The following is a 288358-nucleotide window of genomic DNA, read 5'->3' as shown; positions in this document are numbered from 1 at the left end:
CACTTCATCTCTTTGGGACTCAGTATCCTTGTATGTAAAGTGAAGGGATTGGCTTAATGATCTGTAAGATTCCCTTTATGATCTTCTCTATAGGTTTATGGAGTACTTTTCTCACAACAATCCTATGGGATAGGGGGAGAAAGGGAACAAGCCTTTATCAAGTATCTACTATGTGCCAGGCACTATGTTAACTAAGCACTTTACAAGTATTATCTCATCAGATCTTCGCAACCACTCTGAGAAGTAGGGACTATTATCATCCTCATTTTACAGTTGAGGAAACTGAGCAGACAGTGACAAGGTCACATAATTAGTAAGTATCCAAGGCAAAATTTGAATTCAGGTCTTCTTGACTCCATTTCCAGCGCTCTCTCTACTGTGCCACCTAACTGTCTAAGGCTGGTGAAAACAACATAGCAATTTTAATTTAATTTAAATTAAAGTTAAAGGAGGCATCATAAATATAACACCCCCTCCATTTTATTGACGAGAGAACTAAAGCATAGGAAGATGGTGATAAATCGTGTTTTTAAACTATCCAGAGTACTTTACATCCATTATCTCCCACAAACTTCACAACCCTGAGGTATAGTTTCTATCATTAGCTCCATTTTACAGGTAAGAAAATGAGGCTCAGAGAGGTTAAATGCCTGACAAAGGGAGCATTCTAACCGAGGTCTTCCACCTCTTAGGTTAACACACTGCCTCTCAAATCTGGGACTACACATCGTCTTTTCCTACTATATATTATGCATGAAAATAATCATATATGAATTCAATTCAATTTTTAAAACCATTTATTAGACACCCACCATATGCAGATTATTCTGTTACATGCTAGATCGAGTGGCGAGTTAAGAAAAGACAGGATCCTCACCCTCATGAAGCTGGTAGCCTAGTAGGGATTATAGAATCAAACAGATAACTATAGTATAGTTAAGTGGGTAAGTGGAGTCATCAGTGAGAGGAAAATTCGAGAGTTACCTGAGGTCTTAGTCCTTGTGGAAGACCACTAGCCACAGGGGAGATCAGAGAAGGCTTCTTGTAGGAGGTGGCACTGAATTGGTCTTTAAAGGCAGGGAGGAGTGTGACAGTAAAGAGGGAGGAAGGCATTCCAGACATCAGGGAGAGCGTGAACATGGATACAAAGCAGAGGAGTTCTGGGTTTGTTTAGGGATGTAGAGAAGTACAGTTAGGCTGGAATATAGAATGCATTGCAGAGAGCTGTGGAGAGCAGGCTGGTCAGGGAGAGTGGTGTCAGACTGTGGAGGGCTTTGAATGCCTGTTAAAAACATTTGAGCTTTACTTCGCAATAAAAAGAACAACAACAATAATGTTTAACATTAACGTAATACTTTAAGGTTTGCAAGGGCTTCAAATAGGTTAATGCATTTGATACTGAAAACAACTCTGTGAGGAAAGTGCTATTATCCTTATTTTACAGTTGAGGAAACTGAAGCAAATGGACGTTAAGTGACCTGCCTAAGGTCACAAGCCAGTACTTGTCTAGGGTAGGATTTGAACTCAGGTCTTCCCGACTTCAAGTTTTATCCTCTATCTACTGAGCCACCTAGGAGTAAGAGGAAGCTAGCAGAGACTTCTGAGTAGAGGAATGGTGCAGCCACATCTGTGCATAAGCAAGACTAACTTGGCAGCATGTGAAGGCTAGATTGTCAGGGGGAAAGACTATCTGCTAGTAGCTTTCTGAAACAGTCCAGATAGGTGGTAATAAAGGGTCATAAAAGAATCATGGCTGGATGAGTAGTGAGGAGGGGAAAGAGAAAAGGACAGATCAAAGAGGTATTGCCAAGTCAGCATGGTCAGGACATTACTCTTTGATTGGAAAACAAGCAGACAGTGGTATGTAGGGTTTTGTGTGGATTGTTGTAAGGCAGGGTCTGGGGAAGTCCCTTATTTTTCTCTGGTTGATCTCAATAGGAGAAAGGAGGGAGGAATAATAAATTGCAGTGTGTGTGTGTGCACACATGCGTGTGTGTATGTGTGTATCAGAGAGACAGAGAAGGTGAGAGAGTCAGAGATAAAAAAAGACAACAGAGACAGAGGAGAGATAGACAGAGAGAACAGGAGAGAGAGGGAAAGGGAGATAGGCAGGGAGAGGGAGATAGAATGAGAGGGCACAAGAAGGAAGAGATAAGGGACTATATCAAGTTTGCTCAGTCCTAATGGTGCCTGGCAATGGGACCTGTCTTGCCTATTCACTCATAGTGCTGACTTAACTTTAGGCTAACATCTGTCTACAAGAGGGCAAGGGCATCATTCCAGCAAGAGAATCTAAATTCAGTGTGGGAAGGGGATAGGAGAAGGAGGAAAGCAGATGGGGAAGAGGTAGGTTCCTTCAGCAATTTTTCCCCCTAAGAGAAAAATATTCATTTCCCCATCTATCCCCCATTATACAGAGAGTAGGTAGACAGACAGCCTGACTTACTCACAGGTAGATGTACAGATAGACTAATATGGAGGTACTGAGGGACACAGACAGCAACACAGAGAAAAAGAGGATAAAGACAGAGAGACACTGAGCTCAGAGATAGACTGCAACAGGAAGAAAGAAAGAAAGAAAGAAAGAAAGAAAGAAAGAAAGAAAGAAAGAAAGAAAGAAAGAAAGAAAGAAAGAAAGAAAGAAAGAAAGAAAGGAAGAAAGGAAGGAAGGAAGGAAGGAAGGAAGGAAGGAAGGAAGGAAGGAAGGAAGGAAGGAAGGAAGAAAGAAAGAAAGAAAGAAAGAAAGAAAGAAAAAAGAGAAAAAGGGCAAAGATAGAGACATGACTGAGAGAAATTGACAACAATGCAGAGAAACGGAGAGAGACAGATGGACAAAGAAAACTGAGAGAGACAGACGTACAGACAGATCCACCTGCAGAGGGCACTGGGACATTGTCTCTATGATCTTCAGCAAACAGTGAGGAATTCCGTTTAAAACAAAGCCATGACTTTGATGTCACTATGGTGACATTTGTCTCCCAGTGGTATCATAAACATGACAAACTACATAGCTCTACCCACTACTTAAAAGGGAAATTTCCCCTGTAGCCACAGGGAAATATTTGGGCATGGATATGTAATTCGTGAGCATTCACATTCACACTTGCATGGGGAAGAGAAGCTGCCCTCCCTCCAACCAGCTGGGCCATCATGAAAAAGGCCAAACCAGAAGGCAGAAACTCGAGCTCTTGTACCCTCCTTCCACTGGAAGTCCCATGGGGCAGAATCTCTGTTCAAGGACCTAGCCCTGAGTCTAGCTCTGACATTCTGTGTTCTAAAAACCCTCTCAGCTCTAACATTGAGTTCTAAGCTTCCTCTCAACTTCAAAATGTTGTGCTGCAAAGTCCCTTCCAGCTCGAATTTCCTATTATCTAAGTTCTTATAATATTCTATGTTTTTATATTCTTATGTTCAAGCTTCCTTGGCACTGTCCAAGTCCTCATCTGTACTCACTTTTCTGAAGCTTGGCTCTGAGGCTGCCAGGGAACAGTCCTCCGCATATTTCTGACTTCTTCCTTTTTCCCTCTTTCCAGCTTCTCTTCTCCAGCCCCCACTCTCCTTTCCTTCCCCAAGACATCCAAATAGAATGCTAATGTGGCTTATAGAAGGCATGGAGAAATGATATCTCTTCCCACTGCTTCCCACCAACTTGAATCATATTTCCTTAGGACTCTCATCCATTTTATTTTAGATTAGTGGGCCCCAGGGTGGGATGGAGATGGGGACTATGGGACTAGATATTAGAAAGATAACTACACCCAGCTCCCAGTGGAAATAGTTGAATAAATGAATGAGCAAAGTCTTTATTAAATTCTTACACTGTGCTAAGAGATACACATAGAAAAGTAAGACAATTCCTGCTTGCTTTCAAGGAGCTGACATTCTAATGGATGAGACAACAAAAGATTTCAGCTTCAAGTCAGATAGAAAGGTCCCATGATCCTTAGGGTACAGTAGCAGAGCAGATGGTACTTTGTCTTTTTGAATGATTGATAAAAATCATATCTATTTCTGATGGTGATCCATTTGACAGACTTTGGTGACAAGAATTTTTTTTGCTTCTTCAAAATATGTGGTTATAACACCTGCAGGAGTGGTTCCCAGGCTACATCTGCATGAGGGTTGCTTCCCAGGATGATGGTTGTGGACCTTGGGCTGGCATTGCTATTCTCAAGACTCTTGGATTCAGAGCCCTTGGATGTCTCCCTCAGAGTCTGAGGGTCAAGGTGATGGTGGTGGTAGTTTGACTTACCTGGCACATGCTGTCTCCTATTTCTCCCTCAGAGTACACATTTCTTCAGCTAAGTTAGCTTGCCTGCCCTGTGGGTAGCAGTTGATTGGCAGTTGGTGGGGATGGCTGATCCCTTCTCCTATAGAACAATCTCCCTGGATGATAGCTGTGAGGGCTGGGCTAGAAGTGGGAGCAGTGTTCTGGGGTTGGAGGGAGGGTTGCCACTCCCAGGTTTTCTGTGACTATCTGCCTGTTTTTGGAAGTTGGTCAGTAGTTGGTGGTGGTGGTGGTAGTTGATGGAAGAATATTGGCCCTTTGTTCACAATGATTTCCCCCCTCATCAATGACTGTGGGGAATGGAAGCAGGTCTGGTCATTTGGGGGACTCTGTTAGTCCCAAAACTCTTGGGTTCAGATTCTGAGCCATCTTTATCAGATTCCAACATGGTTGGATTCTTGGTAATTAGAAGATCTTCAGGTTTAAATTTAGATCTCATTGTTTAATGGAAATGTCATTTTTCCATTCTCAAAGAGGTCAGTAACTAGCTCTTGCTTTTTCTCTCCAATCTAATTCCAAACCTTATACACTCATGTATGTATAAATACACATTTATAATACATATATGTACATGTGCGTATTTATGTATATGTGTCTACATGTCTATGTCTATTTATCTTTATATGTGGAGAGAAATCTCCTGAACCATCTTGACTTTCCAGGTCATCAATCTCCTTGACGTTCATGACTTTGACCTTCACTCCACCTTACTGACGTATAAAATCAGCCACGTTTTTGATCTCATTATCACCCCAAATGCTGTGATCCAAAACCCTGAAATTTCACTAACAACAGTCCCATATGCTTCATTCACAACTCTGAACCTGTTCCCTTTCCTCATGACAACTTCCAAAATCGCAGAATTATTGAACGTTAGCTTTGGAAGGGACTGTCACACTGTCTAGTCCATACCACGATAGAAATAGAATCCTCATATGATATAGACTCAAAGTCTTGTTGGTCCTTTGAATACTCTACAGCTTATTGGTATCTTTCCTAAACTATGGTATAGAGAGCTGAGCACACCTCCCATTATTCCATCTGTGATCTGACTGGAGCAGAGTTCAGAGACACCATCACCGTGTTTTTTCTAGAAACTAAGCTATCACATTGACATTTTTTGCCTACCATGTCATACTGCTGACTCACTTTGAGCTTTGAGCTCACCGAAACCCCCATATCCTTTTTCAGACAAACTTTTTGTCTAACTACCATTCTCTTCTCTAATTTCACATATGTCAGGTTGATTGTTGGAACTCTGTTGTAAGACTTGATTGACATAGATTCCTTAAGGACTTCAGGGACTATCTAGTACAACCTCCATTTTATGGATGAGACACTGAGGCTTAGAGAGGTTAAATGGCTTGACCAGGGTCACAGTGAGTGATTATCAGAGGTGGCATTTGTACCCACGTCTTCTGACTTCAGATTGGTGCACCTTCCATTATAGCATACTTTATTTAGCCTTTCAAGATCGTCTTTGTCTTGACTCTCTCAACCAATGCATTAGCTATCCCTAGCAAGTTTTATAAGCATGCAATCTGTGCCTTAGTACAAGTTGCTGCGAACAATGTTAAAAGGCATAGAGCCAAGCAGAGATCCCTGGGACGTTCCACTGGATACTTCCTGCCTGGGTGACATTGACTCGTTAGTGGCTAATCTTTGGGTCTGGCCATTCAACCAGTTCTAATTGCATTATTGTCTGTTCCACAAATCTCCCTCTTGTCCACAGGTTTTCAATAAATTCTACATAAACTAAATCTGTAGGATTCTCTTGATCTACAAATTTAGAACATTATTAAAAGCGAAAATAAGATGATTGTGACATCAATATTATCATCTCTATAATAGCATTGATATGACCTCTTTAAGGTTTGCAAAGACATTTACATATGTTGCCACTTGTTTGACACATAACCCTGTGAAGCAGGTACCATTATTATCCTAATTTTACAGATGAGGAAACTAAGATTGAGAGGTTAAATGACATGTTTAAGTTCATAGAGTTAAGTAAGTGTCTGAGGAAGGATTTGAACTTAGATTTTCCTGATTCCAAGTCCAAAACTCTACCCATGGTGTCACCCAGATTTATGACATGTCCTTGATGAAGCCATATTGGTGCTTTATAATCACTACTTCTTTTTCTAGATGTTTAGTAACTGTTGGTTTAAAGATCCATTTTAGAATTTCCACAGAATTAAAGCAAAGCTTATTGATTTAGAGTTTTCAGATCCCTTTTTTCATCCCTTTTTGAAAATCTGGAATGTTTGCCCATGTCTAGCTTTGTGGTTTCTCTGCCGTATCCACTCTTGCAATTTCTTTCCCATTGTCCATAATCTTGAAAAAAAATTACTAACAGTGACTCAGCAATTACATCCAGCAGTAAATTCATTTAGTTCTCAAAAACAGGCTTCATCTAGAATTCAGCTAGGTTCTCTCTTACCATCCCCTTAGCCATTTTCAGTTATCAACTCCCTGTTACACATTTTTGTTCTGTTATTTTTATCTATGCAATGACCATTCTCCTTGGTAGAGAAAATAGAAACAAAATAAAAGATGAGCAGCTTTGCCTTCACTATGTTGTCCCATCATTGTCCCATCCACTCCAAGAAGCATCCTCTACCTTCTTTGAACCTCTGCTTTCCTCTAAAATAGTTTTAGAAACAACACCCCTTTTTTCATTGTCCTTAGCTTTCCTTTCTAATCTTAGCTCATTCTGAGTTTAAGCTTTCCTGACACTATTTTTACAAGGCTATCCCATGCTTTTATATTCATCCTCTGTTACCTGCTTTTGCTTCCATTTTATGTACATATCTTTTCAAAAATCTCAGTTGTTTGGTGTATGATTCCCTGTGCATCAACATCCATCTCCTCTGACAACCCTCATTTTTCCTCCTCATTGGATTACTTGCCTTTTTGTCTTCAGAATTTCATCCTTGAAAGTTTTCCATCCTTCCTGGGCTGACTTTCCCTGTTGAACTTCAGTTCATGTGCTCAACCTAGCCTTCCTCTGAACTCTTTGACATCTTTTTTTCCCCAAATCTAGGGGACATGTCAGATTGTGCCCCTAACTTTCCTCTCCTGCATCACAATCGCTAGGAAGAAACAACTACTCCCCCCACAAGATTCCCATGATTTCCATCTACCAGTTCTTCCATGTTTTCCCAGCTTATCAACACATACTCTGGACTCATTTTCTTCTCTTCAAAGTCATTATGTCATAGTTCACCATTCTGACTTTACACCATCTTCTTCTCATTAATCTCTTGCCCCCTTGCCCATTGCCAAGCATCCCTTCCCAAGTGTTAACATTGGATTTATACTGCCCCCATCACACATATGTAGCAAATGAGAGTGGGTACCACCCATACAGTGAGACTCCAAGGTCTTGTCACTGTATGGCTTGAAGGGAGGTAGAATAGTTATCTCTTGACTCTCATATTCACCATCATTCTCCTAGGGAGAATTTCATTTATGCTAGAATGGGAAGCAAGAGGTTAGGTCAGGGAGAGAGAGAGAGAGAGAGAGAGAGAGAGAGAGAGAGAGAGAGAGAGAGAGAGAGAGAGAGAGAGAGATTAGAATTATATCTATGTACTTAGATTTCATCTAACTTTTGATCACTTTGTTACTGGACAAAGAGATCCCAAGCTTTATATGCGTGACTTGACCCCTTCCAACCTAATATCTGTTATACAATGAACAGTCATAGAAAATAGGAAAGACACCCATTTATCCAAATCATAGCAAAAACAGAAATCAAAGTATGTTTACATAGGAGAATATATACCAAACGATATAGAGTGAAGGAGTTCTCCCACTGGGAGTGAGGTAACTCAGGTCACCAGGAGAGGGTCCTGGATCTCACCTGAGGAGAAACTTTTCAAAGTCTCTAAAGAAGCAAGCTGTAAACAAGGACATGATAAAGGATGCTCCTCTTATATCTTCCCAGTCTTCTTTCAGCAATATAAATGGAGTTGACCCTTCTTTCTTCTCTCTCAAATCTGGAAGCCAATTCTACCCCTTTGAGAGTGCAATTAATGCTACTCTCAAAGAAGACTCTTACTTGGAGGGTCCTGAAGTGGAATTCTCCCTTGAAGAATCTTCAAAAGAGGGACTGTGTGAGAACTTATGCTGTTGCCTGTTGACAACTCCACTCTGTTCCCCACATAAGGCAGAACATTCATCTCTACCAATAAGAAAAGAATCCTATGCCAGTGGGCTTTGGGACAAGGGTTACACATATGAATTGCTGAATGATACTGGAGGAAGATATTATTAAATCTACTACAAATAACATGCTAGCTAATCTCAACTAGGTCATCACTGCTCCATATCCAGTGGTTTATTCTTCCGAGACGAATTCCTTATCCACACTCCACACTGTCTGTACTACATTTTTTCATCTCTACTCACTTTTGCCTTCCTCTTCCCCTTCCCTCTTATCTGAGGACCTCATCTCATACTTTACTCAGAAAATTGAAACCATAAGAATCTCTATCTTCTCTCTCCTTTGTACTTAAAATCTGCTTAGCATTTTCTTTTGCTCCAATCTTGGAGGAATAAATCATTTTTTCCTTGCCAATGCCAACTCCTCTACTTTTTGACTCTTGATCTCATCTCCTCCCATCTTATTTGGGATCTTACTCCCTTAAATCACCTTCTCTTTCTTTGTAAATTTTACCCTTGATAGAGTACTGGGCCAAGAGACACACCAGAGTTCAAATCCCACCTCAGATGGTTACTAGTTGTGTGACTGGGGGCAAGTCACTTAGCCTTTTTCTACCTCAGTTTCCTCAATTATAATATGGGGATAACAATATTATCACCTCCCAGAGTTGTTGTAAGGATCAAATAAGATAATATCTATAAAGCAAACTTACCCAATGTCTGATACATAGGTGCTATGTAAATCCTTCCTTCCTTCCTTCCTTCCTTCCTTCCTTCCTTCCTTCCTTCCTTCCTTCCTTCCTTGCTTCTTTCTTAGCAGTTGTTATATTACCTACATACATCCCCAGATCTCCAACATTCTTAAATCACTTGACCCTTAAAATATCATCCTATATGTCTTATACCTCAGATTGCCAAAATCCTCAGGAAAATCTGTTTACAGACTTATTACCTCCACTTCTTCTCCCTTTCACTTCTCAAACCCCACAACTTGGATTCTAAACTCATGATTCAATTGAAATTATTCTAAGGTGACCAGCAATCTCCTCACTGCAGAATCTAACTGTGTTTGCTTAGTTCTCACCTCCCCCCGCCCTTCTCTAAACTCTCAATAACTTTGACTTTTGATGAATCTCTCTTCCTGGACACACTTTCTTCCTGAACTTTTCATGAATCTTCACTTCTGGTTTGCCTCCTACTTATCTGACTATTCCTTCTCATTTTATATTGGATAACATCCATTTTCTCCTCTCCTGTCCTTTCCTCTCTATTCTCCTCTTTCTCAAAATCTTTCACTTGCTGGACATTTCCAAAGGGATGATGTCCTGTAGGATTCTCAAACTCAAAACAGAACTCATTATTTTTCTCCTCAAATCCCACCCCCCCTTTACTTAACTTTGCTATTCAAGTGTGCAACTTGCAAGTCATCTTTTACTTTTCATTCTCCCCTCTCCCTCCCCATATTGAATCAGTCACCAAGCCTTTCACTCCTATCTCCAAAATTTATCTTGCTTCTCTCCTCTTCCATTCAGTCACAAAGCCCCTATCCGATTTCAGGATGCTATCACCTTTAGCCTGAACTATTCTGAACATCCTGATTAGCAACTTACTTGTAGTCTTTCTCCTCTCCAATTCATCCTTCATGGAGTGGCAAAATGGATAGTTCTTTTTCCCCCTACTCATTAACATTTTTTTCTAATTACATGTAAGGATAGTTTTCAACATTCACTTTTATAAGATTTTGAGTTCCAAATTTTCTTTCTCCTTCCCCCACCCAAGATGGCATACAGTCTGATATAGCATATACATGTACAATCATATTAAACATATTTCCATATTAGTCTTGTTGGGAAAGACAATCAGAACAAAAGGGAATAACCATAAGAAAGAAAAAACCAAAAAAGGTGAAAATAGTCTGCTTCAACCTGCATTCAGACTCCATAGTTCTTTCCCTGGATGTGGATAGCATTTTCTTCCATGAGTCTTTCAAAATTGCCTTAGATCACTGCATTGCTGAGAAGAGCTGATGTCTTCCCTCTAAGGTTATCTCCAATTGCCATCACTGTGTACAGTGTTCTGGTTCTGCTCACTTCACTGAAGATCAATTCATGTAAATCTTTCCAAGTTTTTCTGATGTCCACTTACTCATCATGTCATAATATTCCATTATGATTATATACCATAACTTGTTCAGCCATTACCCAATTGATGGGCATCCCCTCAATTTCCAATTCTTTTCTACCACAAAAAGAGCTGCTCTAAATATTTTTGTACATATGGGTCCTTTTCCTTTTATATGATCTCTTTGGAATACAGACCTACTAGCGGTATTGTTGGATTAAAGGGTAGGCACAGTTTTACAGCCCTTTGGGCATAGTTCCAAATTGTTCTCCAGAATGATTGGAATAGTTCACAACTCTACCAATAATGCATTGGTGTCCCAATTTTCCCACATCTTCTCCAACATTTGTAGTTTCCTGTTTTGGCATATTAGTCAATTGGATAGGTGTGATATAGTACCTCAGAGTTGTTTTAATTTGCATTTCTCTAATCAGTAGTGATTTAGAACATTTTTTCATATGACTATAGATAGCTTTAATTTCTTCATCTGAAAACTGCCTTTCATGTATTTTGACTACTTATCAATTGGGGAATGATTTGTGTTCTTATAAATTTGACTCCGTTCTCTATATATTTTAGAAATGAATCTTCTATCACAAACACTGGCAGTAAAAATTGTTTCCCAGCCTTCTGCTTCCCTTCTAATCTTGGTTGCAAAAGGGATACTTCTAAAAGACAAATCTGCTCATATCACTTCTCTGATCAAGAAGCTTTAGTGTTCCTTTATTGTCTCTAGAACAAAATATACATTTCTTTCTTTGATATTTAAATCTCATTCACAGTCTGTCTCCAAGTCTTCTTTCCAGGCTGAACTCACATTACCATCCCTCCTGTCCTCTGTTTTCCAGCCAAATCAGGTTCCTTGCTGTTCTCATCACATGACAATCCATTTCCTATCTCCACACTGTTGCACCTTTTCCATCCTCAATACTTACATTCCCTCAAAGAGTAGCTCTGGTGCCCCCTCCTGAACTCTACACAAGGTCCTTCTTCATCTTATGTGTTGTTAGTGTTCCCTTCACCCTCCAGAATTACTTCATATGTATTTTGTATTTTTATACATAGTTTTCTCTTTTAAATTGTAAACTCCTCAAGGGGAGCATCTATTTATTTTGTGCCTTTGTGTGTCCAGTGCCTAGCATAGTGCCCAGCACATATGACGATTTCAACAGCTGCTTGTTGAATAGCATTGAATTAAGAGTAGCTGAGCTGGAATTCAATCAGCGGTTCTTTGATTTAAGGTGCTCTGTCCTTTCTACTGTTCTACCAAATGACCAGTGCTCTCTACTGAAGAAAGGACGGGTGATTTTATAATACCCACCATTAGCACCATCATTTTTCCCCTTTCTTGGCAACCTCAGCTGTTCACATTGAAATCCTTAGTTATGTCCTTGTCCCTAGTGAGTCCAGTTGACCTCAGCTAAATCTAAATCTAGAATTTCAAGGCATCAGAAAGTCTTTAAAGTTGAGAAAGCCCTTAAAATTCATCTTACCTAATTCCCTGCCTCTGTCTCAGCTTGCATCTACTCCTGTTCAGTAGTAAAAAGAATGCCAGAACTTGGAGTAACTGAGTCACAGAATCTCAGAGTTAGAAGGGACCTCAAAGGAAATCTCATCAAATCAAATCTAAACAAGATACCTTCTACATCATACTCAGTGTATGGCCATCCAGACTTTGTTTGAGGATCTCCAGTGAGGGAAGACTTGCCAAGTTGCAGGACTCCTCAGCTTCAGTTTCCCCATCTATAAAACAAAGATAAGAACACCTACCTCACAAAGTTGTTTCAGGGAAAGTTAAATGAACTAATTTTAGTGCTTTTGAAATCTGGAAGTGGTATATAAATGCTAAATGTTATTACCACCGCTACTTCCTGGAGCCCCTAATTCTGTTTGGGTGAGCTCTGATTGATAGAAAGATTTTCTTGACATTAAGCCTTCTATCTATTATTCCTGGTTCAGCCTCCTGAGGACAAGAAGTCTGATCTAACTTTATCCTTAATGCTGGTGTCTTCTCTCTAAGATTATCTCCAATTTATCTTGACTATATCTTGTGTTTGCATATATAGCTGTTTGTGTATTGTTTCCCTGTCAAACTATGAGCTCCCTGAAGGCAGGGTCTTTCTTTGTCTACTCACAGCTTATCAGAATGCCCAGTGTAGAGTAGGCACTTAATAAATGCTTGTCAACTTGACTTGCTTCTTTCAGATATCCTGTCTTCCATCCATCTTCTCCCCTTAAATTGATCCACATGGAACTTTCTTTAAGGTTCTTCACCATTTTCTTCCTTCTTTTGATGTGCTATAGTTTATCAGTGTCTTTCCTTTAGGGTTGTTAGATGAGTCTGGTGGTGCAGTGGCTAGAGAACTGAGCCTGGAGTCAGGAAGACTTGATTTCTCTAAGAGATCGTTACTAGTTGAGTGACTTTGGGCAAGTCGCTTAACCTTTGTCTTTCATTATTTCCTCAAGAGTAAAATAGATATCATAATAGCACCTATTTCCCAGGATCAAATGATATTATACTTGTAAAAACATTTAGCACAGTGCCTGATACATACCAGGCATTTAACAAATACCCATCTTCTTCTTTCTTTCCTTCCTTCTTTCCTACCTAAAATGTGTAATGCAGAAATAAACACAGTACTTTAAATGTATCTTGACCCAAACAGAGGACAACAGGGACTCCCTCATCCTTGACATTGCATTTCTCTTAATGAAGCCTCAGACTGTGTTCACTTTCTTGACTACCAGACATATCACACTGTTGACTCATGTTGAACTTAGAAGACAATGACAACTTCACATGTTTTTCAGATCAACTTCTGTCAAGACATACCTCTCTAATCTTGCAATTGTAAGGCTGATTTTTTAAAAATTCAAGCATAAGACTTTATTTTTATCTCTGTTAAAGCTATTAGATTTGTTTTTCTGATTATTTTTTTCAATTAAGAAGAATTTTCTCCACCCACTTTTCTCCTCCCCTAAGAAAGAAAAAGAAGAAAAATAACACCCTTGTAACAAATATACATCATGTCCCCAAATATATGTCTTATGTAGCCTGAGTCCATGATCTCTGTCAGGGGGTTGGTACTAGGCATCACCATTGATCTTATGGAATGACGGCTGGTTGTTGGATTGATCAGAGCACTCAAGTTTTTCAAAATTGTTTGTGTTTGCAACATTGTTATTGTATAAGTTGATTTCCTTGTTATGCTCACTTGCTTCTGCATCAGTCCACACAAGTCTTCTTAGGCTTCTCTGAAATTGTCCTAGTCATCTTTTCATCTCAATAATATTTCATTACATCAATATACCATAGTTTTTTCAACCATTAGTTAATTGATGAGTACTCTCTTACCAGTTCTTTCTTACTTAAAAAAATTACTGTAAATATTTTTGTAAATATAGATCATTTTCCTCTTTCTTTCATCTTTTTTGAAGTACAGAACTAGTGGTTTATCACTGAGTCAAAGGACCCGCACAGTTGAATAACTTTGGTAACCCTATTGCTTTCCAGAATGACTTGGCCAATCTTGGATTTGTCCTTAACTATCTGTGTTCAAATCCAAACTCTACAAATAACCTCTGGTGAGCTCTGATTCTTCATCTGTAAAGTAAGAAGTCTGAATTAGGTTATTCTAAAGTCTCTACCAGCTTGTGGTCCTATAACTTTGTTTCATTTCATGGCTTTTCTGCTTACTATTCTTGTGATCTTGGACAAATCTCTTCTCCCTGTGCCTCAGTTTCTTCTATTGTAAAATTAAGGGTTTGAACTAGATAATCACTAAAGTTCCTTCTTACTTTGGTCTATTCTGTGATTCTATGTTTTTTTCTTTACCAGAAAGAAAATAGGATGAAGTTGGAGTGACTGTATTTTTCACATTCTGTGATTCTAGTTTCTTCATCTATATACAATGAGACAGGATTTTTGCTTTTTTTTCTAAGCTCCCCTGCAGTTCTAAGTCATTTGAACTTAGGGAGAAAAATGATCCCACGAGGTTGCTTGGCGTAATATCATTCAATCAAAGAATACTATTTGCCATGCACTGTGCTAAACCCTAGGGAATAAAAAAAAATGAGGCAAGGACAATCCCGGCCTTCAAGGAACTTAGTATCTAAGGGAAGAGATAACATGAAAGCAATATATACAAGACAAGCCATATTCAATATAAATGGAAAATAACAGAGGGAAGGTACTGACTTAAGGGGAACTGATGAAGGCCTCCTGCAAAAGCTGGGATTTTAGTTGGAATGTAAAGGAAACCAGGGAAGTCAGTAGTCAAAGTAGAGGAAGAAGAATATTGCAGGCATAGGGAACAGTCAAAGAGAACTCCTGGAGCTGAGTGAGGGTGTATCTTGTTCATGGAACAGCTGGGGGGCCAGTGTCAATAGATAAAAGACTATGTGTTGGGGAGTAAAGTGTAAGAAGACTGGAAATATAAGAGGGGGCAGGTTTTGAGGTTTTGAGGGCCAACTGAATTTTGTATTTGTTTCTGGAAGCCATTGGAATTTATTGAGTAGAGAGGTGACATGGTTGGACCTGTATTTTAGGAAAATCACTTTAATGGCTGTGAATGGATGATGTATTGGAATAGGGAGATATTTGAGGTAGGAAGGCCCCCTGGAAGGATATTGTAATAATTAGGGCATGAGGTGATGAGGGCTTCTACTAGAGTGATGGCAGTTTCATAGGATCAAGGAGGACATATTCAAGAAATGTAGCAAAGGTGAACTCTCATTCAACCAAAATTTTCTATCAGCCTGTAGGAAGGAGAGTGAGATGTCTAAGTGGATAAGGGCAATAGACTTGAGTCAGGAGGACTTTAATTCAAATCCTGTTTAAGACACTTACTAGCTCTGTGACCATTCAATCTCAGTTTTCCCATCTACAAAACTGGGATAATAATAGCACCTATCTCCCAAGGTTGTTGTGAGAAAACCAAATGAGATAACATATACCAAACCTTACAAATCCTAAACTTCTGTGTAAGCAGTAGCTATTTTTGTTAAGGACAACATGCTTGCAAAACTCCCAAGGCTTCCCCAAAGAAAGAGCACAGAAAAAAATGACAGGACAATACCAGGCCCCCAGGGAAAGCCTGTTTATTGCAGCCAATAGGCAACTGGGCTTGATACATCAAGCCTTATCTCTGCACTGGCGGTCACCCTCAGAGCTCCCCAGAAGCTTGTTCTCCCTCTCTGTGCTATTTCTGTCTCTGGATCAGATACGGTACCATGATTTATTGATTGCAATAAACATTGCCTAACTTTGGTTTTAGCTACACAGCTCAGTCAGTAGTTAAATAAACCTTGGGCCCAAGGGGTGAACTGAGTTCTATTGTGAGGCTGAGCATATTGAGAAGGAGGAGATGGGAGCCAGGAAGAAGGAGAAGGATAAGCACTGGGGGAACGCCTGGTCTCATTCTCAGGCAGAGAATTAAAACTCGTTTGCTCTCCCTTCTTTATAGCTTTATCAGTTACTCCCAAAGAAGAGCTCACTGCAGCATAAGCCAGGCCTGCAGTGTGTGAGACTTGAGTCCAATGCATCTATTAGTGGTTAACAGCCCTTCCCTGTCCTGCTCTGGTATCCAACGGGGCATCTTTCATTCTGGAGAACCGCATTCTCTGACCGCTTAATGAAAATGGCTTTACACACCAGTGAAATGCATCTCTCTCTAGGGTAGAAATACAACAGCTGTCTGCCACAGCTGCCCAGAACCCTCAGCCAAAGAAATGGAAATGGGTCAGGCCACTTGGTATCCAGTAAGTTTTGGGAGGGACCTAAAGGGAGCAATCTTGAGAGGCAAATGAGGAGTTCATATCTTTAAAATATGTCTTCCATAGCTCAGTTGTGGGTGAGAGAAGATAAGTATTAATCTTCTAGGGGAGCAACTGTCTCATCCAAGTTTGTATCTCCCATAGGATCACAGAACAGTGGCATTTCAAAGTAGGAAGGGACTTCTGAGGTCATCTGGTCCAGTCCTAGCCAAGTGGTCATCAAGACTGTGCTTGAAGAGCTCCAGTAATGGGGAACTTGCTACTTCCTAATGCATCCCATTTCATTTTGGACTGTTCTGATCATAAGAAAGTGCTTTTTTACATAAAGAAAAATCTTCCTTTTGCAGGTTCCACACATCCCTCCATTTTCTGCCTTCTAGGACCAAGTCAAGCAAATCTAACCCTTTCATACACATGATAGCTCTTCAATGAGGATGTTGATAGTGTCTCCCATGAGTCTTTTCTTCTCCAAGCTAAACATGTCCAGTTCCTCTAACCAATTCTCATATGCACAATCTTAAACCCATTCACCAGTCTGGCCACCCTTCTCTGAAGACAGTTCATTTGTCAGTGTTCTTCCTAAAAGGCAGAGTCTAGACCAGAGCACAATCCTCTAGTTGTGCTATGACCTGGAGAGCAATCCTTAGCTTTCATGGAGGACATTCCTATTTAAGTTGAGCTTTGAAGAGGCAATATTGATTATTTGCCTGATGTGGGAGAAGGGTCACTCACTAAGAAGGGATAATGGGAGTGAAGGCACAGTGGTAGGAGAACTTACACTAGGAGCAGAGAGTGTTAGCTGCAAAAGAGTGTGAGAGAGAACTCAAAATGTGTTTTAGGGCCAGATATGAGGGAGTCTTGAACAGTAGAATGAATTAAAATATTTTTTTTCTGAACATAGTAAGGGACCATTAAAAGATTTGGATCTGCATAGGTGGAGATGGAATGGTTTGACCCTATGATTAAGGTGGATTTTAGGAAGTCATAAAAGGCCTTCAGATTTAGGAAGGAAAGGTATTCCATGGATCTGTTCAGCTTAATGTCTTTTAGTCAGAATCTTAGATCATGGTCAGAAGTCTCTGTATTGGCTTTCACAAAGTTTAGTATGCCTTGTACATTTCTGAGGACTCCCCAAGGAGTCAGAGGGAGAAAACTAATGGAAGGATGAAATGAGAGCACCAGAGAAATCCATCCCATTGCAGGACTAAATGCGGTGCACCTTTTCTCTGCAAGAAGTCCACCCTTAAAGCTCCCCAGTAGTTTGTCCTTCCCACTATATTGAATTCATGTAAGTTGCTCCTGTGACTTTCAGGATGACTGGAAGATAAAAAGTGTGGTAGAAGAAACAAATGACTTCAGTGGAGGTGGAAAGGAGTCAGAATAGGGCCTCACATGATAACCAACATTACTTTTTTTCTTGCAGAAAGATGCTAAGAATAATAATAGCAAATATTTCTATAGGACTTCAGGGATTATGCAAAGCTTTCTTCACAACAGTCTTGTCAAGTAAGTGGTTGACCATTAGAAAGGGAATATTCAGCACCATGGACAAGTTTCACAGCTGGGATGCTCTTTATCGAACCTGGTGAAAGGCAGTTGAGACTGAGCTTTACTCTTGCTCTGCCTTATCTATATACTCAGGGTATATCATCATTTGTTAGGAGACTGAAATGGCCTGACCAACTGTGGGGCAACTAGATTGTTCCCAGAATAAGTTAAACTCAAGGTGAGCTTCCAAGATTTGAGAAAGGCCAGTCAGAAAAAAAAGCTCCTACTATGTTCCAAATAAAATGCTAAGTGTTGGGTATACAAAGAAAGACCCCAAAATAGTCCCTTCTCTCAAAGAGCTCACAATTTAATTCTAATGGAAGAGGCAATATTAAAATAGCCATGTACAAATAAGATATTTCTCTTTCTGCATCTATTTTATAATTGGTCCTGAAAGTTCCTGGGAGTTGCTACATCATCTATCTTTCCAGAGAAGAAATGTATCCAACATAGGAATGTCGCTGTGTCTCTTCCCATTGTGCTAACTGCTATGGAGCCAGTGTAGGGGTAGATTGTGGGGTGTCAAGTTCTGTGTGAGAACTTGGCATGATCTCCATGGGATAGAAAGCCAAATTTGAGATAAGGAACCAGTTTGTGGTGAGAAGCCCTTTTACAGATGGCCTTATCTTTATTTCTGTTCTGGTGCCATCACATCAAGGATATGTTTGAGGGCCCAAATGAAATGTAAATAGTGTGTATTCAATCAGTTGCCAAATTTTGCCATTTCTACCTTCACAAAATCTTTCCAATGCATTTTCTCTACTCTGTAAGCCATCACATTTCTACAACCTTCACCTAGACTATGACAACAGCCTTCTAAAGGAACTCTGTGAATCCAATCCATCCTCCTGTCAGCTTCCAAAGTGCTTTTCTTCTTTTTTTGTTAATTACTTAATTTTGTTTTATATTCAAGATTTTCTCCCTCCCCCCACTCCTCCCCATCCATTGATGAGGCAACACCCATTATAGAAATGAAATCATACAAAACATATTCCCACATTTACCATGTTGTAAAAAAAAAAAAAGCAAGAACAATGAAGTTAAAAATATGCTTCACACTTAGAGTTCATCATTTCTCTCCCTGGAGGAGGATAGCATTTTTCATCATAAATTCTTCGGAATTGTCTTGAAGCATTGTACTGATCAGAGAAGCTAAATCTTTTACAGTTGGTTATCATTATAATATTGTTACTAGGTGCAATATTCTTCTAGTTATGGTCACTTAACTTTGCAGCAGTTCATAGAGGTCTTTCCAGGTTTTTCTGAAATCATCCTTCTTGTCAGCCAAGTGATTTGGTCAGTATTGTCACCAATACTATTGCCCTAATCCAATAAACTCCCTACTATTTCCAATCTCAAAATATAGAGTTCTTTGTCATTTACAATGCTTCACAACCCAACCTTTTCCTACATTTATGGTATTCTTATACTTTGTTTATCTCAGTTCATCATCTATAAGATGAACTAGAAAAGGAAATGACAAAACCACTACAATATCTTTGCCAAGAAAACCCAAAATGAGTCACAAAGAGTTGGACTGATCAACAAACCCATTACTTCCTATCACATATTCTATAATTAGTCATACTAGCTCACTTACCATTCCTCCCAAAGAGCACTCCATCTCACATCTCCATGCCTTTACTTTGGCTATTCCTCATAACTAAAATGATCTCTTTCCTCATTTACACCATCTAGAAAGTTAGAAGTTCAAATTTCTCTTCATTCAAAAGATCAAGACCTTTTTTCTTATCCTCTTTTTCCCTGTAATCTTTGACACTGTTTTTCATTCTCTCCTTGATGCTCTTCTCTCTGTAGATTTTTAAGACACCACTTTCTCTTGGTTCTCATCATACTTATCTAACCACTCCTTCTCTGTCTCCTTTGCTGGATCTTTTTGCAGATTATGCCCCTCATAAATGTCCCTGCAGGGTTTGGGACTGGACACTATTTTCTTCTCCCTCTATATTATACTTGGATGATTTATAATCAGTTCCTATGGATTTAATTATCATTTCTATTCTGATGATTCTCAAGTCTACCTATCCTTCCCTAAATCCTCTGATGACTTCCAATCTCTCATTTCCAACTGCCTTTCAGACCTCTTGAACTGGAGATTCAGTATACATCTTAAACTCACCATGTCCAAAATGAAACTCATTATCCTTTCTGCTAAATCTTATTTCCCTTCTACTTTCCCTATTTCTGTAGATCCCAGTCCTTCATGCTCACAATCTATGACTCATCCTACATTCCCCACTATCTCTCACCCTCCATATCCAAGCTGTTGCCAAGATCTGTTGATATCACCTTTATATCATCTCTCCAATATGTTCCCTTCTCTCCTCTTAACACTGCCCCACTCCAGTACAATTTCTGATCACCTCACCCCTGACTATTGCAGTAACCTGCTAGTGGATCTTCCTGTGTCAATTCTCTCTCTACTCCAACCCATACTCCATTCAGACATTGAAGTGATTCTCCTAAAGTAGGTCTGACTATGTTACTTCCCTCCCTCAATAAACTCCAGTAGCTTCCTGTTGCTTTTACGAGCAAATACAAAATGCTGTGTTTGACATTCAAAGCCTTTCATAACCCAACCCACTTCTACCTTTCCAGTCTTCTTTCTACACTTTGTTCTCCCAATATGTACTCTTCAATCTAGTGACAATGGCCTCCTGGCTACTCTACAAATAGCTGTCTCTTGATTTTTGACATTTTTTGCTGGCTGACCCCCATGTCTGAAATATTCCCCCTACCCTATTATAACTATTGACTCCCTTTGACTCCTTTAAGTCCCAACTAGAAGTCCATCTTTTACTGGAAGCCTTTCCCAATCTCTCTTAATTCCAGTGCCTTATCTCTGTTAACTAGTTCCAACTTATCCTAGCTCAGGGGTAGGGAACCTGTGGCCCTGAGGCCACACAGGGCCTTCTAGGTTCTTGGCTGTGGCCTTTTGACTGAGTCCAAATTTTGTAGAACAAATTCTTTTATTAAGGGGATTTATTCTGTGAGGTTTGGATTCAGTCAAAACACTTGAGGACCAAGAGGGCCACATGTGGCCTTGAGGCAGTAGCTTCCCCACCCCTGCTCCAGATAGAGCTTTCTTTGCACATTTGTTTGTATGTTGTTTAGCCCATTAGAATGTGAACTCTGATCTTTTGCCTCTTTTTGTATCCTTAGTGTTTAGCACAGGGCCAGGCACATAGTAGGTGCTTAATAAATGTTTATAGATAGATTGATTGAGTCCTTTCCTAATCCTCCCAATTACTAGTCTATCACTCTCAGGTTACCGTCTACTTCCTCTGTAGGCATCTTGTATGTACTTCATTATTTACACGTTGACTGGCCCTTTAGAATTAGGGGAAGTTAGGTGGTTCAATGGATAGAGTGCCAACCCTGGAGTAAGGCCTCAATTCAAATTTGATCTCAGAGACTAACTAGCTGTATGACCCTAACCAAATCAATTAACCTCTGGCTGCCTCAGTTTCTTCACCTGTAAAGTGGGGATAATAATAGCACCTACCTCTCAGGATATTTGTGAGAATGAAACAAGATTATAAGTATAAAGTGCTTAGCTCAGCGTTTGGTACATAGTAAACACTTAATAAATTCTTATTGATTGGTATGTCATTATCCACATTTTACAGATGTCTAAATTGGACCTGGGAAACATGAAAAATATTTGCTGAGTCACACAGTTAGTAAATGCTTGATTAAGCATTTGAACCCTGCTCCCCCAGCTCCAAGACAAATGCTATTTTCACCATGTCATGTTGAAAGGCAAAACCTTTGAGTGAAGACGTCTGTCTGCTCTGTGGCTCCTTAACTGCAGACAAGAGAGGATGCAAGTTTAAATAACCTGATCCCCGGCAGGCAGGCAGGGAGCATCCTCAGGGCAATGCCAACCCCTCCGTGAATTATCTCCCATATTCCGTTCACAGCATGAATGTCAGCTACCTAAATAGCTTCAGTTATTTGGCTAAATTAATCCTCGGAGGAGATGCATAAATATAAATGGTGAGCACACATATACACACACACAGACGCATATATATTTAACACATACTAGGGGTGCATCTCCGCCTGCCTATAAACAAGATGGTGACAAGTAAAGGGAAGATATAAATAAAAAATCAGAGCCATGCTCAGCACGTCATGATGGATTCGGCTCACATGCGATGCCCTTGGCTGATGCATTCAGCACACATACAGCTAATCCCCTTCTCACTCACATCCTAGATGGGACTGCTTAGCCTGGTGGTTAGTGGCTTCCTGTGCTAACAAGGCCAAGGTCATAATCAAAGAACACCACTCATTCCAATTCTATGTTAGTGCTTCTCAATTGTGTAATTATTCTTATTCTTTACAAGAGTTGGCGGTGTTAGAATTGTCCCATGTCACAGATGTGCGACATGGGAGACACTGGCACAGGACCGCTCAGCATGGTGTGCTCACATCAGAAAGGGTGCTGTGCTCTTTGAGCAAAGCAGAATTGAGACAGCACAAAGTAAACACAAGATGCGCAAATTTGGGATATCCACCCCAAATATTCACATGAACTCTCTGTGCCCAACCTGTGGTAGAGCATTCCGAGCTTGTATTGGTCTGATCAGCCACAGTCAGACACACTGAAATTTCACTTTATCATGGTGATGTCATTTTGGTCCTCTTTGAAGATGAAGGACAACAACTAACCAATCACAGATGAGGAAGTAGATAGGTGAAGTCACTTTCCCATAGTCAGAGCTAGGAGGGGTAAGAGCTGGGACTTCAACCCAGGATCTCCAAACCCAATGCATCACACAAAGCTGTTGGAAAGATCCAGTTAAGCAGTACATGCAAAGTGCTTTATAATCCTTAGGGTGCTATAGAAATGTCAGCTATTGTTGGGTTAAATTTAGTAAGTGTCTGACCTGTGCCAGATAGAGTGCTAAGCTCTTTAGAAATCATATCTACCTTGATCCTCATAATGACCCTTGGATGGAGGTGCTATCATTATTATTCTGATTTCACAGTTGGGCAAACTGAGGCAGAGAAAGAGAGAGAGGACAAATAACTTGCCCAGAATCATAAGGCTAGTGCTTGAGTTCATATTTGAACTCAGATTTTCCTGACCTCAAGCCCAGTGCTCTAACCACTGTGCCATCCAGCTGCCCTAAATTACACCACACTGTGAAATGCTTTCCTTGGAACAATCCTGTGAGGTAGATGTTACCAATATGATTTCTCTGATTTTTTGTGGCATAAAATCATAGATGGAGAGATGGAGGGGCTTCCAGTCATCTAGTCTAAATGCCTCCCTTTTACAAGGCTGAGGGAATAGAGTTCTGGCCTGGAGTCTGGAAGACCTAAGTTCAAATTCACTTCCAAACACGTCCTTAGCTGTGTCACCTTGGGCAAGTCACTTAACCTGTGTCTGACTCAGCTTCTTTCACTGTGAAATGTGGAAAATGACAGCACCAACCTCTCAGGGTTGCTGTGAGGGTCAAATCAGATAATATTTGTAAAGCATTTAGCACAGTGTTCAGCAAATAGTAGGTGCTTAACAAATATTTCTTTCCTTCCTCCAAATAAAGAAACTGAGGCCCAGAGAGGCTGAGCAATTTCTTCAAGGTCACACAGCTAGTAGGTGTTAGATGAGGCACTTGAACCAATCCCTCTGACTCCCAGACCAGCCTCTTTCTGCTAAGTCATTCAACACCTTCATTTTACAAATAGGAAAAATGGGCCTGAGAGAAGGGAAGCAAATGCTTTGTCAAAAGCCATCAAGGTAAAAGAAGATGGAGCAGAGACTAGAACTCAGCCCCGACTTGAAGTCCAGGGATACTTTTACAACATCACATGTGTCTGATCCCTGTAGTAGCTGATTTGACTCTGCCCAAAGAGAATCTCTGCCCATGGACATGGATGGGAGTATCAGTCAGTTGGATGTCCTTGATCACCAGCTGGGGCAAGCAGGATGAGAGAGGATGACTTGGTCAGTGAAACTCGTCCTTGCTCTGGCTTGCTGAACTACCTGAATGACCATGGTCAAGACACCTCTCCCCCATCTCTGGGCCTCAGTGACCTGCTCTGTACAGTGGGGGCATGGGACCAGCTAGTTTTAAGGTTCTGTCCAGCACTAGGTCTATGAGGTGATGCCTTGATTTCACATTCAGTATTTTTCTTTTTATGTGACAGCCTTTCTCCAAGCAGAGGCAATCCAGCCCCCCATTCTCACTCCCAAAACAAAAAGAGAGCTTCTGATGTAAACAGTCACAACAGTGGCTGAAGGAAAGGAGCTGCCACAGGGGAGAGGAGGAAAGGAGATTGCAGAGAGAGACATCCCAGGGAAGAGCTCCTGCACTTTGAGCAGCCATCTGTGCCAGGCCTGACCAGCAGTGGGACAGCTTGCTTATGGGGAAGGTGGGTCGGGGCCAGAGTTCACAGCCCAGAGGGAGTGAGCAGTGGGACATATTGTACAAAACCAGAAAGGGACAGAGGGCATCTGTAGGCCGAGAGAGATGACTATTAATCCCACTGGGTCAGAAAGCTCTTAAAACCTCAGAGAGCTAGGCAGTCAGCAGGGGAAGCAAAGGATGGGCAGTGTCTAATTAAACAAAAAAATCCCTCAAATGGTAACAGATTGGCCCAAAGGGTTGAAGTGGGGTGTAGGAAGGGCACAGGTCTGGGGGTTGGGGTGTGAAAAAGAGGCAAGAAGAGTTCTGTTGGGTTGCTATGGTAACCACAGTCTTTAGAAAGAAAGAACCAAACCAAGCTTTCAGGTGGAGGAGACTTAGTAATGACAGTCAGATGGGGGCATCTGGAGCATAATTTTTTTTTGCACCTCAGCTCCTCTAGAGCAGGGCAACCAGTTGGACTGGCCCCAAAGTCTGCAAAACTTAATGAGTTGGACAAATAAAAGTAGCTATGATACTTTAAGCAAGATGTTTCCTTTCGCTGGATCTCCAATAGAAGATCATCTGTCCTCTATCATCCATAGAATTGGACTAGGTGACCCTAAAGGTCACTTCCAGATTCAGCATTGGCTCTTAAGTCACCTCCCAGCTCTGACATTCCTTATTCTAAAGCCCTCCCAGCTCTGACATTTTATGTTCTAAGGGCCTTCCAAGCTCTGACATTCTGTATTCTAAAGATCCTTCTAGTCTTAACGTTCCCTGAGTCTATAAATCCTGGGCAATCTAAAGTATTACTCTGTAGAAGAAGCATACCTGGGGAAAATACGACCTCAGAACAGAGGAGAGGTGACTTAGCTTTGATGCATGAATTTAACCAAGTCTCAAAATCTGTATTAAGGATGCAGGTCTAGAATGCTCCAGAAACCAAATGTGTCCTAAGTTAAGTCCACACACTTGCATGCAAGATTTTTCTTTGTCCCAGTGTCTCTTGTTTTATGTAGCAGTGACATTTCTATAAAGCCTTTCTTTAATAGACAGCGCAAGGGTTATGAGAGGGAGGGGCTTAGGTTCTAGACCCATTTTTTCCTCTAACTCCCCATGTGACTTTGGACAGGTCACCTACTTCTGTGATGCATGGAATCCAAACAGAGGTAGAGTAAATTGGCAAGGTCACACAGCTAGTCATTTTCAAAGCCAGGACTAATAACCTAGTCTCCTGACTCCCAGTTTAGTGCTATATACATATGCATGCATACATAAGATAGACAAGTATATAAAAATATACAAATAGATATCTTAGCATGTGTATTCACATGTATATAAGCACATGAATAGATATAATATGTGCATTTAGTGATACAAGCATCCATGAGAAGTCAATATCATTTATTAAGCATTCACCTTGTTCCAGACTCTGTCCTAAGTCATACATACATGCATAACACATACATACCTATGTGCGGCATCCAATCGGAGTTGGTGATGTAAACAGGACTGAAGCTGATGAGAGAAACTAGGGCTGAATATAGACATTTGGAGGATCGTTGAACGGACAGGACCTCATGAGATCACCAATCCAACTCAACATTTTTAAGCATCTACTTACTGTGTGTAAGGCATTTTGCCTTACATATAAAGGTGCTGAGCATATAAAAGACAAAAATGAAGCAGTTCTTGATCTCAGGAAGCTTATATTCTATAGGATTGGGAAGATAAAGGGAAAGAGGGGAAGAGGACACAAGAAGTACGTAAATAAAAGTACATACAAAGTAATAAACAGAAATTTCAAGAAGTTGAGGGCCTTCATATCAAAGGTAGTTCCTATTATACCTTCAAGTAATGAAAAAATAGTTCTCTGGGTTATCCTATATAAAATAAAACTGCAAACATAGGTGGCATGAGATTGTAAGAGGTTTTAAAAGATAGGTTAATGAGCTGTCTAATAGAGAAGTCAATAGGGAGCAACTAGTGATTTTTTGTTTAGGGGAGTGACATGGTCAGATCTAGGCTTTAGAAACACCATTTCAGCAGCTGAGTGAAGTATGGATAAGAAAGGGGAGAGACTGGAATCAAAGAAAGCAAGTAGGAGATTATTTAAATAGTCCAGGTGCAAGGTGATGAGGGCCTGTCCTATAGAAGTTTTTGTGGAGTCGTTTCATTCATGTCCCACTCTTCTGACCCCATTTGGGTTTTTCTTGGCAAAGACACTGGAATGGTTTGTCATTTCCACCTCCAGCTTGTTTTACAGATGAGGAAACTGAGGCAAACAGGGTTAAGTGATTTGCCCAGGGTCACACAAGTAGTGAGTGTGTGAGGTGAGACTTGAACTCAGGAATATGAGTCTTCCTGACTCCAACCTAGGCTCTATCCACTGTACTGCCTAGCTGTCTGGTTAGAAGCTATGTAAATGGATAGAAGAGAGAGGATGCATGACCTACTTGGATGTAGAATTGACAATGTTTAACAAGTGATTGGCTCAATAGTGGAGACGATGTAGAGAGAAAAGGAAAGAGGGCCCATGGCAGAAACTCAGGGGAAATCAACACTTAGGGGGCAGGTGATAGACAACGATCCAGAAAAGGAGACTGAGAAGAACTGATCTGACAGGCAGGAGAAGAATAAGACTATGGCTATGCCTCAGAACTCAAAGAATGAGAAAGTATTCAAGAAGAGCATGCAGTTAACGTGTCAAAAATTGCTGAGAGATCATAAGGGAAGAGACTGAAGAAAGGCTATCAGATTTGGTAATTAAGAAATCCTTGGCAATTTGAGACCCAAAATGATAGCTTTTGGTAACCTCAGAAAGAAGTTTCAATTGAATGTTGGGGTTGAAAGATAGACAAATAGTCAAGAAGTGAGGAGAGAAATGACAATAACTAGTATAAGTGACATTTTTTAGGACTTTGACTGTGGAAAGGAGAAGAAATATAGGGTGACAGCCTTGAGGGGATGGCAGTCAAATTAAAATAATTTTTTAAGGGTTAGTCACATTTATAGGTATTGGAGAAGGCACTGAGAGATAGGGAAAAATTGTATATAAAAGACAAAAAGAATAATTGCAGAGGCAAGTTGATCAAGGAGATTATAGAGGATGGAACCAAGGGCATGAGCAGAGGATTGGCGAGGATTGGCACCTCTTCATCAGAGACTGGAGAGGTGGGAGATGTTGGGGCAGTGGGAGATGAGGACAATGAAAAGCGGTCCAGAGTAGGAGAACGGAACTTCCAATGTGTGGACTAACTTTTCTCAGTTAAGTAGGTGAGGTTCAATGTACAGAGAGAGGAGGAAGGGGGTGATAGAACAGTCTTGGAGATAGAGCGAGAAGGTTTAAAAGAGCTGGGGTATTCACTAACTAATCAAGAAAGAATGAAAGGCTTTTTCTACATTAAAAGATGTTTCAGAGAGAAAAAGAGAGGATAAAGACAAGGTTAGGAATGAGGCAAAAGAAAAGCTATGAGGTTATGATCAGAGAAATGAATTTCAGAGTTATGGGTCAGGAAATTAGAAGTTTTATAGGTGATGGTGAGATTGAGGATATGACTCTCCTTTTTGAGGAGGAGTGAGGAAGAGGTCATGATAGTTTAGGATATTAAAGAACTGTAGAATAAAACATTTGAGGGGCCATCAATGGGTATATTGAAGTCCCTGAGTATCAATTAAGTTGTTGGGATCAAGAGGAAGACTGAGTTAGATGCTATACTCCTTGAGGAAGGAGGAAGATGATTTCAATAAGGACCTGAATAGAATGGCAAACACAGTTTGGGTTCATCCTTAAAGAAGATGTTACTGAGTGATAGTGGCAAATGGATAGTGTGGAAATGATAGTAAGGAGAAAGGAGTATGCTCCCTCTCCCTCCTGTCCCAGTGTATGGGATTGGGGGATGAGGTGGGGTAGACATGAGAGAGGATGAACCTAGCTCTGTAAAAAGTGAGCAGGCTATTCTGAATCTTTGAGGGTAGAGAGGAGTGGTCAGGGGGTGGTTACCGTAAGGACAAGGTAAACATGAGAGGAAGATATCTAATACAAAGTAAAGTTCATTAAACATAGAATGAGTGTCCCATAGAGCATAATGGAGGGAGAGAGCATAGATTCCCAGGAGGAACAGGGTCCAGATGGAAGGAGATGAGGGATCGAGGAGTGGGATCATGGAAAGGGGGTTTTTGCTTCAGCAGATGTTGATTCTGAATCACAGTGATTATGACAGGAAGAGGTAGGAGTTTACTACCTACGTCACTGGGAAATATCAGTTGAACAGGGAGTACCCTCCTTCACGGGTACAAAGAGAATACAAGGTAATTTGCAGAAGGATTGAGTGATAACTCAGGGGTTCAGAGAGTGTATCACCAGGGAGTTGCCACCCGACTTGAGCATCAGTGAAGGGCAGGCAGGACGAGACAGAATATATGCCAGGTAAGGCTTATGTGAATACTTTGTGGGGTTAGATTCGCATGTCAAATTATGAGACTAGCCAGGAGTCCATTTTGACGTGTAGCAAATAAAGCACACAAAGAGGAATGACATGAGCAGAGAATGAATGAATAAGAAAAGGAAGCAGGAAGGATACATAGATCTGCCATGCCAGACCCCATAAAGAATGGTTACATTGCAGAAAGAAGGACAATAGAGACTCTTAGAAACTCACGGGAGATAAATCTAAGAAAGAAGGCAGCAATAAAAGTCTAACCCTAACCCTAAACACACAAATGCGCAAGTAGTCAGTCAAGAAACACTTTTTAAGTGCTTACTGTGTACCAGGCACTGTGCTAAGGGCTAAAGATACAAATAAAAGCAGAAAAATAGTCTCTGTCCTTGAGGAACTTATATTCTAGGATGAGGGGAGGCAGAAAATACATAATAGGGAGATGAAAATAGTGAGTGGAGGGCAGAGGAGAAGGTACCAATATGGGGACATAGTGGCTAAGCCTGGAGAGTCAGAAGTCGATCTAGAAGGGAGATGAAGGATGGCTAGCCTGGGATATTTCCTCAAAATGAAGGTCTCAGAAGGAATTTACCAATAGGAGGAGGCACCAGGGTCAGAAGTCAGCTGAGGTTGAAGGCTAAGTAAAGAAAGTCAGTAAAAGAGCTTGGAGAGGAATAGGTATGAGTAAAAATTTTAGTTGAGCTAGATATCCTAATGCAAGGAGACCAATTTGACATCCTACTCATTACTGAGATTTCATGGGATATAGTCTGGGACCGAGACCTCTAACACCAGAATGACAAACATAGGGTTCTTGGGTTAGGGTCCCTATTCAGTTTTTCCCCTGGGAACATCAATTCAACTGAACAAGTATACAAGTATTTATTAAATGCCTACTGTGTACAAGGCACCAGGCTAGGGGAAGGAATGTATGTCCCTCTGCTACTTCTCTGTAGAAACATCAGAATAGGACTTGTGTCTACATCTACACAGGAAGAAAAAATAGAAGAGAAGTCCATTTTAATGAAAGAACACAGGCTAGCAAATAGGTCAAATAGGTTTTATTTCACCTGACCAAAAAGAAAAAAAAAGGTAAAACACTAAGCACTTGCTCCTGAAGCCCTAAATAATGCAAATAACTCCTTCCCTCTGATGACTCCCTCTTTTCCCAGGGATATGTGCATTCTTCCAGACTTTACTGTTCATGAAAAAGTCAAAAGTACTTGAATATACTAACAAGTAAATCCCCTTCACTTGTATGGGGACAGTTCACAGCAGTAGATTCACAGGACCCAGGTTTACTCATCCACATCACAGCTCTGTCCTTCTCTGTTCTGAGTCTTTTTAATTCAAGAACTCCTCCATCTGCTCCAGGGAGTTGCCATGGTCCAGAAATTCCTCCTCTTCTCTCCAGAGGGTCTGGTTTCCTATTTGTGTCGTATCTGGTGTTCATTTGTTCTTCATATGTTATCACAGGTTCCTGGGTTCTTAACAAAGACTCTTTGATGAAGAAGGCAAAGAAGGTGAGGATGATGAAGGTGATGAAGGTAGTGATGTTAATGAGAATGAAAGTTATAAATGCGATTGCAAAGATAGTGGATTATAAAGGGAATGATAAAGAAAAGGGATGGTGAAGGTAATTTTTTCTTAAATTTTATTTTCAGCTCAAAGTTCTCCATCTCCCACTTCTTCCCCTCACCCTTGCATTAGGAAGGCAGGAAAAACAAAATCTAATACAAATATGTAGAGTTTAGCAAAATAAATTATTGTATTAGCCACAGCCAAAAAATATATGCCTCCATCTTTTCCTATGATGATGAGTCCATCAGTTCTCTAAGTGGAGGTGGGCAGCATGTTTCATCATGAATCCTCTGGAATTGTGGTTGATCATTGTGTTGATCAAAGTTCTTAAGTCTTTCAAAGTTGTTTATCTTTACAATATTGTTGACATGGTATAAATTGTTCTCCTGGTTCGGCTTACTCAATTTTGCATCAGTTCATACAAGTCTTCCCAGACTTCTCTGAAACCATCCCCTTAATTGAAGATGATAAAGGTAACAGTCATGATATAAAGGGAATGATTACGATGAGGATGGAGACAACAATGATGCTTCCCCCCCTCAATAATTACCTTTCCCTTTTGATCTCACATACCACTTTGTTCCTCTATGCATTTGTGTATCATTTTATATTATAATGTTTTGTCTATGGTTTATCTCCCTGTTCCTTTTTTTCCCCAACTTCTTTTTTTGTCCTTAGGAAATTTTTCAAATGTAGAGTCTAGTAATGGCATACCAACAACAACAATAACATAGTTACATAGTGCTTTCAGGTTTGCTAAGCAATTTATAAATATTGCTTGATTTCAGCCTCACCAACCCTAGAAGTCAGGTGCTATTATTATTCCCATTTTACAGATAAGGAAACTAAGGCAGACAGTGGTTGAGTGACTTGACCAGAATCACACAGTGTGTTGGATTTGAATTCAGGTCTTCTTGACTCCAGGTCCAGGGTTCCATCTACTGCACCACCTAGCATCTCATGAAATCCATTGGTGACTATGTCACGAGGATGGTGATAAGAATAACCTACAGTCTCTCTTATGTACTAAGTAAGTTGTCCTTAGTTGTTACCTAGAAAGGGCCAAGATGGTCAGGCAACAGTGGCTTCCTATTGCCTTTAAAATAAAACATAAATTCTTTCATCCACCATTCTACCCATTATCTGATTACCACCTCCATTTTCAGTGTTTTTGTTCCTCCATATTCCTCCTAACTACTCTGCTAGCTATCCCTTGTTCATAATACTCCATCTTCTTCAACCATGCCCAAGCACATACTGTTCCCATTTCTGGAAAGTGGTCTTTCCTTGGTGATGCTTCTCAGAATCCCTAGCTTCATTCAAATCATAATTCAGGTGCCATCTCCTACAAGGAGACTTTCCCAATCCCTTCCCCTCCCCGGTGATTAGCACAGTATTGTATTGAAATGCTTTGTGTTTCCTTATCTGAGTACATGATGTTTCTCCCCAGTTGAATGTAAGGGCATGATTGGCTCTTTTTTTAAAAATCTTTCTACCCCCAACACCTAGTGCAATGACTTGTATGCAGTGAGCTTAATTAATTCTTGTTGGATTTCATTGCAGAAAGACACCAGTTTCTTTCCAAATCTCAACCCTAATTTTCCTTTGGGAAAGTGGTCATGCTTCAAAGGTGCCAGAGTCCTATTCTGAGGCATCTTAGAAACCTCAGACTAGTCAGAGAACCAAAGCTCTCTGGTTTTTCACGCCTACATAGAGAACTGCCACCTCAGTGCCTGTGGGCCTTCAGGAAGGAGAAGAGGCAGGAATGTCATCTCCCAGCCCTGAGTTTGTTTGTCCTCAACGACTGGAACAAATCCCACTGGGGTATTGATTGAAACCATTACGGATTCATGGAGACAACACTAGGACACAGAATAAGAAACAGACGCTGCCATTTATTTCCATAAGGTAATAACAATGCGTTCCCTTGCTTTATGAAGTAGAATTTGTTACGGCAGATGAGCCATAAAAAATTGCCAAGTTTAAAAAAGGGGAAAAAACTATAAATAAATTTGTAACGTTAACAGGGATTACCATGTAATTGAGAGAGTGAGCCTGGAGCAGGAGTGAAGGCTACATCCAACCTCATGGTCTCTTCTCTGAGACAGAGCTGAGGTGCTGAAACAAAGGAATGTTCTTGGAATACTTTTAAAGGTGGAAGCCTGATGCAGTGGGAAGATCACTGGAATAAGCCAGAAGATAAAGGGTTGAATCTCTGCTCTTCCACTTGCACAGTCTTGGGCAGGTCATTTAACCATTATGGGCTTCCATATTCACCTCTGTAAAATGCAGAAAACAAATTGCGGGACCCACCTCACCAAACTGTTTGGATAGCATTTTGTAAACAATAAAATGTAATGGTTATTTGAATGTTCCCAGCTTTTCTGCTTACTAACTTTGTGGTTCTGGGCAAGTCACTTAACCTTTTGGGTCTTAGCTTTCTCATTTGTAAAATGAGGATAAATAAAGTTTACACAACTTATTTCAAAGAGTTGTGTGAGGAAAGCACATAGAGTTATAAAAATGTAAATGATTATTTTTAATTCAAGGTCTTGTGCAGAAACTCTTAGTGGGTAGCAAGTAAAAAGAGTGGAAAAATGGAGATGGGGAGGGGGGATTTGAAGCAATAGATTCTGAAATATTGTTGGGGAAGGGAAGAGGGAGGTAGGGTCAAATTAAATGCAATACAGTCCCTACCCTTGGGATCCCCAAGTCTGAATAGTGAAACATAGCCTCTGTGATTTGATTCAAGGAGTCTTAAGATGGCAAGGGAGAAAATTCCTACCTAAGAGAAACCTGTCAGTCTAATGCAGGGACCCTTAATCTGGTGGGTGACATAGCGTCTGCTTTCTCAAAAATCTCAAGTCTTATGGGAAAGATACAACTTTATGCTTAGGAATACCCTTAGTCTAATGGGGGAGATTCATTTCTTTCCTTTGGGGACCCCCCCATATGATGAGGAAGATTCAGTGCCTACTCTCAGGAAGCTCCTAGTCAAACAAGGTTTACAGTCCCTAATTCAATCCCTGACAGTTCCCAACCTGCAGTCTAATGGAGAACACATAATCCCAGCCCTGAGTCTGACGGAAGGCCTGGGTAAAATAAATATTACACATGCATAGATATAGTCTATAGCCAGAATATATGCTTCCTGATTGAATATAGTATGAAAACATGAGTAGATAGTCAGGAAAGACTTCCAGGAAGAGATGAGGGGGGAGAGAGAGTAAAGGTAGAGCCTCAGAGAAAAGAATGATTTGGACACAAAGATTCCAAGAATCACTGGGGATGGGGGTGGGGAACCTAGAAATAACAAAGGAATTTAGAAATGAAATTTGAGCTTTTAAGGAAAAAATTGAAAGAAGATAATTTAGGCTCAGAAGGTGGGAAAAAGTCTAGAAACAGTGAATTCGGTAACAAAGCAGAATGGAACAAATTGAACCCAATAAATCCATTACACAATAAGAAATATTAAAACAAAGTGAAAGGATTGAAAATCTAGAACATATAAAACATATTTTCAAAAATAACTGGCCTTGCAAACAGGTTGAGACATAATTTAATAATGACCAGGCTTAATCTTCTCCCTCCCAAAGCAAAGCAAATCAGAACAAAAACTTACGATCAAACAACAACAAAAAGGAAAATAAGCAAAAAGCTCATTTTTTGAAAGAAAATCCTAATTGGAAACACTCAGATTTGAATATAATTCCACTGATTTGGAGTTTTCTTCTAAACTGGACAAAAGAAGGCAGAGTGTGAGCCCGCGGCTGCTCACACACAGAGAGAAATGATTGTAACATAAAAACAAAACATCAGTAAAAAAGGAAAACATGCAGGGATGCTATTATAACCATCCAGAAAAAAAAGTTCAAGTACAAAGACAGCAGGGTCAGGATTACCCCAAACCATCCTTCAACTCATATAAAGTAAAGGGAATCTTAGAATATAATATTGCAAAAGGCAAAGAAAAGTACTTACAATGAAGAATAATTTACCCTGAAAAGCTTAATGTAACCCTGTGGTGAGAAAAATGATCCTGAACAGGATAGAGGACTTTCAAGGATTCCTGATGAAAAGATTAGAGCTGGGTAAATCTTTGAAATGCAAATGCAGGAGATAAGAGAAACCTAGAGAGATAAATACATTCAGTAAATTGGAGAGGTTAAACCTTGGGAAATGTAGGTGATGCTTAAAACCAAAAGATATCAATAAATTTACTTTTTAAGAGAATTGATGGGGAGCTACTGACAATTTTCTAGCAGAGGAATGACATGACCTGATTCAGGTGTCTAAAAAATTATTTTATCATTAATATGAAAGATGAATTATAACAGGGAGAGAATGAAGGTGTGAAGTCATATAAGAAAACTATCACAAATGTTCCAATGGGTATTAATGAGATTCTGTACTGGAGTGATACCATTATGAAGAGAGAAAAGAGAGACAGATGTAAAATGTTGTGGGCCTATCTATAATCAACAGGATTTGGTAATTTAATTTTTTTAATTTTTTTATCAATTTGTCTATTTTTAGGTTTCAACATTCTTTTCCACAAGATTTTGAGTTCCAAATTTTCTCCCCATCACTGCCCTCCACCCACACCAAGACATCAAGTATTCTGATTACCTCTTCTCCCAATCTGCCCTCTCTTCTCTTATCCCCTTCCCCTCTATTTTCTTGTAGGGCATGATAGATTTCTATACCCCATTGCCTGTATATCTTATTTCCCAGTTGCATGTAAAAACAATTTTAAACATTTGTTTTAAAAACTTGGAGTTCCAACTTCTCTTCCTTCCTCCCTCCCCACCCATCCCCACTGAGAAGGTATGTATTCCAATATAGGTTATACATGTGTAGTCATTAAAAATAGTTCCATAGCAGTCATGATGTGAAAGACTAACTACATTTCCCTCCATTCTATCCTGCCCCCCATTTATTCTGTTCTCTCATTTGACCCTGTCCCTCCTCAAAAGTATTTACTTCTAATTACCCCCTCCTCCCATTTGCCTTCCTTTCTATCACCCCTCCCCCGACCCTTATTCCTTTCTCCTTTACTTTCCTGTAGTGTAAGATAGCTTTTCATACCAAATTGAGTGTACATTTATTCCTTCCTTAAGCTTAATGTGATGAGAGTAAGGTTCACTCTTTCCCTCTCACCTCCACCCTCCTCCTTTCCATTGAAAAAGCTTTTCTGGCCTCTTTTATATAGAAAATAATTTACCCCATTCTATTTCTCCCTTTCTCCCTTCTTCCAATATATTTCTCTCTCATCTCTTAATTTTATTTTTTTAGGTATCATCCCTTCATATTCAACTCACCCCAAACCCTTTGTCTATATGCAAATAATCCCTCCACCTATGTTAATACTGAGAAAAGTGTCAAGAATTGCAAATATTATCTTTCCATGTAGGAACATAAACAGTTCAACTTCAGTAAGTTCCTTATGATTTCTCCTTCCTGTTTACCTTTTCATTCTTCTTTTGATTCTTGTGTTTGAAAGTGAAATTTTCTATTCAGAATTGAATGCTTGGTTCAAGAATGCTTGCAAGTCCTCCATTTCATTGAATAGCCATTTTTCCCCTGAAGTATTATACTTACTTTTGCTGGGTGGGTGATTTTTGGTTTTAATCCTAACTCTTTTGACCTCTGGAATATCATAATCCAAGCCCTTTGATCCCTTAATGTAGAAGCTGCTAGATCTTGTCTTATCTTGATTGTGTTTCCACAATACTTGAATTGTTTCTTTCTGGCTGCTTGCAATATTTTCTCCTTACCTGGGAGCTCTGGAATTTGGCTACAATATTCCTAGGAGTTTTCTTTTTGAGGTCTCTTTCAGAAGGTGATTGGTGGATTCTTTCAATATCTATTTTACCCTCTGATTCTAGAATATCAGGACAGTTTTCCTTGATAATTTCTTGAAAGATGAAGTCTAGGCTCTGTTTTTTATCATGGCTTTTAGCTATTTCAATAATTTTTAAATTGTCTCTCCTGGATTTATTTTCCAGGTCAGTTATTCTTCCAGTGAGATATTTTGTACTGTCTGCTATTTTTTCATTCCTTTAGTTTTGTTTTATAGTTTCTTGATTTTTCATAAAGTCATTACTTTCTATCTGCTCCGTTCTAAGCTTTAAGGAATTATTTTCTTCAGTGAGCTTGTGGACCTCCTTTTCCATCTGGCAAATTCTGCTTTTTTAAGACATTCTTCTCCTCATTGGCTTTTTGAATCTCTTTTGCCATTTGGGTTAGTTTATTTTTAAGGTGTTATTTTCATCAGAGTTTTGGGGTCCCCTTTAACAAGCAGTTGACTAGTTTTTCATGATTTTCTTGCATCATTCTCATTTGTCTTCCCAATTTTTGCTCTACTTCACTTACTTGATTTTCAAAATCCTTTTTGAGCTCTTCATGGTCTGAGGCCAATTCATAATTTTTTGGAGGCTTTGGATGTAGGAGCTTTGACTTTGTTGTCTTCTTCTGTTTGTATATTTTTGTCTTTTTTGTCACTAAAATAAGATTCTATAGTTTGATGCTTTTTCTAGTTTTTGCTCATTTCTCTCACCATTTTATTTTACTTTTGAGCTCTTTGTTAAGGCAGTTTTCTGCTTCCCATGGTGGTGGGGGGGTGTGCTGTCAGTTGCTTGATCCTCCCACAAATTGTGGGCCTGGAGTTCCAGAAACAACCACTGCCTCTGCCCCTGCTGCTTCTGCAGCTTCTGTGTGCTCCTCCACCCCCTCTGCCACCCTGGGGCTGGGGCCAGACCACTTTACTTTTTCATGCAGGTGCAACAGTTTTCTTCCGCTGACCTTCCAATTTCTCCTCAGTATTTTTGGGTTTGTGAAGTCTGGAAACTGCCACAGCTGTGTGTATTTGGAAGTCAAATTCAAGGTAATTGATTAAAGACTAATCTGGAGAAAAGGTAGAGAAAGAAAATGGGAAAGCACAGAGCCTTGGGGAATACTTACATCATCAAGAAGAGGATAGATGCTAGAAAAAGAAAGAGAAGTAGGACAAGGATCAGAAGAGTATGTTAAGGGAGAAAGTAGAATGGGGTGAGTCAACAATGTTGAAAGCTTACGGAAAGGTCAAGGGAGATGTGGTCTGAAAAAGTCGTTTGGATTTGCTGATAAGTCATTGATGATTACTGAACAGAGTAGAGTCGTGAGGGTAAAGCCCAATTACAAAGAGCTGATCTGTGGGATCTGGAGGAAGTGGAGGCATTGGTTGTAAGTAGTCAAGAGTTTCAACAGATTTTTCAATGAAGGGGAGGAAAGGAATGAGACAGCAGTGAGATAGGCTGGAGGAGTCAAGGGATAGCTTTTTAGCACTAAGACCTGGGAACATTTTTAGGTAGAAGAGAAAGAGGATTATAACAAGAAATCTTAGTATCTGAGGCAAATTCATGCTGGGGAACATTTCATTGATACATGTAAGTCTCAGGAGAGAGTCTAAATGTGGGTTTAGTCACACACAGAGAGGAGTCACCTTCTCTCCTCTCCCTCTTCCCCTGACCTCTGCTGTCAAGTCAATAACTTACTAAGGGCCAGGCACTGTGCTAAGCTAAAATAAATACAGACAGAAAAGATAATCCCTGACCTCAAGGAGTTTGCACTGTAATGGGAGAAGAAAATACATTAAAAAGTTGAAAAGGAGTGGGGAAAGGTACCTGAGTGAGGGCATGGTGGAGAAAATCCAGAGAGTCAGTAGTGGAGACCAAGGAGGAATGAAGAAATGGCTGGTGTGGGCACTTTCTTAAAATGGAGGTTTGGAGAGGAACTGATCAATCAGAGAAACAGAATGGAATGGAGTGTACTTCCAAGGTGAGAAAGCCAGGAGGCAGAGTGAACTGTCTAAGTGAGGAGACTCTTGTGACATGGTGGAGCAGAATCAGAAGAGGATCCCAGAGAGGTTTCTGTTGGCTTAATTATACTCTTTTACCCTATCCAAGAGCCTTTATTTCCTACCAAATCCCTGAGGGGATGAAGACTAATGGAAGACTACCAGATGTAAGGGCTAGTGGTCTCCGTCACTACTGCAGAGAGAAAGTATGCTCCCCTCAATATATACACTGATACTTGGGATGACACTCTCGATAAGCTTCTGTGGGAAAGGGGCAGGGATAAGAAAGATTGAAGATGCATGAGGGGATAGTCTATGACTGGAGGGAATGAGAGAAAGGGTGAAGATGCTGATTAGATTTGAGTGATGAAAGATGGGAACTGAGGGAACTCATGTCAAATGGCCTCTATCTTCTCAGTGGCATAGGAGGATTCATCATCTATTATGAATTCAGGGTTGAAAGATAGAGTTGATGTCAAGAAGAGAAAAGAAAAGTATTGAAGCAGTCACTATGAGGAATGAGTAGGGCAGAGTAGAAGGATTGTCTAGCTGCAGAGAGGGCCCAGTTGATGTTGTAGACTATAAAGTGTGTGTGTTCGTGTGTGGGGGAGGATGGGTTGGTCAGGACACTCCTGATCAATTCTTTTCTTCCCAGTTCAGTTTATGAAATTATAAAAACGGGCAGATAAGAGAGAAAATGAGGTGTTAAAGTTTTAGATTGTAAAGATTTGTTTATAATTTGTTTATATTTGGTTAATCATCAAAGTGCAAATAAGTATTTATACATTGTTATTGTTACCCTTTTACAAAGTGTGAAGTTCTCCCGTAAAACTTGAGGAACTGGAGAGCAGTTAGGGAAAGTTCAGTCATGCCCCCCCTGTGTCTCTTTAAAAAGTAAGACACACTCACTAAGGAGACAATTCTGAGGAAGGTAAACTCTGGAAGTAAAGGAGAGAGCCATCTATGAAAGAAAAGACTAGACCTTTAAAGGAAACAGCTCTAGCAAGAAGGAAGCTCAGAGAGCTAAGGCAGGAGACAGTTCTAAGTAACGTGAACTCTGTAAGTCAAGAAAAGACTCAATCCACGAATGTAGTTGGGGGTGGGTTGGGGAGAAGTTCCCAGACTGGGGGAAGGGGATGCTACAGTACTAGGAATTTGCAGAGGGTGAAATCAGTTCCATCTCCATATTCTCTTCAATGGTGCGAAGTAGTCCTGAAGCAAGAGTCTACAGAAGAAGGTAGGTTTACCTTCATATTCGGTAGGTTTGTCTTCATATCTGGCTGTCCTTCCTTCTCGAAGAGGCCCAAAATGACATCACTATGCCAGAGTCAATTGTCTGACTATGGCTGATCAGACCAATATGAGCACCAAATGCTCTACCACAGATTGGGCACAGATAGAACGTGTGGACATTTGGGGTGGTTACTCTAAATTTGCACAGCCTGCATTTTTTTTTGAGCTGTTTCAATTTTGCTTTGTTCATAGAACACAGTACCTTCTCTGAGGTGGGCAAGTCGTAGGGAGCAATCCTGTGCCAGTGTTTCCTATGTCACACGATCAATTCCAAAGTTCTTGAGAGTGTCCTTGTATTCCTTTTTCTGACCCCATGTGAACACTTGCCCTGTGTGAGTTCTCCATAAAATAGTCTTTTGGGGTTAAGCTCATTCAAATAGATGAATCTCTTTGTTATTGAAACATGAAACTCTAGCATATTGATTCTCAAGCCGAAATTGGTGCCAATTGGTGGGAAGCAGGCCTTTCCCTAGGGATTACACAGTTCCTTTATCCTTCTTTTCTCCCCACCTGCAAAAAGGCTGAGTTCACTCTCTGAGTCTCCCAGTACAATGACTGATGCTTAAGAACCTACCAGGAGATTTTTTTCAGTGCTACTCATGACAGTGTTGTCAACAACAGCTGCAGGGAGCAGACTAGATACAACTCTGTGGACAGAAGAATGATTCTTACAGTCCTTCCCAGGACTAGCCATTGCCTCACACTGAATTGGGTATTTTCCCAACTAACTTTCCTTGAGGAAATCAGAAGCAGATAATCTAAAAATCACAGAAACTTGGTACTGAAGAATCTTAGGAACACAGAATCTTAGAATTACCTAATCTTGCAACAGGGAGAGAATTTAGTTCAACCCCTCCCCTCCTCACCACAATGTGGAATTTGCTCCAGCGGTTTCTTTGATAAGAGTACATAGCTTAAGTGACTCACCCAAGGTCACACTGTAAGAGAGAAATAAATGCTTATTTCTTGGTTAATTTGAAGCTAAATTGAGTGCTTACAAAACATTATCCATACCACTCTCTTGTTAGGGAGAAGGTAGTGCTACAAATGAAATCCCACATAATTCCCACTTTGCAGATAAGAACTAACTTTAATATAAACTTACTATGTGCCAGGCACTGTGCTAAATGCTTTACAAATATTATGTCATTTGATGCTAACAACAACCCTGAGAAGTGGGTGCTGCTATTATCCCTATATTGTGGAAAACTCACACAAGGCAATCACTCACACAAAAGTCAGAAGAAATGATACAAGGACACTCTCGAGATCTCTCTGAAGAACTTTGGAACCAATTGAGAGACATGGGGGACACTGGCAATGGACCATCTAGCATAGCATGCCCACCTCGGAGAAGGTGCTGTCTCTACAAGCAAAGCAAATTTGAAGCAGCTCACAGGAAATGTGAGATGCACCAATTCAGAGACATTTCCACTCCAAATGGTCATGTGGACTATTTGTGTTTGACTCGCGGAGCCTTCTGTGCTGGTCTGATCAGCCACAGTTGGTCACACTGTATCTTGACCCTAACAAAGTGATGTTACTTTTCTCCTCTTCAAGAATGCAGGACAACCACCAACAGATGAGGAAACTGAGGCAAACAGAGGTGAAAAACTTGCCAATGGTCATGCATCTAGTAAGCATCTGAAGCTGGATCTGAAGCAAGTCCTCTTGATTCCAGGCTTGGCACTCTATCCATTATGCCACCAGCTACCTCCATGATGGGGAAAGGAAGGCTAAATGCAGGGCTGATATGAAGTACACTACCTTTTCTAGTCTGTCACAGAGCAAGTCTCCCAAATCTTGGTCCAGAGGCCAGAAATATTTCCATCTGAGTGTAAATCTAGTACTATTGAAGTGAGTTTTTAATTTTTTTTATGTAGAAGTTCCACCCATTTCCATGCTCTAGGTCCTGTCCATTCTCACTTCTCAATATTGTTTCATTGGATTGTAAGACTGGAAATCTAGAACTGGAAGGCACCTTAGAAAACAGTCTGACCTTTCCATTTTATAGGGAAATGACTTGTCCAAAGTCATGTAGGCAGTAACTGAGTCAGATTTAAATTCAGATCAAAAGACTCTGAGTTCAGAGTTCTTTCTATTATAATGTACTCTGAACCCTAACTCTTTAGATTACTGATGCTTCAAAAAGAAGGGAGGTTCATTTATATAGAGGCAGTTCGGTGGTGCAGTGGATAGAGCACTGGGTTTGGCATCAGGAACACTCATCTTCATGAGTTCTAACCTGGTCTCAGATACTTACCAGTATGTGACTATGGGCAAATCACTTAACCCTATTTGTCTCCATTTCCTCATATAAAATGAGCTGGAGAAGAAAATGGCACTTAACTCAGGCAGAACTTTCTTATTTCCTTATACAAAGATACACTCTAGCATCTTTGTCAAGAAAACCCCAAATGGGGTCACAAAGAGTCATACATGACTGAAAAATGACTGAATGACAAAATCATTGATAGACTAAGCAGCAGTAGGAAAGGTCTCAAGCAGTCAAAGATCTGTTCAACTGGGAGAGAATTGGGGTAAATGGGCTTTTCAATGACATCCTCTGGGTCCAGCATCTGTTTTTGTGCAAGTGAGCACTGCTGAGCCCAGCCAAGAGCTAACCCAAAGAAACCTCTTAAATCTGGCTCCCCAGATCAGCCTCCATTATCACATTTTCCTAACGAATTAAATTGTTTATGTCAGAGGACTGGGCTGTGTGATAGAAGACCTGTATTCAAGAGCCTGCACTATCATTTATTAGTTGTATGATCTCAAATCATTCATTATCTTTCTATTTTCTTATTAGTAACCTGAGGATGCTGTGCTGGGAGATCTCAAGTCTCTTCCAGCTCCAATATTCTCTGCTCTGACATTCTTTTGAAAACTTCCGCTGAAGAGAACACCTCTCCCTTGGGGAGGTGTTTCCTTATTTAGTTAAAGGCCCATGGAGTTGGAAAGTTCTTCTTATCCTCTACCTGATTGTGATAAGTAGCATTTCAGTCAGCACTTGGGAAAACTTTTGAGAAGGAGGAGATGAGGAGTAAGCCTATAGACTGAGCAGTGATCTGGGTTTTTAAATTCTAAACTTAGTAACCACCAACAGAAGCAAACACTCAGGTAAATAAATAAAATGAGATCATGAATAAACTCCAAATTATCATGTTGTAGAAGTGACAAAATCCTGGATTTGGAGGAAGAAGATGAAGCCACACAATTTTAGGCTTGGAAGGGACCATAGAATCCAAACCGTAAGTGAACCAGAATCCCAGAGTATGAATCCCAGCTCTACAACATGTTATTTATGTGGGAAGTCAATTTCCCTCTCTAGGTCTCAAGTTTCCTTCAATGTAAAGTGACAGAGTTGAACTTCATCCCTGTGTTAGGCTGGGCCTGACCCAGGCTGGTCCACTGGTGGTTTATACCTGGTGTTGGAACTAAACAAGGTATCCATGGGTCATTTAACAATTAGCAAGAGGGGCTTCATTTAACCGTAGAGCATAAAGGATACTAAACAAAGATACAGCATTTAACTCAGACCGAACTTCCGTATTTCCTTATACAAAGTTGGTAGTCAGTAGGGCAGAATGAGGTAACTGTTACTGGAATAAGCATCAAGTCTGAAGGGCCCTGAATTCACATGCCTGGGCCTTTCTGTGCCCTTATGCAAGCTGAGTCAAAGGCTATTTGGTTAGAGCCCTAGTACCTTGAGCCTATTCAGTTCTGGGGACTCAGCTTTTTAGAAGAACTAACCTAAATTAAGAACAGTTAGGTGGTGCAGTGAATAGAGCTTTGGTCTTGAAATCAGAGAGACCCATCTTCCTGAGTTCAACTCTGGTCATGGACACTTCCTAGTTGTGTGACCTGAGGCAAGTCATGTAACCCTATTTGCCTCAGTTTCCTCATTCATAAAATGAGCTGAAGAAGGAAATGGCAAGTATCTCTGCCAAGAAAACTTCAGACGGGGTCATGAAGGGTCAGACATGACTGAAGTGATTGAACAAGAGGTAGTGGTAGAAGAGGAAAAGTCTGGTAGATATTGATCCTACTACAATTCATAGGTGGGAGAAGACCTTTTCAATATCTGCTCAATGAACTTAAACTCTGTACTATAATCTCTAGAACCCAGAACCTTTCTTATGCTCTCAGGACTATCAGAGGGTTCATAAGGTCTATAGATCTAGAACATGAAAAGGGTCTCAGAGACTGTGTAGTCCAAGCGCAGGGAACCTGCAGCCTCAAGGTCACATGTGACCCTCTAGATCTCCAAGTGAGGCCCTTAGAATAAATCCAAACTTCACAGAACAAATCCCTTTAATAAAAGAATTTGTTTTGTAAAACTTGGACTTAGTCAAAAGGCCACACCTGAGGACCTAGAAGGCCACATATGGCCTTGAGGCCACAGGTTCTCCCCCACCCCAGTCTAGTCCAACTCCTTACTTTACAGAGAAAGAAATTGAGGCCTGGAAAGGCAAAAATACTTGTCCAAGATCACACAGGTAATAGGTGTCAGGAGTGAGATTTCAGCCAATCAATAAATAAACATTGATTTAACACCTACTTTGTGCTAGGTACTGTGCTATAGAATCATGTGACTCAAGAGTCAGCATGGCACACTTTTGAGCAGACCTCCAAGGACCCTCATGTGTGTTCTCCACATACCAACCTATAGGAGGATATGAGGATTCACTGAATTTCTGTCCAAGAGATGAAGGCAATGGGGACCAGGTAATACAGTGGGATGGGAGTGAAAGAGCCCCAGCTTTGGAGTCAGAGGATCCAGGTCAGACCCAATTTTGTTATTTACTACCTGAGTAATCTTAGTTAGTCATTTCCTTCTCTGAACCTCAATTTCCTTTTCTATAAAATAATATTGGCTTACATGATCCTCAGGTTCCCTTTCACTTCTCAGTCTTAAGAAGCCCCTGGACTAGATGAATAATTAATCTTACATGTTGTGAGTACCTACTGTTTGCCAAGTATGACTCTTCCTGGGAATCTCTGAGCCTTGTTCCCTATAGTCTGGTCTCTAGGCCAGAAATTAGACTCTAGCCCCTGGAGCTTTGAATGATCTTCTTTCACCTTATCTAGCTCCTTCCTTGGCCCACTATGAATTTTCCAGACATCCCCAAGCTAGGATGCTTCTCTTCATCCCCCTGTCCCCACAAACCTACCTTCAACTTGGAAGGCAGGGACTGTCTCGCTTGCTTGTCTCTGTATCCCTAGAGTTTAGAACATTACCTGGCACATAGTAAGCCTCTCGTTTGTTCATTCATTCTAGGTACTTTAAAAGATTCTCACTTTTCCCGGCTCCTATTCCAAATAAGACCCTGCCTTCATGTTGTTTACTTCTTAGAACAGATACCAGCTAACATTTATATAGTACCTTGCATAAGTTATCTTTTTGATCCTCACAATTACCCTCCGAAATAAGCACTGTAAGTATTGCCATTCTCTTTTAACATAGGAGAAAATTCAGAGGGGTTGCATGATGTCATCCATGGCCACACAACCAGTTCACAAAGGAGATGATTGTAGGTCATTCAAACATAGATCTCTCTTGACACCAAGTATAGCATTTTTTCTCACTATACTGTGCTGATCCAATACCCACAAGAAATGTTAAACCACACTAATGACTGCTTTTAGGACAAAAATACACAATCCACAGCCAGATGTTTTAAAACTTCCACAATCTGACTATCTACCTTTCTAGTTCTATTTCACAGTATGTCTCCTTGTGTTCTCTGATAGAGCCACCTAGACTACTAGCCATCCCTTTGACATGGAAGGCCAACTTCTATATTCACACTTTTGCACAATTGCCCCCTTGCCTGAAATGCTCTCTTTCCAAACCTCTGCTTTGAAGACTCGTGAGTTTCCTTCAAAGCTCAACATAGATGCCACTTCTATAGGAATACTTCCTTGATTATCCCAGTTATCATCATTGTCTTTTCTTCAAGTCACCTTGGATTGCATCGTATAAAGGACTTAGTGCCATCTTAAGCTTTAACAGATTAAAAATAGCTGATTCAATAGCACTAAAGCTTTTTGGGACATCCTATATAATCTATACTTACTTATCTGTGTGCATTCCTTTTGACTCCTGGTAGAAGGTAAAGTCTTTGAGGGAAAGAGTTCATTTGTCCTTGAATCCCTAGTATCTAGTATGAAGTGGCACCTAATACTTGAATTTGTTGAATTGAATTGAATCAAGGTATCTCTAAGCAGTATGAGTTTAGAGTAAAAAATGAGATATAGACAGGAAACATTAAAGGTGGTTAGCATGAGGAGAATTCATGATCAGGAAAGGAATCCTGGAGGAGGTAGGGCTTTGGCTAAGCTTTAAAGGATAAGAAAAATTCAAAATGGGGCCAGGGAAGTGAGCTAGCTGGAGGAAGGGATGTGGTTATAGCCAACAATATTTTCAGCTTTCTTTTGAGCTATAGGAAAGCAGTGTGGGATTGATAGTGAAAGGTGCAGGATGAGACTCCAGAGTCCTTTGGACCAACCATTACATTCTGCTGTAGGTAAAGGCCAAGTAAAGTTGATTCACTCTAGTTTGTGGCAAAGATGAGGAAGGTTAGGAGAAGAGACACACTTATTCTCCTCTGAGTAATTTCATTCTTCCGCTCACATGGGAAAGACTTGGAGAGGTCGAGATCAGAATCTTCTCACCCCAGGATTGTAGAAAGAGAACAAGATGGTAATTTAAGGGGTGGAGCCAAGATGACAGAGTAGAAAGACAGACCTACTCTAGCTCTCCCCCTATAGCCCATAAAAAAGCCTCTGAAAATGACTCTAAACAAACTCTAGAGTGGCAGAAGCCATGAAACAATGCAGTGAAAGAGATTTCCAACCCAAGATATCCTGGAAGGCTGACAGGAAAGGTCTATTGCACCAGGCTTGGAGCAGAGTGCAGCCCAACCTTGGCCCAAGGCACAGCAGGGACAGGACTGGAGCAGGCTTTAGGGAGCAGAATCATGGGTAGCAGCTGCAGTTCCCAGATTTCTCAACCCACAAATGCCAAAGACAGCTTCAAAGGTCAGTGAGAAAGCTCTTTCACCTGAGTGAGAGGGAGGTGTGATCCAGCTCTAGCCCCAGCCCCAGGGTGGTGGCAGCCACTATGGCAGCAGAATCCACTTTTGGAGCCTTTGGTCTAAAGCCCCTAGGGGAATCAAGTGGCTGATCTGGGTCTCAGTCCTGAGTGGCAGTTCTGGGGTGAGGAGGAGTGTTGGTGTGGTGGAGCTAGTGGAGGCTCAGGAGAGGGAATCCTACTTGCAGTTCCAGGGCAGAAAAGAAAAGAAAAGCTTGTGGTGGCTCACAGAGCAGAGTGCGATGCAGGAGAGGAGTAGACTCCTCTCCCTTGACTGTGCCACTTTGGAGGAACTGAGAACTTACAGGTCTCTAGAGTATACTCTCCACTTGGCAAAGGACTAAAAAATCAAGTAATTGGCTGGGAAAATGCCCAAAAAGGGGGGAAATATGACTATAGAAGGTCACTTTCTTGGAGAAAAGGTATTTCCTTCCATCCTTTCAGATGAAGAAGAACAAAGCATACCATCAGAAGAAGACATCAAAGTCAAGGCTTCTACATCCAAAACCTCCAAAAAAATATGCAATGATCTCAGGTCATGGAAGAGCTTGAAAAGGATTTTGAAAACCAAGTAACAGAGGTGGAGGAAAAATTGGGAAGAGACATGAGAGCAATGCAGGAAAATCATAAAAATTGAGTCAACAGCTTGCTAAAGGAGATCAAAAAATGCTGAAGAAAATAACACCTTTAAAAATAGACTAATCCAAATAGCAAAAGAGGTCCAGAAGGCTAATGAGGAGAAGAATGCTTTAAAAAGCAGAATTTGCCAAGTGGAAAAGTAGATTCAAAAGTTCACTGAAGTAAATAGTTCTTTAAAAATTAGAATGGAGCAGATGGAAGCTAACGACTTTATGAGAAACCAAGAAATTATAAAACAAAAACAAAGGAATGGAAAAACAGAAGACAACATAAAATATCTCATTGGAAAAACAACTGACCTGGAAAATAGGTCCAGGAGAGATCATTTAAAAATTATTGGTCTACCTGAAAACCATGATCAAAAAAAAGAACCTAGATATCATTTTTCAAGAAATTATCCAGGAAAACTCCTCTGATATTGTAGAACCAGAGGGTAAAATAGAAATGGAAAGAATTCACTGATCACCTCTGAAAAGAAATCCTAAAAGGAAAACTCCTAGGAATGTTGTAGTCAGATTCCAAAGTTCCCAGGTCAAGGAGAAAATATTACAAACAGCCAGAAAGGAACAATTCAAGTATTGTGGAAATACAGTCAGGATAACATAGGATTTAACAGCTTCTACATTAAGGGATAGAAAGGCTTGGAATAAAATATTCCAGAAGTCAAAGAGATAGGATTAAAACCAAGAATCACCTACCCAGCAAAACTGAGTATAATACTTCAGGGGAAAAATGGAATTTTAATGAAATAGAGGACTTCCAAGCACTCTTGTTGAAAAGACCAGAGCTGAATAAAAATTTGACTTTCAAATACAAGAATCAAGAGAAATGTGAAAAATAAACTGGAAAGAGAAGCCTTAAGGAACTCATTAAAGTTGAACTGTTTATGTTACTACATTCCTAAAGATGGTATTTGTAACTCATGAGACCTTTTTCAGTATTAGGGTAGTTAGAGGGAATATACATATATATATATATGGGGGTATATGAGGATGTATATATGTGTATATTATATATGTGTATGTATATATGTGCATATATTTATGTATATATAGATATAGATATAGATATAGATATAGATATAGATATATGTACATAAACAGAGGGCACAGGGTAAGCTGAATATAAAGGGAGAATACCTAAAAAAATAAAATTTACTGTTGAATGGAATGTACTAGGAGTAAGAGAAAGGGAGTAGTAGAATGTAGCAAATCATCTTGCATAAAAGAGGAAAGAAGGAGCTTTTACAATGGTGAGGAAGAGGGGGGAGATAAAAAGAAATAATTGAGCTTTACTTTCATGGAATTTGGCTTAAGAAGGGAGTAACACACACTCCATTGGATATGGAAATCTATTTCACCCTGCAGGAAGGCAAGGGGAAGGGGATAAAATAGAGAAGATAATAGAAGGGACAGCAAAGTGGGGAAAGGGATAATTAGAAGCAAACACTATTGTGGGAGGACAGGTCAAGGGAGAGAATGGAATAAAAGGAACTCAAGACAAGACAGGGAAATGTGGTTAGTCTTTTACAACACAACTATTATGGAAGTGCTTTGCATTGTTACACATATATAACTTGTATGAAATTGCTTGTTTTCTCAGTGAGGGTGGGTAGGGAGGGAGGGTGAGAATATGGAACTCAAAGCTTTAAGAATGAATGTTAAAAATTGTTTTAGCATGCAACTGGAAATTAAGCTATATAGGCAATGGCATATAGAAAAAGGAAAATAGAGGGGAAGAGGGATGGAAGAAAGATGGGTAATAGAAGGGAGGACAGACTGGAGAAAGGGGTGGATGGGTTGCATGCTTTCCTAGGGTGGGGGATGGGAAGAGATGGGGAGAAAATTTTCAACTCGAATTCTTGTGGAAATGAATGTTGAGAACTGAAAATAAATAAATTATATATTTTAAAAAGATGGTAATTTAAATTTGGATGAGACCTTAGGTGCCATCTAATCTAACCCCCTTATTTTTCAGATAAGGAAACTGAAACCCACAGAGGTTAAGGGATTTGCCTGATGTCACGTAGGCAGTGACAGAGTCAATACTTGAATTCAGGATCTGTGATTCCAACTTCAGTGCCCATTCCCATATAATCACTACCACCACCACAACAACAATCATGCTGAAGTTTCAAGGTCTTCTAATGGGCACCCCAACATAAATAAATGTAGACAGGAGTTCAAAGAGTCAGAGACTGTCCAATCTAAGTGGAAGCTTCCTTCAAAGCTTCCTTAAGTGCCAGCCCCTACACGAGTTACTATTAATGTCCCCTCCATGAAATTACATATAATTACTTTCTATATATTACACATTGTCTTCCCCCCACCCCAGGAAGTTAAGTTCCTCTAGAGAAAGGACTATTGCAATTGTGTCTTTATATTTTTAATTTCTAAAAGTACCTTGCACATGATAGATGCTTAATGAATGTTTATTGAATTGAACCTTAAAACATAGAATGTCAGAATTTTGAGGTCCCTTAGAACTTAAAATGTTAGAACCATGAGTGTCTTTAGAACTTCAAAGGACCTTGGAATATGCAGTTAGAGATTGGCCCCTAGAATACAGAATGTGAGAGCAGGGGAAGGACCTTAGAACACAGGATGGCAGAGCTGGGAGAGAGCTTAGGGATCATCTTGTTCAACTCCCTCCCTTTATATATAAAGAAAATAATGCCTGGAAAAGTGAAATGACTTGACCCAGGTCACAGAGTGAGTCAGTGGCAGAACTGGATGTAAACCTTGATTCTTCTGACTCCCATTTCTACCATTTCCTGACTTAATGTTTGGTATGGGGAATGGGAGGTAGTAGGGATTATTAAATAGCATTAAGCATTAAGGAACCATTCAGGAAAAGGACATTCTCCTTTCATTTTATTGGGAGGATGTAACATGCCCAGAATTAAGTAAATACAAGTTTAAAAAACAGGAGATGGAAGTGGGGCAAGTTTGAGTTATAAAAATGGCAGCCTTGGGCATCTCCTTGAAAAATGGGAAGGGTCAATGAAAACCTAAGTGATTCTGCTGGAATTTTGGAAGCCATCTAGCAGAAAAGATTTCAAGTCCGTTTGAGAACTCAAGGGAGAATTCTGGTCTCCAAGGAATTTGGCTGCCAGAACGGCAGCATTTTTTCATTCCTTCTTTACACTTTGGAGTTATAAAATCACACTTCTCCCCCCGCCCCCAAGCCCCACATTGCCTATAAACAAACATCTCGATACCCTAAGATAAATGGAAATCGTAAATTTCCCAGCTTTTGGACTCAGACAAATAAAAGGGAGGGGACTACAAAAAGGCAGGTTTCAACAAGACCCAAACCACACCAACTAAGTTCTCTGGTCATGATCAATATGTTGCTTCAAAGTGCCTTTTAAATTACTGTCAGAGCCAAGATGGCATATTTATGTACACACATGCTTAGAGGTGACACGAGGGAGAAATGCAATTCCTATTATGAAATCATAATGCGCATTTATCTTCAGGAATAACTTGTAGAAATGTTGGCGTGAGAAAAGTTGAAAAGCAATCTGTCTATAAATAAAGGCTGCAGACATGGCGGCATTTTAAGGAGCAGGGAAGTTTTAGTGAGATCTCCTCCTCCGGAAATATCACCCAAGGGATCTTGTTCAAACTCTGGCTTCTGGGAAGATGACATTTGGAAGTCCGACAGCCTCCTTGGTGTTATCCAAAGCAAAGGAGATAGATCTTTGCTTTTCTGACAGGAATGAGGGCGGTGTTGGGACCTGGCCAGGGCTTTGATGCCAACATAGGCAGTAAATCTGGCTCTTCCCCTGGCAGACTTCTGGGGGTGCCTGGGGTTTCTTGGAAGAGGGAACATGGAGGTGTTGGCAGACAGCAGTGGGTAGCTCAGCTATCTCTTTGCATTGGGTAGTGGCATTTGTTGTCCCTTTCCTAGTATGTGAAACAGAGGGTGAGTGGAGATGATGATGAATTACAAGAAAAAGACAATGTAGACGTGACCTTTCATATTTTCTAGTCCAACTCCTTCATTAAAAAAACAATTGAAGAAACCAGGGCCCTGATGGAAGAATAATAACTGATATTTATATAGTGTTCCTTTTTACTTTGGGGGTATATACTTTCAATTTCATGAATTAAAGGGAACTCTGGGTGTGGGAGCTTCCTCCACTAACCTGGGTCTGGCAACTCACCTGTATAGTAGCTGAGAATCATCTGAGGCATGACTTCCGGAATTCCTTCTTTTCTTCAAGACCCAACTCAAGTGCTACCTTCTTCACATACTCTCTCCCAGTCCCCCCAGCTGTAATCACCTTCCCATCCAAGGCTAGGATATATTTGATTTCTATATGCCTTCAAGTGATCTATTTATCTACATGTTGTCTTCTCAATTGAAATGCAAACTCCTTGAGAGCAGGGGTTGGTTCACTTTTATCTTTGTATCCTTAGCGCTTATCCCAGTGGCTGGCGCACAGTAGGCACTTAACAAATGTTTATTGAATTGTATTGAACTTAACTTTTTCATGCTCTAAGCAATTCTTAAATACTAAGTTGCAATGGATCGATGAGCACTGGGATAAGCACTGGGAATACATAAAGAGTACCTTGTCCATTGTCACATGGCTCATATGTATCAGAAGCAGGCTCTTAACTTAGGTCCTACTGATTTCTTCCACTATACTTTAATGTTTCTTTATCTCTTGCTTTGAGGTTTGCAAAGAACTTGGTTGACATTATCTCACATGTTCCCCACAGAAACCCTGGGAGGTAAATAGGGCAGCCAAAATTACTATTTTACAGATGAGGACATTGAGTAACAGAGAGGTTAAGTGATGACCAAAGTGTGGAAGGCTGACTACAAACCCAACTCTCTCCTAACTCTCAGTCCCATGCTCTCCTCTCCTGGGAAGGCTTAATACCAATCATCCCTGATTGATCTAGTTCATTTAGGATTCATGCTTCCATAGTAACTGTAACTGGTTGGTCAATCAGCTTGATCACAGAAGGGGTCTAAGAGAGCAGGCATGCTTTGTATTCGTGGTATGTGTTTCGATTTATTTTGGAAGTGAGAGCAAAGCCTTTCTTGGTTTTATCAGGCTGTGTTTTTTAATTCCCTATCTAGCTCCCACTTGTGAAAAAAAAAAGTGTCATGACCCTTAATCCAGATTCATCCCAGAGAACTAGGTGTCATCAGTGATTCAGCTTTTGTTAACCTTAGGACAAGTCATCACCACTAAGTCCTTTGTCCATCTCTGTGCCCAAGACCCCAGGCAGTTCAAAATACAGCTTGTCACACAAAATTCTTCCCAAGAATACACAAAGCAGAGGGAAACAAACACATATTCCTAGGGGAATTCAGGAAATATGTGAAGCCTCTAGAGTAACACTGCATAAAGAGGACAGACTCATTCTCTTAAACTCCTGCCTTCTGAAACAAACTCTAAGTGCTGGAACAATATCCTCCACCCCACCCCCAAACACAGAGACTTCTATGACAGCCCAGAGAGACAGGGACTCTCTCCACTTTCAGCTACTGCCTAGAGGAAACCTAAGAGTGAGAACACCACTCAGTTACAACTCTGTGCTCCAATGCCGGGCTTCTCTCCTTGTGGTCTTGAAGAAAAGGGGACATTGCTGGTTATCCCTGAATTGTGTGAGTAGAAGTTCTGTTATGACAATCAAAAGCCCCACCAGCAATGAATAGGCATCCTGATTGTTTGGGAGTTAGATTGGAATGACAGAATAAACCAATGAACTAAAGCCAGAACACCCCAGGAGAAAAATCCCAGACTAGGAGGTAGAATTCTGAGACAAGAGCCTCTATTCATCCTCCCTCTGTCTCTGTTTCTTTCTTTGCCTTTCTCTCTGTCTCTAACACTCTGTTTCTTTAACTCTCTGTCTGTATTTCCTTGTCTGTCTGTCCATCCTCTGTTTCTTTTTCTCTTTCTGTCTGTCTGTCTCTGTCTCTCTCTTCGTCTCTCTGTCTCTGTCTGTCTGTCTGTCTCTCCATCTCTCCCTCCCTCCCCCTCTTTCCTAGGCTGGATATAGGCCAAGCTGCCCTTACCATTTCTCTTCTCTTCTCCTCCCCAACCCATAATTGCAACCACATAGAAAAACTCAGTAATTTTAGGTACCACATGATTAGGTACTGAGTAGTTTTATTTTATATACACTACTAATATCTTTGAACTGTGAGTTATTAATGTAGAATTTGGATTTTATTTCCCCACCTTGTAAATAAAAACAACAAGAATCTGTGATTTTGTCAATGTGAAAATATCCTCCATCAACCTGTCTGTAACTTAGTAGACATTTCTTGAGGCTCAGGGAGGTTAAGTCAACAGCCACACTATAGTCACAGAGCGGGCTTACTCATCATGCTGCCTTTCTTGTAAACACACTCCGCAATACACTGCTATGGTCTAGAGTACGTGGCAGTCGAAGACTGAAACTATCCAGTTTGGGGAGAGTAGTAGAAGTGGGGAAATTCTGGTGGTTAGGGTCAGATGCAAAAGATCTCTGAACCCAAAAAATCAAGTAGACTCAGTGATCAAGGAAATTTAGGTGGCTTAAACAGGGCATTGAAGTAGAAGACAAAGATCAGGGAAAGCAGTAAAAAGTGAAAGCCAGAAGGCCAGGGGAAAGTTCCCTTGGATAAATTCCAAGAGCAGCTGGTGCCCTGGGAAGCTGATATAGTCTTTGAGACTTCAGGCTTAAGACTTAATCTTTCACAGAGCTACTGGGAGGCCCCAGTGGGTCTCACATTTGCCTCTAACTCTGTTTTTTGCTACCCTTCCCTGTTATATTTATCTGGAAATCTTTCCCCGCCTCCCTTTCTTTCTCCAACTTACTGGATTTGTAGTTAGATGATTTGCATTCAAGTGTCATCTCAGCCACTTACTTCATGTATGACCTTGATCAAGTCACTTCCTTCCTCTATGTATTCGTTTCCTCACTTGTAAAATGATAGGATCAGACTAAATAATGTCTAAGTTTCTTCTAGCTCTATATCTGTGTTGTTGTTATTTTTCCCCTGTATTCTTTTGAATGAAGCTAATAATAACTGACATTTAATACCATTTTGAAAGTACAGAAAATGAGTTGAATGCATTATCTTATTTAGGCATCACAATAATTCTGGGAGGTAGGTGCCTGAGCATGGCTATCCCCATTTGGAAGAGGCAGAAAATAAGACTGAGAGAGGTTTGGTGAGTTGTCCATGGTCATATGGCTAGCAGGTGTCAGAGACAGGATTGGAATCTGGATTTTCCTGACTCCAAGTCCAGCACCTTGCTTGCTATATTATAGCTGTATATGGGTCTGATATCTATAGGTGATCAAAGACCATGAACTAGTATTAACTTATTTCTTCTCTTTGTCCATTGACTGTATCCTATGTCTAAGGGTCTCAAATTTATTTTGAGATTAAGGGAGAAGTGTCTCTGACAGTCACCTTATCATAGATTCAGTCTAGACTGACTCAAGATGATCTTGTCATAAAAGACACACCTGTATGAGAAAGCTGACCCTCACAGAGGGAAATACTAAGCAGAAGGACATTATATTAGGTGCCCATAAGAAGGGGAAATGTGCAAATTCCATGACCACATTCTAAGGTACTAATATACCAACAGACACATACAGAAGCATGCCTACATCATGGAAGGCTCTTGGAAATCCTGACAATTCAGCCACACCCTTTCTAAACCTTGGTTTAAACTGGCCCTGCCTGAGCTGCTGTCTGAAAGCAGCTCAAGGCTTCATAAGAGCCTCCAATCTACTAATATTACTATTAATAGTAGTTTTATATTATATGCATATAACTATATATAATATGTAATATTAGCAATTCAGTGCCATTCATCTTCCTCAGATCTCCTCATCACATGCTGCCTTTGTATGTCTATGTAATGGCTACACCATGTATCAAAGTTATCAGCTGCTCAGCACCAGTTCGAGGATTTTAGCATCACCTTTGTCCCTGTCCATGGCACTGACAAGCTTAACACTCTCCATGAACTGAATAATTGCTTACAATAAAGAAAAGCAGGATTAAAGGGTAGGATGGATGATTCGTTACAACCAATCCCCACTACGCAAGAAATAATTTGAAGCTTATGGCTTGCTTATTGTATATCTGAAGTGCCAAATGCACCACAAAATAATTATCTGTTACATTTGAAAAGTACACTTCCACTGTCAGAGCACACTCATACACATAATCTTGTTCCTTTAGAAGAATTGTCAGAAATATAGGACTTATCTTATTATTCCGTTTTACAGATGAGGAAACTGATGTTCAAGGAAATGAAATGACATTTACAGATTTTTAAAGTTTGATGAAATCCCAAGGCATCTACCCTGCTGCCATCTCTGTCCCTTGTGACCTGTGTTAGGGCTTAGAAGAAAACGTGAGGCTAAATCCAAAACCCAGTTAGTAGCCCCTTCTGTATGAAGCCTCACATGCTTTTTCCATCAACCTTTCTAATCCTCTGCTCTCTTAGAAGTGGAGGCTCGTCAGGAGCCAATTAACTTAGCAGTTCCAAGTTTCAAGTTTGACTTGAGAGAAATGATCTGAACTGCTGAGGACAGCGTGCCTTCTTTGCTCACATTTTCCCTCCCTCCCTAAACAGTGAGAATTAACCTCTTCCAGGGATATTTTACTAAGAAGATGGGAAATTCATCCATCTGTTTTTTCCCAAGATAAAATAGAAATGGGGGCTCCCCTGATGTTCAGAATTTTTCTATAAAATTAGACAATGAACTTTTATGATGTCTACAAGAGATATCTCCAGGTAGGGGAGAGATGATCAGGTAAGGCTGGGGTGACCATAACTTTGCCCAGTGGCTGGAAATTTAGAGGACACTGCAAGCACCATCCCAAATATATAGTATGCTGTCTCCTCTTTCTATTATTATTCACATTTTACTGATGAAGAAGACTGAGGCAGAAAAAGGTGAAGTGATATGAGAAGTTTCTGAGGCTAGATTTGAACTGGCATACTCCCGACTCCAAGTGCTCTATCCACCATACCATCTAGATGAACTCAGGTGTTCTTGGTTTTTGTGACCACCCTGCCAGGTAGTGTGTAGAGCAAGTGCTAGAATGTCCTTTTGATACATGAGGAAATGAAATCCTAGAGATGGGAAAATAACTCACCCAAGAACATACCATGAGTTATCAGTAGGGCCAGGACTAGCATTCTGGTCTCAACTACTAGACTAGTATTCTTTTCCATGTTCCCTCTGGCCTTGTCTAGGGTTTGGTTCTGTAAAACCTGATGAAAGACAGGAAAATAAAATGAAGAGAATCCTGAAATCAGAGGGTCTGAGTTCATCTGCTTCTTCCTATATTGGGTAGATCACTTAATCACTCTGGACTTTAGTTTCTTTTTCTGTAAAAAGAGAGGAGTTCAACTAGATGACCCCTAAGGTCACCTATGATAAGAGAGAGAGACAGAGAGAGAGACAGAAAGGGAGACAGAGAGAGAGACAGAGAGACAGAGACAGAGAGAGAGAGAGAGAGACAGACAGACAGACACAGAGAGAGAGAGAGAGACAGAGAGAGAGACAGAAAGAGAGAGAGAGAGACAGAGAGAGAGAGAGAGAGAGAGACAGAGAGAGAGAGAGAGAGAGAGAGAGAGAGAGAGAGAGAGAGAGAGAGAGAGAGAGAGAGAGAGAGAGCAGTCTGTTCTACAGGAGAGTTCCCTCTGACCTCTAGCCTTGTTGGCATGTCATTTTTTGAACGAGTAGATATGTGCCTTCTCTACTCCAGCCAAGCAATCCTGCATCCCTACCTTTTGAGCACCCCAGTTTTACAAATACAACTCAACTATCTGTTCACTAATGCCACTGAAGGGCCATTCTCCAGCTCTCTCTTCTGGGTCAGAAAATGGTGAATAAAGTACATTTCCCAAGCAGATCCAATGAGATGCCACCAAGACCCTGATTTATCCAGAGAATTACTTCTGTTCAACCATTATCTATGAAGACCTGGTCTCTCTTCACTCCATTCTGAGGTTAAGGCGTAGAAGAGAAGAAAGGAAACTCAATAAGTGGCTGGTTGAGTGAGTTATGAGAGTTAAGGTTGAGGCCAGGAATGAATTCTGTTTTGCATCCTCTCCAGCTACTGGCCAGATGTTTGGTGGTCCTTTGACACCAATATTTGTAGGTTGGACTTTCTCAAGAGGGAAAATGGGGGAGGGACAGGTAATAGAAGCATCCTATATTTAGAACTAGAAAAGGATCTTGGAAAATACAGGTTCCATTGTTATCTCTGTGCAGATGACCCTTAGATCTACATATCCAGTCCTCCTCTCTCCCTGAGCTCATCAACTGTCTGCTGTACATTTCTGTCTAAATGCTCAGCAAGCAAAAATGGAACTCATTATCTCCTGCCCCCACCCACCCACCCTTCCTTTTAAATCCCCTTCTTATTTTGAGACCACGATTATTTGTCCCACATTCACAGTCAAGAGTCATCCTTGACTCCTCACTCATACTTAGCATGGTAGTCAGCTGTCAAGTCTTATAGTCCATTATCACACCATGTCTTATATCTAACTCTCTTATTCTCTACGCCTAAGTCTCAACCAACTAATTCAGAACCCAATCACCTCTCACCTGGACTATCACCACACCCTCCTAAATGGTCTCCTTATATATCTAACCCTTTCCCTTTCCAACTTATTCTTAACACAGCTGTCAGACATATTACTAAAGCACAAATTTAGCCATACTACTTCCCTGCTCAAGAGACTTCAGTGATTTTCTATTGTCTTTTGGTTAAAATGCAGACTCCTATAGCACATTAAAACTCTTCTTAGTCTGGTCCCAACCTGTCTAGGTTCGTTACAAATTGCTTCTTTTCATACATTTTAAGCATCAGCCAAACTATATTGTTTGTTGACCTCTATATAACATTCATTCAACATTCTCCTTCCTCCTTGCCTTTCTACAATCTATCCTCTATGCCTGGAATGCTCTTCACCTCTTGGAACCCTTCAATGTGTTAAACTATCAGTTACAGTGCCACGTTCTACAAGAAGTCTGCTTCCACCTATTGCTAGCGTTTCCCCAAACCTCCAAATAAATTTGCGTTTATTTTGTATAAATGTTGTCTTCAAAACCAAAAAGAAATCTGTGAACATATTGCTTCTTCCTCTCCCCTTCTCCTTCCCACCCCTAGCTAGGAGGCGCAGTGCATAGAACTCTGGACCTGGAATCAGGAAGACCTGAGTTCAAATCCAGCCCCAGGTGTTGTCTAGCTGTGTGACCCTGGACAGGTCACTTCTGTCTGCCTCAGTTTCCTCACTATAAAATAGGAATAATAATAGCACCTACCTCCCAGGGTTGTTGTAAGGATCAAATAAGTAATATTTACAAAGTACTGAGCACAATGCCTAGCAGGTAGTAGCTGTTTAACAAATGTTAAACAAAATGTTTATTCTATCTGTCCATCGACTCCTACATTTCTGACACAACCTCCTTAAAGGAAGGAACTTTGCTTTCGGTGTTGTTGTTTTCTTCATGTCCCTAGTACTTAATATGGCACCTGGTATATAGTAAGTATTTGATAAATATTCGTTTAATAGATTCCAGTATCAGCCTGTGACACTGTGGAAGAAATCAGCTCTGAATAAGGGTCAGTAGCAGGGTTCCCAGCAGAGAGGACCAGGGGAGGGAATCCAGAGACCTAACCATCTAGGAGCCAGAAAAGCTGTGACCGATACTCACAGCCTTTGGGGCAATGACATCCCGAGACCTGAAGGAAAAGAAAAGAGGCCTGTCAGCATTATAGAGACATGGAGAGGCAGGCACTGCAGAGAAAAGCAGAGTGGGGAGGACAGTGGGGAAGAGGAAGCTTAGGGAGCAGAGAATCTGGGGGGAAAGGAAAAACTCACACAGATACAATGCATTGTAAGGCATTTGTGGAGCTACTGGGACAAAGCTCATGTCTGGATTTAGGGAGAGTTCCGTTGTTTCATAGAATGATAGCAGTGGGAGGGTGCTTAGGACATGGAATGTTCTGACTCTTGATCCAGAGTGGCTAGGCAAGGTCTGACCACTGCTGAGCTAAGAGCTCTATTCAGCCCACTGGCTGAATATCCCTCTCCAATCCCAGTCCCAGCTTCCATACTCCTGGACCTCGCAGGTAGATAGACTCATTCTGATGAATGCCAGAGTAGAAGGGGCCTTAGGAATCATTGAATCCAACTCTCTCATTTTATAAGAAAGAAGACCCAGCCTCAGGCACCTCAGGTCACCTAAAAAGTTAGATGCAGAGAGAAGAGAAGAATCTAGGTCTCTCGGCTTCTAGTTTGGGAGTATCTCCACAGCATCATCCTGTCTCTGAAGGGTTGTCTGTGGTTAGGGTCTTGGGGTAGGTAGAACTGAGGATGCCTGGACTTAATTCCACTGGATGAGTTATTTCTTGGAGATTCTAGGCCCTCCTGTGCCTAGGTCCTTAACACATCCTATGAAAATACAGGAGAGATTATTAGAAGAAATAGAAATGGGTTGAGGGGATGATGTGTGAGGGGAGAGGGAAGAAGATTACCCAGTAGTACAGGTTAGGTGGATGATGAAGTATTATAATCCAGAGAAACAGGACCACTAGGTTTCTCCATCTCTCCTGGGAATGGAATGAAAGGACAGGAAATCAACTGCATATGAGGGATTTAGGCTGGAGGTGGAAATCAATCAAACAACCAATATTTATGGAGTGCTGGTTCTGTGCAAAGCACTGGGCTAGCTGCTAGCTGTTTGACTCCTCTGGCAGCACATGGAATAGGCTTTCAGTCTCAGGAATGTGAGCTGTCCACAAAGCCTCATTTAGGAACGGACCCCAATGACAACACTGCATCCCCAGGGGTGGCAGGTGGGTGGACGGAGGGAGTGCTGCATAGACCTACTCAAGAAGGCGTCTGTGCTTTCTCCCACTCTCCCTGCTCCTAAGATCAATGGACAACCTGCACTCTTGTCCCTATTCCTGCTCTCCCAAGCTCCCCTGCCACCTTTTACCTTCATCATCTACTCTCAGCTTCTAACTTCATTCCAGCCTCCCTACCCACAACATGTTCAATTCAAAATAACCTTTGGAAGAGTATGAATACCTGACTTTGAGTCCTAATGTGTCCATATGTCCATGGACTACTTCAAGATTCCCCTGGGCCTCAGTTTCCTCATCTGTAAAATGAGGGGACTGGATTAAAATCTTCCTTCTTATGCTTGTTATACATCATCCCCCAACCCTGCCATGTGCTCTGCATTTCAGTCAAACGGACTTACTAGTTGTTCCTCCCACATGCTATTTCATCTCCCATCAGTTTATATTTGCATAAATGGTGCATCATGCCTGGAATGCTCGCTCTCTCTCTCTCTCTCTTTCTTTCTCTCTCTCTCTCTCTTTCTCTCCCTCTCTTCCTTCAAAGTTCAGCTCAGATGCTACTTTCTATATAAGGCCTTCCCTGATTCTATTTTATATTTACTTATATGTTCATAGGTTCATAGATTTAGACCTGGGACCCTCCCTCATTTTATAGATGATGTTACTGTGTTGTTCCTGTCCTTCATTTTTGAAGAGAACCATGACATCAGGGAGATGATGACATGACTTGCAGTTGACTTGGATTTGAATGAGGAAGAGACTGTGCAAGATCACCAGCTTCACTTTCTTCTCCAGAGTCATCTGGGTCCAGTGGCCATTGATATTCATCAGGACAACTGGAGATGGCAAAGAATGCAATGGGAGATCTTTTAAGCTAAGGCCTTTTCAGGTTGTCACTTTGAGTGAGGCAGTGCCCATTCAGTGAATAGACCTCTTTAAGAAGTAAATCAAGGGATGGCCCCTTTAATTAGGAAATAAAAGAAAAAAATCAAGCTGGGAGAGGAAGACCCTCAAGGTTTCTTTACTAGCTATAGATGATGAAACTGAGGCCCAAAGAGGACTTGACTAAGGTCACATAGAGAGAAGTACAAAATCAGGATTTGAACCTGGGTCCTCTGATTCCATAGTCAATTTTAAAACACAACATATTTTATAGTGCACCACACTACTTTTACTATTGTTTCCCCTGGCAGAACATATGGCACCTGAAGGCATGAAATGTTTCATTTTTGTCTTTATCTTCCCAGTCCTCAAAACATAGTAGGGCCTTACTAAATGCTTGTTTATCAAATGATTGCTTAGGAGAGATGATTTCCAAAGTCTCCCCCAGTTCTAACAGCCCCAACTCTCCCATTCTTTGTTCTAAAGTCCCTTCCAGCTGTGACAATCTATGATTCTTTGCCACCCCAATCTGTCAATGGGGCTATATCAATTCCTATTAGTTCCATTTGGTTTTTCAGAGCCTCAATTCCTTTTCAGAAAGAAACCCTGCCAGGGTCCCTGAGGCCTCCAAATCCAACCTCTCCTGCAGCTGGTCATGGGTACTTAGCTCTCTCTTATTTATTTCCTGGAGTCTGTTATTAATTTTATTATGAAGATTACTTTTATGACAGAGATTACTTTATGGCTGGATATTTGCTGTTCATATCATGAGCTAAAAGCCTGCTGAGGCCTCCCCTCTAAAAAGCAATCTCAGGCTGCTTTATGAGCCTGCAGCACTGGCCCCTTCCCAGTACCCCTAGGTGGTTCTGGGAAGAACAATTCAAGGGTGGGGTGCTTTTCCCCAGGTAAAAGTTTTCCGTAATTCTTCCGAATCTCTCAGTCCCTCAGTTGCTCCCCCAAGGAGAAAATTTCTTATCCTTTATGCAAGAATAGAGGGAATATCAGGAGGGCAATGAGTCAGTCTGTCACCCCTTCTCTCCCCTACACATTCATGCACATACACTTACACACACACAGACACAGACACACACACACACACACACACACACACACACACACACACACACCCTTAAATTGACAGCTATTCCAAAATCATAGAATAAAAAATTTGGAGTTGAAAGGCACTTCAGAGACTAAATAGTCCAACTCTTTCATTTTACAGATGAGGAAACTGAGACTGATAAGGATGAAGTGAATTGTCCAAGGTCACTTGGGTAATAAATGTCAGAGGTGGGAGATCAACCTGAATCTTCTGACTCTGGAACCAACGAGTTTTCCCTTCTACTAAGCAACTTCCCCATAGCCAGAATCTATTTGTGAAGTCAGGTCCTAGAGAGTGAGGATAAAAAGAACTGCGGATTATACACATGGTTAATTGAGACTTGACCATTCTTCCCTTAGGCTTTTTTTAACAGGGCTTAAAAGTAATTCCTGATATGAGGAGAAAACCTCAGGATGGAGATGATCTTTCTATCTCCTTATTGTGTAGGATTGTGTAAGGATGGTACAATGGGAAGTGTATCAAAGGCAGGTTTTCCTGGGATTAGATATGATTATATAAAGTATTTATTAAGTTCCAGGCATTGTGCTGGGGACAGCAGGTACGTGGGAGGGCAATAAGAGGAGGAAGACCTGCCCTGTGGATCCTTTCCTAGTCAGAAAGGAGCAACAAGAGACAGAGTCCTTGGGAACTCAGCTCACAGGTCTCCTAGAGATACACCCTGCTTGCTTTGGGGGGAAGTGGATTGGGGGAGACAGCTGTTCTTCATTTTCCCCCAGAAAACAAGGCGCTACAAATGGTGTTTATATAAATTTGGCCACAGGAGAACTCTGAGTTAGACATTGGGAAGAGCTTCCTGACATCCAGGTTTGAGAGACTTCAGCGTTGGGATAATGCAATGAACACTGGAGTTGGAAACTTTAGGCATTGATATGAGACCTGTCTCTGCTGCCATCAATATTATCCAGCTTCTCTGGATTTCAGTTCCCTCAATAGTAAAAGGAGCAGGTGGAACTAGATGATTCTTCAAAGTCCCTTCCAGCCCTGATAGTCCATGGTAAAAGAACCTTCCCAGCTCTGACATTTTCTTCTAAGGTTTGTTTCAGCTCTAACATACTCTGTTCTTAGAACCTCTTAGAACTCTTAACATTCTGTGTTTTAAGGTCCCTCCCAGTTCTGATGATGCGCTATAAAACCTTCCCATTCTAACATTCCACAGCCCTCCCAGATCTCACATTCCGGATTTTCAGGTCCCTCTCAGCTGTCACATTCCATACTGTCTGAACCATCCTAGGAATAGTTTCAGGTTCCTCTTAGGGTTGACATCTTGTTTCAGAACCTTCCCACTCTAACATTCCATGCCCTCAGCACCCTCCCAGAAATAACTTTCAGGTTCCTCTTAGAGTTGACATCGTGTTTTAGAACCTTCCCACTTTAACCTTCCATGAAACAATGCAGTCCGAATTAGAAAGGGCTGCCGAAGCTTGCTCCTTCCCGGGGGCAGGGGTATGAATTAGATGAATATCTAGATTCCCCAGCAGCAGAACCTCTTGCCGCCCCACCGCTGCCTCCTCTCGCCTTGGCTGGGTGCCCTCCGCACTCCTGGTCCTGCGGCCCCACCCAACCCCGCCTCGCCCCGCATCCCGGACATCTATTTAATGTGCCGCGATGCGGCTCTCTCGCTCTTCCCTGGCAGCGGGATGTAGCAATGCGGTCTGTGTATCCTACTAAAAGATATTTAATAAATATGCAAATCGCCGTCTCCCTCTTCCTCCTCGGGCAGGTAAGGAGCGAGGGAAGCCTGGAGTTAAGCATTAAATCTCTCAGCAGCTGAGGGGGTGAGAAAACCATCGCAAGCAGGCGACTTCTTTCTTTTCCCTACCTGGAGGGAAGGAAGGATTTCCACTTGGATCAGTGGAGCCCCAGATAGGCAGGTGGGGAGCTGTCCAAGCTTCAGGAGAAGTCAACCCTGAAAGGTCTGGGATGTGCAGGAAAGTGACTCAGAGGGGGCAGGTCCGGATCAGACAATGAGAATGAATGATTTTAAGGAGTAGGGCGGCAAAGCACAGAGTTTCCCTCCCTAGAGAAACAATCATAATGTCCCGGAAGGAATCCCGAACTGGGGATCAGGAGAGCTTAGTTTTAGACTTGGCTCCAGTACTGACTCTCTGTGTGTCCGTAGATGACTCACTCCTCCACCTCTCAACCTCGGCTGTTTCTTGTGTAAGATGAGGGGCTTTCTAGAGTCTAGCGTTTTATGTGGAAAGAGTTTTGAACTGGCAGTAGAGGATCTGGCTTCAAATTCTGACTGATCACTTAATATATCTCTATGACCTTGAGAAAAGTCACTTCACCTTATCTGAAACACATTCTCATTAAAAGCATAAGTGAGAGCATGACTAGGTAGCCACAGAGGTCTCTTACTCTTAAATCTATGCATCCTTCCAGTTCTGACATTGTGTTCTCAATTCTCTCCCAGGTTTAAATTTCTGTTCTATGATTGACTTCCTGATCTTCCCCAGCTTGAAAAGTACTCTTACTTTGACTCTGTCTATGATGTTAGTCCTGCCTGAAGTATATCTATGTGACTCATTTGGCACTAGTGTGCTTGTTTGGGTTTTTAGTTCCCTCTTCATACAGATATGTCCTGTTTCATCTCTCCCCAAGTAGGCTGTAATCTCTGCGAGGACAGGCAGCATGTCAATGTTGTATTCTTCACTGTATCAAGGACAGAGTAGATTACAGAGCAGTCAATGAATAGATACTTATTGAGCAATCGATGCATATTTATTAAGCAACTACTGTGCGCCAGGGCTAGACACTAAGGATACAAAGATGGCATAATCTCTACCTGCAACAGCATATATTCTGTCACAGGACACAAAATAGATTGGGATCCCAAAGGATGGGAACTGGAGTTGTATGGACACAAAATAAATTGGTATCCCAAAGGATGGGGTCTGGAGTTGTGTGGCATCTGCTCTCCCACACCAACCAGGTATTTTACACCTTTATTGCTTGGTGAAAAATGGCTCTGTGAATGGCTCAGCTTGCTCACTCTCCCCACAGAAATCACCTCCTGAAATACACAGGAATTAGGCTCAGAAACTAAAATTTTCCCCTCACCACGAGTCTACCTTACTCTGCTGCCTAGAAACGGGGCCCCCATTCACTGTCAGTCCCCAGCCCACTAAGGAGCCTAAGCCTTCTCTCTCCCCACCCTGTATCCTCCAGGTTTTAAGTGACTAGGGTTACTAAAAGCAGTTTCCCTTCATCCTCTGACAAGCAAAAAAGGTTTTATGATTTTTTTCCCCTCTCCTTGAGAGCAATGCCTCCCAGAGCACCCTGGGTAATCTCTGATGCAAATGTCCTATGCAAATCCCACCCCTGTTTAAAATTAGGACAGGAAAAAATCACTGGTGTTGGTAAGCTCTTGAGAAGGAAATTGTACTTTGGCAAACACAGACCTATGTAGAGCCTCCTTTTAAATATGCCACTAAAATATGGCACTAGTCTTGGCGGCTAGCAGAGTGAGGCAGGTCCTCAACTGCTTTGTGATTTTGTTTTTAGGTCACTGTTTACTAGGCAAAGGTGGAGTTCAGTTAGCTGAACATTAAAATGACTTCCTATGAGTTCTTTCAGTCAGGCGCATCCTATGAATTTATTGAGACCTACTAAGGTAACCACTCTTAGAGTAAAATGATAATTATTAATTAAATTTTATTAAATATTAATGATTATATGATTAATGATGATGATGATGATCTTCTAGATGGAAAAGACTTCAAGAATTGATCTCATCCTGCTCTTGGCTTCATAGAGTTAGCTTTATTGAGTCTGTTTTACAGATGAGGCAGCTGAAGCATCCAGAAAAGTGAAGTGATTTGGGATTAGAATTCCACATTATCAGAGCTAGAAAGGCCCTTAGAATGTTAGAGTTGGGAGGGCTCTTAGAACACAGAATGTGAGAGCTGGGAGGACCTTTAGAACACAGAATGTCAGAACGAGGAGAGACTTTAGCACTTAGAATGTCAGAACAAAAAATGCTAAATCAAAACAAATTGCAGAAGGGATCTTGGGGTCCTCTAGTCTCCTTTAAAAAGAGAGGAAACAGACCCAGAATTTACCCCAGGTCCCATAACTTTAAGTGACCAGAACTCATCCTTCCCACTATTGGGCTACCAATCAATGGATCCAATGTCTGTCTATTCCTAGTGTCATTCATAAATAAATTTGTGAACATATACACTATAGCTTGCCCCTACCTCTCCTCTCTGTCCAGTTCATTCACTGGCAAAAAGGAAATGATGAAATTGCTAAGACTTGAGCCTGTGGCTTACTAAGTGACTAGTGTCCTTTTTCTTCCTCATTTCACAGCAGAATCATAAGACCTGAGATCCAGAAGAAAATTTGAGATCATCCAATACAGCCAACTCACTTTACCGTTGAGTATAATAGCTGTCAGACCCTGAGCAAGTCACTTAAACTTGTTTGCCTCAGTTTCCTCATCTGTAAAATTAACTGGAGAAGGAAATGGCAAATTGCTCCAGTATTTTTGCCAAGAAAACCTCAAATGGGGTCAAGAAGAATCTGACACAACTGAAATGACTGCACAACAACATCAAGGCCCAGAGGAGAGGAATGACTTGCCCAAGGTCACTCAGGTAATTGAGGGAGAGAAGTGGAATTTGGATCCAAGTCCTCTCACTCCTCTATGACTCTCTAATATGCCAATTACCTCCTTACAGCTAGTAATAACAGCAACCACAATCATAATCGTTGACATCTATATAACACTTTAAGGTTTACAGAGTACTTTACCTACAGTATCCTTCTGAGCTTTGCAACACTCTTATGAGACCAGTGCTGTATTCTCCCCCTTTTACAGATGAGGAAACTGAGGTTCAGAGAAATTAAGTCATTTGTCCATTGTCACACAGAAATAATGATAATAACTAATGCCTATATAGTGCATCATGGTATATTATCTCATTCAATCTTAAAACAATTCTGTAAGGCATTATACCCATCTTACAGATGAGAAAACAGAAGCTGAGAAAGGTCAATGAATTTCCCCAAGGTCATGCAGCTTATGTCTTATATAGCATTCAAACTCAGATCTTCCTGACTATAAGTTTGACACCCTGTCCATTATACCAAGCTCCACGAGGAAGGGAACACCTTTGGTGTGGCCTTCGGAAGCCCTTTTGGCAGTAGTGATTTGTGCCACCATCTTAGATCCCATCTCCTTGCCTCTCTCTTTCCCCTGCAGCTCTGATATCAATGAAACTAAATCACTTCTGGCTCTTCTTTCTCCCAGTAGGGTCTAGAGGTTCCTTCTTTTATCCCTCCTTCTTCCTTCTCTTCCTTTTTTCTCCAGTCCCCTATCTCTTTCTCAGCCAGAATTCCTCTCCTTACCCTCTCTAGACTGTGCCCTGACCTCCTCTCTAACTAGGTCTCCTCTCTTACCTAGCTTTGCTAGTAGAAATTTCAGCTTTGACAACCTCATTCCCCCATCACTATGTCTGCATATTTATCAGTCCTTAGTTTCCTTGAGTCTGAGACCATTAGACTTCAAAGAATATTTTTTAGAAGTGTTTAGTGATTTTGTGTGTGTGTTTTAATATCTGCAAACTGTATTCTCAGGGAGAAAGGGAAGGGTAGAGGGAGGAAAAGAGAAAAGCTACACAAGAAGCTGCTGGTTATTACAAGGAGACTGGCTTCTAGGCAGATGAAAGGGCTGGATTTGAAGCCTCAGTCAGAAACCGTTGGGGAGCAGGCAAGGCAGCTCGATGCAGGGGAATGAAACCAAACTGAAAGGCAGAAAACCAGGACTCAAATACTGACCCTGACATTTATTTGCCATGTTACCATAAGTAAATGACTTCTTCCTCTCTGGACCTCAGTTTAATCACCTGTAAAATGGGGATACAGCTCCCTGCCCTGACTAACCCCCAAGGATTTGTATGAGTGACAAATGAAATTGGGGATTCTGTACGAGAGTGGCTGGTGACATGAAAGCTGTTTAGAATATCACTGTGGGGAGATGCCAGTTCTGATACAGAGAGCTGTCCCTCAGCTTTCTGGGACACACATGGTGATGCCAAGGGTGGGGGTGGTCCCAATTTCACAGGTGAATGAATGAGTGAAGTGATATTCAGAACTCACTATTTGCCAAGTGTTGGGCCATATGTTAGGGCTACAAAGACAGAAATGACACAATCTCTGCCCTTGAGGGGCTTATATTCCAATTAAAGATTTATAAGTCAGTGGTAACGAGAGACAGGCATTTTGGTTTGGGAAGTTATGATATAGCTCTTCCACTACACCTGTGAAATGAGGTTTGGCTAGGTGGGAATTGGGAGACCTGAATCTCTTTCAGTGCCCCATCAATCTCTTGCTCTGTTAGGAGCTGTTAGGTAGTGCAGTGTATAGTCAGGAAAGACTCAAGTTGAAATCTGACCTCACATACTTACTAGCTGGAAGACAGTGAGCAAATAATTTAACTTCTCTGAGACTCAGTTTCCCTATCTGTTCCCTCCAATAGAATCATAGAAAAAATACTTTGGAAACTTTAAAGTACTATAGAAATGGATGCTATTATTACTCATAAGCCTTAAATTGTTATAGATATGTGAATAATTATTCTTTCTTCATTTCACAGTTGGAAAAACTGAGGCTGTGAGGGACTGTGAAGTATTTGGCACCCTCCCTGCTTTGCTACCCTTGGGGCAGTTTTGCGGGGTCTGTACAGACTAGATGTCTTCACAGGGGCCTGGGCTTACTTCCAGGATCTGAACTTGAGGCACTGATCCCTACTTTTCCCCCTGAGAAATTGTGTACCCCTACACTATTCCTCTCTGGGAAACCAGAGGCCACCCCAGTGCCCTCTGTAGGGAACATCAGGTCTCTCCTTGATACAGCTCTCCTGACCTTGTTTCCCTCAACCCAGAAAGGTAAAAAGGAAGACTTCATACTTAGTACAGGAGATGTCCAAGGGTCCCCACCTGCAGCCCTTCTCCTACTAGTAGGGGAGAGTTAATAGACTCTTCAGGCCCTGAAGCTGTCTCAGGGCTTAGAAAAGGATAGAAGAAAGAGAAAGAGAGAGAGGAGAGAGAGAGAGAGAGAGAGAAAGGAGAAAAGGAAGAGAGAGGAAAGGGAGGAAAGAGAGAGAGAGAGAAAGAAAGAGAAAGAGAAAGGAAGGAAGGAAGGAAGGAAGGAAGGAAGGAAGGAAGGAAGGAAGGAAGGAAGGAAGGAAGGAAGGAAGGAAGGAAGGAAGGAGGAAGGAAGGAAGGAAGGAAGGAAGGAAGGAAGGAAGGAAGGAAGGAAGGAAGGAGGAAGGAAGGAAGGAAGGAAGAAGGAAGGAAGGAAGGAAGGAAGGAAGAAAGAAAGAAAAAGAAAGAAGGAGGGAGGCAGGGGGGAGGAGAGAGGGAAGGAAGGAAGGAAGGAAGGAAGGAAGGAAGGAAGGAAGGAAGGAAGGAAGGAAGGAAGGGAGGGAGGGAGGGAGGAAGGAAGGAAGGAAGGAAGGAAGGAAGGAAGGAAGGAAGGAAGGAAGGAAGGAAAGATGAAAAATAAAGAAGAAAGCTGAGTCCCAAAGAAGTTGTGATTTGTCCATGGTCTCAAAGGTAAGTAATAGCACCTGGACCCAGATCCTTTGATACTGAATCCAGTGCTACCTTCAATACACTGGACATTCCAGATTTGGGGGGATGGTGTCCCAAAAATAGTTAAGGAAGGGTAAACAATATTTAAGGAGCACTTTGTTTGTAGTGCAGATGGCATACATAGCAAAATGGGTAGGGGGAGGTGAAAGGAGTGGTCAAGTAATGAAATTGAGACCCATAGAGGAAATGACTTTCCTAAGGTCACACAGGTAGCCAGGTGAGTTAGCATTTTAACCCAGGTCTTCTGACTAGATGCAGCACTCTCTCCATTCTGCCCATCCATTTGGAAACTATTTCTGTTGCAGGCTTCTCTGGGCAGCTGGACCATGCCTCAGACCTCTGGTCAGCAGCAGACAGATAATGAGGCCAGCTGTAGGTAGAGAAGGGCCTGCCAACCGAGCTGTTCTTCAGAACAGACAGCTAGCAAACTCTGGGGGCTCTGACAGTGCTAATGAGACAGAGTCTCTGGGTTTGATCCCCATAAGGGCCACTTAGTTTCACACAGAGGAAAAATTTCTACTCCCCAGTAACCAGCTTCACCCCTTCACCTTGCCCAGTTGTTTGGTAGATGAGTGCTGCAAGTCACAAGGGGCAAGAGAGTGTGGGCACCTAGAGGCAGCCCCTCAACCCTGCTGGAAACGTGCTCAGGGCATGCTTCCCATTGACAGCAGGGTCAGAAGCAGATTCTCTGTATGTGAAGGATTCACTTCTGTCCAAATTCACACCAATGATAGAAATTAGGAAGTAGAAAAGTGTGGTAAGGTTGAAAGAATACAAGATTTGGAGTCAGAGGACCTGGGTGTGAATCTAGCCTCTGACGCTCACTACCAATGCTACCTTGAATGAGTCATTTAACTTCACAATGACTCAGTTTCTTCAACTGTAAAATGAATGATCTTTAAGTTCCCTTTCCATCTTGAAAACTATGCTTCTATGAGAATGTCACTGTACAGTCATGTCTGACTCTTCATGACCCCATTTGGAATTTTTTTGACAAAGAAACTGGAGCGGTTTATAATCTCCTTCCCCGGCTCATTTTACAGATGAGGAAACTGAGGTAAACAGGGTGAAGTGACTTGCTCAGGGTCACATAGCTAGTAAGTGTCTGAGACTGGATTCAAACTCATGAAAATGGAGGTAGGGCAGTGGATAGAGGGGATAGGACCAGTGAGTCAGGAAGATGAGTTCAAATCCAGCCTCAGACACTTACTAGCTACGCTGCTCTGGGCAAGTCACTTCACTCCATTTGCCTCAGTTTCCTCATTTGTTAAATGAGCTGCAGAAGGAAATGGCAAAACACTCTTTGCCAAGAAAACCCCAAAAGGGGTCACAGAGAGTCAGACATGACTGAAAGGACCAAACAAATCAAGAAGAATGGTAGTATTGAGAGGAGACATAAAGACAAAATATTCCAATATTTAGATTACAGATGAGGAAAATGAAGTACAGAGAAGGAAAGTGATTTACTTAAGTCTAGGTTTACCCAGCCAACCCCAGACCTGAACCAGAATTCAAATCCTGGCTCCTCTATGGGACTGTAGGGAAGTCACTCAGCCTCAATGGGTTTCTTTTTCTCCAACTGTAAAAGGAAGAAATGGGACCAGAGGGCCTTTGGACTAGCCTCTGGCTCTAGATCAATGAGCCTAGAATCATTCCAGGTCTAGATCTCCCCATTCCTCTTGTCACAGAGATGGACCAGACTACAGCAAATGGAAATTTTCTAGAGGAACAGAAGTCCCTGCAATGTGAGAAGAATTTATATCTTCTGTCTCCAAAACACACTTTGGGACACAACGTGAATGGGCAGTGCCTCTCCTAAAGTGTCCTGCAGCTCCAAACCCCTCTCCTCTTCTTTCCCTGACTTTCTGATACTCTTCCTCTCCTCCCAAGGCCCCTCCAAACTTAGGGAAAAGCCTTAGGGGAGAGATTTCCAAATGTTCTTGACATAAAGGACATGATATAAAGGAGCCTATTCTGTGCCCCCACCACCATCCCCTGGCGAAAAGTCTCAGACTTAGTGTCGGGGCCTCTCCCATCTATTGGCTGAGTAGAGTTTTCTTATTTATACAAAATGGGCAGGTTGAGCTAGATGGGGTCCAGGGTCTCTCCCAATACTGCAGCTGGGATGCTAGCTCAGAGCTCTGAGTCATGGATTTTGTAGAGGGCAGGTTGGGAGAAATCATGGGGAAGTACACCTTGGAATGCCATAAGCTAGGAATGTTGCTGAAGGCCAACCCAGTGTCAATTCATCTCAAAACAACGCCAAGACTCCACTCCAGTGTCATCACCTTCTAGAGGCTGCCCCTTAATCCCTGTGTTTATCTTATTTGTGGTTATTCAGTTTGTTCTTCCACCTTTGGTGTCCACCTGTTCCTCCTAGTTCTCACCTGTGGCTCCAAGAAACTGCATCATGCGCAGTGGCCACACCCTGGTAAACCATTTCGGCAGACGGGCCAAACCAGGTTGAGGGTAACCAAGGGCTCTCAAACCCATTGGTGAGTTAGGGGGGTGTCTACCCCAAGCATGTGAAGACTTCATCTGGTGGAATGAGTAGATGAGAACAATTTGTTCCAACGGCCACGAAGGCAGATGAAGCAGGCAATGCGGAGCGCTTAGAGCTTGGTTAGACACTGAAGACGTCCTGAGCCATCGCCAGCTGTCTTGACTCTGTCCTGCCACTGAACTATGATGACTCAGGAGGAGAAAGTGAGGCTGACGACTTCGTGCAGCTCTGCCTCACTTAAATCCAATTTACGCATGAATCAAAAGGTTATTCAGTTGTTTTCAGTCATGCCCAATACTTTATGATCCCATTTGGGGTTTTCTTGGCAAAGATACTAGTGGAGTTTGCCATTTCCTTCTCTAGGCCATTTTACAGATGAGGAAACTGAGGCAAACAGGGCTAAGTGACTTGCCTCATGTCACCCAGTTAGCAAGTATCTGAGGCTAGATTTGAACTCAGGTCCTTCTGATTCAAGGACCTGTGCTCTATCCACTGCACCATCTTAGCTGTCCCCTTAATATGATGTATTTACTTTTCTGTAAACATGTTATATCCTCTAGTTAGGTCAGGAAGACCTGAATTCAAATTCAGCCTCAGATACTTCCTAGCTATGTGACCCTGGCAAGTCACTTAACCCTATTTACTTCAGTTTCTTCATCTGTGAAATGTCAGGGATAAACTCCGTGACGGCAGAGACTGTCTTGTTTTCATCTTCGTACACCCAGAGTCTAGCACATAGTAGGTACTTAATGAATACTTGTTCATTGATTGTATTTGGGGTTTGTTTGTATTTGTATTTACTCACTTCTTATTTGTGCAGTAAGCATTTTGTTGTCTCTCCCTTCTGAACACAAACTCTTTGCCAACAGGAGTTGTTTCTTTATTTTTTACTTGTATTCCCAAGGTTGAACACAGTGCCTACTAAATCCTTCTTGACGAATAAACTGATTTATGAGATTCCTTTCAACTCTAACATTCTATGATTCTTTGGGTGGAGACAGATGATCTCAACAGTCCTGCCCAGCTCTAAATCTATGATCCTGCCAAGGTCTCATTCTTATTTTAGTTTGGTTTTCTTAGCCGCCACACTCAGTGCTTGGTATCATAGTAGGTGCTTTTATGTGCTGATTGACTGATTGATTGACAGGGATTTTCCTATGACTTTGGGATCTCAAAGGACCTCCCAGCCAGAAATGATGGAGAGAAGGCCAAGGTGCAAACCCTGCTCTCCCCTAGGAAGCAGCCTATTCAACAGATGAAGACATCCTAGGAGAAAGTCAGAAATAATAGATGAAGCTTAACTTCAAAACATCTCCTGAGCACGAAACCTCAGAGATAAGAGGATGAAACTCCCACTTCCCAGAAAGGCCAAGAGAGGGAAGTCTGCTTTGGGACTGTGCCTTTAGTTCCCAAACTTCAATCTCTGTTGGTCTTGTTCCAGGACCATCTCTGCAGATATCCTCACAGTCAGTTGACCTCTTCATCTCAGCTCTGCTTTTCTTCCTGGAGTCTACTGAGCCTTTTATCTCCCTGTCTCCCTATCTCTTTTCTGTCTTCTGGGTTAGAAAGATGCATCACAGTGCAGTGAAAGGAGTCCTGGACTGGGAGTCAGGGGTCAGTTGCAGACAGGACAATAAAGAACCTGATGAGAGATAGGGCCGTGGCAGTGGTCACCACATTGGAATTCATTCAAGCAGAGCACAGAAAGCATGGCAGTGTCAATGGGTAGATCACTGGACTTGGGGTCAGAAAGACCTGAGCACCTCCAAATGCCAGCCCTGACACTAACTGGGGCACCCTGGGCAAGTAAGTCACAACTTCTCTTGGTCATTAATTTTCTCATCTGCAAAATAAAGGATTTGGGCTAGATGACCTCTGATGTCCCTCCTATCTCCATGTCTGCTGCTTTAAGGTCTTAGGTCCACAAACCAGAAGGGAAAGCAGTCTGGGATGCAGGGGAGAACTTCCACTAATCCCCTCCTCTTCAGTGTGCTGAGCCAGACCTTATGTGTGAATCTTGGTCGTGATCCTTACTCCCTTCTCTGGATCTCCTTTTTCCATCTGCAAAATGAAAGACTTGGAAAAGATGGTCTCCAGGGACCTCCCAGCTCTGACATAGGGTTATTTCATGTATAGTAAGGAGTCCCCGTCTCCATCACTCCAGGGCAAGCATCCTTACTAGAGCAGTTGTTGATCTGAGATTCAAAAAGCTGAGACGGGAGAGGGATGGAGATGGACATCCAATAGACCCAGAACAGAGCTGTCATGTGGAGAAAGAAGTGATGGCAGCCTCCCCCTTGTTGAAGGCAAGTAAGACTATATAGGTCTCTAGGTAGAAGGTGCTTATTGAATATATTGTCCAACAGAAAGAGGACCCCTTAGGTGTTCCAGACCTTGGTTCAAATCCTGCCTCTGTCATTTGTTATGTGTGTAACCTTAGGCAAGTCATTTAACCTTTATGGGCCTCAGTTTCCCCATCTGTTTAATGGGCCTACTGGACTTCATGATTTCTAGGTTGTTTTTTCTTCTTCCATTCTGTTGTTCAGTCATGTCTGACTCTTCATGACCCCATTTGGGGTGTTTTTGGACAGAGATACTGGAATGGTTTCCCATTTCCTTCTCTATCTCATTTTACAGATGAGGCAACTGAGACAAACGGGGTGCAGTGACTTACCCAGAGTCACACAGCTAATAAGTATCTGAGGTCAGATTTGAACTCATGAAGATGAGTCTCCTTGATTCCAGGCACAGAGCTCTGTGCACTATGGTGTCACCTAGCGACCATTCTCCATACTACAGTAAAACTTCAAGGTTCAGTTTAAAGCCTTCTTCCTTCCATAAAATATAAAATGAGATTGGACTAGATGGCTTCCAAGGTCCTTCTCACTGAAAAGGTTGAAATCTGTAATGTTCGGAAAGTCTTGGTTTTCTATGGATTCCAATGTGCTTATTTTTGGTGCTTGTTTATCACCTGGCTGCATGCCTTTGAATTTTTCCATCATGCCCCTTGGCAGGGGCCTTCCTCTCCCCCTCCACTGTTTAGTGTCTTTTTGTAGATTGTTTTCCTCAATTTGACTACAAGCTCCCTGAGAGAAGGCATTGTCTTTTTTTTTCATGTTTGCAACTTCAGTATTTAACACAATGTTTGGCTCATAGTAGGTGCTTAATAAATGCTTATTGACTGACCTTTACTGTATTGAGTCGTTTGCATTGAGCCTTATGAATTTAGTGCTTGTAAAGGGAACTTATGGTTATCCTTGGGAGGGCTGGGTGGAGACAACAAGTTAGACTAGCAGCGAAAGGTCTCCAGACTCTGAAAACCTCCAATGAGAGGAACATCTACTATCCCCCCTTCCAAGGCAGCCCACTCCACCACGAGGCACCCTTAACTGTTAAGCCTAAACTGACTTTGAAATTTGCTCCTTCTGAAATCAATAGGATAACTATAAACCTCCTTCAAATGATGACCTTTGACACAATACAGAACTATTGTGTCCCCCTGAGCCTTTTACAAATCAAAAATTTCCAGTTCTTTCAATATCTGGCATATGATATTACCCTCCTCTGGATCATCTTCAGTTTATCAGTGTCCTCCCTTAATGGACTCACTGTAAACTGTGGCACCTGGAACTGAATACTCCATTTGTATTCTGCCCAGGTCAGGATACAATGCAACATTCAGTTCCTTATTCCTGTAAGCTATCCCTCTATTATTGCCCCTCAAGACTCTAGAAGCTTTTTTTGGTGACTACCATATCACACCATTGACTGAATATTCCAAATTATCTCCCCTACTGAAAAACACAGTGCCTCAGATTACACCATTAAAAAACAATATGAACTCCCACATACAGCATACTTTGAAAGGTTTACAGACAATGTTCCTGACACCCCGTGTCCTCCATTTTACAAATGAGGAAATCACAGTTCTGATTCATCCAAGGTCACACAGTCCATCAGTGTCAGAGCTGAATTCCAGCCTATGTCCATTCCCTCCAGTTTCTGCACATTTTCCATTATATCCTGCTGTCTCTCTTTCCTTTGGAATTTGAAGACTTTTCAGAATTCAGTCCCATATTAAAATCTTACCAGCTAACACCTAGGGGATTGGTTTGTGGTATCCTCACGAACACTGGCTTCTCCCAGAGAGTAAGTTCCCTTGGGAATGAGACACAAGGAGATTCATGCACTGGGGATTGGTAGACAATGGAGGGGTGTGGAGGGAGGGTTTCTGAAACTAGAGTTAGGATGCTGGTGGGGGGGGCTAACTTTTCTGGCTTGACAAGGTCAGTCCTACCCTTAATTTCTACACACACACACACACACACACACACACACACACATTCCTGTTTCTGCATACACATGTTACACTCACATGCTAAAGCAAGCATGAACATACCTGTTCCTTCCTGCGATATCTTTTATAACAGGCACTAGGTGTTCTGATATATGAGAATGAAAGTGAACCTTTCCCTGACTTCTCAGGGCATTAAAAGTGTAATTACCATTTTCTCCCTAGTCATGGAAAGGGCTATAAAAAGCCTTATCAGAGATAGGGCCTCAGCAGTGAGAATCACACTATAATTCACTCCAGCAGGACCCTAAAGGCATGGATAGAGGAACAAAACCTGTGTTCCAAGGGACCTTAGATCAACGGGAAAGGTCTGATCTCCATCCCCAGTCATGGCTACTGAGCACCCCACCCTGCCCCTTCTGCTGAGTACCAACTATATGGGAGCATGGGAGCTCCTTGAGGCAGGACTATCTTATTTTTGACTTTTTATCTCCAGGGATCAGCATAGCACATAGCACATAGTAGGCCCTTAATGCATGCTAGTCAGTTAGAGGGTTATATGTGCAAACCCCTCCAGTCTAGTCTTTGATTTCATTTCCCCAGCTTAGCACAGTGCCTGGGATACAGTAAGTCTTTAATGAATATTTGCTAGTTGAACAATTATATGTGAAATGCCATCTGCTGAACACTATACTACTATGTACAAATCCAATCAAAGGAGAATCCTTCTTTGTGTGTGTCTGTCTTTATCTGCCGGTGCCTAGGTGTTGTACATAGTAGGTGCTTTATCATTAAAAAGTAGAATTGAATCTATGATTTATAAGCCTCACATCTACCACTAAGAACCTACTGAGTATAAGCCCCTCCAGGCTACTGAGCACTTAGTAGGCCTTAAGCCTACTTGCTTGGTGAAAGGACTTGCTTGGTAGGCCACATGCTTTGAAGAAGATGGAAATGAATGAGACCCTGCTACCTCTCCCCTCAGAAAACATACAGTCAGTGTGGTTGGGGGTATGATACATACAACAGACTCATTCTCAAGGTCATCTTGCGGTCAACAAAGTGAACTTCTAACACAGAACAGATGTATCATGATTTCCATTTTACAAGTGGGAAAACTGAGGATCTGAGAAGGGAGGAGACTATCTTACAGTCATAAAAACATTGTCTCTCTCACACACACAGCATTGATGAATGTCAAAAATGCCTAGTAAATGGTGCTAAAGGAAGGAACCTGAAGTGTGGGTGACTGATTTTAGTCTCCCTTCTGGCATAGGATCTTAGAGACTGGGCACAGGACATAGGCATGCAGGTAAAATATGGTAACAAAATTTTCAGGGCTAGTCAGAAGCTGTGGCCTAAGGCCAGGTTGGGTCAGAAGTGCTGAGGTCATTTGGCCAGAAGGCACAAACATCTACCAGTATGGAGTAAAGGCTGTAGGGTGTCCCCTGCCAATCTTCTCAGATGGCCAGATGTGGTCTGGTTGGGAGCAGAACTCACAAAAGGATGGGCAGAGTGTTCCTCTCACATGCCCCAAGGCAGGACAGAATCTTTAGAGTTAACCTAAATATGGGGCTGCCTGACCCCTCAGGCTATATAATTTCTTTGTGGTATCCCACAGATTCACATGATTTTAAAACAGAAAAGTCCTTCTAAACCAGGGGTTCTGAGGTGTTTCTTTGTGTGGCAATCTGGCAAAAACCTATGGACTGCTTTTCAGAAATTTTAAAAATAGAATTACAAATAAAATCAATTATATTGAAATATAGTAATCAAAATGTTTTTTTTTAATTCAAGTTCATTGACCCCAAATTAAGAGCCGTTGATCTAGACCCATCCACTCATTTGACAGAGGAAAAAAGTCAGTTCAGATGAGGTGCAAGGATTTGCCCAAGGTCCTGCAATGATCTAGAGGCAGTCAGTACTTGAACCCAGGGCTTCACTTTGTAGACCTTCCAAGTTTCACATGATACTTTTTTCTCTGGTCTTTGATGCCTTTGCATTATCCCATGGCATTTTCTAATACAACATGCAATACGCTCAAAGGGTCTGGAACTATGGGGTCATATGTTCTTCCATTCTCCTAGCTGCCCACCTCTGGGCATTGTCCAACTTATCAATGTCCTTCCTAAAATGTGACACCCAGAGGTGAACCAATAGCCAAGAAGTGACTAGACTCAGACAGATTAAATGGACCTATCACCTTCAGGCTGTGAAAGGCCTTGAGTCTCAGAATCCATAATGGCAAGAGGGAGTCACAGAAAGTTTTTTTCCTAGGTTTGTGATGTGGTCAGGTGTATGACATAAGACAATTGTTCTGGAAGTTACATGGAGACAAAAGTGGAGAAAGAAGAGATTGGAAGAAAGGAGGCCATTTTGGAAGCTGTTGAAATAATCTAAATGAGAGATGATGAGACTCTGAGCCAGGAAATTGAAGAGAAGGGGATTGATTTGAGGCATGGACAGGAATTGGTAGCTGATTAACTGTGGGAGTGAGACTGGTGACGGGGTCAGTAAAAGATGGCAGCACTGATTTTTAAAGGATGAGGAAGACCTGAATATATTTGTAGACAACAAGGAGAGAAGCCAGTAGATGGAGATTGACAGTGAGAGAGAGAAGACAGAGACAAAGAGAAAGAGAAAGAAAAAGACAGAAACAGATAGGGAGACATAGAAACTAACAGAGAATGATTGTTGGAGCAAGTTCCTAGAGCAGCCAAGAGGAAAAGGGTTTGGGGACATAAATAGAGCAGTTTGCCCTGGCAATGAGAAGGTCCACCTCTTTGTCAGATACCAGAGCAAAGGAGAAAAGCCAGGGTGAAGATAAAGAGGTTTTTTTAGATATGGGGTAGATGAGACTCCTCATGATGGATGATCACAATTTTCTCAGTAAAGAAGGAGGTGAGGTTATCGGCTGAAAGGGGAGAGAGGGGCCATCAGGGGTGTGTAGCGAGGGAGAGCTGGGCTTTGCATTTAGGTCATGGAAGTCCAAATCCAATTGTCTTTCTAGTGTATCTGACAAGCAAGCCGCTGATTTTCTATCCATCTATCAAGGCCCAATGAAGATCCCTCCACTTGATGAAGGTTTCCCTCTTCCTGCCCCTTCCTTCATTTACTTAGTCACTCACCATTATTGGAAGTCATAATGCCAATGGCAGAATGGCTTATATTTTTTAAAATACTGCGTATCAACTGTAGTTTTGCATATTCTTTCTCCTTTCTCCCTCTCTACATGTATGTAACTATATGTATATTTTATACATACACATAGTGAGTATGAGTACATATATACGAGTATATATAAATATATACATATATTTTCACCCTTCAAGATGGAGTTCTCTGTCTTAAACAGTCAAAGAAATGAATATTTCACAGGCCATGTAAATTATTGACTTGGCTCCAGGTTTGTCTTTTCTTTTCTACTCTCCTTCCTACATCACAATAACCTTTCTTCCCTGGGCTGACCTTCCTTTTCCCCCCTCCTCATTTCAATATGACCTAGCCGCATCCCTTGTCTTTTGCCTTTGAATTCCAGAGGTGGGAGGGGGAAGATTTTACCTCTGAACAAGTAGAGATGCATTTCTGCAGCAGCTCCTGTACCCAGACATATGTGCAGGGGTAGATTGGGACTAGACTTCTAGAACTAACGTTGGGGGAGTTGGTGGGGTTGTAGTTGGTGGGAAAATGCTGATGGTATGTCTGGTTCCTTGGTTATTTACTTTGGGCACCTCCTCTGCTGGAGCTGGATCTCCTCCCTGTACTGCCAGCAGTCAGGGATGGGCAGTTTAAGGCATCTGGATCTCGGTCCAGCTTTTCATCTCATGGAATTGTAGAATTAAAGCTGGAAGGCATCTTAGAATTCCAACTCCCTCATCTTGCAGAGGAGGAAACTGAGGCCTGTGGTTTTCCCAATGTCACACTGGTAGCAAGCATTAAAAGCAAAGCTTGAACTCAGGTTTTCTGATTCCAGAGCTAGGGCTCTTTCCCTCTGATTATCTATTTTCTGAGAAATTCAAGTTTCTCCACAAATCAAAATTCCCTGCTTTTCATATACAAAGATGTCTCTCCTGACCCCCACCCTTTGGTGGGCTGGGAGGCAGTATAGTATAATGGGGCAAGTACATTGGACCTGGAATCGATCAGTCAGTCAATGAGTGTTTATTGAGTATTGACTATGTGCCAGGCTTGAGCTAAGTGCAGGATATATAAATACTAGCAAAAAGAAAGACAGCTCCTGCCTTCAAGGAACTTACATTATAATTGGGGCAGACAAGACATAAAGGGGAGCTGATAAAGAGGAAGGATAGAGGAGGTGCACCCATGGAGGCATGATGTCAAAGTCTGGAGAACAAGGGGTGGTTAATCTGATCCCTTCCCCAGGATCAGAGAGGTGTTGTGGGGAGATCACTAGCACTAGGACCCAAATCTTAGCTCTGGGACTCCCTATGTGATGTTGGGCAAGACTTTGGACCTCAGTTTCCTCGACTGTAGAATGACAGGGTTCGACTAGATGATCTCCAAGTTTGTTTGTTTGCTTCCATCCTTAAATCCTCTGGGCTGAGTCTGAGTCTCCATTCCACTGCGTTCCGCCTGTCTGAGCTTGGACCAATTAACCCCAGTTTTCGCAGGTTCTAAGAGGTTGTAAGAACCTCTAACTTCCAGGAACTTCTCAGAACCTCAGTTTTCTCATCTGTAATATTTTATAAGGTCCACACTATCTACTAGAAAAGGGTATTGAAAGCACTTTAGCCCTAAAACTGTACAAATGTGTTATTTCCCATTCTGTGCCCCAATAACAAGGTTGCATTTCCAAGAAGGCTTCCTTAATCTTCTGCTTGTCCTCACTTATCACCAAAGACATGATCATGGAATCAGAGACTTGCTTCTAGAAAGTGCTTAAATGTCATGGAGTCCAACTCTCTTACGTTACAGATGAGGAAACTGAGGCACAAAGGTGAAGCAACTGTCCTAGAGTAATGCAGCTAGTGAGTGACTGATCCAGAATCTATTTTCTCATCTTCATGACTCCAAGTATACCTTGTAGTCACTATGCCACCAAACTTCAGCAGCACACATCATCTGCAAAGGTGAGACGTGGAATCAGGAGCCAGAAAAGAGAGCAGGTGATAGTCCCTAGAGAGGGCAAGCCCATGCCTTCAAATTCTCAGCTATAAAGAATTCCAAAGACAAAGAATGTCAGAGCTGGGAGGGAGCTTAGATCATGGAATGTCAGAGCTAGAAATCCAACATCTTTATTTATAAATGAGGAAACTGAAACACTTCCTTGGATAAGAGGGGGCTGTGTAGCATTTGGTCTTCAGGGACCTGGGTTTGAATATCATGTCATTCACTTTTTTGGCTACACGACCAGGAACAAGTAAGTTGTCTAACCTTTCTGAACCTCAGTTTCTGCATCTGTGCAATAGGGACAGGGATCTTCACACCAGCTCAAAGGGTTATTATTATGAGTTAAGCACAAGGGCCATACAGACTAGAGTTATGGTTATTATTGTTAGATGACTTTACCAAGTGAATGCTGCTGGCTCTTGGTAGAGTCAGGAATTGAACCCTGGGCTCCTGATGTCAAGTGCAACCCTCTTTCTGCAACAGATGATGTAGCACAGACACATAGCTAGACCTCTCCATCGCCTGCTCCATTTAATTACTTGCTCTGTTGACACCTCCTTCTGTCAACCTACACCAGCCTTCTCCCCAATAAACAAGTAATTAAGCAGAGCAATTATGAGTGTTAATTGCCAATAAATTAGAAAGCAAGTAAAGCAGATAATCCAGTGGCAGAAAATCGAGTGTTGTCTGTATGCAAAGAAACCAGGGTGGGCTAGTGCCCCAAGCTGGATGACATCATCAGATGGTGCTGACCTACTCTTGAACTTGGAAAACTCAAAGCAAACCTCTGAGGATCCTCCTCACTTTCTTGTCGCTGTCAATCAATGGTACCATCACTCTCCTAGTCTCTGGCTGTAAACCTTCCAGGCAACTTTGACTTCTCTCTCTTTTCCTCCCCTCCCAGGTAGTTGGCAAATCCTTGTGAAGTTTGTTTCGTTATCTGTCTTAGATTCATCCCTTCCTTTCTATTTTCACTGTTACCACCCAATCAAGCCTCTTATCCCCTCTTGCCTAAACTATTTCAACAGCTTCCCAACAGGTCTCAAAACTCCCAATCACTCTCCTCCTCCTTCCCCAATCCATCTTGCACATTTGTTAATACATTGATAATCTGAAATTCCTAAAAATAATTGTGTGACCATGCTGTCATCCCCACCAACCTCCATCAGACAGAGAACTTGCAGAAAAATGTATTATCATAAAGACAGGATTAAACAAAAGGATCTTCCTTGGTTTCATATAGACAGCAGCATCAGCCTGAAACTCAGCCAATGGAATCCTCTTAAATGTTATATAACCCCCAAGCATTGAACCCTTTGATGACACCTAATAGGCAAGAACCAGTTGCTGATCTGATCCATAGAAGAGAATCAAATTTCATATGAAGAATATTTCCCTAGTTCAGTGAGGTCTCCACCCAGATCAGACTCTGACCTGGGAGCTCCCATACAGCTGTGCATGCTCTATATGATGTTTGGGGGAATCTCCCCTTACTGTAGAACCATAAACATTCAAACTATAGCTTTAATAATGTCTTTGCCTCTAGATTTTGGCAGCCATTGCTTCAATATTTGTAGGATCAATTTAGGCTGTCCATGGTCAATGCTCTGACACCAAACACATCTTCAGAAATTCCCTATTGGTAATAACAATTAACATTTGTATAGCATTTTAAGGTTGGCAAAATGCTTTACAAATAGTACCTCATTTGGTTCTCAAAACAAGCCAGGGTGGTGAGTGCTATTATTATCCCCATTTTACAAATGAAGAAATTGAGGCAGACATCAACTTGCCCAGAGTCAGACAGCTACTAAAGTTTCTGAGACCAAATTTGAATTCAGGTCTTCCTGACTCCAATCCCAGTACACTATTCCCTGTACCGCCTGGCTGCCAGTGATTGCTTCCAGGATAAAATACACAATCTTCAGCCTGGCCCTTGAAGCCCTCTACAATATATCTTCCAGCTACCTTTCAGAATTGTGTCTCATTATGTTCCTTCATGGGCCAGTTAGGTGGTGCAATGGACAGAGTGCCAAGCTTGGAGTCAGGAAGACCAATCTTCCCAAGTTCAAATCCAGCTTTAGACACTTACTAGATATATGATTCTGGGCAAGTTGTTTAACCCTCTTTGCCTCAGTTTCCTTATCTGTAAAATGAGCTGGAGAAGGAAATGGAAAACCTCTCCAGTATCTTTGCCATGAAAATCTTAAACGGGGTCACAAAAAGTCATACACATTAACAAAAAGACTTTCCTTCACGCAGTGTCAGAGTGATTAGAGCATTCTGCTTGAAATCTGAGAGTCCTAGGTTTGAATACTGCCCTCAGTAGGATTGTATGCTGATGAAAAGTCACTTCACTGTCATATTCCTGTTTCCTGTCATCCTCTATAAAATGAATATCAGATTTCTTGACATCCAACATCCTCTTCCAATGTCTCGATCTATGATTCTCTCTATTTTCATTAGACTGGTGTGTTAATTGCTCCTCACCAGCAACTTTCAATCTCCTCCCTCCATATCTTTAAACCAGTGATTCCCCATGTCTGAATCTACTCCTCACTCCTTGCTTCCATCTTAGAGAATCCTCACCCACTTCGAAGAAAAATTCAAGATGCTCCCTTCCACACTCTAATTTTCATAGTTCTTACCTTTCCAGAGCTTGCACATGACTTCTCTAGCTACTCCACAGAGGATCTTCTCAATTTGCTAAAGCTCATTCTCTAGGTCAAAGGTTCTTAATTTGTGGTCAATGAGTTTAAAAAAAAAAAACCTGTTCCAATAAGTGTTATTTCCAAATATTTGGTTTCCTTTGTACTTGTCTAATTATTTTATACGTTTAAAAACATGATTCTGAGTCTTCACCAGAGTTTTCACCAAACATTTAAAAACATTATTCTGAGTCTTCACCAAACTACCAAAGGGGTTCATCACCCCCAAAAGTTATGACCCTGCCCTGGGTCTTTCTATAAGAATACCAGGAGAGCATTTGGCCACCTGCTTGTTATCCCGTGTTCATGACTCACGACCAACCTGTCCAATTTTCAAACCATATGTTTCCTCAGCAATCTCCCTTATACCAGTTCTTGAAAGTAGGCCATCATTGGAAAGGTGCCCACCATGATTCTCTCCATTGCCCTTTGGGTCACTCACAATTTTTATTCCTCAGAGATTGAAGTATCCCAAGACTTACAATCCCAGGTCATCCCCTCCATGAACTACTACTCTGATATTTCATCCTGACATGGAGGTGACCTTGCATTCTCAAAGACTATACCGCCAAAGTAAAAACTGATGAAAAAAGGAACATGGATTTAGGGGTAAAAGGGTACTCAAAGGGTATGACTAATTCAGTCTCCTCAATTTGTAAGATATGACTCAAGAGGTCAAACAGATGATCCACAGTAAAGTTGAAATTCAGACCAGGTCTTTGGGCTCCAAGTCCATGGCTCAAGCCCCCTACTCAGTAAATTCTGATGGCTTCCTATCACCCTCAAGAACAAACAGAAAATTCTCTATTTGGCATTCAAAGTCCTTCACAATCTGGTCCCTTTCATCTTTCTAGTGTTCTTACACATTATCATCCTCCATGGACTTTGTAATGGAGACATTCTATCTCCTGACTCTTGGAGATACTTTCAGTAGTTGTTCCCCTTACTTGGCACTCTTGACCACCACATCTGCATTTCCTGGCTTCCCTAACTTCCTTCAGGTCCCAGCTAAAATTTCACCTTCTGCAAGAATTCTTTCTCAGTTTTCTTAAGGCTAGTCCCTTCGTTCTATTGATTATCTCAAATTTATCCTATAGATGTAGAAGTGTGCTCATAAATGTATAATACCTGGCTTTCTGGAAGAAAAATATACATCCACTTTTAAGCTTAATCTCCATTAACATTTTCTCCATCACTTTCTTAAGTCTAGACAATCAACAAAACAATAAATCAAGCCCTTATTTGTAGTGTTTGCCAACCTCTGAAATGTAAATACTCACATTCAAAATTTAACATGAGTTCTATTTTCTCTAGGAAATGCTCTGCAATTATAACAACTCACAGTGACCTCTTCCTTCTTCCAACACCTATTACATTTACGGCTAGTAATACTCAATAGTGTGCTGGTAAAAGCTCTTCAAATAATGTATGTGCAACATACTTTTAAGCTTAGTCTCCTTTGTTGACATTTTCTACATCATTTTCTTAAGTCCAGATAATCAAGAAAAGAATAAACCAAGCCCTGATTCTTTGGCATTCATACTAAAGAATTAAAAATTCGCTTTGGAGAAAGGATTCAAGCTGGCTGCAACACACTCCTAGTAATACTCATACACAAAATAAAAGGCAGTATGGCATAATGAATAGAGCACTGGCATTAGAGTCAAGAAGAACTGATTTCAAAAGCTGCCTCATATACTTACTGATAGCATGACCTTGAACAGGTCACTTAATTGCTTTGTGCTTAATTTCCTCCTCTGTAAAATGAGGGAGTTAGGTTCAATGACCTCTAAGGTTCCTTCCAGCTCTACCTCTATAATAATATGATCCTAATGACCTTAGAATTATAGAAAACTATGAATGGATTATAAAAATTATAGAGAAAACCAACATGGTATAGTAAAATAGGGAGCTGACCTCAGATGAAGCCAAGACGACCAGGGTTCAAAACCTGCCCTAAACTGATAAAAATCCCTTGCCAGGTTAAAGAAAAATAAAATGGCAGAACTGGAAGGCAGGAAGAAACATAGAATGTCAGAGCTAGAAGACCTTGGAGATGATCTACCCAGTCTTAATTTGAATTCCCCAGCATAGGTATCTACCCTCCTAATTAATTTTTTTTTACAGCTGTCAGACTTGCTCTATAAGGGGGAGACCTTTGATGGAAATATTCTACATTGACCATTCTTATGGATCCTGCTTGTATGCTAAATGTATTGAAACCCAGGACTCTCAGAATCTAGGCACTAGACAATAGAGTACCTGGAAGAAGAACTCCACAAAACAAAGACATCATTTTTCTCAAGAGAAAGTGATATTTAATGACAACTATCAAGCACACAGACTATTAGGAGAAATTCCTATCACAGTAAAACATGCAGATCTATCATAAATGACTCCTAGATAATGAAAATAGAATTCATTGTAGTAATCTTAAAAATAGAAGACACAACTATGCATGGAAAGAAGATGGCAGTGAATTAGTGTAGGGGCGTTGATCAAAGGAACCTGCTCAAGTTCATGAATTTCTGGAGAGGTGAACCTTTGCCAGGACTTTGTATTTTCCTATGAAGAGTATGGATGTACCCATTGGTTACCCATTGATAACTGGTTGAGAGGCCTGAAGATATCTCCTTAAGTCTTAGCAATTGGGAATGAATTGATTGGCACAGATTGTTGAAAGTTGGAGCTGAATCTTTGTGATTGGTCTGTGAGGAAAGGGGGAGTCAGTTTCAGAGTTGCCCCTTTTGATCAGAGAGTCAGAAATAGAGTTGAGCATGAATCAGAAACCTGGAACATGGGGGAAGGGAAAATTCTGTTTAGCTGCACAAATTAATGACAGCCCTTCAGCAAAGGTACATTGGAGTTATACATGAAATCACTCACCTGGCCCAGAACGTGCCAGAGATAGGTAATTGTAAAATCCCTTAAGCACATGGTCTCAGGATAATTCCTAGGACCTGAGTTTTTTGAGCAAGCTTACCCTTAAAGTTGTATAATGAACCCAAGACCTATATGGGTCACTGGAAGTGAAGATGAGATTCAAAGGTAGAACACAAAGTGGAGGAGAATTGTATCAAATGTTTGTGAGCTATTTTTGTGCCTTTATATTGTTATATATTTTCTATGGAGCAGAATAAAAACTGCCCTGTACCAGAGATGAATTGTTTCCTTGAATGCTTGCATAAGAATTGGGGATGCTTTTAAATGAGATGTTTATGAAGGACTTATGAACCTGTTATGCAAGCATCAGTCATTGTTTTGTGATGTTTATCTACATCTATAGAGACCTTGACATGAGCTATATTTTGAAGATCTCAGAGAAAATTCTGGGTTAGTAGCGAAATTAATCAATGAAATTTGATTTTTTTAAACAGCCCCCAAGATTGGAGTTGAACCACATGAACCCAGAGTATTGGGTACTAGATCATTAGTAACATTAACAGCTGGTGCTTGAACATCCTAACTCCTAGTGAGAGAGAAAAAGAAAAAAAGACTCATGTTCACTGTTCTTCCCACCACATGAGTAATCTTTTGTCCATCTCTGCCTGTGAATGAGTTAAGGATCCTCTTCATTCTATCCTGCAAAAGAGGGAAAAATCACAACAGAAGCAGGAACAGAAGGATGCTTTGTGAGTCACTCATAGCTGGCCAGAAGGACAGAGAGAGTCACAGGACAAGAAAAATGTCCTCAGAAAATTTGTCTGAAGCCCCACCTAGACTTAAGTCACATCAAGTCCCAGGCTCCCAGTCACATGCCTCCTGGCTATGATCCAAGCCTGAACCTCAACTCCTTCCTCAGGGGTGAGGTAATATCTTCTCTGGAACCCAACCTTTGCCACAAATCAATCAGTTGTGCATCAAGAAGGTTCTGTCCTATTAGTCAGTCAGTCAATCCATGAGGATCTATTAAGCACTATTATATGCTATACTAAATGCTAGGAATTTTAAAAAAGAATTGAAAAAGCTTATAAGCTCTCAAGGAGCTTATTAAATTCATTAGAGGTGCTGGTCTGAATCGAGAAGGACCTATATTATTCATAAATAACATTAAGCTTTCCCCCAGGGGCAATTAGATGGTGCAGTGGATAGAGAGCCAGGTGTGGCAGCAGAAAGACTTATCTTTATGAGTACCAGTCTGCCTTCAGATATTTACTAGCTCTGTGATTCTGGGCAAATCACCTTAATCTCTATGTGCCTCAGTTTCCTTAACTGTAAAATGAGCTGGAGAAGGAAATGGCAAACCACTCCAGTATCTCTGCCAAGAAAACCCCAAATAGGGTCATCAAGAGTTGGACGTGACTGGAAAAATGACTGAATATGAACAAGCCTCCCCTACATCTCATGATCCACTGGGGACCACTCCTGCTGCTCAAGCCAAGCAAAGGACGATCAGCCTTCCTGACTTCTCCTTTAAGCAACTAGAAAATATTCATTGCTAACTATGGAATTGCAAGGCTGAGTTGGGGTCTTTTAATACTACTATCTTTTTGTTCTTGTCTGTGAATGCGAATGTTGTTTCCTCCAACTAGACTGCCCTCTTGTTGAGAGCAGGGGCTATATCCTGAACTTATTGGTATTTCTTAATGGCACCTAGGTGGTACAGTAGCTAGAGTGCTGGTCTTGGAGTCAGAAAGGCCCGAGATGAAATCCTGTCCCTGATAGAGATAGCTATGTGACCCTCAGCAAGTCTCAGTTTCCTGTCCTGGAAAACGACTGTGTTGGATTCATTGGTCTCCTACATCCTTTCCAGTTCTGCATCTCTGATCTCTATGATATGGGCTAGGCTGGGCAAAGCTTTTGGCTCAGCCAGAGTTACAAGAGGTAAGGACATCCAGAAAAATGCCGAGGTCACCTCCAGCTCAGCCTCCCCGCCCCACTGGTGCCTGCCAAGCTATGATTCATCTCAAATTAAAAAACAAAACTCAACAACAACAAAACAAGAGGAGAGGGAGAAGGCTATTGCAGCAAAGACAGGGAGGAGAAATCTAAATAAATGGGCCCTTTGATCACTGGACCGATTTCCCAAAGGCTTGTTAGCTCCAAAGAGATCAAATGGGGAAGATAATGAGCAATTTTCAGGTAGTGGGTGCTGCCTATGAGGTGACAACCCAATTTAGGCGGATTCTTAATCAAGTCAGAATCCCTGACTTGACGCTATTTACAGGGTCTATTACTCCATTATGCTGAGTACTCTGCTGTCTATGGGCTCCAGGCTTCCAGTCGTTAGAAGTATTTATCTCCATGCGATTTAATTAAAGTCTAGCGTTTAATGACACAATGTGTGCTAATTATTTCTTGTTGGTTGTTGAAGGTGCTCTCCCCCACCCCAACAATTTTTCCTGTTGCAACAAAGCAAAATCTAATTATGTCACTCCCCAAAAGAAAGGACAAAAGAAGGGGTGGGGACAGGTTCCTACAGGGCCTCATGATTAGGCATCAGAGGTCCAGGTCCCGAGAGAAGGAAGACAAACTCCAGGTGGGTCCCTCCCATGAGGTCACAGGGTGGTCATATCACCCAGGGATGCCAGGACCTGGGGAGTGCTCCCTCCTCCATAAGCTCTCTCTAGCTTCTCCTGCTTTCAGCACACATTCAACAAGCATGGATTAGATATCTACTGCCTGCAAAGAGAACTCTGCTAGGGCTGGGGGAGGTAGAATTTAGCTAAGACAAGGTTCTTGCCCTCATAAAGTATCCAGTCCAATAACAGGTTGATAAGAACAACAACAGCTAACATTTACACAGGGCTTGCAAGCACTTTAAACGTCTGAGTCTTACAACACTATGAGGTCGATGTTATCACTGTCTCCATTTTAAAGATGAGGAAACTGAGATTGAAAGAGCAACTTGGCCAGGTATCTGAGGGAGGAGTAGATCAGAGGTCTTGGAGAACAGAGCAAGAGAGATAATACTACACAATACAACACAGTCAATTCTTTACAGAAGTGCAAACACAGTACAAGAGGGACCCTGTATCTTGGGTCAGCCTTGCCCATAAAAGAGAATAGTGGAAGGGAACCAGGAAACTGGAAGGGAGGTGACATATCTCTTAAACACTAAATATTTCACCTGAAGGGCTTAAGGTCAGGGACAGAGGAAACATTATAGTGAGTGAGCAGCACAAAGACAGTCCCTTCCCATATCTGGTCCATTCTTACCCACATCCTAGCTCCACAAATCATGGCTTAGTGGCAATGAGATGCAGTTGAAAGTCCATACCAGTGACAGGACCGCAAATAGAAACCCACTGCAGGAGCTTCAGTCTGTACCAGGTCCCAGATTCATGCTTCATGTGGTGAAGAAGAACCAAGTCACTGGTTCAAAGTTCTGAAGTCTTCACCTAATGGCAAGTGCTAGCAGACAATAGGAGTTAAACACCAGGTGGAAATTGGATTATGTTGTCTTTGCCTCTGCCAACTCACAGAAAGAGGAAGGGCAGGGAAAAAGCATTTATAAGATACCATATGCCAGGAACTATGTTAAGGGTTTTAACAAATATCATTTTATTTGATAATAAGAAAATATTTGTAAAATATGATTGCGGGAATTTCAGGGATCTGGAGGGGGGCAAAGAAACAGAACTGGCCCTTTCTTAGAATCCTTACTTTTGGAGTGGCCTATGTATTATCTGGAGCTACTTTCATCTAAGAGGAACTGCAGTCACACTGTCTCATAATTGATGTTTTATATTATTCCTTTTACTTTTTTTCTATGAAAGAGTGAATGACTATATATAGTATCCAAACATTCCAGCTCATTTCTGTGGGTAGTGGCTCCATTATGCCAAGGTCATATAAATAGGGTTTAGTGAAATAGTGGGGGAGGAACCAAGATGGCAGAGTAGAAGCATGGACCTGCTTGAGCTTTCCTCCCAAGCCTCTCAAAAAACCTGTAAAAAATAACTCTAAACAAGTTCTAGAGTATCAAAAGCCACAAAATAACAGATTGAAGCAAATTTTTAGTCCAAGACAATCTGGAAGGTTGAAAGAAAGGATCTATCACACTGGGCTGGGAGCAGGGCACAGTTTGGAGTGGACTGTGCCAGCATGGACAGAGCTGGAGCAGGCCTTAAAGGACTGAATCACTGGCAGCTGAGGTGGTTTCCAGACTTCTCAACCCACAAACACCAAAGACAGCTGAGAAGGTCAGTGGGAAGGGTCTTTCACCTGGATGAGAGAAGAGCCCAGTACAGCCCCAGTCCAGCTCCATTCCCAACCCAGCACAGGGCAGTGGTAGCCACTACCAAAGCAGCACCTGTTTCTGGAACCCTCCACTTAACAAAGAATTCCAAGGTCAAGTGATTGGCTGGAAGAAGAGCAAACAGAGGAGAAAAAAACAGACTATAGATTCTTACTTTCTCAATGAAAAGATATTTTCTTACATTATTGGTGAAGAGGAAAATCAAGGAATACAACCAAAAGAAGACAACAAAGTCAAGTTTTCTTCATCCAAAGCCTCCAAGAAAAATATGAATTGTTCTCAGGCCATAGAAGAGCTCAAAAAAGATTTTGAAAATCAAATAAGAGAAGAAGAGGAATAATTGGGAGGAGAAATGAGAGGGATGCAAGAAAATCATAAAAAATGAGTCAACAGATTGCTAAAGGAAACCCTAAAAATGCTGATGAATATAACACCTTTAAAAATAGACTAACTCAAATGGCAAAAGATGTCCAAAAAACCAATGAGGAGAAGAATGCCTTAAAAAGCAGAATGGGTCAAATGAAAAAAGACATCCAAAAGTTCACTGAAGAAAAAATTCCTTAAAAATTAGATTAGAGCAAATGGAAGCTAATGACCATGAGAAATCAAGAAATTATAAAACAAAACCAAAAGAATAAAAAAAGAAAACAATGAGAAGTATCTCATTGGAAAAACAATGGAACTGGAAAATGGATCCAAGAGCAGCATTTAAAAATTATTGGACTGCATCAGCTGATGTAAGAAAAGCAGGGGTAGCAATCCTAATCTCAGACAAAGCAAAAGCAGAAATAGATCTAATCAAAAGAGATAAGGAAGGAAACTACTCCTGCTAAAAGGCACCATAGACAATGAAGCAATATCATTACTAAACATGTATGCTCCAAGTGGTATGGCATCCAAATTCTTAGAGAAGATGTTGGGGGAGTTGCAGGAAGAAATAGACAGTAAAACTATACTAGTGGGATACCTCAACCTCCCCCACTCTGAACTTGATAAATTTAATCTCAAAATAAACAAGAAAGAAGTTAAGGAGGTGAATAAAACTCTGGATAAAGTAGATATGATAGCTCTCTGGAGAAAATTGAATGGGAATAGAAAGGAATATACCTTTTTCTCAGTGGTACATGGCACAAATACAAAAACTGACCATGTTCTAGGGCATAAAAACCTCACAATCCAGTACAGAAAGACAGAGATAATCAATGCATCCTTTTCAGAACATAATGCAATAAAAATTATATGTAATAAAAGACCATGGAAAGATAAACCAAAAATTAATTGGAAACTAAATAATCTAATCCTAAAGGAGTGGGTTAAACAACAAATCATGGAAACAATCAACAGCTTCATTCAAGAGAATGACAATAATGAGACAATCTACCAAATCTTATGGCATACTGCAAAAGTAGTTCTTAGGGGAAGTTTTATATCTTTGAATGCCTACACGAATAAAATAAAGAAAGAGGAGATAAATGACTTGGGCATGCTGCTGAAAAAGCTAGAAAAAGAACAAATTGAAAATTCCTAACTAAGTACCAAATTCGAAATACTGAAAACCAAAGAAGAGATCAATAAATTGACATTAAGAAAACTATTGAGCTAATAATTAAAACTAATAGTTGGTTTTATGGAAAAACTAATAAAATTGATAAACCTTTGGTCAATCTGATTTTAAAAAAGAAAGAAGAGAACCAAATTACCAATTTCAAAAATGAAACGGGTGAACTCACCTCCAATGAGGAAGAAATTAAAACAATAATTAGAAATTACTTTGCCCAACCTTATGCCTATAAATTCGACAATCTAAATGAGATAGATGAATATTTTAAAAAATATAAATTGCTCAGATTAACAGAAGAGGAAGTTGAATATTTAAACAACCCCATCTCAGAAAAAGAAATTGAACAAACCATCAATGAACTCCCTAGGAAAAAATCTCCAGGGCTGGATGGATTTACAAGTGAATTCTATGAAACATTTAAAGAAGAGTTAATTCTAATATTATATAGACTGTGTGAAAATTGGCAAAGAAGGAGTACTCCCAAATTCTTTTTATGATACAAACATAGTTTTGATACTTAAACCAGGAAGAGACAAAACAGAGAAAGAAAATTATAGACCAATTTCTCTAATGAATATAGATGCAAAAATTTTAGCAAAAAGAATATAGCAACTTATCATGACAATAATACATTATTATCAGGTAAGATTCACACCAGGAATGCAGGGCTGGTTCAATATTAGGAAAACTATTAGCATTGTCGATCATATCAACCACAAAACTAACAGAAACCACATGATTATCTCAATAGATGCAGAAAAAGCATTTGACAAAATACAACACCCATTCCTATTAAAAACACTGGAGAGCATAGGAATAAAGGGAACTTTCCATAAAATAATGAGCAGTATCTACCTAAAACCTTCAGTAAGCCTTACATGCAATGGAGATAAAGTAGATGCATTTTCAATAAGATCAGGGGTGAAACAAGGATGTCCATTATCACCACTGTTATTCAATATGGAACTAGAAATGTTAGTTGTAGCAGTTAGACATTATAAAGAAATTGAAGGAATTAAAATAGGCAAAGAAGAAACTAAATTATCACTCTTTGCAGATGATATGATGATACGATGACATACTTAGAAGATCCCAGAGATTCAAGTAAAAAACTACTTGGAATAATAAACAATTGTGGCAAAGTTGCAGGTTACAAAATAAACACACACAAATCTTCTGCATTTCTATATCTTAGTAACAAAGCCCAACAGCAAGGTATAGAAAGAGAAATCCGATTTAAAGCAGGGGTAGACACTATAAAATATTTGGGAGTTTACCGGCTAAAACAAACCCAGGGACTATATGAACACAAATATAAGACACTTTTCACACAAATAAAGTCAGATCTAAGTAAATGGAAAAACATCAGTTGCTTGTGGGTAGGCCAAGCCAATATTAAAAAAATGACAATTCTACCTAAATTAATTTACTTATTTAGTGCCATACCAATCAAACTATCAGATATTTATTTTCTAGAAATGGAAAAAATAATATCAAAATTCATCTGGAAGAAGAAGAGGTCCAGAATTTCAAGGGGACTAATGAAAAGAAATGCTGGGGAAGGTGACCTAGCACTGCCAGATCTGAAATTGCATTATAAAGCAGCAATTATCAAAACCACTTGGTATGGGCTAAGAAACAGAAGGGTTGACAAGTAGAATAGGTTAGGTACTCAAGACACAATAGGCAATGATTATAGCAATCTACTGTTTGATAAACCCAAGGACCCCAGCTTCTGGGATAAGAACTCACTGTTGGACAAAAATTTCTGGGAAAACTGGATAACAGTGTGGCAGAAACTAGGCATAGACCAATGCCTGACACTGTGCACAAGAATAGAATCCAAATGGGTACATGATCTAGGTATAAAGATTGATGCCATGGACAAACTGGAGGAGCAAGGAATAGCATATTTATCAGATTTATGGAGAAGGGAAGAATTTTTGACTAAAGAAGAGATAGGAAACATGAAGTGCAAGATGAATAATTTTGATTACATTAAACTGAAAAGTTTCTGCACAACCAAACCCATTGCAACCAAGATTCAAAGTGTTTTGCATGACTAAACATGTATAACCTATATTGAATTGCTTGCCTTCTCAATGAGGGTGGGTGGGGAAGGGGGAAGGGAGAGAATGTGGAACTCAAAACTTAAAAAATTAATTAAAAAAAATTTTTGTATGCAACTAGAAAATATGATATATAGGCAATGGGGTATAAAAATCCATCTTGCCCTACAGGAAAATAGAAGGGAAGGGGATAAGGGGGTGTGTGATAGAAGGGAAGGTAGATTGGAGGAAAATATACTGTCCTGGGGTGAAGGAGGGGGTAGATGGGAGAAAATTTGAAATTCAAAATTTTGTGGAAGTGAATGTTAAAAACTGAAAATAAATAAATTTAATTAGAAAAAAAGAAATATAATAGTGGGCATTTATTCATAGAATGGGGGCTCAGAGCTAATGTTGCTGGTATAAATCCACACTAACCATAACTTCTGATATGATACATCACCTCCAAGACTGAGTAATCAGCATAGTCATCCATAAAGAAGTGGATAAAAGGACCTGATAGCCGTTCATCCATTCCATGGGAATATAGAAATTTTGACACTTCACTATTTCCACAGCAATGTTGAAAGTCCTGAGCACCAGCTTATGCATGGGATTTCCAAGACATTGATCCTTTAAATAGGATCTGATTAGTGGTTAGCAGCACCACCTAGTGGTTAAAACTGTGTTATCTGTGGTCTGAGGGGATAAATTTTCCAACTTGGGGAATGAGAAAAAGATTCCTATAGGAGGTGACACCTTAGTTCACCTCTTCCTCTGTGATATTCCTATTTCTCAAACATGACACTCCATCTTCCAACTTTGTGCAATATTTTCATTGGCAGTCCCCCAATGAGTGGAATACTCCCTCCTCTCATTTTCTTCTTCAGGTTTTCCTGGCTTCTTCAAAAATCAGTTTGAACTCTACCTTCTACAGGAGCTCTTTCCCAGTCCCCTGACTTCTCCCCTCTTCTAAAGCCTTCCATTGCATACATTCTTTATGTAGTTTTTTTTTTTTTGCCCTAGTATTCCCCACTAGAATATGAGCTCTTTGATGGAGGAGAACATATTTTTTTCTTTATATTCCCAGACCTTAGCTTCTGGAATAGCTCTAACAATTGTTTGTTGGCTCCCCTGCCCTTTCCTCCCTCCCACCTGGGGCTTTGCCCATTTCATAATTCCTTTTGATATCTTCTTGGTGTCTTGTTTTTTATTTCTCCCCTTCTTAGCATCATTCCCAGTTCTCCCTCAATCTAAAAAAACCTCTTGACTCTGTCATCCCCTCAGGTGACCATCTTACATCATTTTCTCTTTCACTGTTGCAAGTGTCTAAACTCACTGACCCCATTTCCTCACTATCTCAAACTCTTATGGTCTGGCTCCTGATCTCACTGCTTGATTGAAATGGTTCTCTCAAAGGTTACCAATGACCTCATGCCTGCTAAATCTTATGGTCATTTCTTCAGTTCTCCAGTGCATTCTCTTCTCAGTAACTTTGGCTGTTTCTTCTCCTGTTGCCAAAGATTCTGCTTGCCTTCTATGATCTGTTTCTTCTGGTTTTCCTCCCTTATGTTTTGCTATTACTTCTCAACCTCTTTAGAAGGGATATTCTGTTTTGTCTCTGAACTTCCAAGGCTTAGCCCAATAGCTGGCAGATAGAAAGCATTTAATATGTTTTCAAAAACTGAATGAAAGGAGAGTATTGCAGATATAGGGAACAGTTTGAGCAAAAGCAAAACCATTGTATGTTCTGCTTGGAAAATCCAACTGTCAAGAACTGCAAGCTGAGCATCAGTAAGGTGTCATATTTGGGAAAAATCATGGAAAATATAGGGCCAGAGAAAATATGCTGCATCCTTCATTAAATCTTTACTGATCCAATCTCAACTATAAGTGATCAGGGGGGCAGAGCCAAGATGGCGGAGTAGAAACACACAAATACGTTAGCTCCGAACCCACAGCCCATGAAATATCCGTAGTAAAGAGCCGCCAATAAATTCGGGAGCAGGAGAAGCCACATAATAGTGGAGTGGATAAGATTTCTGTTCCAGAGGGACCTGCAAACCTCTTGCAAAAGGTCCATCACGCTGCGGACGCGGAGCCCAGCCCAGCCCAGCAACGAGAGGAATAGATCTGAGCGGACTTCAGGGACGGGATCTCCAGTGGCCGCATGGGTCCCTCCACTCACAGGTGATGGGGGTCAGTGATAAGGTCTCTTTGGTGGGTCGAGAGGGGAGTGGGGTGCCCCCATACTCAGGCCCCCTCGGAAGGCAACAGTGGAGGCGGGAGCAGACCGGGGCGGATCCATTGTTGAAGGTCTCCGCATAAACCCCCTGAGGGAACTGAGCCCGTGAGGCGGCCCTGCCCCCATCTGAGCACCTGAACTTAATCTCACACTGAATAGCAGCCCTGCCCCCGCCCAAAGCACTGAGGCTGGGAAGCAGCATTTGATTCTCAGACCCCAAGCGCGGGCTGGGAGGATCCGGAGGCGAGGTGGGTGTGAGGATAATATTCAGAGCTCAAGTCACTGGCTGGGAAAATGCCCAGAAAAGGGAAAAAAATCAAGACTATTGAGGGTTACTTTCTTGGTGAGCAGGTTTCTCCTCCCCTCCCTTCTGATGAGGAAGAGTGGTGCTCACCATCAGGGGAAGACATGGAAGTCAGTGCTTCTACATCCCAGCCCACTCAATGGGATCAGTTCTGTGAAAAGGTCTTAAAGAGACCAAAAAATTTTCAAAATCATGATAGAGAGGTGGAGGAAAAACTGGGAAGAGTAATAAAAGACTTGCAAGCAAACTGTAAGTGATCAGTCCTTTCATCAAATGTCTAGTGACTGGTATACTGAGAAGAGCATTGGTCTTGAGTCAAGAATTGTTATTCAGTCATGTCCAACTCTTTGCAATTCTGTGGACTATAGCACACCAGTTCTATCCATGGGGTTTCCCAGTATGCACTGGAAGTCCTGCTACAAAGATTTTTGGATCTGTTTTTCTAAAAGGAAAGCAACTTTTGAAGAGTCAACAATCTACTTTAATTATATTCACCAACAGAGAAAATACGATCAGAGAAATAAATACCAACATACAGGGTTTCTAACTGTCTGACCATAAGCAATACATACATCACAGATCAACAGACTGATTCAACTGTCTGACCATTACATACATACATAGTTGCCAGAGAGAAAAGCACCAACGTCTGGGTTTTCAAAGCTTCTTAATCTAGACAAAAACAAAATATATCAAGGAGAACAGGGTGATCAGCAGTGTCCATACCTGCAGAGAAGTCAGGAAGGATGAGGTTTGAGAAACAAGCCAGTAGATTTTAAAATTAAGAGCAATTTCAATTGTATGATGACATCAGAAGCCAGACTTCAGAGAGTTAAAAAGAGGGTAAGAGGAAAGGAAGTGAAGACATCTATTTTGAATGGGTTTCTCAAGGAGTTTATCTATGAAAGAGAAAAGAGACATAGCATGATAGCTACTAGAGATATACAGACCAAATGAAAGTTTGTTGAAGGTAAAGAAGATATTTACATGTTCATATAGAATAGAGAAATAGCTGGCATACATGAAAAGACTGAAGATAAATGAGAGCATAGGGATGATAGAGGGAGGCAATTTGCTAGAGAAAACTGGATAAAATGGATCATTTGTGCGTGTTAAGGGGGTATGCCTTGGCAAAGAAGGGCCATGTGAAATGAGGATGAAAGAAAAAGATAGTATAAGAAGGAATATGAGTGATGGGAAGAAGGAGGGAAGAAGAAGCTCTCAGTGAATGGTCTCATTTATTTCAGAGAAATGTGAGGCAAGGTTCCCTACTCAGAGGGTCAGTGAGAGGGAGATATGGGAAGGAGGTTTGAGAAGGGATTAAGAAGGTTTTAAGAGCTGTTGTGGTGAGTGGAATAGTGAATTGGTTAAGGAGATCTAAAAAGATTCCCTTGCTTCAGGGAGGGCTCAGTTGAGATTATATAATATAAATTTGTAAAAGACCCAGTCAGCATGGTTTCATGATTTCCTCCAACTCTGTTCAGCAGCATGTAGGCAGCACCAAGAAGAGTGGATGGTAAGAATAATCCAAGGGTGAGATTTGATATGGCAAGGTTAATAAAATGGAGGGGCAAGGAACTCAATACAAGAGGACAGAGATGGACTAGTTCACCAAGGGACCAAGATGGGGAAGCAAAGAGAGTATAGTCATTTAATAGGTGATAACTTGGCAAAAACAACAACAACAGTCTAGGGGTAGAAGGATTGGTGGTCATGATGAGGATAAATAAAAGGGCTTAGGGTTTCAAGACAGAGTGAAAGGTGGAATGACAAGAGATTATCCAATTCATAACTAGTTGAATGAATAGATAGGTGAATGGCAGTAATGGGTTCTTGATATGATTGTATAAGATTTCAGACCTGTTAGGTAGTCACAAAGTCACTGGAGACAGAGTTAGCAGGGACCTTAGGCATCATTCAGTCTAATACTTCATTTTACAGATTAAGAAACCAAGGGCCCAAAGATGGAAATGATTTACCCCCCAGATCACACAGCTATAATTAATAAACCTGGGATTCACAAAATAAGAAGTTGAGAATTGGGATCTCAACAGCCATCCAGGTCAAACCATAGTTTGAAGCAGGACCTTTGACTCTAAATCTAGTATTATTTCCAATACACCAAGGTACTGCCGATAAAGTAGGTCAGTTGCTTCTAACCTGTTAAAAGTGGGCTCTTGGCGACAGGAATACCAAGGAAATCAAAATGGTGAAGGCAACCCAGCAGCTTCTGGAAGGGTGATTTCCATCTTTTACCAAGAGATAAAGACTTGAGAAATCACCTAGCAGTCCTGAAGAAAGTCAAAACTGAGCAGCTGTCAGATGCATGGAGCTCCTGGGCTCCAGAGTGTTAGCTTGAACAATGATACCAGCAATCCTTCAAAGAACAAGACAGCTATACTGATGCTTGCCAAGGCATTCTCTCTGGTAACAAGCTTCTTTATTTAACCAAAGAAAACCCCTGACACTCACAGAGGAGTCTGAGGAGCTGCAGGCTACTGATCTCAGAGGAACTGAAGGATTTCATCTCTCTGTGCCTCAGTGTTCTCTTCTATAAAATGGGGAAAATGATACTTGAATTCTCCATCTCATAGAAATTTTATAACAAAAGCCCTCTGGCAAGGGAATATTGCATAATGAATAGGTTACAAAGTAAGAATACATGAAAGGAAAGGTCAGTGCCAGAGTTTTCCCTCTCACCATAGCTCTTGGACATATGGGACTATCAAGATGGCAGCCCTACCAAGCATTCCTCTCTAGTCTACAGAAACTTTTAGGCTGCTCCAGGGAAAATGTGTCAGTGCTGCAAAGATATGTGAGCTCATCATTGAGAAAGCTCTTTTCCCCTTTAAAGATGGAAACCCCTTTAGGACTTGGTAGATAGTCTGGTAAATTCAACCCACTCTGGCCAACATGGTGATGAGCTTCATGCTTCAGAAAGCTGGCCTTCCAACTATACACTATCCATTATGAGGCTTACACCGAAAGGCTTTCCAATTTATCAGGATACATCAGAGCTGAATTTTAGCTGGCATAACTTGGGAGAGATCAGGTCATTTTCATGCCATGATGGGGCATCAGGGAAGAATTTTACTGATGGGAAGGAGAAATATCAATCAATCAACAAGAATTTATTGAGAACATACTATGTGCAAGACACTGATATTTCTCTTTTTTGAGACATTATTATTGATATTGTCTTTTATATCACCTGCATTTCCCAATGTATGTATTCCTCCTTTATCACCCCTCCATTATAATCCATCCCTTATAATAAATAATTTTAAAAGATAAGAATACAGTTAAAGAAAAACTAACTAGTGCATCAAAAGTATTGACATATATAATGCAATATCTATCACTGTAAAATATTAGGCATTGATTTCATATGTCTTTTCTTGAAAGAAGAGCCAAGATGGAGGAGTAGAGAGAATATTCCAGTTGAATTCTCCCCAAATCCCCCTACTTCAAACTTCAACATAACTTGTCAAATTGAATTTTGGAGTAGCATAGCCAATAAAGATTGAGGTAAAACATTTTTCTAGCGCAAGCCAATTCTAGAGATTGGGAGAAGTCTGTGACCCTGGGGTGAGGGCTGTCCTGGATCATAACACCAGCTGTGGTCTTGGACGTAGCTACCATGACAGCAGCAGTAGCAAAAGCAACAGTTCTGGGAGCTCTCACCACCCAGAGATAGAAAAAGGATTGGACAACTTGTCAGAAAGAGATTACAGAGGATTCATATGCACGTTAGGAGCAGGACTAGACACTTATTAGTAATTACACAGCTCAAAATTCATTTCCTGGTCACATTTCTGGAATGGAGAGAGAGAATGAGCTCTAGTTCTTAGCAGCAGTTCAAAGGCAGAGAAAGAGCAGGGGCCTCTAGTTCCTAGTAACAGATCTAGGAAGGTAAGAAGCCCACTAGCACTTACAAGGAACAGGGATCTTTCCTGAGTGCTCAGAATGCAAATCAGGAGAGTAGTGACCACATCTCTTCCCAGATCACACCACCTTAGAAACACTGAAAATGTAGAGACCCCTAGAACTAGCTGTGAAAACCATGGAGTGAAAAAGCCTGAAGCTTGTGATAGTGACCACCCCTACTCAGGTGAGCAAAGTCTAATTCTAACATCAAGTTCAAAGTCAATAAATAGGCTGGGAAAATAAGCAAACAACAACAACAACAACAAAAAGAACCTAACCATAAAAAGCTACTATAGTGATAGTGAGTCTCAAAACATAATGAGGAGAATACAATGATATAAAAACATCTACAAACAAAGCCTCAAAAAAATGCATATTGAACATATATTTCTTCTTTAGAACCATAGAGGAAGCTGCTGTTAATCCTAGGGTTTCAGGGATAATTCTAAGATGACTGACAACACTAGTTCATGAGCTTCCAACAGTATGCTTGCCCTTAACAATCAACCAGTTAATTCAATTAATTTACTCAAAGTGTTTTCCCCAAAACCTGGAGTGCACTTTCTCACAAATACACAAAAAATCTGTGGTGGAAAGTAGAGCAAGAGTAGGCATAGACTTGAATCACCATAAATATGAACATTCAACATGAATCACCAAAGCAACTCATAATTCTCTCAATTGCAGGACACTGATATCTTTTCTTTCTTTGGAGGGATTCCATAAAGTTCACTATGGGGATGTGTGGTATCAGTGACGGATGCGCCATTCTGTTGCCCAGCTGGACTATTTACTGTTGTACTATTGTACAACAATTCAACTAGACAGGTCAATATGATGGTGGATTAGGGCAAGTAAATTGTTTGGCTGCTTAGCTATTCTCAATAAGCATGAATGCTGCTGTTAGGCTAGTCCAGACAGGTAGTTCAGCTGTGGAGATCTTCTCAGGGTGTTGTCTATTTTCTGGTTGAATTGATCCACTAGATTCCCTGAGCTCACCCTTTGATGGGCAACTGACATTTTTAAGTGCATTTATAGGCTTGGCTGGATGGTACTGTGCTCTCTCCATCTGGAGTGTTACTCTTTTTGGTGCTCTTTCATCTAGAGCAGTGACTCTAAACATGGTATTGACAGAAGCCTCTCCTCCTGTGTCTCTCTTAGAGCTCATGTTCTGAGGTTTGCCACATCCTGGAAGGAAATGGAAGGGATCTAACCTCTCCTGTTCAAAAATCCATACTGTCTCAGAGTCAGTTCCCTCAGACAAGAACTCTGCTCTGGCTTCGGGTGTTCAATCCCAGTTTAGTTGGGACATTTCCCCAACTTCTCTTGGCATCATAAGAAGATGAATGGGTATGGACATTGATAGGAATGCTGTGCCCAGTAAATAAATTCATGGTCTTTGCTGGACTTTTCATAAGCAATTACACTATTCAAGCCTCTGAACTTTTCTAAAATAAGGAATGTCTATTGTGTACTGAAGGCTTTCTCTTTCAGTGTCTTTGTCAGACATATCTACTTTACTAAAGTCTCACCACAATATTGTAATATAAGGAACCCCTAGATAAGGCAACTCCTTCTACCAATGTATCTGTGTACCTTCTTTACAACTTATCAGCTTAGAGAAGTGTAGAGAGCACTGATACAGTAAGTGACTTGCCCAGGGTCATACTGTCTGTCAGGGGCAGGATTTGCACCCAGGTCTTCCTAGCTCCAAGACTAGCTCTCCATCCAATACTTCATGTCTAATAAAGAGAATTATCCAGAAATGAAATGAAAGTGAGTTCGCTAACGATAAATTTCATCAAGCACTGGATTTGTGACTACTTACTATACATTTTGTGAAGAGAATTCAGGTGCAGTTGGAACTAGATGGTCCTTCCTCCTCTAAGATTAGAATTGTTACATCTCCTAACTTCCTTTCCTAAACCTTCATTCTCAGACCCCAGAATCCCTTTCTCTCATTCCAAGAAAATCACGGACATGGTTGTCTGTCTTCCCTGAGTAGCAACACTGACTTGGAGAGCCGGTAAGGTGTGTGCAGTGTCCGTGAACTCTGTCCACAACTAAACACATTAAGCCTCTTGCAACCCCACTCCCCACACAGGCACAGAATCAAGCCCAAGATCCTATATATTGTTTCTCTTTACACAGGTATTTTGCTTTTGGAAGTATGTGTCTTGTGAGAACCAACAGATGGTTACACTGGCCTGCTTCCTATACATGCAGACAGTTGCACGTGTGTGCACATGCCTATGTGTGTGCCCATGTGATTGCAGGGATGTGTGTGTGCATATGTTGGGAACTACTGTATATATGTGACTCTATCTCAATGTGTGCCTTGGAAAATGTACAGTGAAGATGTATATACATGGGCACATATACTTGTGTGAACAAACATGTTCCCATGTCCAGGTATGCATCCCTGTATATGTTGGAGTATTTAGGAGCTGGCCTACTTATAATGAAACTAACTATTGGTATACATTTTCTATTACAAAGAAACACAAGAGCCTACAAAAAATGTGAAAATGAAAGAACTCTATATCTGCCAGCTAATAGTAAAATGTTAATTTTCATGTTTTATTAGTACATAAAGCAATATTATTACATAGATGATTAGTCTCAATGCAACATTGCATACATAGTACAAGAATCAGTTAGGGAAATTAAGATCTCTGTCTAAGATCCCTGCCTACTCAGACATTCTACTTTCTAAAATCTCTTCTAGTTTTTAACCATTCTGTGTTTTTGGGTACCTTCCAACTCTAATAGTCTACAAAAGTATTATTGTTTTGTCCTAAGGGTCATCTAGGACAATACTACAATGATGGTTACTTTATATTGATATTGCAATGATGATGGTAGATTATTGAGTGGAAATTATGAAAAAACATGGGAAAGTTATGGGTTAAAAAGATACCTGTTACTCAATTATTATGTTGGTTGGTTTAACTGAACTCTTTTTTTCTTTTTTTTATTCTTTGCTGCAAAAGATGGCTCCCTAGGGAGGAGAAGAGAGAGGGATATATTCATGAATTAAAAGGTTTTTTAAATAAAAGATATCAGTAAAAAATTGATATTAAAAAGTTTTAAAGTCCACCTATTTCTCTCTATAAATAACCTCCTACCCAGGAGCTCTGATCATGGTGGCATATTGGGGAGTGGTCAGTAATGAGATGGAAGAATCTAAAATCAGGAGTCTGTCTGAGAATAATTGAAGAGAACCATTTGAGCCTGCTGCCTGATTTCTCATAGTCATAAGAGTCTCTGGGTTCAAATTCATTTGGAATAACAAAATTTCAGAGCTTGAAGGGTCTTTAGAACATGGAGTGTCAAAGGTTGGAAGGACCTTAGAACATAGAATTCAGAGCTGGGAAGGACCTTAGGACTTTGAATTTCAGTGCTGGGAGGGACCTTCTAGAGCACAGAATGTCCTATCTAGAAGGTACCTCAAACTGCAGAGTGTTAGAGTTGCAGGGACATGTAGTCTAATTGTCATATTTTGTAGGCAGGGAAACTGAGTCTAGAGAGGAGGCATAACTTGCCCAAGGTCAAATAGCAAGTTAATGAAAAAAGTCAGGACTAGAACTCATGTGTACTGACTCCCCAGTTTGATGCAGTTCCTCTTACATTTTAAAATGGCTTTGGGAACTTGGCAGAGAGGGAACTCACCTGTCATCACATCCAACCACACTCAGAACCATAACACCTGTCAAGACTCAATGCTGGAAATAGACAGGGGGCCCTGGGGTGGGGAAATGATTCCTCTTTCTTCTCCTGTGTGTCATCTCTGAATCACTTCCAGATGGGACTGGGAATGGTGCCGAATGTTAAATCTAGGAGGCCTGAAGCTGATGTCACTGTCTCGCTGTTGCATTCAGATCAGTTAGCAGAAGTTTGGGGGCAATGGAGAGAGTACCAGCCCTAGGCTATTGCAATAAGTTGAAAGGGTGCATCAGAGGGATGGGCAACTCACTTGTCCCAGCTCTTTTATCCTTTTCCACATCCAGAATAACCCATTCAGCCACATTTATTCTATAAGCATGCATTAAGCACTATATAAAGTTGAGCTAAGAGAAAATATCTGCCCTGATGGAGTTTACAATCTAGAAGGAGTGAGACATCAACCCAGAGAAGGATAATTTACAACACTTCATGGTAATTGCTTCAAGAAAGTATAAGCAAAGTGTCAAGTGAGGGCAAAGGATTGCTGAGCGTTCTGCTTCTGGCTCTTCTAACTTTCTTCACCACCATGGTTCTCTTGTCTTCTCACCCTGAACATTCTCTCCATTCCTGCAGCCCCCTTCTCCCATTGGTGATTTCCTTCTAAAACTTCTTTTTTGAAGAAGGGTCCAGGTCAGTCATCCTTCATTTCTCTCCTCTCTCCTTTTCTGACTCTTAATCTGTGATCCTATGATTCTTCTCATTACAGACTTGCAGGATCAGGAAAACCTTCTTGGTGAAAGTGACTTTTGAGCTATGCTTGAAAGAATGGTAGGAACTCAAGGAGGGACAATAACGTCAATTGTAATAATCTGTAAGAAAATGTAATAATGCTGAAGTGTCTAGCACAGGTTTTGTTTTTCTTGGAGATAATCTGTGGATTATTTCTATTGGCATTTGTCCCCCTGTCTTCAGAAGTTTTATATTAGTTCTTGCATTGCAGTATTCAGCATTGTTGTGCTGGGGTTTTTGGGAGGAGAGGGGTAACTTGTGATCTTTAAGTTGTTTCTATGTGTCCTGTCTTTTAGATCAATAGGTTTTGCTTGAATAAGTATCCTATGTCCTTCTAACATGATTGCTTTTTGCATCTCTTCTTCTAGATAGTCCTTCATTTCTCTGAATTTGTATTACCAAATATCTTTTCCCTCTTTCATTTCATTGAAGAGATATTTGACCATGGATGCAAGTTTTTTTTCTATTCTGCCATTTATTTCTGCTGTGCAACCTATAAATTCTACTTTCATGAATCTTATTTCTTTACTGAACTATTCATGAATATCTTGCTGTGGTTTCATTCTCTTTTGGAAATACATAGGGTCCTCTGCCTCATCAGCTATTGATTGTTTTGGGGGATGGAGCCAAGATGGCAGAGTGAGAGCAACTACTCACTTAAGGTCTAAAACAAACTCCTTCGGATACCTCTAAAAAGAGAATCTGAACAAATTTTAGAGAGGCAGAATCCAATAGGACACAGTGTAACAGATTTACAACCCAGGACAGACTAGAAGGTTCATGGGAAGAATCTGTTGCATGGGACTGGAGGAGTGCACAGCACATAGTACACAGGCTGTACCAGTGCAGACCCCTCCATAGCAAAGCAGAGAAGGAAGCACTGGGTGATCTGAAGCAGCAGAAGCACTGTGGAATCTCAAACATATCAGCCCAGGATGGGAGTCCAGTGGAACTAAGCAACAGAGAACTGCAGAACCTCTGGTAACTGCAGCAGCCACTCCTGAGACTATCAGCTTGCAGATTAAATGTCTGTAAGTCACTTTCTTGAACTTCCAGGAGCTAAGTGATCAGTAAATGCTCTACCCCTCCCCTTGTTGACCTTGAAAAACTCACAGGATATCCCCCCAGGAAAATTCCTGGAACAGTGGAATCAGCCAAAGGGGTACCCAGTCTCTTAGCCCATGATGCTAGGAAAATCACAAAGCAGGTTCCCTCTTGCTGTGGTTGAAGGGGACCAGTGCAGGACCAAAGTTGTCCCAGACAGCCCCACCTCAGTGAACCAGGAGAGGATCTGGAGCCCAAGGTGGGGGGGTGGGGGTGGAGCCCATAATCATCAACACCAGGACCCCAGGTGTGCCTCAGCACAGCCAGGGGAATAGGAAAGACACTAGTGAAAATGGAGTTCACTAGCCACTGAGCCTGCCTATGTTTAGGAGAGGAGACCTCCTGTGGCCAGACCACCCCTCTCCCACACTTAATGCAACTAGCTCCAGGGTAACTCCAGGAAAACTCAGAAAGACTTCACCTGGCCTCTGCTTTGGCACATCAGCCAGCTCAGCACCAGGTAAGCTACGGCATTCTAGCTTCTAGCTGAAAGAATCAAAGGCCACAATACACAAAGCCTCAAGTTCTAAGCACAAGAACAGTGGGACAGAACCCCCTGCTCCAGAAGCAGAGATCCACTTTAAAAGCCAGGGAAAGGGCGATCATTACGAGCAAGAAGTAAACCAGAAAAGATAAGACCATAGAATCTTTCTATGAGGACAAGGACCAAAACAGGAATACCAAAGAGGTCAGCATTGAGACTGGACTCCCATCTGAAACTTCAGAAGGAAATATGAACTGATCTTAAGCCCAAAGAGCATTTTTGGAAGAGCTCAAGAAGGATTTTAAAAGCCAAATTAGGGAAGTAGAAGAAAAACTAGTCAATGATTTTAAAAATATAAAAAAGCTATTGATTGTTTTTCTTGTCTTCCCATATTTACTCAGAGATATTTGAGCTCATTTGGTAGTATTGGAGACCATCTTTCCTTCTGTTATTAATATCTTCCCTGTTAATATATCCCATGTTGATTTATCTGCTTGAGATCAAAGTTTTTAACTGAGTTTTCTTCCTCATGATATCTCTGGTAATTTTAATCTTTTCCCCTTATATTCTTTCTATTTCTCACTCTATGACTCCTTCCCCTTGAGTGGCAAATACCTTATGGACTGTACACCTCAAAGTTGTCTTAGCCTCCTCTCATACTATTGGATTCACTTTACTCCAGCCTCAGTTCCTATCCCAAGTAACTTTTGGGGAGACAGAACTGGCCTCAATAGGGGATGACAGGCCTCTTTCTTTCAAGTCTGATGGCACTCCTTTTCACCCCCTCCCCAAACACTCTGTCCCCTTGCCCCAGTTCCCTTGACTGAGCACTGACACTCCAGACAGGCATGCCTCTATTTTTGTAAACCTCTATTTTCTCCACGTGGTGTGGGGAAGTGGAGGGAAAGAGTTTCTGTTTCTTGTTTTCACAGAATGGTGGGGTAAGACTAGAGGTAGATGGGGGTTGTGTTAACATGGAATATAGCCACAGGGAATTTCCTATACCAGGGACATCAAACTCAAATGGAAACAGGACCATTAAACTGTACATAAGAATCCTTGTGGGACACATATTGACTTAGAAAATCACATTTTAACATTATCCATGTTCTATTGTATTTTTATTCATTTTGTCAAATATTTCACAATTGCATTTTAATGTAGCTCAGGAAGCACTTGGAAATATTGTAGGCCATATCTTTGATACTTCTGCCCCATATCAATGAAATCATGGGTCCCAAATGGAAAAAAAAACCTTTTAACTGATGAAGATGGGGAGAAAAGGCACTCCAGGAATAGGGAACAGCATAAGCAAAGGTAGGAAAGCTTGTGATGCATTTAGAGACAGTCAAGTCCCTGACATGATAATGTGTATAGAGTATGTAGATAAAAGAAATATAAGATAAAGATGGAATAATGCTAAATTGCAGAGGAGCTTGAATACCAAGAAAAAAAGTTTGAATTTTACTCAGCAGGCGATAGAGAGTCTCTGAAGATTTTTGAGCAGAGAAGTTCCATACTTCAAGGGAAGTGGCCTGGAGTATTCAAAAGAACATAGTCCCAGCAGAACTTGGTTTCAAGTCCCACTCATGCTGCCAACTCATTGCATGACCTTGGATAGGTCATTTCTCCCCAATAATGGGCCCCTGTATAATAAGGAGTTGGGCTAGATAATATCTAAGTTTCCAGCTATAAGCTTCTGTGATTTTTAATGGCTTTGTCTTTTCACACATGAATTGCAATTTAAAGCTATAAATGCTATTAGGATGACTTTTAACATAAAATACAATGTGGGGAGGGAGAAGCTTAACCTGGAGCAATATCTATACAGACATACAAAGAAAGGTGAAAACTGGAGAAAGTCCAGGCAATGGCAACTTGGATGATTAAAGGTCTAGGAAATGGTCCCTTTCATGAAGAAAGTTAAAAGAGCTGGGTTGTAGAAGAGAACCAGAAGGAGGGAAAGAGTTGTTAGGAAGAAGAACTGCAATCCATTGACTTGGGCTCACTCTGCTTCCACCTCAAGAGACCTTTAAGGTTTACAAAAACACTTAGCTCACTCTGAGCTTGTGCCATTATTTAGCACAAGGATTTGTATCCCCATTTTACAGGTGGGGAAACTGAGGTTCAGAGAGAGGAAATCACCTGGCCAAGGTTTCAAATCTAGTGTCAGAGCAAGAGAAATGCAGGTCAAGTTTAAGGGAGAGCTTTCTGATTCCAAGAGATCTTGACAGCAGATATCTGTAGGGCATCAATTTAGAATTGAAAGGGACCTCCAAGAAAATCTCTGGCCCCTCACCTTCCAGATGCGGAAATAAGGGCTCCAGAGGCCAGAAACATCCAAGATCACACATCTGGTAATCAGCAGAGGAAGGATTTGAACCTGGGTCTTCTTACTGTAATTACAATTCTCTTTCCAATAAATCATCCTGAAGATTATAAAGGCTCTATCTGCATCTGTGTGCTGAGATGGCTCATTAGTGTAGAATCTCACTCTCAGGCCTGGGGGAGCAAGTGGGTTTAAGACAGTTTTTTAAGCAAACAGCTCACGGCTATTACCTCTCACTGCTGTGATCCTTATTTCCTTCTTGTTTGACTGCACTTGTGATGTCATTGGCAAAGGTAACTCCAAATAAGGAAAACCTCTTCACCAAAGCAGGTCAGTACTTGTTCTGCAATTTCCTGAGGGAGCTAAGAGGCAAGGCCATACAACCCACATGGGTCAGAGGTGTCCTAGAGCTTTTGCTTCCATCAACCCTATGCAATAAATAGCATACATTTTGTTATTCTTATTTTGTAGTTCAAGAAATTTTGCTAGGTCCCACTTTCCCCCAAGCCCAAAAAGGCATATGTTGCATTCTCTGGGGGAAAGCCACCTCCTTCTCAGCACAATACCAATGGACAGACTGTTCTCTGGGATACTGCTCTCTAGCTCCAACTCCTATTCCCTATACAAACAATTGCTTTTACACCCAGGGTAAAGAATCCCAAGTCTAATCGAATTTAACTTATTTTGTGGCTCACAAGCCATGGATTGCTTCCTTCACACCTAAAGGATTGAGATGCCCCATCAGTCCTGGATTATGACAATTTCTAAGAGACTTTAAGGAAGGTATATTTTATAATGTTAACTCATGCCTGTGCTTTGTCCTATAAACACATCTCAGATCCAAGAATACTTGAAGTTGGTGATTCTACGGTGTTTGAGAGAGAAAGGGCCTGTGATTTCATTGGTTTAGGACATTTCAAGTTAAGGAAACTGTTGGCATAGTAGATAGATTACTGGGACTAGAGTCCAAAAGACCTAAGTTCAAGCATGGCCTTAGACTCTTATTGACCACATGACCCTGGGCAAGTCATTTAACCTTTTTCTTCCTCAGTTTCTTCATCTGTAAAATGAAAATAATAGCACCTCTCAACCAGGGTTATTGTGAGGATCAAATGAGATATTTGTAAATATCTTTAGCAAGGTGCCTGGTAAATAGTAGGTGCTTCATTCATAGCAAATTGAAACCTCTATAAATTAGAGATTCATCTAGAGTACTGAGATGCTAGGTGATATTCTTGGGGTCACACAGCTAGTCCATGTCAGAAATAAGACCTGAACTCAAGTCTTCCTGGCTTTGTCAGCTCTCTATCCACTTTGTCTCTGTGCTTGATCTGTGAGGTGGATCCTCTCAAAGGTGATGCCTCCTTATCAACCGATTTCAAAGGAGCCCAGGCCATAGTGTCTTCAGATCCACTAAGTTTACTGAATTGACCAAATGCTTATGAGAAACTCATGCTGCCTCAACAATCAGACCCAGAGGAGCACATCTGTCCCTCAGGGCAGCATTTCCTGTCTCTGAAATTTCCTGCCATTTTGCCAATGGAATGATGTTTAAGAGTCTATGAGTATCTGACAAATATTTAGCTCTGCTTCATCATATGCCCCATGCCACCATTCTAAGGTTTAGACCCAGTAGCAAGGTGAGATGTCCCTGTCCTGAGATACTGAATAGTATTTGCATTCTTGTCCAGTCAGATTTGTGTCCTCTGATGACTGACCCTCTATGACCCCTTCAAGATGATTCTTGTCCAGACAGAGACAATGAAACAGGGACTGAAGAAGAGATGCTGGCAGAAAAATATAAGGATCAACACAAAGATAAAAGCAGAGAAAGAGACAAAAATGTAGAAATAAAGAAAAATACTGGGAGAAAAAAGGAAGAGATACAGAAAGAGAGGGACATAGAAAGGTCAGAGGCATAGACAAATGAAGAGAAAGAGAGGAGGGAGAGGAAGAGGAGGCAAGAGAAAGAGGAGAAAGAAAAGGGGAGAAAGAAGGAGAGGGAGGAGGGAAGAAAAAAGAATAAGGAAAGGAGGAAGAGAAAGGGAAGGAAGGAGGAGGGAGGGAGAGAGGGAAGTAAATGAGAGTACAGCTCTCAGCTCTTCACTCAACAAGCAAATGACCCCCAGATACCCAAAAACCTATTATGAAGGTAATTCACTTGGTTGTTGTCTTTCTCATTACATTGAAGTCAATGTTATTATTACTACCTGTCATTTATATTATATGGGAAGTGAAAGCTTTTTTCATCCTTACCCAATCTTGAGTTCACTACCCTCTCATTATTTTGTACAGTTCACTTTTCTTTTATCTCTTCTTCTTCAACGCTCTCAATTCTGTGTTCTATCTTTATGGTGCTCTATGTTCTAAATATCCTTGCAATTCTTAATTCTATATTCTAAGGTCCCTCCTAGCTCTGATAGTCTTTGTTCCAAGGTCTCTTCTACCTCTAATATTCTAGCTTCAAACATTTCTTCCAATTATGATATCCAATATTCTAGGATCTATGCTTTACATTCTAAGGTAATATTCTGTTCTAATATTGTAGGGAGGCACTGTGGTATAATGACTATTATTGCTAGATTAAAAAGACTAAAAGATTAAAGAAGATTTTTTTAAATTGGGTTCAAATTTCTTTTCATGCTATCCGATCAAGTAACCCCTAGGCAGCCACTTTATCTCCCGGAGCCTCATTTTCCTCATCTATGAAATCAGAATAACCATGGCATCTCCTTCACATGCTTGTTGTGAAGTTCAAATGAGATCATGTAGGCAAAACATTGTGCAAACTTTAAGGTACTGTGTAAATATCAACTACGCTTTTATTCCAGGGACTCTCTGCACTATGACATTCCAGGTCCTATAACTTCTTCCACCTCTAATATTCTATATTCTAAAGTTCTTTCTAGCTCTGGAAATCTAGCTTTCTTCATTCTAATGCCCCTTCCAGATCTAGCAGTTTCTAAACCTAAAGAAAGCAATAATTTTGTTGCCCATGTACTCCTTTCGGAGGTAGGTAAGTTTGGAAATATTTATTGCATTGGTTCAGCTGCTTGGCTAAGTCTGGGAACCCTTAATTTCATGACCATGGGATCATAGGAGTCAAAAACCAAGCATTTTAATTTGTGTGACTTGAGAGTGGTTATCATACAGTCAATGTCCTTGACACATATGACTACTTTTTCCATTCTGATGTTTTTACAGTGTCTGGATTGTTTGCTAAGCGGTTAGAGGATAGTGGTAGCCTGTCATGGATTTGAACCTCAGATAGACCTGCTAACTTCATTCTTTCTCACAGCTATATACCAACCCTGCTCCCTGCCATCAATCTCACCATTATGAACCCAAGATAAAAACAAGATTTGGGGTAAGAGGCTTCAGATGATCCATTGCTCCATATCCTCACTGTCTTGGAAATGCTCCAGAGAAAGCTTCATGCTGCCAATCAACTTTGGGCAGCATTTTCAGCAGCAAAGTACAGAATTCTCAGTGCAGAACTCTGCAGTGGATGTGAAGTAGGTTGAAAAGTAAAAAGGGAGGGTGCATTAGGGGCTGCTAGGTGGTGCAGTGGATAGAACACTGACCCTGGAGAATTTGAGTTCAAATCCAGCCTCAGACACTTACTAGCTGTGTGACACTGAGCAAGTCACTCAATCCCAAATGCTTCAGAAAAGGGAAGGTGGTGGTGGTATGCTTCCAGAAGATAGACCTGAATTTTTAGCAAGGCATTGGACCATGTCTCTTAAGGCTGTCAGTTAGGGGTCTATCTAATGCTATCAGTAGGGGCCTTACCTTGCCCCTGCTGGCTTCACAGCTAGTGAACTAGGATTTATTAAGCACCTATTATGGGCCAGCTATGCTAAGGGCTGAGATTACAAAGAAAGGCAAAAAAAAGTCCTTGCTCTTAAGGATCTCACGGACCTAACATGAAAGAGAAACAATTTGCAAACAGCTGTGTATAACAAGATATATACAGAAAAAATTGAAGGTAATCTCAAAAGGAAGGCATCATTGTGGAAAGATCTTATGACAGCATAGTTAGGAGGATCCACACCTGATTGAATGACTGGACCCAAAGAACAGTCATTGATGTATGTGTGACATTAACAAGAAAGGTAATCTTTAGTCGAGAGCCCCAGGAATCTGACCTTGATCCTATGCTGTTCAACATTATAATCAATGACTTGAATGAAAGCATAAATGACATGCTTATTAAACTAATGGAAGAAAAATGCTGGGAGGGAGGGATAACTAATATATTGGATACTGTAATTAGGAACCAAAAGGATCTGAATAGCCTAGCACAGGGGTTCTCAACCTAAAGTCTACAGATCAAAAATAGAGCATGTATAGATTTCAGGGAGTCCATGAATTCGGACGGGAAAATCCATTTTTATTTTCATTACTTTCTAACTGTCATATAGCATTTCTTTCTATTAATTAAAACATACTATTCTGGGAAGGACTCCATAGTCTTCACTAGACTGCAAAAGGGTTCATGGGTAAATGCTAGTTTATGCATACGGAAAAAATACTAAAGGTTTTCATGAACTGTGAGTTCAATTGAGTCAACACTAAGACATGGTAGTTGAAAGACCAGATGCCAGCATCACCCTTGGCCTGGTATCCTGAAGGAGGCTTCTGCTCTGCTCATAATACTTCTGGAGCACTCTGTCCAATACTGACAGTCATGTTGTAAGAAGGATATCGATGAACAGGGCAGCACCCAGAACAGGGCAGCCTGGGTGGTGAGGGCCTTGAAACCAGGTCATGTGAAGGTTAGTTGAAGGAACTAGGAATGTTTAGCCTGAAGAAGAAAAGACTTGAGCATAGGAAGGACATGATATCTTTTTTTCAAGTGCTTGAAGGGCTATTATGGGGAAGAATTATTAGACCTGGGCTACCTGGCCCTAGGGGCAGCTAAATGGTGCCATAGGACACAGAGCACCGAGCTTGGAGTTAGGAAGACTCATCTTCATGAGTTCAAATCCAGTCTCACACACTTACTATCTGTTTCACCCTGGTTGCCTCAGTTTTCTCATCTGGTAAAATGAGCTGGACAAAGAAATGGCAAACCACTCCAGTATCTCTGCCAAGAAAACCTCAAATGGGGTCACAGAGAATCAAACATGACTGAAAACAACTGAATAACACTTGGTTCAAGAACGCAAAATTAGAAGTAAACTGATAGAGATGGGGAGGAAGGTATAGATCTGGGCTCAACGTAAGGAGGTGAAAAGAAAAATTTCCAACAATTAGAAATGCCTCAAAGTGAAATGGGCTTCATCTAGAGGTAGTGAGCTCCTCATCACTAGCTGACTTCAAGTGAAGCCTATTTCCTTGGATATGTTTTAAAGCAATGGCTCTTAAAGTGTGGTCCAGGGACCCCTGGAGGTCCCAAAGACATTCTCAGAGGGTCCTTGAGGGCAAAAATATTTCATAACAATATTTTTATTAATTTATTCATAAAAACACTTTTATTTCAAATGTGGTAAATATAAATATATTGATAACTTTATTTACATAAATTTATTTATATATTTATTTCATTTTTATTATGTTGTATATTATTGCATTGTATTTATTTATATAAACATATTGAGAAAAATTAAGAATTTCAAAAGATTTTTGTGTATATATATATATATATATATATACATATATACATATAAACAAAAGCTTTTGTGGTTCTCAATTTTTACTAAATTATTTTTGTTATTATATTATTAATAATAACATTATTTTCATCCAAATAATTTTAAGAGTTTAAAGGGGTCCTGAGACCAAAAAGTTTGAGAACTACTCTTATAGAGGAGGTGCTTCTTCAGATATGAACTGGTTTCCATGGTCTCTTCCAATAATGACATTCTGCTATTAAGTATTCTTCTTTGCCTTTGCTCACTCTCCTTGTAACCCACATCTTCATTCCCATTCAGCCTTCAGGGAATGAGAAGTCTGGGTTCCTGGAGTCCTCTGGACCAGGGCAGCTGATCGAAAATGAAATTGCCCTGGGGAATGACTTTCCCTGGCAGGTTTCCAGCATGTCTGATCAGGCATTGGTGCTTACTTCTGCATCTGGAAGAAACAACTTTCTCAGATCACCCAGCAGACGTTGTCTGCTGAGGGAAAAAACACCCAAGTTGTCACTGATTTCCACTTGCTTGGCAGCACACGGGCATCATGCCAGTGTCAGAAATGAGGTCGCTTACCAGCTCGCCCACTGCCAGCAGGAGACTCAAAAATGCTCATTGTACACTGAAATGTTATTTTCAAAAATGTTTCCCAGGGAATTGGTGTTTTCTTCTTTCTGTCTCAATCTCTCTCCATGTCTGTTTCAGTTTCTTCTCCTTATATTTCTCTGTTGGTCTCACTCTGTCTCTTCTCTGGGTAAATCTGTCTCATATCTTTGTCTCTAGTTCTTTCTTTCTCTTATTGCCTCTTCTTTATGTATCTCTAGTTCTACTTTTTTTCTTTCTGAATATATCTCTCCATCAACTTGTCTTCATCAACTGTGTTTATCTGTCTCAAATCTCTTTGTCTCGGTGAGTGTCACTCTTCATTCCCTACCCTTTCTCCCTCACTTTTCTCTTGACTCTTTTTTCTATATGTGCCTCTATCTCTATTTCTCTTTAAATATCTTTCTCCCTTCCTGTACTAGTTTGAGGGATCTTTGAAATCAGAGATTCAGCCTCCCCACTCTCTGTTTAATAACTGGTTATTCCCCTAAGGACTTCTGAGGTTGTGTACTCTCCCTCTGTTGTATTGACCTCTTCCCGTTCCTGTCCAAAGATTTAAAGGAGAGGTTCATTTAAAGAGCTGAGTGACATCTAAAAATAATGCCTATTCTCTGTGTCTTTTTTTTAAAGCTAGGTTGAGGAGAAGCCAGATTTATTCAGCAAGAGTTTTTAGTAGCTGAGTGGTCCAATAGATAAATCACTGAAGTTGAAATCAGGAAGACCTGAATTCAAATCCTGCTTCAAATTCTCCTTAGATGTGTGACTTTAGGCAAGTCACTTAGCCACTCTCAGACTCAGTTTCTTCATGTGCAAAATTAGCATAATCATAGTATTTACCTTACAGTGTTGTTCTGAGGATCAAATGAAATTACATTTCCAAAGTACTTTGCAAAACCTTTTGAAAGTTAGGTACATGGTAGTTATCATTATGTGCCAGTTCTTGGTGAGTGGGACTGGATTCTGATGCTTTTACAGGATGGGCAAGTGGGTTATAACTGTTTCCAGATTATGCAAAATTTGTAGCCCTTTCAACCACTGGAATGTGGAGTGTTCAGTACCTTAGACAGCTCCCAGCTTACTTCTGAAGGTGGTGGTGGAGGATCTTTCTTTCAGAGCATCAGATAGAGGGACAATGTTGGGTCTTAGAAAGACTACAGTCAGAGGGAAGGCACTGTTTTCCACTTGTGTCATTTTAGGTGTCATTTCTTTTTTCTGAGCCTCAGTTTCCTTATCTGTAAAACAAGAGAGTTTGATTGGATAACATGGCTGTTTCTCTTCACTCTTTTTTCTATGTGTGCCTCTATCTCTATTTTTCTTTGAATATCTTTCACCCTTCCTGTATTAGTTTGAGGGAATGAGGAAACTGAGGATCAGAGGTTAAATGGCATTCTTTAGTCCTGACTAGATCCTTAACCCAACTCTGGTGATCAAATTCTTCCCTCTCTGATATTTTACATTCTAAGATTCCTCCCAGCTTTGACATTCTGTCTGTTCTAAGGGCCTTTCCAGCTCTCACCTTCTATATTCTAAGGGATCTTTCATCTCTGATAGTCTATATTTTAAGGGATCTTCTAGCTCTGATCTTCAATGTGCTAAGGTTCTTTCTAGCTTTGATATTCTGTTCTAAAGTCCTTTCTAAATGAAATTTTATATCCTAAAGTTCTTTCCAGTTATGATATTCCATGTTCTAAATCTTCTTCTGGTTCTGATATCATATATTCTAAGGTTCCTCTCATCTTTGATTCTATATTCCAAGGGCCTTTCAGCTCTGACATTCTACGTTCTAAAGTCTTTCCCTATTCTGATATCATGTTTTCAGAGATCCCTTCCTGCTATGACATTTTTATGCTCTAAGGTTGCTCCCAGTTCCAATATTCTTTATTGCATATTCCAATATTCCATGTTGTGTTTCTGTTTTCTAAGGTCCCTTTTTCCTCCAGTGCTGTGATTCAGTGCTTGTAGGTCTATAAAAACACATCTGAGAAACATGCATACCAATGCAAGGTGTTCTCCTTGCTTCCTGCCCTTGTGGGGCTGGGGAAGGCTGAGGACTGTGATCTATGTGTGGCTCAAGTAGAGCTTAGAGAAAGAGATGGAGGGTGGGGTCATGCAAATCAAGTTGCAATTTCCTGAATGCCACTTACTCCTTGAGTGAACACACATGACCAAGCCTCCCCAGGGGAAACTTTTCCTTGATTGCTTTCCAGAGAAGCTTAGTAGAGTACATGAGCCAGAGAGCAGGAGCAGAGTTGAGAGCCAGAGAAAGCTGTCTACTGACAATAACAGCATTCAAGTTACCAAATTACGAACTCCAGCATCCCCCATTAATGAGTGATTCCTTGCAAGGCAGATGTGCTAACAAGATTCTTCTGAACTCCAGTACACATTCTCAGCTGCCAATGGGATAGGAATGAAAGCTAACGGGGAGGGGGAGAAAAAGGGGGAGCCACATGCTTAATTACTGAGCGAGAGAAGTATGTGTGGCTGGAGAAGTGCCTCCCCGTCCTTTGCAGATCTCTAATGAACCTTTAAACACGCTCAGAAAAAAAAAAAAGAACTGGGAAGGAAATAAAAAAGCTCTTGTTAAGGATTTTGGCAGATCTGATTAGTGGTTTTAAAAGCACCAAACAGTCATTTAATTGGTAAATCCCACTGACACCCGAAGTCAAAATTGGGTGTTGAACCCTAGCTTTGCCATTCACTCTTAATGTGACCTTAGGTAAGTCATTTCCCCTTGTTAGGGCTCATTTTTCTCAAATGTAATAAGAAAGGATTGGAATTAAGGCCTCCTCCAACTCTAAGCCTTATGGCCCCAAGACAAAGTTAGAAATGCCATGGGGCAGACTCAGGTCATCCACTGTACCCTCTGCCATTTCTCTGCTCCTACTGAGTTGCTTCCTTATTGCTGATACCCTTTTTCCCAATATATTCCATTACTTAGCCCCTTCCAGTAGCTGCAAGCTGAGTCAAAGAACCAGATGAATACCTAGACCTTTATAATACCAACTGGCTATACTCATAGCCTGGAATCCCACACGTGTCACATCCTGGATGTGGGATCTCTTAGCCTGGCATTCAAGGCTCTCTACATTATGATGGTGTTGTCTTTCCTCTGCTTAACTCACACTTCAGCAGGGAAATCAAGTCCATCTCATTCTGCATCTTAGAGTCATCCTCATTCAATCACAAGATGGTCTATGTGTTGTTTCCCCCAATAGAATGGCAGTTCCTTAATATCAGGGATACTTCATTTTTGTCTTTGGGATACCATTGTCTTGACAGTGCCTGGCCCACAGGAAGTCCATCAAGAATGTGAAAAAAGGGGGGAGGAGCCAAGACAGCAGAGTAGAAAGACACACATATGTTAGCTCCAAAGCCACAGCCCATAAAATACCTATAAAAAAGAACTCCCAACAAATTCGGGAGGAGCAGAAGCCACACGACAACAGAGCAGAGGAGATTTCTGTTCCAGAGAGACCTGAAAAACTGACCTGAAAGGTCCCTCATGCACCGGACCCGGAGCAGAGCCCAGTCCTGCCTTGGCCGCACAGCACTGAGAAGAGCACATCTGAGCAGGCTTCAGGGACAGAATCTCCAGCAGCCCAGCAGGTCCCTCCACCCACAGGTGACAAGGGTCAGTGAGAGGGGCTTTTCAGGTCACAGAGAGGGAAGTGGGGTGCCCCCATAACTCAGGCCCCCTTGGGAAGCAGCAGCGGAGGCGGCAGTGGACAGGGGCTCCCAGAGCAGGCAGGAGCTCAGATCCATTGTTGAAGGTCTCTGCATAAACCCCCTGAGGGAACTGATCCCCATGTGGCAGCCCTGCCCCCACCCGAGCACCTGAACTTAATCTCACACTGAATAGCAGCCCCGCCACCACCCAAAGCCCTGAGGCTGGGAAGCAGCATTTGAATCTCAGATGACAAGTGCTGGCTGGGTGGAGGTTGGGTGGATCTGGAGGCCAGGTGGGTGTGGAGAGGACACTCAGAAGTCAAGTAACCTACTGGGAAAATGCCCAGAAAAGGGAAAAAAAATAAGACCATAGAAGGCTACTTTCTTGGTGAACATATATCTCCTCCCTTCCTTTCTGATGAGGAAGAACAATGCTTACCATCAGGGAAAGACACAGAAGTCAAGGCTTCTGTATTCCAAACATCCAAAATAAAAATTCAATGGCCTCAGGCCATGGAAGAGCTCAAAAAGGATTTTGAAAATCAAGTTAGAGAGGGGGAGGAAAAACTGGGAAGAGAAATGAGAGACATGCAAGAAAAGCATGAAAAGCAGGTCAACACACTGATAAAGGAGACCCAAAAACATGCTGAAGAAAATAACGCCTTGAAAAATAGGCTAACTCAATTGGCAAAAGAGGTTCCAAAAGCCAATGAGGAGAAGAATGCTTTCAAAAGCAGAATTAGCCAAATGGAAAAGGAGGTTCAAAAGCTCACTGAAGAAAATAGTTCTTTCAAAATAAGAATGGAACAGATGGAGGCTAATGACTTTATGAGAAACCAAGAAATCACAAAACAAAACCAAAAGAATGAAAAAATGGAAGATAATGTGCAATATCTCACTGGAAAAACAACTGACCTGGAAAATAGATCCAGGAAAGACAATTTAAAAATTATGGGACTACCTGAAAGCCATGATCAAAAAAAGAGCCTAGACATTATCTTTCAGGAAATTATCAAGGAAAACTGCCCTGATATTCTAGAACCAGAGGGCAAAATAAATATTGAAAGAATCCACCGATCACCACCTGAAAAAGATCCAAAAAGAGAAACTCCTAGGAACGTTGTGGCCAAATTCCAGAGTTGCCTGGTCAAGGAGAAAATATTGCAAGCAGCTAGAAAGAAACAATTCAAGTATTGTGGAAATACAATCAGGATAACACAAGATCTAGCAGCTTCTACATTAAGGGATCAAAGGGCGTGAAATAGGATATTCCAGAAGTCAAAGGAACTAGGACTAAAACCAAGAATCACGTACCCAGCAAAACTGAGTATAATACTTCAGGGGAAAAATTGGTCTCTCAATGAAATAGAGGACTTTCAAGCATTCTTGATGAAAAGACCAGAGCTAAAAAGAAAATTTGACTTTCAAACACAAGAATGAAGAGAAGCATGAAAAGGTAAACAGCAAAGAGAAGTCATAAGGGACTTATAAAAGTTGAACTGTTTACATCCCTACATGGAAAGACAATATTAGTAACTCTTGAAACTATTCAGTATCTGGGTACTTGGTGGGATTACACACACACACATGCACATGCACATACTTATAGAGACAGAGTGCGCAGAGTGAATTGAATAGGATGGGATCATATCTTAAAAAAAAATGAAATCAAGCAGTGAGAGAGGAATATATGGGAGGAAAAAGGGAGAAATGGAATGGGGCAAATTATCTCTCATAAAAGAGGCAAGCAAAAGATTTTTTTACTTTGGGGAAACAGAGGGGAGGTGAGAGAAAAACATGAAGTTTACTCTCATCACATTCCACTAAAGGAAGGAATAAAAAGCACACTCATTTTGGTATGAAAATCTATTTTACAATACAGGAAGGTGGGGGACAAGGGGATAAACAGGGTGGGGGGGACGATGGAAGGGAGGGCATGGGGAGGAGGGTACAATTTGAGGTCGACACTCACAGGGAGGGACAGGATCAAAAGAGAGAATAGAAGTAATTGGAGGCAGGATAGGATGGAGGGAAATATAGTTAGTCTTATACAACACGACTATTATGGAAGTCATTTGCAAAACTACACAGATTTGGTCTATATTGAATTGCTTGCCTTCCAAAGGGAGTGGGTGGGGAGGGAGGGAGGAAAAGAAGTTGGAACTCAAAGTTTTAGGAATAACTGTCAAGTACTGTTCTTGCCGCTAGGAAACAAGAAATATAGGTAAAGGGGTATAGAAAGTTATTTGGCCCAACAGGACAGAGGAGAGGATGGAGACAAGGGCAGAGAGGAATGATGGAGGAGAGAGCGGAGTGGTGATGGGGGCAATTGGAATGTTCGGTGTTTTGGGGTTGGGGGAGGGGACAAGGGGGGAGAAAATTTGCCGCCCAAAAATTCTGTGAAAATGAATGTTAAAAGTGAAATAAATAATAAAAAAAAATTATGGGACTACCTGAAAGACATGATCAGAAAAAGAGCCTAGACATCATCTTTCATGAAATTATCAAAGAAAACTGCCCTGAGATTCTAGAACCAGAGGGCAAAATAAGTATTCAAGGAATCCACAGATCACCACCTGAAAGAGATCCAAAAAGAGAAACTCCTAGGAACGTTGTGGCCAAATTCCAGAGTTCCCTGGTCAAGGAGAAAATATTGCAAGCAGCTAGAAAGAAACAATTCAAGTATTGTGGAAATACAATCAGGATAACACAAGATCTATCAGCTTCTACATTAAGGGATCGAAGGGTGTGGAATACAATATTCCAGAAGTCAAAGGAACTAGGACTAAAACCAAGAATCACCTACCCAGCAGAACTGAGTATAATACTTCAGGGGAAAAATGGTCTTTCAATGAAATCGAGGACTTTCAAGCATTCTTGATGAGAAGATCAGAGCTGAAAAGAAAATTTGACTTTCACACACAAGAATGAAGAGAATCATGAAAAGGTAAACAGCAAAGAGAAGTCATAAGGGACTTATAAAAGTTGAACTGTTTACATCCCTACATGGAAAGACAATATTTGTAACTCTTGAAACTTTTCGGTATCTGAGTGGTGGGTGGGATTACACACACACACACATACACACACACACACAGAGCACAGAGTGAATTGAATAGGATGGGATTGTATCTCTAAAAAAATGAAATTAAGTGGTGAGAGAGAAATATATTGGGAGGAGAAAGGGAGAAATGGAATGGGGCAAATTATTTCTCATAAAAGAGGCAAGCAAAAGACTTTTTAGTGGAGGGAAAAAGAGGGGAGGTGAGAGAAAAACATGAAGTTTATTCTCATCACATTCCACTAAAGGAAGGAATAAAAAGCACACTCATTTTGGTATGAAAACCTATCTTAAAATACAGGAAAGTGGGGGAGAAGGGGATAAACAGGGTGGGGGGGGGATGATGGAAGGGAAGGCAATAGGAGGAGGGAACAATTTGAAGTCAACACTCTTGGGAAGGGACAGGATAAAAAGACAGAATAGAAGCAATGGGGGGCAGGATAGGATGGAGGGAAATATAGTTAGTCTTGCACAGCACGACTATTATGGAAGTCATTTGCAAAACTACACAGACATGGCCTATATTGAATTGCTTGCCTTCCAAAGGGAATGGGTGGGGAGGGAGGGATGAAGAGAAGTTGGAACTCAAAGTTATAGGAACAGCTGTCGAGTACTGTTCTTGCTACTAGGAAATAAGAAATACAGGTAAAGGGGTATAGAAATTTATCTGGCCCTACAGGACAAAAGAGAAGTTGGGGACAAGGGAAGGGAGGGATGATAGAAGAGAGGGCAGATTGGTGATAGGGGCAATTAGAATGCTTGGTGTTTTGGGGTGGGGGGAGAGGACAAATGGGGAGAAAATTTGGAACCCAAAATTTTGCGAAAATGAATGTTAAAAGTTAAATAAATAAATTTAAAAAAAAAAAGAATGTGAAAAAACTCTTCTGACCTGTGTGTGGCTGAATGATTTGCATCCTTTGGTTATGGGATGTCTTCAGTTTGCCTTTTTGTATTTCAGGATCATAGAATTTTGTAGTTGTGAAGGACTTGAGAGATTACCTAGTCTGCATGTTCCATTTTACAGATGAGGAAATAGAGACCCAGACAGAGAGAAGTGGGTCACACAGGTAGTAAATGGCATAGCTTATTAGAATACAGGTCATCTGAGTTCAACTAGTACCCTTGTCAATATATGACTGCCTAATATTCAGGTAAGAGACTGTCTGCCTCCTTAAACCAAGTATCACAGTCTTTGCCATCAGGAGGTCTCCTGATTGGCTGAAAAGGGGTTTGGTTTAGAGCAATGAAGCTCGTTAATAATAGTAGGTCACACAGCATCATTCCATCAATCAATAAACATTTATTAAGTACCTACTATGTGACAGGTATTATGCCAAGTGCTTTACAATTATCATCTCATTTGATCCTCACCACCCTGGGGGGTAGAGTACATGGCTATCCCCATGGTTGCAGAAGAGGGTACCAAGGAGAACAAGAAAAATTAACTTGTCCTGAGTCACAGACTTAGTAAGTGACTGGGTTCAGATCTGAACACAGGGCTTCTTGACTCCAAGCCCAGAGCTCTATGCACTGCTGCTCTAGGCCAGGAGGAACCCAGATGTTCAGGCAAGGCCTCTAGGAACGTTAATGTTAGAATGTTTGGTAACAACAGAGTCCTCTAGTGTGGGATGAAATAGGTTTATTTATCTGTACTCTTAATGGTCTTCCCTTGAATATGATTTCCAAATACATATACTTATATATTCTGAATATATATTTCTGGATACACACACATATATACATACACACATATATACACACATACATATACATACATACACATGTGTGTATACACATATGTGTATATATACACGTGTGTGTATGTGTATTCAATCCAACATATTTATTAAGTGTCTAGTATGTATCAGGTGCTAGGGATTGTTATTCAGTTTTTTCTGGCTCTTCCTGAACCCATGTGAGGTTTTCTTGGCAAACATACTGGAGTGGTTTGCCATTTCCTTTTCATTTTGCAGATGATAAAACTGAAGCAAGCAGAGTGAAGTGTCTTGCCCAGAGTCACACAGCTAGTAAATGTTTCATACTGGATTTGAACCTAGTTCCTCATAACTACAGAGCCAGCACTCTCCACCTAGCTGCTCCTCAGTGCTAGGGATATGAAGATGAAAATGAAATAACCCCTACCCTCAATGAGTTTATATTCTACTAAAGAGATATAACTTGGGTACATTGCCTTAGAGATCCATGGTTTCAATGGTGTGGGCCATCTCAATGGTCTTTAAGAATTGTGGTGGCTGGAAAGAGTTGCAAAGTGAGTACTTGGTCTTTAATCTTCTTATTCTTACTCCAAATAGGGCAGTCTTTTTTTTTAGTATCTCCTGATTTGTTTTATGTATGTCTTTTTACAATTCTTATAAACATCTTTAAAGCACTCAGTAATACAGAGAATTTATAAGTTTTGTAAAATCGTTTCACTAGTAATACCTAGATATTTAGTTTACATTGCAAATAGATAAGTGTGAGGCATTCTAGAGATTTACCAAATATCACTTTCATTGCCAAAAAGGATTCAAGTCTTGTTTTGCACGTGAATGGTTCAAAGTTTATAGCTTCAGAACTTTGATAGATCATGAAGATTTCAGTTCATTCAGTCCCACTTATCCTTCATCTGCTGAACCTTCTGAGCTCTATGAACTTCTAACCTTTCAGCATCATTTCCCAACAACATTTTCATTACTGTTTCACAGTAGCTTTAATTATAGTGGAAAGCTTTCTAAAGTTTATTTGGTCCCCTTTTTTTCTTCTTTTAAATCCACCATGTTCCCATAGTACTTTTTGTTTTTTTAAATATATAATTTATTTATTTGTCAGTTCTTAACATTCATTTCTACAAGAATTTGAATTCAAAATTTTTCCCCATGTCTTTCCAGGCCCCACCCCAGAAAAGCATGCACCCCATCCACCCCTTCTTCCAGTCTGTCCTCCCTTTTATTACCCACCTTTCTTCCATTGCCCTTCCCCTCCATTTTCCTGTAGGGCAAAATAGATTTCTATACTCCATTGCCTGTATAGTTTAATTTCCATTTGCATGCTAAAACAATTTTTAACATTCATTCTTAAATCTTTGAGTTCCATATTTTCTCCCTCCCTCCTCACCCACCCTCATTGAGAAAACAAGCAATTCAATATAGGTCATACACATGTAACAATGCAAAACACTTCCATTATAGTTATGTTTTAAAAGACTAATCACATTTCCCTCTGTCCTATCCTGCCCTTCATTAATTCTATTCTCTCCCTTGACTTGTCCTCCCACAATAGTGGTTGCTTCTGATTATCCTTTTCCCCAATTTGCTGCCCCTTCTATTATCTTCCCTCTCCTATTCCCTTCCCCCTTGCCTTCCTGCAGGGTAAAATAGATTTCCATATCCAATTGAGTGTGTGTTATTCTGTCCTTAAGCCAAATTCCATGAGAGTAAGGCTCAATTATTTCCTTTTATCTCCCTCCTCTTCCCCTCCATTGTAAAAGCTCTTTCTTCCCTCTTTTATGTGAGATGATTTGCTACATTCTACCCTTCCCTTTGTCTTACTCCTAGTAAATTCCATTCAACAGTAAATTTTATTTTTTTTAGGTATTCTCTCTTCATATTGAGCTCATGTTATGCCCTCTATGTATGTATGTATGTATATACATATATGCATACATATACACATACATTTATACACACATACAATCATGTAAATATACATACCTACACATATATAATATACTCATACATACCTACCCATACACACCTACATATATATATATATATACATATATATATATACATATATATATGTGTGTATATATATATATATATATATATATTCCCTCTAACTACCCCAATACAGAAAGAGGTCTCATGAGTTACAAATAACATCCTTCCATGTAGGAATGTAAACAGTTCAACTTTAATGAGTTCCTTAAGGCTTCTCTTTCCTGTTTACCTTTTCATGTTTTTCTTGATTCTTGTATTTGAAAGTCAAATTTTCTATTGAGCCCTGGTCTTTTCATCAAGAATGCTTGAAAGTCCTCGATTTCATTGAAAGACCATTTTTCCCCCTGAAGTATTATATTCAGTTTTGCTGGGTAGATGATTCCTGGTTTTAATCCAATCTCCTTTGACCTCTGGAATATCATATTCCAAGCACTTTGATCCCTTAGGGTAGAAGCTGCTAAATCCTGTGTTAGCCTGATTGTATTTCCATAATACTTGAATTGTTCATTTCTGGTTGCTTGTAATATTTTCTCCCTGACCTGGGAACTCTAGAATTTGATGACAATATTTCTGTGAGTTTTCCTTTGGGGATCTCTTTCAGGAGGTGATCAGTGAATTCTTTCCATTTCTATTTTACCCTCTGGTTCTAGAATATCAGGGCAATTTTCCTTGATAATTTCTTGAAAGATGATGTCTAGGCTCTTTTTTTGATCATGGCTTTCAGGTAGTCCCATAATTTTTAAATTGTCTCTCCTGGATCTATTTTTCCAGGTCAGTTGTTTTTCCAATGAGATATTGCACATTGTCTCTACCTTTTTCATTCTTTTGGTTTTGTTTTGAAATTTCTTGGTTTCTCATAGTCTTTAGCTTCCATCTGCATCATTCTAATTTTTGAAGAACTGTTTTATTCAGTGAGCTTTTGAACCTCTTTTTCCATGTGGCCAACTCTGCTTTTTAAACATTCTTCTCCTCATTAGCTTTTTGGACCTCTTTTGCCATTTGGGTTAGTCTATTTTTAAAGGTATTATTTTCTTCAGTATTTTTTGGGTGTCCTTTAGCAAGCTGTTGACTCACTTTTCATGATTTTCTTGCATTTCTCATTTCTCTTCCCAATTGTTCCTCCACCTCTATTACTTAATTTTCAAAATCCTTTTTGTGCTCTTCCATGGCCTGAGATCACTGCATATTTTTTTTTGGAAGTTTTGAAAGTAAAACCTTGACTTTTATGTTTTCCTCTCATGGTATTGATTGTTCTTCCCCATCTGAAAGGATGGAAGAAAATACCTGTTCACCAAGAAACTTACCCTCATAGTCTTATTTTTTCTCTTTTTTAGGCATTTTCCCAGCCAGTTACTTGACTTTTGAGTCCTTTGTCAAGTGGAGGGTATAGTCTAGTTACCTGTAAGTTCTCAGTTCCTCCAAGGAAACAAAATCAAGGGAGGGAAGTTTATTCCTCTCCTGGCTTGCACTTTGTTCTGTGAGCAACCAAAAGCATTCTTATCTGTCAAGGATCTATGAGTACAATTCCCTCTCCACAGTTACCACCAGCTCCACCATGCCAACACTCTTCCTCACCCCAGGACAGCCACTCAGAACTGAGTCTCAGATTGGCCGCTCAATTAAGCCCAAGGCTCCAAAAGTGGACACTGCTGCTGCAGTGACTGCTGCTGCCATGGGGTCAGGTCTGAGGCCAGACCACACCCCCCTCTCACCCAGGTGAAAGAGCTTTCTTACTGACCTATGAAGCTGTCTTTGACATTTGTGAGTTGAGAAATCTGGGAATTGCAGTTGCTACCTGTGATTTCACTCCCTGAAGCCTACTCTGGTCCTGTCTGTGATGTGCAGTGTGGTCAAGGCTGGGCTGCACTCTGCTCCAAGCACAGTACAATAGACCTTTTCTGTTGGCCTTCCAAGCTGGCTTGGGTAGGAAATCTCTTTGACCCTGTCATTTTGTGACTTCTGCTGCTCTAGAATTTGTTTAGAATCATTTTTACAGGTATTTTATGGGCTGTGGGAGGAGAGCTTCTACAGGTCTGTCCTTCTACCCAAATAGAGCAGTCTTTCCTGAATAGTTCACAATGATTCTCAAAGCTTACTCCAAGGCCAAGAGCTAGAGCCTAGGGTCTTTGACTTTCTAGCCGTCCATCATAACCTCTGTCAAAGCCAACTGGATATATAGCCATCCCCTGATCTATACCCTGGGCTTTCCAATCAGTGTGCCTCTGCTACCACAATTTCCCACATCTAGGATGTCTTCCCTCCATTTCTTTACCCATTGATTTTCTATCCATCCTTTCAAGCAATGTGAAGGCTCAGTGTGATGATGGAAGCCTTTCCTGAAATCCCTTGCTTCATAATAGCCTTTCCTCTCAGGCCTCACTTAGCACTTTGTTTTAAATCTCTCAAATACATTTACATGTCACTATCACATTTTTAAAGGTGAAAGGGATTGGCAGAGAAGATTGAGGGTCAATCTTGGTTTCAGGAAAGCCTGGGGTCAATTGCTGCCACTAATATATAGGGTCATGCCTCAAGAGCTAGAAGAGAATTTAGAAGCCCTCAAGTCCATTTTCCAGATGAGGAAGCTGAGGTACAATTTTAAGTGACTTTCCTAGGGTTCCACAATCAATAATCTCTGGATCAAGATTTGAACCCAGTTCATCCTGATTCCAATCCTGATGCCTTATCAACTCGATATAACATCTGCATAACCTGGGGAAGTCACTATGTCTCAGAGAGATAGGTCACCCTTAGTACACTATTACTTCAAATTATGATTCAGACGACAATCTACATGGATGGAAATTTTCCATACCAATGACATCACAGGCATGTGGGAGGGGGGATATTAACTCTACTAGACTGTAAGACCCCTAAGAACAGAGACTTTTTTATCCAAATTTTATTTCTCTTAGTGCCTGGCACTGTTCAATCAACATAGAAATGGAACAGTGAATCCGGAATGTTAGACCATGACAATTAAGGGGATGCTGGAGATGGGGAGAGGAGACAATGAGACCAATGTGTACATGTTCCCCCTGTTATCCAAGAACATTGCTCATGGCGGAGGGGGGGGAGTAGTGCAGGTGGCTCATCACCCCCTTCCCTTGTGGTTACTTCTCTTGTGTGTGAACTGGTTTGGCCAAATTATTACCAACCCCCAAGACCTAGAAACAGAGGTGAGAAACTGAGTGGTCCCAGAGCCTGAACAATCTGGGTTTCTTGTCTCAGTGACTAGAAGCAAGAGCACCCAATATGGCTTCTCTCTCAGGGCAGCCCATGAGGGAGATGATGGGCAGCTTTTGGTCTTTGAAGCCAAGAAATTTGGGGAATATCAGGAGAGACACAATGCCATTGAGAGCAAAGGCTTCTTAAGACACAATAGGTTTGGGGGGCAGAGAGCCAAGATAGTGGAGTAGAAGGATGGACCTGTAGAAGCTCTCCTCTCACAGCCCATAAAATACCTGTAAAACATGACTCTAAACAAATTCTGGAGCAGCAGAAGCCATAAAATGACCCAGTGAAAGATATTTCTAGCCCAAGACAGTGTGGAAGGTCAACAGGAAACGTCTATCGCACCAGGTGTGGAGCAGAGCACAGTCTGGCTTTGACTGCAGCACAGCAGGGACAGGACTGGAACAGGCTTCAGGGAGCAGAATCCCTGGCAGCAGCTATGGTTCTCAGATTGCTCAACCCACAAATGCCAAAGACAGCTTCAAAGGTCAGTGAGAAAGTTCATTCACTTGGGGGAGAAAGGAATGTAGTTTGGCCTCGCTGGTAGCAGCCACTGCAGTGGCAGCATCCATTTCTGGAGCCCTCGGCCTAAAGCCCCTGAGGGAACTGAGTAGCTGATTTGGATCTCAGCCCTGAGTGGTGGTGCTGGGGTGAGAAAGAATGCCGACGTGATGAAGCTGGAGGTAGTTGTGGAAAAGGAATTTTACTCGCAGATTCTGCGCAGAATAGAGTGCTTGTGGTTGCTTACAGACAAGTGTGCCAGAAGATGAGCAAACTCCTCTACCATGATTGTGCTACCTTGGAGGAACTGAGAACTTACATGTCCCCAGAATATACCCTCCTCTTGACAAAGGACTCAAAAGTCAAGTGATTGGCTGGGTGAATGCCCCAAAAAGGGAAAAAAATAAGACTACAGATGGCTACTTTCTTGGTATTTTCTTCCATGCTTTTGGATGAGGAAGAGCAATGCATACCATCAGAGAAAGATCTAACAGTCAAAGCTTTTGTATCCCAAACATCTAAAATAAATATGCAATGGTCTCAGGCCATGAAAGAGTTTAGAAAGGATTTTGAAAATCAAATAAGAGAAGTGGAGGAAAAATTGGGAAGAGAAATGAGAGTGATACAAGAAAATCATGAAAAGCAAGTCAACAGCTTGCTAAAGGACACCTCAAAAATGCTGAAGAAAACAATACCTTCAAAAATAGTCTAATTCAATTGACAAAAGTGGTCCAAAAAGCCAATGAGGAGAAGAATGCTTTCAAAAGCAGAATTAACCAAATGGAAAAGAAGGTTCAAAAGCTCACTGAAGAAAATAGTTCTTTAAAAACTAGAATGGAGCAGATGGAAGCTAATGATTTTATGAGAAACCAAGAAATCACAAAACAAAACCAAGAGAATGAAAAAATAGAAGATAATGTGAAATATCTCATTGGAAAGGCAACTGACCTGGAAAATAGATCCAGGAGAGACAATTTAAAAATTATGGGACTACCTGAAAGCCATGATCCAAAGAAAAGCCTTGACATCATCTTTCATGAAATTATCAAGGAAAACTGCCCTGATATTCTAGAACCAGAGGGCAAAATAAATATTGAAAGAATCCATTGATTACCTCCTGAAAGAGATCCAAAAAGAGAAACTCCTAAGAATATTGTAGCCAAATTCCAGAGTTCCCAGGTCAAGGAGAAAAAGTTTCAAGGAGCTAGAAATAAACAATTCAAGTATTGTAGAAATACAATCAGGATAATACAAGACCTAGAAGTTTCTACATTAAGGGATCAAAGGGCTTGGAATATGATATTCCAGAAATCAAAGAAGTTAGGATTAAAATCAGGAATCACCTACCCAGTAAAACTGAGTATAATACTTCAGGGGAAAAATGGCCATTCAATGAAACAGAGGACTTTCAAGCATTCTTGATGAAAAGACCACAGCTGAATAGAACATTTGACTTTCAAACACAAGAATCAAGAGAAGCATAAAAAAGTAAACAGGAAAAAAAAATCATAAGGGACTTACTAAAGTTGAACTGTTTACATTCCTACATGGAAAGATAATATTTGTAACTCTTGAAACTTTTCTCAGTATTTGGGTTGTTGGAGGGATTATACACACACACACACACACACACACACACACACACATATCGACAGAGAGCACAGGGTGAGTTGGATAGGAAGGGATGATAGCTAAAATGATAAAATCAAAGGGTGAGAGAGGAATTTATTGGGAGGAGAAAGGGAGAAATGGAATGGGACAGGTTATCTCTCATGAAAGAGGCAAGAAAAAGCATTTTCAATGAAGGGGAGAAGGGGGGAGGTGAGGGGAAAAAAGTGAAGCTTACTCTCATCACGTTTGGTTTAAGGAGAAAATAACATGCACACTCAATTTGGTATGAAAGTCTATCTTACACTACAGGAAAGTAGGGGGAAGGGGATAAATGGGGTGTGGAGATGATAGGAGGGAGAGCAAATGAGAAGAGGGAGTAATTAGAAGTAAACACTTTTGGGGAGGGACAAGGTCAAAACAGAGAATAGAATAAATGGAGAACAGGATAGGATGGAGGGAAACATAGTTAGTCTTACACAACATGACTATTATGGAAATCTTTTGCAAAACTACACATATATAACCTATATTGAATTGCTTGCCTTCTCATTGGGGATGGGTAGGGAGAGAGGAAGGAAGAGAAGTTGGAACTCAAAGTTTTAGGAACAAATGTTGAGAATTATTTTCTCATACAACCTGAAAATAAGAAATACAGGCAATGGGATATAGAAATCTATCTTGCCCTACAGGACAAAAGAGAAGATGGGGATTAAGGGAAGGAAGGGGTATTAGAAGGGAGGGCAGATTGGTGGAAGGGGTAATCAGAATGCTTGGCATTTGGGGGTAGGAGGAGGGGAAAGATGCGGAGAAAATTTGGAACTCAAAGTTTTGTGGAAGTGAATGTTGAAAATTTAAAACAGATAAATAAAGAAAAGATGGGGATAAGGGAGGAGAGGGTTGTGATATAAGGGAGGGCAGATTGGGGGAAGGGATAATCAGAATGTATGGTGTTTTGGGGTGGGCAGGGGGAGAGATGGGGAGAAAATTTGGAACTCATAATTTAGTTGAAAACTAAAAATAAATAAATAAACATTAAAAAGAAAGAAAAAAAAGACAATACTTTTTTCCATTCTCATCTACTCAGACCAGAAACTGAGGGGAAGATGTGGCAAAAGTAATAAAGGATAGAGAACGAACCTGTGATTACATTAGTGTGGGAAACTCCAAAGTTGAGGAACTCCTTCAATATAAGTCATACACCTTCTCTTCAAATTACATATAGTCTTACAGAGTTGTCTAGAGTTTGTGGAAGTGAAATGACTTGCCACACAGTCAGTAATTGTCAGAGGTAAGACTTGAACTCTGTTCTTCCTGGGCTCAAGGCCAGCTCTTCATCCACATCACAATTTCTCTCCACAAGAGAGAATGCTTCATATTTTGTCAACTGAAATTAAGAGACTTGTATGACATTTCAGGAAAGAAGGATGAGCAATATTTCAAATGGCAGCCTAGATACTCAAATTGGATAAACAGATTTCAGCTCTATGTATAGAAAACTTTCTAATGTTTAAAGGTAAAGAGAGAGTTTGGATAGAGTGGACAGACTACTGGGTGTGTAGTCAGAGAGACTCATCTGAATGACTCATTGTATTCTAATGGAAAAGGCAACATATATATAGGTGAGCTGTAGATTTTATATATATATGGAAGAGCTACAAATGATTTCAAATTTGTGTACCTTTGTGACTGTAAGCCTTTATTTCAATAAAAAATAAGGTGGGTTTTTGGAGCAAGATAAGGAAATAATGGGTTCTGTTGAATGTGTTGAGTTTGAAATGTCTATCTAGGTAGAGATGATGGTTAATTTCAGCAGGAAATTAATGATATGAAACTTCAATTGAGAAAGATGGAACTGGATATAGAACTGGGAGCCACCAGCATTAATATGATAATTGAACCCATTAGAACCGATGGGATCACCAAGATAGAAAGAGAAGAGAGTCCAGGACAGAGCCTTAGCTAAATAACACTTAGTGGGCAAGAAAAGAATGATGATCCAGCAAAGGAATTTTTAAACAGGAAAGGAAAACCATAGAAAAGGTAATAAAAAGTATGAAAAGAATGGAAAATTTAAGAGGACTGGAGAATTTGATAGCATTAAAAATTACAAAGAGGTGAAGTAAAATGAAGTTTGAGAAAAGATCATTGGACTGACCATTTAGGAGATCATCAGTAACCTTGGAGAGAAGAGTCATAGTTGAGTGGTGGGATCCAAAGCTAGATTATAAGGAATTTTTAAGTGTGTGGAAGGGAGGGGGTTAGGCAAGATAAGCAACCTCTTTGATGAGTTTGACTGTGAAAAGCAGAAGAAATATAGAATGATTTCTTGAGAGAATGGCAGGGTCAAGTGAATGTTTTTTTTTCAGGTTGGAGATCTATATGTAGCAAGGAAGGAGTCAACAGCTAGAGACTGAAGATGAGAAGAGATGAAGGATGAGGACAGTAAACTCCTGAAGGAGATAGGATGAAAAGCCAAGTAAGAGAAGACACATCCTATCTCTGTGCCTCTGTTTCCTCATCTATGAAAAGAAGGGGCTAGATAAGATGATCTCAAAGAATTAATGTGATACACTAGAAAAATAGCCTGGGATTTGGGAGCAGAGCAGCTGAACTTAAATCCCAACTCTTACTATCTCTGTGAATTTCAAGAAGTCACTACTTCTCTGGTCTGAAGCTTCCTTCTCTGTAAACTGGAAAGGTAGAAGGAGATGGGCTGTGAGATCCTTTTCAGCTCTGAATCTCTGGTTCCTTGGTCCTTCAGTGTTCCGGTTTCTGTGATCCCCTCTTTTCATCTGAAATGTCTAAAGACAAGATGATAGACTTCATGTTCTCTGACAATAACTTCTACATCCTGTATTTCTTTCAAACCAAAGTCTATTCCATTGGAGGACAGGTGCCAGCTTGGTGTAGGGTGGGGGAGTTGGAGAAGGGGAGGCCCTTAGAATTAAGTGCTATCTTGTCCTGGGCACGTGTTCATTGTTATTATGTTAAAAAACCTTCAGAGATTATTAAAATCTTAGACAAGGACATCCAAGCCCTGGTGCCTTATGTTTCTTTTGTGGAAGTGCCTCCTGACTTGGCACTTGAGTTGAATAATAATACTAATTTGCCACTAATAAGTCTGACTCTATCACTTGTGGGTCAGGCAGCCATTGAGTGGAAAGCTTGCACATGGAAGCCTTGTGCTAGCTCCCAGTGAGATCCTCTCCCTTCTCCTACCCCTCCCACCTCAACCCCGACAACTTCCTCAGCACCCCCAATTCAACTCAGCCCACGAGTTCAGTGCCAGATTCATTTGAGTGTGCAATGGGGCATATCATCCCTGTACTCTAAGCCAGCCAGATCCTGTTCCTGGGGATCTGGGTCCTAAAAATATTAGCCCCTCACAGCCTCTGGGGAAGAGTGTATGCTTGTGCTGAGGTAGGGCAGGAGCCTGGTTGCTTGGAAGTTTTGTGCTCCTTCTTCAACATGTTTTAGCAACTGACAAGAAAACAAATACAAGAAGTCTGGAGTCTAATCTTGTCTCTGCTGCTAACTTGCTGAGTGACCTTGGAAAAGTCATTTTTCCTTTCAAGGTCTTAGTATCCTTATCTATATAATAAGAGTTTTAGTTTCTGCAATAAATCTGATAAGTAAATCAACACAAGTATAGTACCTAATTGCCCTGGAGGAATTCAAGTCTCCAGGCCTAGATACAATAATTATGTTGTATTTATGAAGCTAAAATTTTTGAACTGCTAAATTTATTATTATTCAATTCACTCATCAATGATCTTTTGTAATCCCAACTCTGTCATCCAGTGGGTTAGTTATTCTTCAATCCTCTGTGTTCATTTACAAGTTTGATCAGCACTCTTCAGCCAAGTCATCGTACAAAATGTCAGCGGCATAAGGCCAAGCAGAGATCCCTGAGGGACTCCTTTGGAGACCTCCTTCCACGTCAACACGAAACCAAGATACTAAAACCAAAAACATGAAACCACACCCTTACAAATATCCCATTGAGGTGATGGTTTGTTGTTTGTTTTAAAAGTAGCACCTTCATGGTCATGGTGCAAACCACACCAGCTCCTCCTGGGGACAAAACACCCTTCTCAAGGCCAGTTTAACTATTCTTTGCAATGCTATCATCAATCTTTCTGTCATTATCCACAAGACAAGCATGAGAGACTTGCTTAAATACTTTGCTAAAATCTAGAGAAGTTATATTGACAGCATTCTTCTAATCTACCAGTCTAGTAACCCTGTCCAGAAAAGGAAATGAGGTTAATCTGGCATGACCTGCTTTAATGAAGTCATGTTGGCACTCAGAGATCTTTCTCAGGGAGAATAAAACGAGTATTTATTATGTACCTAACTACATGTCAGGCACTATGCTAAGTACTTTACAAACATTAGCTCATTTGATCCTCAAAACATTCCTAAGAGGTAGGTGCTATTATAACCTCCATGTTTCAGTTGAGGAAATAGAGGCAGATCGAAGTTAAATGACTTGCCTAGGGTCACATAGCTAGTAAGAGACTGAGGCTTGATTTGATCATGGGTCTTCCTGGCTCCAGACCTCTATGCACCATGGAGCTCCCTAACTGCCTCGAAGCGATCATTAACTATCCCTTGAAGTCATATCTTCTAGAATTTGCTAAAGACTAAAACCAAGCTCATTGATATAGTTTGCTATCTTCATTCTCTTCCTGTCTTTGAAAAATCAAGATACAAATCAAAAAATTCTGAAGTAAATATAACAAAATTATAAAGATCAAGCCTTGTATGTAACATTACGACAGAACTCCACCTTCATAGAGGTGGGAGGTGCATATTGTACATATTTCAGACTTTTTCAATGTATGGATCAGTTGTGCTAATTTTTGTTTCCTCTGGAAAATACTATTTGTTATGTAGGATAGCTCTCTGGAAGGGGAAGAGGAGAGATACTAGAAATAACTATGCTGATGTAAAAAAAAAAAACAAGCAGAAAACATCAATTAAAAACTTATTTCTAAAAAAAGAAAATTAGAACATTTGTCTTTTTCCATCCCATTCTCCACAATCTTTCTGGGATCTCTGACAATGGATTCGAAACCCCACCCACCAAATCTTTCAGCATCTGAATCTAATCTCCTTACCAGAGAAAGGAGGTTTCCCAGGCAATGTCAACTGTACAAAATATACATTGGGTAAATGCAAGTTCCAGGATTCCCAAGTTTGGGGATCAGCTTTCAGAATAGAAGGTCATTTTCCAAAGCATCATGTCTCCAGAGAAAGAAGGCAGTAAACCACCTAGTCCCTGTGGGTCATCCTATTTGAAAAACAAGGAGTGTGGTTTGTACAATGCAGATATGATGAGAAGAGACTTGCCTTGTTGCTTTCCCGCAGATTCCAAACTTTGCTTACCTTCTAGAGAAAGTTTAGGTCGAACATATGGCATAAGTAGCCATACGTACAGATTTAGATAATAGTTCATGGACCTTGTTCATGACCTCCAGCCTCCATTACAGAGAAGTACGGATATTTTTTTTTTTGTTCCCATGGCAGCATGATTCTATGGGGGAAGGAGGCAGGACTATCCTTTTCTTTCTCCAAGATTCTATAACCATGCTGCGTATGGAATTAAGAATCCCTCTTCCTTTACAAAAGAGCTGGAATTCATGAACACTGTCCATGATCTACCATCCAAGTCTACCTATAAGAGTATGACTATGACTATGTATGCCATGTGCTTCTGCCACTAGTTACCATCGACCACTCCTAGGGGAAGGAAACTGCACTGGACAGATTCTCCCCAACCTTTTCACCTCCCACCAGAAGTTAAATGTACTAGGCTACATGCTGATCTGCCTTCTCAAAGGCCAAGAGTGAGAGATCAAGAGGGCTGGTCTCACTACTCACTCTTGTAAATCACAGACTAGAAATTCTCTCCTGACTTGCAGACAACAAAACATCTTGAGCTGTAGAGAGGATTCTTTTTCATTTAGAAATTAGGTTAGACATCCTCAGAGGTTTCTGCCAAAGTCTTGTATTTTGTGATTCCCATCACTCTCCATCTGACTTCACTATCCCTATCTGGGACTTCATGTTCACCTGTTCTCCTGTATTCATAATCTTGGTTTTATCTTTAACTTTTCCCGCTGCCTTGCCTCTCATAACTAATAAGTTACCAGGTACATTATGTAATGACTATAAAAATGCTCATGCTCTTCCCTGCTTTTATCTCCAGAACATCTCTTTAATCCAATGATAACCATCCCAGTACAAGTACCCAGTACTTGGATCATTGCAAGACCTTTCTAATTGGTCTCTCCCATCCACCCTCTCCAACCTCCTCCAATACACCCTTCATGTTGTTGCCAAAATATTCTTCCTTACTTATAGATCTGGCCAGTCCTCTCTTCAAAATTCTTCAATAGCTCCCCATTTACTCACCCTAGTGAGTAAATTTCAAATTCCTCTGTCTGGCTTCCAAGGTCTGCCAAAATCTCACATTCTCTACAAACTTAGCTTCAATTGAACTAGAAAGCTCTCTTCATCTGAACAAACCCTGAATTTTTTCCCTCCATGACTTTGCTTCTTGAATTCCTGCCTCTTCCTTAAAGCCCAACTCAAATGTTACCCCTTCCATGAAGACTTTCCTGAATGACCCAGGTGACAACAGCCTTCCTTCTCAGGCCTTATGTGGCATCTTGTTTTCCCACCTCTCCCATGCTTTGGTTATGTAATACTGTGGATTAGTGTCTTATCCCCAAAGAGACTAATAGGGCAGAAGCTACATCTTTTCCTTCTCTTTTTGAATTCAAGAGACACAAAACAGCACAGTAGACACAGATTTCTGCTCTGTGCACAGCCAAGGGACTTAATAAATGATCATTGTACTGTTGGTGTTTTCTAAAAAAGCCTCTAGAAGGGATCCACATTATCTCTAAGAGCAGAAGAGGTGGGTTGTTATTCATAGTGAGGTATGGAAGGAGAAATCAAGGCAAGCAGTGGTCAAAGTCATGGAGTAGAAGATTAGATTATCATGACTAAACAGAACACTAGGACCTAGATAGAATATCAGAACCAAGAGGGCCTTTAGAACCCAGGATATCAGAGCTGGGAGGGCTCTTGGAACACAGGATGTCAGAGCTGGGAGGGCCCTTAGAGCACAGAATAGCAGAGATGGGAGGGACAATAGAGATCATATGGGACAAAGCCTCTTTTTACAAATAGGTGACTTGGACAAAGGGAGAGAACATATCTTGGTCAAGTAGTACTGCCCACTTTGGAGCCCCAAGCTCCTAGTCCAGCCTTGTTACTATAACTTTGTCCTTCCTTTGATGATGACGGTCACAGAGGCATGGAACCTGGTGCTCTTTACCCTTGTGGCCAGCACATCCCAAATCAGGGGAAAACCCTAGCTTACATCTATGGCATTTTCAGATCTCCACAGCCTCTAGTTAGGCAGGGTGAGTTATTTTTTACATTCAACAAAGGACAAATCCGATGACCAGAGAGTTGATATTACTGGCCCAGGGTCTTAGGGTTATAGATTTAGAGCTGGAAGAGACCTCAGAGACCAGCAAGTCCAACCCCTTCATTTTACATATGAGGAAACTAAGGCACAGAGTTTATGGGACCTGCTCAGGTTGGCCCACCTGTAAGCAGCAGAGCCAGAATTAGAACCCAAGGGGTCCAACTTTATCCACTTCACCACCATGCCTCCCTCAGTGAGCCAGTAGCATTATGGAGGCCTTTTTCTGCAGCCCTCTACCTGTATTTCTGAGAGTTCTGTCCTTGCCACATTCCCCAGCCACCTTCCATTGACCTCTGCCTTCCAGAAATAGAAGCCTAGCCTCATTTCCTGCCCCCCAGACATCTATCCTGTACAGGCCTTGTCACCTTCTATTATCCACCAGGCCAACACCCTCTTTAGAAACGACCCTCCTCATTATCCTCTTCCCCTTCCCCCCACCTAATGCCTCTTCATGGCACAGTGGAGTGTGAAGGCTGATTGCCTGATAATAAAAGAGGATATAATTACCAGAGAGAAGAACAAGATCAATTGAAACAGCACATGGCTCTGTTATAAACAGCCTTGGCACACCCTTGCCCAGGGAGCAAAAAATAACCCACCCTCATCAGAGCGAGCGTATAACGGAAGACCGATGTCCATCAGACATTGCCACCCTCCATTCCTGAAAAGGGGAGTACAAGGCTGTGCACAAACCCACTTCCTAACCCCCACCCTCTAAGAGGCTACCGTCCCTGGCCGGGTATAGTTTGGTACCCAGAACGCTAGAAGGGGGACTCAGGACACCTGGGTTCTGAGTCCTAGCCATGCCACTGAAGCCCTGTCTTCAGGAAGACTCATCTTCCTGAATTCAAATCTGGCCTCAGACACTTACTAGCGGTGTCACCCTGGACAAGTCACTTAATCCTATTTGTCTCAGTTTCCTCATTTGTAAAATGAGCTAGAAAAGGAAATGGCTAAACCACTCCAGTATCTTTGTCAAGAATGCCTCAAATGGACCATAAAGAATCAGACATGGCTGAAAAATGATGAACAACAAAAAATGATTCCTAACATTTAAAAATTCAATAAACACATATTAAGAACCTGCTTATACACAAATTATTGCTATGTGCTGGGGATACAAAAATCAATTAAAAATAGTTATTGCCATCAAGAAGCTTACTGGGGGTAAGCTCTGGGGCTACTTCACAGATAAATAAAATAAAGTGATTGGAAGGAGGAGAGAGTCTAGCATGAAAAGTGTTGTGGATTTGGAATCGGAGGACCTGAATTCTAATCTACACTCAGTCACTGTTTGGTCTTGAACAAATCACTTTACTTCTCTGCGTGGTAGAATCTTAATAAAGTTGCCTCCAGACTCAATACAGTCGATATCTCTAGCTAGCCTGTGCCCCTAGATCCAATTCTCATGTTTAAACAGAGGTATCCCTATACTCAACCACAAACATCATCCATTTAGCCCAAGACAGGACCACAATACCTAACTATCGGTCTTAACCAAACAGAAGTTAGCCAATCAGAAAGCATCACAAGCAGAATGATTAACACTGAACCACAGAAGGGACCCCTCCCCATTATCACAAACCTCTCCTTCCTTTTTAATATTCATAATTTCTGTTGTATAATCAGCATCATTACACTATAAATTGTCCTGTGTTTCCTTAACAAGTTGCTGGTTCCTCTTGGAACCTAGTCTGCTTCCAAGGGGTGCCAATACTCAATACACGCCTGTACTTGGATTAGAGGTGGTCTGACTCTGAATTTTTTGAGATGGCCCCACCACAACAGAAACCATGAAACCACAACATGAGACTCAGTTTCCTTATCTGTAAAATGAAGGAGCTGGACCAGATGAGCTCTAAAGTCCCTTCATTTTCTCTGTCTCTGGATCTCTCATTCTATGATCACCTCAGAACTGGGAGAGAAGAATCAGGGAAGGCTTTATAGCACTTGAACTGACGCTTAACAGAAGGAGGGCCTTCCAGGCATGGTGGACAATTGCATGGGGCAGGAAATTGAGTGTCAGATTTGGAGAACAGCTCAAATTTGGCTGGATTATAAAGAACATAAGACACCCAACCAGACCATCTTGATGAATGAGCTTTAGAAAGTAAAAAGAAGGACCCAAAGGCAAAGTGCTGTTAATATTGTTATTAATAAGGGCCAAGCTCTCCCAAACACATCTCTACTCAGAGGTGGAAGCAGAGAGACTTGCTGTCAGTAGAGACAGGTTTGTGTTAATGATGATCAGAATGGAATGAAAGACTCATAGGACCTTCGATCCACAGACTTGGTGAATCTTGGTGACAGAAATTGTTGACTCAGAATCTTAATCATGGGATATTAGAGTCAGAACTTTAGTCATTACTTAACGGAATTTTTAAGATCACCAAATCTTAGATTCTACAAAAATTTTTACTTGTAGATTAGATAAAGGATTTTTTAATTAATGAATATGTGGTTTATAAGGCTGGCAAGAAAGGCCTGTCACACCTGCATGAGAGGGGAGCACATATTTTCAGACTTTTTCTATATAAGGTAGTTTTTTTTTATTCTTTAAAAATACTGTCATATGACAAGGCCCTCTGAGAGTTGGGGGCAGAGGGGAGAATTCTAATGATTTAAAATAAAAAATCAGTACTCCAAAAAAAATTAATGAATATGTGCTAGGCACTGTGCTATAAAATACAAGCAAATGTAAGCAAAAAAAAAAATATTCCCTGGCTTCAGGAAGTGTCCATTCTAATGAAGAAAGGCAACATTTAAAAAAGACTAGACAACAGATAAATGGAGGGAAGAAACAAACCAGAGTAAAGCAGGGTTAGGATCTTGGAATCCTTGATTCAGACCTTGAAAGCACCTCAGAGGTCATTTAGTTCAGTGCCCTCATTCCAGATCTCAATTTTTTTTGACACGTTTTGTTTTATTGGGTTGCTATGGCAAGATGTGTATTCCTGTGTGAAACACATTTCCAAAGGGACATAAATGGTCTTTGGTATTTCTGAATCAATTATCTTTAAATTCTTTGGAAGATGTGATTACTAAAACAGTCAAGGCTTCAGAGCCTTCAAATTTCACCTCCGCATGAACTTCACTTTAATTTTTTTCTGGAATGAGATGGGGAAACTGAGGCAAGAGAGGTTAAGACACTTATCCAAGGTCACAGAGGTAGTAAACAGTCAGAATTCAAACCTAGTTCCTCTGTCTTTAAATCCAGTGCCCTTTCCACTGTATCAGAGAATCTCAGAATCTTAGAATACTGGCATCTTTGCACGGGAAGCGATGTCAGCAGTTAAGAAGAAGTTATTAAGCACCTATTATGTACCTTATGTGATCTGACCTCATGCAGATTAGGTGAAGGTGGGATTGACCTGTACCAAAAGTCACAAGCAGAGCTTCTTTATCTGCATATTCAGTCCCCCTAACCTGCGGCACTCATGCCACCCCCAATTGTCCAGAGTGGTCAATATGATGCTTGACCTGCCATTTCCAGTGGCCCAAGCTATGGGTCTCTCTAGAAGCTTTTCCTCCACCAAAACATGGCTATGGTGTATGCCATATATCATAGCTGGTAAATAGGTTATCTATTCCCCTGTAATGTAACCACTAGAATGGAGGTCTTCTTGATAAAATGCATCATAGTAACACAATGTCAAGAGTTTGGAGGGGCCTTAGAACAGAGGTGCCAGTGCTGGAAGGAGATTTAGAACATAAGAAAGCAGATCAAGGGGCAGCTAGGTGGGGCTTAAGTGGACAGCACTGGCTTCAGAGTCCAGAGGACCTGAGTTGAAATCTGTCTTCAGACATTTACTAGCTGTGTGACCCTGGGCAAGTCACTTCACCCTGATCATCTCCAAACAAAGGAAAAAGCAAACATAGAAGCTCAGAGCTGGGGGTAAGGGGTGGTGTCTTAGAACACAGAATGTCAAATCTGGGAATGCCTTAGAACAAAGAATGTCAGAGATGGCAGGGATCTTAGAACAGAAAATGTTAGAGCTGGGAGGGACCTGAGAACACAAAATGTCAGAACTGGGAGGGTCCTTAGAACACAGGATGTCAGGACTAGGAGGGGTCTTGGGTCACAGAATTTTTAGACCAATTGAACATGTGACCCTCAGGGATCCTTACGTACAGTTCAGCAGACCCTGTTGACACTACTAGTCAGACAAAGAGCCTGACCATGAGAGAATTGATTAGTTTCATTTCAGGCTAGAAGATGGGCCATGCTTGGAGGGGAGTGGGGTTCATAGGGTTTAGAACTGGAAACAAGTTGTCCCCAAAGCAGCTGGTGATGCAGTGGATAGTATGCTGGGCCTGGAGTGAGGGAGACTTGAGTTTAAATCTCCCCTCAAACACCTACTAGTCATATGACATCATACAAGTGACCCAACTTGTTTTCCTCAGTTTCCCTGATGGTAAAATGGGGCTAACAATGGCATCTCTCTCCCAGGATTGTTGTGAGAATTAAATAAGATAATATTTGTAAAGCACATAGCCCAGTGCCTGAAATAATATTTGCAGCCATTCACATTTCCCTGAGTATTGTATAGTTTACAATAGGCCACAGGTAGTGAAGGTAGTGTACGAAGGGTCAGAGGATCATAAAAGGGAAAACTCTGGGAGAGACCTCAAAGACCATCTTATCTAAGTCCCCTCATGTTATAAAAGTGAAAGCTGAAGTCTGAACAGATCCTAAATAGCAAAGTCAGAATCTGAACCCAGGTCTTTTGGTTACAGTTATTCAGTGGTGTCCAACTCTTAGTGATTCCATTTGGGGTTCTCTTGGCAGAGATATTAAAGTGATTTGCCATTTCCTTCTTCAGCTCATTTTTTATAGATAAGGAAAATGAGGGAAATAGGGTTAAGTGACTTCTCCAAGGTCACTCAGCTAATAAGTGTCTGAGGCCAGATTTGAACTCAGGAAGATGAGTCTTCCTGACTCCAGGCCCAGCACTCTGTGCATTATGGTACCACCTCGTCACTTTCTTTGACTTCCTATTTCTTACCTTTTCTTCTATGTGATGATCATTCCCCTTTCTCAGATAAAACAACTGAGCCTCAGAGAGGTGAAAAGAGTCTCAGGCTAGGGCCTCTAGCTCCCATTCCACTCCCTTTCTCTCACCCCATCCCTTCCTCTGCTCCTGACCTCTGGAGGTTCAAGTCCTCTACCAGGGTTAGGGAATCTGTGTCCTCAAGATCATATGTGGCCCTCTAGGTCCTCAAGTGCAGCCCTTTGACTGAATCCAAACTTCACAAAACAAATCCCCCTTAATAAGAAGATTTGTTCTGTAAGACTTGGATTCAGTCAAAAGGCTGAACCCAAGGACCTAGAAGGCCACATGTGGTCTTGAGGCCTCAGGTTCCCTACCCCTGTGAGTCTGTTTGGCCCAGACTTTCTCCCAGAACTCCACACTGCCAGGGTACCTACTCCGTCTTGGGAGCTGATTTTAATGAAGAAGATTGATTAATTCCAAATTAATGCCTTTCTTTTGGGTCTCTTTTGTCGCTTTTGAAATGGAAACAAAAGGTATTTCTGAACTCAAGTCAAACATTTACCAAAATAATTCTTTCTGAGATATTGTTTGAGATTTCAAGTGGTTTTCCTTTTTTCTCTCTCTCCGCTACAATCTGCGACATCACTGAGTAATTGCCTGATTAAGGGATGCTGTGCTGGGAGAGTGACAAGTTTTGTTAAAATTAGCACCCACCGCCCATGGACGCAGTTATTCCCCTGGCTATCCAAACATTAACCAAACATTCAGGTGGAGCAGTGGAGGGGGGTAATATTGTGGAGGTCCAGAATGTACAATGCCTTTAAAGTAGTCCCTCCCAGTTCTGAGATTCGCGGCAGGGGGCAGGTTGTTTGGCATCCCCCATCATTTCCTGTACAGCTTGGCCTCCTGGGGACGGGTATGACTCACCCAGAAAAGACAGCCTCCTTCCCATTCCTCAGCTGCAACAGGAAAGAAATGAGCTTGCCTGGCCTGGCAGTATGTCCGTGCTTACACACATATACATATGTGTACACACATGCACACACACACACATGCACACACACTCCCCTCCCTGGTGGTTTCATTTCCAGTTCTGTGACTGGTAGAAGTTTGGTAGAGGGCACAAAGATGAAGGCTACTGGTCAAAAAACCATAGGCTTTGAGTAGATACTGTTCTTGGTAATGGGAAGGCAAGAATAGGTATTTCCATAGCATCTACTACATGCCAGGTGTTGTGCTAAAGACTACAAATGTTGTATTTGATCTTCACAGCAACCCTGGGAGGTTGGTTCTGTTATTATCTCAATTTTACAGTTAATGAAACTGAGACAGACAGTGGTCAAATGACTTGCCCAGGGTCATTCAGCTGATAAGTGTCAGAGGTTTGATTTGAACTCAAATATTCGACTAGTTGGCACAATGGATGGAGTGCTACATCTGGAGTCAGGAAAACTCATCTTCCTGAGTTCAAATCTAACCTCAGACACTTACTAGCTGTGTGACTCTGGGTAAGTCACTTCATCCTTTTTACCTCAGTTTCTTCATCCGTAAAATGAGCTAGAGAAGGAAAGGGCAAACCACTCCAGTATCTCTGCCAAGGAAGTCCCAAATGAGGTCATCAAGAGTTGGACATGACTGAACAACAACATCATTCCCAACTTCACAACCAAAACTCTATCAACTACATCAGGGCAGATAGGTGGTGCAGTGGATAGAGCATCAGTGCAGGAGTCAGGAGGACCTGAGTTCAAATCTCACCTCAGACACTTGACACTCACTAGCTGTGTGACCTTGGGCAAGTCACAACCCCAATTGCCTCATCCTGGGTCATCTCCAGTCATCCTGATGAATATCTGGTCACTGGATTCAGATGGCTCTGGAGGAGAAGTGAGGCTGGTGACCTGCACAGCCCTCCCTCACTCAAAACAAAGTCAAGTGCAAGTCATGTCATTGTTTATCTGATGGCATGGTCTTCTTCAGCAATGAAAGATGAACACACACATCAACAACACCACCAGTTGCAGAATACTAAAGCGTTCCATTTTTGTAGTGCTGTAAGATTTAAGAAATGCTACCATGACTTTTGTGAGACTGGCATGGACCTACTTGTATTCCCAATTTACAGAGGAGGAAATCTCCCGGACAGGTCAAATCAAATCACTTGCCCATGGTCACATGATTAGTAAATGTTAGAGCCTACATTTGAACACAAGTCTTTCCAAATTAGTAAGCATCTCAGTCATTCCAGACCTTTCAAATATTTTCTAATAGCCAGGAATCTGCTGTTGGTAGGATCCCAAGAAGGACAAAGGCACTCGCAAGATAATATCACTGACCTTGAACTATGAACTGATCACACAGCACAACTCATTGCTGCTTCGTTCTTAAAGATCTACGATGTCACCAGGGTAATGTCTTGACCTGAGTGTGCAGTGGATTTAAGTGAGGCAGAGCTGCACAGAAGTCATCAGCCTCACTGTCTCCTCCGGAGTCAGCCAAATCCAGTAACAAGACAGACATCATTGGCATGGTAATAAAGGCATTTTAACAATAAAGCAACAACCATGTAAGATTATCAACTACACACACACACACACACACACACACACACACACACACACATACACACACACACACACACCAACCACAGCAATGACAAAGACAACCTGGTTGTCCTCCAGAAATAGAAAACCTGGATTTAATAATAGTAACCGGCATTTAAGTTTGGGAAAGCACTTTACAAATTTTATCTCATTTGACCCTCACAAAGACCTCGGGAGGCAGGTGCTGTTGGTATCACCAATTTAGAGATGAGCAAGTTGAGTCTGAGAGAGGTTAATTGATTTGCCTGGAATCAGGAAATTAGTAAATGTCTGAGGTAGGACTTAAACTCACATCTTCTGGACTTCGTGTCTAGTCACCTCACCCAAACTCCTGGCTTTGTTCTTTGTCAGTTTGATCAAGTCCCTTCCTTTCGTTTTTTTCCTATGTAAAATGAGGGAAGTTGAGTTGGATATGCTCTAAGGTGCCTTTTAGCCCTGAATTCATTGTGATCTCTTAGGGTGCTTCCTCCTCCATCTTTCTATAATTCTATGAATTAACAATTGAACTTTGGGAATCAATTTGGGCACAGGGAAGAAGCTTGAGATCCGTTTCTGAGAAGTCTCAAACCAATCCTGCTGGCCCTTGGGGCCTCCTGTTCTGGGCCCCAAGAACATACAACATTAATAACAAGTTAGGGAGTCACCTAGAAAAAGATGAGGAGAATGGTGAACGGGCTCGAGCCTATGCCATTTAAGGATGGTTTAAGGGAGTTAGGGCTGTTAGCTCAGAGAAAACTGGACTCTCAGGGAGCGAAGGCACAATGAGTCTTCCAATAATTGAATGATTGCCTTGTAGAAGGGCAAGACTAATTCTTGGCCTCAGATTTAGAGACAATAGTAGAACATCACAGAGAGGGAAAGCTTCCTAACAATTAGAGCCATGTGACTTCCGTGAAATACCTTTCTCTTTAGTAAAGCTGTTATTAATAGCAGGAGGCAAAGAGGTAGGGGAAGGTAGGCAAAGACGAGGTTAAGAGAGAAATGAAAACATACTTGAACCTCAAAAAACACTGTGCCTATATTTCCTTTGAGTATACCATTGTAAGTCCCATTGTAATTATAATCCCTCATCATCAATCATCATCTTCATAACTAGCATTTCTATATATGATGCCTTGAGGTTTACAAAGTGCTTTACACATGTTAGCTTATTTGATCTTTACAATAACCCTATGAGGTAGGAACTATTATTCCCATTTTACAAATGAGGCAACTGAGGCTGAGAGAAATTAAATGACTAGTGCAGAACCGTATCACTCGGGAGTCTCTGAGGCAACATTTGAATTCGCGTCTTCCTGATTCCAAGTTTTGAGTTCCGTCTACTGTGCCACTTACCTGCCTAACAGATCAGAATAATGTGGCAAATTATTCTAATGCTTGGTAAAAGTTGCCTAATTAATAGAGTGCTTTAAGAAAAAAAAAACAATTACAGTCAAGGAAAAAACGGCATGGGTTGACTGAAGTAGTGAGCTTCCATCACTGGAGGTACTCAAGTATAAGATGCTGAGGACAGAGCAAAGGCGATTCTAGCTTAGGTCTAGGCTGTACAATGCCTCTGAAGTCCCTGTCAGTTTTGAGATTCTGGAGGTCTGGCAGCTCCCATCATTTCCTGTATGACTTGGCCTCCTGGGGACAGTTCTGACTCACCCAAGAGAGAGTATCCCCTTTCCATTTGCTAGCTGTGACAGGGAAGAAATGAGCTTGCCTGGCCTGGCACACATGTCCACATCCACACACACACACACACACACACACGCCTCCCTCCTCTCCTTTTCCCTTGTGGTTCGTTTCCCAGGTTCATTTACAATTCCCTTTGGTTGGGAATATTTCTCCCTGACTCTGTTAAGTGACAACAGAGAATCAGCCCTGAAGGGAAAGGCTTGTGTCAACATTTGTCTAGCTGTGTTCAAACACCACTTTGGAAACAAAACAAGCAGGAAAGAGCCCTGGAGCTTGGGTGGCTGACCTCTTCCTGGGTGTTTGAGGCATGATGATTGAGGCAGGGAGAGAGCTTTGTTCTGCCGAATCTTACATCCTATTCATCTTGGCCTTTTTAGGTCTTCAGACACCTGAAGAATGCCCTGTCTTTGGGCTCAGGGCATCCTACAGTGCCTCTAGTGGGCCCCAAAGCCTCCCATACTTATCCTAGTTTCTCATGTCATCCCAAAGAAGAGCATGATGACCACAAGCATGGTAATTTTGTCCTTCCCTCTCCCTCAATCCCTACCAGATTTGTGGCCATCAGCTCCTGTGAGGGTCCCTGTCTCCCTGTTGAATTTGGATGAACTTGACCTCTTAAGCCAGGGCTGACCTAGATCCATTTGATGAGGGATTGTGGAGTCAGTGGGAGAACAGTCATTAAGTTCCCATTTTGCTAGCTGGTTGATCCAGGGAGAAAGCTGTTAACCTCACTGAGCCACAGTTTTACCCACCTATAAAATTGGTATAATTCATTAATTCTATCCCCTTCCCTCTGAGATAGTCTCCAGTTGATAGTGTTTGTACCTAGTTGTTTTCTGGTTGTCTCCCCACTGGACTGTGAGCTCCTTTTAATTTTTTTTTTGTATCCTCATCACTTAGCCCAATACCTGGAGTACAGTAGGTATTTAATAAATGCTAGTTCACTTGACCAGCACTGTCTACCTCACAGGGCCATTGACATTTTTAAACTTTCAAGCTCCAAATATGTATTGGCTAATAAGATCACAATTGTAGAGTTGAAAGGGACCTCCAAAACTATCTAGTCCAACCCCTCATTTTACAGATGAGGAAACTGAGGCCCAAGGAGAAGTAACTTGACTAAGTTCACAAGGGTAATAAGAATCAGAAGTGAATTTGAACCCAGGTCTTCTGACTTCAGAGCTGGTGAAGTCAAATGTGCATCCTTGAGTTTGTCACCATTTGTGGTGCCTTGTGTTGTGCAAAACTTGGGAGCACAAGATTCCCTCCCCTCCCCCATGTCTACTCATTCCCTTCTCCAATGTTATCTCCCATGAGCTTCTGGCTACATATACTGACAATTCTCCTCCTTGTATCTACTTCCTCCAGTTTCTGATTAGGTGGAGATGCACAGGCAGTTTTCTGCCACCTGAATGAGTGAAATAATCTAATTGGTCCCCTTGCCTATGATCCCTCCTCTCTCCAATCCAACCCCCATACAGTTGCCATTTCTAAAGGGCAGGTCTTACCTGTCACTCCTTTGCCCAAGATGCTTCTAGATCTCCTTATTATCTCTAGGATAAAATGAAAATTTCTCAACCTAGCATTGTGATCCCTCTCTCATTTCCTAACCCCTGCTTGACTTTCCAGCCTCATTTCACATTATTCCCCATTACATCCTCTACATTGCTGCCAAACTGTTCCCCAATACATCACATTTCCTTCTACTGCCAGGCTTTTGTATGGGCTGTACCTCACACCTGGAATTCATTCCCTCCTCTCCTCCACTTTGGAATCTCTACACATATTCAAGTCCCGTCTCAGATACTACCCCCAATATGTTAGTTCCCCCTCCTCTTTCCCCTCCAAAATTCACTTTATATTTATCTTACATGCAGTTGGTTTTGCATCGACTTATCTGTACACGTTATTTTTATCCAGTTGAATGCAAGTTCCTTGAGAGTAAGAACCGTTCAATTGTCATCTTTGTTTTTCCAAATATCAATACAGCAATGAGCATATATTAAGTGCTTAATCAATGCTTATTAGTTTGAATGGAATTCTCCTTTCTCTTTCTTTTTTAGTTTAAAAGTCCTTTTGGTTATGTAACATCTCCTCTAGGGCTAATTTCCTGAATCTCTACTTGAATTCAGGGCCTCAAAGAGAAGTTAGTTAACTCAGAGTTCTAGGGGTAATCCTGAAGGGATCATGGTTAGGATGATTATTATAGCCATTGAGCCCCCACTAGTGTGCTTCTCACTGACTGTCCAGTTGAGAAAAATTAGCCAGTTAGTTAGGAGTATTTACTGAGATGGTATGATAAGAACAATTAAGGAATATTCCCCCCAAAAGTCTGGAAAAACTCTTTGACAAATATTTAAATGTCCAGAGGAAAATGGACCCAACTTAGAGAGTACTTTTGATAAAGAGTAATTCACAGCTTGGTGGCTCAGAACTCTGGGCTTGAAGTCAGGAAGACCTGAGTTCAAATCTAGTCTCAGAGAGTCACTAGCTTTGTGATCCTGGGCAAGTCTCTTCTCTTCTGTTTGCCTTGGTTGGTTGATTGTTGTCCTTTGTCCTCCACAAGGACCAACATGACATCACTATGTGGGGGGGCCAATGTACAGTGTGTCCAACTGTGGTTAATCAGACCAATATGAGCTTGGAAAGCTCTACCACAAAGTCAGACACAAATGATCCATGTGAACATTTGGAGTGGATCTCACATTTCATTTGAGCTACTTCAATTCTGTTTTGCTCAGAGAGCACATCACCTTCTTTAATGTGGGCATGCCATATGGGAAGGCCCTGTGCCATGTCTCCCATGTCTCACAATTGATTCCAAAGTTCTTTGGAGAAACCTTGAGAGTGTCCTTATATCACTTTTCCTGACCTCCATGTGAAAGCTTGCCTTATGTGAGTTCTCAGTAGCAGTCTTTTAGGTAAACATACTTTTGACATTTGAACAGTGCTACCAGCCCATTGGAATTACACTCTCTGCTCTGTCTACCTTTATCTGCTGGAGAAGGAAGTACCAAATCATTCCAGTATCTTTGCTGAGAAAACGCCATATGGGTCATGGAAGAGTCAGGGTTATGAAGAGCTGGACTTGACTAAGTGACTGAAGAAGAACAATTCACAGACTGGTTGGATGGAACTCCTTTTCTCCCTGTCTGGAATCCTCACAAAACTTCCTTGCTGGCCCCAAGGATCTTCATAGAGTTGTGAAGCTGCATTTCTCTGCACCAAGGAGGGCAGATTTCCTGAAGCTTCCATCCTTCAACTTCTCTGGTTTGTCCTTCCTCAGTTTCCAGCGGGATGCTTTGCTTATTAGTAGTCCAGTCTCTCCCTTGGCACGGTCAATGGAGTGGAAAGAGGGGAGGGTACCTCTCTGGCTGGGTTCACTCTCCCCAAACCACATGCTGCCCTCTGGTTGTTCAATAGGATCCCAAAGATTAACTGGTTTCTTGCTATAATCCTTTCTTTTGTTATACCTAGGCCCAGAGGTATATTTAATTCTTTCAACCAATCCTGATACATTTTGTCATCTGATTGCATCAAATGACTAGAAGCACTTCATTCTGTAAATCTAGTTTGCACCTCTGATTGATTGATTGATCCGGTGGGGTGTCGAGGAATTGTTCACACTTAGTTCTCACATTTAGCTGATTGATTGATTCTGTAATCCAATCAAAGAGGCATTGTTCTCATCTGATAACAGTATCAAGGCTTAGAGCATCCTGTTAGTTACATTACTTGCGACTCGAAGTTTATAATTATATAGGAGGTTGATCCAAGATTGAACCTGAACCATTTAAGCCCAGAGTGTGGGGCTCATGGATTGTGATAAGATTTGTAAGACTCTGGGCATTGTATTTCTACCAGATCTTGTTATATTTGTTTCATCCTTGCCAAGTAGCCTGCCTCTCCTGTGTTTTCACCCGGGGTTCAAGAATCCAAATCCTGTTTTCAGCACTATATTCTCAAATTTATTTCCCTTCTGAAGCACTTGCCTTTGATGGGTGGAAGTGTTGAAAAAATACCACCTGTGCCTCTAAGGTCTACGGAATCCTGCCCAAGTCTTTTACAACCTCTTGCAATGCCTTCTAGAGTCCTTCAAAAAGGATCATATGTGTCCAGATGAATCACCAGAAGTTGGTAATAGTCATACCTTCTGACAAGTCCTATGTGACAAGTTCCCTGTCACATCTTGTACACAAACCCCAGGAAGATGACAAACCTCCCCATTTTTATCAGATTGACAAATTGATGCTCCAGTAACCCTCAGCATGAAGTCGACAGCAATCCCTACTTATTTCTTTAGGTCTCTCACCTGAAAGCACCTGGGCATCTCTTTATCATTCCTTGGAGCGCAAACAACTGCTCCTTCCCCAGAGGGGTAATATCTTTCCACTTCTGGAATAGATTCATGAGTGTTAGCTTTCTTGCTTTCCTTTCCTCTCCTTCTTCTGTGTCACGTTCACACTTTGGACTCCTTTCATAGTCTAGGGCACTTTTATGCCTCTGCAGATCCCTTTTTCTCCTGCATTTTTATATTACAATCTCCCTTTATTTTTAAAGGAATCATCTATTCTTCCTGATAAACTGGAACTTGGAGGAGTACTTTTGAGTCCCCTTCAGAGATCCAAGGGTGCAGATTCAATTCCCCACCCAGGCTGCACATAGAAATCTTCTGTTATCCAGCTATAAACTGCATCTCAAGTCCCAGACAACATGTTATGGGAGGGAGAATGTGTGCTTTTGGTCCCAGGTAAGAGATGAGGGATTATTCAGTGCAGCCCAACCCCATGAGCACGACACAAGTCAGTATCCAGTGATCATTTTCATCAGAACCGGAAGACAATTGAGCAGTTCTTTGATCCAAACCCCTCCTCTTCCCTCAGATAGAGCATGAGATCCTTCTGAAGGCTAGATGATAACCCAGATGTCTAGACCTCTACGCCACAATGCATCTCTTCTGTCTTCTGTGTCTTGTCCTGAGAGGTGACATTATTTAAAGTCTCACCTCTTCTAATTACTCATGTAACTTTCACCTTTCTTAGCCTGTTTCCTCCTCCTTAAAACTGGAGGTAACAGTACTAGTGACACTTACTTACAAATGATCATAGGTCTCAAGTAAAGGCTCTTAAAATGGGGGTGCCATCAAGAGATTTCTGGGGGTCTGTAAACTTGAATGGGAAAACAAAATTATGCTTTATTTTTTTCACTAATGGCCAGCTGAAATTTCACATTCCCTTCAGTTCCAAAAGTAAGCAACAGAACATTGCTCTGAAAAGGGGCCCCCAAACTCCCAAAGGGGTCCATAACACCCACAGAGAAGGTTAAGAACCCCTTGTCTACAGCTAAAAGGGACCTCTGAGGAGAGCTGTTCCAAACCCTTCATTTTACAAATACAAACACAGGGAGGATAAGTGGACCAGGGTAAAGATGAATAAACATCAGAAAGGCAGTGGTTTGAACCCAAGTCCACCAATTCCAGAAACACTGCTCTTTCCCCTGTACCAAACTGTCCCCTACCCCAGGCTCTTTTCAGAGTCCCTGGGAAGAGAGTATTTAGTCAATTATAAAATATTATCAAGAGGCAGTTATAGGAGGGACTGTGTGGTTCTCATTGCTGACTAGTTACCCGGGAAATTTAAAACAAAAGTCTCGTTGGGGGATGTAGCCTGTACATAGCTGCTTCATTGTGTTTGTATCCTCAGTGCCTGACACACAGTAGGTACTGGATAAGTATTTCTTAATTGATTGAAACAATTCATTTGGATTCAAATAGATTCAAATGAGACAGCTAGGTAATAACTAGTTAGTTAGTTAGTGCATAGAGTTAGTTAATTAGTGCATAGAGTGCTGAGCCTGGAGTCAGGAAGACTCATTTTCCTGGTTCAAATTTGACCTGAGACACTTACTAGCTGTGTGACCCTGGGTAAGTCACTTCACCCAGTTTGCCTCAGTTTCCTCATCTGTAAAATGAGCTGGAGAAGGAAATGTTTCTCTGCCAAGAAAACACCAAATGGGGTTACAAAGAGTTGGACACAATTGAACAACCAAAGACAGTCAGCACTTGTATTGTCTGGTTGTTTCACTACCATTTCAGTGTTAACAGGTAAAAAATGCTTAAGTGAGAAAACTCTCTCTATGACCCTGGTTTGAACCACCCTGATAGGTGGCCAAATTCAGGTGGATTTCTCGTAATAACAATATCTAATTTTTCTCACCATGAGTCTAGAGATTAGCATCGAAAGTATTGATCCCCTTTTATAGAAGAGGAAACTGAGACACAGGGCAGTGACATGATTTGCCCAGGATCACACAATAGATAGTAAGTGACGTGATTAGTTACGTAAAGTGCTAATCTAATCGCCCAAGTTCACACAGGGAATAACTAGAACTGAGAAAGGAACACAAACCCCTGACTTTAAATCCAAAATACTTTCCTTTTTTAATTAAATTTTTGCAATTTAAAAACACTTTTCCCTCCCTCCTATCATTCCCCCTTCCATTAAGAGACTAAGACAAAACCCTCATAACACATACACACAGTTGAGTAAAAGAAATTTGAAATGACCATGTTCAAAAATTATCTCGTCCAGCAGTGATGACCCCAGGGTCTCCTGAACCTTCAGTGCCTGTCCTGGACCTCCTCCCTTCCCCCAACCCCATCCTCATCCGGTTACCCTCTAAGGCTTACTAGAAAAGGCAGGCTTTGCCCTGTACCTAGAAGGATGAGTTGGCGGGTGGAGCAGAAAGCCTGACTTGATCCATGCATTGGGGACAGAAAGTGGAGGAGAAAATAAGTATGGAGACTGAGTGGCTGGGACTGGGGGATAGGAAAGAGGGGGTGTCAGGCAGGGGTGAGGAGAAGAGAGAAACTCGATTTGGTGGAAATCTGGAACTGAAATGAAATGGGTCTGCAGGGACCAGATTTAATATTGCTTTGGAGCCTTTGTCTTCATTTAGGGTGATGGTCTCATATTTATTGTGGCTTCTCCCTGAGTCTCCGTCACGTTATTTTTGGATTTATTCACTTATGAACCTTGCTACAAGAAGCTGAAATAAGTAAATGGACTTTTTTCCCCCCTGAGCTACATTAATTTCTGAGTAAGACTTATTTCCCTGCTGCTCCTCTGGTACTTCCTGACAAGTTGTGGCTGGGAAGAGGCTCGAAGCAGGCAGTAGGGCCACTTGGTACCCCCCAGGATACATGTAGAGAGTACCTAGTGAGGGGGGTGTCTGAGTTCCAGAGGTTCTAGGATGAGCTGGACTGGAGCATCAAGGGCTACATGGCTTTTGCACCAGCTGAGAAGCTGGGAGGCGGCTCAGGCGTGCATGTGGGGTTGGGAGTGGCAAGGATTTGGGAGGGTGGGACTGTGCATGTCCTGAATGATTCTATGGTGAAAGAATCCCAAAAATCCAACTTGAAGGAGACCCCCGAGGCCATCCTTTTCAACAGCTATAAAACAGTTAGGACAACAAGTGGTCATCCATTTTATGAGCTGATGCAGAGTGATGTGAGCCAAACCAGGGAGACAATTTATATAATAACCACAATATGGTAAAGACAAACATTAGAAGTCATAAGTACTTTGATCGATATGATGGCCAACCATGCTTCCGGAGGACTTCTGATGCAGCCTGCTGCCCACTTCCTGACAAAGAGGGGGTGGCCTCAGAGCTCAGAAGATGCACATTTGGGGCATGGCTCCTGTGGGAATCGAGACTGCTTGAATATAAATATTTGTTACAAGGGTCTTCTACTCCTCCTCTCCTGTCTCCTCCTCCTCCTCTTTCTCCTCCTTATCCTCATCCTTCTCCTCTTCTTTCTCCTTCTCTTTCTCTCCCTCTCCCTCAGAGAAGCTAAGTGGCCTGTCTAATGTCCTACAGCTAGTAGGTGTCAGAGGCAGGATTTTAACCCAGACCTTCCTGGCTCCAAATCCAACTCTGTCTTTCACATCTCTGTGCTTATTGGGAGCTCAAAACACCCCCCAAACTATACTTATGGACAAATACTAATGTTCTTGTTTTATAGCTGAGACAAGTGTGATTCAAAGTGGTTACATGAGTTAGAATCACATAACTTTGGGGACTGGAAGGAAAGTTAGAACATAGTCAGAACTGAGAAGGGCCTTAGAACACAGGATGTCAGAGCTGGAAGGGCTCTTAGATCACAGGATGTCAGCGTTGGGAGGATCATTACAACACAGTGTCAGAGCTGGGAGGTGCCTTAGAACACTGGATGTAGGAACTGGGAGGAACTATAGAAAACAGAATATCAGAACTGGGAGGAATTGTACAAGATAGAATATCAGAGCTCAAAGGGACCACAGAGCAAATGATCTTAGAAATTCAAGAGAACTTCCCAACAATGAAGTCCTTCAAAACTAGAAGCAGCTGTTCCCCTAGGCGTTAGTGGGCTTTGCCTGGGAGGTCTTTAAGCAGGGGCTAGAAGCATAATAGGTATGCTAATAGCGAATGAATACTTAGGGCCCACTAAGTGTCTAGTATAGGGCAGATAACACACAAAGCAAAGCTGAAAAGTAGTGAGGGAAGGGAAGGTACCCTAATGTTAGATGTTTGGGGGGAGCCATGATGAAGAATTCCAAACACAGGCAGCTGGGTGGGAATGAAGAGGTGACTGGCCTAGGCCTCCTCCTTAAATGGAGGCTCTGAGAGAAGCTCTCTGTCCCATCCTCCATTAAAAGGTACACCTCTGTGAGCAAAAAAAAAATTTGAAGACATACCATAAATATATGTATATTTACTTATATAACAATTATTTATATATATATATATATCACTGTACTAATAATTATGTTGATTATAATACATAAATAGAACAAGAAATTTTAAAAGGATGAAATAAAGATAAAATAACATTTGACTCTAGAGGTAACAGGGAGCCACTAGAGTTGATTGAGCTGGATCATGACACCATGAACTTCAGTGATATCAGTTTGGTAGCAGTGCAGAGGATGGACTGGAGTAGGAAGAGCCTTGAGGTGAGAGACCAATCAGAGACATTTGCAGTAGTCTAGGTGAACAGTGGTGACAAACTGAAAAAGTGTGGTGGTTTTGACAAGCCATGGTAGGAGACAGGGGGCTGGGTGACTGGAAAGAATGGACTAGATATGAGGGATATCATGGAGGCAGGACAAGGTTCAGCAACTGAATGAATATGTGGGACTAGAAATCAGTGCATGCTGAAAAGAGCGTTGGGTTTATGGAAGGAGGTGATATAATAAGCTGTCCATGTTTGCTGAGCATATGCTGCTCACTTTGTTACACCAAAAACAAAATGGCGGCAGGGGAGGGTGCTGGGTTCTTACTGACCTGGAGGACAGAGTCCACCAAAGGGACCCATGAAGTGAGTTGGGGGGCAGAACAGGGAGAATTTTGCCTGTATCACTGCTATTGCAGGTGCCCAGGGTCTTGATTACGGTATAACCACCCTGAGAGGTCACTGTCAGGAACTGGAGGAGAAGTTTGAAACTTACATAGTCATGGAAAGTAGGGAGCAAGAAGGGGTAGAGTGGGAAAATGTTGGGTGATGATGGGTGAAAGGGCCAGGAGTAGGGCAGGGACATGACTCCCAATTCCCAGAAAGGTAGAATGGGACCAATCTTCCATCTTCCCATTGGATATACCTTGGGGTCATGTAACAGCCTATTAAAAGAAAAGGACCTCCATTCTGGAAGCCATTGCCTCAAACAGGGGTGGGGAATCTACAGTCTGCAGGCCATTTGTGGCCCTCTAGGTCCTCAAGTGCAGCCCCTTTGACCGAATCCAAACTTTACAGAACAAAATTAAACTTTGGATTCCATCAAAGGGCTGCACTTGAGGACCTAGAGGGTCACAGGTTCCCTACCCCTGCTTTAGAATAAATAATTGCAGAGATAAAAGAACCCTTAGAGGGAGCCAAGATGGCGGAGTGAAAGCAACGACTCACCTAAGCTCCTGGACAAACTCCTCTGAATATCTCTGAAAGGAGAATCTGACCAGACTTTGGAGGTGTAGAATCCAGTTGGTGACAGACTTTGACAGATTCGGAGCCCAGGTTGGACTGGAAGGTCCACGGGAAGGATCTGTTCCGCGGGGGTAAGCCCCCAGCGCACAGCACAGCGAAGTCAGCGCAGCAGGGCAGAAGAGACCTGAGAAGCCCGAGAGTGGCGGGCGAAACCAGTGGAGCAGGAGACAAGCCAAACCGAGCCGGTGAGAGCCGCTGAGCGCCAGATATCAGCGCAGCAGCCCTTGAAACCTTCAGCCTGAAGACTAAACTTCGGTAAGTCACCTACTGGAACTTCCGGGAGCTAGGATGGCGGAGTGATCAGTAAATGCTCTCTCCTCCCCCCTGATGACCATGAAAGAACCATAAAATTCTTCCCCAGATAAATCCTGGATCAGCGGGAACAGCAGAAGGGGGCAAATAGTCTCATAACACCAGAGGCTAGAAAAATAGCAAAGGGGGATTCTTCCTGCTGTGGCGGAGGCGATCTGGAAGGACAGACGACCCAGGGCAGAGAAAATTCGCACTGAGACCCAGGCAAGCCTCAGAGCTGGGAGACAAGCCCCAGGAGGGGCGAGAACACGCATTAACTTCTAGGCGTGCCCCAGCCCTCCAGGGGAAAAGGGAAGACAATAGGGAAGCTGGGATCACCATCCCCTGACCTTGCCTTTGCCTCAGGTCAGCTGAGGAGATCTCCTGAGACCAGACCACCCCTCCCACACACCTAACAAGCTAACCCCAGGGTTGATCTGGGAAACAAAAAAAAAAAGCCTGCTTTTAACCTAGACACACATCAGCTCAACTTAAAGATCTGTACCTTCTGACTGAAAGAACCAGAAGCTACAACACTCAGCCAACATCATGAATCAGAAAAAGCAGACAAAAAGTGAAAAAACCATAGAATCTTTCTATGGGGATAAGGACCAAAACACAAACACCAAAGAGGTCAGAGCTGAGACTGTACTTCCATCTGAAACCTCAGATGGGACTATGAATTTCTTGCAAGCACAACTAGATTACCTGGAACATCTGAAGAAGGATATAAAAGAAAAACTGGCCAATGATTTTAAAATTATAAAAAAAGAATTCACTGATGAGAACATCACTCTGAAAAGGAAAATTGAACAAATGGAAAAGGAAGTTCAAAAATTAACTGGAGAGAATAATTCCCTAAAAGGAAGAGTTAATCAAATGGAAAAGGAAACCCAAAACCTAATTGGGAAAATTGATCAGATGGAAAAGGAAACCCAAAACCTAACTGGGAAAATTGGTTGAATGGAAAAAGAAGTACAAAAATTAAATAGAGAAAATAGCTCCTTAAAGGGAAAAATTGGTCAGATGGAAAAGGAGATGCAAAAGCTAACTGAAGAAAACAATACAATGAAGATTAGAATTGGGCAAGTAGAAACTAATGACTCAATGAGGCAACAAGAATCAGTCAAACAAAATCTAAAGAATGAAAAGATAGAAGAAAATGTAAAATATTTAATTGGAAAAACAACTGACCTGGAAAATAGATCCAGGAGAGAAAATTTAAGAATTATTGGTCTGCCAGAAACCCATGATGAAGAAAAGAGTCTGGACAATATCTTCCAGGAAATCATCAAGGAAAACTGCTCAGAAGTACTAGACTCAGAGGGCAAAATAGTCATCGAAAGAATCCACCATTCCCCTCCCGAAAGGGATCCCAAACTCAAAACCCCAAGAAATATAGTTGCCAAATTCCAGAGCTATCAAGTGAAGGAGAAAATACTACAAGCAGCCAGAAAGAAACAATTCAAATATCAAGGACGCACAGTCAGGATCACACAGGACCTTGCAGCTTCTACATTAAAAGATCGAAAGAACTGGAACCCAATATTCCGTAAGGCAAAGGAGTTGGGACTTCAACCAAGGATCAACTACCCAGCAAAGCTCAGCATAACATTTCAGGCAAGGAGAAAGTCAATCAACGAAATAAGGGATTTCCAGAGCTTCCTGACCAAAACACCAGAACTCAATAGACAATTTGATCTTCAAATGCAGGTCTCCAGAGAATCATAAAAAGGTAAACAGAGGGGAAAAAACAAAAAACAAAAACTTGCTACTCAATTAGGGCAAACTGTTTACCTCCCTATAAGGGAAGATGATATCTGTTAATCTTGAGAACAGTGCAGCTATTATGAAAAAAGGGATATATGTAGAGGGAACGGGCATAAAGTAAATGATGTCATGTCAAAAATATGATTTAAGTATGAGAAGGGATTGGAATAGGAGGTGTGAAAAGGGGGAAGCAGAAAATGGCAAATTATATCACAGGAAGAAGTACAAAACTATGTAGAGGGAAGGAGGGGAGGGAGATGAGCATTGTTTGAGAGGTACTCTCATCTGATTTGTTCAAAGGAGGGAACAATAATCTTAAGTAGATAATCCTAACTAGCTCTGTAGGTAGTAGGAGGGGAAGGGGGAAGAAAGGGGAGGGTGGCTAAAAGGGAGGAAAGAAGCAATAAGAGTAAAGGGGAGTAAAAGGGAGGAGGGCTAAAAGAAGGAGGGGAAGGCTGCAGGAGGAGGGGGAGAAAAGTGAATACTATTGAGGAGGGGAAGGGAGACGGGAGAGCTAAAAGCACAAATGGTGGGAAAGAGGTTGGAAGGAAATACACAGATTGTAATCATAACTGTGAATGTGAATGGAATGAACTCTCCCATAAAACGGAGACGGATAGCAGAATGGATTAAAAGCCATAATCCAACAATATGCTGCTTAAAAGAAACACATTTGAAACGGGGGGATACACATAGGATAAAGGTCAAAGGATGGAGCAGAATATATTGTGCTTCAGCTCATGTAAGAAAGGCAGGAGTAGCAATCCTAATCTCAGACAAAGCAAAAGCAGAAATAGATCTAATCAAAAGGGATAAGGATGGAAACTATATCCTGCTAAAAGGCACCATAGACAATGAAGCAATATCATTACTAAACATGTATGCTCCAAGTGGTATAGCATCCAGATTCTTAGAGGAGAGGTTGGGGGAGTTGAAGGAAGAAATTGATAGCAAAACTATACTAGTGGGGGACCTCAACCTCCCCCTCTCTGAACTCGATAAATCCAACCTCAAAATAAACAAGAAAGAGGTTAAGGAGGTAAATAAAACTCTGGATAAGGTAGATATGATAGATCTTTGGAGAAAATTAAATGGGAATAGAAAGGAATATACCTTTTTCTCAGCGGTACATGGAACATTTACAAAAATTGACCATGTACTAGGACATAAAAATCTCACAATCCAGTGCAGAAAGGTAGAGATAATCAATGCATCCTTTTCAGATCATAGTGCATTAAAAATTACATGTAATAAAAGGCCATGGAAAGAGAAACCAACTAAATAATCTAATTCTAAAGAAGGGTTGGGTTAAAGAAGAAATCATAGAAACAATCAACAATTTCATTCAAGAGAATGACAATAGTGAAACAACATACCAAAACTTATGGGATACTGCAAAAGCAGTTATTAGGGGAAGTTTTATATCTTTGAATGCTTACATAAACAAAATAGAGAAAGAGGAGATCAATGACTTAGGCTTGCAGTTGAAAAAGCTAGAAAAAGAACAAATTGAAAATCCCCAAGTAAATACCAAATTAGAAATACTGAAAACCAAAGGAGAGATTAATAAAATTGAAATTAAGAAAACTATTGAATTAATAAATAAAACCAATAGTTGGTTTTATGAAAAAACTAACAAAATTGATAAACCTTTGGTCAATCTGATTAAAAAAAAGAAAGAAGAAAATCAAATGACTAATATTAAAAATGAAAGGGGTGAAATCACCTCCAATGAGGAGGAAATTAAAACAATAATTAGAAACTACTTTGCCCAACTTTATGCCCACAAATTCGATAATCTAAACGAGATGGATGAATACTTTAAAAAATACAAATTGCCCAGATTAACAGAAGAGGAAGTTGAATACTTAAACAACCCCATCTCATAAAAAGAAATTGAACAAGCCATTAATGAACTCCCTAGGAAAAAATCTCCAGGGCCAGATGGATTCACAAGTGAATTCTATCAAACATTTAAAGAACAGTTAATTCCAATACTACGTACACTATTTTTGAAAATTGGGGAAGAAGGAGTCCTCCCAAATTCTTTCTATGATACAAATATGGTTTTGATACCCAAACCAGGAAGAGACAAAACAGAGAAAGAAAATTATAGACCAATTTCCCTAATGAATATAGATGCAAAAATTTTAAATAAGATTTTAGCAAAACGAATACAGCATCTTATCACGAGATTAATACATTATGATCAGGTAGGATTCATACCAGGACTACAGGGCTGGTTCAATATTAGGAAAACTATTAGCATTATCGATCACATCAACAACAAAGCTAACAAAAACCACATGATTATCTCAATAGATGCAGAAAAAGCTTTTGACAAAATACAACACCCATTCCTACTAAAAACACTGAAGAACGTAGGAATAAAGGGAACTTTCCATAAAATAATAAGCAGTATCTATCTAAAACCTTCAGCAAGCATTATATGCAATGGGGATAAGCTAAATGCATTCCCAATAAGATCAGGGGTGAAACAAGGTTGTCCATTATCACCACTATTATTCAATATGGTACTAGAAATGTTAGCTGTAGCAATTAGACAAGATAAAGATATTCAAGGAATAAGAATAGCCAAAGAAGAAACTAAGTTATCACTCTTTGCAGATGATATGATGATTTACCTAGAGAATCCCAGAGATTCAAGTAAAAAATTACTTGAATTAATAAACAACTTTGGCAAAGTTGCAGGTTACAAAATAAACCCACACAAATCTTCTGCGTTCCTATATATTAGCAACAAAGTCCAACAGCAAGAGATAGAAAGAGAAATCCCATTTAAAGCTAGAGTAGACAGTATAAAATACTTAGGAGTCTACCTGCCAAAACAAACCCAGGGATTATATGAACACAATTACAAGACACTTTTTGCACAAATAAAGTCAGATTTAAGTAAATGGAAAAACATTAGTTGCTCATGGATAGGCCGTGCTAATATAATAAAAATGACAATTCTACCTAAATTAATATACTTATTTAGTGCCATACCAATTAAACTATCAGACAATTACTTTCTAGAGCTGGACAAAATAATATCAAAATTCATTTGGAAAAACAAAAGGTCCAGAATATCAAAGGGACTAATGAAAAGAAATGCTTGGGAAGGTGGCCTAGCGCTACCAGACCTCAAACTGTACTATAAAGCAGCAATTATCAAAACCACTTGGTATTGGCTAAGAAACAGAGAGGTAGACAAGTGGAATAGACTTGGCACTCAAGATGCAGTAGGCAAGGAATATAGCAACCTTCTGTTTGATAAACCCAAGGACCCCAGCTTCTGGGATAAGAACTCATTGTTTGACAAAAATTGCTGGGAAAACTGGATAACAGTGTGGCGGAAATTAGGCATAGACCCATACCTGACACCATACACAAGAATAAAGTCCAAATGGGTACATGATTTAGGTATAAAGATTGATACCATGAATAAACTGGAGAAGCAAGAAATAGTGTATTTATCAGATCTATGGAGAAGGGAAGAATTCTTTACTAAAGGAGAGATAGAAAGCATTATGAAATGCAAAATGGATAACTTTGATTACATTAAACTGAGAAGTTTTTGCACAACCAAACCCAATGCAACCAAAATCCGGAGGGATGTAGTAAATTGGGAAAGAATTTTTACAGCTAAGCTCGGGGATAAAGGCCTCATTTCTAGAATATATAGAGAACTGACCCAAATGTACAATCATACAAGTCATTCCCCAATTGATAAATGGTCAAAGGATATGAACAGGCAATTTTCAGAGGAAGAAATTAAAGCTGTCTATAATCATATGAAAAAATGCTCTAAATCACTATTGATTAGAGAGATGCAAATCAAAACAACTCTGAGGTACCACATCACACCTATAAGATTGGCAAACATGACAGAACAAGTAAATGATAAATGCTGGAGAGGATGTGGGAGAGTTGGAACACTAATTCATTGTTGGTGGAGCTGCGAGCGCATCCAACCATTCTGGAGAGCAATTTGGAACTATGCCCAAAGGGCTACAAAAATGTGCATACCCTTTGACACATCAATATCGCTACTAGGACTGTATCCCCAAGAGATCATAAAAATGGGAAAGGGTCCCACATGTATAAAAATATTTACAGCAGCACTCTATGTAGTTGCCAAAAACTGGAAGTCAAGGGGATGTCCATCAATTGGGGAATGGCTGAATAAATTATGGTATATGAATGTAATGGAGTACTATTGTGCCATAAGAAATGATGAACAAGAAGACTTCAGAGAGGCCTGGAAGGACTTATATGACCTGATGCTGAGTGAAAGGAGCAGAACCAGGAGAACTTTGTGCACAGCAACGACCATAGTGTGTGAGAGTTTTTTCTGGTAGACTTGGAATTTTGTAATAAAGCAAAAACTTCTTATTAAAAAAAAAAAATCCCAAAGGTGGTTCTCAAGGCAAAATGCCTTCCACACTCAGAGAAAGAAATATGGAAGTCACTCACAAAATGTAGCAGATCATGTTTGTGTATGTGTATGTGTTTGTGTATCATGTTCTGATTTGTTATACGATTTCTTTCATTTATTTTAGTCTGACTACATAGCATGACTATAGTGAAAATATACTCAATAGGAAAGTATGTGTAGAATCTATACAGAATTGTATGCAGTCATGGGGAGGGAGGGGGGTAGCGAGGGGTAGGTGGGGGGGGATAAAATCTCAATGGTATGGCAGTGATTGTTAAACATTAAAAAATAAAAATAAAAAAATAAAAAAAAAGAACCCTTAGAGATAGTTTTATCAAATCCTTTCATTTTATACAAAAGGAAACCAAGTCCCAAGAGGATTAAATTATTTACCTATGGTTTCCCAGAAGTAGGCAAGACTCAAAGCCAGGCTATTTCCACACATATTATTTCTCTAACTAGGCAGAAAGCTCCATGAAGTTAGGGCAATGCCACATACATCTTTCCCTTTTCCACAGTGCTGAGATGTAGTAAATGGAGAATAAATGCTGGTTTGGAAACAATATGGCCAAATGGATAGAATGATTGACTTAGACTCAGACTAGAGTTCAAATTCTACTTCTGACATAACCTCTCTGACCCTCAGTTTCCTAATCTGTAAAATGAAATCACTGGACTACATGGCTTCTAACACCCCTCTAGCTCTGTCTATGATCCTCTGAATTAATCAATCTACAGTGGTGAGTGGACAGGCAGGTGGTGGAGTAGATAGAATTCAGGGCCTGAAGTCAGGAAGAATATTCATCTTCCTGAGTCCAAATTCAGCCTCAGACACTTCCTAGCTGTGTGACCCTGGGCAAGTCACTTCACCCTCTTTGCCTCAGTTTCCTCATCTGTAAAATGAGCTGCAGAAGGAAAAGACAAACCACTCCACTATCTCTGCCAAGAAAACCCCAAACAGGGTCACAAAGAGTCAGGCACAACTGAATGACAACAATTTCTGAAGACCCCTGGCCTAGAGAGGTCGTTATAATCTTTCCAGGATGCACAGCACATTATGGGACTAGTAATTCTTAAAACTGGAAATTCAGACTTGGACTCAGGGAACTCAGCAGAGTTGATGCGGCTCCTTGCTTTGCACTCGAAGGCCCATCAGGCAGTGGAGGAGGCAGGCAGGCACTGGGAGAGTCAGCCCAGTGAAGCACCTCCCCATCCCTCCTGTAGTGGAAAGAAATAAACAGCATTCTTCTTCACAAGAGAAGCAGGAAATAAATCTGACATCGGCAAATTCTTTTCTTTCCATTCTTCTTGAGGCTGGACTCCTGGGGTATGCCTGTGTTCAGGTAGCATTGCTTGGATGTTTGCATAATGGTATATCCTGGGACGTGGCTGTTTCCAAGCAGTTTATTTCAGGCAAACAAGGAAACAATTCAATCTGACAATCAGTTGGACTGGCTGTCCTCCCTGCCTACCCCCAGCCCCTCAGAACAGAGAACGTCAGAGCTGAAAGGAATCCTAGAACCCAGAATGTCAGAGTTAGAAGGGAACTTTGAACCCACAAAGTCAGAGCTGGGAGCACCCTTAGAACACAAAATGTCAGAGCTGGGAGGGGCTTAGAATTCAGAATGACAGAACTGGGAGGGACAAAATATAAAAAATGAATTAGAACATAGAATGTACAAGGGTCCCCCATCTTCCCTGTTGAGTGACTGAATTATTGCACTGAATTGACCAAACCCTGAATTAGTTACTTAGCACTGAATTGGTTGTTTCAGTGCTAAACAGACACAACTCTCCCCTCCTGAAAAGAGAGAGAGAGAGAGAGAGAGAGAGAGAGAGAACGAACATTTAATTACCACTTATGTCACGTCTTCCTGGCATTTGAGTGCCGTAGCAGGCTTCAGGAACACCTGAGTTTAAATCTTGTCTCATTTATTTACTCACTAGGTGACTCTGGGCAAGTCACTTAGCCTCTCTCTGCTTTGGTTTCCTTATCTGTAAAATGAGGATGATAACAGTATTTACTTCCCAGGGATATTGCAAAGATAAAATGAGATAATATTTATAAAGCACTTTGCAAACATTAAAATGCTATATAAATGCTCGTTATTTTTATCATCGTTATTACTGCTTCTGCTGCTGCTACTACTACTACTATTACTACTTCTGCCACTGCTAGGACAACTCCTCTGCTCCCACCAGATTAATATTTTCACTGTTCCTTGAACATGCCTTGAATAATTCTGTCTCCTAACTTTTGTTCAAGTTGTACATCCGCCTCTTACCCAAATTCATAGCTCCAACCTCTGTCATTCCCTTGTCTGAATGAAATATGGAACCACATCAGAGCTGGGAATGGCCTTGGAATGAATGAATAAGAAATCAACAATCCATCAAGGAGTGTTTAGCCCTTGCTAGGGCCCAGGCCTTGTGTTCTAGGTGCTGTGCATACAGACCCAATAGGGAGACATTCTCTGCCCTCCCAGAGCTTACGTTTTGCTAATGATCTTCAGTTGCTGCAGGAAGCCTGACCTAGAATTCTGCATACCTATGGCAACATCCCCAGTCAGTCAGGATCCTGGTGTGCCCCGTTATGTATAGATGGAAATCAGAAGGCAGCAACTGGAGTAGAAGTAGACAAAACTTCCCCACTTACAGAATTCCCACAAGCTTGCCTGTCCTTCCCTGCCTAGACTACACTCTGTTCATTTCTCCTTTTCTTGTCTTTCTTCAGGATTCCTTTCAGATGGCCCCTCCTCCATAAAGCCTTCTCTGAATAACACCCTCCTACTCCCACAAGGTCTTAGTGTTTTCTGCCTCCTCAAATTATTTTGTGTTTACTTTCTTGGGTATATATCTGTCCAATGGAATGTAAGGTTCTGGAGGTCAGGGGCTGTTTTATTTTGGCCTTTATAATCCTGGGACCCAGCAAGTGCTTAATAGATACTGAGTCAACAGACTACCTAAGGGTTACTGCTTTCCTTTTGTTTTAAACTGAATCTCCCCTCCTCTGGCACATGGCACCAAGGTTGTTTGCTTGTGACAAGGCAGTTGGCTGTCTGGAGAAGACATTTCCTCCAGGATTCTGACTGGGTCAAGACCTAACGCAATAGGACAGGTAATACCTCTGAAAGGCTACCCCTGCCCTTGATTTCAGAAGCTTCTCCAACACAATGGTTATACATGTGTATCCAACTCCCCTACATCAGCGCGTAGGTATGAACAAAATCCCTCACATGCAAGGAGTTACTCTGGTATTTGAGAAAGGCAACTGAGGTTTAGAAAGAGATGTCCGCCATGACTTGAATTGTTTACCTACCTGGGCTTTACAATAGTCAACAGGTTCCACCTTTAAAAACCATCTTATCTACCTTAATGGCTGAGTTCCTCTGGTAATAAACAGATTTCAAACATTATAGCTGTGCTGTCTACCTACTCAGATTACCTTCTATCTACTCCCAGATCATGCATCTAGTGCCCCTTCCCCAGCCCCTACATGTTGAGATGTATTTGTATTCCCAGGACCTAGCACCAGCACCTTGCACATAGTAGGTTTTTCACAAACACTTACTAGATTAAATGGATTTGAATTGAGTTGAATTGGATTCCAACTCTAGCATTGTAAGGTCTCTTCCATTTAAGACAGTTTCTTCTAACTGTCATTTGACATTCCCTTCCACCTCTAACATCCCATGTTCTAAGGTCCCTACTAGCTCAGATATTCTGTTCTAAAGGCCCTCCCAGCTCTGGCATTTTGTACTAAGTACCCTCTCAGGTCTGACATTCTATGTTCTAAGACCCCTTCCTATTCTGACATCTGACATTTTAAACTTCCCTACAATTGTTCTGAAGCAGTTAGGGGAGCACCATGGATAGAGTGCTGAGATTGGAATCGGGAGCTATGTGACCTTGCGCAAGTCACTTAACCCTCTTTGCCTCAGTCTCTTTGTCTGTAAAATAAGCTGGAGAAGGAAATGACAAATTGCTCCAGTGTCTCTGCCAAGAAAACCCCAAACAGGGTTAAAAGAGTCAGACATGACTGAAAAATGACTGAACACCATCTAATTGTTTTGTTCTGTGTTCTCATGTCCCATGTTCTAGGAGATACTGCAGAGTACATAGGAAAAGAGAGAGAAATGGGATATAGAAGACTGGGTTCAAATTTTGTCTCTGTCACCTACTGTCTGTGTGATAGGGACAAACCACAAAACCTCTGTGGGCCTCAGTTTCCTAGTCTATAAAATGAAGCAGTTAATAGGAATGACCTCTAAGAGTCCTCTCCTTCCAGGTGTACATCCTTGACTTGATTGTCAGAGGAATGTGTTGTCAGGGGAGGTGACAGCCCTGCCACACTAGAATCCTTGGACAACCCCCTCTAGCACTCCAGTTCTGAGGGTTAGCAGTTCTGCCCACCCCCGAACACCCTCCAGCTCAATCATCATTCCGATCTCAGAGCTAGGACCAAATATTCAATGGTTCCTCTGGATGAGAAGGTAAACTGTTTTTCTGTGGCTGGCAGAATGAATGGATGACCGCATCAACTAGGGGAAGAGAGGCCAATTTCCCTTTAAATGCTATTTCCAGGTGGTTTGTCAATCTTTAAAATCAGAGTTTAAAAGTTTAAAAACTGCCCAAAGCTTTTATAAAGACCCAGCGGGATGTCAGGCCCTATATTCAGTTGCCTATGGATTCCTCTACTGGAGGGAGAAGTGAAGATTGAGGTGGGGTAAGGAGGTTGGAAGGGAGAAGCCTGAGGGTGAGGGGACTCTTTCTCTGCTAGTTCACCATCCCTTGGAGACACCTGGCTCAACCTGAAGATAGATTTGCAATCTGAGGTCATGGATTCAAAACATGGTCCAGCATGTGACATTCATCAGACAGGTCTTAGTTTCTTCACCTGTTAAAAACCAAGAGATCAACGGGACAACCAGGCCTCTTCTAGCTTGAAGTTCTCTGGACTCCAGCCTCAGAAGCTCTGAGAATGCACTCTGAGATGAACTAACCACTCCTGACAGTTTGAGGGCACTCCCTCCCTCCCTCTCAAGGAGGGCTGGGTAAAACTCACACACACACCCTCAAGCCTTGTCTGGGACCTTGATGCCGGCACCCATCATTCGCCCTTACAAGCCTATTCCTTCTGGATGGTCTCCCTCAGAACCATCAAACACAGGCCAGAAACAGACAAGCCCTTTTCACCTCATTAATTCAGTCCTTTCCCCTCTGGCCTCCTAGGGAAACAGTTCATTAAATAGGAAGAGTCCTGGGGGGGTAGGAGAAGGAGGGGATAAGAGGAAAGAGATGCTGGAGAGAAAAGAGGAAAGGAGATGAGCTCATTAACACAGTCTACTTTCAAAGATTGAGCTGTGTCATCAGACTCATTTTAGGTTGGAACCTTTTGTGACTCAATCTATTCATTCTCCCTTTGGGGACAGGAACCATGAAACCTCAGAGCCAAAAGGAACCTCAGAGGTTTTTTAGCTCATATCTCATACACGAATAGGAATCCCTTCTCCAACAGTCATGAGTGGTTGGTCATCTAACCTCCCCTTGGTAACCTTCATAGCTCACCGCAGTCCCTGAGCCCCTGCTCTGCTCCCCTTAAAACTACCCTACAGGAAAAAAAAGTGTCAACATTCTACTTTCTGTTTCTGCTCAGAAATGCTCAGTACCAGATAGAGTCCATGAATTGTGTCTATATCTTGCCATATAAAATTCCCAGTCCTAATAACTGATTCAATAGAAAAAGCTTCTTGTGCAAAGTGGCACTTCAGTTGAATCTCCAAGTTGTAGAGTAGAGGTGGGAGAATATCTCAGGCATCAGGTACAGCCTATGCAAAGGCATGGTGATGGGAGAAGTCTATATCCTATGTACATCACATGTGTCATTTTGACTGGGTAGATGGGGAGGGATTAATGTGCAACTAGGTTGGAAAAATTTGTTAGACATAGGTTGCGAAGGGTTTTAAATGACAGAAGGAAAAATTTGCATTTTGTCATAGAGTTGATAGGTTGCCACTGAAGTCTTTGGAATTGGGAAGTGATGTGATCAGACTTGTATGTGATGAATTGCTGTTGTTTATTCTTCATTCTCAAAGAGGACCATGACACCAGGATGAAGATGTCATAGCTTGGCAAGTAAATTGTATGTAAGTGAGGCAGGGCTTGTATGTGATGAATTGCTGTTGTTTATCCTTCATTCTCAAAGAGGACCATGACACCAGGATGAAGATGTCGTAGCTTGGCAAGTAAATTGTATGTAAGTGAGGCAGGGCCAAGTCATCAGCCTCACTTTCTCCCCTGGAGCCATCTGGGTCCAGTGGCCAGATATAGATCAAGACAATTGGAGAGGACCCTGGCTTGATGAATAGCAATTTTATGGAGGAAGAAATGGAAAGTGGAGAAGCTAGAGTCAGAAATACCAACCAGGAGGATATTGTAATTGGCCAGGTGAAAAGGAATGAGGGATTGAACTGGAGTGGTAGCTGTGTGAAAGAATGAATGTCATTTATTAAGAACTTCTCAGATGTCATGACAGGTACCATGCCACATGGGATAGAGAGCTGACATCAAAGTCAAGAAGCCCTGCGTTCAAGTCCTTCCTCTGATACACATTAGCCATGTGATTCTGGGCAAGTCATTTAAGTAACAAGAACCTTTTCACTTCTCTAGGTACATTTCTAAGACTAAAAGTTTCTGAGCAGATGTTGACTTGCATTAATAGAGGAAATTCCTTCACCTAGAGATTCCCTAGACCAGTGAAATAAACGTCTAGTCCCTATCCTGAATCCCAACACATGCCAAACCCTCTGCTAAGATGGTGGTGGTTGTCCTTTATAGTCAAATCATGACTGATCAGACCAATAGGAGCTCAGAAGGCTCTACCACAGGTTGGGCACAAATAGTCCATATGAACATTTTGAGTGGAGATGTCTCTATCTTTTCACATCTCAAGTTTCCTTTGAGCTACTTTTGAGCTCACTGATGAGTTTCTTTTGAGCAATTCTGCTTGGTTCATAGAGTACAGCATCTTTATTCATGCAGGCATGCCCTGCTATGTGCTCCTGTGCTAGCATCTCCCATGTCTCACAATCAATTCCAAAAATCATCAGAGACCTTGAGGGTATCCTTGGACCACTTCTTCTTACCTCCCTGTGAGCACTTGCTTAGTATAAGTTCTCCATAAAATAATCTTTTAGGCAAATGTGCATTTCAGGCATTCAAATAACATGGCCAACTCATTGCAGTTGCTCTCTTTGTAGTAGAGTTTGAATGCATGGCAGTTCAGTTTGAGAAAGGATTTCAGTGCCTGGTACCTTATCCTGCCAGATGGTCTTCAGAATCTTCCTAAGACAATTCCAATGGAAGTGATTCAATTTCCTGGCATGGCACTTATAGATTGTCCAGGTTTCAGAGGCATACAACAATGAGGTCAGCACAATGGTTCTGTAGACCTTCAGTGTATTAGAGAGCCTCATACCTCCTCTATCCCATCCTTTCCCTCAGAGCCTCGCAGCCATTGAACTAACTCTGGCAATAAGTATCAAACTCATTATCTACGTATACGCCCTTGGAAAATATACTGCAAGAGAAGTGAACTCATCAACAGCGTTCAAAATTTTTACATTTGCTGTAACTGATGGTTTCATGTACAGATGGTGTGGTGCTGCCTGGTGGAGCATGTCGGTTTTCTTGGTGCTGATTGTCAGGTCAAAATGAGGACAAGTTGCAGAGAATTGATCCATACTCTGTTGCATCTCAGCCTTAGAGTAAGCTAAGAACTAAGAATACAAAGGAGAAACAGTCTCTAACCTCAGGGGGCTTACATTATAAGAGGGGAAATACCTCCTATTGGGGAATGAAGATCAGGGAAAGGGAGTTAAGGTGTGAAAAGTCACAATGATGAAGAGTAGAATGAGGGCAATGAATTAGGATGACATTTCCCAAAGGCAATGGTACCATTGATTTGATTACAATTCTCAAAGCAAGACATAAGTTGGGGTAGAGGTTGAGCAGAGCCAGGAAGGAGGGACAAAAAATAAGAATGCTTAGTCTCGGAAAGTTTCAAGCTGAGCTCTTCTTAGGCATGGTTTCTAGAGGTCCAGAGAATGGAGAGAAGGGAATGGATGGGAAACAGATCTCTCTTGACACTGTGATTTTTTTCTTGCTGCCTTGTCTAAAATGATGACTGCAACTCCTGCTTTTCTAGAACTTCCTGAAACATAGTGAATGTTATCAAAGGTCTTCATTTTCATTTTAAATGTGTCTTTATTTTTAAGTATATTTTCTTCTATGGATAAAACTGTTGGGTTTTGTTTTCTTGTCTCACTACCATAAGGCAGGAAAACATGAAATAAAACAATCTTTGAAAAATTTTTAAAGGAATATCACACAAAGAACAATGGGGAAAGGTAGGGTAGGTATGAGTGAGCTATAAAGTATGATCAGTTAGGAACTTTGAAAAACAATAGGAGTAAAAGATGCCAGCAAGGTAACATTGAGAGAGAAAATGGGCAGTCATATGGAAAGGACAAAAGATGGCAGGGGATCAGCCAGAACTCTCTCTTTGTGTCCTTGCAATGTCTGGAAAATTGAAAAAAGCCTCTAGCATGCTAGATGGACCACCAATGGGAAACTGATGGAAAGATATGGACAAAAGTCACACAGAATGGGACACAATCTACATTGTTGGAGAGATTATTAAATCAATGAGATCATATTACTATTTGAATATTTGAGGTTTTTAAAATATGCTGTTATTCTCTTTCATTTTATTGAGGAGTTTTGTTAATTCACATTTCAGGTTTTAATTGTTTAACTTGTGCTTTCTTCCATTTGATTCTTTTGGCATTTTTTTCTTTTACAATTTTAAAAGTTTTGATCAACAAGCAAAACATTTAGCACTGGACCTGGTACATAGTAAATGTCATATTAATGTTAATTACTAATATATGGCTATAAATACAAATGCGAGATAATCTTTTCCCTCTAGTAGTTCACATTTTACAAAAATGCCATTTGATGCATGAGCAGCCAAGGGGCACAATGGCTAGAGCAACAGACCTGGAGTCAGGAATACCTGAGTTCAAAGTCAGCCTCAGACACTCATTGGCTGCGTGACTCTGGGCAAGTCCCTTAACCCTGTTGGTCTCAGTTTATCCATCTATAGAATGATCTGGGGAAGGAAATGGTAGACCATTAGCCTTGTCAAGAAAACCCCAAAAAGGCTCATGAATAATCAAACACAACTGAAAATGACTAAACAACTATATTTGGTGAAAAAAATGAAATAGTATAGCCCTACTCTGATGTCTTATGATAATTGTGGAGGTGATCCTGAGTTCTCAAAGATGCAGACTCTGGAAGATTCTTGCAAGACTTTAAGAATGGTACTGGCAGCAGATGAAGATTGCCTTCTGAGGATCCCTAAGTTAAGTATGGTAAGGATCATCATTAGTAGACTAGATACTTGGAGATGGCTCATTTTACCATAGCATCCCAGGAAACCAAGAGAGAAAATGACCTTCTTTCCTATGCTGACTTTTGAAGCAATGCTAGCAGAGTCAAGAAGATACTAAAGGATCGCATTTTAAAATCATCTATAAATTTAAACCTAATCTTCAGTACTCTGAGTTCCTTGTCCAATGACACCTGGGGGTAATGTAATTGAGCTGCATTAAAAGAGGTATTGCCTCTATGAATAAGAAGGGTTGGTTCCAGATTAGGCCATTTCTAGAATATTGCATTTAGTCTAGCCCCCACAGTTTAAGGGCATGGATAAGTTTGGGGGCAGGTGAAATTTATAAGAAAGTATCCAGGTTGACAAAAGACCTTGAATCAATTTAATATGAAAGTAGGTTAAAGGAACTATGGCTATTTATTATAGAAAAGAGAATACTCAAGTGAGATGTGATAGTCACCTTTATATATTTGAAGAGCTATTTGTGTAGAAGAAAAACAAGACTTGGCTTGAGAGGGCAGAACCAGAATCAGTGTGTAAAAGACCCAAAGAGACCTATTTGGGCTTCATGAGAGCTATTCAAAACTAAAATAGACTGCCCCAGGAAATAGTGGTCTTCTCCTCCTTCAGGATCTTCAAGTAGAAGTTGAAAGACCACTTGTCAAGTCTGTCATAGTAGGGATTCCTTTCAGGTATAGGTTGGACTCCATGAACACTGAAATATTTCCCAGCTCTAAGGTTCTGAGATTCTTTGATTCTGTGACTGATGAATGGACATACTTTTAGGTCTGAATCATATTGATAATGACATTCTATATATGAAACCACTAAAAGAATAAGCTGTGATGAAAGTGAAGAAAGACTTCTCCTTGGAAAGACAAACTAGTGAGTTAGCAGAGCTGCTTTTATTGTGTGCTCAAGGCATCAAGAAACATAATTTCATGGGATATTTGATCATCTTGTATTACAGTATTTATAAAAAGACCACGATAAAAAAAGTGTAGCTTATGTACCAACATGTGTTAAAGAGGATGAAGATGCAGAGAAATTCCACAGAGCTCAAGAAGACCCTCCAGATGGAATCAATAAATACTGTGATTCTTGATGACATCAATGTAAAGGCAGAAAAAATAGATGAGGATGAGCAAAAAAAAAAAGAGTGTGTATATACAAGTATGTGTGTGTATGTATGTGGATAAGAATGAAACCAAAGACCTCTCAACTGCATAGAACCTTCATGCCTATGTAAGTCTTTAGTATATTACAGTTTTGGTTACTGAAAAGAGCAGAAAAAGAATACTTGTATAAGAAAAATAGACAGTAAAATTGTGAAGAAGTACTTTCTTGTGTAAAATGTTGAGAAAAGACACAAATTTTTTCTGAGGACCAGAAAGAGAGTTGCCCTTCATGTGACTATGCTAGGAGTGTCTGTCTGAAGGTGAGAACATTGACTGAGAGCATTTAGATCCATGAACTTATTTGCATATGACTGTTTTTAGAGTTTTAAAGATTATGTGTATCAGAGTTGGGCTATGCCATTTAACATATATGATAAAATTAATAAATTAAACAAATTTGGGGACAATGAAAAGAATTATGTTAGAACTGTTGGGTTCCTAACTGACAAAAAGATGAATTTGATGAATTTTACTTCATAAAATAAAGATGAGTCACTGACCACTAGGAGACTCTGTCTGAAGGTATTAAAGGCTATTAAAAAGCCAGCAGGAGAGAAAGCCAAAGTAAGAAGAAGTAAGAGAGTGCATTGAGTGTAAGTGAAATTGCAAGAAGCCAGGGATAGGAAACACAGAAGCCTTGTAGCCTTCCAGCTGAGACAGCTGAATCTTCAGCTGGCTTGCAAGAAATTTTCTGATTGGAAGAGAGGCATTATCTTGCTGCATAGCTAGAGACAGGCTGGAGTCACTGCTGGAAATTCATCACAAGAAAGCTGATTTCTCTGGCTGTGTGAAGATCTATAGCTTTTCAGATATTTTAATAAAGCTCTCATGTCTCTCCAGAATCTTCTCTTCTCCGGGTTCGAAACCCCTAGTTTCTTCACCCAATCCTCATATGATGAACTTTCCTAGGGGTAGGAAATGTGTGACCTTGAGGCCACATGTGGCCCTCAAGGTCCTCAAGTGCAGCCCTTACGGGCAGCTCTTTGACTGAATCCAAACCTGATAAAACAAATCCCCTTAGTAATAGAATTTGTTCTGTAAAATTTGGACTCAGTCAAAAAGCCACACCCAAGGATCTAGAGGGCCACATTTGGCCTCAAGGCTTCAGATTCCTCACACCGAGATTATCCTGGTTGCTTTTTTCTGGACACTTTCTAGTTTATCAGTGCTCTTCTTTTTACAGTGTAGTGCCCAAAATTAATCACAATACTCCAGATAAGGTCAGAGGATTTTTTATTCTTGCCTTCAGATGTAGCCCAAGGTCACATTATTTTAGTTAACTCATATTGAACTTAATATCCATGTCTTAATGGATTGTTTTCAGAATAATTGCATGTCTAAACATGATTCTTCCATCCTGTATTTATACAGTCAATGCTTAAAAAAAAGACCTAAAATGTAAGCCTTTACATTTGTCCCCATTGAATTTCATATTGTTAAATTCAGTCCAGTCCCCTAGCCTGGAAAGATCTTTTTGAATTCTCACTCTACCATCCACTGTGTTAGCTATGCTTTCCAGCTTTGTATCATCTGCAGATTCAATAAGCACACCATCCATGTTTTTGTACAAACCATTGATAAAAATATTAAGCAGCCCAAGCCAAGCCCAGATCCCTGGGTCACTCCACTGGAAACTTCCTGCCAAGATGATTTTGAATCAGTTACAGCTGCTCATTGAGACAGGCCACCCAACCAGTTCCAAATCATCTAATTGTATTATCAATTGGATCATATCTCCCCATTTTCTCCACAAGAACAGTAGGAGATACTTTTATCAGATGCTTTACTGAAATGTATGGAAGTTTTTATCTACCTCTCTACCATTTCCTCTAAGCATTTCTCTCTCTACCAATTTAGTAATCTTATCAAAAAGGGAAATGAGGTTAGTCTGACACGGCATCCTTGTGAAACTGCAGTCACACTGGCTCCTTGAAATTACCTTTTCCCTTTTTAGATGTCCCTCAATCATGTCCTTAATGAAATTTTCTAGAGTTTTCCTGGGAGTCAAAGTCAAGCTCCCTGACCTATAGAGTTCATAGGCTCTGATGTCCTCTATTTTGTGTGTTTTGTTTTTAATTAGGAAAATATTAGCCCTTCTCCAATCTTGTGATACTGATGTCTTTGTCCATGATCTTTTCAATACTGCAAGTAAGGGTTCAGCAAATGTTTCTGTTGGTTCTTTCAATCCAGGAGGATGTGATTTACCTGATCCACGTGACTTTAATTCATCAAAGGTAACTAGGTGCGTTCTCCCTCTCCCCACTAATCTAGGGCACCAGCTCCCTATCAGCAAATCTCATTTTGTCATTTCCAGGTTAAAGAAAATGGAAACAAGGAGGAGCCAAAATGGCGGAGTAGAAAGACAGACACATATGCTAGCTCCAAACCCACAGCCCATAAAATATCTGCAAAGAAGAACTCCCAACAAATTCTGGAGCAGCAGAAGCCACAGAACAATGGAGCAGAGGAGATTTCTGTTCCAGAGAGCCCTGAAAACCTGATGAGAAATCCGCTGCGCCCCAGACCCACAGCAGAGCCCAGCCCTGCCTTGGCCATGCAGCACCTGAGAGGAGCAGATCTGAGCAGGCTTCAGGGACAGAATCTCCAGCAGCCCAGCAGGTTCCTCCACCCACAGGTGACAAGGGTCTGTGAGAGGGTCTCTTTGGCTGGTCGAGAGAGGAGTGGGGTATCCCCATAACTCAGGCCCCCTTGGGAGGCAGTAGTGGGGGGCAGCGGTGGACAGGGGCTCCCCAAGCAGGCAGAAGCCCAGATCCATTGTTGAAGGTCTCTGCATAAACCCCCTGAAGGAACTGAGTCCCGTGTGGTGGCCCTGCCCCCACATGAGCACCTGAACTTAATCTCACACTGAATAGCAGCTTTGCCCCCACCCCAAGCCCTGAGGCTGGGAAGCAGCATTTGAATCTCAGCCCCTAAACTCTGGCTGGGCAGATCTGGAGGCAAGGTGGGTGTGAAAAGGAAGCTCAAAAGTCAAGTCACTAGCTGGGAAAATGCCCAAAGAAGGGAAAAAAATAAGACTATAGAAAGTTACTTTCTTGGTGAACAGATAATTCCTCCCTTCCTTTCTGATGAGGAAGAACAATGCTTACCATCAGGGAAAGACACAGAAGTCAAGGCTTCTGTATCCCACACATCCAAAATAAATATACCATGGGCTCAGGCCATGGAAGAGCTCAAAAAGGATTTTGAAAATCAAATTAGAGAGGTGGAGGAAAAACTGGGAAGAGAAATGAGAGACATGCAAGCAAAGCATGAAAAGCAGGTCAACACCTTGCTAAAGGAGACCCAAAAAAATGCTGAAGAAAATAACACCTTGAAAAATAGGGTAACTTAATTGGCAAAAGAGGTTCAAAAAGCCAATGAGGAGAAGAATGCTTTCAAAAGCAGAATTAGCCAAATGGAAAAGGAGGTTCAAAAGCTCACTGAAGAAAATAGTTCTTTCAAAATTAGAATGGAACAGATGGAGGCCAATGACTTTATGAGAAACCAAGAAAACACAAAACAAAACCAAAAGAATGAAAAAATGAAAGATAATGTGAAATACCTCATTGGAAAAACAACTGACCTGGAAAATAGATCCAGGAGAGACAATTTAAAAATTATGGGACTACCTGAAAGCCATGATCAAAAAAAGAGCCTAGACATCACCTTTCATGAAATTATCAAGGAGAACTGCCCTGAGATTCTAGAACCAGAGGGCAAAATAAGTATTCAAGGAATCCACAGATCACCACCTGAAAGAGATCCAAAAAGAGAAACTCCTAGGAATATTGTGGCCAAATTCCAGAGTTCCCAGGTCAAGGAGAAAATGTTGCAAGCAGCTAGGAAGAAACAATTCAAATATTGTGGAAATACAATCAGGATAACACAAGATCTAGCAGCTTCTACATTAAGGGATTGAAGGGCTTGGAATAGGATATTCCAGAAGTCAAAGGAACTAGGACTAAAACCAAGAATCACCTACCCAGCAAAACTGAGTATAATACTTCAGGGGGAAAAATGGTCTTTCAATGAAATTGGGGACTTTCAAGCATTCTTGATGAAAAGACCAGAGCTGAAAAGAAAATTTGACTTTCATACACAAGAATGAAGAGAAGCATGAAAAGGTAAACAGCAAAGAGAAGTCATAAGGGACTTACTAAAGTTGAACTGTTTACATTCCTACATGGAAAGAAAATGTTTGTAACTCTTGAAACATTTCAGTATCTAGGTAGTGGGTGGGATTATACACACACACACACACACACACACACAGCACAGAGTGAATTGAATAAGATGGGATCATATCTTAAAAAAAATGAAATTAAGCAGTGAGAGAGAAATATATTGGGAGGAGAAAGGGAGAAATGGAATGGGGAAAATTATCTCTCATAAAAGAGGCAAGCAAAAGACTTTTTAGTGGAGGGAAAAAGAAGGGAGGTGAGAGAAAAACGTGAAGTTTACTCTCATCACATTCTACTAAAGGAAGGAATAAAATGCACACTCATTTTGGTATGAAAACCTATCTTACAATACAGGAAAGTGGGCGAGAAGGGGATAAACAGGGTGGGGGGGGAGGATGGAAGGGAAGGCAATAGGAGGAGGGAACAATTTGAAGTCAACACTCTTGGGGAGGGACAGGATCAAAAGAGAGAATAGAAGCAATGGGGGGAAGGATAGGATGGAGGAAAATATAGTTAGTCTTACACAACACGACTATTATGGAAGTCATTTGCAAAACTACACAGATATGGCCCTTATTGAATTGCTTGCTTTCCAAAGGGAATGGGTGGGGAGGGAGGGATGAAGAGAAGTTGGAACTCAAAGTTTTAGGAATAACTGTCAAGTACTGTTCTTGCTACTAGGAAATAAGAAAGACAGGTAAAGGGGTATAGAAAGTTATCTGGCCCTACAGGACAAAAGAGAAGATGGGGACAAGGGAAGGGAGGGATGATAGAAGAGAAGGCAGATTGGTGATAGGAGCAATTAGAATGCTCGGTGTTTTGGGGTGGGGGGAGTTGACAAATGGGGAGAAAATTTGGAACCCAAAATTTTGTGAAAATGAATGTTAAAAGTTAAATAAATTAAATAAATGAATGAATGAATGAATGGATGGATGGATGGATGAATGAATGGATGAATAAAAAAATGAATAAATTCTACCTATGGGAAAAAGGAAAATGGAAACAAAATCAGAATTAAATAATTCTCCATTCTTTCTTTCTGTCAATTATCCTTGCCCCACCCACCCCCAAGGGAATGTCCTTCCCTTCCCCTTCCCTTTCTTTTCTTTGACTCTCCCAGTATTGGTCAGCACACACACACACACACACACACATACACACACACACACACACACACACACACACACTTTTAAGTTATCCTTTGCTTCCTTTGACATCCATAACTCATTCTGAACTTTCAGCTCTCTTGACTATTTTTACAGAATATCGCCATGTTCTTGTTTTCATCCTCTGTTTCCACTCTTGCTTTTATCTTTTGCACATTTTAAGAAGTCAAAGTTGGTTAGTGAGTTCCCTGTGCATCTACATCAGTCCCTTCTCACAGCACTCATTGTTCTTTCTCACTGGAATTATTTCTTTTTGAACAATTCCTATTCTCCCTGACTCAATTCAGCCATAGAATTGTAGTCTGTGAGATCCTAGCTATCTTTTTTTTCTGAAGCTTTTAAAATTTGTTCTCCCCAAATCTAGGGCACATGTCATTCTATGCCTGCATTTCCTTTCCTCTATCACAAATTCTAAAAGAAGTGGTCACTTGTTTCGAGGGTGCCCACCATTTTCATTTTTAGCTTTTCCCTGCAGTTTATGTAACTGGAACTGGATTTTGTATATGCTCAAATCACTTAAAATGGAAGCAGCCATATAGGAAACTCCAGGAACCTGGCAGAATTCATGCTGCCTTCTCCTACTGTGTCACTGGGATCAGCCTCTTTCCACTGGTTGCATTGCTGGAACTTATTGCATCTTTAAAATGACCAGACTGGAACACCCTTTTTCTCTTTTTCTTTGGTGCCCATAGAGTGAGGGTCTTGTTCACTCATAGCATGGGTGCCATAAACTGAATTAGTGAAGATAATGCAAAATGGCTCCTGCTAGAAGCTGCTCTCTGGTATTTCCCATGTGGCTGCTTCTATTTGGGAGATGTGGTCATGGTCAAAACCCTGGTTGCAGTGAGAATAGGATCCCAAATGGAATTTCCCCTTGTTTTGAAGGATGAAATTGTCATGAACACAAACCAAGGAGTTATTTGGTGTTTTGCTTTTGGCAGAGTGAGAGAGCCAGCAGATGAATGTCTGAAGTCTTCCACCATGACTGCCTCTGTCCTAGGCTTGTAATCTGTTTGCCCAGTTCCTCATCTATTTCATCCCTCTATCCAGATGGTCTATAGGACACTCCAATAACAAAATTACTTGTTTCTCCCTCCACTGACCTCGGTGTTCTCATCATTACTTCCTCTGGTTTCTGAAATTCCTCATATGCATATTTCTTCTTAATGCACAATGCCCCACCTGCATATACTCATTGTTTCCCTATCTTGTTTCATTTGAATAAGGAACACAAATCCAGAAGCATATCTGAGCCATGGGTTTCATCCTACCAAATCTCAGCAATACCTATGAGGTCAAAGTTGGCATCTTGTGTTAGGAACTCAATCCTTTTCTTTTGTTGCCTAAACTTTGACCATCCCTATGTAAACACTGGAGGTCCTAGGTTTTACTGCTGGCTTTTTTCTGAGGTTTTGTTCTGTATGAGTAGTATGCCAACACTATGCTTCCTGCATTGGAACTTCTCTCTATGGTATCTAGGTTGATGAACTTGAACAGGTTGCGTGGAGATCCATAACATGAGAAACTGCCTACAACAATGAGACTGTATATCTATCAGAGAAATTATTTTCCATCAATTTCCACCATCACTCTCTTCCTAGCTCCTCTTTCAAGCCAGAATTTGATCCCTGCTCTTAGCCGTGGTTATCCTAATTTGACCCCAGTTTCTCCCAACAGTCTCATCTTACCTACTCCTTCTTTCCCTATTCTACTCAGTTTCTTGAGGTTACTGAAATTATAACCCTCTCTTACTTCCTTTTTATTTATCTATGCATTTTTTCCCTCATACTGTATTCTTTCCCAGCCAAGATAAGAGTATGGTTCAGAATATTCCCTGTCTCTCCACCCATTTATTCATCTTCTTATCTTGAACATCATTCATCTGTGGCACTCTTTTCCAAGAAGTATTAATTTATTTCTTCTCCCTCATTTTTCTTCCCTTCTAGTCTATTCTGAAATCTAGTTTACTATGCATAGGGTATATACCCACAGGTTCTTCCTTTATTTCTCTGCAGTTCATTCAAGGGAAACATTCTGGGGGACAACAGCCTTGTTACATGTTGTCTCTCCCCCCACTCCCACCCTGCTAGAATAGAAGCTACTTGAGGGCAGGGACTATTTTTACTGGGTTTTGGAACCCCAGTCTGAGACAGTAGGAATTTAATAAATGCTTGCTGACTTGGTCTTGCTCCACAGCTTCACATTCATTTACCTGTGTATTCTCAGTAAAGATGTGCTATTGCAATACCCCTGGCCCCACCTCCCTGCATGGCTGGGTGCCCTCCGATTCCCATATACCCTCTGTCCTGGAAGGAGCTACTTTTCAGGAAGACCACTTCTTGCTAAGAGCTAATGGGTTTCCTGACATATCCATTCTCTTCTAAAAATATAGATAGGAGCCCCTCTTACTCCTCCCTTTAGGTGAATACATTTTCATGCCCTCCCTTACCTAGTCTCCCCACATGCCTCCTGCTTGCTAACACCAGGACCCTTTGGCCTACTGTTCTTACACTACTTTCCTTAATCCCCCAGGGGGGACCAAAGAGATTTTCCCCCTGAATCCTCCCAAAGTCAGGGTTGACAAGAGTGTATTTCCAGCTTCCTCCTTTCTTCCAGCCTAAACAATTGTTCTCTAAATATTCCCCTCACCAACATCTCCCCCACACCCAATAAAATAACAGTACACTTAGGAAGTAATGGTATTTAGTCCATGGATTGTTAATTCATTTATTTCTTCTTCCCTTCTTTGATTCCTAAAAAAATCAATAGTACCTTCCATCTTTTTACCCCCTTGCTGACCTCTCATTGTTTTCTCTTTGTTCCTCAAAAAAGAAAAGAATTTTCGTTTAAGATTCAAGAGGTGTAAGGTCAGCTGATTTCAGCAAGATGAGTCCTTTTCTGAAAACTTCTTCCACCCTTTAATACCAAACCAAAGTAAGGAATTATGTGCCAGGGATTGAGTAATTACTGCTAAATCCATAGAAGACAGAGGCCCAATCTCTCCATCCTACCTCAAGGTAAAAACATCGAATGTTAACACTGGAGAAGTGTAATCACTCATTGACATCCCCAAACCTGTGGCAGGCAGCAAGCCTGGACAAACTTGCAGGCTTGTGCCTTGGGACCCAGATCTGGAGTGGGGAGTCCTGGGCTAGTGTTGCGCAGGCAGAGAGAGAGACAGAGACAGAGAGAGACAGACAGACAGAGAGAGACAGACAGACAGACAGAGACCTTAAAAGAAGTGACATGCACTTATTCATCTAAAGAATTTGAAGAAAAAGAAGATATTGCTGGGAGTGATGAGATAGACTGGTATACTTGTACAGGTGGCTGAATAGAACTTGACAGAAAGAGGATTACAAAAAAACAACTGGAGAAGGTCCTCACCTGCCAGCAGTTACTCAGGGTGGAAACTCAGGCCAGCCATCTTCATTTTACCCAACCTGGATGCTCAGGTAAGCTGGGAGTCCATCCTTGTGGGTCTGTCCACCAGGGAAGGGGAAAGGCCCAAGGAGTGGAAAGAGAAATACCAATTCCCTCGCCCCAAAAAAGGCTAAAATACCTAAGACAATGCTAGAAAACACCTCAAAAAAAGCTCAGTGGGCAGGAAAATAAACCCACAGAGAACATCCTCAAAACAAAACAAAATAATGAATAAAATCTTAAAGAGAAACCAAAGCTTATTTATCAAATATTTTGAAAGAAAATGAGTCCATAAAGCTTGATGAGAGTTAGAATCTGGTGGACTTTTGAGAGAACATGCAATAACAATAAGAAACTCTCGAATAGATAAAGACAAAAAAGAAAATTCATAAAGGAAGAAATTAGGAATGAATATAGGCCAGAAGTTAGAGCTCTCAATGAAAAATTAATAAATGTTAGAACAATAGCCTGCTTTTGTCCTAGAATCATAAGAGTTGGTATGATTTTTATTTTTCTTACTAATTGTACTTTTCTTGTGTTTCTCCCCTTGTCACTCGATTCTTTCTGAGGAAATTCTTCTATTTTCACTGAGTAACATCAATATATGATGCTATCCTGGGATTCCGCTACACCCTTCTTGCTTTTTATAGATCACAATTGAATTTCTCATTTGTTTTCTCAGATATAAAGTAGTCCTGGACTGTTTAAAATTATTTTCCTTGATAAATGAAGGTCCTTTTCTTTGCTGCTTACAATATTTGTTGCTGGACATTGTGATTCTGAAGTTTAACCACTGTGACCTTTAATGATTGAATGTTAGAATTTCTCCTAGTCAGTGGTCCATGGATTCTATTTCTCAGTACTGTGTTCCCAATGTTGTCAATGTCTCCAGATAATTTTCTTCAATTATTCCCACTGGCATCATACTCAGGACTTTGATTTCATCATTCTTTTCTGGAAGACCTGTGCTTGCAAATAATCTCTGTTTATCCTATCCTTAAGAGCAGTGTCTTTGATTTGTATAAAAATGCAAAGCGCTGTGGTTCTCTGATTTTGGTTTGCCAGTTTGGCCTCCAGATCTATACTCTTGAGTTCCATATTTGCCATTCTCTACCAGAATCTCTACTGTCTTAGATAGATTCTCTGTCATGTGTTCTAAATTTACTAATTCCCATTTGTCATCTTTCACTCCTAATACCATCCTTATTTTCTCCTTTGATTTTCCCATTCTCTTTTGAACTATTTTTTAGTTTATTATATTAATCCATTATTGCTGGTAGAGGCAGAATTTATTGCCTTGCTTTCTTTGAGGGAGGGGGTTTATTTTTTTATATTACGATATTTCTTTTCTACATCTATACCTTTCTTGGCTTCCCTGTTTATTTTTCTTCATGAATCTCTCTACTAGATTTTCTGCTTGGAAGCTCAGCTTATCTCCATGCTTTATCTTTTGGAGTTCTTGCTCTCTACCCTAAGATAGTTGCTAAGGTTTGTCTCTTTTCCCAGCCACAAATAGAAGCTCTAGAATTTCTCTTCTGATGCATTACCTTGAGATAACACAGCACTATGTTATGCGTTTACACAACTTGTCCCCTTCTCCACCCATAGCATCCATATTTTCTCTTGTCCAGGACATCAGGTCCGGGGGATTTCAGAGCCATACTCAAGGTGGGGAAGGGGTTGGGGCTGTCATTTTCTGGCTACTCATCATGTAAAAATTCCATAGGGGATGGAGTTCAACTGTACCTGTATTTCACACACACACACACACACACACACACACACACACAGAGAGAGAGAGAGAGATTTCTCTCTATATGGATTGTCTCTTTACTACTGTTTCCTTCTACCACAAATTGTTCACAATCTCCAACAGAACCAAGGATGAATATTAATCTTCCCTCTCTTGTCAAGGAATAGATAGGAGAGGGCAGATTGGGATACTGCCATTTTGTGGGGTAAGGGGAAGTATTAAAATTAACCTCAGCTAAAACTAAAAGAGGAGATTGTTGCTGTAAACTTCAGGGTATGGGGCAGGAGAGGCTTTTCCGTGTGTAGGAAGGAAAGAAAGAAGTATGTATTGAGTACCTACTATGTGCCAGGCAAGTGTTAAGTGCTTTTTAAATGTCTTATTTGGTTCTCACAGCAACACTAAGAAGCAGGTGCTATTATTATCCTCATGTTACGGTTGGGGAAACTGAGGCAAATAAAGTTTTGTTTTTTTTTTAATAATTTGCTTAGCAAATGAATAAGGTCAGATATAAACTCAGGTCTATCCTGACTTGAGGTCCAGAACTCTATCCATTGTTGCTCCAGCTGCCTCTGGAATAGAGAGGTAAAAGTATTTCCTATCTTCTCTCCTTGTTATAATTTTAATATCTATATACTTGTCATATTACTAGTTGATATGAGGTAATAAGTATTGGAAGTTATTTTGAGACTGGCTTATTTCTCCATTTTATGTCATGTGACTTGCACACTTTAAAAAAATGTTTTTGGTGTCTTCTGTCTTCATATCTCCTTCAACTACATAGGCATCCCTCTCTCCACCACTCCCCTCCTTGTGACAAAGAATAAAAAGGAAAAAAGAGAGAAACACAGCTAGCAAAAAATTAATGCCTACATCAATTGAGTCTCACAGTATATGCAACGTTCCATACCCACGGTCTCCCACCTCTATGAGAAAGGGAGGGAGGTTGTGCCTACTTTCAGTTCCCTACAACCCTAACACAGGGTTTCATGAATTCATAAATTTAGTGATCTGCCCACCAGCGGGAGCCTCAGTACGTGATGGTCATGAGTTTATATGGACAAAAATACTCAACCTGGTATTGGAGATTTCCGCACTTTGCTGGGCTGGTCTTAGACAGCAGATATCTCATTCAAAACCAGGGCCATACTCAAAGTCTTTGTGTGTTTGAAAGAGCCTGAACTCTGCTTTCTTGGTTTTTGGAGACCAAGCATTCCCTGACTTAGTCTTAAGAAGCACAGGAGGTGACCCTAAGCAAGTCATTAAAAAAACAACCAACTCTTGATTTCTTCAGTTTCCCCAACTGTAAAATGAGACTAATAATAGCACCCACTTCCCAATGCTGATGCTAGCATCCTTCAGTAGATAGAGCACTGAACCTGGAGTCAGGAAGACTTGAGTTCAAATCTAGCCCCAGATACTTACAAACTGCAACCCAGGGTAAGTTGATTAATCTCTGGCAGCTTCAGTTTCTTCAACTGTAAAATGGGGGTAATAATAACAGCTATTTTGCAGGGTTATTGTGAGGATTAAGTGAGATAATATTTGTAAAATATTTATAAAAAGCTTTTATCACAATGCCTAGCACGTAGTAGGTGCTTATCAATGCTTATTCCCTTCTCTTCTTTCTCCCTGCTCCCTTAAGAGATAGGACAAATGCTCAGAATTCCATCTCTCTTTGAGAACTTTGGGCAGGAGGAGGAATGGGGAAGGGGGGAATTGCAGCCTCTGTCTGGTCAGGTGGTGATCCACATGAAATCATTAGTGGATAATTACAGGCTCACTTTGAAGATGAGGAAACTGAGACCCAGTGCAGTTGTGACCTATCCAAAATCCCAGTGGAAGTCTGACAGAGCAAGGATTATACTGTAAGTCTATTGGTACCCAGTTTAGGATGCTACCCAAGATCCCCTGCTTCCTTCTGCAGATGATACCACAGTGAGTGTCATCTCCCCTCTGCCATGTCTCTGCCCCCTTCACCACCTCCCAGCTAACCAGTCTAGCCTATTGTCTGTACCTGGTCCTAGTCATAGATGTATGGGCAAACCAAAGAGCTGGAAAATCGCCACCCAAACAAGGCTTATGTGGTAGGGGCATGAGAGGCAACATGACCCATTGGAAAGAAAACTGACTCTGACAGCAGATGGCCTGAGTTCAAAACCCACATTTCTTGCTTTTGCTCATGTGATCTTGAGTAAGTCAAATAACTTCTCTGGACCTCAGTTTGCCCATCTGAAAAAGGAGGAAGTTGGGCAAGACATCCTCTAATTAAAATGGATGTGGGGGAAACAAAGAAAGAAAATGTAACTGAACCATACTGTTGACATATCGGTCCTAAGCCAAAGTCCCACCAGGGCTCCTGGGCTGTGCGCTCCCTACCTCTCCCTTGATCTCACCCTTCCCCCTGTTTTGCTCCTTCTTGGAAGACTAGGGCTCTCCGCCTCAGGATGTTAAAAACCAGCTGCCAATGCAAGGTTGGAGAGGTAGAGGCAGGGGATGGCGCCTCTGGGCTTCTGGTCCCAAGCTAGTGAATGAATGTCCCCATTCAGAAGGTCCTCTAGGGTCCCATCCAATCTCTCTAAATCTCTCTGCTCCTATGATGTCTCCTGCACGTATGGAGCAGAAGACAGGGGAACCAGAGTTGAGAAGATATGTATACCTTCTTCCAAATAGGCAAATCTTGAACATAACACCAGGATACAGAGAGAGTATCTCCACTGAGTCTATGTCTAGGGAGAAAACAAAGTTTATAAAACACTCTTATAATTTAGCAATGCAAAGGGACCTGAGCTGATGGAACTGAAGGCCAGAGAAAAGAAGCAACTAGCCCAAGTTCACCTCGCTAGTGAGGAGCCGACTTAAGATTCAGACCCAGGACTACCGTGGTACCATGCTGCCTCCTATCCCTCTAAGACTACTTCTCTTTTCACTGTAGACTGACGACTGTGTGGCTTCTGCACCAAAGGGTCTTGGCTTAAGGCTGCTTTCTGCCATTATAGGTGCCTAATTCCTATTCACTTGTTTTCGTACATATAATTATGGTCCCACCCTTTATCCCAGGGTAATTGGAGCTCCCTGAGGGCAAGGACCATGTTATTATTGTCTTTACAACCCCAACAGCCAGCACTGTGCCTGACGCATAGTAAGTGTGCTAATAAATGCTGGCTTGATGAATTGAATGAATGAAGTGGGAATGAGTGGCCTCTCTCGTCTCTGCCCATCTCCCATTCCTCTGCAGCTGCCTCTCTCTGCCCCACACAGCCCTGGACCATGGGGGATACATTGCACCAACATCTGTTATCAATATCTAATTAAAATTGGGGGCAGAGGAAGGGAAGGAAGAAAATGCAACTGAATGATAAATAGGTCATAACAGTGACACATCAGTCCTGAGCCACAGTCATGCAGAAGCTTTGGGGCCATAAGCCATTAGCAGCACAGACTGCTTCCTCTCACCTGATCTAACTCATCCTTTTGCTTGGCACTTTTTCTGGATACTTGGGCCAGCTTTCTGATGTTCTGTATCCCAGTTCTAACATTCTCTGTTCCAAGGCCCCTCCCAGCCCTGTGTTCTAAGGACTCTCCCAGCTCTGACATCTTGTGTTCTAAGGTTCCTCCCAGCTGACATTCTGTGTTCTAAGGGCCCTCCCAGCTCCAACATTCTGTGTTCTAAGGACCCTCCCAGCTCTGGCATCCTGTGTTCTAAGGGCCCTCCCAGCTCTGACATTCTCTCTTCTCCAGATCTCTTGCAGCTCTGAAGATCAGAGCCAATGGGGCAGATAAACGGTTGGCCATCAGTTGCCTCCTTTGCAGTGACCTGACACTTCTGCTGGTTGGCTGTGGGGTTTTCATCCTCTCTTATTATTCTGTAATGTGCACCTGCCACCACTTTATTCATGAAGATTTGCATTGATTTTGCCATAAACTGTTATGAATTCAGCTTGTGGAAAAAATAACATTGATCCTCCTGCTTCTTAATTTGTCTCTGAGTTGCAAGGCCTTTAATGGTCTTCAGGAAGATTTACGGTAGGGATGGCCCTAACACACCAGCAGCCCTGCCAGAGGCCCCCTCCTCACCACCACTCCGGGTAGAGTTGTCTCAACAATTACCGTTTGGTTGGAGGGTCCTCTGGGAACAAGTACATTCATTTCCTGAAGAGGGAGAGTTAGGTCAACTCCCTTCCTTCGCTCTTCGGAGGGCAGAGAAGAGGATGAGTCAGAGGGGGAGACTGAGAAGGAAAAGGAGTTTGGGGGAAGGGAGAATGCTTGTCTCTTACTGTTCCAACCCCCACTCCATTCCTCTGCCCTCCACACATACCTAAGGGAGGAAAAAAGGAACAGGCCTGAATTCAGATCCTTACTTCATCTCTAGATGAACTTGGGCAAGTAACTTAACCTCTCTCATCTGCAAGATGAGGGGTCCCTTGTAACTCCATTATTCAGATCCCACAGAGACAACAGCTTAAGGGGCAGTATGTTGCTGTTTGGTTGTCTCAGTTGTGCCCAACTCTCCATGACCCCATTGGAGGTCTTCTTGGCAAAGATACTGGAGTGATTTGCCATTTCCTTCTCCAGTTTGTTTTACAGATAGGGAAACTGAGTCAAACAAGGTAAAATGACTTGTCCAGAATCACACAGCTAGAAAGTGTCTAAGTCTGAATGTGAACTCAAGTCTTCCTGACTCCAGGCCTGGGGCTCTATCCACTGAACCATCTGGTTGCCTTGAGGGGCAGGATAGGGTAGCAGAAAGAGCCCCAGACTTGCAACCTACATATCTGTGCTTGAATCCTGGTTCTCCCCATGGCTAGTAGTCTGAATTTGATCAAGAAGACCACCTATGCTTTCCTCCAAAAAGAGTGTCAACCTGCCTAGACTTAAGCACAAATTATTGTCCCTTTCTGGGCTTTGTCACTTCTATGACATTCCGTGTTCTAACATTCAGTGTTCTCATGCCCCTGCCAGCTCAAGCAGTCTCTCATCTCCTTTTCTATTCTAGAATCATAGGGTCATATATTTAGAGGTAAAAGGAATCTTCTAGGTTGTCTAACACAATTCCTCCCCCAATTTGGCAGTTGAGGAAGTTGAGGCCCAAGAAATTTAAGTGATTTGCCCAAGGTAGTAAGTGGCAAAGCCAAGATTTAAATCCACTTAACTTAAAACCCAACATTCTTCATACATCACCACATGGCAGTGACAAGAGGTGTTTATTCAGCAAACATTTATGAAGGATCCACTCAGCTCTTGGGGTGCTGGGGATATAAAAATAAGGAACCTTGAGTCTAAGAAGTCTGGGTTTGACCTATATGCAAAGAGGTTGACTTCAAATTAGATTGTTATAGAAGCCCAGGAAAGATTCGCAAGGTATGCTCTTGGAATGACAGAGAAAGGAGAGATCAAAGCTTTTAAGTAGCCAAGGTGATAAGGGATGATGTTCCAGGCAGGAGTACAAAGGTATGGAGGTAGGGGATGACAGAACAAAGTCAGGGAACCACTAGCAGTCCAGATTATCTGGAATCTAGCATGAGTGAAAGGGAATAATGCTTTTTTTCTAATGTGCAAATCTGAGTATGCCCCCCCTTCCATTCAAGAAACTGCAGGTACTCCCTATTACATCCAAGATCAAATATACACTTCTCTTTTTGACAATTAAATCTTTTCATAGCATTGCCCATAGGCATATAGTTATACTGTGGAATTATAGGTATATATTTATATATCAATATATTTATAACAAATTTGTATATGATATAAATGAATTTATATGTGAAAATGTGGTATATTTAAATGTAATGTAGCAAATTTATGTAAGAATATACATAAATTTTATATGAATTAATAAAATGAAAATATGTAAATTATATGTAACTATATAATTTATAAAATATATACATTTGTTTATGTAAATAAGTATAGCTATATGTGTTCCATATTTGTATACATATGCGTATGTGTGTGTGTGAGTGTGCGTGTAAGGAGGCTGGGAAGATGAACTGCTTTGGGAGGGGAGGGATGGAGGGAGGTGACAAGTTCTGGCCATAAATTTCAGGTGTCAATAGGACATCCATTCAGATGGTATATCTAGCAGAAAGCTAGGAAAAACAGGGCTGAACTCAGGATGAATCATTAGGAGTAGAGGTTTGCGATTCCTCTATAAATGTTCCAGCATCCCTCGAGTTGGTGCTAGGAAGCCTTTTCTTTGGGGCCCACTGCCTCCTGATAGCCACTATTTGGGTGGTATTTGTTCAGGAAGAGAGCAAGAGGAGGTAGGAGCTGTGAGTTGGGCTTTCCTCTTTTCCCTATTCAGACCAAGAGCAAGGTGAATGAGATCACCCCTAAGAGTGAAGGTTTGAATTCAGGTTCTCTGATTTCAAATCCTGAGTTCTTCCTAACCCACCATACTTAACTTGGCAGAGTAACCCCAGGAAGAATTTCCTTGGTCCATTGGACAGAATCTTAGGACTGACTGTCCCATGTGTCTTACCCAAGATTATGACCTTCACAAGAGGAGTGCCTTAGCAGCCCAAACTTGCAAGGACTGCTTAGGTGATAGCCAGAGAGTAAACATGACTTCAAACCCAGGAATCAATATCCTAGTCACCCTTGTTTGATCCAACCAATAGAAACCAAATCCTCCCCATCTTTTTCCTATGAAACAGAAAAAAAAGAGAGATGGGAGGAAGGACCAGGGCTTCCAGAGATCTAAAAGCTCCAGTAGCTACTTATTATCTCCAGGATCAAACATAAAATCCTCTGTTTGAAATACTCGAAGGCTTTTATAGCCTGCTTCCCCCCCCCAACACACACACACACACACACACACACACACATACACACACACATATACACACATGCTCAAGTGCATGCTTTTCCAGTCTTCTTACACCTTTCTATCCTGTACACACTCTACAGTCTGGTGACACTGGCCTCTTGGCTCTTCCTTGAACAAGCATTTTCACTCCCATACCTGGAATGTTCTCCCTCCTGGTCTCCATCCTCTGGCTTCCTTCAAGACTCAGCTCATATCTCACCTTTTCCAAGGCCTTTCCCACCCCCTGCATGCAATTCAGAAGTATAGATACAGCTAATAAAGATCTGCAGGTGTCTTTCCACTCAAGTCTTCCCAAGTCCAGACCCAGCACTCTATCCACCACACCACTTAGCTGCCTCTAAGGCAAAAGGCTTTTGATTAGGTGGCCAAAAGGAGGAAAGACAACCAGTTGTAGTGTAGTGGAAAGAAAACTTTGGAGTCAGAAGGCTTGGGTTCGATTCTGACCCTTGCCTTTCTTTGGGTCATTTTTTCTCCATCTATAAATAAATGGAATGGTGTAGGACGATCCCTACAATCCTTTTTAACCCCTAAAATTCTGTGGCTCTACAAGGAAAGAATAAAAAAGGAGGGAGAGAAGGATCATATGAAAACTGAGTAGGAGAAATAAACGTAAACCACAGCATGAGGAATAGGGGTTAGATACAAGAAAGAACTTCCAGAGAATGAGATTCGATAAGCCCCCAGGTAGAGTTCAGCTGCCTGTCTATACACACCCATACTAGGTATTGGAAAAGGAAAGTATTGGAAGATTTTTATTGGCAACCTATAGAATACCTCCAGAGACCCAAGAAGACTAACTCAAGGAGAGAGAATTTGTTCAGGATGAAATTAAGTGTACTTGAGTAGAGCCTTCAAAAATGGTCCATGGCATTACATGGATATTCCTATCAATCAATGGTGCTCACCAGCAAGAGGGCCCTTTTAATGTTTCTCAGTAGGCACCCTGAAGGTGTGAGTTTCATTTCTAACTTGTGTGATCACAAGCAGATCACTTAGCTTTTTTAGATCTCATTCTCTTATTTCTCTGTAACCTGAAGTAATTGGAGTATGTCTCTAAGATCTCTTCTTGACCTGACATTCCAGCTCTAGTGTTGTTAATGTTCACCCCTAGACATGGGCAGCCAGGTGATACAGATTATTGTACTTGAAGTCAGGAAGATTCATCTTCTTGAGTTCACATGTGGCCTCAAGATACTTACTAGCTTTGTGACCCTGGGCAAGTCACAAGTCACAAGCAAACAGTCACCCTGTTTGCTTCAGTTTTCTCTTCTGTAAAATGAGCTAGAGAAGGAATGACCAACCACTCAATATTTCTGCCAAAAAAAACCCTAAATGGGCTCACAAAGAGTTGGACATGACAGAAATAACTGAAGAGCAAACAACCTAAACCTGGCATTCTATGTTCGAAAGTCCTTCCAGCTCTGACATTCTGGGTTCTAAGGGCCCTCCCAACTCTGACATTCCCTGTTCTAAAGACTTACCCAGTTCTAACACTGTATTCTAAGGCCCCTTCCAACTCTGATGGCCTGTGTTCCAAGGGTCTTCTCAGCACTGACGTTTTGTGTTCTAAGGCCGCTCCCAGCTCTGACATCCTGTGTTCTAAGGGCTCTTCCATCTCTGACATTCTCTGTTCTAAGGACCCTCCCAACTCTGACATCCTGTGTTCTAAGTCCCCTTCCAGCTCTGACATTCTGTGTTCTAAGGGCTTCCCAACTATGACATCCTGGATTCTAAGGCCCCTCCCAGTTCTGACACCCTGTGTTCTAAGGGTCCTCCCAGCTCTGACATGCTATCTTCTCAGGCCTCTCTCAGTCCTGACATAATGTGTACTAAGGTCCCTCCTAGTTCAGTCAGTCTGTTAGAACATTACAATTCTAAAATTTCAAGTTCTAAGGACCTTCTAACATTCTGTGCCTTCTGTGATAGGAAAGGAAGAACCAGGACTAGTCTCCAGCACTCTCCTTCCCGCCTCCACATACCTTAGCAGTTACCAACCTGGTGTGTGGGTTAATCTGAGAAAAGAAGTCTTTGAGAAATCACCCCAATTTTGTTCCCAGCATTAAGATAGCTTCAGAGAAAAGCCTTTATTGGAGATGGAAGAATATTATTCCAGGACTATTCCCCTGGCCCATTACAGCAAAATAATACAGCTTGAGTTTCTATATATTTATCATGCTTAGCGCACATGTATTTCAAGTATATATGACAGCATATAAAATTGAGGTGAAATATTGCAAAATTGGCCAATTCTTGCACATTTTAAATGTATTTTCTTTATTTGTTACACTTATTTTACATATCTACACAATCCATCTTTGGAAGCCGAGAGGTAATAACTGATGAATCGATCTGCAGGCCTTTTCGTAGCCGGAAGAATGAGACGAGACGGGAAATTTCCTTTTCAACAGCCTCTTCTGTTTGTGGTCCCAGAAAGAAATTGCCTTGTTTTCCTTCAGGAGCGAGTGAAGGCTTTGTCTATGCAGCTCTATCAGCAGAGTCTGGATGGTCACATGTTGGAAATATCAGAGTGGGAATCTGACTGAGTTAGATTCCATGGCCTCTGAGGTCCCAGGCATGTTGAAGATGCCAAGTTGGACTCCAGGGTTTCTAAGATACTTCCTTCCAAGTGGCCCCCACCCCGTGAATGCTTTTCTATGCAAAGAAATGTCTCTTCATCCTTATTCCTTTTTTGCCTTTTCTCTCAGACTAGTCTTCAACCCATACATAAAAATCTCCCCTTCCTCCCAACCTTCAGTCCAGTGATCTCAGTGTTGAGGGTTGTTTTGTTAATTTCCTTGTTATGATTGTTGCTCTAAGGAAGGCAGCAGAGAAGGAAAACTTGAGTTAAAAATGCAAAACTTTAATGACCTACGCATAATAAATTGACAGTCAGGTGTGATGGAAAGAAATCTGGATTTGAGTCTGAAGGCCTGGGAGTTCTGCCAATAGCGAGCACCGGACCTGGAGTCAGAAAGATCTGAAGATCTGAGCCTTGAATTCTTACTGGCTTTGGCAAGTCACTTTGCCTCTGCCTGCCTCAGTTTCCTCATCTGTAAAATAAGTATAATGCATCATTTACCTCCCAGGGTTTGTTGTGAGGAACAAATGAGGTAATATTTGCAAAGCATTTTGCAAACCTACAGAACTGTACGAATGCTGTTTTTACTGTTACTCTCACTATCAGTATCATTATTTGAGGAAAAGCAAGCCACAAAATCTCTAGGCTTTATTTTCTACATGTGTCAGATGAAGACTCTGGATTAGATGAACTAAAGCCCCTTTCAGCTATAACTTTATGATCCTTTGATAATAAGTATTTGTTGAATCGACCTCTCCCTGAGTGGAAAGAGCATTGACAATGGAGTCAGATGACCTCAGATCGCCCACCTGTTCCACTCTGGGCCAGTCACTTAACATCTGTGGATTTCATTTTCTTCACCTGTACAAGTATTGGGTAGACCAGATGGCCTCTGAAGTGCCTTCTAGTTCTATGGCTAAGATCCTATGATCCATTTACTCTGTTTGTGACCTGGGTCAAATTACTTGATTGTTTTAAATCTCAGTTTTCTCAACTGTAAAATGGAGCGATTGAATTATTTCTAATGCTGAGCTCCTCTCTGCATACTTGGGATTCTAATTCTAAACACTCAGTCACCAAAGTCATCATTTCTACCTCCACAATGAGACTCATCCCCAGGACTTAACCCCCTTTCCTCTGCACTTAGGGTCCCATCAGTGACACTGAGACTCATCCCTAGAATCTATCCTTGAGTCTTATCCCCCGTCCTGATGCTTAGCTTCATCCTTAGCATTTGATCTTTATCCCTGGCATTTGCCTTTCATCTCTGGCACTTCAAACTATTCACTTTTCTTAGATTAATCTCTGCCACATAGCCCCACCCTACCATTCTTAGAATTTAGCCAGCTTCATCTGATTTTAATCCCTCTTCTTGAGAATATTACATCCCTCCCATCCCTTTCGTCCCACCCTCTCCATCAAACTCCACCTTGCATCCCCTTCACTCAATTTCACTCCTGGCACTTAGCCCAAGGGCATTTGAAACTATTTTTAATTGTGCAGTGGAAGACTTCGAAGAAATTGTTGCCATCATTCTGAAAAATTTCCATCCCTAGCTCCAGTCCTCCCAATTTGGCACATAAGCGCAAGAGTGGAGAGTCATCACTCTCTCAGTACCTCCGGGCTCCTCACTCTCATCGACAAACATTTCTAGGCACAATGCTGCCCTGAAAGCATGTGTCGTCTCTGCCCACAAGGATTTCTCAGAGTATGGAACACAGATATACATACAAAAATAACTAAGACTACAGGGCAGTAATAGGACAAAAAAGACCCCTTAAAAAGGGACTAGGGAAGCCTGAGTTCAGGACCTCTATCAGCTACTCATTTGGTATGTGTTCTGTGCTCACAGGTGTCGTCCAGCTGAAGCATTCATAGAATTCGAGTATTTCAAGCTGGGAGAGACCTGAATGTGTCATCTGGTCCAACCTACTCATTTGACTTGAGACCCAGGGAGGGTGAGGTAGGGTGACTTACTTAGGTTCACACAGGTATGAAAATGGCAGAGCTGAAATTTGAACACGGCTCTCCTGATTCCAAATATATTATTCCACAGCACCATGCTTTGTCCTAAGGGTCCTTCCAGCTTTGACAATCTTTGTTCTAAGCATCCTTCCAGCTCCTGTATTCTATGTCCCTTTCAATTCTAACATTCTGCATTCTGAAGTTCCTTCTAGTTCTGTTCTAAGCTTCCTCCCAGCTGTAAAATTCTTGGTGCTTCATACTCTAAGGACCCCTTTAGTTTTTATATTTGATGTCCTGAGGTCTCTTCCAGCCCTCCCATTCTCTGTGCTATAATTCTAGACTATGTGCTAGCTGAGTGGTCTAGCTAAGACTGTGGGAGTTCAACAGAGGAGCCAAAGTTTTCTCCACTTCAGGGCCCAGATCTCATACTTTTAGCCCCACCAACCACAGAACACCCTCCAGTCCCCTACTTGCACTGGGCTTCTGGGTGATAAGGGAGCAGAGAACCAAAGGCCTTTCTCCAGCTCAGGCTTCTATGTGCTTATCCCCCTACCAGTCCCGAAAATGCCAGCCTCATTTAACCCTAGCATCCATCATCTGGGATCAATAGATCTCTGACTTACCTAATGGGCTTTATGACGACTTGCCGGAGAGAGCTAGCGGTGAGCGATGCATTAGCCCTGCCTTGCCGCCCTCCGGAGGAGCCCTCTGTTATTAATGGAGGGAGGGAGCTCTGTGAATTCATCTATTGTTTGAAATATTAATGAGACTTTTTACAAATGAAGCTTTGCCAGCACCGGGTTTCCTTGGCCCTGATTCCTGGGACTCCCAGGACTCCAAGAAAGCATGGATTTGAGGTCTATCCCAGATCATCCCTGTACTAGCTGTGTGATCTTGTAATAATTTTCCCTCCTGGGCCTCAGTTTCCCCATCTGTAAAATAAGGATAATTATACATGTGACAGACAGTGTGGTATAGAGGATGGAAAACTGGCTTCAGCATCAGGAGGACCCATAGTGAGACTGGGCAAGTGACTCAGCATCACTGTGGCACCAGATACTTGTCCAAGACTATTGGTGAATTAGTCCTGGCCAGCACTGACGGTTAAAGGTTCCTCGCTGGAAGTTCCACACCTCATTGAAATTACAGATCAAATTTTAAAACAAAAACAGAACAAACAAATCCTATATTTTTACTTCATCAGGTTGTTGTGAAGATCAAACGATATAATAAATACGAAATCACCAGGATCCTTAGATGTCATGTAGCATAGCCCAAGCACTCATTTTACAAACGAGAAAATGGGGTCTTAGAAAGGGTAAGCAGCTTAGTCAACGACACTCATAGGAAGCAGCACAGTCCAATTCAGAGCCCAGTTCCTTTGACTCCAAATGCCTTTCATGGAAATATAAGGGATTATAGTTCTTCTTGGGAAGGCAGCCAGGTCCCACATTCAGCCAGTTCCAGTGTCCCATTTAGCTGAGGGGATGTGCCAATCTTGTGAGTCAAAATACCACCTCATTAGCCCACCCAACCTCAGTGGATTACCAAGCAGCAAAACAAATGAGCTCAAGTCAATGAAGATTTTGAAGCAGCTGTTCTACCCAAGGTCCTAGACTAAGCCCTGGAGATCCAAAGACTAATGTGATAAAAGGCTTACCCTCAAGAGACTTGCAACCTTATGTGGAAAAGAGGCAATATAGAGCATTGACTCTATTTGGGTTCAAATTCTGGCTCAGTTACTACCATTATGACCATGGACAAATCAACGAACCTCAGTTTCCTCTTCTGTTAAATGAGGTGATTGGGCTAGGTGGCCTTTAAGAATAAGAACACAAATCAATACAATGGAGAGCATTATGGGGACAAAGGAGATGTCCAGGGAAAAGAGTCTCAGAAATGTAAGGAGCGGGAGAAAACATGATCAATTGGGAGAAGAGGATGGACAGAAAAGGCTTCCTAGACAAGGTGACATCTGAAGGAAGAAAAGAGCTTCAACAGGTGAAGAGAAGGAAGATGTATGTTTCCAAAATAGAAGGGGAGGAAGACTGGAGGGATGGCCTGTGAGAATGTGCAGAATGAGAAGGATATATTAGATCAAGGAGGAGTCAGTGGTTCCCTTTTGGGGGAATGTATGAAACAAAACAACGTAACACAAATTTGCAAAAGAATGGTGGAGCTGGATGGTGGCAGTCCTTAAATATGAGACTAAAAGTTTGTATTTCGTTTTGAAACAGCTAATTCTCAAAAACGTAGCAATAGAAGGATCATAGATTTAGACCTAGGAGGGATCTTAGGGATCATTGAATCCAACCCCCTCACTTTACACCTAAAGAATTTGAGGGCCAAGAAAGGAAAAGGACTGACCCAAAGTCACCCAAGTGGGGAGCGACAGAGGTCTGACTCAGTCTTGGGCCCCATGGTTCCAAGCTCAGCATTCTTTCCACTAAAACACATTGCTTCCTTTGTACATTTAACGCCAAAGAACCAAGAATGATGAGGTAGCCAGGTGACAGAGGGCATTTAGCTTGGGACTTGGAGATAAGGAGACCCGAGTTCAAATCTTGCCTCAGACACTTTCTATGGTTTTTCAAGCCTTAAAGGGCTATATAAATGCAAACTATTATTAATAGCAATATTTTAAAGTGGGCTCTGAATGTTCAGGTTTATGCAAAAGCGAGTCTGGCATGCTCCAATACCCTCACAGCTTTCTGGAGTGTAAGAGACTTTACTGGTTATCTCTTCCAAATTCTGCTCTATGTAGGTGCTCATTCTACCTGTCAGACTTTCAATTATTAGAGATGGAAGTGACTTTAGGGATCATCCAGTCCCCCTCCTTTCTTTTTATAAAGGAGAATGAGGCACAGAACAGAGAAGTTACTTACCCAAGGTCACACAGTCAGACAGAGATAGAGTCAGAACTAGAATCCAGATCTCCTGGGTTCCTCTTTAATGTTTATTCCTCAACACAAGGCTGGCTGCCACACCTGGAGAGAGGTTGAGGAGAGAGTTAAGAGGGGGCCAGGGACAGAGAAGCATGCGTCTTAGCATATCCTTCCTTGTTATCTCCATGGGGGTGGGGGGAGGTGAGGAAGGAGGGACCCTTGAAGCAGTAACTGCAAAATCAATAGGCAGTTTACTCTGATTGAATTTTAATGTCTTCTAGAAAAAGTCCCTGAGTATTTCAGAGCCAACCAGCCAGGGCAGGGGTCCCATCACTGTTGAGCTGCGGGGAGGCAGCTTCAAGCCAGTCTCCTACTGTCTAGTCATGGAATGACTGAGGTGCAGTAAACCATGGAGAGAGCATTAGGCTGGGGGCCAGGTAACTGGAGTTCTGATGCTCTTTCACTATGTGACTTTGGGCATCTCACTGGGCAGCTCTGTGCCCTAGTTGTAAAATTTGTGATCTGTCCTAATGCTCTCCCTCACAAATTACAGTTATACAAGAGACCCTGTAGGCAAAGTAAGTATAAGTTTCTCAAAGGAATCACCTGTCTATTGATTCAAAGCAGAGACGGCTTTTAATTATCCAGGCAAATGAATTAGAGTAGTGACATCCCCAAACATCAGAGTCCCAAAGAATAGGTAATCCAAAGGGGAAGTCACAGTGATCATGCTTATTTGGGTTTAGAGTATAACATTTCTGTCTGTCTCTGTGTGTGTTGGGAGCTTGAAATCTCTCCTTCAAAAAATATCAATTCAATGTCTACTGGGGGGGGGGGGTGCCACAAAATTTAGCTAACATCATGCTATGATGGAGATCACCGTCTAGCTAGAAGGGAGAAAAAACACAAACATACTACAATACAAAAGTTAGAGATAGAGGTGAAGGAGGAGGAGAAGGAAGAGGAGGAGGAGAAGGAGAAGAAGGAGGAGGAGGAGGAGAAGGAAGAGGAGGAGGAGAAGGAGAAGGAGAAGGATAAAGAGAAGGATGAGGAGGAGGAAGAAGAACAGAAGGAGGAGAAGGAGGAGGAGGAGGAGAAGGAAGAGGAGGAGGAGAAGGAGAAAGAGAAGGAGAAAGAGAAGGAGGAGGAGCAGGAAGAAGAACAGAAGGAGGAGAAGGAGAAGAAGGAGGAGGAGGAGGAAGAAGAACAGAAGGAGGAGAAGGAGAAGAAGAAGAAGAAGAAGAAGAAGAAGAAGAAGAAGAAGAAGAAGGAGGAGGAGGAGGAGGAGGAGGAGGAGGAGGAGGAAGAGGAACAGAAGGAGGAGAAGGAGAAGAAGAAGGAGGAGGAGAAGAAAGGGAGAAGGAGGAGGAATTAGAATTATATAATGCTTTAAGATTTGCATAGAGGACAGAATTGCTGAATTTGGAAAACCTAACCCTAAATGCACTAGGTTCAAATACTCATGCTGGCACTTGCTGATGACATTAGTTGTATCTGAGCCTCAAGTTACTTTCCTGCAAAATGTGGCCAATAAGGCATTTCTCACTTACATGTAGGGTTGTGAGGTTCCAATGAGATAATAGACCTAAAGTACTTTGCAAAGTTTAAAACCCAGTGCAAATGTCAGCTGCTGTTATTAACACTGAGCATAGGCAGTGTATGGGAAAGAAGCAGTTACCATATGGTGGGATGGGGCAGCCAGGATCAGATTCAGGAGAGCCAATGGGGAGTCATTGAGAAGCTGCTGTCTGACCTGTTTCCCAGGATAGTTAGAAGAAGGGGACATTTGTGATTTGCTTAATACTGTCAAAGTGTACTACCCCCTGCCCTCCCCACTGCCCACCAGCCCTAATATCTTCTGCTGGAGACAGTACCTAGCCTGGGAAGGTCCTGTGGAGGCTTCGAGATTGGTCATGGGCCAGCTGGCCACCATTACCAATTTGCAATGCAGATGCCACCATGGCTCTCTGTTCAGCTCGATCAGGCTGAGGAGATTGTAGAGAGCAGAGATGTACAAGGAAGGCAGGAAACACAGGCACATCCCCACCCTGGCCAACAACCATGTCAAGGAATCCCAGGATCAGAGATTTAAAGCTGGAAAGGACCTCTGAGGTTTTCTAGTCCAACTCCCTCATTTTTCAGATGAGGATACTGAGGCTTAAAGAGGTGAAATAACTTGTCCAGAGTCACAGAAGGAGTGGGCATCATAGGATCATAGAACTAGAAGGAAATGCAGGTGCTCTTCAATACATCTTTTTACAGACAAAGAAACTGAGTCCCTCAGCTAGCAAGGTCACTCAGCTAGCAAGGTCCTGAAATGGGTTTGAACTAGGGTCTTCCTGACTCCAAGTCCAGTGCTTGGTTTGGTACACCATGGTAACTCATCAGAAACATAATGTAAGGGCCCTCTCACTGCAGGACCAGTGTTCTTTCCCATCTACAGCAGGAGTTGTGGCTTATCTGGAATGCCTGGATTATTCTCTCTCTTTATCTCCACCTATTAGAATCTCTAACACCATTCGAGGCTCAGTTCGAGTCCCATTTTTTTAAAAAGACATGTTTCTGATTTCTCTTCAGGTTTATGCCTCAGTCAAGCAGTCATTAAAGGAGTAATTAGCATATCCCTCTCTCTGGAGAGCCACCTCTCCAGAAAATAGCTTACCACTAGTCTCAGGATTCTAAGGGTAATTCTCAGCTGCTCATGAGCCCCCACTGGTATTTCCCACTAACAATCAACCATGTTTAATTCATCTTTTAGCAAAGGTATATACTAAGACGAAATAAAAAGAGCGGTAGCTATAAAAACAGTCTCTCTAAAAGTGTAAGGCATTTTCTCCTACAAATACATACTAGGTCAATGGAGAGGTTAGACAGAAGCATAAAATACAAAGGTATGTGCAGAACACATGTGGCAAAAGGGTAGCTCACAACCCTTAGTTACTATAAGTTCTTTTGTCTTTCCACAGAGTCCTCATGAAGTTCCCCTTAGGTATTTCTCCCTGCTGGACTCTGAGGGTCAATGCCTTTGTAGAATCCATAGCCAACATGTCTCTCCTCCATGAGAATTTATATTACTTAATCTGCCCTTTCCTCAGGCATCTATCACTCCCACCTCGACATGCTCTCTCCTACAGGTTCAATCTCTTTTATACTAGCTGGATATACTGATCCAGTCTTTGGACTGGTCAATAGCCAATGGGGAGATAAGGAAGAAACTCTCCTCCCTTTCATCCAGTGTTTTTCTCTCAGGGACTTGGTTCCATTTCTAGAACTGGAATCTTTAGAACTGAAACTCTTCCAACACTTAACTAGTTGACTACTTGACTGACTTGTCATGTTCACACACAGGCTCAATAGGCATGACTGACCTCAGTCAATCACATTGCTTTCTTGACCTAATTAAAGAGGTTCATATCCCATAAAGAGATCACAAAGGGTGTACTACGTTGTTTAAAATTTCAACAAGTACATTGATTTATTAATCTAATTGAGAAAGGAAGGAGAGGAAGAGAGACATCACTGCCTCTATAATGTAATAAATGCACACATCCATACACATATAAATGCACAGATAGATGATAGCTAGGTGACTAGATAGATATATAGAGAACAGCTTTCTCCCCTAGTAGAAGATAAGCTTCTTGAGGGCAAGAAGTATATCCCCAGGGCCTAGTACATTTATTAGCATATAGCTGATGATTATTGGTTGATAGATTATCTTGATTTTCCAGATGAGAATACTGGGATTCAGAAAGGTAAAATGAATTATCCAGAGTCAAACAGTAAGTGTCATGGCCAGGATTCAAACCCAGGACTTTTGACTCCCAGTCTTAGCCTACAGAGGATTTTAGACTTCACAGGTTGCTATTAAGTCATTCAGGTGTGTCTGACTCTTCATGACCCCATGGACCACAGCACACCAGGCCTTTCTGTCCTCCATTATCTCCCAAAGTCTGTCTAAACCCATATTCATTGCTTCCATGACACGATCATTCAGTCTCATCCTCTGCGATCCCCTTTTCCTTCTGCCTTAAATATTTCCCGACATCAGGGTCTTTTTCAATGACTTCAGACTTCTCATCATGTGGCCAAAGTTTAGACCTCATAGAGCTCCTTTCTGAATGAGAAAAAAAGACTAGGGTTGGGTAGGATAGAACTGTTTTATGTGTCCTTTCTGAGGTGATTGAGGGTATAAAACAACATGGGTCCCAGGAAATTTTGCCCTATGGCCTGTCTGCCATGAATAGCCCTGGGTTGCTCAGGAGAGAGTACAGAGGCAGTTTGGCAGAGTAGGAAAAAACAGTGCATTTGGAGTGAGAAAATCTGGGTTTGAATTCAAGCCCTGTAAGTTAGAAGCTAAGTGACCCCAACAAAGTACTTCTCTCTGGGCTATGGAAACTGAGGAGCTCTGACCAGACAATGCCTGAGGCCTTTCTGGCTCAAAATCAAGTCCCCTTTGATGACCTGGTCTTGATGCTACAGCTACTACAATCCTGTCAGAGGCTTAGAACTATCCATCCATCTTATGGGAATATGGTCCTCTTGACTACCAAGCAGAAGAAGGTGCAGTCTGAGTTGTTCTTCTGGCAGTGGGTTTCTGAAGGAATCACCTACACTCTCTTCCCCTGAGAATTTCATTGAGAAATGACTAGTAAGATTTGAAACATTACCCCCAAAAGCCACAAAACAAAGGTTTTCTCTATGAGCTGTAACTTGACAGTAAAAGATTAAAATGAGTTTGGTTCTCTGGGCCTCAATTTCTCCTCTAGGTCCAAAATTTGACATCTTCCCAGCTCTGACATTCTATGTTTTATATCTCTGATACTGTAGATTCTAAGGCTTCTTTCAGTTCTGATATTTTATCTTCTAAGATACCTCTCAGCTGTGAGATTCTCTAAGGGCCTCCCCACCCTAACATCCTGTGTTCTAAGGATCCTCCCAGCTCTGACATTCTTTGTTCTAAGGGCCCTCTCAGCCCTGACATCCTGTGTTCTAAGGCCCTTCCTGCACCTGACATCCTGTGCTCGAAAGGGCCCTCCCAACTCTGACATCCTGTGTTCTAAGACCCCTCCCAGACCTGACACTCTGTGTTCTAAGGGTACTCCTGGGTATGATTTCCTATGTTCTGAGGTACCATTCAGCCCTGATATTCTGTGCTGTAAGGTTCTTTGTCCTACTAAATTCTTAAAATCTTTTCTCTGCTTTCTTCATATCTATGATCTCTTCCAGACTTCCCAGTCTGAGCCTATGACCTTGGCCTCAGGCTTAGTTCTCTAAAGGGATGAACATCCTGACCTCTGCTGTATGAGATACCTGTTGGATAGTGCAGCCTTATAATGGGGACCCTGAACAAACCTGAACAGAGCACAGGGATAGCATTTGATGGGTAAACCTGACAGCGTGTGTGTGTGTGTGTGTGTGTGTGTGTGTGTGTATGTGTGTGTGTGTGTGCCACACACCGACATCGCCCCACTGCTGAGGCTCTGATAGGCAGCCACTCCAACAAACACCGCTTTTCAATGCCCTTCAATGGCTAGAGCTGCTTTCAGACCCCAGAGCCCAGATTCCCCCACCACAAAAATAATCATGTTATAATTACAAGTTAATTAAAGCAGAGGAGATCAAAGGCACTTTAGACAGATTAATGATACGGCGAGTGCCAGAAATTTCCCCGTTTTCTCTATTAAGTACATTGTTGGTTTTATTTCGTCTTTGTTCCAGCTTTTGTGTTCACCAAAAAGCCTTTCATATCTTTTTTCTTCCCCCCCTCAATGCAAGAGGAATTTGAAGTCCTAACAGCTGTGAGGATCTGTCTGTGGAGAAGGGAAGCATTCAAAGATCAGAAAAATCAGAGGGCTTTTTAGCTTCTGACTAAAATCCAGCGGCTGCCTCACCTCCCCCCGCACCCCCGCCTTTTGTCTCCCCCACCAAAAGGCCTCAGAAAAATCAGCATCCACAAAAAGAAAAAAAGCTATCCAAATGGAAGCGTCGATTGGGGGCCTCTGCCTCTCCAGGTCCTCCGTTGGAAAAAAGCAGGGAGGGGGTGGAAGGGGGGGGGGGTTTCAGAAAATTGCTGTATCTCAGGTAATTAGGAGCCTTTCGCTCCTTGACAAAGACTAGCAGTGAAGGCAAAGCTGTCTCAAGCCTGACTGGACTTAAATAATGATTGGAATGATCTATCCATTTGTGTAGGCCTTCACTGCTTTTTTGAGTCATAACCACATGTGGGAATTCAGGTTACTGTACAGCCTACCCTTTGACAGGGACAGGCAGGGGTGCTTATAGCCATGAAACAGAGGAGACAAGTTCAGAGAGGTCAGGTGATTTGGCCATGTTGCCACAACAAGTCAGTATTATCCCTTCCTCCAGCATTATTTCTTAGTCAAGAGTATTTAACCCCTCCCCAAGTAGATCAATCCTAGGCGTGACATTATTTTGGGGGCAAACCTCTACTCTGGGTTTCATTTTCCCTACTATAAGATGATAGGGTTGGATGAGATGATTGTTAAGCTGCTTTCTGGTCCAATCCTTCTGTGATCTCATTTAGATCGTCCTATCAATCAATATGCATTTATTAAGCACCTACTGTTTTCTGGGCACTGTTCTCAGTACTGCAGATAAGAAGACAAAATGAGACAGGTGAATGTTAGAACCAGAAAGAAGCTTGAAGATTGTCTAGTCTAACACCGTCATTTCATAATTAAACAAAATACAGTCAAACAAAGAGACGAGACGTACCCAAGTTCACACAATTAACAAATAACGTGGAGGGCTTCTACTTCCAGGTCCACTGCTCTTTCTACTGGATGACCCCTTCTACCTAGCTCCCTGTTGATTTCAGCACACTATTTGTGTCTTTTGTTTTTCATCTAGAGCTGTAATAGTATCTATAGTAAAATACTACACTGGAGTAAACTGTAGTAAAATACTATCACTGGAAAATTTATCCAGTGATACAAATTGGTATTGTGATAAACTTTGTGGGGTCATTGACAAATAAAGTGACTTGCAGTGAATCACTCAACAAACGTGTCAGAGATAAGATTTGAATCTGTTGCCTCCCAACTCTGAAGTCAGTTCATTGTGCAATACTACCTCTCATTCACATCATTCTATAATTTTTTCTTATTAAGAATGTTAATAATAAAAACATTTTGACATAGCATGCTAAAGTTTATAAAGTGCTTAATGGAACAGTGAAAACTGATGGTCCCGGAATTGGAGAGAAAAAATGAGAACAGACACAGATTCTTGTGCCTTCTCTGCATTGATTATCTCCAATTTATCCTGTCCATAGTTTGGTTGTACATGGTTATTTTCACATTTTCTCCTTCATTAAACTTGTGACCTCCTGGAGAATTGAAAGGTTTGCTTTTGTATGGTTTTTTGGTTTTTTTTTTTGCTTTCCTTAGTATTCTTAACACTGAATATTGTGCTTGTCCATCGTGGCTAATTAGTAAATGTTTTTAGACTTACTGAATTTACCTACAAGTAGGTGAAGATATTCATTGATCATCATCATCATCATCATCATCATCATCATCATCATCATCATCATCATTCACATCTTTGTAGGGCTTTAAATGCTTACAATGCATTTACCCCAATAACCCATCCATTTACTAGGTCCATTTCACAGATGAGAAAATTGAGGTTCAGAGAAATGAGGTGACTGCCTCCACCCCCCCCACACACACACACATACACACACTCCTAGATCACACAGCTTGGATCTTTTTGGAAGTGAGATTTGCACCCATTTCTCCTGATTCCAAGACTAGTGTTCTGATATTCAGTGGGCACTTACCATGAGCTCACCAGCTCTGTGCTAGTACTGAATAATAGAGACATGAAAACAGATTGAGATACATGAAGATACACATACACACACACACACACACACACACACACACATAGAGAGAATTTAGCTTTCATTTTGTAGACAGCAGGGAAGCTATTGCAATTCTTTGAACAGGGGGTGACATATCAGAGCCTGGCTTTAGCAAGGATGAATCAAGCAGCATGTGAGGGATGGGTTAAGAGAGAGAAGAGAATATTGAACCAATCCCCACCAAAGGAATCAGGTGAGAAGTTGAACAGCTTGGGCAGCTCAATGTGCCTCCCTCCACTCTGCCAGTCCCTACAAGCCTTATGGATCTATTTTCACACTTGACAAACATTTACCTGTCTGTCTGTGAGGATCCATCATTCCTGGAGGTGAGGGGGAGAATTGGAGAAGACATCCTCTTATTGAATGAAAACAGCAGAGCATAGGCATTGAATGTGTCAGTCAGGTTACTGATCAGCACCATGGACAAGAGCTTCCTCTGAGCCCAGCTCTGCCCACCCTCAGCAGTTCATGCTTGCAAGTTCAACCTTGCAAGTGAACTCTCTGACGTGGAAGGCTTCAGCTCCCCTTCCTTTTTTTCTGGAAGCACCCAAAATCTGACAAAAGACACAAGGTTCCTTCCCTTGAAGAGCTCCCAAACTGAAGGAAGTCTGTTCCTTAGTGTCTGCCCTAGGAGACCTCTTAGTACAAGAGAAATAAATACACACATATACACAATATAATACAAGGAACATAAAGAGAGAAACAGCCTAAATCTTATCAAGGTCATAGAATGAATCTAGAATTGAGGAAGAATTGGAACTTGGATCTTATTGGACTGATATAATCCCTCTCCATCAGCCTGTGAGGTTCTTGAGAGATGGGACTTATTTTTTGCCTTTATTGTATCCCCACCCTTTGGTAGAGTTCCTGGCACAAAGTTGATACTTAATAAAGGCTGTTTATTTGACCAAACCCAGAGTTTTAAGTGCACCTTCCTCCAGTGCCAGCCAGACTTATTTGAACAGGTCTCTTGCTCTCCTACACCCCTCAGTCTGGGGATGTAGAAGAGCATATTCTTTACTCCAAACAGCTCAATTTACTCTGAAGCATCATAATGGACTTGTCACTGACATCCCTTTAGGCATGTACAACCTCAGAGCATATGATTGAAAACCTTAGCCTGGGATCACAGAAGAGGCCCTTGGATTTGTTTCTGCATTAAAAACAGACAGGATCATTTAAAAGAGGTTGATAGAACACATGAGGTTGCATGAGGTAAGAGGGAAACTCAAATTATAATTAGGAAGAAACTTCCTGACTAGAAGAGCCATTAGGTCCTGAGGAAAAGTCTGTGGAAACAGACATTAGGACAGATGTTGAAGACAAAAAAATGTTAAGAGGCTAGTATTGATTTATTCTGTTTGGGATCCAAGGATTAGGCACAACTAGAAAACAGAAGGATTTATGAGCATGGAAAAAGAAAGACCTCAAGTCCAATCCTCCTTTACTTTCCAAATGTGGAAACTGAGGCCAGAAGAGGGAAAGAAATTTTCCCTAGGGTGTACAGGGAGTTAACAACACAGCAGGAGCTTGGAATTCTGGTCTCCTCATTCCCGAGTCATTGCTCTTCCCACAAAGGTTGGATTTCTTATAGACTCATTTGTACTGTGATGGATCTCTTCCACCACAAAGTGGGAGGAATTTAGGTCAAAAGTGGCATTGAATGTTTTCTTTTATTAGTGCTAACACCGGTACTGTCTATCCATTCCATTCCTTTTCATTCATTCTATCCTTGCTCTGGCTCCTATTACTAGCTGTGTGACCTTGGGCAAGTCTCAGGACCTGCTTGAGTCTCAAGCTCTTTCTCTATAAGATGTTGGGGGAAGGCAAATGTGGACAGAGGAACTCTAGGGTCTCTTTCAGCCCTTATATTCTATGGTATTGCATTCCATCCCACTCAGTAGAAGACCCAAGCTGTCATCCCTCTCTTACATATGTAACAGCAGCCCTTTCTTTGGTCCTTCAATAATGGGGAGGTCAATTGTTCCTCTTTCCTTCCTGCCTCTCATGGCCAGCCAACCAAGCCCAGTCCTGACCCCTTGGGCCTAGGTGGAGCTCATGGCTTGTCAGCAAAATGTGCAGCCTCATATAACAAACAGGATTGATTAAGCAGACTTCTGCCAGATGGGTTGCTTGATTCTGAGTGAAGCTGACAGACCAGGAAGCAGGGAAGGAAGCTATCTTCCCCCACCTAACCTATGTGGAATAAGAACATTGGTGAGAACTGTCACTGCTGGTTTGAGTTATTTGGTCAGATTTCCTCAATAAAAGGATTTGGGAGAGGAGATAACAAGAAGAAAAACATTTGTTGAGGATGTTCAGAAAACCTCCTTCCTCCTCTTTCTTTGATTCTGCTTTGACAAGACGCATCATAGCCTCTCTGGGGTGAAGGCAGAGGGTCTTTTCTGAAGATATAGGCGTGGAGGAAATGACCTTCCCCTCCCCATATTGCTCCATCTCCCATAGGATCATAGGGCTTGGAGCCGGAAGGCATCTTAGAAATCATCTCACCCAGCCCCTTCATTTTATGTCAAGAGAAGTCATTTGCCAAAATGTCACCCAAGTAATAAGTCTTACTGCTCAGGGAAGAAGGGCAGAATGGTGTGGAGGAAAGAGAACTAGACTCAGTCAGGGGACTAGAATTTGCATCTCAGTTCTGCCACATGTCACTTCCCTTTTCTGGGGCTCAGTTTCCCCATTAGTAAAGTAGGTTGCCTCTATTGTCCCTTTCTACTCTAACTTTCTATGATCCTTGAATTCTGTTAGACTAGAAATTCATAGAACAATGGGAGACAAAGGGTTAAACAGGACTATGCACACTGAAGCATATAGCAGAAACCAACTGTGTCCTGGAAGAATGATCTATCATACTCTGAGCCTCACTGGGAGGAGTCATGAACCCTCAGGTCAGTCAGTGTTCATATCCTAATTTAATAGTGTAAAAACATCCAATATCATAAAAATGCTATAATAGTTAGAGCCTCCAGCAATACAAGAGGCTGCCTTTTTGAGTAATGAGCTCCCCATCACGGAAAACATTCAAACTTTAGATTCCTGAACTACGTATCAAGAGAACTTTAAAGGGTATTACTGCACTAAGTATTTCCAGTTACCCAATTCTTGAATGACTAAGGTCCTACAACCTGATACAGACCTGACCCTAAGACAGGGGAATAGATTTCAGAGTCTGTTTAGAGAGTGGGCATTCTCTAGCTCTAGACACATATTGTCAAAACTAACTGTCTTTCAGACGTACTGGCTCCAGGACACCAGGCCAGAAATAAATACAAACATGGCACCTTGGGCTCACAAATTTCATAGCTCTTCTCACCCCTTTTCTAAGAGTTGAGAGGCCAGGAAAGGACAATGGACAAGAAGGAAATGTCAAAAAGCCTGGATATGCCCAAATAAGGGCAGCTAGGTGTCTAAGTGGATAGAGTGCCTGACCTGGAGTCAGAAAGACTCCTCTTCTTGAGTTCAAATCCAGTCTGAGACACTTACTAGCTGTGTGACCTTGGGAAAGTCACTTAACCCTGTTTGCCTAAGTTTCCTCATCTGTAAAATGAGCTAGAGAAGGAAATGGCAAAGTACTCCAGTATCTCTGCCAAGAAAACCTAAAACGGGGTCATGAAGAGAAGGACATATCTAAAAATAGCTTTTAAATGCCCAGATATGCCTGCAGAGATACTCAGATCTCCTCAAATTTTCTCCACACATTCCTTTCACTTACTGTCCTGTCTTGGCTGATATATCAGTAATAGACCAGCTCTTTCCCCTTGGCAGAACTTTTTAAGTGCCCTGACTAGTGTACTTTTAATGGGAATGCTGATGTAGTCAACCTGGATCTCATCCCTGCTATCTTCCAAAGACTCAGAGGATTCCTTGAACAGAATTCAGTACTCTTCTGTTTTTAAGCTCTGTTGTACTTTCCTCCGTGTGAGAGATTGGAATAGACAACTTCTGTGGCAAAAGAGAGACCATTAGATGATGGAATAGATAGAGAACTGGACCTGATGTCAGGAGGATGGTTCAAATCTTGTGAATCTGGGCAAATCACTTGACCTTTCTCAGCCTCAGTTTCCTCAGTTGTAAAGAGGCAATAAAAGTACCTACCTCCTAGGGTTGTTGTGAAGATTAAATGAGATAATGCTTATAAAGTACTTAGCACAGTGTCTGGCATACAGTAGATGCTTAATGAATATTTGTTTTCTTTCCCCCCCCTTCCGCCCACCAAAGAGTGGAAAGAAAGCTAGGTTTGGAATCAGAGGAACTAGATCCTAGTTTTCTTCTCCTTACTGCCAGTGTGACTTTAGTCTACCCCCTTTAAATTTCTTTTGGCCTCAGTTTACTCATCTGTGAAAAGAGTCAATTAGACTAAATGACCCTTTAAGTTCTTCCTAGCTCTGAATCCTGTGATCCTATGAACTCTGGGATTCTATGATTATCTTGCAAGTGCAAAGAAGACAACTAGGAATTTGTGTTCCTGGGGCAAGGAGAAAACAAAGTATGTAATCAATTACCAACCCAACACAATGCAACCCTACCCATGGTTGTTGTGTTTGTCCTTTGTTTTTGAAGAGGACCATGACTTGCACTTGTTTTGAGTGAGGGAAGGCTGTGCAAGGTCACCAGCCTCACTTTCCCCTCCTGAGCCATCTGGGTCCAGTGACCAGATATTCATCAGAATGACTGGAGATGGCCCAGGATGCTAAGGCCTATCCATGGTACTGAAGAAAAAAGAATAAGCTAACGGGGGCAGAGGAGGATTAAGACTGGAGGAAACCAAGAAAACCAGGGTCAGAACCAGAGTGAAGCAATACAGTGATGGTGAGCATGTCTTGTGTCTTAGACAAGTAATCAGACCTTGGGACTGGGTGCCTATGGGTTCCTTCACACAAAGTGACTTCCATTGCCCCAACATCTCAAAAAATACATCCAACCCAGGTTCTTTCATATCAACATTGTAAGGCAGCATGGTGCTAGGGAAAGGGACCTGGAATATAAGTCAGGGAGCTCTAGTCAATGCTATTTTGTGGAAAGAGATTTGGAGACAGAAGATTTGGGTTGAAATTTTGACTAAACCTCTTACAACACATAGGATTTTGAGCAAGTCACCCTCTCTGAGCTTCAGATTCCTCATTTTTAAATGAAGGGGTTTGATTGAAAGACCACAAAGGTTTCTTTCTAAATCTATAATTCTGTGGTCAAGGATCAGGGTTTGAACATTCACCCTAAGTGAATCATTTACCCTATTTGAGACTCAATTTTCTTATCTATAAAATGGGGGTAGGAGGTTGGACTACACAATCCTTTTCAACTTGAATATTCTATATTCCAAGTTCTCTTCCAGGTCAGTCACTGAGATTCTAAGGCTCCTCCCAGCTCTGACATCCTGTGTTCAAGGGCCCTCCCAGCTCTGATATTCTGTGTTCTAAAGCACTTCCCAGTTCTGACATTCTGTGTTCTAAGGGGACTCCCAACTCTGACATCCTTAGTTCTAAGAGATTTCGCTGTGAAAGAATAGGTAGATCCCAGTGAGAAGACATCTGAAAATAATCTTCTTTGTTCTCAATGGACTTTACTAGGGTAAGGTAGAGTAGGGCCCTGGAATGAGAGGTAGAAACTATATATTGGTATTTTGCTGCCACAATCACTGTTGGCTCCCTGGCCAGAGCAGATGTAGATCACTGTTCCAGATGCCAGAGAGAACAGCAGAAACCTTGCCTCTGAGGTTGTTTCTTTCCCTGTGAGTTGTCCAATGGAGACTTCAAAAGCCACCAAGAAGCATCAGTCAGTCACCATGATGCCTCGTCTTCCACATCCATAGGGAGGACAGTTTTGTGGCTAGGGTCCTTAACCCAGAGGGGCCATGAAGCTCATATGGTGGCTCCAAGGTCCCACCATTTCCTTTCATTGCTGTAGACCCTTTGCACTGGTTCTTTATCTGAAGAAAGGAAATAAGCATTTATTATGCACCTACTATATGCCGGGCTCCATGCTTAACAAATGTCTTCTTAGTTGATCTCCACAACAGCTCTAGGAAGCAGGTGATATTATTGTTCTCATTTTGCAGATGAGGAAACAGGACAGACAGAAACTGAATTACTGACCTAAGGTCACACAGCTGAGGCCAGATGTGAGTTTGAGTCTTTAAGACTCCAGGCCCAGGGCTTTATCTGCCATACCACCTAGCAGTTTCTGAAGGTCCCAGTACCTAGTGTCAGGGTCCTGTGACATGTGACTACAAGGGTCCTGAGACCCTTGGTCTCATGGATGCCATTGCACTGACTTTCTGACAATCCTCTTCTCTCACCCCTTTGGTGTAGTGGAAAGAGAATTGATTTGGGAGTCAGGGTACCTGGATCTAAACCCAGGCTCTGTTACTTTCTCCTCTCTGAAATGGGAGGATTGGAGTAGGTGATATAAAAAACAAATCTCTAATTTCATGATATGTGATGTATGCTATTCCTAAGACTTCAGGCAACTCATAGCATAGCCTACTGAACCAACCTCCCACAAGGGAACACAAACCTAGACAGGGAAATCCCCCAGGATGCCCCAGAGCTGTACCACAATGTGGTTTCCATTGGCAATCTTCTCTCTCTTCTGTCAATTTGATCAACTCTTCAGTTAGGAGAGCCAATTCAAAAAATAGCCGCTGAGAAGCCTGGGCCAGACCTGCTTCTATAGACCAGCTACAGACAGCCTCAGAAGGGGAGAAAACCTGGTGCCTTCTTGAGGTCTATTGACAACAGCTTCTGACATAATACAGATCAATCAAGATCCAGAGGCCTTTATGGTTATAGTAAAACTATGGCACAGAAATAAAACTCTATAGCTGTATCTTCTGGGATAATAACTGACTTCGAGGAAGGGGAGGATGGTATATGAACGTGGACATGACCTTGACTCCATTCTAGGCCAGGAGTATCATTGAAGTCTGTTTGCAGGCCTGGACTCAAGTGTCCATTGTGAACCATGTCAAACAAACCTCCTAGGCCAAAGGTGATTGACAGCCCCGAAGGAATGGGAAAACCCCAAAGTCAAAATGTCTTCACATTCTAAAACAAAAGGAAAAGGGATGGTAGGAAGAAGAGGAAGAAAGAGACGCTTCCCTGGGAGTCCTTTCTTAGGGAATGCTAATAAAATTAATTAAAATGAATGGCATGTGAGGTTGTCATTCTGTTTCCTTAGGTCAACACATTAAACTTGTGTCTACAGGATGAAGAAAGAAAATTTCTGAAGATGGAACAGGGATTCTAGTTCCCTGAGTGCTACATATCTCCTGGTGAGATGTTTTCTCTGAGGCTAAAGCCCTGAGAGAGGCAGATGCCATGGCAGGGGTGGTGACTGGGGAGGCAGTGGATGCGGGAGCTCACCTCACTGGCCATAACTAAAATAATGTTTTCATTTTTCCTGTCTCTTATTTCTCAGTCTCTCTCCTCTCTCTGTATTTATCTTTGTCTCTTTCTGTATCTGTCTCTGTTGCCTTCTGTCTCCATCTCTTTTATCTGCCTGTCCTTTTCTATCTCTATCTCTCTTTAACTTTGTATACTCCCTTCTCTGTCTCTATCTCTTTTTACATTATCTTTCTGGGAATATCTTTGTCTCTGCTCTATATGCTTCTATCCTGCCTCTTTTTCTCTATCCTTCTATCTCTCGTTTGTGTCTGCATGTCTTTTATTTTGCCTCTATCTCCTTTTTGTTATGTTTCTATCTCTTTTTATCTTTGTTTTTTTCCACTATTCAGTCTTGTCCTTTGTCTCAATCTCCCCTTTTGCTTCTATCTTTCTGTCTCTCTATTCCCTTGTCCTCTCTCTTGCTTTGTCTCTTTTTATCTGCTGACTCTGTCTATCTAATTATAATGTATATGTTGGGTAAGTGAAGACAAGTCCTCTCCCTTTTTCCTCCTCTTCTCCCTCTCTTTTTCTCTCTCTCCTTCTTCTTAATTTAGTTCATTTACTTCCACTCCATTCCTACATGTGACTTCACATGTAAACCACTTGGTGTTTTGCCAGAGGATGACCAGGGCCTAAAGGAAACAGACTTCATTGGCCCCCCTGAGCCATTCAAATAGTACTAGCTCCCCTTTTTTCTCAAAGAAGAAGGTGGCACAGTCACCTAGCCTAGTGGGAAAAGTATTGGACAGGAGGAAAGAGACCTAGACTGGAGCCCAATCTATGCCACTGACTGTTTCTGTGAACCTGGATAGGTCACTTCTTTAGACTCCAGTTTATTCATCTTTGTCAGCGGAGGGAGAAAATAAGAGGGATCAGTTCAGAAGATCTCTAAAACAAAACGGAGGATAAAAGAAATATACGGTCACATAGGATAGTTTTGGAACTAGTGTAAAATTTATTAGAGGCTTTTAAAAGAAATTGATTGCATGTAATAGAGATTTGTCATTTTATATTCAGTCTTCTTTTTCTGTTCTTTATATGCGGGGAGAATGGGTTTGTATATGTTTGTCAAGTTCATAATAAAAAAAAAGCAAAGATCTCTAAAGTCCTTTCCATCTCTGATACTCTTTATTCTAAGTTCCCTCCCAGTTCTGTCATCCTATGTTCTAAGTTCCCTCCTGGTTCTGTCATCCTGTGTTCTAAGTTCCCTCCCAGTTCTGACATCCTGAGTTCTAAGAGCCCTCCCAGCTCTGACATCCTGTGTTCTAAGTTCCCTCCCAGTTCTGACATCCTGTGTTCTAAGTTCCCTCCCAGCTCTGTCATCCTATGTTCTAAGGGCCCTCTCAGTTCTGACATTTTGTGTGCTTTTTAAAAAAAATTTAAATGTTTTTATTTAATGTTCCAAGTTTCAAGTTCCAAATTCTATCCTTCCTTCCCTCCCCTCTCTCCTCCTCAAGATGATAAGCAATCAGCTATGTTACACGTGTGCAATTATGCAAAATTTTTCCATATTAGTCATTTTATATGGAGACTCAAGTAAAAGAAAAAAAGTGAAAATAACATGTTTCAATCTGTATTCAAATAATATCAGTTCTTTCTTTGGAGGTGAATAGTAGTAGGCTTTATCATTCATCCTTTGGGATTGTCTTAGATCATGTTTTGCTGAAAATAGCTAAGTTATACTCACGTTCATCATCAAACAATATTGCTCTTACTGTATACAACATTTTCTTGACTGTTCACTTCACTATGCATCAGTTTATGTGTTTACAGGTTTTTCTGAAATCACACTGCTCATCATTTCTTACAGCACAATAATATGCCATTGCAATCATATATCATAAGTTGTTCAGGCATTTCTCAATTGATGGGCATCCCTTTGATTTCCAATTCTTAGTTATCACAAAAAGAGCTGCTATAAATATCTTTTGTTCACATAGTTCCTTTACCCTTTTTGTGGATGTCTTTGGGATATAGACCTAGCAATGGTTTTGCTGGATCAAAAAGTATGTACAGTTTCATAGCCCTTTGGGCATAGTTCCAAATTGTTCTCCAGAATGGTTGGATCAGTTCACAACTCCACCAATAATGCATCAGTGTTGCAGTTTTCCTACATCCCCTCCAATATCCAACATATTTTTGTCATATTAGTCAATCTGATAAATGTTGGGTGGTGCCTCAGGCTGTTTTAATTTGCACTTCTCTAATCAACAATGATTTGGAGCATTTTTCCATATGACTGCAGATAGCTTTGATTTCTTTGTCTGAAAATTGTCTGTTTATATCCTTTTACCATTTATCAATTCATATTTTTCATAAATTTGACTCAGTTCTCTATATATTTGAGATATGAAGCCTTTGTTAGAGATATTTGTTATGAATTTTCCCCCAGTTTTCTGCTTTTCTTATAATTTTGGTTGCATTGGTTTTATTTGTGCAAAAGCTTTTTTAATTTTATAAAATTAAAAACTATCTATTTTATATTTTCTAATGCTCTCTGTATCTCCTTGTGTCCTAAATTCTCTCCTTTTCCATAAATCAGACAGATAAACTATTCCATACTCTCTTAATTTGTTTATGATATGACCTTTCATGTGTAAATCCTGTACTCATTTTGAGCTTATCTTGGTATACAGTGCTAGATATTAGTCTATACCTAATTTCTACAATACTGTTTTCTGGTTTTCCCAACAGTTTTTTTCTTGGTCAAATAATGAGTTTTTGTTTCAAAAGTCTGAATCTTTAGGTTTTTCAAATACTATGGTAATTTATTATAATGTAATATGTACCTAATCTATTCCACTGATCCACCACCACTCAATTTCTTGGATTGTTTTGATAGTTACCACTTTATAATACAGTTTGAGATCTGATATGGTTAGACCTCCTTCTTTTGTATTTTTTGTTGATTCCTTTGTTGATATCCTTGAACTTTTGTTCTTCTAGATGAATTTTATTATTTTTTCTAGCTCTATAAAATAACTTTTTGATAATTTGATTCTAATGGCACTGAATAAAAAGCTTAATTTAGGTAGAATTATCATTTTATTATATTGGCTCTGTCTATGCATGAGCAATTAATGTTTTTCCAATTGTTTAGATCTGACTTTATTTGTGCGAGCAGTGTTTTATAGTTGTGTTCATATAGCTCCTGGAGTTGTCTTGGCAATAGACTCCCAAGTATTTTATATTGTCTACAGTTATTTTAAATGGAATTTCTATTTCTATCTCTTGTTGCTGGATTTTGTTAGTAATATATAGAAATGCTCATGATTTTTGAGGGTTTATTTTGTATCTTGCAACTCTTCTAAAGTTGCTAATGATAGCAAGTAATTTTTTAGTTACTTCTCTAGGATTTTCTAAGTATAATATCATATTATTTGCAAAGAGTGATAATTTTGTTTCTTAATTGACTATTCTAAATCCTTTAATTTTTTTCTCTTACTGCTATTGCTAATATTTCTAGTACAATATTAAATAATATAGGTGATAGTGGGCACCACTGATTGTATTGTGAAGGTTTCTAGCTTTTCCCCATTACAAGTAATGCTTGGTAATGGTTTTAGATAAATTCTATTTGTCATTTTAAGGTAAGTTCCATTTATGCTTTCTAGTATTTTTCATAGGACTGGGTGCTACATTCTGTCAAAGGCTTTTTCTGCAGTTATTGAGATAATCATATGATTTCTGTTGGTTTTGCTATTGATATGGTCAATTATGCTGATAGTTTTTCTAATATTTAAACCTTCTAATTATTTTTATAGTAACAAAGGTCTTAACAATTACAAATATTATCTTGCCATATAGAAAACAGTTAAACCTTATTGAATTTATGTTTTCTCTTTCTTGTTTCTTTTTTACCTTTCCCTTGAGTCTTGTATTTAGAGGTCAAATTTTTATTCATCTCTGGTATTTTAAACAGGAATGTTTGAAAGCCCTCTGTTTCATTAAATGTCCATTTTTTCTCCCTGAAAGATTATATTCAATTTTGCTGGATAGGTGATTCATGGTTGTTATCCTAACTCCTTTGTCTTCTAGTATCTCATATTCCTGTGCTTCTTTAATGTGGGAGTTGGTAAATCCTATGTAATCCTGACTAGTTCCACAATATTTGAATCATTTCTCCTTGGCTGTTTGCTATACTTTCTCCTTGATCTATGAGCTCTGGAATTTGGCTACGATGTTACTGGAAGATTTTATTTTGAGCTCTCTTTCCGATGGACATCAGCAAATTCTTTCCATTTCTATTTTGCCCTAATGTTCTAATATATCAGAGTAGTTTTCTTTGGTGATTTCTTGAAAGATGTTGCCCAGGATTTTTTTTTTAAATTTTTGATCATGGCTTTCAGATAGTCCAATAATTCTTATATTATCTCTCCTGGATCTCATTTCTAGGATAATTGTTTTCCAGTGTGAAATTTCACAATTTCTTCTATTCTTTTTTTTTTTCCTTTTTTTTTTTATTTTATGGTATCTTGATGTCTCGTAGAGTCATTAGCTTCCACCTGCTCAATTCTCAATTTTAAGGAATTATTTGCTTCAATGGGCTTTTGTACTTCCTTTTCCATTTGGTCAACTTTATTCTTTAGGGAGGTATTTCCTCAATAAAATTTTGTCCATCTTTTCCTATGCTATTGAGTCTTTTTCCATGATTTTTTTGCACTACTGTCATTTCTTTTCCCAGTTTTTCTTCTATTTCCCTAATGTGCTTTTAAAAATCCCTTTTAACCTCTTCCAGGAATTCTTTTTGGGTCTAAAACCAAATTATATTTTTCTTTGAAGCTTCACATGTAGCTATTTTGACACGATTGTCTTCTAAATTTATGCATTGATTCTCCCTGTCACCATAGTACCTTTCTATATGCAAGCTCTTTTGTTGTTGTTTTGGTTTTTTACTCATTTATTCTGCCTTTTTTGTGAAGTGTTTTTATGTGAGAGTTGGACTGTGGTCCTGCACTGTCCTGAACTTTTTATTAGGGTCTTATCACTGGCTTTCACTAGCTGCTTGCTTTCATTGGAAGGTAGGCTTCCCTTCCGGCTTGTACTGGGAGATGAGGCCTCCTTGTTGTCCTCTCCTGGGTGTGGGGTTTAGCTGTTGGTCTGCTTGAGGAATGGGACCTTGTTGTTGGGTTGCTATGACAACAGAGTCTTTTTGGTAGCTGGCCCTGGAGGAGGGTTCTTGTTCTTGGTCTGCTCCATAGGCGGGGACCTGCTAATGGGTTCCTATGGAAACAGGGTCTTTCCTTTCTTTAAAATTTATTTATTTATTTAACTTTACAACATTCATTTCCACAAAATTTTGGGTTCTAAATTTTCTCCCTATTTCTCCCCTCCCCCACCCCAAAACACCGACCATTCTAATTGCCCCTATCACCAATCTGCCCTCTTTTCTAACATCTCTCCCTTCCCTTATCCCCATCTTCTCTTTTGTCCTGTAGGGCAAGATAACTTTCTATACCCCATTATCTGTATTTCTATTTCCTAGCTGCAAGAACAATACTCAACAGTTGTTCCTAAAACTTTGAGTTCCAACATCTCCCCATCCCTCCCTCCTCACCCATTCCCTTTGGGAAAGCAGGCAATTCAATATAGGCCATATCTGTGTAGTTTTTCAAATGACTTCCATAATAGTCGTGTTGTGTATGACTGACTATAATTCCCTCCATCCTCTCCTGCCCCCCATTGCTTCTATTCTCTCTTTGGATCCTGTCCCTCCCCAAGAGTGTTGACTTCAAATTTCTCCCTCCTCCTACTGCCCTCCCTTCCACCATCCCCCCCACCCTGCTTATCCCCTTCTTGTCCACTTTCCTGTATTGTAAGATAGGTTTTCATACCAAAATGAGTGTGCATTTTATTCCTTCCTTTAGTGGAATGTGATGAGAGTGAGCTTCATGTTTTTTCTCTCACCTCCCCTCTTTTTCCCTCCACTGAAAAGTCTTTTATTTGCCTCTTTTATGAGAGATAACCTGCCCCATTCTATTTCTCCCTTTCTCCTCCTAATATATTTCTCTCTAACCACTTAATTTCATTTTTTTAAGATATGATCCCATCCTATTCAATTCACCCTGTGCTCTCTGTCTCTCTGTCTCTCTGTCTCTCTCCATCTGTGTGTGTGTGTGTGTGTATGTGTGTGTGTATAATCCCACCAACTACCCAGATACTGAAAAAAGTTTCAAGAGTTACGAATATTGTCTTTCCATGTAGGAATGTAAACAGTTCAACTTTAGTAAGTCCCTTATGACTTCTCTTTCCTGCTTACCTTTTCATACTTCTCTTGATTCTTGTGTTTGAAGGTCAAATTTTCTTTCAGCTCTAGTCTTTTCATCAAGAATGCTTGAAAGTCCTCGATTTCATTGAAAGACCAATTTTTCCCCTGAAGTATTATACTCAGTTTTGCTGGGTAGGTGATTCTTGGTTTTAGCCCTAGTTCCTTTGAATTCTGGAATATCATATTCTATGCCCTTCGATCTCTTAATGTAGAAGCTGCTAGATCTTGTGTTATCCTGATTGTATTTCCATAATACTTGAATTGTTTCTTTCTAGCTGCTTGCAATATTTTCTCCTTGTCCTGGGAACTCTGAAATTTGGTCACAATGTTCCTAGAAGTTTCTCTTTCTGGATCTCTTTCAGGCAGTGTTCTGTGGATTCCTTGAATACTTATTTTGCTCTCTGGTTCTAGAATCTAAGGGCAGTTTTCCTTGATAATTTCATAAAAGACGATGTCTTGGCTCTCTTTTTGATCATGGCTTTCAGGTAGTCCCATAATTTTTAAATTGTCTCTCCTGGATCTATTTTCTAGGTCAGTTGTTATTCCAATGAGATATTTCACATTATCTTCCATTTTTTTATTTTTTTGGTTTTGTTTTGTGATTTCTTGGTTTCTCATAAAGTCATTGGCCTCCATCTGTTCCATTCTAATTTTTAAAAAACTATTTTCTTCAGTGAACTTTTGAACCTCCTTTTCCATTTAGCTAATTCTGCTTTTGAAAGCATTCTTCTCCTCATTGGCTTTTTGAACCTCTTTTGCCAATTGAGTTAGCCTATTTTTAAAGGTTTTATTTTCTTCAGCATTTTTTGGGTCTCCTTTAGCAAGGTGTTGACCTGCTTTTCATGCTTTTCTTGCATCTTTCTCATTTCTCTTCCCAGTTTTTCCTCCACCTCTCTTACTTGATTTTCAAAATCCTTTTTGAGCTCTTCCATGGCCTGAGGCCATTGAATATTTATTTTGGATGTTTGGGATACAGAAGCCTTGACTTTTATGTCTTTCCCTGATGGTAAACATTGTTCTTCCTCATCCAAAAGTATGGGAGGAGATATCTGTTCACCAAGAAAGTAACTTTCTATAGTCTTATTTTTTTTCCCTTTTTTGGGCATTTTCCCAACCAGTTACTTGACTTTTGGGTCCTTTGTCAAGAGCAGGGTATACTCTGGGGACCTGTAAGATATCAGTTCCTCCAAGGTGGCACAATGAAGTGTGTGCTTGTCTGGGTACAGGGAAGGATTTTTGTGCCCAGAATCTTAGCAGTGTTTCTTCTCCACAGGCACCTGACCTCCAGTTCCACCAAGCTAGCACTGGTGGGGGTGGGATTCAGTCAAGCTGCCGGGGCAGAGCCTCCATTCATGTGAGAAAAAGACCAGCTGCCTCAGGGCGTCTACACAGGGCTGAGGTAAGACTCAGCTCTTCAGTGCCCCCGGGGTTTTTACAATCCAGCTATGGTTTCAGGCTGCTGTAGGGGCTGCCCTGAGAACTCCTGCTTCCTGCCCAATATGAAGGCCCTTCTCCCTTCCTGGCCAGCTAAATAAACCTCATCACTGAACTTTGGCGCCTGTGGGTTGAGGGATCTGCAGACCCTCTGCTGCTGGGACTGGGGATTCCACAACTGGAGATTCTTCCCTGTAGGGCTGTTCACCAGCCATGGGCACGCAGCCAAGGCTGGGCTGGGCTCCACTCTGCTCCACGTCCATTGCAACCTACATGTCCTGTGTGCTTTTCAGGTCACCCCGGGCTGGAAATCTCCTCCACTCTGTTTTTCTCCACTTCTGCTGCTCCAAAATTTGTTGAGAGTCCCTCTCTGCAGGTGTTTTATGGGCTGTGTGGGGGCAGCCTCCGTATGTGTGTCTTTCTACTCCGCCATCTTGGCTCCAGAAACAGGGTCTTTCTGATGGCAGGCAGCAGGGATGAGGTCAGCCTTGGAATGGGGCTTCACTACTGGTCAGCAATAGGGTCAAAGCCTGACTGGTGGTTTGTACTGGGGATGGGGTCACTGGGTCAGAACCTTGCTGCACTGCATAGACTGCTGCCTTTGCTAGGGGCCTGCTGGTTTGTAGGAGGGTGGGACCTCAATGATGGATTGCCCTTGCTGGAGGTCCCTTGCTGTGAGGTTGGCTGCTGCTACTGCTCTTGTACCTCACTCTCTCCCACTGAAGTGAGATAAACCTTTCCTGCCAGGCTAGTAAACTTCTTCTCTGCTCCTAGATTAATTCTGAGAAGGTTTTTCTAGTTTCTTGGGGGTGGGGGGAATTGGGAGGTTCCTTTCTCACTCTTGGCACTTAGAACACTCCTGTGTTCTAAGGACCCTCCCAGCTATGACATTCTGTGTTCTAAGGGCTCTCCCAAATGTAATAACTAATACCTTATCAGGCATTACCTTGTTGAAGACACAGTTCTGATTTCTAGTGGCCCTCCTGAGGAGAGAATATCTGGCTAATGAAACAGATGCTACTCCCTTTCCCCTAGCTGGACCCTGCATTTGCATCATAAGAATTTGGGGATCAGGGAAGGAAACATAGCAGCTCCCTTCTTCCCCTCTCACCATTCCTGATGGACTGGATGGAATGCCTTGTCCCAAGAGGCCCTCATGCTGGAGGAGAATGAAGTCTGCTTCAGAGATGAGAGCTTTATCCAGTCATCTTTGGCCCCTTTTCCCAGAGCATCAAGGAAGCTTGCAGGTAGTTTGAGACAAGTGACCTATGCAACTTGAGGTTCCTAAACTCTCTTCCTCTCACTCTCTTTCTCCCCCCATTAATCCCTCCACTCATCCATGTAATTCTATAGTATCCTGTTATATAAGCCCTATGATGCTCTCCAGCTTAGCACAAACAACGTAGCCAGAACTGAGAAATAGCTCCTTCAGGCGTCTGCTTCAAGATCAGCTGCCATCAGAGGCTGATAAAGATCCCTGAGCCAGAAAAGATGAAATTGTCTCTTGCAGAATCTGAAGCCCCAGAGGGGACTCCAGAAATCATTCTGGCCATTCCTCTGACTCCAAGCTGGATGGCAGCTCAATCCACTCTCAGAGAAGATCTATGCTTTTGTGAAATGGCTTCATCAAAGACATTGCAAAAGAAGACATTTTGGTTTTGGTTTTGAACATTTAAAGGTATGAAGCTCTTTTATTACTGTCATTATTATTATCTCTCCTGTAGGTCTTAGAATCAAAGAATCCCAGAATGTTGGAGCTGGAAGGTACCATCTGCTGGATTCAACTTATTGGATTCAACATTCAAAAACCAATTAAAGGACTTGCCTCCGTGCCAGGCACTGTTCTAGGTGCTAAGGAAAAATAGCATTTGCCATAAAGTAGCTTATCTTCTCTATATGAGAGACTGGTGTAGTGGAAAGAATGTTGGATGTGGGGTAAGAAAAAGCTTTTTTTAGCTGGCAGAGATGGGGAAGGGTCAGAGGATCATAGCTTGATCGCCAAAGGGACCATCACAATCATCTTGACCAACTCCTCCTTTTTGCAAATGGCCTTAGAGATAGTACAGTAGCAAAAATACAAAAGTAAGTCAGGAGCCCTGGATTCCAGTCTTATTCCATCATTAAGTAACTGTGTGATCCAAGCAGATTATTTTCCCCTTCCTGAATATCTATCAGTTTCTTCAGCGATCAAATGAAGAAAATAGACATGACAACATCTAAAGTCCCTTTCATTTTTTAAATGGTATATTTTGCTATTACATAACCATTTCCAAATATAACCCACTCCCTCACCATCACTTGTAACAAAGAATAAAAAAGGAAAAGAAGAGAAAATCAGTTCAGCCAAATAACCAACACATCAAGTCTGACAGTCTATGCAGCGTTCCACACCCATCGTCTCCCATTTCTGCAAAGAAGAGAATTAATGACATCTATTCATCTGTCTTTGGGGTTATCCTTCGTCATTATAAGACATTCAGTCTTGTTCTTAAGGTTTATTCCATGTACTTGCTTTAGTCATTATGGGTATTGTGCTCTTGGTTCTGTTAACGTCTCTTCGCATCAGTTGATATGCCTTTGTTTCTTGAATTCTTCATAGTCATCATTTCTTACACTACTATTCCACATGATAAGTCCTTAATAGGTTGTCCTATCTATTGAATGCAGTGGGTTGGATTCAACAGACTGTACCTCCTCTCAGCTCCAACATTATGCTCCATTAATTCCTATATCAAAATTTATTGGTGGTACAAGGTACTGGGCCAGAGTCAGGAAGACCCGAGTTCAAATTCAGCCTCAGATACTTCCTAACTATGTGAACCTAGGGGAATCACTTTACATCTCTTCAGCCTCAGTTTCCTCATCTGCAAAATGAGAATAACAGTAGCACCTAGCTCTCAGAATTTCTGTTGACATCAAAAGAGGTAATATTTATTGAGTATTTTGTAAATCAAAAAGCACTATGTAAGTGCTAGCTATTATGATTATCAGAAAATGTCTTTCAGTTCCAACATTCTATATTATATCTATTAACTTCCTCATTTTGCCAATCTGGAAAGTGAGGTTTAGAGAGAAAAAATTACTTCCTCTCAAAATTAGCCAGAATTAGTGGTGGTGCCAGGACTTGGAAAGGACAGGGCTAATTAGTAATTCATGGGGGAACAATATAGGGGACTTAAGTGGACTTAAAGCTCAATGTGAATTAACATGGAGGTCAAAAAAGTAAATATTATTTTCAGCTGCACTAGGAAAGACCTAAGAGAGTCCAGAATGAGAGAGGAGATAGCTCTGGTGATTTGTAAACTGGCCAGATTCCATCTGGAGTACTCTGTTCAGTTCTGACCTCTATATTTTAGGAAGGAAATTAACGAGGTAGAATTTATTCATTCAATAAACACATATTAAATACCTGCTATGTGCCCTGCACTGTGCTAAGTGTTGTGGATGCAATAAGAGACAAAAGAGTCCCTGTCCTCAAGGAGCTCCCAATCTCATAAGGGAGACAACCTGTAAACAAACATATACAAAATACAAAAAATGTGTACAGGATAGATAGGAAATGGTTCACAGAGGGAAGGCACGGGAATTAAGAGGGGTTGGGGACAGTTTTCTGTAGATGGTAGAGTTTTAGTTGGAACTTAAAGGAAGCCATGGAGGTCAGTAATTAAAATGGAGGAGGGAGAGCATTCCAGGCATGAGGGACAACCAGAGAAAATGTCCAGAGCTGAGTGATGGAGGGTCTTGTTCCAGGAGGCCAGTGTCACTGGATCAAAGAATACATGTTGGGGAGTAAAAATGTTCATCTAGAGGAGGGCAGCCAGGATGGAGAGAACCACTTAAGCCATTAAGCACTGACGCTTTAGTGCTAGAAGGGACCTTAGAAATCTTATGATCCTATCACCTGTTTTTACAGAAAAGGAAACTGAGGTCTGAAGCAGTGAAATGACATGTCTAAGATGACCCAGGGAGGAAGTGTCAGAGGCAGAGTTCAAGGGGAGATCCTGTGACTATAATTCCAGTTCTCCATCCACACTATCTTAAAATCCCTACAAAACTAAAAATCTGGTGCTCCACCTCAGCATGGGAATCGTCCTAGGTTCTCAAAGTCTACGTCAGTGGATGACAGCATATTATAGGTTCTGCTGATCAAGAAGAAAGTTTGCAATTCAGCCTTAGCTATAGACTATGTCTGCTGCTCAAGGACACATTATTCTAGCCTCAGAGAGGTTCAGCACCCACAGGCAGGTTATAGGTATTGGGTGATGACGTCATTAGCCATGGGGACCAATGAAACAGACAAAACATGTCAAAATAACCCACAGCCCCCTTACCCTTCAAAAATGGTGACAGTGCAGGGAAGAAGGAGAGGAAACAACAAATCACATACTCTTTGCTATTTACAAACATTGTCTTAATGCCTTGAGCATAGTAGGCATGGAATAAATACTGATTGACTACAAAATCCTTTAAATGAGAAAACGTTGTCACAGGGCCAAGTTGGTCCTTAGAATTAAGAAGGAGAACTGAGACATTTCAGTACTGTTTGTAGAGGCACTGTAGGGCAATGAAATCCATCCAGTCCAAGGAAATGGATCCAAAACTGTTCTTGCCATTCTCTCCCTATTTGGCCTTGGGAAAAATAATCTTTCTGGACCTTAGCTTCCTGCTCAGTAAAAATTAGGTTTTTTTTTAGATCTAATACTTTTTGTTCTATGATCCCTTCCAGTTCTAGCATTCTATGTTCCTAGATGTATGTCGATTTCAACATTACATGTTCTAAGGGCCCCTACTATCTCTGACATTTGGTGTTCAAGATTCTTTCCAGATGAAAAATTCTGTATTCTAAGGCCCCTCCCAGTTCTGGCATTCTGTGTCCTAAGGGTCTTCCCAGCTCTGATATCCTCTGTTCTAAGGCCCCTTCCATTTTGATTTCTTATATTCTGAAGTCGCTTCCAGGCCTGATCTTTTATGTCCTAAATCCCCTTTCAGCTGTAAACTCCAAAGACTCTGAGCTAGCCTGACCAAGCTACCTGACTCTCCCAGCTTGTCAACCATAGCCAGCCAGCCAGTCTCCTTCTGCCAACCCATCCTCAGGGTGCCTGATGGCCTGGAGGGAATTGAGCTGTGACTCATGACTGGCATTTCCCCCACGTCTCCATTTTCCCGTAAGGCTGCGTGCTTCATTATTCCCCTGACTGCCTGCTCCTGCCAGACTAAAATTAATTTTAAACCACCATCACCACCAGTATCACCTCCCCCCTCCAATGTTGCAATCATTAAATGCCAAGGAAAGTTAAATAAACAGCTGATTTACAGAAGTAGTTTCTTTTTTCTTTTCTTTTCTTTTTTTTTTTTAAAGCAGGAGCATCTATTAATCAGTTGTGCCGGCAGCACGGTTTGATTAAGCCGTTTCCACAGCCTTCAGATGAGCCACTGTGCTGGCCAGAAGGCTTGGAGACAGGCAAGAGGCTGCTAATCATGGACCAAAATAGCTCAAGCCCAACCTTTCTCCTTCCCTCTTCTTCCCCAAAGACGGCCTGGAGGCCCAGACTGGTGCCAATGTCTAGTCAAGGAGGGGTTGCTCCCAGCTGCGAAAACCAGCCCCACTGACTATTTTGGGGAGGGTCTGGTTCCAGCGGGGAACATGTGACTGGAGAAGGAGGGGGTCCATAGAGTCATCCCTGGCTCAGTGGCTCACAGAAGGCGATGGTGGGTAGCTACTGAACCAATGAGGCTCAACGTGTTCGATCCACAGATCCTCAGAGCTTTGGTCAAACACACAATTCACCTCAAATAAACACAAGTATAGTAACACAAAAAGAGTCTTACACATAGTCACACACAAGGTACACTGGTAGTATTTAGAGCTGAAAGAAATTTCAAAGACCATCTAGTCCAGCTTCCCCAGCCCCATTTTGCAAATGAGAAAGGTACAGAGACTTTCCCAAGATCAGGTGGGGAGAGTCAGAAGCACAATTTGAATGCAGATTCTCCCATTTCAGAGTCACAACTCTTTCCATTGGACCAAAACTAAGGCCTCACAATGTCACCCCTGGATGGGGCATTAGGCCATACAATGTCAGAATGGGAAGGGGATGTAAGCCCCTTGGGAGATATACTGTCAAAGCTGGAAAAGGCCTTAGAACAAAAAATGCTAGAGCTGGGAAGGGCCTTGGTGCATAAACTTTCAGAATGAAATGATGTTAGAACTTACAATGTCAGAGCTAGAATGTAGCTTACACCATAATATGTCAGAGCTAGGAGTGACAGAATTGAAATTGTCTTTCCAACCCAGAATGCATCAGCTGACAGGGTCTTCAGATATCATGTAGTTAGTCCAAACATATCATTTCAGGGACAACCAGATGGTACAGTGCATAGAGCACTGGAGCCTGGACAGAAAGACTCATCTTCTTGAGCTCAAATTGGACCTCAGACTTCCTAGCTGTGTGATTCTGGGTAAGTCACTTAACCCTATTTGCCTCAGTTTCCTCATCTGTTAAATGAGCTGGAGAAAGAAACAGCAAGCCACTTCAGTACTGTTGCCAAGAAAACTCCAAATGAGGTCATGAGGAGTCAGACATGACTGAAATGACTGAACAGTAACAACAAAGAAACTTCTCCAAGGTTGCATGAGCAGGCAGGTCGGGACCAGAATCCAAGTCTCTTGGCTTGGATTCTACATAGCATAAGGACAAGATATACAGAGACATCCATTCATATGCATTTATACATACCCACAGGAACAGAAACTTCAGGCAGGAACAGTGCTTTCAGAGGCACACACACACACACACACACACACACACACACACACACACACACACACAATCCTCCACCCAAACTACCTCCCCATTACTTTTATTTTTATCCTGGAAGATAAAAGTGGTCACTACAGCTGCCAATCTATCCCTGGCTCTCCCAGCTCGGTTCAACTGGGCTCTGCCCTGCCCCTCAGCTGCCATGGAATCCCTCCCTAACTCAGCCTTCTCTCTAGATGTGCCAAGGTCCTATCATATACCCCCTTTTCTTCCCCACTCACTTCATTGCATCATTACCTGGGCCAGCTGCCAGCCCAAGGCTATGTCTACCCATCTCTAGTCACACTGACAATACTGACCTTGTATGCCTCCAACCTGAAACCATGCCCTACTGCCTTCCTATCCGCCCCTACACACACACACACACACACACACACACACACACACACACACACACACACACACACACAGAGCCTTTTACCTCTACCTCCCCAATTAGGATAGCACAATGAAGAGATAACTAGCTGGGTGACCTTGGGAAAATCATAGGATTTTTTTCCAAGCTAAAAGAGACTTCATAAATCACCTCATCTAATCTCCTTGTTTTACAAATGAAGAAACAGAGGCTCCAGAGGCAGTGACTCATCTTCTGTGAGCCTTCTTTTTCCTCACCTATAAAAAGGGGATAATATTCCCAGCCCCGTGTTCGGAGGATCAGATGAGATGTCTTTCGTAAAGCCCTGTGTAATCATAAGGTAATATTGCTATTGCTAATATCACGGCTGGCTCCTAGAGGCCTTCCCATCCTTCACCATGCAGTTCAGACCCCACCTTCTGCACAAAGCCTTCCTTTCCTGAGCACCCTCCTTCCTCCCCCTGACAAACTGCCTTGCCTTGAACTACTTTCCCTATATCCCTATTTAGTCACTTAATTTTTATAATATAGATATGAACATACATTTGTGGTCTCTTCTGTTAGGTTGTAAGCTTCTCTTAAGTAGAGCAAGTTTTATTCTTTTTCCCTGTGTCCCTAGTGCTTACCACAGTGCCTCAGGGCACATCCTGGGTGTTAAAAAATTCTGGTTGATTGACGGATGCTAATGAGCCAGGATTATAGGAGGTGCAGCAGAAAGGACACTGATTGTACAGTCAGAGGGCCTGAGTTCCTATCCCACCTCTTCCTACCTGTGTGATGTTGGTCGAGTGATTTCACTTCCCCAGGTCTTAATTTAAGGGCAGCTAGATGGAAACATAGCACACAGAGCATCAGACTTGGAATCAGGAAGATGAGTCTTCCTGAGTTCCAGTCTGGCCTCAAATACTCCCAAGCTGGGTGACTTGGGCAAGTCACTTACCTCTGTTTGCCTCAGTTTCCTCATCTGTCAAATGAGCTGGAGAAAGAAATGGCAAAACACTACATTTTCTCTACAAGGACACCCCAAATGGGGTCATGAAGAGTCAAACACAACTGAAATAACTGAACGTCTCTATTTCCTCATCGGTAAGACAAGGAGTCTGGAATACACAGCCTCCAGCATTCCTTCTTGCTCTAGCTCTGTGGTTCTAAGGTACTATGAAATGAAGCATTAAAGCAGTAAAAATCCATAGTTGAAATTCAGCTCTATGATCTGTGTGACCCTGGACAAATCATCGCCTGCTCTGAATCTCAGTTTCCTCCTTTGTAAATGAGGTAGATTAGATGGTTGAGAAGTATCCTTTCAACTCAGTTTCTTCATTCTGTCTTCTAGCATCTCCAGTGTTCCATATTCTATATTCTAAAATTTCATGTTCTATGGTTCTTTCAAAGTCTAAATTCTATGACTCTTTATACCCCCACCAGCTATGCCCAAGGTCCCTTTAGAGGCCAGATTTGCTTTGTAAAGGTATCTATGTAGGTACGTAACTATGGCTCCCTGTTACTAGCAAGCTCATTTTCAATCAAGACCTGTCCCCAGCAAATAAGCAGAATTAATTAAACATAACCTTCCCTTTAGCAAGAAAATAGGAAGTATTCTCCTGACAGAACAATGAGTATTTACAATACCGCCCCTCTCTTTCAGAGACCACCATTTAATGTCTCGATATTATTAGCTCCAATTCAGGGAGAACCTGGATGATTTCTGTAAATTTGCAAAAGGAGTGCAGGGATCCCCAGCGAAGCTTTGTCTCCCATGGTCAAGAAAAGACCCCTAATGAGTAACTATAGTGCTGTACAGAGTGGGAGAGGAAGCATCTGTTCCCCAAGATGTTGAGACCTTGAGGCAAGAAGGAGGCTGGGCAGGTAATGGGAAGGATGTTTGGCCTATGCAACAGACCTTTGTTCTCTGCCCAGTTCTTCCTCCCTGTGTGGTGGAAGGAATATTACTAAAGATCTTGAGGCCTCCACAAAATAAGAAAGAAAATCTTCAGTAATCAGAAATTGTTTTCTCTGAGACTCTCTGAGACTGTTTGCTCATTTGTAAAATGAAGGAGTTTGATTTGATGGTCACTCTCAGTTCTATGTTCTAAGATCCTTCCCAGCTCTAACGTTCTATCTACAGTCGTCTCATCTGAAATTTTGTGTTCTAAGAGCCCTCCCACTCTGACATTTTCTGTTCGAAGGGCTCTCCCAGCTTTAAAATTCTGTGTTCTAAGGACCCTCACACTGTGACATATTATGTTCTATGTCTCCTCTCAGCTCTGACATTCTGTTTTCTAAGACTCCTCCCAGTTCCAATGTTCTAAGGGACCTCCCTACTTTAACATCCTGTGTTCTAGGGGCCCTCTCAGCTTATACATTCTTTGTTCTAAGGGTCCTTTCAACTCTGATTTGTAGGATACAAGTTGATCCCAGGTTTAAACAGTATCACAATTAAGTACTTAGATTCTCATTACATTTCTTTGAACCAGTGGTGGTGCCTCCACAGATGATCGCTTTGAAAGAATGACCTGCCTTTGGAACTCTGGGTTTTGGTCCATTTGTTAAACCATCTCTATCACTTCCTTCCAGTCACACCTCTTGGTTTGGCAGGCCCATTTCTTTCTGTGTGGAAATTCAAACTTTGGCTTGTACTCAACAGACAGGTTGACCCTCCTCCTGCTACTAATGAATTCAACTCTGCCATGCCTGATGCCTGCCCCATGTCTAGGCTGCTCACTAACCCACAACCTGAAACTCAGGTAGCAGTCTTGAGAATGCTCTGCCACTCACTGGATGTGGCTTAAGAGGATCTCAGGATTGTTAGATTTAGGGCCAGAAAGAGACCTTAGTGATTACCTAGCCCAATCCTTTCATTTTACACTTAAGGAAACTGAGGCCCACAGAGGGGAAGGGTTACCAAAAATAGAGTTAAAGAGGCAAGACTTAGAGCCACAAAACCAGTGGTGAAATGGCATCTAGCTAGACACCAAATACATAAGAAGTAAAGATTGGCAGGTTTCAGAAACAGATGTCCAATCTGAATTGGGGACTCCAGGAAGAGCTACCCACAGGAGGTGGGACCTTCTCTGGTCATAGATTGGGAGCTGGAAGTTTCTCTTAACAAAGGCCTCATTTCTCAACTATATAGAGAACTGAATCAAATTTATAAGACAAATGTTGGTGTGGAAGTAGAAAAATTGGGACATTAATGCACTATTCATAGACTTGTGAATGGAAGCAACCATTTTGGAGACAATTTAGAATTATGCCCAAAAGGCTATGAAACAGCACATCCCCTTTGATCCTGCAATACCACTGCTATCTGTATCCCAAAGAGATCAAAGCAAAAGGAAAAAACTTACATTACAAAAACATTTATAGCAGCTCTTTTTGTGGTGGCGAATTATCAGAAATTGAGAGGATGCCCATCCATTGAGGAATGGATGGACAAGTTGTGGTATATGATTGTGAAGGAATACTATTGTGCTATAAGAAATGATGAACAGGGTTTCAGGAAACACCTGGAAAGATTTATATGGATTGATGCAAAATGTAATAAGCAGAACCAGAAGAACACTGCACACAGTGACAGCAATACTGCACAGTGATCAATTGTGAATGACTTAGTCATTCCTAGAAATGCAATGATCCAAGACAATTCCACAGGACTCTTGATAAAAAAAAAAGTCTCCTCCAGAGAAAGAACTGATGGGGTCTGAATACAGATCAAAAGATACTTTTCTTTACTTTATTTTTAGGGGTTTTTTTGACTGTTTTCTTTTGCAACATGGCTAATATAGAAATGTGTTTTGCATAATTACACATGTCTAATCTATATAAAATTCCTTGCCTTCTCAAGCAGTGGAGAGGGGAGAGAGGGAGAGAATCTGGAACTCAAAATTTAAAAAAAAATGTTAAAACCTGCTTTTATATATAATTGAGAAAAAAATCAAATATAAGATTTGGAGCTGAGGGGGTCACCACCCTCATTTTAAGATGAAGAAATGAATCCCAGAGATGTTAAATGCCCAATGTCACAAAAAATAGTAAGTAGCAGAGTGAAGACTTGAACCCTCTGTGATTCCAAATCCAGTACTTTGTATTCCTTCTAAACTCACTTTTCCAACCCCAACTCCAATGAAAAGATTGGATACCCAGAGGAGAGATAAATACTTTTCTCTTCATAGTTCAAAGAGTAACTTTAAAGCCTTGTTATCTCTAGTACTCATGAGGCCTCACCAGTATACTTCCAACTGATTATCAGTCAGCCAGAATTAACTAACTTTTTAAAATGGGGCTTTACTAAGGTAAAGAAGTAAGAATTTTTGATACAAAATACCAACTGAAAATTGGAGGCACACTCTCCCATTAGTACACAGTAGCCAGTGGAAAATGGGTTGAAGTTTAGAGAGCTTATACAATAAAAATTAAACCTTATAGCTCTGGACTATGTTAAATCCTTTTCTTTCCTTTGTGGAGTCCTCATAGAGTTCCCCCAAGCTGCAGTGCTCTACTGGGCTTTCATCAATGCCTTTCTTAAAATGGGAAGCAATACACCCTGAAGAGGTCACAAACCCTGAAGCTACCTTCTCGAGGTGCTCCCAAATCTTGACTCCACTTGCTGCTAGAATCTCTTCTTTCATATACATAGGCCCAGTGATGTGTTTAATTGCTTCAACAAATCTCAGTACATTTTGCAAACCATTCAATGGCCTTCCCAAATTTCTTAAGGATTTCACATGTAGTTTATGCCTCTGACTGCTTGGTTCATTCAATCAATAGATGTGCCTAAACCCCAAAAAGAAGTTCTTTCTTACTGGAAGTCTTTAAGCAGAGGCTGAATGATCCCCAGCCAGTTGTGTTATAGGAGGGAGTCTTCTGTGTGTGGGCTAGCCTAGATAACCCCAAAGCCCCTTTCCTCTCTGAGGTTTTGTGGTTCTTTGATGCATCCCTTCATGTAGTAGCTTACCTTTTCATGAAGTAGGTCCTAGAACCTGCTGCTCTCTAGGCTTCATGAGTTCTTGTAAATCTTTCCTTTACTTTCAACTAGGGTTTGGCTTGTCTCCACTCCATCCCACCCAACCCCCTGTTGATCTTTTCCTCATTTGATTTCCCCCTCTCAGCTCTGAATGTAAAGAAAGATAAAAAGTTGGAGTCAAGACATCTGAGCTCTCCCGGGAGCTGGCAGCTGGCTATTCAGAGGGGCTGGGTGAGCCATGGGCCCCCCAGTAGCATCCTGGGAGCAGCAGCAGGGGATCAGGTGGCAATAGCACATCAGGAATCCACTACCAGTGAACTAATTTCACAGAAGAAATTTGAGGAAATCAAGAAGTCTACCCAAGCAGCAGGGGAAAAAAGGGGGAAAAAAACCTCACTGAAGATCACTTTAATTCCTCTGAAGAAAAAGGAGGTGAAGACACTGAAGGGGAGAAAGGCAAAATTGTTGACAAAACATTCATAACGTGTACTAGTCAGATTGATGGAGATATTCTTGAATTGGAACAGACCAGATAGTATATAAATGAAGCTTTTCAGTGGGGCTATGACATGCTTAATTTGTATTACTTCAGTAAAGAGAAACCAAGGGGTTTGCAGCTGTTCAGGATGCGCCTGTTCCTTGTGTCTTTGCCTTTGACAGATGATGACTTTAGAAAAAGAGACTATCAGTGACCTTTTCCAAAATGTAGGTTGGAATCTAAATGATCTAAAACACCTACTTGGAATTATCGCTATTGAGGAAAAGGAGAAGATTCACCACTGGATCCATACTTTGGACCTCATTCACATGGAAAAGTGTGGGAGAGAGAATGTGTGCCCTTGTGGATATGTGTTTGTTCCTTTGTCACGCAGGTCCTTGCCCACCCTGTCCAAAGATGGTTACTATTGCTTGTTACTGCAAGATGGCAAAACTTTTATCTTGAAGGTACAGTACCAAGGAGTGGTCCAGCAGCACCTATATAATCGGTCTGGGAAGCCTAAGCATGAAAACTCTTGTGCAGGAAATTGTCAACCCTGTTCACAAGTTAGCAAATAAAAGTGTGTCTGTGATAAATGGCTAGCAGACTTTGTGTAAGTCCTGGGTGGCACTGTGATCAGATATGTGAGAAAACATTGCCATGTGGCCATCCCAAGTGTGAGCAAGTTTGTCATCTTGTAGAGAATGTCCTCAATCTGGGAAAAAATGTCTCTCCACATCAGAAATCAAAGTTTCCTTTGCCTTGTACAGAAGATGTACCAACTTGTGGAGATAGTCATGGAAAAGTTCTTGAATGTGAGATTCATGGTGTTCACTGTTCTATCATTTAGGTCCTTGTGAAATATGTGGACAGGAAGTTGAAAAGCACTGTTATTGCGGAAAGCATATCAAATGAATGCCATGCTACAAACCCTATCTGTGTGAAACTAAGTGTATTAAGATGTGTGACTGCCAGAGGCATCAGTGTAAGAGAAAGTGTTGCCCTGGAGACTGCCCACTTTGTGATCTGCCACGTGTACAAGTTTTAGAGTGTTGAAACCATAAGTCCCTCCATCTACCACAGAGGTAGCTGTTATCCCTGTCCTGAAACAGAAGATGTGGAAGTGCTAAAATGTTAATGCAAGGGGGACTGTACCTTGTGGTACCTTTGACACCACCAAACCAGTTGCAAAAAGCTGTGTAGATAGACTTCAACTTGTCATCACCCAAATTGAGAAAAACATTGGTGTCATTCTGGACCTCATTCTCTGTGTCATCAACCTTGCTGAAAAAGTTCTGGAAAGAATGTGGTCCTGCTCCAAGCCATGACTAAGCATTAATAAAGCAAACTGGCATGCTTCAGTCTGCAGGTCCCTGAGAATTAGCATATATTCAGACTGCTTTGCCTTGTGCTCCCTGTCAGGTTCCTAATCCAATAGAGTGTCTTGGGAAGCGTGAGACCTACCATGTGAATCCTTACTCTTGAAAGAGATTTTTTGAATGGAGTCTAGATTGTCAAAACCATACTTGTATGAAAGATTGTCATAAAGTTATTGAAATGAATGACTATGTAGATAAAAAAAGGCAGAGCCATAATGTCTTCAATGTGAAGAAACATTCTATAAACCATAGCCACCAGGTTGTTCTCACCCATGTATTTTGCCCTGTCACCATGAAGAATATCCTTCCTGTGTTCAAATACTCAGAATAAAATGTCATTGCAAACTCAAAAGCTTATATATGGAGTGCAGACAATTGTCAACTGCTGATGTAGATGAAAAGAACCTATTGACTTCTCACAAAAATCAGTGTCCTACAGAGTTGCCTTGTGGTGAATGCTGTAAAGCATTATGCCATCCTGGTGAATGTCCCTTTAACTGCAACCAGAAGGGGAAACTCAGATGTCATTACAAGAGAATGAAAAAGGAACCCCAGTATAGTAAGGTGCGTGAAGGCTGAATTTCTCTAGAATGTGACAGCACGAATAAGGAAATGAAATGGAAAACGTCCAAGACAAAGCAAGCAGAAGCCAGAGCTATTATTGAAAAAAAGCAAAGACAACAGGCTGAATTAGAAGTTTTTGAAAATAGATTGAAAAGTCATTGGAAGAAAAACAGGAAAAGAGATGAAGTAGAAATTCAACCTTCAACACGGAAAAAAAAAAGTAAGAAAGTGTTCCTTTTCCTAGTGTGCACAATTGTTGAGATGTTTGCATAGTACATGGCCCATGATATATCCTGAAAAGTTTCCATCAATTTTAATAGACTTCAATTTAATTTAGCTTTAGGTAACATTCTTAGAATGTTAGCTCATGTATATTGTAAAACATGACATGTTCATATTCATCTCTGTACTTTCTTTTATAAGAGGAGAAGGATGTCAAGTGTTACCTTAACCAGTATAAAAAAGGGTAGCATAGTATAATTAAAAGTAATAGCATGAACTGAAGTTGTAAAATAGCTTGAATTATTTACAAAGCTCTTGCCAAGAGAACATTTTATTAGTTCATTGTATTTCCTTATGTGCAAAACTTCCCTGCAAACCTTCATTTTTTGTTGTTAAAATGAAACTGAACCATGTTTGTTTAAAATTAATATCTCTAAACATCTTCCTTACTTATTGCAGAATAATTTTTTGATCATGTATTTTATTCAGTGATTGTGGATCTTGTGTAATAAGACTTTTCAAAACCAAAACCTGAAGATGTCTGAATTTCATAATCAAGTATCAAGAAATTTTATTATACTTTATTACTGTGGACTTTTAACCAGGTATAACATTTTTGCTAGCTATTGTATTCATCAGAAGAGAAATTGATTTTATTTGTTAAAATTTGCCAGATGTAAAAGAATACAAAGTTCCTATTGAAGTGAAATAGTACATTTGACACAATTTAAATATGTTTTTTCAAGATACATTTCAGATAGATGAGTGGACATAATATAAAGCAACTGACAAATCTGACTGAAATTGTAAATTATTTTAAACAGTTTGATGAATTATTTTTAATTATTTATTTATCAGTTTTAAGTTTTCAACATTCACGTCCTCAAAATTTTGAGTTCCAAATTTTCTCCCCATCTTTCCCCTCCCTGCACCCCAAAATGCTGAGCATTCTGATTACCACTTCCACCAATCTGCCCTCCCTTCTAACACCCCTCCCTTCTCTTAATCCCCATCTTCTCTTTTGTCCTGTAGGGCAAGATAAATTTCTATACCCCTTTACCTGTATTTCTTATTTCCCAGTTTTACACAAAAACAATTCTCAACATTTGTTCCTAAAACTTTGAGTTCCAACTTCTCTTCCTTCCTCCCTCCCCACACATCCCCACTGAGAAGGCAAGCAATTCAATATAGGCTATATATGTGTAGTTTTGCAAATGACTTCAATAATAATCATGTTGTGTAAGACTGACTATATTTCCCTCCATCCTATCTTGCCCCCCATTTATTCTGTTCTCTCTTTTGAACTTGTCCCTCCCCAAACATATTTACTTCTAATTGCTCCCTCCTTCCATCATCCCCCCACCCTGCTTATCCCCTTCTCCCCTACTTTCCTGTGTTGTAAGATAGATTTTCATACCAAATTGAGTGTGCATGTTATTTCTTCCTTGAGCCAAATGTGATGAGAGTAAGCTTCACTTTTTCCCTCTCATGTCCCTTCTTTTCCCCTCCATTGAAAAAGTTTTTTCTTGCCTCTTTTATGAGATACTTTGCCCCATTCCATTTCTCCTTTTCTGCTTCCAATATATTCCTCTTTTACCCCTTAATTTTATTTTTTTAGATATGATCCCTTCCTATTCAACTCACCCTATTCTCTCTGTCTCTCTGTCTCTGTCCCTCTCTGTCTCTCTGTCTCTGTCTCTCTCTCTGTCTCTTTCTCTCTGTCTCTGTCTCTGTCTCTGTCTCTGTCTCTCTCTCTCTCTCTCTCTCTCTCTCTCTACGTGTGTGTGTGTGTGTGTGTGTGTGTGTGTGTGTGTAATCCCACCAACTACCCAGATACTGAGAAAAGTTTCAAGAGTTACAAATATTATCTTTCCATGTAGGAATGTAAACAGTTCAACTTTAGTAAGTCCCTTATGATTTCTCTTTCCTATTTACCTTTTCATCCTTCTCTTGACTCTTGTGTTTGAAAGTCAAATTTTCTTTTCAGCTCTGGACTTTTCATCAAGAATACTTGAAAATCCTCTATTTCAATGAATGATCATTTTTCCCCTGAAGTATTATACTCAGTTTTGCTGGGTAGGTGATTCTTGGTTTTAATCCTAGTTCCTTTGACTTCTGGAATATTATATTCCAAGTCCTTTTATCCCTTAGTGTAGAAGGTGCTAGATCTTGTGTTATCCTGATTGTATTTTCACAGTACTCGAATTATTTCTTTCTAGTTGCTTGCAATATTTTCTCCTTGACCTAGAAACTCTGGAATTTGGCTACAATATTCCTAGGAGTTTCTCTTTTTTGGATATCTTTCAGAAGGTTTTCAGGGGTTTCTTTCAATATTTATTTTGCCCTCTGGTTCAAGAAAATCAGAGCAATTTTCCTTGATAATTTTGTGAAAGATGATGACTAGGCTCTTTTTTTGATCATGGCTTTCAGGGAGTCCCATAATTTTTAAATTGTCTCTCCTGGATCTATTTTCCAGGTCAGTTGTTTTTCCAATGAGATATTTCACATTATCTTCCATTTTTTCATTCTGATGATTTTGTTTTGTAATTTATTGGTTTCCCATAAAGTCATTAGCTTCCATCTGTTCCATTCTAATTTTTAAAGAACTATTTTCTTTTTTGAACCTCCTTTTCCATTTGGCTAATTCTGCTTTTTAAAGAATTCTTCTCCTCATTGGCTTTTGGACTTCTTTTGCCAATTCAGTTAGCCTATTTTTAAAGGTGTTATTTTCTTCAGCATTTTTTGGAGTCTCGTTTAGCAAGTTGTTGACTCACTTTTCATGATTTTCTTGCATTGCTCTCATTTCTCTTCCCAATTTTTTCTCCACCTCTCTTACTTGATTTTCAAAATCCTTTTTGAACTCTTCTATGGCCTTAGACCACTGTATATTCACTTTGGATATTTGGGGTGCAGAAGCCTTGACTTTTATGTCTGCTCCTGATGGTAAGCATTTTTCTTCCTCACCCAAAAGGATGGGAGAAAATTATCCATTCACCAATAAAGTAACCTACTATAGTCTTATTTTTTTTCCCTTTTTTGGGCATTTTCCCAACTAGTTACTTGACTTTTTGGTCCTTTTTCAAGAATAGGGTATACTCTGGGTACTTTAAGATCTCAGTTCCTCCAAGGTGGTACAATCAAGCCTGCACACTGGTCTGGGAGTAACCAGAAATTTTTCTGCCCAGAATCTGCACGTAGTAGAATTGCCTCTCCACAACTGCCTCCACTTCTGCCATGCCAGCACTCAGGGCTAAGATTCAGATCAGCTGCTCAATTCCCCAGAGGCTTTAGGTGGAGGGTTCCCAGGGCCAGGGTACCATTCAATGTGAGATTCAGATCAGCTGATCAGTTCCTTCAGGGGCTTTAAGCTGAGAGCTCCAACAATGGATGTTGGCTACTGCCTGCCACAGCCACCACAGCTGCCACCTCCCGCTGCTGCTGGTGCTGTTGCCTCTGCTGCCACTGCCTAGGGTCAAAGCTAGGGAGGGACCCTGGTCCCTTCTCACTCAACTGAAAAAGCCCTCTCACTGACCTCTGAAGCTATCTTTGATGCCTGTGGGTTGAGGGATCTGAGAACCACGGCTGCTGCTGGGTATTCTGCCCCCAAGGCCTGCTCTAGTCCTGCTCCTCCCAGTGCTGGTGCCATGTGGTCAATGCTGGGCTGTGCTCTGCTCCGCATCCAGTGCTACAAACCTTTCCTGTTGGCCTTCCAGGTCACTGTGGGTTGGAAATCTGCTTCACTTCATAGTTCTGTGACTTCTGCTACTCTAGAATTTGTTGAGTCATTCTTTACAGGTAATTTATGGGCTGTCAGTTTGATTAATTTTTGTGAATAATCTCTAATGAAAAGTATTTCATTATTTTTTTAAAAGACATCTGAGCTCTCATCTAGGTCACTTCCTTTTTCTGTCTCCCTGGGCTCTCATTGTTAAGATGAAGTAGTTGGACTTAGATGGCATCAAAGATCCATCCCAATATTAACACTGCTATACTGAAAACAAAAAAATTAAACCCTAGCATATAAGGAAGTGGATTCCCATAAGAAAGAAGGATTTTTTTCTAGGTAAGACAGTGGAAAACAACTTCTACATTTGCAGTCCCTTGTTCCCAGAATGTTCCAATAACAGCTGGGTCACTGTATCTCTCCAACAAGGTCTTCATCAATTTCTTAATTTTGGAATTCTTCCTATCATTGGGCTGCCCCCCCACTAGTCTTTTGGCTCTTCACTACCCTGTTTAATCTTTGTTTTCTCAATCAAGTGGTCAGATGATGAATGAACCATCCATGCCCTGCTTGGGTAGAGAACAAGGCTTGGAGATCTGCTTGTCTATCCATGGTCCTGATCTCTCCCTGGGGCCACAAGTAATAAAAATTTTCTTGGTCAAGACAGAGAAATGCTCAGCACTGAGATCTTTCTTTGACAATATGTTTTCGGGCTCTCCCTCTAAGCCCCCACCAGGATCCATTCATTCTCATTCACTGTTCCTGTTGTGATCATGATGAGTGGGTGCTCCATTCCTTTGGTTCTTCCACATTTACTTTGCCTGGGCAACTAGAATTAACCCAGGTATAGGGCCATTACTGTATACCCAGTTACACCTAAGGTAATAATTTTTCCCTTGATTTCTCTGTTTCTCACTCTTGTCTATCTTAACCATGTTACAGCATTCTATTACATTTAAGAACCATAATTTAGTTAGCTATCCCACTATTGTAGGATATGGAGGTTGCTTCCATGGAGTTTTGGAGCTAAAAATAACCCTAGAACATGTAGTTTTACATATTGGAGGGAATCTTAGAACACAGAATGACCAGTCTGAGAGAGGGGTCAGAATCCAGAATGCCAGAGCTAGGAGAGCCCTGTGAACACAAAATGTCAGAGCTGGGAGAACCCTTAAGTTGTCAGAGTTGGAGGTAACTTAGAACACAGAATGTCAGAGCTGGGAAGGACCTTAGTACATACTTGTGAGAGTTAAAAGGAGTCATGAAACATAGAATGTTAATATTAGAAGGAAATATTACAATAGTCTAAGTCCAACTCTTTCATCTTAAAGATGAAAAAAATTGAGATACGGATGTGGAAAGCCATTTGGACTAAATGCCAAATCTTTTGAATCCTAGCTTTATGTTATTCTCTTTCCACTATATCTTGAGACTCAGTGGCCCAACCCATTTGGGACCCTCCTCTTTGGAGGAGTCTCTGCCTCCTAATCTCCTCATCCTAAAATGGAAGAACTTGATAAGGAGAAAAAAGAGAAAAAGAAAGACAAAAAGAGTCTCGCTACCCACTACCACCACCAAAAATATCTGGCAGTCTTTGATCCAGACCTAGGTGGTGCAGTGGATAGAGCACCAGTGCAGGAGTCAGGAGGACCTGAGTTCAACTCTCACCTCAGATACTTGACACTCACTAGCTGTGTGACCTTGGACAAGTCACTTAACCTCAATTGCTTCATCCTGGGTCATCTCCAGTTATCTTGATGAATATCTGGTCACTGGATTCAGATGGCTCTGGAGGAGAACTGAGGCAGTTAACCTGCACAGGCCTACCTCATTCAAAATGAAGTCGAATGCAAGTCATGTCATCATTTCTGTGATGGCATCGTCTTCTTCAGCAACGAAGGATGAACACAAATCTTGGGTTAAGTAAGTTAAGAGCTTAAATTCAGTGAGTCTCTCCCCCTCTCTCAGCTCTCCCTTTCCCTCTCCCCTACTCTATCTCTGTCTCTTCCTATCTCTCTCAGTCTCTGCTTCTCCCTCCATCTCTCTTTATCTCTCTGTGTGTCTGTCTCTTTTTTCCCTCTCCCTCTCCCCCTTTTTCCCTCCTTTACTCTCTCTTTGTCTCTCTGTCTTAGTGTCTCACTGTCCCTCTCTGTCTCTCTGTGTCTCTTTGTCTCTGTCTTTGCATCTGTCTCTCTGTCTTTCTGCATTTCTCACTCTCACTATGATAGGAACACAGTGTCTTATAGTAGGAAGGGTTTGGACCTGGCATCAGAGGACTTGAGTTCAAATCTTGGCTCTGCTGTTTATTTTCTGTGTGACTTTGGACAAGTCACTGGACTTCTTTGGGTCTCAGTTTCCTCATCTTCATAAAGCAAACAGTTTGAAGTAGATGGTACCTAAGGTCTCCCTGAGCTCTAAGCCTTTGATTCTATGATCAGGATGATTTTTTAATTCACTACTTTTTGCTTCCCTGTGGGCATATAAGTTCTTGCTGCCTTCTTGGAAACATGAGTGAAATCTGTCCTCCTCAAATACATTTAAGAAATGCAAATAGTATCACATTCTTAGAGAATTTTTTTTTAATTTTCAAAGCATTTCACACTCATTATCTTATTTATCCTCAAGGAACCGATATCAACTAGGTACGGAAGGCATCATTATTTATTTATATTGGACAAATGAGAACATCATGCCTTAAAGGTCATTTGATAAATCCCTTCATCTTACAGATGAGGAAACTGAGGTCCAGGGGAGTTAAGCATCACACCCACAGTCCCATAAGTAGTGAGTGATAGAGGACCTGAGTTTAAATGCTACCTCTACCTATTACCTATATGACTTGGGATGAGTCACTTTGCTGGCTCAGATCTGTTTTCTCATAGGTAAAAAAGAGACTGTTGATAAGAGGGGATTAGCCATTTCAAAAGACCTTTCCACGTCTAACATTTATGCACCTTCTACATTCTGTGTATCCTATGTTCCCTCTATCTGTGACATTCTTTGTTCCATGGTTTCCTTAGTCATAACATTGATGTGTGATAACATAGTGTGTTCTAATGGCCCTCCTGGCTCAAAATTCTGATTCTCTGATCCATTTCTTAGAGCAGCTGAAATTACTGTCTACAAAAGTTAGTGGAGACTTTTTGACTGGTGGACAGATCAAGGAAATTTGGAGCCAGACTGGGCTGAGGACCAAGGTTTGTAGTTCTCTGAATGTATAATAAAATGCAATCTGCACTAGATGGGTTAATACCTGGAGCCCAAGGAAGGAATCTGCTTACTACATTTACTGATAGCTAAAATGTCCTCTTGCAGCTTGCTGGCATCAAGACAGGCATGACTCAAAGAGTGGTGCTTGCCAGGACTACCACAAGGTTTTCTTTTAGCCTGAATTTGGAGTAGCTGTTCTCACCAACACCCCCACCTTTTCTTCCTTCCCTCTTTCTTTCTCTCTCTTTTTCTCTCTTCTCTTCTCTTTCCTTCCCTTTCACTCTTTTCTCTCCTGTCCTCCTTCCTTCTCTCTCCTCTCTCTGTCTCTGTCCCTGTCTCTCTGTCTCTGTCTCTCTCTCTGTCTCTGTCTCTCTCTCTCTCTGTCTCTGTGTCTGTCTTTCTGTCTCTCTGTCTCTGTCTCTGTCTCTATCTCTCTCTCTGTCTCTGTCTCTCTGTCTCTCTGTCTCTCTGTCTCTCTCTCTCTCTCTCTCTCTCTCTCTCTCTCTCTCTCTCTCTCTCTCTCTCTGTCTCTGTCTCTCTGTCTCTCTGTCTGTCTCTCTCTCTTTCTTTTCCTCTATCCTTCCCTCTGCCCCTAATCTTTACCACACATGTAATCCATAGATAGGTTGAAAGCTGAAAAGTCTTTAGAGGTGTCAAGATATATAAGTTGCAGATTTAGGGCTCCATTTACAGAAATATCTCCAAACAATTATTGCTATTCCAAAATAGCTGTCTCTGGAGATAGTGAGTTCCCCATCCTTAGAGGTTATAAAAGAGGAAACTAAATGACCTCTTGTGGGGAGGGAGAAGTTGTAGAATGTGTTGATCCCACTTTATGGCCTCTGAGCTCTCTTATAGCACTAGGATGCTGTGATAATGAACCTCGGAGATCTTTCTGGATTAGAGCAGGGCAGGTTGTCCCAGAACTCCCCAGGCACAGGTCTCAGTATCTTCAAGAGTCCAATCTTCCTGGCTGAAAGGTCCTGGGATATGGAGAGGATAGGTTTGACCAAAGACATTGAAAATGATCATTTCTATTCTTATCCATACTCCCATCAATAGCCTAAAGCAATGGAAGGAACATTGTACTTGGAACCAAACAACCTGAGTTCAAATCTTGACTTTTCAGTTTTCTAGCTGAGTTACCATGGGAAGTCATTTCTAGCCTCTGAGCTTTGGTGTTTTCATCTGTCAAATGGAAACATGTTTTTAATATAAAAAATGACAGATCAATAAAAACACAAAAAAGTGGAAACTACAATAATAACTATCTCACAGAATTGTTGTGAGGAAAATACTTTGAAACTGAAAGAGACTTTTTAAAAAATAGTTAGATCAATCAGTCAATTGATAAGCCATCATTTGGTAAGCATTTACTATGTGCCAAGAATTGTGTTGCATTCTAAAGAAATAAAGAAAATGCAAAAATGACCCCTGCCCTCAAGGAGCTAGGCACTGTGCTAAGCCTTGGAGATACAAGGTGAAGAAAGAACTTTCCAGACTACAGCGTACAATTTCATGTCCTATGGCATAGGTGGTCCCTTGAGTTAGCGGATCAGTCCATAGACTACACCTATAGTCCAGGTATTATAGGTGGCCAATGAGCTGGGTTCAAAAGTGAGTAGAAAAGGAGTGGGATAGATTGAATTTCAGAAATAATGTAGGGCTTTTAGTGCTCCTAATCTGTTCTGTGCCATGTAGGTTTGACCTAGGGGCAAAAAAGTTTCTAACAATTACAGCTATCTAAAGTTGGACTGAGCCATCTTGGGATATGATGACTCCCTCTCTTTGAAGATCTTCAGACAAAGGCTAGATCCTTGACATGCATCTTAGAGAGGAAATTTTTATTTAATTTTAGGTAATACTAGATTCGTTTCCAATTTGGAGATTTTGTAATGCCATGAGATCCTCACAGGACGTCCAAGAGATGTTCAGAAGACAAGTTGATTATTTGGAATGAGTTCAAGAGACAGATTAAGGGTGGACATCTTGATTTGGGAATCATCAAAGATGATACTTGAAGTCATGGGAAGAGATGAACTCACAAAAGAAGACAGTATAGACTCAGAGGGAGAAGAGAAGAGGATGTATGGTAGAGTCCATGAAACTGGAGGGGATGGGATTAAAGACACAATTAGAGAGACTGACCTTGAGAAGAAGGACTGTCTCTTCTTTTCAAAGAGAAAAGGATGCCTGGCAATGTAAAGGGGTTTTGAGGTATGGAGGAAGTAGGAGAGACAGGAGAGCTCCCAATGGATGTCTTTTCCTTAGGAAAGCAGGAGGTAAAGATGTTCACCAAGAGAGTCAGGTTGTTATGGCTGCAGTCTAGGAAGGATTTGATAAGAGAAGGGCTTTAATTGTTTAATTCCATACCTAGCCCTGACTTCCCAGATCCCTGCCCTTGCCCAGACTTTCTAGTCACCATGACGGGGACTGGGATCATTTTGTTGAAATAGAATCCAAAGAGTTCATCAAGGTCTCTTTCACAAATATTCAACAATTTCCATAAGTGAAACTGTCACTAGAAATCATAGGACTATCCATCTACCCTTTGTACCTAATCTAGAGAAAGGAAAGAAAATATGTACATATGTGTGTGCCTGTGTTGCACATGTTTATATTGTGTGTACCTGAGCATAGAAATTTTACATGTATGTATACATGTGCATAAATATAAAAAGAGACAGGAGGGATAGATAAGGGATGTGTATGTATATGTGTACACACATGTGTATATACACATGTACATGCATTTATATTGTTACATACATGTCTGTATTATATACATGTATTACATGCATGTGCATGTTCATATGTGTACCTATACATATGGAGGAAGGGGGCACGGAGACATTTGGGCCCAGGCAAAGCCTCCAAAGCCATGAGTCAGGAAGCTGCCACCCACCCCTTCCTGTCTGGCCCCTTCTGGCCTAGACACATCTATCTAGTCTTCCATCAGCTCATCACCAACCAATGGGCTGGAAAGCTGGTGCTTACACACACACACACATACACACACACACACACACACACACACACACACACACACACCCTTTCTGCCTCCATCAGGTTCAAAGGGGGCACAGAGTCATTGCATATGGAATGGCATAAGCTTTGGTCCTTGTGCTTGAAAGAGAACGGCTCTCTACAGACTGTGCCAGGCTTCTGGGGGACAAAGGGCAGGGAGGGGAGCCAATTGATCTCATGATTCCAGAGGGTTCCAGGCTTTACCAGAGGAGCTTCATCCAGTCCAACTGTGCATATCCTAACCTGGCTCTGGACCTGTCTGGTTATCAAACCATCAAGAAGCATTGATTAAGTCCATTGTACTATGTGCCAGGCAGCCTTTGCCTCAATGTGCTTACCTTCTAATAGGGTAGACAACATGTAGTATGAGGCTATACAAAGCAATTCAGGACATGGGGTGGCATACCTGGGAAGGCCTTATGTAGAACATAGCATTTGAACTGAGCTCTAAAGGAAACTAGGGATTCTAAGAGGTACAAATTAAGAGGGAGGATATTCCAAGCATGTGGGACAGACAGGAAATGGAACCTGAAGGGAGAAGAACAGCCCTGAATCAGAGGGGCTATGCTTGCTGCCTCTTGGTATCATCACTTCTTGGACCAAAGGTGGGAGAATTTCTCCTATTTTGTTTTAAATTTCATGATATCGCAGAATGTCAACTTAAAGGGACCTTAGAGATCAGATTCTTAACATGGGGTCTACAGAGCATGACAGACTACACAGATAGAATTCAAGGCTCCATGAACTTGGATGGGAAAAAATACATCTCTGTTTTCACTATGATGTTTAGGATTTCCTTCCATTATTTAAAAACGTTCTGCTGAGATAGCATCCATCATACACATGCAAAAGGATGAAGAACTTTTGGTTTAGATGAATCCTATCATGTTGCAGAGGAAACCCAAAGAGACTTGCTCAAGGTCATATAGCTAATTCCTGGAAGAGACAGGATTCAAATCCAGATTTTCTGAATCCATTTCTAGTGTTCTGTCCACTATGTCCATGTGTGTCATGGACTATGGGATGCAGATAGTAAGGCCTGGTGATCCTTTGGGGACAGTGGAAGAGTAGATGGCAAAGTGTAATGGTTCCCCATTTTATTGAACGGGTTGTAATTATTGATTCCTTCTCCAAAGAAGCAGGATGAGGGACTATGTTTATACATACTGAATGAAAACAAGTTTTGGAAAGGAGGACACCAGTAGCTGAGGGATCAGGAAAGGTTTCAGGTAGGAGGCAGAATATGAAGAATATGAGCTGAGTCTTAAAGAAAAACAGTGAATTCAAGAAATTAGGAGGGAATATGCAGAGAAATGCCTGGACAAAGGCATGGTGGTGGGAGATGGAACGTCATCTGTACAAAAAAGCAAGTAAGACAGTCAGGCTGGATCCCAGAGTGTGCAGAAGAGAGTAAAGTAAAAAAGGTGGGAAGAGTCCAGATTTTGAAGAGCTTTAAATGCCGATTGTTACTACGTTCCTAACCTTTTTTTAGTGTCTTTGACCCCTTTGGCAGTCTGGTGCAGCCTACCTTTCTTAGAATGTTTGTTAAGTGCATAAAATAAAACCCATGGGGTTACAAAAGAAACTAAGGTTTAGTGAAAATCAAAATGTAAGTTTTTCCCCATTTAAGTTCACCCACCCCTTGAATTTTAGCATTAGCTCCTTGGGGGTGAGAGGTGTCTAAAGATCCCAGGTTAAGAACTCTGTGGAGGTAATAGGGAGCCAATAAACTGAAGTTTATTGAGGTGGGGGGAAGGGTTGATCTTTGTTCTTCTTGCCCCACAAATGAGAACTAGGAGCCTTAGATAGAAGTTTCAGAAAAGAAGATTAGGCTATGGGCTGGGAAATGTTTAACAACTGGCTCTCCAGAAAGGAAAAAAATGCATGCACGAAGCACAATATTGTCTTCTTTATCACTTTCTAGACAACCAACAAAACAGTTAATCAAACCCTGATATGTATGACTTGCCAATTCCCGAGATGTAAGAGGACACACTAAAAATTTAACAACTGAATCTCTCAAACCATTCAAGCAGGCTTCTGTATGCCACTGATGCAGGAAACACTTCTGAATAATGAAAAAGTATCTTCACATGGAATAGACAACCTTGGGAAGTAGTGAGCTTCCCAGCCCTGGAGGTTTTCAAGAAAAAGCTGGGTGTATATCAGCAATGTTGCTGATGGCCTCTGAGGTACCTTCTAGCTTTGAGATTTGGTGATTCTGTGTAATCACCGATATTGTCGGAGCTTCATTTTCCTCTGAGTTAATGATACTTGTACTGTCTGCTATATGAGATTGTCTGGAGCAAAGTACTTTGGAAACTGTAAAGGTCTAAAAAAAATGGGAATGATCATCATGATGAAGATGCATTGCACAGGGATGTATTTCACAGATCTAGGAGGGACCTTGGGAACCATCTAATTCAACCTATACTTGCTTGAGAATCCTCACTATAATCCCCTAATAAGTGGTTATGCAGCCTGTATTCGAAGACCACAAGTAGGATGGAACACATCACCTCCTGAGGCAGGCAGTCCATTCCACTTAGGGATAGCTCTCACTATTAGCAAATGGCTCTCTAACTTCAAATCTAAATCTGCCTTTCAGTGGCTTCCCCTCATTGCTCTTTGATAATGGTCATAATTAATCCTGCTGCCTTTTGGTTCTGTGTGGCCATTCTGGAGGAATGTAGGAGGAGAGAAAAAGTGGGAAAAACAACTGGGGAAGAGATGTAGAGTGGAGGCAAACCTGGGCTCTGAACCCAGGGAAAGGAAGAAATCAAAGAATCAACCTGTATTGCCGGGCCAACCAGAAATCAGAGGATACCTTTAAGTCTCCTATAACTGATTCTAGTCCTGGGTACCATGGCAATAGGAATCAGGGACGTGGATGAAGAAGGTGGATGGATGATCGAGGGAAAAGGAGGAAGATAGGCAGAGACACAGAAGACATTGACCATCTTGGGGGAGAATCACAGGAAGGAATCCAATAGATTATAAGTTCCATGAGGACAGGGACTGCCCTGCTTTCTTATTTGTTGTATCCCAGTACTTAGCACAGGAGTAGGCTAGCAAATAGTAGATGTTTAATAACTGTTTATTGGAATGAAATTGAAATGGAATGAAATATTTAGAACTGGATTGCAGGATCACAGTTTTAGAGATGGAAGGGTCCTTAGAAGCAATTTCTTCCACCTTCTCATTTTATAAATGAATGGACTGAGACCCAGACAGAGGAAATGACTAGTCCAGGGTCACATATAGTTGCACAGGTCCAGTTGCATTTGAACCTAGGTCTTCAAATCTCAAGTCTAGTGTCTATTGGAGAAATATTCTCCCTTCTCACTTCTGACTCTCTGAATTCCTGGCTTCCATAAAGACTCAGTTCAACTGTCACTTTTTGCAAGAAGCCTTCTCTGGTCCCTGTAATCTTGGGTGTCCTCTCCACTGAAGGGTTACTACTGTAGTTGAGACTTGTTTGACTCTTCATGACTCCATTTGGGGTTTTCTTGGTGAAGATACTGGAGTGGTTTACCGTTTCCTTCTCTAGCTCATTTCACAAATGAGGAAACTGAGGCAAACAGGATTAAGTGACTTGCCCAGGGTCAAATAACTAGTAAGTGTCTGAGGCCATATTTGAACTCAGATGTTCTGGACTCTAGGGCCAGTACTCTATGCACTGAGCCACCTCTGAGGCTACATTCTACACACTCTGGGTACATCTTGCATGCATGTGAGCTCCTTGAGAAAAGGGATTTTATTTTCTTTCCTCCTGTTCTCAGTACTTTGAACAATGCTTGGCTCAAAGTAAGCACTTGATTGATTGTTGACTGATCAATTGATTGCTCTTCTGCTACAATGATTCATTGGCTGTCAGGGACCAGGGAATGGAAGTTGAGGAGATCTCTGTGTGTGGAGGGAGAGGGGTGGAGATTGTCAAGGTTTTGGACTTGGGGCTTTGTGACTGAGCAGTGTAGAAAAGATCTGAAAGCAATGTTTTCTCAGTAGCAGAAAAATCTGATGACCATTTCCACAGACTCAAAGATTTTAGGGTTTCAGAACTGGGAGTATTCTTAGAACATAAAATGTCAGAGTTGGGAGGAACCTTGGAACACAGGACGTCAGAGCTGGGAGGGCCCTCCGTTATTTCTAGTGTAATCCCCTCACTCTACAACTAAGGTCCAGAGTATAAGATGCTCTCCCTAAGACCACACAGAGTAAACAGAAGGGCAGGTATTCAAAGGTAACTCCTCTGATTTCTAACTCTGACCTCTCTACTACGTTGACTCTCCAAGTACAGTCATAAATGCTTAGAGATCCTCCATGGCCTCCAGCCGTGCAATATGAGTCCCACTGTGGGCTGGACAGAAGACATAGGGCACCATCTACTGGTTCCTCCACACGACTGCCTCTTTCCCTCTATTGTAATCTGGAAATGACAGCACTGGATGGGGACTTAGAGATGATGAAGAGGAATGAAATAACACTCACCAGGACAGCAGGATCAGTTTAGCTGAGGATCCACAGAACGACAGCTGCCAATAGAGGACTACTGCCCTGGTCTCGTGACTCCTGATCTTGGGTCTTAGTGCACATGTAATCTCCAGCAAAAGAAAATCTATCCCCTTCTTCACAGGGGACAATGGTGGAAGAGACTGAGGGTCAGAGAGGACAAATGATTTGCCCAAGTTTGCAAAACTATACATAGCAGAATCAGGTTTCCTCACTCTGAATCCATACTTCTTTTTCTACCGTGGTGCTGAATTACTGAATGTCAGTCTGCTTTTAAGCACAATGCATTGTGTGGCATCCTTGGGGTTCTTGAGGTGTCAGTGGGGTCCTAGGATAGTCATGAGGATAATATTTTGTAAACAGTAAATCGCAATAAAAATGGTAGCTATTTTATGATTTTTTTATTTTATTTTATTTTAAAACATTGTGATGTTTTAAGCTTCCTCTCAGTTCTGACATTGTGTGTGCTAAAGGCCCTCTCAGCCCTGACATTCGATGTTCTAAGACTCCTCCCAGCTCTGACTTCCGTCTTCTAAGTTACCATAAAATTCTGATGTTCTAACCAAAGGTCATGACCACTGTAGGTTAAATTTGTGTTTACTAAACCAAGGTCACAAACACTGGAGTTTGGGATGGAAGTGGGCAGGGGTGGGAGGGAAGAAAAACAAGGATCATGGAAGGAGAGGCAAGGGCAGAGCATGAGTGTTGTGCAGTGGTAACCAGGGCTCCCTCCTCTTCTTGCCCCATGCCCAAGTTGTCAGTTCCTTGTCTGACATCAAAGTTCTAGTTCTCCCATTACCAAAAGTGAAGGCTCAATGAGGAATGTTTCATTCTTTCGCTGCCATGGCCCAGTCTCTCTACTGACAGACATAGAACAAATGAGTCCATTTAGTTAGTAATTATGCAGTAATAGCCTGCTCAGAGGTCTCTCCCCTTCAAAAAATAACCAAAAATTTGCATATCAGCAGCACTTTGTTGGATTATTACATGCCCTGCAAAGGTTCAGAGCTAGTCTCTGGGCTTTATATGGATAGCATATGTTCCAGAGCCACTTTCTCAACCTTTTCACTCTCATTGGTAGGCCAGGTCCCTAGAGGGTGGTTGCTGTATCTTCCCTCAGGGTTCTAGGTGTGCCCTGAGGGGCTGGGGCATGAGGGGATGGAGCCAGTACCCATGAGTCCTCCATGTGCTTTCTCCTTTGATTATGTTAGACAGTCTTAACTATCTTTTAGAAAGGGGTTTTTATTAAGGTGTTTTAGTAATAACAGTTGGTACAAAAACTTCCCCCCAAAAGTCTGTGACCCACTCCCAATCAATACTTGTAGAGTTACGGGGCAGCTAGGTGGCCAACTCAGCTAGGAGTGCCAACTCCGGAAGAGCCAATCTCAGATATTTACTAGTTGCGTGGCCCTGGACAAGTCACTTCACCCTGTTTGCCTCAGTTTCCTCAACTGTTAAATGAGCTGGACAAGGCAACGGTAAACTACTCCAGTATCTCTACCAAGAAAACCTCAAATGGTACCACGAAAAGTCACTAACAACTAAAAAGTGACTGAACAGGAAAAAGTGGACTCAGGCTTAGAGATCCCCTTCCCAAGGGGGTAACTCACACTCCTTGTTGATGTAGATTCCCCTTAAACATGGTTATGGCTGGCTGCTGGGTTCCTAGCACAGTCCTGAAACTGACTTTCTGGAGAATCCCTTCACTGGTCCTTGTTGTTTGGGGGCAGCTGCTGTGACAGGGAAAAAGCCCAAGCCCTCTGACCTTTCATTTACTGCTACTCTGGACCTCTCCATCATGTTCCACAAGGGGTAACTCCTCCCACCTTTTCAGCTTCCTGTTTGACTATGGAATTGTAAATTTTTTGAGGAAAGGGCCAGTGCTCCTTTATCATACTTGTATCATCACCACTGAGCACAGTGCCTGGCATATAGTATAGACTTGGCAAATATTTATTAACTCGCTGATAGCCCCTCTAAATTTCACAAGATCCTCCTCTGGTTAAGGGGAAGAGAAGGAGATGAGACTTGCTCAGTTCCTCCCTTGACCCAAATAATTATCTCAGGTCCTTGGCTCTCGCCTCTCCATTGCCAAACACCATGATCATCTGTCACAAGCTAGCTTGCCAGTTTAGAAAAGCCCCACAGGGTATTATTAGCAAGTGTCTTCAGAAAGTCTAAATATTCCACCTGTCATACCTAATTGAAATACCTTTGATTGACTGAGTCAATGAAAGTATCCTCACCGGATTAAAGTAATTAGAGATTGACTCATAGAGGTATTGTCACCTGACAAAGGTATCAGGGCATAGCATCTGTTTAGTTAGGGGTATTTGTGATTTATTGATTGATTACTACCTTACACATGTTTGTATTCTCTGTGTTGAGGTCCTTAGCCCTCAGGGAGAGCCATAGTTAGGGAGTCTTCACTCCTGGCCTTACTCTTGGTTTCCTGTTGAAAAACAGAATTGCATGGTGAAAAGAGCACTTGTTCTGGAATCAGAAGGCCTCTGTTCGAGAACAGGCTCTAACACGTACTGGTCATATGAACTTGGGTGAGTCAGTTCCTCCTTCTCCATCTCAGTTAACTCATCTGTAAAATGGGAATAATAACCTTTGCCCAACCTATCTTATAGGACTGGATTAGAAGAGCTGGATTGGAAGAGCTATAGAAATGCCACCTTTTTTGATTCCCCAAATCCTGAGGTCACTCTTCACTGTACAGACTCTAGAATGGAAGTAATGATTCTTCCCCCAAATCCTTACCCTTTAGAAATAGCCCCATGATTTCTGTAGCCAAGAATTCTGGTTCTAACAGAGCACAAAATTAGAGTTTGGGAGAAGAGAGGTTAATTCACTCATATTTGTCCAAATAACATAATGAAACGACAAGGGACAATATGGCCAAAACTAGACTTTGTGATAATCACCTTAATGATCCTGGCTCCTGATTCCTCATCCCTTCACTTGCAGACTTAGTCCCAATCCAGGCCCGAAAATCAACCTGACTCTGAATAATCATTGTGATTACTATCACAAATGAGTGATAGTACAAACAAAGCAGCTAAATTGCGGGAACTGAGAGATCCTGATCTTATTCCCCTGAACCTGAAATCAGATTCCTTCAAACTTTATTATAATACCTCAAAGAGTGAGGCCCTGTCTTGAGTTTACCATTCTCTTTGGGACTGAACAGCTGACCTAGATTCCCATCGCCTATACCCAGTCCTCTCTCATGCTGTCTGCTTGCCTTTCTAGACCTCTGCTTCCTGTGTTCTGTCCACCTCCCCACTGACCACTACGGGTACCTCTCAGACTCCAGCAGCCTTCCTTCTTAAACTGCCCTCTCACAGCCTGCTCCCTCACAACACTGGTTCATCTCCTACCTGTCCAAACCCCAAATCCTAGCTCACATTGTGGGGATCTGTTTTTCCTGCTCCACCTAGAGAGGCCAGATCCAAAGAGAAGAACCTCTCCTCTCCTGTGTCCACCTATCAGAGTGGTGGCAACAAAGGTCAAAATCCTAGGATTCCTACATAGGCTCTTTTTAGAGTTAGAAGGGACTATAGATACCATCTAATCTGAACCCTTCCTTTACATATAAAACTTAGAGTTTAAGTGACTTTCATAAGATCACAGTAAGTAAGTAAGTAAGTGGCAGAGCTGAGATTTCAACCCAGGGCTCCTGACTCCAAATTAAGAGCTCTTTCCACTGGGTCATTTCGTAGAATGACTAAGGACTGAAGTGCTATGTGGTAGACAGGATGCCCAGCCATGCCAGAGAAAAATTCTTCAGTAGCTCTAGAGAAATTTATACATTAAAAAGTTTTCCTTACAATATCCCCAAGTGAGGAAGGTAGTATGGGGAATATTATCCCCACTTTACAGATAAAGAAACCAAGACCCAAAGAGATTAAATGATTCTCCTAAGTTAAAGAGCAAAGACTTTTAATTAGAAGGTATTCTAGAGGTGGCCTCTTCATATGATCACACATGTAGAGGGGGAAGCAACCTAAGAACCTATGAAGTCCAAACTTCAGTTTTACAGATCAAAGCGCAGAGAGAGGAAGTAATTTGTTCAGTGTATAGAGGGAGCAACCCACTAAGTCAGGATTCAAACCAAGATGTGCTGGGTTGGAAAGAGGCCAAGTTCCTTCCAATGCTGGAGAAATGGACTAAGGTTTGGAGCCAAGGGAATCCCAAGGTTAAGTAGCCTATAAAAATAAAATGGTGGCCCAAATTCAAATTTTCTTAATCCAGTCTGATGGCTACTCTCCCCATTATTCCATACCACTTCTAATCATGCCTTCCATTCCTGGAGCCCTTTAATAACAGTGTTGTTCTGTCACATTGGCTGGATTTAGCATCAAAAGAACCAAGTTCAAATCTCAGTTCAGCTGTTTCTTGGGAAGAATGTTGGATGTGAAGGACAAGAAGACTGGAGCCCAAATCCTGTCTCAGACACTAGCTGTGTGTCCCTGGGCTCTTAATCTCTATTAGTTTTAGCTTCTTTGCCTGTAAAATGGGAACCCTAACAACCTCTTCCTCTGAGGGTTCTTATGAGGATCAAATGACATCATGGGCAAAGTGCTTCACAAACCTTAAAGTGCTCTATACATTCCAGTTACTACTTCCCATGTGACCTTAGTCAAAGAACTCAATCTCTCAGTTTCCTCATCAGTAAAATAAAAGGAGAGCCTCTGAAGTCCCTTCCAACTAAACCTATTAGGCAAATAAACAAATGTGCCTCATAAAATATGGTGGAGGGGGAGGAGCCAAGATGACAGAGTAGAAAGACAAACATATGCTAGCTCCAAACACACAGCCCATAAAATATCTGTAAAGAAGAACTCCCAACAAATTCTGGAGCAGCAGAAGCCACAGAACAATGGAGCAGAGGAGATTTCTGTTCCAGAGACACCTGAAAATCTGACACAAAAGGTCCGTCATGCACCGGACCCATAGCATAGCCCAGCCCTGCCTTGGCCACATGGCACCGAGAGGAGCAGATCTGAGCAGGCTTCAGGGACAGAATCTCCAGCGGCCACACAGGTCCCTCCACCCACAGGTGACAATGGTCGGTGAGAGGGTCTCTTTGCTGGTTGAGAGGGGAGTGGGGTATCCCCATAACTCAGGCCCCTTCGGGAGGCAGCAGCGAGGGGCAGCAGCAGACAGGGGCTCCCAGAGCAGGTAGGAGCTCAGATCCATTGTTGAAGGTCTCTGCATAAACCCCCTGAGGGAACTGAGCCCCATGTGGCAGCCCTGCCCCCACCTGAGCAGCTGAACTTAATCTCACACTGAATAGCAGCCCTGCCCCCGCCCAAAGCCCTGAGGCTGGGAAGCAGCATTTGAATCTCAGCCCCTAAACTCTGGCTGGGCAGATCTGGAGGCAAGGTGGGTGTGGAAAGAAAACTCAGAAGTCAAGTCACTGGCTGGGAAAATGCCCAAAAAAGGGAAAAAAAATAAGACTATAGAAGGTTACTTTCTTGGTGAACAGATATTTCCTCCCTTCCTTTCTGATGAGGAAGAACAATGCTTACCATCAGGGAAAGACACAGAAGTCAAGGCTTCTGTATCCCACACATCCAAAATAAATATACCATGGGCTCAGGCCATGGAAGAGCTCAAAAAGGATTTTGAAAATCAAATTAGAGAGGTGGAGGAAAAACTGGGAAGAGAAATGAGAGACATGCAAGAAAAGCATGAAAAGCAGGTCAACACCTTGCTAAAGGAGACCCAAAAAAATGCTGAAGAAAATAACACCTTGAAAAATAGGCTAACTCAATTGGCAAAAGAGATTCAAAAAGCCAATGAGGAGAAGAATACTTTAAAAAGCAGAATTAGCCAAATGGAAAAGGAGGTTCAAAAGCTCCCTGAAGAAAATAGTTCTTTCAAAATTAGAATGGAACAGATGGAGGCCAATGACTTTATGAGAAACCAAGAAATCACAAAACAAAACCAAAAGAATGAAAAAATGGAACATAATGTGAAATATCTCATTGGAAAAACAACTGACCTGGAAAATAGATCCAGGAGAGACAATTTAAAAATTATGGGCCTACCTGAAAGTCATAATCAAAAAAAGAGCCTAGACATCATCTTTCATGAAATTATCAAGGAAAACTGCCCTGAGATTCTAGAACCAGAGGGCAAAATAATTATTCAAAGAATTCACTGATCACCGAAAGAGATCCAGAAAGAGAAACTCCTAGGAACATTGTGGCCAAATTCCAGAGTTCTCTGGTCAAGGAGAAAATATTGCAAGCAGCTAGGAAGAAACAATTCAAGTATTGTGGAAATACAATCAGGATAACACAAGATCTAGCAGCTTCTACACTAAGGGATCAAAAGGTGTGGAATATGACACTCCAGAAGTCAAAGGAACTAGGACTAAAACCAAGAATCACCTACCCAGCAAAATTGAGTATAATACTTCAGGGGAAAAAATGGTGCTTCAATGAAACAGAGGACTTTCAAGCATTCTTGATGAAAACACCAGAGCTGAAAAGAAAATTTGACTTTCAAACACAAGAATGAAGAGAAGCATGAAAAGGTAAACAGCAAAGAGAAGTCATAAGGGACTTACTAAAGCTGAACTATTTACATTACTTCATGGAAAGGAAATGTTTATAACTCTTGAAACTTTTCAGTATCTGGGTAGTGGGTGGGATTACACACACACACACACACACACACACACAGCACAGAGTGAATTGAATAGGATGGGATCATATCCTTAAAAAAATGAAATTAAGCAGTGAGAGAGAAATATATTGGGAGGAGAAAGGGAGATATGGAATGGGGCAAATTATCTCTCATAAAAGAGGCAAGCAAAAGATTTTTTAGTGGAGGGAAAAAGAAGGAAGGTGAGAGAAAAACATGAAGTTTACTCTCATCACATTCCACTAAAGGAAGGAATAAAATGCACACTCATATTGGTATGAAAACCTATCTTACAATACAGGAAAGTGGACAAGAAGGGGATAAGCAAGGTGGGGGGGGGGGGATGGTGGAAGGGAGGGCAGTAGGAGGAGGCAGCAATTTGAAGTCAACACTCTTGGGGAGGGACAGGATCAAAAGAGAGAATAGAAGCAATGGGGGGGCAGGATAGGATGGAGGGAAATATAGTTAGTCTTACACAACACAACTACTATGGAAGTCATTTGCAAAACTACACAGACATGACCTATATTGAATTGCTTGCCTTCCAAAGGGAATGGATGGGGAGGGAGGGATGAAGAGAAGTTGGAACTCAAAGTTTTGGAACAACTGTCAAGTACTGTTCTTGCTACTAGGACATAAGAAATGCAGGTAAAGGGGTATAGAAAGTTATCTGGCCCTACAGGACAAAAGAGAAGATGGGGACAAGGGAAGGGAGGGATGATAGAAGAGAGGGCAGATTGGTGATAGGGACAATTAGAATGCTCGGTGTTTTGGGGTGGGGGGAGAGGACAAATGGGAAGAAAATTTGGAACCCAAAATTTTGTGAAAATGAATGTTAAAAGTTAAATAAATTAATTAAATAAAAAAAAATAAAATAAAATATGGTGGAAAGGAATCTTACAGGTCAAAGATCCATCCCCCTCAAGTTTTATTTTGAGATATATAGTATTATACCCATTTTACAGATTAAAAAATGAACACTCTCCAACAATGTAAAATCTAAAACAATGAAACTGACAACAAACTCCAACCAGTCTCAGATCCAATAATAATGCCACTCTAGTATTCTCAGGCAGTCTGTGAGTAATGAAGTTGCTATTTTAAATACAGCCTAGCCTGGCGTTGCCCATAATTCAATGTGTGCGTTTATATGTTCAGCTGTGGTACGAACAATCTCATTAGCACCTGCAGCAGGAAAAAAAAAATAGCTGACTGCCATCAACGAGGAAAAAAGGAAGGGAATTGGAAGAAACTTTGACAATATTTCCAGTTGAGCAATAGTGGTTTTGGCTCATTTCCCACGTGCACAGAACAGTGAGCTGCTCTCTGAAGGGTGAATAGGGTACAGTGTGAAGAACGCAACTTTGAACTTCAGTTCTGCCCAAGGTTAAGGACAGGAGGTGTCCTGTGAATGTGAAACAGGAGCTTCCAGATGGGAGGGGTACAGATGAATGTGGCCTCAGCACTAGACATGGGAAGGAAGACTGGCCAGAGAAGCCAACAGCTGTGGCTAGTATGTGCACCTGTTAGGGACACTGAGGAGGTCTAGGCAAAGAGAAAATGTGAAAATCATCTGCCTACACATATATGCACACGTATGCTTGTAAGAGAATTAGTAACAATGGAGATATTTAAGCTAAGATGATCCTAGGACTCAGAGGGACTTTGTAGATGACTTCATTCTCCCCTCTTCAAATGGCTTTCCCTCTCTTCTCCAACTAACCAGCTCCTAAGCATCCTTCAAGGCCCCTAAGATAGATTATAGGATATTAAGTTGGGTGTAGACAATAGAACATAGAATGTCAGATCTATGTTAGAATGTCAGATCCTGACAAAACCTTAGAACATAAGATGCCAGAGCCAGGAAAGCCCTTAGAGCGCAAAATGTCAGAACTGGGAGTGTTCTTAGAACACGGAATGTCAGAGCTCAGAGGGTCCTTAGAACACAAGATGTCAGAGCTAGAAGGGGTCCTCAAACATGGAATGTTCAAATTGGAAGGAACCTCTGGACATAAAACTGTAGGATCATAAATTTAGAGCTACAAAAGAGCTTTAAAGTCTTCTAATTCACTCCCCTCATTTTCTGTGAGAGATGCTGTGGAGGGAGAATGGACAGGACTTGACAGCTACTTAGAAAATGGCTCTGAAGTCATGACCCAGTGGAGCACCAACTCCAGCATGCCACAATGTCATAAAGGTATCTTAGAAGTCATCTCAACCAAGACCCTCACTTTATAAATGAGGAAATTGAGACCCATAAAGGTGAAGTTGCACAGATAACCATTGTATTTACTCTGTTTATACTTGTATACATGTTGTTTCTCTTATGCCAAGCTCCCTGTGGGCAGGTAATGTTTTGTTCTTACCATCATATCCTCAGCACCTAATGTAGTGCTCACATACAAGGGACATTTATTAAATTCTTATCATAGCCTGAATTTGAACCCAAATCCTCTGATGTCAGATTCAATGCTCTTGCCACTTCCCAGGTCCTACCAAAATGGGAAGGCTTCAGGTATGGCCTGACAGTAGGCTGTCATCCAAGAACCAACTAGGCTCATTGTTAGCTACTTTGAAGATCTTTCTTTTTTCCTTTTCTTCTTTTTTTGTCTACAGTAACTCATGATGTCATCCACTAAGGGATGGAGAGGTTCGGATGTGGGTCAGTGAATGGAGTTCCCCCTGATGAAATTTTAGAATTTTAGAAGACATTTATAGAACACTCCACTGTCGTGAAGTACTTTATTTCCATTATCTCATTTGATCCTCAGAACAGTCTTTTGAAGGAGGCAGGAAAGATAAAAATAATAATGGTGGGAGGGAGAAAGAAAAGGAGGAGGAGGAGAAATGACTTTTGTATGACACTTTTGAGTTTTCAAAGAGTTGTATGTCCATTATCTTATTTGAGTCTCACAACCACCCTTTAAGGCAGGGACAAGAGCTATCTATCACAGTACCCATTTTTTAACCATGGAAACTGAGACTCAGGGAGACAAAGAGATTCGTCCTAGGTCACATATAGGGAAGGAATTCTGTCCTACCTTGTAATTTTTCAATCAGCAGTTAATGTATTTAGGTCATAGCATCATAGATAATATGTACATAGATATATAGTTATCATAGATCCATAGATACACATTTGAGTCCAGATTTCCAAGTGGTGTCTTGATATTACTAATATTCCCTCAGTGCCCAGGCAAGGCATCCCTGAAGACAGCAAGGAAAAGGAAGTAGTTGGAAAGTGATACTGAAAGAGAAAATATACGCTATTTGTATCAGCAAGGGGCAAAGTAGCACTACCTGTAAGACTAACTAGTCCTGGAATGATTTTGAATAAGAATATTTGGGTTCAAGTCCTGATTCTGGGGGAGACTAATGGCAGGGATGATGTAGAAAGGACTATGGAGAAAGAAGAAGGGAGAGAAGAGGAGAGGAAAGGAGAGAAAAGGAGAGGAGGGGAGGGGACAGGAGGAGAGGAGACAGGATTGGAATGGGTGGTCTTTAGGACCTAGATGATCAAACGGAGAGAGAACTGGCCATGGAGGAAGAAAGAGAAGTCAAATTCTGCTTTAGACACTTATGACCTGTGTGACCTGGGCAAGTCACTTAACTGTTGTCTGCCTCAGTTTCCTTATTTGTAAAATGAGGGTAATAACAGCACCTATCTCCCAGGGTTGTTATGAGGATCAAATAAGACAAGATATAAACAGGGTTTTTCAAATTTTAAAGCACTATATTCACACTAGTTATTTTTTTCCTGGACTATATTTGCAGCCTTGAAATTCTGTGTTCTGAATTTCTTTCTAGCATTAATATTTTGTATTTTAAGAGTTGTAACATTCTATATTCTGTTTCTTTTCTCAATGTAAACATGTTGTACTTAAATATTCCATATTCTAAGGTCCTTAGCAAACCTAGTATTCCATGTTCTAGTGTGGCCTTCAAAAGCAAAGAGTTTGCATTCTAAGGATCCTCTCAGCTCCGACATTCTGTGATTCTATTATTGGGTACTTTCAGTTGCAAAAACTTAGGAATGAAAGACTAAAATGAGTCTCTCTGTCTTGATTCTTTCACCTCAACCTGTTTTTTGGAATCCATCAAGTCCATGATGAAGTGTCATTTATTTTCTTGCATTGTTCCTTTAGGAGAGTTTGTTGGATAAATGTGGACAGAGAGCCCCCCCCTTCCTTTCCTAAGGCATTCAGATTTGTTGGAGTATTCTTCTACTCATTTTATTGTTGGGTCTTGACAACATCCCTTGAGATAAGTAGCACAGAGATTGTCATCTCTATTTTATAGATGGGGAAATTGAGACCAAAGAGGTCATGGTTTTGATTCCCAACTTTTTCTTTCATTGGAATTATTTACAATTTTATCATTTCTAAACCTAGAATCATAGAATCTCTCTTGTGCAGTAGTCACATTGGAAATTGTTGGGGAGTTCCAAGCAAGGAATGAGTTCATAATCCCTCTCCAATAATTTCCCTCTGCTGTACGGGAGATATTCTACTCTCTCTCTCTCTCTCTCTCTCTCTCTCTCTCTCTCTCTCTCTCTCTCTCTCTCTGTCATCTTTCTCTCTCATATCTCTTTCTTCACATATGTGTATATATGTACATGTACATGTATGCAATATGCAGATATGTGTACATATATGTGCATGTATACAGTGCATATAGGTATGCACATAGCAACATGTTCGCATACACATTATACATGTACATACTATGCATATCTATACATATACACATATGTATATTCTATATTATACATGTGTATATACTACATCTCTTTTCTTATTAACCTGGCAGCTCTCTAAAACATGTAAGTTACTGAACAATGGCTGGCCTACATTGATGATTTCATTGCTGGGGAGTTTTTAATACCAATGAAATCACATACGTTCCCTTTTCCAAATGTGTTCATTACATTTTATAGATGAGGAAACTGAAGCACAGATAGAAGAAGGCACAACCCAAATCACACAGCAAGTTAGCAGCAGATCTGGGACTAGAACCCGATTCTTTGGATTTCCATTCCAGCACCCTTTTCCCCCTTTGCACCAGCTCTGAAAATTGTTGGTGAGAGAGATTGGGGTGAGTGTGTGGCAGATGGAGTTGAAGTTAACAGAAAGCATGGATCTTTGCTCTGTCACTTTCATGAGCAAAGAGGAGTCTTCTCCAAGAGTACTTTCCAGGAGTTAGTCCCTATCAAACAATCAGTTTGCATGGGGTATTGGCATGCACATGCACAAAAGTTGTGGGCCAGCCAATGCCCTGTGCAAACCCATGCAACCAACAAACACATATTCTGAATGTCCCATTTAGTCAGCTCCGAACTGGTTACCTTGGGCAAGGGTAAGAAAAGCTCTGTCCTTTTCACAATATGTTCTTGACTCTGGGCTACTTAACTTTTTTTAATTACTTGTTCAAATGTATAGATGGTATGTCTGTTTCAAACTTGCAGATGATGGAAAACTGGAAGGGATGGCTAAGCCAATGAATGACAAAATCTGGACCAGTCAGAGGTGAAAAGGCTAGGATTTGGGGTCAACTCTAATGGAAGGACTTTACAAAATGTAATGGGGATAAGCGTAAAATCTTCCATTTGGGATTAGAAGTTCACACAAGTGCCAGATAGGAGAGACTTTGGCATAGTACAGTTTGGGAAAGATGGGGGTGGGGGGTGGCTTATGAAGAATTTATGGGAACATGGGAAAACTTATATGGACTGATATTGGATGAAGAAATGAGAATCAGGAAGGAGAGAAATATGCACAATTATTCTGGTGTCAATGTAAAAAATGCCAAAAGAATATTGAACTTGGATTAAAGGCAACTTAAATGATGAAATACTCCTTAATTGGTGTAAAGGTCAGGGCCTATGGGTGCCTCATATTCCTTCCATGTTTTCCTTCCAACCAGCTAAAGTCCTAAAAAGAAGTCTTTCTGATCCCCCTTAGAATGCTAACACCTTTCCTCTGATGATTACCTCCAATCCTTCCTATCTTATTTGTATGTGAATTCTTTTGAGAATGGGAACTATCCTTAGCTTTGCTTTGTATTCTTGGCATTTAGCACAGTAGACCCAACACTTTGTAGGTACTTAATTGAGTGACTGATAAGGTTACCATCTAGGTTTGTTTTGCTAATTATTTTTCTTTGTGATAAAGGAAATCAGGAGGCATCTATAGGATATAACTAAAGTTATAAATAATATATGATAATATATGATGAAAAGTAGTATGATAAAAACAACAAACAAACAAATGAATAATAATAAATAGAAGGTATTCTCAAGTAAAAGGTATCAATAATCTTTTTTTTAAGATCTGGAGGTTTTAGTGGACCACAAGATCAACATGAGTCCATTATTATGATACAGCAATCAAGAAAGTTTGTTCAGTCTTAGTATGTTTTAAGGTACAATAAGCTACAGTGCATGTCCAAGATGAACAGCGCACTAACTTCATTGTATACTGCCCTAGTCTGACCTCATCTGCATTATTGTGTCCAGTTCTCAATGCCACATTGTACAAAGGACATTGGTAGGCTAAGGTGCATTCAGAGGAGGCCCACCAGGTTGGTGAGGGGCCTTGAGTTCTTGCCACATGAGAATCCATTGTAGTATGTAGGAATATTTAGCCAAAAGGAGACTCGGGGAAAATATGGTCACTTTCATCAAGTATCTGAAGAACTGCCCAAGTGAAGGAAGCATCAGATTTGCTCTGCTCAGACCTAGAGAACACAAATAGAAATAATGGGTAAAGTTGCGAAGAGAAAAAATTAAGATGTAGAAGGAAAAAAAAATTTCCTGTCAATTAGAGCTGTCTAATTGGGAGTAGTCTCAACACATAGCGTATTATCCCTTTTGGGAGGTCTTCAAGAAAAATTGAATGAATTTCTTTTAAGATATGTAATAGAAATAGAAACTTACAAGGCTTATTATACATTTCTGCTCCTCACATACTCTAGGATACAGCCAGACTAGCTCTTTTGCTGTATTTCAGAAAGTATATAGAGGTAGTTAGCGGGAGCCATAGTGCATAGAGCTCAGGGTCTGGCTAGGAAGACTCAACTTTCTAAGTTCAAATCCTGACTCACACACTAGTTATGTGACTCTGGGAAAGTCACTCAATCCTGTTTACCTCAGTTTCCTCATCTGTAGAATGAGTTGAAGAAGGAAATGGCAAACCAGTCCAGTATCTTTGACAACAAAACCATGAAGAATCAGGCATGACTGAACAACAACAAAATATATTCCATTTCCCAACTCCATGCCTTTAGCCAACCTATTTTTCACTCCTGGAATACATTTTCTCCTCTAATTAAAAATTAGAATTCTTAATTTACTTCAGAGTTCATCTCAAGTGTCCCCCTCTATGTAAAGCTTTTCCTGATTACCTCATATGCTGGTGCCTCTCCCCTAAACTCAGTATTTTCTATTATGTGCTCTGAATGCACTTGTAAGTGCATGCATTATACTTGCGTGAACAGATAACTAATTCCTGGAGAGCAGGGACTGTCATAAAAAATCATCTTTTTGTATCCTCAGTGCTTTGCACATAGTAAGCAATTAGTAATTGCTCTGTTCGTTCAACTATAAAATGATAATAATGATAGCACCTACCTCCCAGGGTTGTGAGGATAAATCAGATAATATTTGTAAAGTGCTTAGTACTTTACAAACATGCTGGATTCCTTCCTCCTTCTTTGCATAGATACATGTTCTCTTTCCCAACAGAAAGTAAGCTCCTTGAGGGTAGTAACTATTTCCTTGTTTTTATTTATCCTCAATTACTAGCATAATGCCTCTCCCATAATGGATGTTTATTGAATTCTGATTGGTTGATTGATTGAACTAGTTGGTCCCTGCCAACCATTCCAGATTGTGTGAGAAGAGCTCAATTTCATAAGAACCACAGTGAGTCCCTTCAATTTTATCTAACATTTTCTTTTCTAAGATCCCATCTAATTCTGACATAGAATGTTCTAACATTCCTTCCTCTTCTGACGTTCTATGACCTATTAACATCTCTTACATTTCTGAAGGTTTTTATTGTAAAGTCACTTTACAGCTGTAACATTCTATTAGGTTCGAAGGCCTAATCTAGATCTGTGAATCTATACTGTAAAACCCATTCTAGCTCTGACATACTGTGTTCTAAGGTTCCTCACATTTCTGACATTCTGTGTTCTAAGGACTCTCCCAGCTCTGACATTCTGTTTTCTAAGGGTCCTCCTAGTTCTGATATTCTCTGTTCTAAGTTCCCTCTCAGAATGTTGTGACTTTCTGTATCCTAAAGGCCCCCTCCAAGGCCTAATATTCTATGTTCTAAGGGCATTCCTAGTGCTGACTTTCTATGTTCTAAGGGCCCTCCAAGCCCTGACATTATCTGTTCTAAGGGTCCTTCCACCTCTGACATCCTGTGTTCTAAAGGCCCTCCCAGTTCTGATATTCTTTGTTTTAAAGCCCCTCTTAACTCTAACATTCAATTTCTAAGTACCTTCCTAGTGCTGACTTTTTATGTTAAAAAGGTCTTCCCAGCTCTGACATTACATGGATTGACATCGTCCCTTTCTTATAGGAGGTTACTATCAGACTTAAACGAGTCACTTCCTCATGTGGAGCCCAGCTCAGTAATGTGCAGAGACAAATGATTTCCAAAGACTTTTTAAAGCTACAAACTGTGTTAAAGATCATGGTGACAGTGCTGGGGAGCACCTGAGTCTGACCCCAGTTCCCCATGTCATGACTCCCCAACATAAACTAGATTGTGACACCTCCAGCCCTCAGACACTCTCCCTGGACCAAGAGCTCTTTGTCCTCAGGGTTATAAGAGAGAAGGTGAAGGGTCAAGGGAGGAAGGGTGGATGTCACTCTCAGAGGTAACATTTGTTGCTTTTCAGAGCCCAGAAAAGAGGAATTCATCTGGCATGTGCTCTGAGGCTGTAGTCACTTGTGATCAGAGGCACCTCACTCTCGCTCAGGCTCACCTTGAATGAACAATTCATCTCATTGACCTACATTCTCTCTCTTTGCACAAAGACCTCGGTTGGCACAGGGCCCGATTGGGCACATACTTCCACAGACAACTCCAGCAACCTCCTCTGGGACAACTCCAAAAATGGGGAGGGAGCTGACAGGATTCTGAAAGGAAAGGAAATAAAAAGGGGTAATAGGGGACAAAGGAGAAGGGGAAGAAGGAGAAAGGAGGGGAAACAAAGAAGAGGAGGAGGGAAAGAGGGATGGAAAGAGGGAAGAAATGATAAAGAGAAGACCAGAGGGAGGGGAAAAGAAGAGAACCAAGGAACTTATCAGTCAAGAAGCAGAACAAAGGGAGAAGAGAAAAGAGAAAAGGAGAGAAGGTAAGAAAGAGAAGGAGAAAAAGGCTGAGAAGAATGAAGAAAGAAGAATAGCTAGATTGATATAAAAAGAAAGAGAAAAGGATAAAGGGGAGAGAAGATGGAGGGAGGAGAGAGCCCATATACTTGTGACGAGGAGGAACAAAGATCCTCAGACAACATCTCTCCAATTGTCTGTCTCTGCTAAAAAGACCTTAATCAACCACTTAATGGAGACCCACAGTTTCACACAGATTTGTGTGAAATTCTTTTCTCCCTTTTCTGCTCCTTTAGGGTGTCAACTGAGACATGAAGGTGATTCGAGAGCACAATTTATACTATGTGTGTGGGTATGGATGTGAAGTCAACGTGACCTGTGGGGCACTGGGCTCTGGACATAGTGGCATAAGGACTCAGGGTTCTGTCCCAACTCTACCATTTACAAGCTGTGTGACTTTGAACAAATCACGTCAAGGTCAGTCATGACCTTTTCCCTAAGCTATAAAGGGTCAGATGAACTTCTTGGGCAGTCAGTCTGGTAAAACCTATGGACCCCTTCAAAGAATAATATTGGTAAATACATAAAATAAAATACACAGAATTATAAAGAAAACTAATGATACTGAAATATAGTAATCAAAACAAAAATTTTAAGTTAACTGATCCCAGGTTAAAAAATCCTTGTACTAAAGGGTATCTAAGATCCTTTCTAGCTCTGATTAATTATATTCTAATATTAAAGGACTTAAAGATTTTTCCTAGCTCCAGCATTCTGTTTTCTGAGGCCTCTCCCAGCTGCAATATTCTATGTTCTGAAGATCTTTCTAGCTCTGACATTGTGTCTTCTAAGATCGCTCCTGTGTTCTAAGGTCCCTCCCACTCTGACAGTCTGGGTTCTAAGGGCCCTCCCAGCTCTGACATTCCAAATTCTAAGGGCCCTCTGTCAACTCTTAAGTCCCTTCAAGCTCAGATACTAGATGTTCTAAGAAGCTCCAAGTTCTAAGATGTTCCAGGTCTGATACTCTTTGGTCTAAGATCCTTCCCAACTATAACATTCAGTGTTATAAGGTCCCTTCTACTTCTAACCTTCTCCACTTGTATTCCAGTCCATCCAACGCCATTGAGCATTTGGTGTTTAAGGTGCATGAATGCAAATTCAAACTTCAAAGATGCCAACAGAATAGCTTTCAGGCTCCAGAGACAGAATACTCCACTAAGTCTCATCTTCAGAGATAGGTGAGATTTCTTTTTCCAAAAATGGTTCAAAGCAGGGGAACAGATATTATTTCAAAAGGAGATGTTCACATTCCTCTGCAATTGAGGATTCCTGCTTTCTTCCCTGACAGAAAAGGAAGGAAGGTGGGGGAGTAGGTGGGGGAAAAGAAGAGGAGAGAAGTGAAACCATGAGAATTCTCTCCAAGTTCCCCTCAGGGCAGTCATAAGCTAGGACTGCTCAGGAAATCGGAGCCCAGGATTAATGGACCTCAGAGTGAGTATTAATTAAAGCAAATTACTCTGAGCTTTATGGGACAGATCCATGCTGCCTCTGGATACCAGAGCCCTAGCTCTCAGTCTTCTATGAAAGACAGGGAGACTCTAAAAGGCCCAGGTCCTCACTAAGGTGACACTGCTTTACAAAATTCAGCACCCATCTACAAAAGAACCCAAAGCAACTTCAGTTCAGAAAAGAGGTTGATTTTAGCTTGACTTAAGGGAAAAAATACTTACAGATCAGTGCTGTCCAAGAGTAGAAGAAGCTAATGAGTTGTGCTTTGTTTCAATCAGAGAAGGAATTCTTGTTCATGAACAGGTTGGACTAAAGGGTCATTGAAGTGCCTTCCAATTAAGTCTCTGATTCTGGAAAAAATAGAAAGTAGCCTCAGGAGGTAGTGAATGGCCTCAGGTTCATGGAGATCTGAAAGCAGAAAGTAGATAATCACCTCAAGTACATTGTAGAAGGGATTCTTGACCAAATATGAGTTGGACTAGGTGGTCCCTAGGGGAAACAAGAGAAACAATAGTCATGTCTCCTTCAGGGTACCTGCTGAGCATCCATCTGCGATCCTAGGGCTATTCCCTGGTACTGTCTAGTATGTACAAAGTAGTTTCCTTTCAGATCGGTTCTTCGTTTCTCCTTACATCTCAGGGCAGGGGCAGGGGAGGACATCTCCAGTCACCCTGATCTCTATCTGGCCACTAGACCCAGATAGCTCCAGAGGAGAAAGTGAGGCTGGTGACTGCCTCATTTCAATCCAATTCATTTGCAAGTCATGGCATCACTTTGCTTATATTATGGTGGTCTTTGAGAATGAAGGACAAACAAGAGTATGTCTGAGAACCAAGAAGAGAAAGTGATGACTTTCTATGTTTACAGTTGAAGAAACTGATGTCCAAAGAACTAATGGGCTTGAGAGAATCATAAAGCATAGGTCTGGATGAAATGTTAGGATTAATCTATTCCAAGGTCACCTAATTTCACAGATAAGAAGGCTAAGTCCCTAAAAATTGAATTATCATAGTCCCTGTCACACAGGAAGCACTTAATAAACATCTATCAATTGATTGATTGACCTAAATTCACAACAGAGACTCTTGGGATTCGGAGCTTGCCTCAAGGCTCCGTTCAAGTGACTGAAAGACTTTCCTGCTACTGTCTTCATTCCTCTCCTATAAAAATTGTTGTGGATGTGCTTGTGTGTATACACAAAGAAATCTACATATATGTATATATACATACACATATTAATTTACAGCCATGTGTATACTTACCAATAGCTAACATGTTTGCTAACATTTATATGATGCTTACCACATGTCAGGCATTGTGCTAAATGCTTTCCAAATATTATCTCATTTTAGACTCATAGTCCTGGAAGATAATTGCTATTATTATGCCCATTTTATAGATGAGGAAGCTGAGGCAAACAAAGGTTAAGTGACTTGCCCAGGGTCACACAGCCAGGAAATGTTCAAGGCTGTATTTGAACTCAGGTTTGCCTGACTCCAGACCCACTATGCTACCTAACTGCCAGCAGACAACAATTCTGTATCTAATAGCTATCTGTGTACATATGCCTTCTACTCAATGTGAGCTCCTTGAGGGCAGGGATTATTTACTCTTATTGATGCACTCCCAATGCCTAGCACGTTTGTTCAGCCATTTTTAGTCATGTCCAACTATCCCTGGTAGATGTTTAATAAATGCTTATTGAATGAATGAATGAATAAATGAATGAATGAATGAATGAATGAATGAATAAGACAAGATTCCCCCCAAATCACACAGTAGCATCAGTTATGGAGCTAGACTTTGACCTTATGTCTCTATCCAATGCATAGGGAAGGAACACATGGTCCCAAGAAAAGGGAATAGATGAAAAGTCAGGCAACTCAATGCCCTGGCACATCCTCTTTCCAACCCTCCCCCAATGTGGCTATTGTAATTCTGTTCTTTCCCTCCTCCCCCCTTCAAACTTTAATTTTGATATCATCACCAGGCAACTTATTGACACTTAACAGATACAAATAAGTGTGGGGTGTGGGGAAGTGGTGGAAGGAATGGATAAACCATGCCATAGAATGCCAGAGTAGAAATGCACCTTTGAACATGGAATGTTAACCTAGTCATAGAATTTCAAAGTTTGAAGGTGCCACATGGACCTAACAGTCCTGTCATACCTGGGCAAGAACGTTCTCTACCATCCTCTCTACATCACCTAGCCTTTGCTTGAACACCTCTTGTGAAGGGAGCCTCTCTACCCCTGGGGGCAGACCACTCATCCACTCATTCCTTTTTTGGATACATCTAATCATTAGAAAGTTCTGTCTTACACTGGGTAAAAATTTTCTTCTCTCCAACTTCCAGCTATCTTGTAGGCATCATCCCTTCAAACAGCTTACTTAAGACATGGGTCACATACACTCCCTGTCTTCCTTCCCCAGGTCCTCTCTTCTCCACTGTTCCTTCAGCCAGCCCTTACATTGTACAGCCTATGGGTCCTTCATCTGCCCAGTAACACTGCTTACTTTCCAGCTAGTTAACATCCAGATCTAAACAACTGGAAAAATTTCAATTGTTCATAAGTAGGCTGAACTAATATAATAAAATGACAATTCTATCTAAATTAATTTACTTATTCAGTGCCATAACAATCAAACTACCAAAAATTATTTTATAGAGCTAGGAAAAAACAAAATTGATCTAGAAGAACAAAAGATCAAGAATAGCAAGGGAAGTAATGGGGGGGAAATGCAAAGAAAGGTGGCCTAGCCATACCAGATCTAAAACTATATTATAAAACAATAATCATCAAAACTACTTGGCACTGGAAAAGAAATAGAGTGGTGGACCAGTGGAATAGAATAGGTACACGAGACCCAGTAATAAATGTCTACAATAATCTACTGTTTGATAAACCCAAAGACTCCAACTACTAGGATAAGAATTCACTATTTGACCAAAACTGCTGGGAAAACTGGAAAATAGTATGGTAGAAACTAGATATAGACCAACATCTCATACCCTCTACCAATATATGGTCAAAATGGTACATAATTTACACATAAAGGGTCATACCAGAAACAAATTAGGAGAGCAAGGAATAGTTCACTTGTCAGATCTATGGAGAAGGGAAGAATTTATGCCCAAGCAAGAGATAGAGACATTATGAAATGCAAAATGGATAATTTTGATTATATTAAATTTTAAAAGTTTTATACAAACAAAACCAATGAAACCAAGATTAGAAGGAAAGCAAAAAGGTGGGAAATAATTTTTACAGTATGTTTCTGATAGGGGCCTCATTTCTCAAATATATAGAGAAATGAGTCAAATTTAAAAGAATGCAAGTTATTTTCCAATTGATAATGGCCAAAGGATATGAACAGGCAGTTTCAGACAAAGAAATCAAACCCATCTATAGTCATGTGAGAAATGCTCTAAATCACTATTGATTAGAAAAATGCAAATCAAAACAACTCTGAGGTACCACATCATACCTATCAGATTGGTTAACATGACTAAACAGAAAATGATAAATGTTGGAGAAGGTATGGGGAAATTGGGACACTAATACATTGTTAGTGGAGTTGTGAACTGATCCAACCAATCTGGAGAGCAATTTGAAACTATGTCCAAAGAGTTATCAAACTGTGCGTACCCTTTAATCTAGCAATACCACTACTAGGTTTGTATCCAAAGAGATCATTAAAAAGGGAAAAGGACCTACATATACAAAAATATTTATAGCAGCTCTTTTTGTGGTAGCAAGGAATTAGAAATTAAGGGGATGCCTATCAATTGGGTAATGGCTTAAACAAGTTGTGGTATATGAATGTAATGGAATACTATTGTGCTTCAAGAAATGACGAGCAGGCAGATTTCAGAAAAACCTGGAAAGAGTTACATGAACTGATGCTGAGTGAAGTTAGCAGAACCACAAGAACATTTTACACAGTAACAGCAATATTGTATGATGACTGACTATGATAGACTTAGCTCTTCTCAGCAATACGTGATCCAAGACAATTCCAAAAGACTGATGGAGAAAAATGCTATTCACATCCAGAAAAAAAGAACTAGGGAGTCTGAATGCAGAGAGAAGCATACTATCTTCACTTTTTTGTTGTTTTTTCTGGCTTTCCCCCTTTGTTTCTTCTTTCACAAGATGACTAATGTGGAAATATATTTAACATGATTGCCCATGTATAACCTATAGTAGATTGCTTTCTATCTTGGGGATGAGGGGAGAGATTGGGGGAAAGGAGAAAAATTTGGAACTCATCTTACAAAAATGAATGTTGAAAACTATCGACACATAGAACCAAACACCAAGCTGCAGATGTGTACTGACCTGGTAGAACAAAGAAGGACTATCTCCTCCCTCCTTCTGCATACTCTTGTCTCTCTTAATTCAGCCTAAGAACTCACTGGTTACTTATAGATGCTATGCATACATCACACTCTTGACTTATTTTGAGCTTGGAGACCACCAAAAACCCTAGATTTTTTTTCCAAAGAACTGCTACCTAGTCATACCTCCCCAATCTTATAGTAAGAGTAGAGAGTTGCCTGGTCCCATTTTATAGATGAGGAAACTGAGACCCAAAGGGGAAAGCAACTTGCCCAAAGTAATATAACTTGCTAGAGACCATGCCAATATCAGAAGAAAAACTCCGTAAGTTCAAGATTCTTGTTCAAAATTCCATCTACTATAACTCATAAATGGCTAAAATTGGGTAGAATTAATCATGTGAGACTTATTGAAAGAGGCAAAATTAAGGGTGTCTGGGCCCCATCTTTCACATCTCCTCCCCCAACATTCCCTCCTTTCATCTTACTGCTTCGTTTTGGTTTTGCCCCTCAGCTCAGGGGCAGAGGCAGGCAATCTATGAGCCAGGAGGTGATAAACAGGTCCCCTGACTTCCCCGAACTCCCATCCAATTTGCTGTTTTCCCGTCTTGAGCCAGGTTTGTTTGTGTTAATAAAGCAAATGGCCTATTCTGATCCAGACCAGAGTGAAGGGGGCATGAAATCTTGGAGGCCTTGCAATGCTTGCTGCATACAAAATCAGGCAGCTGGTGCCTTCTGGGGGTGGGGGATGGGACATTGGCTGCCCATTGAGCTTGTCTCTGTAAGGGCCTCAAGGCAGAGATCCGGTTTGGCTGGGGGCAGGTGGGAGGGATGGAGGAGTAAGGAAGTCCTGCAGAGATCTTCACTGGATCCCAAGAAAGCCAGCTAGAGAGACCTTCTGGCCTTTGTGGGATGCCCAGAAAGAGTAGGCAATGGGCATTTATCAGGGCAGGGAGCAGGGGGCAAAGGATGGGCCACATGGCCTCTATTCCCTCCCCCCAGAGGAATTTTCCAACTCTGCAACTCCAATCCCCATACTTGTACCGAAGGTCTGGGTGCCTAGAGACTGGGGTGTTCATTCTCAAAGAATCTTCCCTTGGAATGTCTTAGCCATCTCACCTTCTGGACAAAAGGCTATATTCCTGGGATTTCCTCCACCAAATCCCATATCCTTCATGGATCCTTAATCTACCTCTTAAACCTCCCATCTCTCCCTCACCCCTGTCAATAATTTCTTGCCCTTTCACCAATCTTCATCCCCCTCACTGAGCCCCCACCATCCTCATGGAGTTCCCATCCCTCTCCCACCAACCTCAGACTCCCTTACAGATTCTCCTATTCCCTCTGTGAGTATCCACTTCCTCTACTCCCTCAGGGATTCCTCTCTCCTCCAGCTAATCTTCACTTCTCTCATAGAATCCTGTATTTGCTCACTGAGCCCCCATCTCCCTGACTGATTCCCTAGTCTATAATGGAATTCTCTTTTCCCTCACTAAGTCCCCATTCCAGGCACTCAGAGATCATATATCCAAACTTCTCTTTTTTAAAGTTAGAGAAACTGAGGCTAAAGATTCTTTCATCCCAGGACTCTGAATTTTCCACTCCATACCAAGTCCTTTTGCAATGTATGTCCCTCTGTACAACTCTGAGTTTTAAGTCATTGGAGTCTGTGTGAAAATCAATTCCCCATAATGAGGCCCAGGGAGAGTCTTCCAGTAACTCCAGGTCCTCTCCAAGCCCCTCTTCTCCCAGGCTGTCTGGGAGAAGAGTATTCCTTCAGGTCCTGTCCCAGCCTTTGCTGTAGGAAAGGTTAATCAACATCGAGGCAGACAAAAGAGGGAGAAGGAAGAGAAACCAAAGTCTGGGATAATCCACCAGCTGGATAATCAGCTCCTGGATAACTGAGAGTTGAAAGTAACCACATTTGAGCTTCATCTCTAGCCCTTCTCTTGGGCCTCTGAAAATCTCTGAGTCAAACTCCTGGACACAGACCAGACCTGGGGCTTGTCAGCGAACCCACACAGAAGATGCAATAAACCCCTTCAACAGGGAGGTCATTTATGTTGGAGGGTCAGCCTCTCTACACATGGACACACAGTTCCATGGTCTCACATCAGGTCCAACAATCCTCAAACGGACCTGAGAGGATACCTCGTGACTGGGGCCTAGTCCAAGAGCACCATTCACAGAGGGGCTTTCCCTATCCCAGGATTCTGAACCTTTTCTGTATCCTAGATTCCCTGGGAAATGTCTAATGAAGTCTGTGGACCCCTTCTCAGAATCATGTAAAGGGCAGAAAATTAAACTCACAGAATTTCAAAGGAAATTAGTTATAATGAAATAGAGCTGTCAAAGTACATTAAAAATAAGTATATGAATCCCAGGTTAGGCCACCCTGTCCTCACCTCAGCCTGACCGTTAGAGAAGGGAACAAGCATTAATTAGGCACCTAATGTATGCCAAGTACTGTACTAAATGCTTTGCCGATAGGATATCTTTTCATAATGAGGTCCAGAACAGTCCCTTTGAGACAGGATACCTGGTAAATCACCAGCTCTCATGTTTGGCAGTGGGGAAAGTGCTGACTCTAAAGTCAGAGGACCTGGCTTCTAATTCCTGTTCTCACTATCCATTTGGCTTTGGGCACAATGCTTTAACCTCTCTGTGCCTCAGTTTCCTCAGTTGTAAATGTGAGAGGAATAGATGAAATACTCTCTAAGGTCCCTTTCAGCTCACAATGAATAGAGCTTTGGACTTGGAGTGAGAAAGACCTGTGTTCAAATTCTGCTTCAGACACTAGCTGTATGAACTTGGGAATTCACTTAACCACTGTTTGCCTCAGTTTCTTCATCTGTAAAACAGGCAAAACGATAGCACCTATCTCCCAGGGTTGTTGTGATTTCACATGTGTAAAATGTTTAAAAAGCTCTGTACATTATTAATATCTATGACCCCCCCAGATTATACTTTTCAAATCCCTCTCCTCGAGTTTACCTGCCAAAACAAACCCATGGACTATATGAACACAATTACAAGACACTTTTCGCACAAATAAAGTCAGATCTAAGTAAGTGGAAAAACGTCAGTTGCTTGTGAGTAGGCTGAGCCAATATAATAAAAATGACAATTCTACCTAAATTAATTTACTTATTTAGTGCCATACCAACCAAACTATCAGACAATTATTTTCTAGAGATGGAAAAAATAATATCAAAATTCATCTGGAAGGACAAAAGGTCCAGAATATCAAGGGGACTAATGAAAAGAAATGCTAGGGAAGATGGCCTAGTGCTACCAGATCTCAAATTGTATTATAAAGCAGCAATTATCAAAACCACTTGGTAGTGGCTAAGAAACAGAAGAGTAGCTAAGTGGAATATGCTAAGTACTCAAGACACAGTAGGCAATGATTGTAGCAATCTACTGTTTGATAAACCCAAGGACCCCAGCTTCTGGGATAAGAACTCTCTGTTGGACAAAAATTGCTGGGAAAACTGGATAACAGTATGGCAGAAACTAGGCGTAGACCAATGCCTGACACTGTACTCAAGAATAAAGTCCAAATGGGCACATGATCTAAGTATAAAGATTGATACTATGGACAAATTTAGTATATTTATCAGATATATGGAGAAGGGAAGAATTTTTGACTAAAGAAAAGACAGAAAGCATTATGAAGTACAAGATGGATAATTTTGATTACATTAAACTGAAAAATTTTTTGCACAACCAAACCCAATGCAACCAAGATTCGGAGGGATGCAGAAAACTGGAAAAGAATTTTTGCAGCTAGGGTCTGGATAAAGGTCTCATTTCTAAAATATATAGAGAACTGAGTCAAGTGTACAAGAATACAAGTCATTCCCCAGTTGATAAATGGTCAAAGGATATGAACATGCAGTTTTCAGAGGAAGAAATTAAAGATATCTATAGTCATATGAAAAAATGCTCTAAATCATTATTGATTAGAGAGATGAAAATCAAAACAACTCTGAGGTACCACATCATTCGTATCAGATTGGCAAACATGACAGAACAGGAAGACGATAAATATTGGAGAGGATATGGGAGACTTGGAAAGTTGATTCGTTGTTGGTGGAACTGTGAGCCGGTCCAATCATTCTGGAGAGCAATTTGGAATTGTGCCCAAAGGGCTACAAAAATATGTATACCCTTTGACCCAGCAATATCACTTCTAGGACTGTATCCCCAAGAGATCATAAAAATGGGAAAGCGTCCCACATGTACAAAAATATTTATAGCAGCATTCTTTGTGGTGGCCAATAACTGAAAATCAAGGGAATACCTATCAACTGGGGAATGACTGAATAAATTATGGTACATGAATGTAAAGGAATACTATTGTGCTATAAGAACTGATGAACAGGAAGACTTCAGAGAGGCCTGGAAAGACTTACATGATCTAATGCTGAGTGAAAGAAGCAGAACCAAAAAAAAAAAAAAGAAAGAAGCAGAACCAGGAGAACTTTGTGCACAGAAATGACCTCAGCATGCAAGAGTTTTTTCTGGTAGACTTGGAACTTCATTGCAATGTAAGGACTTAAAAAAATTCCCAGTGGTCTTTTAAGGCAAAATGCCTTCCACATGCAGAGAAAGAACTATGGAATTCAATCACAGAAGGTAGCAGATCATTTTCTTTTGTATTATGTTTTGGTTTGTTATATTATTTCTCCCATTCATTTTAATTCTTCTACACAGTATGACTATAGTGAAAATGTATTTAATAGGAATGTATGTGTAGAAGCTATATAAAATTGTATGCTGTCTTGGGGAGGGAGGAGAAAGGAGGGGAAAATAATCTAATTATACGGTAGTGATTGTAGAACACTGAAAATAAATAAAATTAATAAAAAAAATCCTTCCATCCCACTTGCTACCTATGTGAGCTTGGGCAAGTAGGATAATGTCTCTCAGCCTCAGTTTCCTTCTTTGTAAAATAAGGGGATTAGATTAATCTGCCCCTAAGGTCCTTTCCAACTCTATATCTACGATGCCCTCATAAGTCATAAGGTGGTATTTGGAAAGTGAATTTAATCTGCTTGCTAAGCCTTCAAGGGTTCCCATCCCTCCAACAGGGCTCTGGGAGCAGCTTTGTGACACAACCTGCCCTTCACATGGAGGTCATTTTTAAGAACCCTAAACTTCTAGGCTCTGGATTACCTGAAACTGCAAAGGAGTTTGCACAAAGAAGGATCAATCTCAGACCCACTCAGATGCTCAGGTCAGTTCTTCTTGTAACTAAAAGGAAGTAACAGATTCCATATTCCTCCTCGTCCTTACCTATAGCTGGAAGACTTTTAGCTCCTGCCCTCACCCTCGAAAGAGAGGTCAGGGGGCAAGCTGGCATTGGGCCACTGACCCTGTTGGGACTGCCATGTCTGTCCTTCCTGCCTCCCTCCCCAACCAATATGTACAGCAACATTAACAGCTCAGCTCCTTATCCCCTGCAATGCAGAGGAGATGCCAGGGGTATTTCTGTGAAGGGGAAAGAAACAGAGAAAGAAGGAGGGGGAGGAGGTAAAGAAAAGGAAAATAGGAGGAATAGGGAAGAAAAGAAGAGGAGCAGAAGGAAAAGAAAAGGAAAAGGAGGAAGAAGAAAGGGAAGGAGAAGGAAAATGAAGTAAAGGGAAAGAGAAAAAGGAAAGAGGTGAAGAAACGAGAGTTTTAGAAGGGGAGAAAGAAAATAAAAAGACATAGAAAGAAGAAGAGGAGAAAAAAGAGAAGAAAAGAAGGGAGAGAGAAAAGAAAATGGAGGAGGAAGAGAAAGAATAGAGGAGGAGGGGAAGAGAAGGGAAAGGGGAAGGAGGATGAAGAGAGTAAAGAAGGAAGTAGGGAGAGAAGAGGAGGGAAAGAGAGTAGGAGGAGAAGGAGAGAGAGAAATAAAAAGTATGAGGAGAAAGAAGAGCTAGAGGAGAGGAGAAGGGGAGGAAATTAGAGGTTGAAAGAAGGAAAAGGTGGAGGAAGGAAGTGAGAGAAGAAGATGGGGGGTGGGGGGGTCAGTCCCAAAGCTGCCCAAGATTTCTGGCACTGGTCCTGTGTCCTGCTGCTCAGTTGAGAGACAACTGTGACTTCAAGGATGATTGGAGACCAGGTTCTAGCCCATTCGTGCTGTCTGTTCCTTCTATAAACCTTGGACAAATCACTTTCCCTTCCTGGGTCTCAGTTAACTCACTGTAAAATGAGTATATGTGATCACTCTCCTGCCTTTGACTCTCCTAGGGCTGTTGTGAGTATTCAATCCACAAAGTGGAGAAACCAAAGCCAGCTGACAGACTCGTTTGCCTCTCCTTCTCTCCTTCTTTCTTTCTCTCTCTCTCTCTCTCTCTCTCTCTCTCTCTCTCTCTCTCTCTCTCTCTCTCTCTCTCTCTCTCTCTCTCTCCTTTGCTGTAGTTTTTTGTGCTGCTCTGTGTGTGTGATCAGATTTGCAATGAGCCACTGAATGATTGGGAAAGAAGGGTTTGGTGACGGAGGCCCTGCATTGAGGCAGCAGCAAGGTTCCCAAACCTCCTTCCTCCATGGCACCTGAATCCACTTGATAAAGGATGTTCCAGGCAGGAAGGGAGCCAGCACCACACACACACAAACACAAACACACACACACACACACACACACACACATTTCAGAGCCCCAGTCCCACCCTTGGGGTGAGGCTCTCTCACTCCCTTATTTGTCTAGCCACACCCCAAATCCAATTACTAGGCTGTCCCAACTCCCTACCCATCCTTGGGGGTACCAGATACTCCCAGATCTCATAGTCTAAGGCAACAAGGGGAAGCCCTTCTCCCTTTAGAGGATAGGTGATCCAGTGGTCAGAATGCTGAGCCAGGAGTCAGGAAGACCTGAGGTCAAATTCAGTCTCAGACACTCAAAAGCTGTGAGAGAGACCCTGAACAAGTCACTTAACTTCTTCCTGCTTCAGTTTCCTCACCTATAAAATGGGGATAATAACAGCCCATACCTGTCAGGTTCTTATAAGGATCAAATGAGATAATATTTGTGAAGCACTTAGCATAGTGACTGGAACATAGCAGCACTGTATGCATGTAAGCTATTAATGGTTACTATTAATTCCACTGAACCATGGTTGGATTAACGCAAACTTCCCTACAGAAGCAAGTCTCATAAAGTAAAACCAAGTGGGTAAGCTTATGATGGACTGGTTCATTCATTCATTTATTCATTGAATCCATACTGTGCATCAGACACTGGGCTAGGCAGTGAGTATATAACATGAGAATGAAATAATACCTGCCTTCAGTGACCTTCCATTCTACCATTCCATATTATGACTCTGATACTAAGTAAAATATGATAGGACAAGAAAAATCATGGAGGGATCAAAAGGCTTGGGTTCAGATTCTGACTCTGCTATTTATAGGCTATGCTACTGTCCTTTGTTTTCAAAGAGGACCAGTGACATCATGGAATGATGTCTTGACTTTCAAGTGAATTGGATTTAAGAGTTGCTCAAAGTCATCAGTCTCACTCTCTCTTCTAGAGTCATCAAAGTCCAGTGGCAGGACAAAAGTCAGGATGATTAGCGATGGCCCAGGATGCAGTGGATGACCTTGGCGTCTTCCATGTCTGACCAAGCTCTGAGCATTTTACGGCACCTTAAACACCCCATAGCCTCTTACTGGCTATAAAACTTTAAGCAATACTCCCAACCTCTGGGCATCAGTGTCCTCTATAACAATGAGAATTCTGGCCTGACTTCTTTTCTAAGCTCTAAATAAGATGACCTTATTAGGAAATAAGTGTATTTTTCAGTCATTTTTCAATCGTGTCTGAGTCTTGGTGACTCCTTTTGGCATTTTCTTGGCAGAGATACTGGAGTGATTTTCCATTTCCTTCTCTAACTCTTTTTACAGGTGAGAAAACTGAGGCAAACAGGGCTAAGTGACTTGCCCAGGGTCACACAGCTGTTTGAACTCAGGAAGATTAAGTCCTACTGACTACAGGCCCTGAGCTCTATATACTATGGTACCACCTAACAGCCCTGATAAGTCTACTATAAGAAACTGAATCAATAAGGTGCTAATGAGCAATCAAACCCCTGGAAGGTCAAGTTAAGGATGATTTCTCTCTAAGGATTTGTTAACCACATGTCTAACATGTGACTGTCCTCCCATTCAATTGTGATATCTTTGAGGGAAGGGATTACCTTTTGTTTTTCTTTGTGTCTCCAGGGCCTGGCAAACAGAAGGTGCTTAATAAATGTTTATTGACTTCTTGCTTCCTAATCTTCACTCCTTTAAACTGTGAAGCTTTGGAAAGCAGGGAAAGAGCTGAATAAGACCTCAAAGTTCATCTAGTCTCCCTCTCTCCCCCCATTTTTTTTAATAAATCAGGAAAATGAGGCCCAGAGAGGTTTAAAACTTTCCCAAAGTAACACAGCTAGTAAATGATGGTCAGGATTCAAACCCTGTTCCCTTGATTCCCAGTCTGATCCATTTCTTTCTTCCTTCTTCAAGAGGTACCTTGAATCTCCTGCTACTGTCTGTCCTTCATTCTCTAAGAGGACCATGACATCAGGAAGATGATACCATGACATGCAAGTGAATTGTATTTGAGTGAGGCAGGGCTGTGCAAGGTCACCGGCCTCACTTTCTCTTCCAGAGACATTTGGGTCCAGTGGTCAGATATAGATCAGGACAACTGGAGATGGCCCTGGATGCAGTAAGCAATGTTGGCCTTTTCAAGCTCAGATCTTTAACAGCTCTAAGAACAGACACCAAGAAAGCCAAGCTTTAGAAGATGAAAACAGAAAAAAACAGAGAAGAGTTGGGTAACTCCTGTAAGGAAGACGGTTAATGATGATGCTGTCAGCCAATCAAACAGGAAGTGGGCCAGATACCACAGCAGGAAAATTAGATCTATTTTCCATTCCACTTGATCAGAGTTCAGCCCCAGCAGTATCTGACCTTTGCTTAGTAATCATCTCTGATCCCTAGAGTCAGCTTCCAGGGAAGAATTGAAAGAAAGTTAGTCTGAGATCAAACCTTATTTCTTTGAAAAATGCCCTGCAGATTTCAGGACTGGACACAAAGGGTAGTCTGATAGGCTCAACCTCTGTCTGAAAAGGTTTCATCTCGAAGTCCTTGATTGGAATGGGGGTTATAGGGGAGAATGGAGGGGAGAGTCCTCCCAGAGCTCAAAGAGGTCTATAGAAAGAACCTAGCCCTGTTGCCCTATTCAAAACTGGGTGGCTGGAGGAGGAAAATAGAACCTCAGGGGTCTGAAACCTTGGACACTCAGTCTACCCCGCAGATGGGTCTCCTAGACCTTTTGGTCTAGCCTGCTAGAGAGAAGAGAGAAGAGAGAGGAGAGAAGGCAGAGGGGAGGAGGGAGGAGGAGAGAGGAGAAAAGGGGAGAGAGAGAAAGAGAGGGAAAAAGAGAAGGAGGAAGAAGAGAAAGAGGAGGAAAAAGGAGGAGAAAAAGAAGAAGAAGAAGAAAAAGAAAAGAAGAGGAAGAGGAGAGGGAAAAGGGAAGGGAAAGAGAGAAAGCAGAGAGGGAAGGAGAAGGAACCTTTTAACCATATTCTGCTTAAAAAATACTAACAGCTCACATTTATATAGCGTCTTAAGGTTTACAAAGTACTTCCTTACATTATCTCAAATGATCCTCCCAACACTCTGTAAGGTAGGTGCTGATATTATTGCCACTTTACAGTTGAGGAAATCAAGGGACAGAGAGAGGGTTACAGGGTTACAAAACTAGTAAGTATCTGAGTTCAGATCTACACCTGGATCTTTCTGTCTCCAAACCCAAGTGTTTCTGCTGCCTCAGTTCAATTCAATGTCTTTGTAGTCATTCTTGTTGTTCAGTCTCTTTTCACTCATATATGATTATCTGTGTTATCATTTGGGGTTTTCTTGGCAAAGATACTAGAGTGGTTTACCATTTCCTCCTCTATCCCATTTTACAGATGAGAAAACTGAGGCAAACAGGGTTAAATGACTTGGCCAGGGTCACTTTGCAAATCTGAGGCAGGATTTGAACTCGGGAAGATGAGTCTTCCCTGACTCCAGTACTGGCACTCTATGCACTGTGCTACCCAAATGCCCCTTTATATTTGTTACAGGAGCACTAAGAGTGAGGCTTTGTAGTCATCCTTGGAGAGTCAAAGACAAGGATGATCACCAGGAGTTTTCATTCTACAAGAATATATAGGCAAGTACAATAGAAAGCATGAAAGAAGGAGAGTGAATAAGGAAAAAGGAAAAGTCCAAGAAAAAGATTGGAAGAAATGCTGAGAAAGAGGAGAGTGTACTTTCACCTGGGGAAGGGTGTGGGAAATGAATGAATGAACCTTCCACTCTTCCTACATTACTGTCAAGGGCAACCCTATCCTCTCAGTCCCTCAGGCTCCCAACCTGGGAGTCATCCTGGATTCCTCATTCTCTCTCACCCCCCATATCCAATATAGTGCCAAGATCCATCAGTTTCCCCCACTCCAATCTATCCTCCATTGAGCTGTCTGATGGATCTTGAAGCACAAATGCGATGATGTCTCATATAGACACCCATCTGACAAATTCTACTCTGTTTCCTACATTCTCCACCAAAACAGGTAAAATCATCTGTGTGGCATTCGAAGTCCTTCATAACCTGCCCTGTCCTGAGACTTTTCCAGTCTTCTTACAGTATCCCCCTCCATGTACTCACTCAGGCCCTGGTCCTCCTTGCTTCTCCTCAAACAAGACTCTCCATCTCCTGACTCTGGACCTTTTCCCTTGTGGTCCCCCATGCCTGGAATGGTCTTCCTCCTCATCTCTGCCTCCTGGCTTCCTCCCGGTCCTCAGTTACAAACTCTATGAGTAGCCTTTCTTGATATATCCTCAGTGTCTGTGCCTTTCCTGCACTGATGATCTCCAACTTGTCTTAGTTGTACACCATTATTTACAAGTTGTCTCCCCCATTAGACGGTGAGAGCAGGGGATGTCTTTTTCCCTTCTTTGTGTGCCTACAGTTCAGCACAGGGCCTGGCACACGGTAAGTGCTTAATAAAAGCATCTTGACTTGATTGGAATGAATAAATGAAAAAGAAAAGCTTTAAGTATTTACTATGTGCCAGGCACTCTACTAAGACCTGGAAAAATAAATACAAAAGAGAAGTAATCCTTAAGATGCTTATAAACTGACAAGGGAAGGGATTCTAAAGCCTTGTGGCAGTTTAAAGCTTGGATGCTCTTGGGTGAGGGAAGAGCATTTTGGTCCTTAGAGTCACAGAGATGGTGGCTCAAGATAGGACAGTGATGAACAGGGCCCTCCTCAGAAATGGTGGTACTTGATTGATTTTTCCTCTTACCTGAGGGTATTCTGCCCAAAGCGAGGTATGTTTTTGATGGCCAAAAGCTACTTAGTTAACTTGGGGTTTACTGGCTACATCTCTGTCTCAAAGATCAAGATTTAAACCCAATTCACTCTGGATATCATGGATTGGACAACAATAGGTCCCTGCCCAACCACCAATTAATGGCTATTTTTTGGGCTGTCCTGGCTCATAGTGAATGTAAATAGTAATTTTTTCTCTTTTGGCCAGCCACCCTGAGGCTCTTCCCCTCCTAGTTCGATTTTTTTTTTTTGTTAAAGGGTACATTCCTTGACTCACTTCTTAAAGAGGCCCATTCCTGAATGGGCATTGCAACCCTCAAAGTGAGAACTTGAAAAGACCTTAGCTTAAAAAGGCTAAGGTGTCCCATTGCATCCTGGGCCTTCTCCAGTTGTCCTGCTCTATATCTGGCCACTGGACCCAAATGGCTCCAGAGGAGAAAGTGAAGTTGGTGACTTCACACAGCCCTCCTTCACTCAAATCAAAGTCACTTGCAAGTGATGCCATCATCTCCCAGATGCCATGGTCCTCTTTGAGAACAAAGGACAAACCACAATCCTAGAACAGTAGGTGGAGAGCAGTGGAAGAAAAAGCATTTATTACCACTGTGCTGAGTCCTGTAGATGCAAAGAAAGACAAAAATAGCCCCTTCCCTCAAAGAGTTCAAAGTCTAATGGAGAAGATGATATTCAAATGACTATGTACATTTAAGATATAGACAGAATCGATGGGAAGTAATGTCAGAGGGGAAGATACTCACAGCTGGGGAGACTGGAAAAGGATTTTTTTCAAGCAGCGGACCTTGAGCTGAGTCTTGAAGGAAGCCATGAAAACCAGAGGCCAGGGTGAGTAGGGAGAGCATTCTAAACATGAGGCATAGCTGGTACAGGGCATGGAGAAGGGAGATACGTTGTGTTTGAGGAGCAATAAGTAACTGATCAAGATGATGATCCAAGACAATTCCAAAGGATCCATGATGAAAAATACCATCTACCTCCAGAGAAAGAACTGATGAACTCTGAGTACAGATGGAAACATTCTTTTTTCTGCTCTATTTTTCGTGCCTTTTTTTGCAGCATGGCCAATATGGAAATATGATTTGCATGACTTCACATGTATAACTGATATCATATTGCCTGCCTGATCACTGGGTGAAGGAGGGACAGGTGGGAGGATGTGAATAGGGTATTCAATTTTTTTTTAACGTATGAAAGGAAAGAGGAAGGAAGGAAAGAAGAAAGGAAGGAAGGAAGGAAGGAAGGAAGGGAGTTTTTAAAGGAATACTAAGCAAGTCACTATGGAAAAATTAAAATGTGATGGAGAGGGGGAATAGGGAATGAGAGAGGGGATGACAAAGTAGGTAAAGACAGGAAAGGTAAGAAGGGGCCAAGCTGGGAAGGACTTTCAATGCCAAATAAAGGGTAACTGTGGAGGGCCTGGTGCCCTTTACATAGGGTAAACTCTCATCAAGCAGAGTCCATGAGAAAAGGCTTTAAGGCTGAGTCAGCACCCTTGAAGGAAGTGAGAGATTTAAACACAGGGAAAAGAGGAGATCAGTGAGTGGTGAGCAAAGGCAAAGAACATATAGAGAACAAAACTTAGGTCCACTAACTGGACTGTCAAGTACCCAAAGGGGAGCAAAGTGGCATGAAGCTGGGCACACCGGTTGGAGCTAGACTTTGAAAGGCCTTGAATGCCAGAGTTGGGAGCATATCCATTATTCTCCTCCCTAGAGAGTCCCAGAAAAGAATGGCTGATTAGTGAGAGCCCTGTAGAGAATCATGAAAACTATTCTCTGTAGTGTCTCAGCAAAAAGAGTTTGGATAATTTGATTCAATCCAATTCACCACATATGACATACTTGGGCCTAAGCTTGTCACTCTGGGGGAGAGATGAATAAGATACCATCCCTACCCAGAATGGCCAACTCAGAATCTCATCGGGAAGATAGGACTCAAATAGGTGACATTTCAAAGAGAAAACCAGGTAAAATCAGCCCCACTCAGCACCTAGAAGATGGTACTAAGAGCCCCGGGACATCGCAAGAAGGAGAGTTCCCCGTGGACTGCAGAAAATCAGGGAAAGTCACCAGAGAAGGTGTTTGAAAGAGCTTGCTAGCTCATTATCAGCGGCCATTATGGAGACCACAATGGACACACTCTGAGCATGTTCCATGTAGGTTTGGCTGGAGCCTTGTCTGTCCAAGACTGGAAA

General features: G+C 41.3%; 1 long non-coding RNA gene and 1 pseudogene across 1 annotated transcript in view; one reads left to right on the top strand and one right to left on the bottom strand.

Annotated features, from left to right (window-relative positions):
* Positions 1 to 63644: 63644 nt before the first annotated feature.
* Positions 63645 to 238509, top strand: LOC140507478 (NF-X1-type zinc finger protein NFXL1 pseudogene; annotated as a pseudogene).
* A 27383-nt stretch (positions 238510 to 265892) lies between these two features.
* Positions 265893 to 288358, bottom strand: part of LOC140504288 (uncharacterized) — a 153187-nt gene continuing 130721 nt past the window's right edge. The window contains exons 2-3 of the long non-coding RNA XR_011967040.1: positions 270665 to 270851; positions 265893 to 266329 (exon numbers count right to left, since the gene is read on the bottom strand). This is a non-coding gene — a long non-coding RNA (uncharacterized lncRNA). The remainder of the gene's footprint in view (positions 266330 to 270664; positions 270852 to 288358) is intronic.

This window comes from Notamacropus eugenii, chromosome 5 (assembly GCF_028372415.1).
Source record: "Notamacropus eugenii isolate mMacEug1 chromosome 5, mMacEug1.pri_v2, whole genome shotgun sequence".
Taxonomy (NCBI): domain Eukaryota; kingdom Metazoa; phylum Chordata; class Mammalia; order Diprotodontia; family Macropodidae; genus Notamacropus; species Notamacropus eugenii.
Note: the sequence above shows the minus strand (reverse complement) of the source record. Positions and strands in the feature narration are given on the sequence as shown.